Source organism: Balaenoptera acutorostrata, chromosome 6 (genome assembly GCF_949987535.1).
Source record: "Balaenoptera acutorostrata chromosome 6, mBalAcu1.1, whole genome shotgun sequence".
Lineage (NCBI taxonomy): Eukaryota > Metazoa > Chordata > Mammalia > Artiodactyla > Balaenopteridae > Balaenoptera > Balaenoptera acutorostrata.
In genome coordinates this window covers 36,052,165-36,340,522 of record NC_080069.1, presented here as the reverse complement: position 1 = coordinate 36,340,522, position 288,358 = coordinate 36,052,165, and the positions used below count along the sequence as shown (strand labels likewise).

The 288,358-nt window shown below is 38.4% G+C and overlaps 3 protein-coding genes across 13 annotated transcripts; 1 reads left to right on the top strand and 2 right to left on the bottom strand.

Annotated features, from left to right (window-relative positions):
- The first annotated feature begins 60,735 nt into the window (after positions 1-60,735).
- On the top strand, positions 60,736-96,338 carry HABP4 (hyaluronan binding protein 4). 2 transcript variants are annotated; one of them, XM_057549090.1, is made up of 8 exons: positions 60,736-61,193; positions 65,756-65,918; positions 70,786-70,947; positions 71,151-71,219; positions 74,894-74,977; positions 88,728-88,899; positions 91,981-92,166; positions 95,604-96,338. In XM_057549090.1, exons 1-8 carry the CDS (start codon positions 60,833-60,835, stop codon positions 95,634-95,636), a joined length of 1,230 nt encoding a protein of 409 aa, XP_057405073.1. In that variant the 5' UTR covers positions 60,736-60,832; the 3' UTR covers positions 95,637-96,338. The 2 variants fall into 2 exon arrangements, with proteins under 2 accessions (XP_057405073.1, XP_057405072.1); XM_057549089.1 differs by lacking the exon at positions 95,604-96,338 and adding an exon at positions 93,962-94,529.
- Positions 96,339-103,809: 7,471 nt separating this feature from the next.
- On the bottom strand, positions 103,810-205,522 carry CDC14B (cell division cycle 14B). 9 transcript variants are annotated; one of them, XM_057549044.1, is made up of 14 exons: positions 205,225-205,522; positions 161,164-161,254; positions 160,543-160,618; positions 158,095-158,187; positions 139,373-139,449; positions 133,626-133,692; positions 130,963-131,025; positions 128,789-128,876; positions 128,273-128,503; positions 124,937-125,075; positions 124,605-124,764; positions 123,795-123,892; positions 118,830-118,974; positions 103,810-107,481 (listed from the first exon to the last, which is right to left on the bottom strand). In XM_057549044.1, exons 1-13 carry the CDS (start codon positions 205,382-205,384, stop codon positions 118,860-118,862), a joined length of 1,458 nt encoding a protein of 485 aa, XP_057405027.1. In that variant the 5' UTR covers positions 205,385-205,522; the 3' UTR covers positions 103,810-107,481; positions 118,830-118,859. The 9 variants fall into 9 exon arrangements, with proteins under 9 accessions (XP_057405027.1, XP_057405025.1, XP_007177047.1 ...); XM_057549042.1 differs by lacking the exon at positions 118,830-118,974 and adding an exon at positions 112,405-112,521; XM_007176985.2 differs by lacking the exon at positions 205,225-205,522 and adding an exon at positions 162,607-162,695.
- A 26,304-nt stretch (positions 205,523-231,826) lies between these two features.
- On the bottom strand, positions 231,827-243,199 carry PRXL2C (peroxiredoxin like 2C). Of its 2 annotated transcripts, none has more exons than XM_057549125.1 (6): positions 242,874-243,199; positions 242,364-242,432; positions 241,413-241,466; positions 241,140-241,245; positions 236,710-236,841; positions 231,827-233,214 (listed from the first exon to the last, which is right to left on the bottom strand). In XM_057549125.1, exons 1-6 carry the CDS (start codon positions 243,087-243,089, stop codon positions 233,087-233,089), a joined length of 705 nt encoding a protein of 234 aa, XP_057405108.1. In that variant the 5' UTR covers positions 243,090-243,199; the 3' UTR covers positions 231,827-233,086. The 2 variants fall into 2 exon arrangements, with proteins under 2 accessions (XP_057405108.1, XP_057405109.1); XM_057549126.1 differs by having other exon boundaries at positions 236,710-236,751.
- Between the last annotated feature and the right edge of the window lie 45,159 nt (positions 243,200-288,358).

The following is a 288,358-nucleotide window of genomic DNA, read 5'->3' as shown; positions in this document are numbered from 1 at the left end:
AGTTATCATCAATTAATGTGATCAGAAGTAATGTGCTTCACTTTTAGGCCAAGGAGATTACAAAGCAGTTGACAGATCTCCTCCCTCACCTCCCCATCTCCCACTATGATGCTGAGGATACAGCAGATGAGAAGCCTAGGCCTCAGGAACCAACAACACCAGCATCACCTGGGAACTTGATAGAAATGCAAGTGATTGGACCCCATCCCCCCACCTTACCCCACCCCACCCCCAAACTACAGAATCAGAAATTGTGAAGATGAGACCCAGCAACCTATGGTTTAGCAAGCCCTCCAAGTGATTCTGATGACGCTCAGATATGAGGGCCATTGTCTTAACAGATAATGGAGCTCAGTCTCTAAGGGTCTGAGTCCTTCTCTCCCCAAGGAGGAAAACCATCCATAAATCAGGAATGCTTCTTTTGGACTTTACCTGAGTGAAAAATAAAGTTCTTTCATGTTTGAGCCATCAAACATTTGGGAATTTACCAGTTTCAACAGCTAAAGTCACTTTAATTCACCTGAAGTGTTTGGAAAGGGGCTGAGAACCAAAACCATACACCCCACTCACCCCGGACACTGAGAACTGAAACTACTTCACTCCCACTTACCTCATCCTCTACATTAACATCTACATCAACATGTTTTTATTCCTCTGTCTTCATTACTTTTCTGGGAGTTTCTTTCCCAGGCAAAGATTGAGAGTTCATCACAGGAATTTCCTAAAAGAAACCCTTCAAAGTAGGACATCCCCAGGCATTTTGTGCCCTAAGATTCTTTGAATCCCTAGCTCAAAACGCATTCCTTGTTGTTTCTACCAATCCTGAACAGTTTTATCTGATCTTTACCCAATTCTAATCAAATCCCTACACTGAAAACCTTTCTTAAGCCAAACTTCAAATTCTCAATAAGCTCTCTCCTGAGCTTCCCCCCTTTCAGAAACTGCCAAAACTCTGAGGAGGTGTGGTTCTTCCTTACCAATGTAAGCAATAAACTCAGCTCTGTCTTATCAGTAGATTGTGTTGGTGATAATTGTGAGACATCACTAGACAGGGCTGACAAAATACTACTATATCCTTGAGTTAGTAAATAGAGCAAGTAGAAATCACATAGATTTATAATAATTTATGTGCTTATAAATAGAAGAATGAAATCACGACATCCTATCCTCCCTGGACAGAGTGTGACCTTGGCCAAGAATTTAATATAAACTTATAAGTACAACCTTAGCGAGGTCTAATATAGCTAAGGGAGCAGCCTGTAAAAGGTACAGTTTTTACCTATTGGGCTAACAATAGGATTGCTTTGTTTTCCTAGAAGGCCTGAGAGGTCATAATGTGAAAGCGGAGATCAAAGAAGGAGCAATGAAGGGAAGAACCAATACGTCTCATAATGTCCAGTAAATAATGTACAGGACAGATTCCGTTTATCAAGAAGTGGCTTATAAATTATGAGTAAGCAGGAAAATATTTGTCTTTCTCCTCATGGGTTCATTGCACTACTTATGGGAATTAAAATTTGTCTTTGGGAGATGGCATGATGAACATGATTATGTATTGTGTGTTTTTTTCAGTAGTTAGCCTAGACAGTCCAGAGAATAAAAGATATGTTGAACTCCCACTGGAAAGAGATCAAGAGAACCAGATTTTAAGTTACCCACAGCTATTCTAAACTGCTTCTTGAAACGGAGCACCAAAGTCTGCCCTCAATTCCATTCCCAACTGTTCTGTGGGACTTGGAGAGTCACCACCAACTCTTCTTCTCCAGGCCCTCTTCCCTGGGGTGTTATTCTAATCTAGATTGAATAACTCATACTTAAAGCCTTCAGCTGCTAAAAAAAGAAACATGGATTCAGAATATGAGCAATTCTTATGTGTAGGGACTAGAGTTTCTTGAAAAGTAGCAGGGGAGTGGGACACCTGTATTACCAGGTTTAGAAGGAGGCACTTCCATAAGAAAAACATGGCCTTGATGACAGGGAAGCAAGAGATTAGGGTAGGAATGAGGAGTCCTTCTGGAGGCTTTAACTTCTTGAGTACTTTATACCTAGGACTTCAGGAAAGTGATATTCAGTGTATACTTTTGAGTTTTTCCTCTCCTGCACAGCAATTCCAAGCATTCTGAAAAGGCTGGTGCATCCTTAGAGGCACATGTTGTAGTCCAATGAACAATAAAGAACAAGGTAGAAAGGGAAATCTGGCTGGCCCCTCACTCAGTCTCCCTAGACTTGTGTAGAGAAGAACAGCATCCCATTCAAGAGTCTAGGAGTTCCAAATGGTGACTGGCAGGGCAAAAGACAGAGCTGATAGGGGCAGGGAGGGACAGCTAATGGGGGAAACTCAGAAGGACTTAAGATCCCCACCTAAAATTATATACTTGTATACTTTATTTGCATGTATAACTTTGATTGTTTAGTTGAAAAAACATGTTGGTGAACAAATTACATACTTTGTTTAAGATCAAATAAAAAGTTATTGTTTTTCAAACTTGAAAATTGGATGTTATTCACAGTTGAAGACATTGTGAGTGCTCCACAAAGACCATAAATATTTTGTTGTATAAAATAAAATTGCCCTTTTTACAAATCTATAGAGACAGGAAATAGATTAGTGGTTGCCTTGGGCTAGAGGTGGAAAAAGGATTGACTGCAGTTGGGCAGAGGACTCTTCTGGAGGTAGAAGAAAAGCTCAAATTTGGATTGTAGTGATGAATGTACAACTTTGTAAACTAATTAAACTGAATTGTGCACTTAACAGGAGAATTCTGTGGTATGTGAATTACATGTCAATAAAACTGTTTTTAAACAAAATCCCAAATTGCCCTTTTCAGTTAGAAGGAATATTTATTTAAAACCCTCATATCATCAACGAAACTCATATGAACATGCATCCTTAGACTGCCTAGCCTTCAACAAGATAAGAAATTAAGAAAATAATTAATTCCAGAGCATACCATTTGAAGTGACAAATTGATGACTTAACTGAAAATGTAATACACATCAACTTTTAAATAAATAAATAAAATTACACCCACTTTTGCAATTGGTTATGACATATCTACTAATACAGAAAATTATCCTCAACTGTATATGTATAATATGTTGTTAAACCTCCTCTAGAGTAACCTGTTATTATCATTATGATTTTTCTCATGCCTTGGAAAATGGCTAAAGCTGAAGATATCTCAAAATTTTTCAAAGCAAGTGATCTGAATAGGTTCTTGTTTATATTGCCTACCCCAGCTCCCCTGCTAAAGCTGACTGAACCATGAGCAGAATTTGGAATTGGGTCTGAGAGAGCCAGCCAGTCTGTGGGCAGCTAGACCGGCAGCAGGTATGTTGAGGAGCTGTGGGGCAGCAATCAGCCACATGAATGGAGAAGTGAAGAAAAATCTGAGATGAAATCTGACCCACAGAGCCCACAGAGGAGAGATGTAGAAAGGGTACAATGAACTTCCTGACCTCTCAATGACTCTTCAACTCCCAGAGGCACAGCTGCATTTCTGCCCAGGGTTTCCAGAAGACACCATGTTTTCTATTTTCTGTTACTTGCAACCAAAAAGCCTTAACTGAAACAGAAATGTAATAATATGCATAGGGATATAACTGGGAGGATAGTCACCAAAATGGCAACACTGGTTCTATCTGAGCAGTGAGATTGATGGTGATGTTTTCTTCTTGTGTTTGTATAAATTATCTATAGTTAAAAATTACTATTTTGTAATAAGATTACATTTTTATTGTAAAAAAAAAATACACATAACATAAATTTTGCTGTTTTAATCATTTGACGGTGAACAATTCAGGGGCATTTAGTAAATCTACAATATTGTACAGTCATCACCACTATCTAGTTCCAGGACATTTTCATCATTCCAAAAGGAAACCTTGTACTCATGAAGCAGTTATTCTCCATTCCCCTTTCTCTCCCTAGACCCTCAAAACCACTAATCTGCTTTCTCTCTATGGACTTGACCATTCTAAAAGGTTATATTTACTTTTCTAAGACTGACATGCCCAAAACAATAGCTGACCCCCTGAAGTCTTGTGGCTCCCTTGCTAACCTGCACCCAAAAGCCTCTGACATTCAAAAGAACCTCTTTGGAAATGTCTGATCTCTTATAACATTAAATTTATCTTAGGAATTAAATATCAAAATTCTCTGATTAGGGCTTCCCTGGTGGCGCAGTGGTTGAGAATCTGCCTGCTAATGCAGGGGACACGGGTTCGAGCCCTGGTCTGGGAAGATCCCACATGCCACGGAGCAGCTGGGCCCGTGAGCCACAATTGCTGAGCCTGCGCGTCTGGAGCCTGTGCCCCGCGACGGGAGGGGCCGCGATAGAGAAAGGCCCGCGCACCGCGATGAAGAGCGGTCCCCGCACCGCGATGAAGAGTGGCCCCCGCTTGCCGCAACTGGAGAAAGCCCTCGCACGAACCGAAGACCCAACACAGCCAAAAATAAATAAATAAATAAATAAATAAATAAATAAATAAATAAGAAAATCCTTTAAAAAAAAAAAATTCTCTGATTAGAAGGCATAAAGTGAATGAATGTTACAAATAAGTTAGTTTAACTACGGATATTTTCAAATTTGCACATGCCAAAGTAAGAAAATTATTTCCTAAAAAGAACATCCCTGACTCTTTTTGAATGATCTTTGTCTGTACGGCCAGTACTTGTGTGGCTTTCATGGAGTAGAAGCTTGATGTTTAATAGGACTTATGCTATTGTCTTTTTTCTGTATCTGGGATTTAAAACTATATGACAACACTATTACTTTTATTTAGTGGTTCTAAGAATTTTCTTCAGGTTTAGTAGATTGATTGAAAGGGACATATATGCAATATGTAAGCTTCGAGGGGAAAAAATAGAATTATTTCACAAAATTCACAATAATAAGAGGCAAAAGAGAAAACCATCTGCTTAAAGAAACCATTACAATAAAAATTAGGGCTTCCCTGGTGGCGCAGTGGTTGAGAATCTGCCTGCTAATGCAGGGGACGTGGGTTCGAGCCCTGGTCTGGGAGGATCCCACATGCCGCGGAGCAACTGGGCCCGTGAGCCACAACTGCTGAGCCTGCGCGTCTGGAGCCTGTGCCCCGCAATGGGAGGGGCCGCGATAGTGAGAGGCCCGCGCACCGCGATGAAGAGTGGTCCCTGCACCACGATGAAGAGTGGCCCCCACTTGCCGCAACTGGAGAAAGCCCTCGCACGAAACGAAGACCCAACACAGCTAAAAAAATAAAATAAATAAATAAATAAATAAATAATGTAGCTATTAAAAAAAAAAAATTAAACCAAAGAATACCATAAAGAAGCATGTCAATGATCAAGACATTAAAAGACACTAATTCTTCTACTTGGAAAGAGAATTTATAGATACCAATAGACACCACCACTAATTTAACTTTGAAATATGGTCTTCATGCTAGAAACTCTAAAAACTCTTATTAGCTATGTAAAGATGCAGTAGAAAATCACCGATTTTAAAAAAGAGTCAGTATGGGAATTTCCTGGCGGTCCAGTGGTTAGGACTCCATGCTTTCAACTGCTGAGGGCGCGGGTTCCATCCCTGGTCAGAAAACTAAGATCCCACAAGCTTAAGGTTGCAGCCAAAAAAAAAAAAAAAAAAGTCAGTAGCTATGCACTTCAATTTATAATGACAAATCCGAAAATGCTGATTTATTTAAAGCAATCCAGCCATACTCAAAAAACATTTAAAAATGGATCTAGTGTCTACCTCATGACTGTATGAGGAATAAATGAGATAAGGTGTGTGAAATTTGGTACTAAATGAATAGCTTTTAAAAATGAAATTAACCCTCTTTTCAACTCGCTTCCCTACAATCTACACAGCACTGAATATAGTACTCTTCAATGAACACATGCAAATTAATTATCTAAAGCATGTCAGAAAATTATGAAATAATATACAATGTGTCATATAAGTGAAATTCTTTATGATGTCAATACATTCTGCAATTAAGAATGATTCTGCTTGCAAACTATTATATATAGAATGGATAAATAACAAGGTCCTAATGTATAGCACAGAGGACTATATTCAGTATTTTGTGATAAACCATAATAGAAACAAATATTAAAAAGAATATATAAATATGTATGTATAACTGAATCACTTTGCTGTTCAGCAGAAATTAACACAATAGCCAAGATACACTTCAATTTAAAAAAAGGAATGATTCTCCTGTGTAAAAAAATTCTGATTGTCTTTCTAAAATGTATTTCCTTTCATTTGTTTTTTGTTGTTGTTTTTGTTTTGTTTTTTCTTGTTTTTTTAGTTTTTATTGTGGTAAAATATGCATAACATGAAATATACCATTTTAATCATTTTTAAGTGTATAGTTCAGGGGCATTAAGTATATTCACAATTTTGTGCAACCATCAACACTACTTGCATCATCCCAGACAGAAACTCTGAACTCCATTCCTCCCTCCCTCAGGCCCTGTTAACCCCTATTCTACTCCGTCTCTATGAGTTTGCCTATTCTAGGTACCTCATATAAGTGGAATCAACCTTTCATTTGCTTTTACCCTGAGAAAAGAAAAATAACCAACATCTTCACCGTTGACTCCTCTTTCCTCAAAACCCAATGGATTTACAAATCCTGCAGATCCTATCTCCAGCATGTCTTCTGAATTTATCCCCTCCTTTTCATCCCTGCTGCCATTTCCCTATTTGTTTCTCCTCACACCCTTATAAAACCCTCCTCCCCAGTCTCCCTCCCTCAAGTCTCTCTCTACTTCAGTGCTTTCTCACTTCCTGGAAGTGAGCTTCCAAGTTATCTTTTCTCACCCCAGCTGGGTATGAAGCTAAGATCTAAGGTTGTATATCTTTGTGTTCTCAGCATTTGGCATTGTGGCCAGCACATACAGTAGTCCCTGCTATTGAAACCATGCCCCATAGGGTTAACAGAAACTGGTGACTAACATAAATCCTTGAGCTTGTCTTACAGAACAGCAGATAAGGGAGCAGCTTGTTTTTTTAAAAAAAAAAACCTCCACTTGTAACCTGCCTTCACTGAGCAAGCTTGCCTTAATTATTATTATTTTTTTAATTGCATGCCCTCTAAGCTTCACACAGCCTAGGAATTGGAGTCAGCACTTGTCCAGTTCAAGCCAGCTAAGACTGGTTAGGACCACCGACCCTAAAACTGGGCCTGCACAGGTGTCCAATGAGTGACCTTTTAATGTCAGAGAAATTAAAAATAGATCTACCATATGATCCAGGGATTCCATCTCTATGTACATACACAAAAGAAATGAAAACAAGATTTTGATGAAATATATGCACTGTCATATTTATTACCACATTATTTACAATAACCAAGATATACAAACAACCCAAATGTCCATCCATAGATGAATAGATTAAAAGGATATGGTATATTTACACAATGGAATATTATTCAGCCATGAGAAAGGAGGATATCCATCTATTTGCAACAACATGGATGGACCTTGAGCACATTATGCTAAGTGAGATAAGTCAGATAGACAAGTACTGTATGATATCACTTACGTATGGAGTCTAAAATAATTAAACCTATAAAAAACAGAGAGTAAAGTGGTGGTTACCAAGGGATGTGAGGGGGGAATGATTAGAGTGATGATGTTTAAGAGTACAAATATGTAATGAACAGTAAATAATCCATAGATCTCTAATGCACAGTGTAATTAATATAGACAATAATATTGTACTATAATTATGTAATGTGATATATATCACTACGTTGACAATCATATTACAATACATACATGTATCAAAGAAACATGCTGTACACCTCAAACTTACACAATATTACAAGTTGAATTCATCCCATAAAAAGTCCAGTTTTCAATAAAAATTAAGAAACATGCAAAGAAACAAGAAAATATGGCCCATTAATAGGGGAAAAAATAGAAACTGTTCCTGAAGGTGCCCAGATATTGGACTTACTAGACAAAGATTTTAAATAATCTATTTATAATATGTTCAAAGAGCTAAGGATACCCTGTCTAAAGAACTAAAGGAAAGTATGAGAATGATGTCTCACCAAGTAGAGACAGAGGAATTATAAGAAGGAACCAAATAGAAATTCTGGAGCTGAAAAGTAAAATAACAAATTAAAAATCCACAAGAGTGGTTCAACACTAGATATGAGCTGGCAGAATAAAGAATCAGGGACTTGAAGATAGGTCAATTGAGATTATCCAGTCTAAGAAACAAAACGAAAATATTAAACAGAGCCCAAGACAACTATGGGACACCATCAATCATACCAATATATGCATGGTAGAGTACCAGAAAGAAATAAAGATAAAACTGGACAGAAAGAATATTTGAGGAAATAATGGCCAATTTACTAAAAAACATTAATCTACACATGCAGGAAACTCAATGAACTCCAGTTATTAATAGATCCCTTTCCAGACATCTCACAATTTCATTGTCAAAGGCCAAAGACAAAGAATCTTGACAGTATCAAGAGAGAAACAAATCATCATGTGCAAGAGATACTCAATAACATTAAAGACTGATTTCTCATTAGAAACCATGGAAATCAGAAGGCTGTGGGATGACATATTCAAAGTAGTGTGATAAAAAATTGTCAACAAAGCATTCTATGTCTGACATAATGATCTTTCAAAACCTAAGGAGAAATTAAGACATCCCCAAATAAACAAAAATTGAGAGAGCTCGTCACTAGCAGACCTACACTACAAGAATTACTCAAGAGAGTAGAATGTATTTTCTTGCAACTACTTTTTTCCTGCCTGACTTCAAAGTCAGCTTTACAAAGCAATAATTATAAATCTATGTTGATGGACACATAATATACAAAGATGTAATTTTTGACAACAATATACTAAAGGGGGAGGGACAGAGTTGTACAGGAGCATGTTTTTTCTATAGTTTTGAAATTAAGGAAGTATCAGTTAAAACTAGATTTTTCTAAATTAAGATGTTAATGCTAACCCCAGAGCAATCAATTAAAAAAACTCAAAATATATAGTAAAAGAAATGACAAGGGAATCGAGTTGATATACTAGAAACTATTTAACACAAAAAGCAGTAATTGAGGATTTGAGGAACAGAGAAGATATAAGACATATACAAAAAAATCAAAATGGCAGATGAAAATTGTACCTTATCAAATAATTACATTAAATCTAAATGAATTAATTTCTCCAATTAAAATGTAGAGATCTGCAGAATAAATTTTAAAATGCTATTCAACTATATGCTGTCTAAAATTGACTCCTTTTAGATTCCTCAACATAATACCATCAAGCTAAATGTAGCAACATATAAAAAGGATTATACACAAATATCAAGTGGAACTTAATCCAGGAATGCAAGGAAAGAAAAGAAAATCACATGATCAGATTTTTGATAGACACAGAAATGGCATTTGACAAAATCCAGCACACATTCATGGTAAAACAACAACAACAATCAAATAAACAAAAAAACCTTGACAAACTAGGAATGGAAGGGAACTTTCTCAACCTGATAAAGGTCATCTATGAAAAACCCACAGCTTACATCATACTTAATGATGAAATACTGAAAGCATTCCCCCTAAGTCCAGGAATAAGACATGAACATTCACTCTTCCCATTTCTATTAAACATTATACTAGAGGTTCTAGCCAGAGCAATTATACAAGAAAAAGAAGATTGGAAAGGAAGAAGTATAACTACCTCCATTTCAGATGACATAATCTTATATATAGAAAACCCTAAATAATCCTCACACAAAAAACACCAAAACTGTTAACATTAATTAAAAAGTTCAGCAGCGTTGCAGGATAAAAGTTAAATATGCAAAAATCAGTTGCTTTTCTATACTCTAGCAATGAACAAAGTATGAAATTGAGAAAATAATTCCATTTGCAATAGCATCAAGAGGATTAAAACAATTAAATTTAATCAAGGAAGTCCAAAACTCGTACATTGAAAACTATACAACTTTTTTGCAACAGCTTTATTGTTCACATACTATAAAATTCATCCATTTAAAATGTGCAATTCCATGATTTTTACTATAATTACAGAGTTATGTATTACCACAATCAATTTTAGAACATTTTAATAACCTCAAAAAATAAACACCATCCTCTTTACTTATCAACCCAATCCTCTATCCTATCTCCACTCCCCAATTCTAAGCAACCACTAATCTACTTACTGCTTCTATGGATTTACCTATATGAATATTTCATATAAGTGGAATCATATAATATGTGATTTTTTGTAACTGACTTCTTTCATTTAGTATAATCTTTCAAGGTTTATTCATGTACAGTCAGCCCTCTGTATACACAGGTTCCACATCTGCAGATTCAACCAACTGCAGATTGAAGTTTTTTTTTTTTTTTTAAGTTTATTTATTTATTTTTGGCTGCATTGGGTCCTTGTTGCTGTGCATGGGCTTTCTCCAGTTGTGGCGAGCAGGGGTTACTCTTTTTTTTTTAATTTTATTTATTTATTTACTTTTGGCTGTGTTGGGTCTTCGTTTCTGTGCGAGGGCTTTCTCTAGTTGCGGCGAGCAGGGGCCACTCTTCATCGCGGTGCGCGGGCCTCTCACTGTCGCGGCCTCTCTTGTTGCGGAGCACAAGCTCCAGACGCTCAGGCTCAGTAGTTGTGGCTCACGGGCCTAGTTGCTCCGTGGCATGTGGGATCTTCCCAGACCAGGGCTCGAACCCGTGTCCCCTGCATTGGCAGTCAGATTCTCAACCACTGCGCCACCAGGGAAGCCCTGAAGATCTTTTTTAAAAATTCTGTAAAGTTCCAAAAAGCAGAACTTGAATTTGCCACCCACCAGAAATATTTACATAGCATTTACATAGTACTAAGTATTATAAGTAATCTATAGATGATTTAAAGTGTACAGGAGGATGTGCACAGGTTATATGCAAATGTTTCTGTAAAGGACTTGAGCATTGTGGATTTTTTTATTCATAGGGTGGGTCCTGAAGCCAATATCCCTCAGATACCTAGGGATGACTGTATAGCATGTATCAGTACTTCATTCCTTTTTATGGATGACTAATAACCCATTTTATGTACATACCACATTTTGTTTATCCATCAGTTGACAGACATTTAGGTTGTTTCTACTTTTTGGCTACTATGAATAATGCCTCTATGAACATTCATGTGTAAGACTGTGTGGACATATGTATTTATTTCTCTTGGGTATATACCTAGGAGTTAAATTGCTGGGTCAAATGGTAATTTTATGTTTAAATTTTTGAGGAACTGATAGACTGTTTCCCAAAGGGGCTGCACCATTTTACATTCTCAACAGAAATGTATGAGGGTTCCAATTTCTCTACATCCTTGCTAACACTTGCTATTATCTACATTTTTTACTATAGTCATCCTAGTGGATGTGAAGTGATAGCTCATTGTTGCTATCAGGGATAGCTTCCAATTCCCTGTTGACTAACAATATTTAGTCTATCTTCCCATGCTATATCCCCTTTGGAGAAATGTCTATTCAGACACTTTAACATTTTAAAATAGTTACTTATCTTTTATTATTAGTTGTAAGAGTTCTTTGTATATTCCATATATATGTCCGTCAACAAATATATAATTTGCAAATATTTTCTCCCATGCTGTGGGTGTCTTTAACTTTTTTGATAGTGTCTATTGAAGAACAGAAGTTTTCAATTTTGAAGTCTAATTTATCTATTTATTTTTGTTGTTGCTTTTGGTGTTACATCTAAGAATCCATTGCCAAATTCAAAGTCATGAAGATTTACCTCTATGTTTTCCTTTCTAACTAGGGTAAAATGTACATAACATAAAATTTACCATATTAATCATTTTTAAGTGTACAGTTCAGTAGTATTAAGTACATTCACATTGTTGTACAACCAATCTGTAGAACTGTTTTCATCTTGCAAAACTGAAACCCTATACACATTAAACAACAACTCCTAATTCTCCCCTCTTCTCAGCCTCTGGCAACCACCATTCTACCAGCTGAGTCCATGAATTTGACTATTCTAGGTACTTCATTTAAGGGGAATTGTACAATATTTGCCTTTTTATGACTGGCTTATTTCACATAGCATACCCCCAAGGTTCACTCATGTTGTAGCATGTATTAGAATTTTCTAACTTTTTTTCTTTTTGGCCCTGCCGCGTGGCATGTGGGACCTTATTTCCCTGACCAAGGATCAAACCGGCGCCCCCTGCATTGGAAGCACGAAGTCCTAACCACTGGACTGCCAGGGAAGTCCCTAGAATTTCCTAACTTTTTAAGGATGAATATTCTATTGTATGCATAGAGATACATACATACGTATGTATTTATATCACATGTTTATTTATTTATCCACTAATGTACACTTAGGTTGCTTCCACATTTTGGCTATTGTGAACAGTGTTGCTATGAATGCAGATGTACAAATATCTCTTGAAGTTCTTGCTTTCAATTCTTTTGAGTATATACCCTGTAGTGGAATTGCTGGCTCATATAGTAATTCTTTTTTTTAATTTTTAAGAAATCTCCATGCTGTTTTCCATAGTGGCAGCATTATTTTACGTTCCAATCAATAGTGCCAAAGCGTTCCAATTTCTCCACATTCTCACCAATACACATGTTATTTCCTGTATGGCTATCCTAATGGGTGTGAGGTTGTATCTCATGGTGGTTTTAATTTGCATTTCCCTAATGGTTAGTTATGTTGGGTATCTTTCCATGTGTTTGTTGACCATTTGTATATCTTCCCTGGAGAAATGTCTAAGTCCTTTCCCCCTTTTTTAATGGGGTTGTTTGGGGTTTTGTTGTTGATGAGTAGTGAAGTTCTTCACATATTCTGAATATTAACCTCTTTCATATACATGATTTGCAAATATTCTCTCCCATTTCATAGGTTGTCTTTTCAATGTTGATTGTGTTCTTCAATGCACAGAAGTTTTAAATTTTGATGTAGTCCAGTTTATCTATTTTTATTTTTGTTGCCTGTGCTTTTGGTGTCATACCCAAGAAGTCATTGTGAAGCCCAATGTCATGAAATTTTTCCCCTAGGTTTCCTTCTAAGAGTTTTATAGTTTTAGCCCTAATGTTTAGGCCTTTGATCCATTTTTCATTAATTTTTGTTTATAATGTGAAGTAGGGGTCCAACTACATCTTTTACATGTGGATATCCAGTTGTTGTAGAACTGTTTGTTGAAAGACTCTTCTTTCCCCATCGAATGACTAGTCTTTGCACCCTTGTCAAAAACCATTTCTGTTCCCTTGATCTATACGTCCATCCTTATGCCAGTACCCCACAGTCTTTATTATTGTTGCTTTGTTGTAAGTTTTGAAATCAGTAAGTGTGAATTCTCTGACTTGTTCTTCTTTTTTAAGATTATTTTACTCTTCTTGTTCCCTTGAGTTTCCATATGAATTTTAGGATCAGCTTGTCAATTTCTACAAAGTAGCCAACTGGGATTTTGATAGGAATTGCATTGAACCTATAGATCAATTTGGGAAGTATTGCCATTTTTCACAATATTAAGTCTTCCTATCCATGGCCATAGGAATCTCTTTCTAATTATTTAGATTGTCTTTCATTTCTTTCAATAACTTTTTATAGCTTTCAGAGTATAAATTTTATACTTGTTTCCTTAAGTTTATTTCTGAATATTTTATTCTTTTTGGTGCTATTTTATTTTTTTATTTTTTTATTTTTAACATCTTTATTGGAGTATAATTGCTTTACAAAGGCGTGTTAGTTTCTGCTTTATAACAAAGTGAATCAGCTATATGTATACATATATCCCCATATCTCTTCCTTCTTGCGTCTCCCTCCCACCCTCCGTATTCCACCCCTCCAGGGGGCTGCAAAGCACCAAGCTGATCTCCCTGTGCTATGCGGCTGCTTCCCACTAGCTATCTATTTTACATTTGGTAATGTATATATGTCCATGCCACTCTCTCACTTCGTCCCAGCTTACCCTTCCTCCTCCCCGTGTCCTCAAGTCCATTCTCTACATCTGCATTTTTATTCCTGTCCTGCCCTTAGGTTCTTCAGAACCTTTTTTTTTTTTTTTAGATTCCATATATGCATGTTAGCACACAGTATTTGTTTTGCTCTTTCTGACTAACTTCACTCTGTATGACAGACTCGAGGTTCATCCACCTCATTACAAATAACTCAATTTCATTTCTTTTTATGGCTGAGTAATATTCCATTGTACATATGTGCCACCTCTTCTTTATCCATTCATCTGTCAATGGACACTTAGGATGCTTCCATGTCCTGGCTATTGTAAATAGAGCTGCAATGAATATTGTGGTACATGACTCTTTTTGAATTACGGTTTTCTCAGGGTACATTCCCAGTAGTGGGATGGCTGGGTCAAATGGTAGTTCTATTTTTAGTTTTTTAAGGAAACTCTATACTGTTCTCCCTAGTAGCAGTATCAATTTATATTCCCACCAACAGTGCAGGAGGGTTCCCTTTTCTCCACACCCTCTCCAGCATTTATTGTTTGTAGATTTTTTGATGATGGCCATTCTAACTGGTGTCAGGTGATACCTCATTGTAATTTTGATTTGCATTTCTCTAATGATTAGTGATGTTGAGCTTTCTTTCATGTGTTTGTTGGCAATCTGAATATCTTCTTTGGAGAAATGTCTATTTAGGTCTTCTGCCCATTTTTGGATTGGGTTGTTTGTTTATTTGATATTGAGCTGCATGAGTTACTTGTATATTTTGGAGATTAATCTTTTCTCTGTTGCTTCATTTGCAAATATTTTCTCCCATTCTGAGGGTTGTCTTTTCGTTCTGTTTTTGGTTTCCTTTGCTGTGCAAAAGCTTTGAAGTTTCATTAGGTCCCATTTGTTTATTTTTGTTTATATTTCCATTTCTCTAGGAGGTGGGTTAAAAAGGATCTTGCTGTAATTTATGTCATAGAGTGTTCTACCTATGTTTTCCCCTGAGAGCTTTATAGTGTGTGGTCTAACATTTTGGTCTTTAATCCATTATGAGTTTATTTATGTGTATGATGTTAGCAAGTGTCCTAATTTCATTCTTTTACATGTAGCTGTCGTCCAGTTTTCCCAGCACCACTTATTGAAGAGGCTGTCTTGATTCACTAGGTTTTAATTCCTCAGGAAACAGGTATTGCGCTGTCAGGATTGCTTTTTTGTTTTTGTTTTTTTGTTTTTTTTTTTTGTTTTTTTGTTTTTTAAACATCTTTATTGAAGTATAATTGCTTTACAATGGTGTGTTAGTTTCTGCTTTATAACAAAGTGAATCAGCTATACATATACATATGTTCCCATATCTCTTCAATCTTGCATCTCCCTCCCTCGCACCCTCCCCATCCCACCCCTCTAGGTGGTCACAAAGCACCGAGCTGATCTCCCTGTGCTATGCGGCTGCTTCCCACTAGCTATCTATTTTACATTTGGTAGTGTATATATGTCCATGACACTCTCTCACCCGGTCACATCTCACCCCTCCCCCTCCCCATATCTTCAAGTCCATTCTCTAGTAGGTCTGTGTCTTTATTCCCGTCTTGCCACTAGGTTCTTCATGACCTTTTTTTTTTCCCTTTAGATTCCATATATATGTGTTAGCATACTGTATTTGTTTTTCTCTTTCTGACTTACTTCACTCTGTATGACAGACTCTAACTCCATCCACCTCATTACAAATACTTCCATTTCATTTCTTTTTATGGCTGAGTAATATTCCATTGTATATATGTGCCACATCATCTTTATCCATTCATCCGATGATGGACACTTAGGTTGCTTCCATGTCCTGGCTATTGTAAATAGAGCTGCAATGAACATTTCGGTACATGAATCTTTTTGAACTATGGTTTTCTCAGGGTATATGCCCAGTAGTGGGATTGCTGGGTCATATGGTAGTTCTATTTGTAGTTTTTTAAGGAACCTCCATACTGTTCTCCATAGTGGCTGTATCAATTTACATTCCCACCAACAGTGCAAGAAAGTTCCCTTTCCTCCACACCCTCTCCAGCATTTATTGTTTCTAGATTTTATGATGATGGCCATTCTGACCGGTGTGAGATCATATCTCATTGTAGTTTTGATTTGCATTTCTCTAATGATTAATGATGTTGAGCATTCTTTCAGGTGTCTGTTGGCAATCTGTATATCTTCTCTGGAGAAACGTCTATTTAGGTCTTCTGCCCATTTTTGGATTGGGTTGTTTGTTTTTTTGTTATTGATCTGCATGAGCTGCTTGTAAATCTTGGAGATTAATCTTTTGTCATTTGCTTCATTTGCAAATATTTTCTCCCATTCTGAGGGTTTTCTTTTGGTCTTGTTTATGGTTTCCTTTGCTGTGCAAAAGCTTTTAAGTTTCATTAGGTCCCGTTTGTTTATTTGTGTTTTTCTTTCCATTTCTCTAGGAACTGGGTCAAAAAGAATCTTGCTTTGATTTATGTCATAGAGTGTTCTGCCTATGTTTTCCTCTAAGAGTTTGATAGTGTCTGGCCTTACACTTAGGTCTTTAATCCATTTTGAGTTTATTTTTGTGTATGGTGTCAGGGAGTGTTCTAATTTCATACTTTTACATGTACCTGCCCAATTTTCCCAGCACCACTTATTGAAGAGGCTGTCTTTTCTCCACTGTATATTCTTGCCTCCTTTATCAAAGATAAGGTGACCATATGTGCATGGGTTTATCTCTGGGCTTTCTATCCTGTTCCATTGATCTATATTTCTGTTTTTGTGCCAGTACCAAACTGTCTTGATTACTGTAGCTTTGTAATATAGTCTGAAGTCAGGGAGCCTGATTCCTCCAGCTCCATTTTTCATTCTCAAGATTGCTTTGGCTATTTGGGGTCTTTTGTGTTTCCATACAAATTGTGAAATTTTTTGTTCTAGTTCTGTGAAAAATGCCAGTGGTAGTTTGATAGGGATTGCATTGAATCTGTAGATTGCTTTGGGTAGTAGAGTCATTTTCACAATGTTGATTCTTCCAATCCAAGAACATGGTATATCTCTCCATCTATTTGTATCATCTTTAATTTCTTTCATCAGTGTCCTATAATTTTCTGCATACAGGTCTTTTGTCTCCTTAGGTAGGTTTATTCCTAGATATTCTTTTTGTTACAATGGTAAACGGGAGTGTTCTCTTAATTTCACTTTCAGATTTTTCATCATTAGTATATAGGAATGCAAGAGATTTCTGTGCATTAATTTTGTATCCTGCTACTTTACCAAATTCATTGATTAGCTCTAGCAGTTTTCTGGTAGCATCTTTAGGATTCTCTATGTATAGTATCATGTCATCTGCAAACAGTGACAGCTTTACTTCTTCTTTTCTGATTTGTATTCCTTTTATTTCTTTTTATTCTCTGATTGCTGTAGCTAACACTTCCAAAACTATGTTGAATAATAGTGGTGAGAGTGGGCAACCTTGTCTTGTTCCTGATCTTAGTGGAAATGGTTTCAGTTTTTCACCATTGAGGACAATGTTGGCTGTGGGTTTGCCATATATGGCCTTTATTATGTTGAGGAAAGTTCCCTCTATGCCTACTTTCTGCAGGGCTTTTATCATAAATGGGTGTTGAATTTTGTTGAAAGCTTTCTCTGCATCTATTGAGATGATCATATGGTTTTTCTCCTTCAATTTGTTAATATGGTGTATCACGTTGATTGATTTGCATATATTGAAGAATCCTTGCATTCCTGGGATAAACCCCACTTGATCATGGTGTATGATCCTTTTAATGTGCTGTTGGATTCTGTTTGCTAGTATTTTGTTGAGGATTTTTGCATCCATGTTCATCAGTGATATTGGCCTGTAGTTTTCTTTCTTTGTGACATCGTTGTCTGGTTTTGGTATCAGGGTGATGTTGGCCTCGTAGAATGAGTTGGGGAGTGTTCCTCCCTCTGCAATATTTTGGAAGAGTTTGAGAAGGATAGGTGTTAGCTCTTCTCTAAATCTTTGACAGAATTCGCCTGTGAAGCCATCTGGTCATGGGCTTTTGTTTGTTGTAGGATTTTTAATCACAGTTTCAATTTCAGTGCTTGTGATTGGTCTGTTCATATTTTCTATTTCTTCATGGTTCAGTCTCGACAGGTTGTGCATTTCTAAGAATCTGTCCATTTCTTCCAGGTTGTCCATTTTATTGGCATAGAGTTGCTTGTAGTAATCTCTCATGATCGTTTGTATTTCTGCAGTGTCAGTGGTTACTTCTCCTTTTTCATTTCTAATTCTATTGATTTGAGTCTTCTCCCTTTTTCTCTTGATGAGTCTGGCTAATGGTTTATCAATTTTGTTTGTCTTCTCAAAGAACCAGCTTTTAGTTCTGTTGCTATTGTTGCTATTTAGTTCCTTTGCTATTGTTTCCTTCATTTCTTTTTCATTTATTTCTGACCTGATCTTTATGATTCTTTCCTTCTGCTAGCTTTGGGGTTGTTTTGTTCTTCTTTCTCTAATTGCTTCAGGTGCAAGGTTAGGTTGTTTATTCGAGATGTTTCCTGTTTCTTGAGGTAGGCTTGTATTGCTATAAACTTCCCTCTTAGCACTGCTTTTGCTGCGTCCCATAGGCTTTGGGTCGTCGTGTCTCCATTGTCATTTGTTTCTAGGTATTTCTTGATTTCCCCTTTGATTTCTTCAGTGATCACTTCGTTATTAAGTAGTGTTTTGTGTAGCCTCCATGTGTTTGTATTCTTTACAGATCTTTTCCTGTAATTGATATCTAGCCTCATAGCGTTGTGGTCGGAAAAGATACTTGATACGATTTCAATTTTCTTAAACTTACCAAGGCTTGATTTGTGACACAAGATATGATCTATCCTGGAGAATGTTCCATGACCACTTGAGAAAAATGTGTATTCTGTTGTTTTTGGGCGGAATGTCCTATAATTATCAATTAAGTCCATCTTGTTTAATGTATCATTTAAAGCTTGTGTTTCCTTATTTATTTTCATTTTGGATGATCTGTCCATTGGTGAGAGTGGGGTGTTAAAGTCCCCTACTATGATTGTGTTGCTGTCGATTTCCCCTTTTATGGCTGTTAGTGTTTGCCTTATGTATTGAGGTGCTCCTATGTTGGGTGCATAAATATTTACAATTGTTATACCTTCCTCTTGGATCAATCCCTTGATCATTATATAGTGTCCTTCTTTGTCTCTTGTAGTAGTCTTTATTTTAAAGTCTATTTTGTGTGCTATCAGAATTGCTACTCCAGCTTTCTTTTGATTTCCATTTGCATGGAGTATCTTTTTCCATCCCCTCACTTTCAGTCTGTATGTGTCCCTAGGTCTGAAGTGGGTCTCTTGTCGACAGCGTATATATGGGTCTTGTTTTTGTATCCATTCAGCCAGCCTGTGTCTTTTGGTGGGAGCATTTAATCCATTTACATTTAAGGTAATTATCGATATGTATGTTCCTATTCCCATTTTCTTAAATGTTTTGGGTTTGTTATTGTAGGTGTTTTCCTCCTCTTGTGTTTCTTGCCTAGAGAAGTTCCTTTAGCATTTGTTGTAAAGCTGGTTTGGTGGTGCTGAACTCCCTCAGCTTTTGCTTGTCTGTAAAGGTTTTAATTTCTCCATCAAATCTGAATGAGATCCTTGCTGGGTAGATTAATCTTGGTTGTAGGTTTTTCTCCTTCATCACTTTAAGTATATCCTGCCACTCCCTTCTGGCTTGCAGAGTTTCTGCTGAAAGATCAGCTGTTAACCTTATGGGGATTCCCTTGTGTGTTATTTATTGTTTTTCCCTTGTAGCTTTTTTTTTTTAATTTTTTAAAAATTTATTTATTTATTTATTTGTTTATTTTTGGCTGTGTTCGGTCTTCGTTTCTGTGCGAGGTCTTTCTCTAGTTGCGGCAAGTGGGGGCCACTCTTCATCGCGGTGCGCGGGCCTCTCACTATCGCGGCCTCTCTTGTTGCGGAGCACAGGCTCCAGATGCGCAGGCTCAGCAACTGTGGCTCACGGGCCTAGTCACTCCACGGCATGTGGGATCTTCCCAGACCAGGGCTCGAACCTGTGTCCCCTGCATTGGCAGTCAGATTCTAAACCACTGCGCCACCAGGGAAGCCCTCCCTTGTTGCTTTTAATATGTTTTCTTTATGTTTAATTTTTGACAGTTTGAATAATATGTGTCTTAGCATGTTTCTCCTTGGATTTATCCTGTATGGGACTCTCTGTGCTTCCAGGACTTGATTAACTATTTCCTTTCCCATATTAGGGAAGTTTTCAACTATAATCTCTTCAAATATTTTCTCAGCCCTTTTCTTTTTCTCTTCTTCTTCTGGGACCCCTATAATTCGAATGTTGGTGCATTTAATGTTGTCCCAGAGGTCTCTTGAGACTGTCTTCAGTTCTTTTCATTCTTTTTTCTTTATCCTGCTCTGCAGTAGTTATTTCCACCATTTTATCTTCCTGGTCACTTATCCGTTCTTCTGCCTCAGTTATTCTGCTATTGATCCCTTCTAGAGTATTTTTAATTTCATTTATTGTGTTTTTCATCGTTGTTTGGTTCCTCTTTAGTTCTTCTATGTTCTTGTTAAATGTTTCTTGCATTTTGTCTATTCTATTTCCAAGATTTTGGATCATCTTTACTATCATTATTCTGAATTCTTTTTCAGGTAGACTACCTATTTCCTCTTCATTTGTTAGGTCTGGTGTGTTTTGACCCTGCTCCTTCATCTGCTGTGTGTTTTTCTGTCTTCTCATTTTGGTAACCTTACTGTGTTTGGGGTCTCCTTTTCACAGGCTGCAGGTTCGTAGTTCCCATTGTATTTGGTATCTCTCCCCAGTGGCTACGGTTGGTTCAGTGGTTGGTGTAGGCTTCCTGGTGGAGGGAACTAGTGCCTGTGTTCTGGTGGATGAGGCTGGATCTTGTCTTTCTGGTGGGCACGTCCACGTCTGGTGGTGTATTTTGGGGTGTCTGTGGCCTTATTATGAATTTAGGCAGCCTCTCTGCTAATGAATGGGGCTGTGTTCCTGTCTTGCTAGTTGTTTGGCATAGGGTGTCCAGCACTGTAGCTTGCTGGTCGTTGAGTGAAGCTGGGTCTTGATGTTGAGATGGAGATCTCTGAGAGATTTTCACCGTTTGGTATTACGTGGAGCTGGGAGGTCTCTTGTGGACCAGTGTCCTGAAGTTGGCTCTCCCACCTCAGAGGCACAGCCCTGATGCCTGGCTGGAGCACCAAGAGCCTTTCATCCACACGGCTCAGAGTAAAAGGGAGAAAAAATAGAAAGAAAGAAAGAAAGAAAGAGGATAAAATATAGTGAAGTAAAATAAAGCTATTATAAAGCAAAGCTATACAGACAAAATCTCAGCCAGAAGCATATACATATACACTCACAAAAAAGGAAAAGGGGAAAAATTAATATATCCTGCTCCCAAAGTCCACCTCCTGAATTTGGGATGATTCGTTGTCTATTCAGGTATTCAACAGATGCAGGCACATCAAGTTGTTTGTGGAGTTTTAATCTGCTGCTTCTGAGGCTGCTGGGAGAGATTTCCCTTTCTCTTCTTTGTTCACACAGCTCTCGGGGTTCAGCTTTGGATTTGGACCTGCCTCTGTGTGTAGGTCGCCTGAGGGCGTCTGTTCCCCGCCCAGACAGAACGGGGTTAAAGAGCAGCTGCTTCGGGGGCTCTGGCTCACTCAGGCTGGGGGGAGGGAGGGATATGGATGCAGGGCGTGCCTGCGGCGGCAGAGGCCGCCATGACGTTGCACCAGCCTGAGGCGCGCCGTGCGTTCTCCCGGGGAAGTTGTCCCTGGATCACCGGAGCCTGGCAGTGGCGGGCTGCACAGGCTCCGGGAAGGGGCGGTGTGGAGAGTGACCTGTGCTCGCACACAGGCTTTTTGGTGGCGGCAGCAGCAGCCTTAGCATCTCATGCCCGTCTCTGGGGTCCACGCTGATCGCCGCGGCTTGCGCCCATCTCTGGAGCTCGTTTAGGCGGCACTCTGAATCCCCTCTCCTTGCGCGCCGCAAAACAAAGAGTCAAGAAAAAGTCTCTTGCCTCTTCGGCAGCTGCAGGTTTTTTCCCAGACTCCCTCCCAGCCAGCTGTGGTGCGTTAACCCCTTCAGGCTGTGTTCACGCCACCAACCCCAGTCCTCTCCCTGTGATCCGGCCGAAGCCCAAGCCTCAGCTCCCAGCCCCTGCCCGCCCCGGCGGGTGAGCAGACAAGCCTCTCCAGCTGGTGAGTGCTACACTGCACCGATCCTCCGTGCGGGAATCTCTCCGATTTGCCCTCCGCACCCCTGTGGCTGCGCTCTCCTCCGTGGCTCCGAAGCTCCCCCCCTCTGCCACCCGCAGTCTCCACCCGCAAAGGGGCTTCCTAGTGCGTGGAAACCCTTCCTCGTTCACGGCTCCCTCCCACTGGTGCAGGTCCTGTCCCTATTCTTTTGTCTCTGTTATTTCTTTTTTCTTTTGCCCTACCCAAGTACGTGGGGAGTTTCTTGCCTTTTGGGAGGTCTGACGTTTTCTGCCAGCGTTCAGTGGGTATTCTGTAGGAGCAGTTCCACGTGTAGATGTATTTCTAATGTATCTGTGGGAAGGAAGGTGATCTCCGCGTCTTACTCTTCCGCCATCTTCTTCTCCTCCCTCCTGGTGCTATTTTAAATGGAATTGTTTTCTTAATTTCATTCTAGGATTATTCACTGCAAGTGTGTAGGAATAAAATTAATTTTGTATATTGCATCCTGCAATCTTGCTTTTATTTTTCTTGGGTGAATATCTAGGAGTGGAATGTCTAGACCATATGGTAGGTGTATATTTAAATTTTTTAAGAAACTGCCAGGTAGTTTTCCAATGTGGTTGTATAATTTTACATTCCCATAATCATTTATTAGAGTTCTAGTTTCTCCTCACTCTTGCCAACCTGCTATCATCAGTCCTTTTCTTTTTTGTTAGCCATTTTAGTGCATGTATAGTGGTATCTGACTGTGGTTTGAATTTGCATTTCCTTAATGACTCATGATGTTGAGCATCTTTTTATGTGCTTGTTTGCAGCCACAGATCTTCCTTGATGAAGAGTCTTCACACCTTTTGCCCTGTTTTTACTGTGATGTTTTTCTTATTTTTTAGTTTAAATTTTTTCTTTATATATACTGGGTACAAGTCCTTTATCCATTGCGTGATTTGTAAATATTTCTTCCCATCTCTTTTTTTTTTTATTGGAGTATAGTTGATTTACAATGTTGTGATAGTTTCAGGTGTGCAGCAAAGTAATTCAGTTATACATATACATATATCCATTCTTTTTCAGATTCTTTTCCCATATAGGTTATTACAGAGTATTGAGTAGAATTCTCTGTCCTATACAGTACGTCCTTATTAGTTATCTATTTTGTATACAGTAGTGTGTATATGTTAATCCCAACCTCCTAATTTACCCCTCCCCCCCAACCTTTCCCCTTTGGTAACCATAAGTTTGTTTTCGAAGTCTGTGAGTCTGTTTCTGTTATTGTAAATAAGTTCATTTGTATCATTTTTTAGATTCCACCTATAAGTGATATCATACGATATTGGTCTTTCTCTGGCTGACTTACTTCACTTAGTATGATAATCTCTAGGTCCATCCATGTTGCTGCAAATGGTATTATCCCATTCTTTTTTATGGCTGAGTAATATTCCATCATATATATGTACCACATCTTCTTTATCCATTCTTCCATCGATGGACATTTAGGTTGCTTCCATGTCTTGGCTATTATTGTAAATAGTGCTGCAATGAACATTGGGGTGCACTTATCTTTTCAAATTACTGCTTTCTCCAGATATATGCCCAGGAATGGGAGTGCTGGATCATATGGTAGCTCTATTTTTAGTTTTTTAAAGAACGTCTATACTGTTCTCCACAGTGGCTGTACCATTTACATTCCAACCAACATTGTAGGAGGGTTCCCTCTTCCCATCTCTTAACAGCATATTTTGAAAAAGTTCATAATTTTATGTCCAGCTTATCAATTTGTCATTTTATGAATTGTGCTTTTGGTGTTATAACCAAAACTTTTTTCCCTAACCCATGATCACAAAGATTTTCTTTGTTTATATCTAGAAATTTCATTGATATTCTCTATTGGCTTTCTAATATTTTAATTTCATGGATTTCTGCTTCAATCTTTATTATTTTCTTTCTTCTGCTTATGTTGGGTTGCATTTGCTTTTCTTGTTCTAGTTTCTTAAGGTGGAAGCTGTGGTCATGCAGGTTCAGTCTCCAAATTTAGAGTTGGAAAGCTTAGTTTTTGATACTTAACTAAGACCAATTCTACTACTAACAACACTATCTCTCTGTGTGTATACTAAGTAATTGCACCCCCTGCTCACATCCACTCTTTATGTTTTTCATAAAAGAAGAGGGAAGATTTCAGAGAGATAAAAGTAATAAATCTCTTTGCAAGTCTATTTAATAACATACAAGGTCTTATTATTTGAGAGGTTTTTTTTTTTGTTTATCATTCATCAGTTGTTGCACATTTGGGTTGTTCCTACTTTTTAGCTATTGTGAATAGTGCTATGATGAAGATTCATATACAAGCTTTTCTGTGAACATGTGTCTTCAGTTCTCTTGGGTATATGCCTCAGAGTGGAATTGCTGGGTCATATGGTAACTTTATGGCTAAATTTTTGAGGAACTGCCAAACTGTTTTCCACAGAGGCTACACCATTCTACATTTCCACAGTATGTGGAAATGTAGAATGGTGTAGTATGTGAGCATTCCAATTTTTTCATATCCTCACCAATACTTTTTTCTTTTTTTAATTATAGCCCTCCTAGTAGGTGTGATGTAGTATCTAGTGATTTTAATTTGCATTTCCTTGATGGCTAATGACATTGAGCATCTCTTCCTGTGCTCATCTTCTTGGTATGCTACATTTCTTAGTAATAGTAGCTCTTTTCCTCTCAATACATTAGGTAATAAATACCTAGTGCTGAAGTAACTTTTATACTGTGAATTAAACCCTGTATGATGTTTTTGCTGAGCTAGAAGTAAGAAAAGGCTGCATGATGAACACGTTTGTTGGCAGATAGAAACAAAGACCCATTGCAAAGAGAATAATTATTATATTGAAGTCCCTTGCAGCTTCCTCCAAATAAATCATGTATTAGTTCAGCAAGAGCCTGCTGTGGGTTATGGAGAAAACACAGATAGGTCAGATTTACAGGGCCAGCACTAGACAGACCTGGGTAGAACCGGTGGTGAGCCCTGCAGAATCAGCTCTGCTGAGAAGAGCTCAGTATGCTGCAGGAGTAAAAACAGAAAGTTGGGTGTCTTGAGCCCACAGCAGCTACCTTTGGGAGGGAAGCTAGCTAGAAAACCAGCTTATAATGTGTGTGTATTTGTGTATGTGTGTTGTCCATTCATTCATTTATTTGTTCATACCTGGGTATGAGCTCAGAAAACTTCTGTGTTTCTCCTTTCCTCCCACACTACTATTACACTCACATTTCTGACACCTGATGCGTGTGTGTATGTGGGGAGGGTGTTTCCTTCAGCAAGCCATTCTGCAACACCAGCTAGCTGTCCTACAGTTTAAGTCAATTTATCTCCAAGTAGTGTCAGATCCCACAAGACTGTCCCCCCTACCTCACTTCAGATGCCAATCCAAAGTCCAGGGTGCAACCTGTTCTTCTGACCAACTGGCTATAAATCAGACGTTCCCACATTCCCCCCCGACTTGGGTTCAGTTAATTAGCCAGAGCGGCTCACAGAACTCAGGAAAATAGTTCACTAACTGTTTACCAGTTTATTGTAAAAAGATATTATACAAGATACAGACGAACATCCAGATGAAGGGATATGTAGGGCAAGGTATGTGAAAAGGGGCACAGAGCTTCCATGCCCTCTCTGGGCCTGCCACTCTTCCAGTACTTCCACACGTACACAAGCCTGAAAAATTCCTGAACCCCGTATTATTGGAATTTTAATGGAAGCTTCATCATGCACGCATGATCAATTAGTAACTTCATTTCCAGGCCTCTGCACTCTTTGAAGAATGGGTGGTGGGGCTGAAAATTCCAAGCTTATAATCATAGCGTGGTCTTGCTGGTGACCAGTCCCCATCCAGGAGCCCACCAAAAGTCACTTCATTAGAACAAATGACACTGCTATTACCCAGGAAATTCCAAGGGATTTGAGAATGCTGTGTAGGTGCAGACAAATACTGTTTGATTCCATTTATGCAAGATCCGTAGAATAGTCAAATTCATAGAGTCAGAAAGTACATTGGTAGATGCCAGGGGCCAGAGGGTGTAGGTGTGGGGAGGGGGAATGGGGAGTTAGTGCTTATGGGGACAGGGTTTCAGTTTAGGAAGGTGAAAAATTAGAGAGATGGATGATGGTGAGAGTTGCACAACAATGTGAATGTACTTAGTGCCACTGAACTGTATAGTTAAATATGGTTAAAATAGTATGTTTTATATTATGTGACTTTTACCACAATAAAAAAAAACATTAAAAAAAAGAACCAGGGTCAAAGACCAAATATGAGAACAAATGGTTCTCCTAGCACTCCTATTTGCAAGGATTTTAGAGACCTTGTGTCAAGAACCAGGAACAGAGACTAATATACATATTTTTTTTAATTTCACAATACCTTGCCAAAAAGAATTATCTCAGGTGGCAGACAGAAATCGATAGGTAAGGAGTTAAACTTCCAAAATAAAATACCATCAACAAGGATTTGTAACAATTTTTAAAACTTCTGAATTCTTGGACTCAAGATTTATGATACTTTTCTATGTAAACTTTTCCTTTCTCTTCTTCACTAATTTTCTTCACCAGCAAGATGAAGTCAACCCAGGACTCCCTGTCCACCAACCCAGACCAGCTGGGTAACATCCTGACACACAGGCAAAGTCTGAGCCCCAAATACTCCTCATACTCATCCTGAATTCCCACTGCAATCTAGTTCAGGCATCCCTTTATCTTCAAACATCACCAGCTGGTCTACTGAGCTCGCCTACACCACCAAGCCTCTCCTTTCTGTGCCTTGTATTCTTTGTACATTTCTATTCCATTTTCTCTTGGACTTTGCATCTTGGTTCTTTCTGTGCTCATTTCCACTTCCCACTTCCCTCCATTCATTCACTTCTTCATTTCTGGTCTCACAACTCCCGTGAGACTTGATCTTCCAAAGTCATCAGTAATGTCCCAGTAGCAAAATCTAATGGCTTCTTTTAAATTCAGTTCCCATACCCATACTCAGACATAACCTTCGTTGTCAGTTAAGTAGTATCATTCTAGGCCTTTTTAAATGCACTTATAAACATGTACATATAAAGATGCATGGTACATTTTGTGGTTTTCTTAAAAACACAGAGATTAAACTGTTCCTTTTGCTCTGTGACTTGCATTTTCACTTCAAAAAATATGTCCTGGAGATCTTTCTATGTTGTACATTGATCTTTGCCTCAGCCTTCATATTTACTGCATAGTATTCTGTGGTATATAAAAGCATAGTTTATTTGACAATATTATTTCATATTATTCTTCTAACCTATGGACATTTCAATTGTTTAACTTTTTTCTAATATTTTAAACAATACTGCAATGAACATTTTTAGTTAGGTCGCCCTATGCGCATGTGCAAAAATGTTGCTGGGTTGAAAACTATAGAAAATTTTAACTGGTAAATGTAGGCAAATTGCTCTTCTGAAATGCTATGACAATTTACATTCCTACCAGTAGTATAAAAGAGTAACTCTTTTTTCACATTACCAGTAATAGTGAACATTATCTTTTTTTACTGTTGCTAAGCTGTTGGGCAAAAATCATTTGTTATACATTTATTTATTTATTTATTTATTTATTTTAATTTTTACTGGAGTAGAGTTGATTTACAATGTTGTGTTAGTTTCGGGTGTACAGTAAAGTGAATCAGTTATACATATACATATACCCACTCTTATTTAGATTCTTTTCCCATATAGGTCATTACAGAGTATTGGGTAGAGTTCCCTGTGCTATACAGTAGGTCCTTCATAGTTATCTATTTTATATATAATAGTGTGTATATGTCAATCCCAATCTCCCAGTTTATCCCTCCCCCCCCACCTTTCCCCTTTGGTAACCATAAGTTTGTTTTCTACATCTGTGACTCTATTTCTGTTTTGTGAATAAGTTCATTTGTTCCATTTTTTTAGATTCCACATGTGATATACGATACTTGTCTTTCTCTGTCTGACTTACTTCACTCAGTATGACAGTCTCTAGGTTCATCCATGTTGCTGTAAATAGCATTATTTCATTCTTTTTTATGGCTGAATAATATTCCGTCGTATACATGTACCACATCTTCTTTATCAACTCCTCTGTTGATAGACATTTAGGTCACTTCCGTATCGTGGCTATTGTAAATAGTGCTGCAATGAACATTGGGGTGCATGTATCTTTCCGAATTATGGTTTTCTCCAGATATATGCTCAGGAGTGGAATTGCTGGATCATACGGTCGTTCTATTTTTAGTTTTTTAAGGAACCTCCATACTGTTCTTCATAATGGTTGTACCAATTTACATTCCCACCAACAGTGTAAGAGAGTTCCCTTTTCTCCACACCCTCTCCAGCATTTGTTGTTTGTAAACTTTTTAATGATGGCCATTCTTACCAGTGTGAGGTGATATATCATTGTTGTTTTGATTTGCATTTCTCTAATAATTAGTGATGTTGAGCATCTTTTCATGTGCTTTTTGGTCATCTTTGGAGAAAGATATCTTCTTTGCAGAAATGTCTATTTAGATCTTCTGCCCATTTCTCGATTGGGTTGCTTGTTTTTTTGATATTGAGCTCCATGAGCTGTTTGTGTATTTTGGAGATTAATCCCTTGTTGGTCGCTTCATTTGAAAATACTTTATCTTATTCTGTGGGTTGCCTTTTCCTTTTGTTTATGATTTTCTTTGCTGTGCAAAACCTTTAAGTTTAATTAAGTACCATATGTTTATTTTTGTTTTCATTTTCATTACTCTAGGACGTGTATTAAAAAAGATATTGCTGAGATTTATGTCAGAGTGTATTCTAGCTATGTTTTCCTCTAGGAGTTTTGTAGTATCCGGCCTTACATTTAGGTCTTTAATCCATTTGAGTTTATTTTTGTGTATGGTGTTAGAGAATGTTCTACTTTCATTCTTTTACATGTGGCTGTACAGGTTTCCCAGCACCACTTATTGAAGAGACTGTCTTTTCTCCATTGTATATTCTTGCCTCCTTTGTCATAGAATAGTTGACCGTAGGCATGTGGGTTTATCTCTGGACTTTCTGTCCAGTTCCATTGATCTATATTAGTGTTTTTGTGCCAGTACCAAACTCTTTTGATTAAAAAAATCATTTGTTATTTAAATTTACATTTCCTTGATTATGCTGCATTTGAGCACCCATTCATATGTTTGCTATTTGATTTTTTTCTTCAGAAAATTTCCTGTTCATATCCTTGTTGTATTTTTCCAATAAGTTATCTTTTTCTCAATGATTTGTAAAAATATTTGTATACTCTACATATTTATCTGTTGTCAGTTACACATATTGTAAATGTTTTCTTTCAATCTGTTACTTTCTTTACCTTGTTTACATTAACTTTTGATATTTAGATGCTTTCAGTTTTTTTTAATTGAAGTGTAGTTGATTTACAATGTTATGTTAGTTTCAGATGTACAGAAAAGTGATTCAGTTATATCTATATAATATATATATATTATATATATAATATTTTCATATTCTTTTTTCATATTCTTTTTCACTACGGTTTATTACAGGATACTGACTATAGCTCCCTATGCTATAGAGTAGGGCCTTGTTGTTTATCTATTTTATATATAGTAGTTTGTATCTGCTAATCCTAAACTCCTAATTTATCACTCCCCCACACCCTTTCCCCTTTGGTAACCATAAGTTTGCTTTCTGTATCTGTGAGTCTGTTTCTGTTTCTTGATTAAGTTCATCTGTGTCATATTTTAGATTCCACGTATAAGTGATATCATACAGTATTTGTCTTTCTCTTTCTGACTTACTTCACTTAGTATGATAATCTATAGGTCCATCCATGTTGCTGCAAATGGCATTATTTCATTCTTTTTAATGGCTGAGTAATATTCCACTGTATATATGTACCACATCCTCTTTATCCATTCATCTGTTGATGGACATTTAGGTTGCTTCCGTGTCTCAGCTATTGTAAATAGTGCTGCAGTGAACATTGGAGGTGCATGTACCTTTTCGAATTATGGTTTTCTCCGGATATATGCTCAGGAGTGGAATCGTTGGATCATATGTTAGTTCTATTTTTAGTTTTTTTAAGGAACCTCCATACTGTTCTCCATAATGGTTGTACTAATTTACATTCCCACCAACAGTGTAAGAGGGTTACCTTTTCTCCACACCCTCTCCAGCATTTATTGTTCATAGACTTTTTAAAGATGGTCATTCTGACCAGTGTGAGGTGGTGCCTCACTGTAGTTTTGATTTTCATTTCTCTAATAATCAGTGATGTTGAGCATCTTTTCATATGCCTATTGGCCATATGTATGTCTTCTTTTAGAGAAATGTCTCTTTGGGTCTTCTGCCCATTTTTTTGATTGGGTTGTTTGTTTCTTTTGTTATTGAGTTCTATGAGCTGTTTGTATATTTGGGAAATTAAGCTCTTGTTTGTTGCATCCTTTGCAAATATTTTCTCCCAATCCATATGTTGTTTTTTCATTTTGCTTATGGTTTCCTTTGCTTGCAAAAGCTTGTAAGTTTGATTAGGCCCCATTTGTTTATTTTTGCTTTTATTTCTATTGTAAAAGCTATTGATTTTTGTATGTTAATGTTATATTCTGCTGCTTTACTGAATTCTTTTAATATTTAAATTAATTTTATCATTGATTTTTTGAGGGGGTTTTCAGGTATACTATCATATCATCTGCAAATATAGATGTTTTTACTTTTTCTTCACCCATTCTGATGCCTCTAATTGATTTCCCTTGTCTAATTGTATTGGCTAATATCTCTAGTACAATGTTGAATAGTAATGGATAATGCACATACTTGTTTCCAATCCTAGAAGAATTGCCTATAATGTTAGCCCATTAGCTTCTTTGAAGGTAATACTATGATCCTTTTTCTTAGATTTATTAATATTAGGTATGATACTAATTGATTTCTAAATATTTAACCAGATTTGCATTTCTGGAATATAACCCACTTGGTCATCGTGTATTATTTACTTAATGTGGTATTTACTTAACATTTTGTTTAGAATTTTGTATCAATATTCTTTTTAATTTATTTATTTATTTTTGTCTGTGTTGGGTCTTCGTTTCCATGCGAGGGCTTCCTCCAGTTGTGGCGAGTGGGGGCCACTCCTCATCGCGGTGCATGGGCCTCTCACCATCGCAGCCTCTCTTGTTGCAGAGCACAGGCTCCAGATGCGCAGGCTCAGCAGTTGTGGCTCACGGGCCCAGTTGCTCCGTGGCATGTGGGATCTTCCCAGACCAGGGCTCGAACCCATGTCCCCTGCATTGGCAGGCAGATTCTCAACCACTGTGCCACCAGGGAAGCCCTGTATCAATATTCTTGAATGATATTGGCCAATAGTTTTCTTTCTTTGTACCCTATTTAGTTCAGATATCAGTGTTATACTTTCCTCATAGAAAAAATATTTCTTTCCTTTTTAATGCTTTAGATAAATGGTTTGCTAGAATTCCCCTGAGAAATTATCCATGTCTTGTGCTTTTCCTTGAGATAGTTATTTAATAATTTTCTTTGTTTCTTCTATGGAAATTGGTCTCTTTAAGCTTTCTAACTCTAATGAGCTCAATTTTGCTAATCTGAATTTCCCTAGGAAATTATCAATTTGCTCTAGGTTTGCAAATGTATTTGCACAGAAGTTTGCAAAGAAGTCCCGTATGGTTTTTTTAAGATTTTTGCTTGGGACTTCCCTGGTGGTCCAGCAGTTAAGACTCCATGGTCCCCAATCTTGAGAAAGAAAAATGGAGCTGGAGGAATCAGGCTCCCTGACTTCAGACTATATTACAAAGCTACAGTAATCAAGACAGTACGGTACTGGAACAAAAACAGAAACATAGATCAATGGAACAGGATAGAAAGCTCAGAGATAAACCCATGCACATATGGCCACCTTATCTTTGATAAAGAAGGCAAGAATATACAGTGGAGAAAAGACAGCCTCTTCAATAAGTGGTGCTGGGAAAACTGGACAGCTACATGTAAAAGGATGAAATTAGAACACTCCCTAACACCATACACAAAAATAAACTCAGAATGGATAAAAGACCTAAATGTAAGGCCAGACACCATTAAATTCTTAGAGGAAAACATAGGCAGAACACTCTATGACATAAATCACAGCAAAATCCTTTCTGACCCACCTCCTAGAGAAATGGAAATAAAAACAAAAATAAACAAATGGGACCTAATGAAACTTAAAAGCTTTTGCACAGCAAAGGAAACCATAAACAAGAAGAAAGGACAACCCTCAGAATGGGAGAAAATATTTGCAAATGAAGCAACTGACAAAGGATTAATCTCCAAAACATACAAGCAACTCATGCAGCTCAATATCAAAAAAACAAACAACCCAATCCAAAAATGGGCAGAAGACCTAAATAGACATTTCTCCAAAGAAGATATACAGATTGCCAACAGACACATGAAAGAAGGCTCAACATCATTAATCATTAGAGAAATGCAAATCAAAACTACAATGAGATATCATCTCACACCAGTCAGAATGGCCATTATCAAAAAATCTACAAACAATAAATGCTGGAGAGGGTGTGGAGAAAAGGGAACCCTCTTGTACTGTTGGTGGGAATGTAAATTGATACAGCCACTGTGGAGAACAGTATGGAGGTTCCTTAAAAAACTACAAATAGAACTACCATACAACCCAGCAATCCCACTACTGGGCATATACCCTGAGAAAACCATAATTCAAAAAGGGTCATGTACCAAAATGTTCATTGCAGCTCTATTTACAATAGCCAGGACATGGAAGCAACCTAAGTGTCCATCAACAGATGAATGGATAAAGAAGATGTGGCTCATATATACAATGGAATATTACTCAGCCATAAAAAGGAACGAAACTGAGTTATTTGTAGTGAGGTGGATGGACCTAGAGACTGTCATACAGAGTGAAGTAAGTCAGAAAGAGAAAAACAAATACCGTATGCTAACACATATATGTGGAATCTAAAAAAAGAAAAAAAAGAAAAAAAAATGATCAGAAGAACCTAGGGGCAAGATGGGAATAAAGATGCAGACCTACTAGAGAATGGACTTGAGGACACGGGGAGGGGGAAGGGTAAGCTGGGACAAAGTGAGACAGTGGCATGGACATATATACACTACCAAATGTAAAATAGATAGCTAGTGGGAAGCAGCCACATAGCACAGGGAGATCAGCTCCGTGCTTTGTGGCCACCTAGAGGGGTGGGATAGGGAGGGTGCGAGGGAGCAAGATGCAAGAGGGAAGAGATATGGGGACATATGTATATGTATAACTGATTCAGTTTGTTATAAAGCAGAAACTAACACACCATTGTAAAGCAATTATACTCCAATAAAGATGTTAAAAAAAAAAAAAAAAGACTCCATGCTCCCAGTACAGGGGGCCCTGGTTCAATCTCTGGTCAGGGAACTAGATCCCACATGCTGCAACTAAAGATCCCATGTGCCACAACTAAGACTCAGCACAGCCAAATAAATAAATAAGTATTTTTAAAAAAGGTTTCTCTGGTTATTCTCCCTTGTTGATATTCAATTAAAGTATGTCTTAAGAGAAACCTAATATGATGTGTGAAGAAATGAAAGGAGACTTTCTTGGTTTTCTTGGTATGTTTTTATATTCCTTTTTTTTCAGTGGAAATATTCATGTATTCCTTATATAATTTTTTAAAAAGCAATATGGACAAAAGAATGAAGCCCCAAAAGGACATAGACACACATGCATGCATGCATGCATGCACACAGAGGGGTGATCTCTAACTGGTAAGTGTCTACTATGTGGAGTCTATGGCCCCATCATCCTCCTTGATACAAATTAACATGTCAAGATACAATCTGAGTCAGCCAATTCTTTTAAAAATTATATTCGTATCCAAGGCACATTTTGGAAATGATTGCATTATTAGTTAGTTTAGCACATCTTCAATGTGCCTACAGCCCCACATCCTCCAACTCAATGGAAAGCCTCTCTGTGAACTTAGATGCAGATATCTCCCATAATATAGGCAGAGTCTCCTGGTTATATCCAGTGCCAAAAGTTGATGACTGATTATTACTTTGACATCATGATAATACCTTACATTTTCATGATGCTTTTCTGGCATTCAAAGCACTTCTACATATTTTCTTATTTGACCCTCACAATACCTCTCTTAGGTAGACTTGGCAGGGTGTCTTCATTTTACAGTCAAAGAAAAAGTCCGAAAGAGATTAAGTGGCTTTGCTAAGGCCATCTGGCTGACAAGGGTCGGGGGTAGGACTGGCACCAAATTCACTCCTCTTCTCTTTATGCTGCAGTGCTCATCACAACCTGACTTCTCCTACGCTGTGTTTTAATGGTATGCCGCATCACAGTGCTTGCTAAATGATGTCAAAAACAGCAATGTTATATAGGCAAAAGAATTTAGCAATTGTGTTTTTAAATGCTCACTCAGCCTTAAGAGGGTAATTATATAATGACTTAGGAAACCCAACCATTTTAAAAGACTTTCTACAATGGCAGCAATAATCTTTGATGTTAAGCAAAGGAATCAAGTACACTGTATTGCTTAGCATTTCTATTTAGCTGAAAGTACGTTTTTAGACATTCCACCCCATTCATTCAACAAATATTTATTGAGTGCCAATTATGTGCCAATCCCAGTTGTCAGCAATGAGGATATGCAGTGGAGAAAACAAAGTCTGTTCTCAGAGCTCACACTCTAGTGGAGGGAGAAGGACAACAAGCAAATGAATGTACACTGTGGAAGATGCTGTGGAGGAATATACAGTGGGAAATGGAGCTTAAAATGGGTTGGTCAGGGAAAAGTGTCTCTGATAAGAAGATGTCTGAGCAGGGATGTAAAAGAATTTACGGACTGAGTCTTACTGGAGAAACAGCTCCAAACAGAAAGGCCCTAGAGCAGGAGAGGAACTTCTGTCATTCTTTTCTATTTCAATTTTTAATTGAAATATAGTTAATGTACAATATTTCATAAGTTACAGGTGTGCAACATAGTGATTCACTATTTTTAGAGGTTATATTCCATTTATAGTTGTTACAAAGTACTGGCTATATTCCTTGTGCTGTACAATACATCATTGTAGCTTATTTATTTTCTACATAATTGTATCTCTTAATCCCCTACCCATATCTTGCCCCTCCCTCCTTTTCTCTCCCCCACTGGTAACCACTAGTTTGTTCTCTATATCTGTGAGTCTATTTCTTTTTTGTTATATTCACTAATTTGTTTTATTTTTTAGATTCCATGTGTAAATGATACCATACAATATATGTATTTGTTCGTCTGACATTTCACTTAGCATGGACCCTCCAAGTCGATCCATGTTGTTGCAAATGGCAAAATTTTATCCCTTTTTATGACTGAGTAGTATTCCATTATGTATATGTATATACCACATCTTCTTTATCCATTCTTCTGTTGATGGATACAGGCTGCTTCTATGTCTTGTCAGTTATAAACAATGCTGCATGAACATTGGGATGTATGTATCTTTTTGAATTAGTGTTTTCTTTTTTTTCAGATATATATATATAGCCAGGAGTGGAATTTGCTGGATTATGTGGTACTTTTATTTTTAGGTTTTTGAGAAACTTCCATACTGTTTTCCATAGTGGTTACACTAGTTTACATTCCCACAAACAGTGTACAAGAGTTCCCTTTTCTCCACATCCTCACCAACATTTGTTGTGTTCTTTTTGATGATAGCCATTCTGACAGGTGAAAGGTTCTCTGTCATTCTTAAACATGTAGAAGAGAGAACTAATTCTCTCCTCCCTAAATGATCCATAGAGTGCCTTCAGAACTCAAATTTTCCCCCATGATTGGAGAATTAGTACGAACAGTGTCTTGTATTTAAAATAAAAAATTAATAAATAGTAAAACCTAAGCCTCTGTTGCCTAAACAATGTCAAATATTTTAAAAAAGAAAATACTGACCATTTTATTTATTCATCTATTTTTGTCTTCATGTGTTCACCACATAGACACTGTCTTTAGTCTTTGTTTCCTAAAAAATTGCATTTTTACCTAAAGAGCTTACCTAAGCTACACATCATGAGGCTCTGGAAAATTTTAGTTGACCTGGAAAAACAACCAGAAGAGGTGTCTTTTTATGTGGACGTTTGTTGTGCTGAACTGCCCTTTGTGTTACAAAAACCACAATTCTTGCTCAGGATGCTTATGTACCTTCCTCTTATATTTTTCTCTATGCTAGGGAAATAACTAGGATATTTGGTATCTTTGTGTTATTGAACTCACAGTCTAATGATCTCCAAGCTCAAAACTCAGTGACTTAAAACAACAACCATGTTATTATCTTATGATTCTGTGGGTTGACTGAACTCAATTGGGCAGTTCTGCTGGTCTTGTTTGATGTATTTCAGGCAGTTGCAGTCACATAGTAGGTGGTCATCTGGAAGCTTGCTGGTGATGCAGGAATGGCTGAGTTTTCCTCCTTCTCCACCTGGTCTTAGGGCTTCTCCTCTCCATGTGGCTTTTCCACATGGCTACTTGGGCTTCCTCACAGCATGGCAGCTAGATTCCAAGAAGGAGAGTTCCAAGAAGGAAATGGAAGCTGCCATTCTTCTTAATGGCTAGGCCCAGAATTGGCACAGCATTATTTCTACTTTATTCTGTTACCTAATAGTCACAGCCAGTCCAGATTCAATGAGGGAGGTGGCTGTGCAAGTGCGTGAATACTGGCAAGTGATGTTCATTGAGAGCCATCTTTGGAGACCAGTTATAACACCTTCTCATCCTGCATTATCATTCTGTGTGTTTACTTTTGTTAGATAACCAAATAGAAAGGCTATAAGACATGGCAGTACAAAGTGTTATACAATCACAGAAAAAGGAATGACCAACACTTTCTGGTAGGGAATAAACAACCTTGAAAGAAAGGAGACTTCAAAGCTAAATGTTGAATGATGAATGGTCCCCCTGTGCAGTTCAGGTAGGGCAGATTAGGCAGAGGAAATATCACGTGTGAGGTCACTGATGCATGAAGAAGCCAGAGATGTTTGGGGAACAAAATACGTTAAGGAGCATATGAGAAGGTACAGGAGGTGGCAGGAAAAAAATGGAAAGGAAAGCTGGGGTTTGATCAAGAAAGTATAGGTTCTACCTGCAAATGAGTTAGCCAAATTTTAAGGAGTTTAAGGGCATCTCCAGACTACCAAGTCTGCCCAACTCTGACAGCAACTGCAATGAGTTTGCCAGAGTGCAAAGTCAGAGGAAACAGTCCCCACAAGACTGCCTTCACTTCAGACACCAGCCACAAGTTTGGAGGTCTTCAGGGCCATCCTCATTTCAGACTAGACTACAAATTTGGGGGTTCTCACAACCACACTCAGGCTTGATAACTCACTAGAATGACTCACTGAGCTCAGGAAAATGCTTTATTTATTATTTATTTATTTATTATTAGAGTTTTATTATAGTGAAAGGATACAAATTAGAACCAGCCAAAGGAAGAGACTCGTAGAACAGAATCTGTGGAGAAGGGGGATCAAAACGTGAAGCTTCCATATCCTCAGGAACATGTTACCCTCCTGGCATCACCGTGGGCAATACACATGGAATACTGTCAACCCAGGAAGCTCACCTGAGCCTTGGTGTCCAGAGTTTTACTGGGGCTTGATCACATACTACTTGTGTGGCTGACCTGTTATCTCCAGCTCCTCTGGAGGTCAGAACTGATATGGCCTGTCCAAAGCACCTCACCATTTATCACATTATTAGATTGTCTGATGGGCAAAGCTCACAGGCAAACAAAGACACTTATCAGGCAGGACATTCCAGGGAGCACCTCCAAGCAAGTCAGAGGCCAGACCCCTCTTCAGGTAAAGTTAATTCCTCAGCACACACTACACTATCTGTATTTTGGAATACATGTTAGGAGTATAGGCTTCAGAGTTTGCCAAGGTTTGTCTGCCCCATGTGGTTGTCATTGTCGGGCACTATTTATAAATATATTGGTTCTCTTCTCTTTCTGGGCACAATGTGGGATTGTGCTTCCTTTGCCCCCTTTGAAGACAGGTATGGCCTTATGACTTGCCTTAGTTGAAGAAATGCAAGTGGAAGTGATGAGCAGGCAGAAGCTTTAGAAGTCAATGTGAGATTCATCACATACCCCTTCTCCCACCTCAGGAACTGTGGAAACACGTGTTGAGATGGAGGCTCCATCTGCCTGGGCCCCTAAGTACCTATGAAGAACAAGTGCTTTGCCCCCAAACCTTGTTGGACTTGAAGTGTGAGTGAGAAGTAAATCTTTGTTGTGTTGCACTGCTGAGATTTGGGGATTATTTGTCACCACAATACATCTTGCTCTATCCTGATATTATACCATGGGTGATCTTGGGCAATTTATTTAGCCTCTCTGTGCCCTAGTTTCTTTCTACAAATGAGGATAATAATACCTACCTCTTGGGGTTATGAAGAGAATAAGTGTGTTACACATTGTATTACTTTGCTAGAGCTGCCATAACAAAGTACCACAGTCTGAGTAAACTTACACAACACAAATTTCTTTTCTCATAGTTCTGGAGGCTGGAAGTCCAAGATCAAGGTGTGGACAGGATTAGTTCCTTCCAAAGCCTGTCTCCTTGGCTTGTGATGGCTGTCTGCTCCCTCTGTCTTCACAAGGTCTTCTCTCCATGCATGTTTATGCCCTAATCTCTTCTCCTTACAAGGACACCAGTCATATTGGATTAGGGCCAACCCTAATGACCTCATTTTAACTTAATTACCCCTTTAAAGAACCTATCTCCAAATACAGTAACATTCTGAGGTCTTAGGACTTCAAGAAATGAATTTGGGGGGAACACATTTCAGTCCATAATACAGATGGAAACATTTACAGTGGAACAGTACATAGCACATAGTTAATATTCAATAAACTTAACTATTATTGTTACTACTATCATTATCTTTTATATACACTGATAATAAAATATATTGAAGGCATAGTGTTACCTGAAGAAAGTTGTTAAATGATAAACAATATGTTATTATCCCTATTTATTTAATTAATTAATAAGTAAGCAAGCAAATAATATTGTGCACTTAGGGAAAACAATCTAAAAAAATACATCAATTTGAAAAGGGTAAATACTGTATGATTCCAACTGACATTCTGAAAAGAATACAGTAAAAAGATCAGTAGTTGCCATGGGTTAGGGGGGAAGGAGGGATGAATAGGTGGAGAACGGAGGATTTTTAGAGCAGTGAAACTATTCAGTATGATGATGTCATTATATATTTGTGTGAATACATAAAATTTACACCATCAAGAGTGACCCTAATGTAAACTATGGACTTTGGGTGATAATGATGTGTCAATGTAGGTTCACTGATTCATAGACTACATTTTGTGCACTGCATTTATAGTGTAACAAATAAAACACTCTAATGGGGGATCTTGACAGTAGTGGAGGTTGTGCTTGGTTGGGGGAGGGAGTGTATGGGAAATCTCTGTACCTTCTGCTCAATTTTGCTGTGAATCTAAAATTGCTATAAAAAATTGTCTACTGAGATGGCAGACAACAGAAGCAAGAAGAACTACAATCCTGCAGCCTGTGGAACAAACACCACATTCACAGAAAGAGAGACAAGATGAAAAGGCAAAGGGCTATGTACCAGATGAAGGAACAAGATAAAACCCCAGAAAAACAACTAAATGAAGTGGAGATAGGAAACCTTCCAGAAAAAGAATTCAGAATAATGATAGTGAAGATGATCCAGGACCTCGGCAAAAGAATGGAGGCAAAGATCGAGAAGATGCAAGAAATGTTTAACAAAGACCTAGAAGAATTAAAGAACAAACACCTAGAAGAATTAAAGAACAAACAGACAGAGATGAACAATACAATAACTGAAATGAAAACTACACTAGAAGGAATCAGAATAACTGAGGCAGAAGAACGGATAAGTGACCTGGAAGACAGAATGGTGGAATTCACTGCCACGGAACAGAATAAAGAAAAAAGAATGAAAAGAAATGAAGACAGCCTAAGAGACTTCTGGGACAACATTAAATGCAACAATATTTGCATTATAGGGGTCCCAGAAGGAGAAGAGAGAGAGAAAGGACCTGAGAAAATATTTGAAGAGATTATAGTCAAAAACTTCCCTAACATGGGAAAGGAAATAGCCACCCAAGTCCAGGAAGTGCAGAGAGTCCCAGGCAGGATAAACCCAAGGAGAAACATGCTAAGACACATAGTAATCAAATTGACAAAAATTAAAGACAAAGAAAAATTATTGAAAGCAGCACGGGAAAAACACCAAATAACATACAAGGGAGGGCTTCCCTGGTGACGCAGTGGTTGGGAATCTGCCTGCCAATGCAGGGGACACGGGTTCGAGTCCTGGTCTGGGAAGATCCCACATGCCGTGGAGCGACTAGGCCCGTGAGCCACAATTGCTGAGCCTGCGCGTCTGGAGCCTGCGCTCTGCAACAAGAGAGGCCGCGATAGTGAGAAGCCCGCGCACTGCGATGAAGAGTGGCCCCCGCCTGCCGCAACTAGAGAAAGCCCTCACAGAAACGAAGACCCAACACAGCCATAAATAAATAAATAAAATTAAAAAAAAAAAAAGCATACAAGGGAACTCCTGTAGGTTAACAGCTGATTTCTCAGCAGAAACTCTACAAGCCAGAAGGGAGTGGCAGGATATACTTAAAGTGATGAAAGGGAAGAACCTACAACCAAGATTACTTTACCCAGCAAGGATCTCATTCAGATTTGATGGAGAAATCAAAAGCTTTACAGACAAACCAGCTCTACAACAAATGCTAAAGGAACTTCTCTAAGTGGGAAACACAAGAGAAGAAAAGGACCTACAAAAACAAACCCAAAACAATTAAGAAAATGGTAACAGGAATATACATATCGATAGTTACCTTAAACGTGAATGGATTAAATGCTCCAACCAAAAGACACAGGCTTGCTGAATGGATGCAAAAACAAGACCCATATATATATGCTGTCTACAAGAGACCCACTTCAGACCTAGGGACACATACAGACTGAAAGTGAGGGGATGGAAAAAGATATTCCATGCAAATGGAAATCAAAAGAAAGCTGGAGTAGCAATACTCATATCAGATAAAATAGACTTTAAAATACAGAATGTTACAAGAGACAAGGAAGGACACTACATAATGATCAAGGGATCAATCCAAGAAGAAGATATAACAATTATAAATATATATGCACTCAACATAGGAGCACCTCAAAACATAAGGCAACTGCCAACAGCTCTAAAAGAGGAAATCGACAGTAACACAATAATAGTGGGGGACTTTAACACCTCACTTACACCAATGGACAGATCATCCAAAAAGAAAATTAATAAGGAAACACAAGCTTTAAATGACACAATAGACCAGATAGATTTAATTGATATTTATAGGACCTTCCATCCAAACAGAAGATTACACTTTCTTCTCAAGTACACACGGAACATTCCCCAGGATAAATCACATCTTGGGTCACAAATCAAGCCTCAGTAAATTTAAGAAAATTGAAATCATATCAAGCATCTCTTCTGACCACAACGCTATGAGGTTAGAAATCAATTACAGGGAAGAAAAAGGAAAAAACACAAATACATGGAGGTTAAACAATACATTACTAAATAACTAAGAGATCCCTGAAGAAATCAAAGAGGAAATCAAAAATTACCTAGAGGGGCTTCCCTGCTGGCACAGTGGTTAAGGATCCGCCTGCCAATGCAGGGAACACAGGTTCAAGCCCTGGTCTGGAAAGATCCCACATGCTGCAGAGCAACTAAGCCTGGGCGCCACAACTACTGAAGCCTGCGTACCGGGAGCCTGTGCTCCGCAACAAGAGAAGCCACAGCAATGAGAAGCCCGCACACCACAACAAAGAGTAGCCCCCACTCACTGCAACTAGAGAAAGCCTGCGTGAAGCAACAAAGATCCAACTCAGCCAAAAAAAAAAAAAATACCTAGAGAGAAATTACAATGAAAACACGGTGTTCCAAAACCTATGGGATGCAGCAAAAGCAGTTCTAAGAGGGAAGTTTATAGCAATACAAGCCTACCTCAAGAAACAAGAAAAATCTCAAATAAACAATCTAACCTTACACCTAAAGGAACTAGAGAAAGAAGAACATACAGAACCCAAAGGTAGTAGAAGGAAAGAAATCATAAAGATCAGAGCAGAAATAAATGTAATAGAAACAATAGCAAAGATCAATAAAACTAAAAGCTGGTTCTTTGAAAAGATAAACAAAATCGATAAACCATTAGCCAGACTCATCATGAAAAAGAGGGAGAGGACTCAAATCAATAAAATTAGAAATGAAAAAGGAGAAGTTACAATAGACACCACAGAAATGCAAAGCATCTTAAGAGACTACTACAAGCAACTCTATGCAAATAAAATGGACAACCTGGAAGAAATGGACAAATTCTTAAAAAGGTATAACCTTCCAAGACTGAACCAGGAAGAAATAGAAAATATGAACAGACCAATCACAAGTAATGAAATTGAAACTGTGATGAAAAATCTTCCAACAAACAAAAGTCCAGGACCAGATGGCTTCACAGGCAAATTCTATCAAACATTTAGAGAAGAGCTAACACCTATCCTTCTCAAACTCTTCCAAAATATATCAGAGGGAGGAACACTCCCAAACTCATTCTATGAGGCCACCATCACCCTGATACCAAAACCAGACAAAGATAGTACAAAAAAAGAAAATTACAGAGCAATATCACTGATGAACATAGATGCAAAAATCCTCAACAAAATACTAGCAAACAGAATCCAACAACACATTAAAAGGATCATACACCATGATCAAGTGGAATTTATCCCAGGGATGCAAGGATTCTTCAATATATGCAAATCAGTCAATGTGATTCACCATATTAACAAATTGAATAAAAACCATATGAAAAAAACTGTCTACTAAAATTTTTTAAAATACAAAAAAATGCTGAACTGTTAATAGTGATTTTTTCCACTCATTTTATTTCACTTGTTAAACCATTTTTTTGAGGTACGATTGACATAGAAAAAGTTGTACAGATTTAATATAAAAATGTGATGAGTTCAGAGAGAAGTATATACCCATGACTCCATCACCGCATCTATGCCATTAACATACCCATCACCTCCATAAGTTTCTTCTTGCACTCTTTATTTATTACCATTAAAAAAAATTATTTTTTTGGCTGTGCTGCATGGCACATGGGATCTCAGTTCCCCAGCCAGGCACTGAACCTGGGCCATGACAGTGAAACCCCGGAATCCTAACCATTAGGCCACCAGGGAACTCCCTTTTCATGTTTTTGTTTTTGTTTTTAAATTTTTTTCCAGTTTTATTGAGATATAATTGACATACAGCACTGTATAAGTTTAAGGTGTACAGCATAATAATTTGACTTACATACATCTATAATGAATTTTTCTGGAAAAGGGTGGGAGGTTGACGGACAAATTATGAGAATTTTTGTCACATATTTTGGTGATGTTTGAGTTTTATAAATTTTCTGTGTCCATAAATTTATAATCAGAAAAAAAGCATGTATGAAAAACAAAAATAAAGGATGGCCAAAACCTTTGGGATGAATAATCAAAGACAAAGGTGGCAGAATCCACACCCTGCACTTCTGTCTTATGGCAGGCCTGACATACAGCTGATGCTCATAAAAGCTGGTCAAATCTTCACTGCTTGTTAATAGTCTCAGGCAGCATAAAGTCTCTGGGAAATACTCTACAAGGGAAGGGCCCATCCTCTCAGAAAGAACCACTGCCCCTTTGCCAGTAACCCCTGGCTAGGACTGAGAACTCCAAAAGAGAGGACAGTGACTTTGAGAAGCAAAGACCTCTGTGGGTGTATGGAAAGGTGTTCAGATATCCACAGGAAGAGGCCCTGGAGGGGAGCCAGCCACCAGGGCCAGAACAGGCAGGGCAGGGACTTCTGTAAGGGTCTTGGGAAACCATGGGGTAGGGTGAGCCTTTTTGAGCCAATATAGAAGATAGCAAACCTACTGGGCTTTTTCCCTTTGGGGTAATTATATTTTTTCTGAAATATGAAAGCAGCTTGGACTTGGACTTGGGGGCTGGTTTCAAATTCCAGCTTTACGACTTGTTACCTCTGTGATGTCAGACAGACCTTTTAGTTTTTTCACTATAATTTCCTCATGGTTAAAGTAGTGATAATAACACCTATCTTTCAAGATCCTTCTAAGGATTCCCAGTCATAATATGATTGCTCAGCTGATTAATGGATTGAAGTATGTCTACAAGAAGTGAACACCAATAGGGTGAATTTGAGGGATTTCTAAGCAGGAACTGGGGGGTACAGGGGGTGGGGGAAATTAGGACAAGCCTTCCATGTAGTAGACTGGGTCCTAGAGGGCTTTTAGTTCTATTTATAAATATCTATAAATGTGGAGTCTAATACAACAAATTTAAAAATATTCCCAAGGAGAATAAGCTAATCTCCTAAGAGGGAAAAATGGACTCCTCAGGTGCCAAGTAAAGAAGGAGCTGAGGGCTTCCCTGGTGGTACAGTGGTTAAGAATCCGCCTGCCAAAGCAGGGGACACGGGTTCGAGCCCTGGTCCGGGAAGATCCTATGTGCCACGGAGCAACTAAGCCTGAGTGCCACAACTACTAAGCCTGCGCTCTAGAGCCCGGGAGCCACAACTATTGAGCCTGCATGCCACAACTGCTGAAGCACACACGCCTAGAGCTCCACAGCAAGAGAAGCCACTGCAATGAGAAGCCTGCTCACTGCAACAAAGAGTAACCCCACTCGCCTCAACTAAGAAAGCCCGCATGCAGCAATGAAGACCCAACACAGCCAAAAATAAATAAATACAATAAATTAATTAATAAACAAACAAACAAACAAAAAATCACTTCTTTAAAAAAAAATTAAAGAAAAAGAAGGAGCTGAAAGATCTCTGGTGGTCCTAGGGGTGGCAGGACAGAGGTCTGTTACGCTGGGAGAGGCCTGAATGACTCAGAGCTTGGGCTTGGATGACAATTTAGAGATGGGAGATGAGGCTTCAGTGTATGAAGACTTCTTAAATAGTTCTCTCTGGTAGCTATAGTGATTCTTAGAAAAGTAGCTGTGCCAACTCTAGAGGAAGCCCCTCATCACCTCTGAGTGATCCAGGCAGCAGCTGATTTCCACAGCATTTCCATAAGCCAACTGTAGCTTTGATTGACTAATCCAAGAATGGGATGTAAAGCTCATGTCCATCTCCTCAATTTAAAACTCTCTTCTAATAATTACTTGAGTGTGAGAATATGTGTATCTAGAGTCTTACATGCCAGCATTATTGAAAATGGTGAAGCATGGGAAACACCAAAATACCCATTAATAGAAAACTGGTTCAGTACACTGTAGTATGCTAGTTATTGATTTATTATCTCACATCTGCAAATTCATTCTTCATTGCCTGCTCCACAAAAATGGATCTAGGTCCTTTAAATCATTTTCCTTTGCCAGTGGAAGGTGTCAGACTCTGGTAGTAGCAGGTGCTGAAAGGACACTGGAAGAGAAAGAGCTTTTCTTTTCCTTGTTCTGGGGTACATTGTCACCAGGCTCCTACAGAGCATGCTTTTTTCTCCACTAGCTCCAAGTGTTTTTTTCTGTACTGTTTGCTGGGCTTCTGCTCTTTCCAGCTGTCAACATGGACAGTTAGCCAGGAGCCTCAGAATGCATGGGCCTGTGTCTCAGCCCAGGTGACTGCTCCTGGCACCCTCTTCTCTGCCTCCTGTGTGTACACACTAGAGTCCCATAAGACTAGCCATCTAATGGGCCAGTCAGCCAAATTTTGTTCCATGCAGTGTCCAGAGTCTCCTCAGCCCAAGCGATACACAGGAGTGTGCTAGGTTCCTACAGAGTGTGATTGCCCCAGCTTCTGGTTCCAGCAGTGTCAACAGTGGCACTTGACTCCCTTTATGCACCCCCCTCCCCCATCAGCCTTTAGTCACCTAGGCCCTGGGGTGCTGCTCCTGTTTTCCCAGTGATTGTGGACCATCTATGACCCAGAAAACTTCTCAACCATCCAATGGGCTATAACCAACACCTTCCTCAGTGATGTCTGAACCCCTTCCAACTTTGTCCTTCCTTGGATACCCTTCCTCAGTCCTAGGGTACCTTTTAGAATTCTTTTTCTATCCTTATAGTTACTCTCCTATCATAAGTTAATAATTCTTTGTGTTAAGCTTCCCTGTTTAAATTACTGCGTGTTTCTCTCTTTTGATTGGACCAAGATCACATACAGTGTAATATTTTGTGGCCATTAAAATGATGACATTGATGTATTTATTGACACAGAACTATGTCTATGACATTGTTGAGTGAAAAAAGCAGATATGTAAAATTATATGCATGTTTACATGCATGAAGAAGACTAGAAGTGTGCTTAGAAAATGTGGGCAGTGATAATTTGTGGGTGGTGGTATTTCAGATGAGTTTTACTTTCTTTGTGTTTTTCATAGTTTTAATTTCTTTCAGTGAGCATGTGTAATTTCACCCAAACAATAAAGTTTATTTCTCCCAACCCTCAGAAAACTCTGGTGATACATCCTAAATTTAAAAGATAAAGTCCAAACTCCTTACCACGGCACATAAAGTAATTCAAGGTATGGCCCCTTCTTGTTGGTATAGCCCCATATTTTACCGTTCTACACAGAAATTCTAGTTAATCCAAAGCTCCCAATTTTATACCTATGGGTCTTTGCACATGTAATTCTCCCTGGAATGGCTTAATCATTCATCAAAGCCCTCCTTTCTAGAGCCTTTCCCAACTCGTTCCCCTTAACCTTGTGTTAAGGCATTAAGTTCATCAAAGGACATGTAGCTAGAGGACTTTGCAGTGGAAGAGGTTGTCTGAGCCTCTGCTGGTGCAGGATCTCTGTCCTTCCTTGGTGGTCAGACTCTTTTTCATTGTGTGCCTAGGTCCCAGGCTGAGCACCTCAAACTCACCAGCTGCCAGATAAGACTAAACTAGTCAACAACAAATGATGACCAGGCTTCCATCAGGTGGTACTAAGAGATCCCATTGCTGGCTTTGTATTTTTACTTTAGCTTAGTGCTTCCCAAATTCTACTGTGCACAGACATTTCTTAGGGATATTGTAAAATGCAGATTCAGATTCAGTAGCTCTGTGGTGGGCCTGAGATTGTGCATTTCAAAAAAGCTCCTCGGTGATTTGCAGTTGCTGGCTCACAGATCATCCTTAGAGAGTTAGATGTGAGCTTATTTTTAATACATTTCTGAAACATAATCTAAGCAGAAGAGCAGCCCTATTTCAACATCTTAGTCAATTCAAACTTAGCATGAACACTATAGCTTTCATTCCACAAAATTATAATTTTAGTCAATTCAAACTTAGCATGAACACAATATAGCTTTCACTCCACAAAATTATATTTTTCATTCCACAAAATTATATTTTAAGTATACCATTTCCCCCACTAGTGTCTCAGTGAGCACTCCCTAACATAATTCTATTGGTGATATAATTACAGACCCTTAGGTCTCTTCTGAGAACTGTGCCTTATGTGCACAATGTCTGCCCCCCACCTTGCATAGCTCTTTAAGGAGAGAAGCCATGTCCTGCTCACACCAAAGCTGTTAGCTCAATACTTAGCAGGAAAGCATTATGGTTAGGAGTGTAGACTCAAGTTCATGATCCCAGCTCTACCACTTACTGAGGCACTCATCTCACGGCACTGTAACATGGGGACAGTAGAAGCATCTACATCTTCAGGTTGTTGTAAGGACTAAACAAACAGAAAATGCTTAGAATGATGGCTAGCACCTAGTAAGCCCTATATAAAATTCAGCTATGATTATTAGCAAATGTGTAGAATAATGAATCTTTCAGAAAAAAGAAACAGTATCACATCCATTTAATCATGTAAATATATTAATTAACTTACACACATTAATTCGTTTGTTGCATTTTTACTTTATTTGTAACACATGCAAAATTGTCAGGAGCACATACATACAAAGAAGAAACTCATTTATTCACACAACAAATATTTCCTGGATGAAAAGCACTTTTGCAGGCACTGAAGATGAAGCCAAAAAGAAGGGAAGGAGGGGACAGAAAAATGAATTAGATATGATTTCTGGTCTTCGGGAGGAGAAGTAAGGAGAAAGAATTATAATGCAGGGCCCAACAATCCAATAATACAAGAGGGGTGCCAATAACATGTTCATGCTAATCATCACCTGTAGGGAATTCTGTCTGTTACCTACCCGGCCATCCATTCCTATCTGCTGGTATTGGAAACCTTATTTTCCTTGGGGACTTACTTACTCCCTCCACTCAGCCCCGGTTGAGGGGGCTGACTCCAGCTTGACCTGGTGAACTAGGCCGGCTGATCAGAGAATCAAATGCCCTTCGCTATAGCAACTGGTTCAAAGGTGTACTCATGACCCAAGAAAGGCCAATGATTCAATTCTGGGACTCTATGCTAACGTTGCCAGAAAGGCCCTTTCTTTTCCTGCTGGGCTTACAACTATAAGGGTTTAAATATGGTACTACTGGGACCATCTACCAAGTGAAACTGATAAAAGGGAAGCCAATACAGAAGAACATATAGCAAAGAGATGGCAAGGGGCAGAGAGAGAGATGAGGTCCTGGTATGGTTTATCCCTGACCCAGCTATGCCTGATTCAATCATGGACTTTTTTCTTGAGCCAACAAATCCTTTGTTTTAATTATAGGTTTTCTGTTGCTCACAACTGGAACGATCCAGAATAAATGTAGAATTTAAAAGTTCTAAAATAAATTATTTTATTCAGGCTTGATTAAAGTTACAACCAAGGGTGTCTGGGCAAGATGGCGGAAGAGTAAGACGCGGAGATCACCTTCCTTCCCACAGATACATTAGAAATACGTCTACACGTGGAACTGCTCCTACAGAACACCCACTGAACGCTGGCAGAAGACGTCAGACCTCCCAAAAGACGCCCTCAGGCGACCTACACGCAGAGGCGGGTCCAAATCCAAAGCTGAACCCCGGGAGCTGTATCAACAAAGAAGAGAAAGGGAAATCTCTCCCAGCAGCCTCAGAAGCAGCGGATTAAAGCTCCACAAACAACTTGATGTGCCTGCATCTGTTATATACCTGAATAGACAACGAATCAGCCCAAATTCAGGAGGGGGACTCTGGGAGCAGGAGATATTAATTTTTCCCCTTTTCCTTTTTTTGTGAGTGTATATGTGTATGCTTCTGGGTGAGATTTTGTCTGTATAGCTTTGATTTCACCATTTGTCCTAGGGTTTGGTCTGTCCGTTTTGTTTTTGTTTTTTTTTACTTAAAATTTTTTTTTTCTTTTTCTTTTTCTTTTTAAATTTTTATTACACACACACACACTGTATTTTATTTTTACAAGAGATAAATAGACTGACACCAAGCATTGTACATGGATGACCACAACAAAAGCAACAATGATTGCAATTACCAAACATGAAACACACTCATACTATGTCATAATATTGACATTCAGTCCAGTAATCCTCCACTGTAACAGCTCCTTTACTTTGCAGTGAAAATTGATTTGTATGTTCTTTGCCTTTGAGTCCTTGTGGGATTTTTTCTTTTTTAATTCAGACAGAAAGTCACAAAAATTATACTCATCCTCATCAGTTCACTCAGTCCCATGTAATTAATTTTTTTTTATCTTGATCTTTTGTTAGCACTTTTATGAGTTCATCAGTTTTTCATTAGAGTTCTGAAAATGCTTATTCATTCAGTTCAGCAGTACAGTCAGTTATCAGAAACCTGTACTCGTCAGAGTCTTTTCCCTCAATTTCTTGAAGATGAAACCCTTTTATAGGAACATATTTGCAAAAGCATCAGAGTACACCCAGAACTGTCTGTAAATGACAAAAGACTTAAAAATGACCACAGTTAAAGATATGATGAAAGTTCATAATAATGCAGTTGACAAGAAAATTAGTTATTTCTGAGATATACATTTTAAAGTAATAACTAGGATTATGACTTATAACATTATACCAGAACATATAAGATTTTTAGAAATTTCATGTAATGTCTGAAACATTTATATTAACATATTTCCATACAAATAACCCAATGAAAGTTTAGTATTAGTTGTTTTGTTTGTTTGCTTTTTTTATACTGCATGTTCTTATTAGGCATCAATTTTATACACATCAGTGTATACATGTCAATCCCAATCGCCCAATTCAGCACACCACCATCCCCAGCTCACCGCAGTTTTCCCCCCTTGGTGTCCATATGTCCGTTCTCTACATCTGTGTCTCACCTTCTGCCCTGCAAACCGGTTCATCTGTAATAAGTGTTTTCTTAATAATTTTTTCCTTATTTTCTACTTTTAAAAATAAAAAAAATTTTTCCCCTTAATAAGTTTTTTTGGTATTTTTTATTTTAAACAATTAAAAAATTTTTTCTTAATAAATTTTTTCCTTCATAATTTTTTTATTTTTTATTTTAAAAAGTTAATAAATCTATTTTTAAAAATTAAAAAAACATTTCTTAATAAATTTATTCTTAATAATTTTTTTCTTATTTTTTATTATAATAGCTTTATTTTATTTTATTTTATTTTATCCTCTTTCTTTCTTTCTTTCTATTTTTTCTCCCTTTTATTCTGAGCCGTGTGGATGAAAGGCTCTTGGTGCTCCAGCCAGGCATCAGGGCTGTGCCTCTGAGGTGGGAGAGCCAACTTCAGGACACTGGTCCACAAGAGACTTCCCAGCTCCACATAATACCAAACAGCGAAAATCTCTCAGAGATCTCCATCTCAACATCAAGACCCAGCTTCACTCAACGACCAGCAAGCTACAGTGCTGGACACCCTATGCCAAACAACTAGCAAGACAGGAACACAGCCCCATCCATTAGCAGAGGCTGCCTAAAATCATAATAAGGCCACAGACACCCCAAAACACACCACCAGACGTGGACTTGCTCACCAGAAAGACAAGATTCAGCCTCATCCACCAGAAAACAGGCACTAGTCCCCTCCACCAGAAAGCCTACACAACCCACTGAACCAACCTTAGCCACTGGGGACAGACACCAAAAACAACGGGAAATATGAACATGCAGCCTGTGAAAAGGAGACCCCAAACACAGTAAGGTTACCAAAATGAGAAGACAGAAAAACACACAGCAGATGAAGGAGCAGGGTCAAAACACACCAGACCTAACAAACGAAGAGGAAATAGGCAGTCTACCTGAAAAAGAATTCAGAATAATGATACTAAAGATGATCCAAAATCTTGGAAACAGAATAGACAAAATGCAAGAAACATTTAACAAGACCAGACCTAACAAATGAAGAGGAAATAGGTAGTCTACCTGAAAAAGAATTCAGAATAATGATAGTAAAGATGATCCAAAATCTTGGAAATAGAATAGACAAAATGCAAGAAACATTTAACAAGGACGTAGAAGAACTAAAGAGGAACCAAGCAACGATGAAAAACACAATAAATGAAATGAAAAATACTCTAGAAGGGATCAATAGCAGAATAACTGAGGCAGAAGAACGGATAAGTGACCTGGAAGATAAAATAGTGGAAATAACTACTGCAGAGCAGAATAAAGAAAAAAGAATGAAAAGAACTGAGGACAGTCTCAGAGACCTCTGGGACAACATTAAACGCACCAACATTCGAATTATAGGGGTCCCAGAAGAAGAAGAGAAAAAGAAAGGGACTGAGAAAATATTTGAAGAGATTATAGTTGAAAACTTCCCTAATATGGGAAAGGAAATAGTTAATCAAGTCCTGGAAGCACAGAAAGTCCCATACAGGATAAATCCAAGGAGAAACACGAGAAGACACATATTAATCAAACTGTCAAAAATTAAACATAAAGAAAACATATTAAAAGCAGCAAGGGAAAAACAACAAATAACACACAAGGGAATCCCCATAAGGTTAACAGCTGATCTTTCAGCAGAAACTCTGCAAGCCAGAAGGGAGGGGCAGGACATACTTAAAGTGATGAAGGAGAAAAACCTACAACCAAGGTTACTCTACCCAGCAAGGATCTCATTCAGATTTGATGGAGAAATTAAAACCTTTACAGACAAGCAAAAGCTGAGAGAGTTCAGCACCACCAAACCAGCTTTACAACAAATGCTAAAGGAACTTCTCTAGGCAAGAAACACAAGAGAAGGAAAACACCTACAATAACAAACCCAAAACATTTAAGAAAATGGGAATAGGAACATACATATCGATAATTACCTTAAATATAAATGGATTAAATGCTCCCACCAAAAGACACAGGCTGGCTGAATGGATACAAAAACAAGACCCATATATATGCTGTCGACAAGAGACCCACTTCAGACCTAGGGACACATACAGACTGAAAGTAAGGGGATGGAAAAAGATACTCCATGCAAATGGAAATCAAAAGAAAGCTGGAGTAGCAATTCTCATATCAGACAAAATAGACTTTAAAATAAAGACTATTACAAGAGACAAAGAAGGACACTATATAATGATCAAGGGATCGATCCAAGAGGAAGGTATAACAATTGTAAATATTTATGCACCCAACATAGGAGCACCTCAATACATAAGGCAAATACTAACAGCCATTAAAAGGGATATCGACAGTAACACAATCATAGTAGGGGACTTTAACACCCCACTTTCACCAATGGACACATCATCCAAAATGAAAGTAAATAAGGAAACACAAGCTTTAAATGATACATTAAACAAGTTGGACTTAATTAATATTTATAGGACATTCCACCCAAAAACAACAGAATACACATTTTTCTCAAGTGGTCATGGAACATCCTCCAGGATAGATCATACCTTGGGTCACAAATCAAGCCTTGGTAAATTTAAGAAAATTGAAATCGTATCAAGTATCTTTTCCGACCACAACGCTATGAGACTAGATATCAATTACAGGAAAAGTTCTGTAAAAAATACAAACACATGGAGGCTACACAATACACTACTTAATAACGAAGTGATCACTGAAGAAATCAAAGGGGAAATCAAAAAATACCTAGAAACAAATGACAGTGGAGACACGACGACCCAAAACCTATGGGATGCAGCAAAAGCAGTTCTAAGAGGGAAGCTGATAGCAATACAAGCCTACCTCAAGAAACAGGAAACATCTCGAATAAACAACCTAACCTTGCACCTAAAGCAATTAGAGAAAGAAGAACAAAAAACCCCAAATTGAGCAGAAGGAAAGAAATCATAACGATCAGATCAGAAATAAATGAAAAAGAAATGAAGGAAACAATAGCAAAGATCAATGAAACTAAAAGCTGGTTCTTTGAGAAGATAAACAAAACTGATAAACCATTAGCCAGACTCATCAAGAGAAAAAGGGAGAAGATGCAAATCAATAGAATTAGAAATGAAAAAGGACAAGTAACAACTGACACTGCTGAAATACAAACGATCATGAGAGATTACTACAAGCAACTCTATGCCAATAAAATGGACAACCTGGAAGAAATGGACAGATTCCTAGAAATGCACAAACTGCCGAAACTGAACCAGGAAGAAATAGAAAATATGAACAGACCAATCACAAGCACTGAAATTGAAACTGTGATTAAAAATCTTCCAACAAACAAGAGCCCAGGACCAGATGGCTTCACAGGTGAATTCTATCAAACATTTAGAGAAGAGCTAACACCTATCCTTCTCAAACTCTTCCAAAATATTGCAGAGGGAGGAACACTCCCCAACTCATTCTACGAGGCCAACATCACCCTGACACCAAAACCAGACAAAGACGTCACAAAGAAAGAAAACTACAGGCCAATATCAATGATGAACATAGATGCAAAAATCCTCAACAAAATACTAGCAAACAGAATCCAACAGCACATTAAAAGGATCATACACCATGATCAAGTGGGGTTTATTCCAGGAATGCAAGGATTCTTCAATAAACGCAAATCAATCAACGTGATACATCATATTAACAAACTGAAGGAGAAAAACCATATGATCATCTCAATAGATGCAGAGAAAGCTTTCAACAAAATTCAACACCCATTTATGATAAAAGCCCTGCAGAAAGTAGGCATAGAGGGAACTTTCCTCAACATAATAAAGGCCATATATGACAAACCCACAGCCAACATTGTCCTCAATGGTGAAAAACTGAAACCATTTCCACTAAGATCAGGAACAAGACAAGGTTGCCCACTCTCACCACTGTTATTCAACATAGTTTTGGAAGTGTTAGCCACAGCAATCAGAGAAGAAAAAGAAATCAAAGGAATCCAAATCGGAAAAGAAGAAGTAAAGCTGTCACTGTTTGCAGATGACATGATACTATACATAGAGAATCCTAAAGATGCTACCAGAAAACTGCTAGAGCTAATCAATGAATTTGGTAAAGTAGCAGGATACAAAATTAATGCACAGAAATCTCTTGCATTCCTATATACTAATGATGAAAAATCTGAAAGTGAAATTAAGAGAACACTCCCGTTTACCATTGCAACAAAAAGAATATCTAGGAATAAACCTACCTAAGGAGACAAAAGACCTGTATGCAGAAAATTATAGGACACTGATGAAAGAAATTAAAGATGATACAAATAGATGGAGAGATATACCATGTTCTTGGATTGGAAGAATCAACATTGTGAAAATGACTCTACTACCCAAAGCAATCTACAGATTCAATGCAATCCCTATCAAACTACCACTGGCATTTTTCACAGAACTAGAACAAAAAATTTCACAATTTGTATGGAAACACAAAAGACCCCGAATAGCCAAAGCAATCTTGAGAACGAAAAATGGAGCTGGAGGAATCAGGCTCCCTGACTTCAGACTATATTACAAAGCTACAGTAATCAAGACAGTTTGGTACTGGCACAAAAACAGAAATATAGATCAATGGAACAGGATAGAAAGCCCAGAGATAAACCCATGCACATATGGTCACCTTATCTTTGATAAAGGAGGCAAGAATATACAGTGGAGAAAAGACAGCCTCTTCAATAAGTGGTGCTGGGAAAATTGGGCAGGTACATGTAAAAGTATGAAATTAGAACACTCCCTGACACCATACACAAAAATAAACTCAAAATGGATTAGAGACCTAAATGTAAGGCCAGACACTATCAAACTCTTAGAGGAAAACATAGGCAGAACACTCTATGACATAAATCACAGCAAGATCCTTTTTGACCCAACTCCTAGAGAAATGGAAATAAAAACACAAATAAACAAACGGGACCTAATGAAACTTAAAAGCTTTTGCACAGCAAAGGAAACCATAAACAAGACCAAAAGACAACCCTCAGAATGGGAGAAAATATTTGCAAATGAAGCAAATGACAAAGGATTAATCTCCAAGATTTACAAGCAGCTCATGTAGCTCAATAACAGAAAAACAAACAACCCAATCCAAAAATGGGCAGAAGACCTAAATACACATTTCTCCAAAGAAGATATACAGATTGCCAACAGACACATGAAAGAATGCTCAACATCCTTAATCATTAGAGAAATGCAAATCAAAACTACAATGAGATATCATCTCACATGGGTCAGAATGGCCATCATCAAAAAATCTAGAAACAATAAATGCTGGAGAGGGTGTGGAGGAGAGGGAACACTCTTGCACTGTTGGTGGGAATGTAAATTGATACAGCCACTATGGAGAACAGTATGGAGGTTCCTTAAAAAACTAAAAATAGAATTACCATACGACCCAGCAATCCCACTACTGGGCATATACCCTGAGAAAACCATAACTCAAAAAGAGTCATGTACCAAAATGTTCATTGCAGCTCTATTTACAATAGCCAGGACATGGAAGCAACCTAAGTGTCCATCATCGGATGAATGGATAAAGATGATGTGGCACATATATACAATGGAATATTACTCAGCCATAAAAAGAAATGAAATGGAGGTATTTGTAGTGAGGTGGATGGAGTTAGAGTCTGTCATACAGAGTGAAGTAAGTCAGAAAGAGAAAAACAAATACAGTAGGCTAACACATATATATGGAATCTAAGGGGGAAAAAAAGGTCATGAAGAACCTAGTGGCAAGACAGGAATAAAGACACAGACCTACTAGAGAATGTACTTGAGGATATGGGGAGGGGGAGGGGTGAGTTGTGACCGGGTGAGAGAGTGTCATGGACATATATACACTACCAAATGTAAAATAGATAGCTAGTGGGAAGCAGCCGCATAGCACAGGGAGATCAGCTCGGTGCTTTGTGACCACCTAGAGGGGTGGGAAAAGGAGGGTGGGAGGGAGGGAGATGCAAGAGGGAAGAGATATGGGAACATATTGTATATGTATAACTGATTCACTTTGTTATAAAGCAGAAGCTAACACACCATTGTAAGGCAATTATACTACAATAAAGATGTTTAAAAAAAAAAAACTCTTCTATTGGCATGAGTGCCTTGAGGATATAAAGCACTGTGGTAGCCAGTAACATCTTGACATAAGAAAGTTGGAAAGAGGACTTCCCTGGTGGCGCAGTGGATAAGAATCCTCCAGCCAATGCAGGGGACACAGGTTCGATCGCTGATCTGGGAAGATCCCACATGCCGCGAAGCAACTAAGCCTGTGCGCCACAACTGCTGAAGCCCGCATGCCCTAGAGCCCATGCTCTACAACAGGAGAAGCCACTGCAAGGAGAAGCCACCGCAAGGAGAAGCCCGTGCACCGCAACGAAGAGTAGTCCCCGCTGGCTACAACTAGAGAAAACCCGTGCGCAGAAACAAAGACCCCACACAGCCAAAAATAAATAAATAAAAATAAAATTAAAAAAAAAAATGCTGGAAAGAACCTCAGTGACAACAAGAATACAAATATTAGTAGGCTGGGTGCAGGTCCTTTCCTGGTTTAAATATTCTGTTTCTGGTCGTCATAAATGGAATTTGGCTTGCTGGAAGTTCTCCTGCAGCATCCTGATTGTTAATGATTTATGGTTCTATAACCCCTAATTTTGAGACTGTGTACTTGCTTTATTCATTTGCTGTGGGAAACTGAATTTAAATTCACTTCCACCTGTTAACAACTAAACCAGGACCTATAATTTCACTGATCTTATCACAATTGACTCAACTGGCACAAAAGACAGATGAGATCCTCTTTGAGTTAGGAAAAATATTTTTGTTCTTGCATATAATATTCAAGTAGAAACAACTGTAAAATAATGTTAAATTTTTTAACCTTTTAAAATTTACTTCTTTCGTTTTAACTTCCCATCAACCATATGCGGAACACAGGACCAATTTTAATCATCCTAGTTTTATAGAGGAGAAAGGTAAGCAAAGAGGGAGTAATAATCCAGTGGCAAAACAGAGTATATGGAATGATGATTCACAAAAACTCACACGCTTTATAGCCTGACTGGCCCCTCCGCCTTGGCCCTCACCTAGGTGTTGCTCTTTGCATGTAATCAAAGGTAATAAAGCTACATGCCTGTAAATTCTCTAACTTTCTGTGAATTTTAAGTCAATCTGGAAGATTTTAGTGTATTTTATTTTATTATTCCTAGTGGAATTTGCCTATTAATTAACTCAAGGCAATTTACATTTTGTATGTAGTTAAACTTCACTGCATTTCCACTGGTGCCAATAAGTAACTGCTATGGAAGGGCTGGTGGTATCGTTCAGCATCCACACTTCACTGCTTTTTTTGTATGCTTTATTTTCTGAGTTGTATGGTTGTGTGCATGTTTTGGTTTTTTCTCTTTGGTATCATAATTACTATCAAATAACGTTTATTGAGGATCTACTCTGGCCAGGTATGGTAATGAACACTTCATATGCATTATTGGACCCGGTTCTCACAATAACCCTCTGAAGTAGGTACCATTATTTTCTCTGTTTTACAGATGAGAAAACTGAGGCACAAGAATAAGGAATATGTCCAAGGTTACAAAGTCAGTTAGTGGCATAGCCAGGATTCAAATCATGGTCTAACTCCAAAATATAAGCTTTAAAAAAAAATGTGGCAAAATACACATAAAATTTACTATTTTAGCCATTTTACAATTCAGTGGTATTTAACCGTCACCACTATTTAGTTCCAGAAAAATTTCATCACTCTAAAAGGCAACCTCATGCCCTTTAAGCAGTCAATCCCCATTCTTTTTCCCCTGAGCCCCTGGCAACCACTAATCTGCTTTCTATCTCTATGGATTTGCCAATTCTGGACATTTCATATAAATGAAATCATACAATATGTGACCTTTTGTGTCTAGTTTATTCCACTTTGCATAATGTTTTCAAGGTTCATCCATGTTGTAGCAGGTATTAGTACTTCATTCCCTTTTCTGACCAAATATTAATCCATTGCACCACATTTTGTTTATCCATTCATCAGCTGATGTGCATTTGGTAGCTTCTACCTTTTGGCTATTGCGAGTAGTGCTGCTATGAACACTCAGGTACAAGTTTTTGTTTGAACACCTGCTCTCAATTCTTTTGGATAAAAAGTATAGGCTTTTGATCATAAGCCTCTGTTGACTCCAAGAAGGAGAAGACCAGATATCTTAAAATCTTCATTCAACAAATATTTACTGAGAACCTACGGTACAGCTACCTAGAATGCTAAGCACTGGGAATACGTTGCAATAATGAATAAGACAGACATCATCCCTGTTCTCTTCCTCGGGAATGACAGAAAGTTGAATAAGTGAGTAAAACACAGACCTGGCAGCAGTTAAGATGAAGGGTTCCTTTTCCATTTGCTATTAAAGGAAAGTAAAAGCTGGTACTGATGTGTCTGAGCAAGATGCTATAACAGAATGCTTTTGATGCAAGAAACAAGTACAACTAAGACTAGTTTAAACAATAATGGCATTTATTGTCTTACATAATAATAAGTCTGAGGCAGGAAGTTTCCCGATTATGGCAAGTCAGCAGCTCCACATCATCAAGGAACTAGGTTTTCTCCATTCTTCTTCTCTGCCATCCTCATAGTCACAATAAGGGCCAGCACTCTAGGCATCATGCCCTCCTCACATAACAAGGACCAAAGTACAGAAGTGGAAAGTTAGCAGATCCTGTCGCAATCCCTTTTTAGGTACAAGAAAAATGATCCCTCCAAGAAATCCTGCAGAATACTTTCCCTCAGGTCTGTTCTGCCAGATTTGCACCAGAAGCCTATTCCTACACCAATAATTGGTAGGGGAATGAAACTACAAGGGGTGATTTAAGATTAATCAAGTTTGAGGCTGGAAAAGGGCCCAGTTCCCCCCAGGGGCAAACAGCTCCTTGATGCCCTAACAAAACACAGGTTTTGGGAAAGTGTAAGAGGGAAAGGAAGGGCTGTAGTATAGGCAGCCAAGAGTGTCTCCACCAGTGCCTAGGCAAGAATTCCTGGAGAAAGTCCAATTCACAGTTCTTCTCTGAACTTCAAGCCCTCAGTTGAATAAAACAACCAACGAACCAACCAACCAAACAAACCCCTAAACTTCAACATGTCCAATACTGAACTTATGATTCTCATCAAAGTGGTCTATAAATGCTCTGTTTCTTTGTGAATAGCATCACCATTCCAGTTGCAAGAGCCAGAAAAATAGGAGTCATCATACTCTCCTCCTTTTTCCTCACCACCCATATCTGGTGCATCACTGAGTCCTGTTGATATAACCTCCAAAATAGCTCTTGGATCTACTACTCTCTTCACCTCCAAAGGTGATCATCACCTTTTCCCTGGAGCTCTGCAGCAATCTTCAGCTTGGTCTCCCTGCATCCATTTTGACCTCCCTCCAACCTAGTCCTTCACATTACAGCTACAGCGGCCTTTTCAAACACGTGCTCATGCTTAAAATTTGCTTGCCGCTGCTCCTAGAATAAAGACCAAAATAAGGCCTTCCCCCAACTCTTAGCAATCCATTTCCTTGAGCTTGAATGGGCTGTGCTCCACCCCAACTCAAGACTTGTGCACTTGCCGTTACTCATGGCCCTTGTCATCCTTCAGATCTCAGCTTAACCGTCATTCCCTGGGAAAGCCTCTCCAAACTTCCTAATTAGGTCAAGTCTCTCTGCTATAGGATCATAGAGAAGTCTGTGCCTTTTCTTCAGGGCACTTTTCTGCTTATAGGCTGTAAGATCTACGAAAACAGAGAGCTAGTATCTCCTACAACATAACGCCAGGCACATAGTAAGTGTACACTATACAGTTGTTGAATGGCTCAATCAATGTATAAACTTCAAAGAAGTGTGGCCGATGATGAATGTGGACCCAGTCCCAGAGAGAACATAAATTATGGCCGTGACCCACCTGCACGGTCCAGCAGCCTGGACCGCAAGGCTCGTTGCTCCTCCCAGTAGCTCCGCCCCTTGGGTCCTGCCCCTCCCTGCTGAATCGTGGGGAGGGGCATAGAGGTCGCATGACGTGACAGCAGCCGGCCGCTGATTGGGTTTCCAGGCGTGCTGGCTAGGAAAGGGGGCGTGTCCGCATGCGCTGATTGGCTGGCGGGAAGCTGCTGGGCGGGCGGCGGCGGCGGCGCGGGGGCGGGCACTGGTAGGGACGGGACTGGGCTGGGCGGGGAGGGATGTAGCTGCGGGTAGGATGGGTCATCGCTGCCGGCTTCGGTGAGACTCGCTCGCGTGGACCGCCCGCGGCGGGCCCGCAGTGGCCGCGGCGGCATGAAGGGCGCTCTGGGGAGTCCTGTGGCCGCGGCCGCCGCAGGCGCCGCGATGCAGGAGAGTTTCGGCTGCGTCGTGGCCAACCGCTTCCACCAGCTGCTAGACGACGAGTCGGACCCGTTCGACATCCTGCGCGAGGCCGAGCGCCGACGCCAGCAGCAGCTGCAGCGCAAGAGGCGCGACGAAGCGGCGGGGGCGGCGGCCGGGGCTGGCAACCGCGGCGGCAGGAGCCCGGCTGGGGCCTCGGGCCACAGACCCGGCGCGGGCGGCGGCCGGAGGGAGTCTCAGAAGGAGCGCAAGAGCCTCCCGGCCCCCGGCGCGCAGCAGCCAGACAGCCCAGGGGGCGGCCCTCAGCCGCCCGGTACGCGCGCTCCGCCCGGCACCTAGATGCCCCCGGGTGGGCGCGGTGGGCGGGAGGGGAAGGAGAATGGGGTCATGGAGGTCACCTCTCCTCAGCAGCCCCACGACCTCCTACTACGAGACTGGGATCACTGGAATCTGTTCCAGAAAGGGGGAGGGGGCTCCGGGAAGAGTTGGCTGGAGTTGAGGGTCCCTGTGGCCGAGGAGGGTGGGAAAAGAGGACGGGGTGGGGGGGGGGTGTCATGCCCCTTCTGGCCTTTCCCAGTCCCTTCTGGGGGCGAAGGAGAGTGCAGGCTTGGAGTAGGGGGTTTCAGAACGCTGAAACTGAGGCTTTACAAGTTGGGCAAAGTTGAGGGATATTTCTGGGTTGGTGTGTGGGGGCGAACACTGAGGTCGCTGCCCCGGGGCTCTCAGAGCTAGAACTAGCAGGGACATTCTCCATCCTGCAGCCCAACCTCTGCAAGATTCGCGTCGGGAGGCAAAAAGTAGTGTGGTGGGAAGGAGGGAGGGGAGCGCCTTTTAGGGAGAATGGAGGAGGGCGCACGCGGACCCTGGGGGTGGTGGCGAGAGCCCGGGGTGTGTGAAGGATCGCCGGGGTGAGGGGCTGGGGCCTCTGTGATAGAGGGAAGTCCTGGGTGACCTCGGGGGCGGGCTGTGACGTCAGGGCCGCGAGCAGAATGCGGCGGGGGTGGACGCGGGGTCCCCGGCGGCGCCTTCCAAGCTCTGTGCCTTCACCCATCCATCCCCCTTACGGAGCTTCCAGCAGTCATCCCGCACGAGTTTTCAATATAGCAGGCAGCATTGATGGGTTGTGTAACTTGTCATTAACTCAGGCTGCTTTAAGAAAAGCGTTTTTAATTAACCTTTTCAACAAGAATATTCAAAGCTCCCCACTCCCTGCTTAGCCAGAACGGCAAGTACAAAGCTTGGTGTACTACTCTCTGCATCTAGGGACGGAGGGTGCTTAAGAGTCTTCTCACCTGAACTGCATCAGTGGCAAAGCCTACAAGTTTCCACCTGTGTTTCCTCTGTTTTTCAAAAATAAGACAGTGGTCCTAAGGTTTCCGTAAAAAGAATGTTAAGATGTATAATTCGACCACTCCATCCAGTGTTTGGCAGTGTATTCAACTTGGCTTTACTGACTTGGTCCTTGCTTGATAAAAATTGTGCAGCCCAGCCCTGAGAGAATAACACCTGATTTGAGTGTTGGGGCTTTGACTCCTGCAACTAGGTAATGTTTACCTTTATCTGTGGAAAGTTCAATCCAGCATTATCTCTTGAAAATCAGAAAATTAAGTCACTATAATAAACATATTGAAAATTATTTAAAATGCTATTGGATATCCCAAGACTCCTTGGTAGGCCAGTACATTTATGAGCCTATTTAAACAGTGAGTGAGACTTGAGGTATTTTGTACATTTTGCATTATGTTCTATCTTTTCTTCTAAATCTATTTAGATAAATATCATAGTAATAAGAGAATTGGGAAAGGCTAAGCTTTATTTTTTAACAAGTGAAAATATGTATTTTAATGTGAAACTGAATTTAGTTTTCTATGTCCATGTATTGCTTTTTAACCTTTTTACTATTAAAAATGTCATGCATTTTTGTTATAAAAATTTTAAACAATTCAAAAGTGTATGAAGTAAAGTGAAAATCCTGTATTTTTCTTACTTTTAACACCTTGCATTTACATACATAATTGCACAGAGCTACTTTTTTTCTAAATTTACATGATATAAACTGGGTTGTAACCTGCATTTAGCGTTATGATCTAGTACAGTTCTAACTTGCTAAACTAATAAACTTAGCACTGTAATCTAGTACATTTATAACTTTTTTTCTGTCAATTGTTTATGATCCAAGTGATCTGGCTTTTGAGATCTATATTAAAGAATTTTAGTTAGTTTTGTAGTTAAAATGGAAATTTTGTAATTCTAGTTCTTTTTCAAGCATGTTATTTCAGGAGCAAACAGCTCATTAATTTCCGTTTATGTAGTTACTGTGCTAAATTTATCTGTAATGGGTGTTAGAGAGCTACTCTCTCAAGGTTTTGTAGCCCTAATTGATATGGACTGTACTTTTCTAACACTCAAAATTTTTAATTTAGTTAGAATATTATAAATGAATGCTTAGTGTAGACACGAATCAAAGTCAAAACAAGTTTGACATATAATGGAAACATTAATCTCAAAAGGATGTGGAAATCATAAGATTTTCCCATAGAAATAGGTTTTTAATGGCCTTCACTATTTAACAATATACAGAGACCCTTGGATGAGCCTTGCTCAAAAAAATTCGTTCTTGAAGTCTTCAGAGGCTGTTTCAGCTTTGCTTTTCCTGGCCTTTCAGAACTAATCTCTGAGTCAAAGCTCAAATTTATTTGGGGGAAATCTCACTGTAAATTTTATTGTATTCTAAATTTATTCACAATAAATTTTATTGTCCCTTCATGTGGGCTTGGGGTTACATCAGTGATCAGACTGCATATGCCAGCCTTTTATTGGAAAGGGCTAGTAAAATTCAGTGTTTGCATATCCACTTGGAGCCGCTGATCTAGCACAGAAAAACTAGGTTCAGTTGCATTCTTGAATCCCTTAGTAGTAAATTGTGGGAAAAACTGGACCCCTATTGTCTTTGTTTTTTGGATTTTGGTAGGAAAAGGAAATGTTTGCAGGGTATTGATAATTATTCTAATAAGTTGCCAGTTATATTTAATGGTTTTCAACTTATACACAGAAGCTTTGGAAGAAGCTTTAGTATAAAGTATGCAGCAAATGTCATTTTAAATTTTGAATGATGAATTCCAAATTTAATTGATAAAATTTTTAAAATAACCTTGAAAGCAGAAAGAAGGTGGGAATAAGCTCCTAAGTAATTCTGTAGTTGAGTGGAGATATTTTTTTTTAATTACACGTTATGAATAGGAAATTTGAAACTGTATTAAAATAACTTTTTACATTGAGGGAAAAGTATTGAAAAGTATTGTTACTGTTGATGTTCTTGCTGTTATGTCATGGTCTAATATAGTTTTCAACTTGTTAGGTAGTTAACTTTCACAATAACATTTTCTACCTTACATTTTAAATGCCTCTTCCAAATTGGATCTTTCTTAGTAACGTGTGTGCGCTCGGATCTGGCATTGCATACTCCTGGGCAGTTGGGCACCAGTGTCAGTCTCTGTTTCTGCAATAAAAGCATAATGCTCTGTTTATGATAACATCTTTCCTATATCCTAAACATGTCACAAGCTCAGATTGTGGCTTCAGGAAGCAAATCAGATTTAAGCATTTCCTAGGTTATGGGACATTAACTTACGATTGAACTTAGATCTGTTGTGCAATAGTTCACATTTCAAAAAAATACTTTGTTAGCTAACAAGTAATAAATTGCACAGTTTTGTGTTACTGGTGTCACGACATGATTTTTGCTTTAAAATGAGATTAGTAACGTATTGGAACTATGTTAATATTTACATGTGCCTAGTTTATAAAGATTAGATAGAAAATATTAAGTGGGATAATAGGAGAATACATGTAAACATATATTTCTTAAGAGTCACAAGTATCTGCCTAAGTAGAAGAGGAACCCAGTAGTTTAAAAAAATACTCATTAACTCAAGTACATTTAATATTTTTATAGCCATACAATAAATGTGAAGGGTGACATACCAAGAAAAATCTAAAATTTTCTACTAAAATGAAAATTGTACATAATGTTTGAGATGGAGACCTAGTAAATGTATCCAAAGAAAAGATGAACACACATTTTTGGAAGATGATTTAAGAAGTAACAAAGTTCTTCACAATATATTCACCAAATATTAGTTGCCTTAAGACATAGACCCTGCTGAAAAATTTTAAAGCGTCAAAACCGAGAGGAGTAAAAAGAGAACAGAGAAGGCTGAAGTGCCCCACCCCTACCTCCTCAGTGCTGGCCGCTCCATGGAGGGGAGATGCCCCTTCAAGTGCTGGCCAGCCCTTGCATGAGTTGGCAAATACCAGCTTGGCCTCATATCTGAGAAGTGTGATCATAAATGTGTAAATCCCATCAAAGAGCAGGAAAATCTGTTTTCAAATGAGAACGATATAATGGTACAAACTATTTAAAAATGAAAACTTTATTAGCCAATGAATGATAAACTATAGTTGGGATTCTCAAAATATGTTCTGGAATACAGGGTAGTTATCCTTTAATTTTCTGGAAGGAACTTAGCTACCATGTTTTGATAAAGCTGCTCTTGTGAAATGTAGTTGATAATATATCTCCGTAGCTATCACAGAGTCATTGTAAAATATCTGTAATTGTAAGTTAGTTGGTATAGTTTATCTTATCATACTTTCTAGGACATAGGGGGTTCAATGGTAATGTCAAAGTTTTATTAAAAGACGACTCTGGGCAGTAGTAGTATCAGCAACTTTTTTTCTTCTCTGAACTTTTCCAAACTTCCCAAATTTTCCTATGACACTGATTTCTAGAAAAGTAAAATTTAAAAGTACCTGTAATAATGTGCTGCTGCAGACCTTGTGTTCTAGCTCTCCCCTTTGATTTCTCCCTGTCAGGCCAGAAACGAACTTCCAGAAGAGGCGAGCAGCAAGGATGGAGTGAGAGCCGGGGGACAGAGGTGACGCTTGATAGAGCAGAGCGGAGATCCTACAGGGAATATCGACCCTATGAGACGGAGAGGCAGGCCGACTTTACACCTGAGAAGTTTACAGATGAAAAGTAAGTACTGCAGACCTCGGCCTGGAGGGTTGGGGGAACCAGAAGGATTTTCAGAGGACTACTAGCCTTTGCAACCTTTTTGTGGTGCCAGTCCTGGGAATATTTTGCCAATTTAAGTACCAAATCATACTACCTTAGGTAACACGTGAAGCACCTTCCATTTATCTCATAGATGACCTTAAGTCTTGGTTCAGGAAATCATTACACAATGAAAAATGGATTACTTATTGGTAACTATGAAAAGCATTCTTATAACAAACTATATAGGAGTATGCTAAACTGATTAAATTTTCTTTTGAAATTTAGGCCAGGGATATAATTATGTTCTTGATTTAGCAATACTAATTTGGGCTACTAATGAATTTAAACAAATTCCTAGCCCCATGTCAGGTCAATAGGTTATCGTGATGAAATTGGACAAAATAACTGATAAAATATGTGACACCAGTTTAAGGCTCCCATGCCGTCTCTAGAAAGTGCTCTGACCTGGAAGATGGTCTCAGGCTGGTGCAGCCTGACACCCTTCTGAGTAATGTGGCATGTGGGCTATCATGCCCACCTATACACAGAAAGCAGTTCTTAGTGTCTTACGCTTGGCACTAACAAGATGGATGCTTGCTGCCTCAAGTTTTTAATTATTAAACCTGCATAGCACTGGGTTTAGATTAAAACAAAACAACTTGTGAATCATGTTTAAAGGAAAAGAAAGTTAAAAAGGCTAAAAAAGACTAGAATAGTGTACAGTTTAATGTCAAGGGAGCCGTTATTCCCAAAGTCTTTCAACTTCTTGACTACCTATTCCACTACACATTCAAAACAGAGATGGTATATCTGCCACCATGTTAGAGGATGAGGGCTAGAGAAAGGCTTAATTCTGCTTTTTTGGGTGATTAGTTCAAATTTGCTATGTAACAGCCGCAGTCTGCTTGCTTACAGAAAGCCTTCTGGATCAGAGCTGCTTATTTTGGGAAGCATTTGTGTATTTTTTTCCTTCACTGCAGGGATTTATTCTGTGGAAATACAGAAATTATAACTCATGTTTCCAGCTTTTTTAGTAGCAAAATTATGAGTTTTTTTAAAAGGATAAGTCTTTATATGTTACCATGAAAAAAACTGCCTATTAAGGGATGCCTATTTTGGATACAGAAAGTTTTAAGAATTATGTAAGGAATTCCCATATACCCTCATCCAGATTCTCCAATAACATTTTACCACATTTGCTTTATCATAGCCCTCCCTCACTCTCTCCTTCTCTTTCTCCTCTCTCTCTTTCTCTCTGTCACACACACACACACACACACACACACACACACACACACATACACACACACACACACCCCTCTTTTTTCCTTGGCATTTGAGAGTAAGGTGCAGGAATGTCTCTTTATCCCTAAATACTTTAAATATATTTCCTAAAAACATGGTACAATTATCAAACTCATTAACATTGATACAATATTATTATCTAATTCTCTAAATTATGTAATCTACAGACTACTCAAATTGCACCAATTGTCCTAATAATATCCTTCTAGCAGAAGAAAAACAATTTTGGTTCAGGATCCAGTCCAGGAATGTGCATTGCATTTAGTCTTCTTTAATTTAAAATAGCTCTTTAGTCTTTCATTTATTTATGGATTTGACATTATTTAAGAGTATGGACCAGTTATTTTGTACAACAGCCCAGAATTTGAGTTTGCCTGCTCAAATTCTTAATGCTCACCAACCTATTAAAAAAGAGGATAAGCTACATGTAGAAGAATGAAATTAGAACACTACCTAACACCATCCACAAAAATAAACTCCAAATGGATTAAAGACCTAAATGTAAGACCAGACGCTATAAAACTCTTAGAGGAAAACAGAGGAAAAACACTCTTTGACATAAACCACAGCAAGATCTTTTCTGACCCACCTCCTAGAGTAATGGAAATAAAAACAAAAATAAACAAATGGGACTTAGTTAAACTTAAAAGCTTTTGCACAGCAAAGGAAACCATAAACAAGATGAAAAGACAACCCTTAGAATGGGAGAAAATATTTGCAAATGAAACAACAAAGGATTAATCTCCAAAATATACAAACAGCTTATGGAGCTCAATATCAAAAAAAACAAACAATCCAATTAAAAAATGGCCAGAAGACCTAAATAGACATTTCATCAAGGAAGACATAGAGATGGCCAAGAGGCACATGAAAAGATGCTCAACATCACTAATTACTAGAGAAATGCAGATCAGAACTACAATGAGGTATCACCTCATGTGGTCAGAATGGCTATTATCAAAAAATCTAGAAACAATAAATGCTGGAAAGGGTGTGGTGAAAAGGGAACCCTCCTGCACTGTTGGCGGGAATGTAAATTGATACCACCACTATGGAAAACAGTATGGAGGATCCTTAAAAAACTAAAAATAGAACTACCGTATGACCCAGCAATCCCACTACTGGGCATATACCCTGAGAAAACCATAATTCAAAAAGAGACATGTACCAAAATGTTCATTGCAGCACTATTTACAATAGCCAGGACATAGAGGCAACCTAAATGTCCATTGACAGATGAATGGATAAAGAAGATGTGGCACATATATACAATGCAATATTACTCAACCATAAAAAGAAACGAAATTGAGTTATTTGTAGTGAGGTGGATGGACCTAGAGTCTGTCATACAGAGTGAAGTAAGTCAGAAGAGAAAAATACCATATTCTAACGCATATATACGGAATCTAAAAAAAAAAAAAAAATGGTACTGACAAACCTAGTTGCAGGGCAGGAATAAAGATGTAGACATAGAGAACAGACTTGAGGACATGGGTTGGGAGGGGGAAGCTGGGGCGAAGTGAGGGTAGCATCGACATATATACACTACCGAGTGTGAAATAGTTAGCTAGTGGGAAGCAGCAGCATAGCACAGGGAGATCAGCTCGGTGCTTTGTGATGACCTAGAGGGGTGGGATAGGTAGGGTGGGAGGGAGGCCCAAGTGGGAGGGGATATGGGGCCATATGTGTACATATGGCTGATTCACTTTTGTGTACAACAGAAACTAACACAGTACTGTGAAGCAATTATACTCCAATAAAGATCTATTTAAAAACAAAGAGAATATATTTTATAAGAAGGGGATTATAAAGAAGCAATTGAGCATATATTTAATTGGGGGTGGGGTAAACCTGTGGGATAAAGAAAAATGATTTAAGGGATTAAAATAGACTAGAACACAGGGTTATTTTTAGGGTCAGCTTCAGTTACTATTATATTATTAATGAATTCGTTATTTTATCAGTATCTGATCTAGATTTCATGTAAATTTAGACCCGATTTTGACTATTGGCATTATTTTCCATATAGAGTTTTATGCTTCATTTCTTCACAGTTTTTAGGTAGACTTCTTTTCTTTTACGGCCCTGTCCAACTTCCTGGTTAAGAACTTACTGTTACTTTTCGTTTGTCATTGTTTTAGAGCTCTGCTTTAGATATTTACTGTAATGTGGAATCAGATTCTACAACAGTCTCTATTTAAAATTTTGGTTTTGGTCTGGGGAGGTGGGAGACAGAAAAGCCAGCTTGGAGAATTGATTTAAGATGATGTTTCTTGAAAGAGACTGGCATAAAGTTAATGATTGGCGCTTCTGTATTTCTTTATCTTTTTGAGTAAGGAGAATTGTGAGTTTTGTATCTTTTTATCGGTGATTGTATAGTAGCTTTTTAATGTAACATTTTCAGCCTGTTTCAGTAGACTGGAACACACCTCTAGTTCTGGTGTTTGAGCCACTAATGTCACTAGATTTCAATAAGCAATTTGTTGCTTTAAATGTTTTTAAAAGCCTTGACAAATTAAAAAACATAATTTATCTTATTAAACTAGGATTTAACAATGAAAAAGATGAGGCCCTTCCTGCAAAAGCTTTGAGTCTGGTGAAGGAGAGACAAGTCCTCATAAAAAGTGACAGTGACCAGATGGTAGCAGAGAATGGATGTGAGGAGAAGCAGGTGGTCAGGCCCTGGATCCAGTGGGTGTGGCAGGGAAAGAGTGAGAAAAGGCAGATTCTTGGCTTGGACACTTCCACGTTGTGAGTTAGGGACTGTAGTAGGAGCAAGGGGTCAGTGTTGGTCATGTATCTTCAGGGCCATGGGGTGACATAGGGGGATGTCCAGGAAGTAACTGGCTTTGTGGCCTGAAATCAGAGAGACCCCCAAATGAGAGACACAGGGTCACGTGAAGGGGCCATGTAGCATTAGCATAGGGACGAGGACGATGTGTACAGGAGGTGGGGAGTCAGGAATGCTGGTGCTCTTAAGGACAAATGGGTAGGTATCCAGAAGATGAGATATCCAAGACATGTTCCATGAAAAAGGCAAGGTGTAGAACCTTTCCCTATATGTGACTCTGCAGTGTCTGCCTCTGAGAAGTGGAATTGTGTGGCCAAGAAGCAAGAGGAGTACCTTGTGAATGTTTGGGTATTACCTATTTCAAAAATCATTTTATAAGGATGAGCAGGGAAAGAGAAGCCAGAAAGGGCAGAGGAAAATTAGTGGTTGGCAGTGTCAAATGATGCATAAGGGTCAGATGACCTAGAGACAAAAGTTGCTATTGGATTTAACAACAAAGACGTCATCTTCAGCTATCTTCCTCATCTGTGGGCACTAGTTGTAATTAAACGACTGTACGTGAAGGGCTCAGAACAGTGCTAGAGATAGTATGTGCTCAGTAAATTTAACTATTAATTTTTTTATTCAAGACACACGATTCTTTCCAATATACTGTAGCCATAATGTCCTTCTAGAATTTTTTTTTAATCAAAAAAAGCCTTAGCTCTTTAATGCAATTCACTGCTTTTTATTATACTCATCTCTTCCAAGACCAGTTGACAGGTTTGATCGAGACAGACCACTGAGAGGTCGTGGAGGCCCAAGAGGGGGCATGCGAAGCAGAGGCAGAGGTGGTCCTGGGAACAGAGCTTTTGACGGTTTTGACCAGAGAGGGAAACGAGAATTTGAGAGATACAGTGGGAATGATAAAATGTAAGTTTCTTTGTAAATGGCTATTTTCCCTTTAAGATCTTGGTGTGAATCTGTTGTGTGTTAATATTTAGTTGACTTTATACTAGTATGCAGTTATTCCTAAGGGGGCTGATCCTGGGACAGTTTTTATGATCAACTTTTCTGATTTGGAGATTGACTGGAGACCAGCTTCCAGTTTGAGGGAATATTCTTTCTTTTTCTAGAGCAATCAGAACTGAAGACAACACGGGTGGATATGGAGTTCGCACCTGGGGATCAGGTAAAGATACCAGGTATGGTGCAAATGTGTACCTTCTGTGAACCTACAATTAAGTGGAAATATCTGGATCTTTATTTACCTGTCTTGAAAATTATGTCCTCTGTGTTATGCTTGCCATTCTTTATACTTGTGTGCTTTACGTAGCGATTGAATTTAGGCTTTTGTTTCATGAGATAACTTTTTAAAACAGTTTTGCTATGTTGCGGTTAGATTTGAAACTGCTTTCAAAATTCTTTTATTTTATCTTATTTTAGCCAAGCAAATTGTATATTTGCTGATGCCCCAAGCACATGGCACTGTATATTTGCATATGCCTCAGAATGCTTTTTAAATTCCTGGATATTCTATACTTTATTTTTCTGTGACTTTCCAAAGTTTTTGTATACATTGCCTCTTTTTTTTTTTAATAAGTTTATTTATGTATTTATTTATTTTTGGCTGCGTTGGGTCTTCGTTGCTGCGTGCAGGCTTTCTCTAGTTGCGGCGAGCGGGGGCTACTCTTTGTTGCGGTGCGCGGGCTTTTCATTGTGGCTTCTCTTGTTGCAAAGCATGGGCTCTAGGCGCACGGGCTTCAGTAGTTGTGGCACACGGGCTCAGTAGTTATGGCTCGTGGGCTCTAGAGCGCAGGCTCAGTAGTTGTGGCACACGGGCTTAGTTGTTCCGCAGCATGTGGGATCTTCCCAGACCAGGGACTGAGCCCGTGTCCCCTGCATTGGCAGGTGGATTCTTAACCACTGCGCCACCAGGGAAGTCCCTGCATCTTGATTTTATAAAATCATTTGCAGATGAAAGCTCAATGACAAGTTTCACCTGAGGTTCAAATTTGACATTTCTCAGGCTTTATGATATCTCAGATCTGTGCCAGTTTTGCTACTTAGGGGAGGTACTTGGTTCTGCTATTTCTGTCATTTCAGGGCTGCAGGGAAGTACGAGGAATGGGTTGCTCCAGGATGTGTTGCAGGGAAGGCTTTACACAAGTTTGAAGGCTTGAGGGGATCCAGACTTCCACTTTTTTTCTTTTGAAGAATATAGGCTCTTTACATAAACTTATTTTTCTTAAATTTTTATCCTTAAAAACAAATGTACAAAATGAGATCAAATGTAAAATTAAATTTACTACCATTGCACATCTGTGTTGTCCTTGAAAAGAAACTTGTTGAATGTTTGTCAATCTAGGGTTCTATAGAATCTCAAATACAGACTTTTTCATTTTGTTTTATTTTACTGTAATAGTATATTTTTAAAAAGTAATATAGGCACTTTCTGCATCATCTGATTTACTAGCTTATTTAATACTACCACCCCATTTCAGTTTGCATTTGAGTTTAAAATCATTTTGGCTCCAAGTGATTACTTACTCTAAGAGGTAATTATTGACCTTGGAACATGAAGAAGTGACCACATGTGCTCCTGGCAGATGGTATGTCCCAATGTTAAAATGAAACGTGCCCCATGGCATTCATTTTGGATTGGTTTGTGAGTTATAAAGTCAAAGCTCTTAGGTGGTCATAATGTGTAATTGGAAGTTCTTTTGTAGAATAAGACTTTAATTTCTTATTTAATACATTGAGATTTTGATTTGCCACCATGGTATAGTGCAGCTGAGTTATGATTAATGAGAAAACAGCAGAGGTGAGCCTAACAATAAGTGATGTGTTCGTGGCTGACAAGGGCGAGTGCTGCACCACGCATTGGAGGTGTGAAGGTTTTGCTGTAGTTTAGTATTCCTGTTTGAAGACATTGGCAGTATAACCAGATCTAAGGACAAGATGCTTTCAAAATGGTGTGACTGAGCCATTTCCATTGTTATTGGTTTTCTTCAAGAGTTTGACTGTTAGTACCTGTGCTGAAAATAGAATTTTCTCCATTTGTGATAATTTTAAAAGTGTAATATCAGATATTATTTTCTTGTTACTAACTGGAATAGACACCCATAAATGCAGTTTTTAATAATACTGCCTTCCAACTTTTATTGTGAAGAGCCAATATGTAGTAATCAAGCAACACTGGATTAAATCTGTTCACTGTCATAGATTTGGTTAAGTATGAAGTCTGATTGAATTTGAACTAGTTAACAAAGCCTTGAGGTGTTTAAAATTGTTTTGTAACCATACTTGTGCAAACAGGCATTTTCTACATAAGTATAACTGAAGTCAAAATATAGGCATGGGCCCTGGAGCTTTATCTTTCTTCTAATAAATCCAACATTGGTGATTTACTTTCAACAAAATAATAAAATTTGTCAAAATAAATTGTTGCTAATCTTGAAACTTGTTCTGTAGTTTTGGTCATATGGTTCTATAAGCTATGGTTCTATTGAGCTATAAGCACAAAATTAGTTTTATGTTTATTCATAAAATAATTTAGGTCAATACAGGAGGGAGGTCTGTGATTTTTCTTCTAAATTGATTGACAGGTTTAAGAATTGCTGGTCTCTTTGTTTTGTATTTTGCTTCTTTTTTCTTCCCCTATATAGTTATAGCCCTTTTATGATTTTTAATTGTTGAAAGCTATGAACTGTCAGTGAATCCATGTTTTTTATCCCCTTGGTTTATGACATGGCCAAGGGAATAAAGAGAAAGTTGGAGTAATACAGCACTGCCACTGCTGCTAGACTCCTGGATGCTAAAAACTCCCATGACCCACGAGGGTCAGGCTGATGTGTAGAGGCTGCTTTTGTTAGAGGACTTCAGTCAGACAGAGCAGCAGGGATGTCCTTCCAAACAGGGAGAACATTTGATTTAGGACCTTTTTTAAAAGTAAAAATTATTTATTCAAATTTTGTGTTGGAAAACTGAGTTTTTTTTAAAGTTGATAACAATGGCTTTGAGTTGAGAATTAAAATATTTTTAATGTAAAAACTCTATTCTTTTATTATAGTTCAATTTATGTTTACTTAAAAAAAACCTGATTTTATGAAGATTTTTCCTGAACTGGGGATGAAAAAGTGCTGGGTTCTGAATGTAGAGTGTAAAATATTTCTATTATATTGACCAATTTTAGCATTTTCCTGAGAATGAAATTTCTTTTGCTGGTACTTTTTTAAAAGTAATGTTTGGATAGGATTAATGTCAACATAAAAAAATTAAGATTATGTATTTAAAATTCAAATTGTTTTTCACTGTGCTGTAATTTCTAATCTGCAGATTATGTATTTAGATGTGATGGTATGTAAATTGATGTTTCAAAGCCTTATTTTTCTGGTATGGTTATCACCAGCTTGTTTGTAATCCTACACATTCCTTTTTGTGGAATGTTTCCACTTTCTTGCCATTTTCTAAAGTTTGAAATGGCATATTCTTAACTATTTTAAGTCATTTAACACTAACAGGTTGAAAATTTTTATGGCCCCTGTTAATATTTGGAATTTCCTAGGATAATAAGAGTTTTGAATAATTGTTCTGGTCCTTTACAATCTGTTTTTAATTTTAGGCCATTCATGGAAACTTGTATTTCTCAAAGTACTTTTCACACTTTTGGAAATAATTTATATGGATTAGCAATTAAGAGCATTTTTCTTCCTCTTGTTTATTTTGATGTGGGTTACCTGTATGTACATCTTAATTCCTTGAGGGATGTTTACTTAAGAAAAAGGACATTGAAATGTGGTTTTTTTCTATCTTGAATATGTAAGGGCATTGATGTAAACAGATCTGTGTGACTAGAGTGGTTCTTGCTGCTTTGCAGTGACATGGACCCGACTGCCCCCATGGAAGAGACCACAGTGGTGGAGGAGTCCCTGGGCCCCCTGGAGGAGGAATCTCCAGCCAAGTGGGTATTTCATTCATTTTACCCATTGGGTTGTTGGTGGTTTTCTTAAAGATTTATAAGAGGTCTTCATAGAATAGGAAGCTCAGCCTTTCATCATATCACAGAGGGTTATCTTCTTAATGTGTTAATGAATAATCAAACTAATTAATAGTTCAAATCATCTAATGAATGATTATTAATGATAATTAATGGGTTGAATTCAAGTATTCTGTCCTGTGCCTACAACTTATTTTCCATCAGCAGCCTGTACTGTGACTAGTCTCTCTCTCATCAGGACCCCCATCTTTTGTCCCTTTATTCTCTCCCGGTCCCTCCTTCCTCTTTTCTTCATGGAGCTTAGTTCCCTGCTCCATCTGTAGCACCCTTGCCAAGGCTTTAAACTCCCTTGCCCCTTGGGTCTATGAGTACGTTGCTAGCAAATGCACCCACCTCCTGGACAACCGGTAGCCATCTGCCTTCTTTCTGCCTGCATCCACAGGCTGAGCACTGCAAGATACTCAGCAGGACTGATGGGAACCCCTGTAAATTCCCGATCACCACATTCTGAACTGAGCCCTCAACACCGCCCAGCAATACCCATTTCTTGGATTCGCTCTTTCCCCCACCCACTACAATGACTGGCTCAGTCCTTCCTGTCCCCTCAGAGCCCTGACATTGCCCCCCACTTTCCCCTTCTTCCATCCTTACGACACCCACACCTCCTCTTTCGTTTTCTGGGTACAACTTGGCCTCCTTTGTCACAGAGAAATTACACCACTCTCAGAGGTGCAAACCTGCCTGCACCTGCCTCCTGGGCTTCTTCCCTTGTGGTAAAATAGAGGCACCATCCCTCCACCAGCCGCTCCAGCGTTTGGATCTTATTTCCTACTGACTTCAGAGAAATCTCACTATCAGTTAGCTCCTTCGTTTTTAGGCATACTCACTTCCTTCTTCCCATCTCTGGTCTTCTTATCAACATTTTACCTGCGCTCAATCTCTCCTGTTTTAAGCCTCTTGTTGCCCCTACATTCACATTCAGCTGCCTTTTTCGGGGTTATGTGCATTCTTTCTTCATTTCCTCCCCTTCACTTCATCCTTGCTTCACTCCAGGTCTGGCTTTCTCCTCATTGCCCTTCTGAAACAATCACCACATGTCTCCAGACCTAACAGATGTTTCGGTCTGCATCTTTCTTGACCTCTCAGAACATGTGACTTTACAGGCATACCTCAGAGATATTGTGGGGTTTGATTCCAGACCACCTCAATAGAGCGAATATCACAATAAAATGAGTCACACGATTTTTTTGGTTTCCCAGTGCATATAAAAGTTATGTTTAGACTATACTGTAGTCTATTAAGTGTGCAATAGCATTATGTCTAAAAAAAAAGTATACATACCTTAATTTAAAAATACTTTATAGCTAAAAGATACTAACCTTTTTAACATTTATCATCTCAGCCTTCAATGAGTCATAATCTTTTTGCTGGTGGAGAGTCTTGCCTTGATGATGGCTGCTGACTGATGAGGGTGGTGGTTGCTAAAGGTTGGGGTGACTGTGCAGTTTCTTAAAATAAGACAGCAATGAAGTTTGCCATATTGACTGACTCTTCCTTTCATTTGAACACTTAGAGGCCATTATAGGGTTATTAACTGGCCTGATGTCAATACTGTTGTGTCTCAGGGAATAGGGAGGCCCCAGAAGAGGGAGAGAGATGGGAAGGCCAGTTAGTGGAGCAGTCAGAACACATACAACATTTATTGATTATGTTCACTGTCTTATGTGGGTGCAGTTTGTGGCACCCCAAAACAATTACAATAGTAACATCTTTGTATCATTGGTCACAGATCACCATGATAAATATAATAATAATGAAAATGTTTGAAATATTTCGGGAATTACCAAAATGTGACACAGAGACATCAAGTGAGCAAATGCTATTGGGAAAATGGTGCTGCTAGACTTGCCCAACGCAGGGCTGCCACAGATATTCAATATGTTAAAAAGGCAGAATCTGTGAAGTGCAATACAACAAGGTATGCCTGTGTTGATTTCCTCTTAACCACAACCTCCCATTGGTTTCTGCATTCTTCTGGCTTGCTTTCTGCTGCTCAGTTCCTCCTTTGCAGACTCATCCTTGTCTTTCCGCTCTTTTAAAATGTTGAGTTCTTCAGGGCTCTGCCTTAGGCCCTCTTCTCTGTGTCTAGTGTCTCCTTATAGGGTCTCATGCACTCCTGCAGCTTGAGTTGTCATTTATCCCCTGACTCCAGAATATATACCTCTGGCTCCAACCTTCAACATGGACTCCAGGCCCATGTGTCCATCTGCCTCCTAGACACCTCCCTGTGGGCATCCCAAATGCACCTCATGCTCAGTGTGGCCAGGACTGAGGTCCACAAGCCCCCACCCTCATTAGGTGTTTCTGTTTTGCGGAACGGCATTGCCATTCATCCAGTTGCACAAACCAGAAACCTAGGAGTCATTCTTGAGATTTCCTTCTTCTTGACCCACTGTCTCCCCAAAATCCAATCTGTCACCATGCCCTGAGGATTTGTACCCTTTTATATCTACCATCTCCACTCGCCATCATAGTCTCTGCTACTGCTATCTGCTCTCTCACCAGAGCTCCTAATAGGGCTCCTTGCATTCTCACATTCTACCAACCCACCCGTTTCACACCAAAGTGGCTTTCACACTGCCATTCTGATCACCATGCCCCTACCCCTCGAGTAAGACCCTCCCCCTGGTGGCTTCCTGTCCTTTTTCTGTCCCTTGCCCTGACCTGCACAGTCCTGCATGGTCTGGCCCATGAAGAGCCCTCAAGTTCAACCACTCCTGTGCCTTCTCCAGGTTCACCATGTGGCCCTTATTTCATGTTCCCAAGCACCTTTCTCCAGCTCCTATGCCACACCTGCCAAAGAGCTTTTGCAAGTGCTGTTTTCTTGTTTTTCTGTACCTCTCTTCCACACCCCCTTCACCCTTCACCTATTTATTTAACTCTTACTCATCCTTCAGCTGCGAAGAGGCAATGCTTAAGAGCAGAGACTCTGAGCCAGCGTTCTGGGTTCAAATCCCAGCTCTGCCATTTACTAGTTTGGCTAAGTTATTTAATCTTTCTGTGCCTCAGTTCTCTTCATCTGTAAAATGGGAATAATAATAACACCTACATCAGAAGGCTGTTATAAGGATTGGTTGGGTGTGCATGTGTTTCATGTAGAGTGGGGCCTGGCATGTAGTTAGTGCTGTATAAATACCTACTATTATTATTGTTACTTATTACAAGAGTAAAGTGCTACGATTGATGATTGTGAAAGCTGTTAAGTTACTATTCAAAACAACTAAGTAATGTATTTAATTAAAGAAATAGATTAATAGTTAATATGAATATTTAGACAGTAAGTTAACTAAGAAAATAGATCAACAGTGTATATGAATGTTAAGAAGTGAGTTAATTAGATACCTTCAGGAAAAATTGGATCCTTTTTGAGCCAGTAAACCATTTATACAAATTCAGATAATATAAAGCAGAATAATAGAGAGTAAATTATAGCATAATTGTAATCTTTAGAATTGATTGAGGTACTCTAGCATTCATAATATTAGACAAAATAATTATTGCAATTAATCAGTTATTCTGAAAGACAAAATAATACTTAATGATTTTGTTGGCAGTCTCATTGTCCGCGATATCCTAGTGGAGCTAGTCAGCAAATCTCTCTCCCTCTGCTGAACATGCTGGACAGTGAGCATCCAGTTAAAATTGCAGGAGCTGCACCACAGCTGCAGTCTAGTGGCCGACCACATGAGAAATTCTTGTTTCTGCACTGCCTTGTCAAATTTTAAAATTATTACTAACATTTGTAGTAATACAATTATAGTTTTTTATAATTTCAAAATTAGGCTTGTATATGCATTCTAGGATGGAGATGCTCCCTGAGCTTGGCTTTGTCGGGATATTGACCTAACAGCCAAGCTTTCAGCATTCAGCCAGAATGTATATTTAGTGCAATTCTTGGTTTAGAACTTCTTGGTAGGTGAATTTAATGTACCCTTGCTTATTTTCAAACCTACAACCCAAAGTACATACATTTTCCTCAAATTGGACACATTTTGTTGACAGTTATATGTGCTATGCCCTTCCTTCCTTCTTCATTTCATTACAGAAGTATTACATGTTTCTTGTCACGTGGTGTTCTAATGTCCAAGGATACCTGTGACAGTTTCCTGTTTTGCTTTAAGAGTAAGTCTAATATTTATTGAGCATTTCTTGTGTGCCAGGAACTGCTCTAAATGAGTCTATGGCTTAACTCATTTAACCCTTTGCTGCCTGTGAAGGAGAAGGTACTGTTCCTATTCTAATGCTGAGACATACAGGTTAAACAACTTGTAGTAAATGTCAGAGCCAGAATTTGAACCAGGTATTGTGGCATGAACATTCATGTTCTTAACGGTACTAAGTGGTAGGAATGGTTAAAAGTGCCATTTAGACTGACTTGCTATTAAGAACTGCAAATGGGAGAAGGTGGTTCTGTAAGCAGGGGAAGAGCTGCCAGGATCACTGAGGATTTCCCTATTAAGTAACATGGATCAACAACTCCCTTCCATCCTTAAAAATTTTTAACTCTATGAAAAGAGAATGGTGAGGAAGCATTATTACAAAATATCTGCAATTAATTATTTTGTACTTTGTTTCCAAGGGTATTTGCTTAGACAATGAAGATTGTTATGTACTGAGTCTTCTTAAAGCAGGACCACACCTCTTTAAAATTTTTATCGCAAATTTATGAGGAGCTCAAAGTTTATCATGAAATTCACTTCCCTTTCAGTACTTAATTTTTTTCTTTTATTACTTTTTTGGCTGCATAGGGTCTTCGTTGCAGCACGCGGGATCTTTCATTGCGGCACGTGGTCTCTTTGTTGCAGCGCTCGGGCTTCTCTCTAGTTGCGGTGCCTGGGTTTCTCTCAAGTTGAGGCACTCGGGTTTTCTCTCTAGTTGTGGCGCATGGGCTCCAGAGTGTGTGGGCTCTGTAGTTTGCGGCACGCGGGCTCTCTCCTTGAGGTGCACGAGCTTAGTAGTTGTGGTGCGTGGGCTTAGTTGCCCTGTGGCATGTGGGATCTTACTTGATCAAACCCACATCCCCTGCATTGGAAGGCGGATTCTTTACCACTGGACCACCAGGGAAGTAGCCCTTTCAGTACTTTGGAAGGACGTAGGAGGTATTATTTACATGTTAGGTTAGATCCACTTGCCGCAGTTAAGTATTCAGTGAGTAAAGTTTTATTTCTAGAACCCACTTTCCTTGATTCACTGCACATTTTCATTCAGGTGAAAAAATATTGCCTGAATGGAAGTTTGGACATTTGAATTGATGATTTGTATGCTTCCTCTGTCCATATCTTGACTATCTTCCATCTAAGCATTTTTTCTGCCATCTTATTCCTTAAATAGCACAGAGGTTAAATGCGGGCTTTGGAGATAGAATGAATGGATATGAAACTTGGCTCTTTCATTTATTTGTTAGCTGTATAACCTGTCTCCTTGATTTTCTTACCTGTAAAATGGAGCTGTTAATTTTAACTAACTTGTGGCATTAATTATCATGAGCAAATTAATGTAAAGCACTTTGAATAGCATCTGGCACCTAGTAAACATACAGTAAATATTAGCATTATTATCCCATTTATTTCTACATAAAGATAACTGTTGTTAAAACAGTTCTATTTCTTCTATAATTTTACCCATTTAGAAACAAAATGTATAATTATCAAATCTTCATACAGCATTGTTCACATTACAAGTCATAGATTTGATGACTTATATCTATAAGCAGTTTTGATGGAAAATTCTTTCCAAAAATTTTTTATCATATTGCGTGGGCCAAAAGTTTCATTCGGTTTCTTCTGTAAAATGGCTCTAGTAGCACTTAGTTGTCTTTAACTTCATTGGAAACAATTTTGTTACATTGTATTTGACAGCTGTCATATCAGCGTGCATTTAAAAAAGACATAAAAATTGGTGAATTTTTGTGTAGCCATTTTAACATTGAAGATGGAAGAAAAAAAGCAACATTTTCGGCATATTATGCTTTATTATTTCAAGAAAGGTAAAAACGCAACTGAAATGCACAAAAAGATTTGTGCAGTGTATGGAGAAGGTGCTGTGACTGACCAAATGTGTCAAAAGTGGTTTGCAAAGTTTCGTGCTGGAGATTTCTCACTGGACGATGCTCCACAGTTCAGTAGACTAGTTGAAGTTGATAGCGATCAAATCGAAACAATAATTGAGAGCAATCAGTGTTATGCCACGTGGGAGATAGCCGACATACTTAAAGTATCCAAATCAAACGTTGAAAATCACTTGCACCAGCTTGGTTATGTGAATCGCTTTGATGTTTGGATTCCACGTAAGCGAGAAAAACCTTCTTGACGCTATTTCTGCATGCGATTCTCTACTGAAATGTAATGAAAACATTCCGTTTTTAAAACAAATTGTTGGGGACTTCCCTGGTGGCACAGTGGTTAAGAACCCACCTGCCAATGTAGGGGACACGGGTTCGAGCCCTGGTCTGGGAAGATCCCACATGCCGCGGAGCAACTAAGCCAGTGCGCCACAACTACTGAGCCTGTGCTCTAGAGCCCGCGAGCCACAACTACTGCAGCCCGCGCGCCTAGAGCCTGTGCTCTGCAGCAGGAGAAGCCACCGCAATGAGAAGCCTGCGCACTGCAATGAAGAGTAGCCCCCACTCGCTGCAACTAGAGAAAGCCTGCACCCAGCAGCAACGAAGACCCAACGCAGCCAAAAATTAATTAATTAATTAAAAAAAAATTGTGACAGGCGATGAAAAGTGGATACTGTACAACAATGTGGAATGGAAGAGATCGTGGGGCACGCAAAATGAACCACCACCAACCACCAAAGGCCGGTCTTCATCCAAAGAAGGTGATGTTGTGTATATGGTGGGATCAGAAGGGAGTCCTCTATTATGAACTCCTAACAGAAAACCAAACGATTAATTCCAACAAGTACTGCTGCCAGTTAGACCAACTGAAAGCTGCACTCAGTGAAAAGCGTCCAGAATTAGTCAACAGGAAACACATAATCTTCCATCAGGATAACGCAAGACCACATGTTTCTTTGATGACCAGGCAAAAACTGTTACAGCTTGGCTGGGAAGTTCTGATTCATCTGCTGTATTCACCAGACATTGCACCTTCGCATTTCCATTTATTTTGGTCTTTACAAAATTCTCTTAATGGAAAAAAATTCAATTCCCTGGAAGACTATAAAAGGCACCTGGAACAGTTCTTTGCGCAAAAAGATAAAAAGTTTTGGGAAGATGGAATTATGAAGTTGCCTGGAAAATGGCAGAAAGTAGTGGAACAAAAGCGTGAATACATTGGTCAATAAAGTTCTTGGGGAAAATGAAAAATGTGTCTTTTATTTTTACTTAAAATACCGAAGGCACTCTTTGGCCCACCTGATAAACCAAGAACTGTAAAGGTCTTTGAATTACTCAAAAAGGAATTGTTAAATTTAGAGTGATAGCAGTTATGTTGCTTTTATAACTGTTAGAAATATACTTGCATTAGTCCTTCCTGGAACTGAGAATTAGTTATATCTCTTCCTGTTGAATATCCAGTCTTTGCTAAAACGGCATTAAAAACTACATTCAGAGCTGATTCAAATGGGAAATGGAATCTGCCTTACAGAACTGTCATAGAATGTGTTTTGTTTGTTTAGAGTGTGTTTTTTATAATTATTTTTGGTCAATAGGCAATGAAGTTAAGGAGCCTGTCCTTGGTGATTTTATACTGCTCCCAAAATGGCTTGTTGAAATAGCAGGTGATAAAGGAGAATGCATGGGGGCATCTGTAAGAACAGCTCTGAATGAGGCACATCTGAGTGAAGGGTGTCAGGCTGATCACTTTCATGGATGGAATCACTTGTGGCAGATGCTCTATTCTGAACTGCACTATTTGCTTTATTTTGAGTGTCTGTGTCGCTTCAGGGCTGCATTTCTTACATGCCTTCTACTTTTTCTAGTTGTTTATGTTTAGATATATTTTTTAAGACAAACAAGCAAACAAAAAGTACTTCTTTTGTGGTCTTAACACAAAATCTGTTCTTATTGAACGTTTTGGAATTTATTAACTTCTATTAGGTTATCTTAGTTATGAAAGAATCCTCAAATTCATAGCATCCGGTTCCACAGATTTCTTAATTCTATCACAAGTAGGCTACAGAAACCCTCATGATTCCTTAATATTTCTTTATTTTTAGCTCTTTTTGTTAAAAGTTATAGAAAAAATGTATATAAAATAAGAATAGTATATTGAAACTCCAAGTAAGTTATTCAGCTAAACTGTTAGCAAATCATGGTCATTCTTGTTTCATATATTTCTCTACCCACTTCTTCTACCTCCAGGATACATTATATATTATCCAAAAATGTTTCAGAATGTTATATCTAAAATACTTCCTTTAAAAAAACCATAACTGGAATATCATTATCCCATCTAAAACTTTTTAACAATTCCTTAACATTGTTAAATATCTAGGCAGTTTGTCAGTTTCCCTGATTATCTCAAAATCCTTTTTTAAAACAACTTATTTGTTTGAATTAATATTGAAATATACATTTTAATTTCTATGTTTCTTACATCTCTTTTAAAAACAGCTTTATTGAGATACAATCCAAATCCAATAAACAGCACATATTTAGAAGGTGCAGTTTTACAAGTTTGAAATCCATAAACAATCAAAATAATGAGCACATCTATCAACCCAAAAAGTTTCCTTGTGTCCCTTTGTAATCCCTCCATCCCACCCCTTTCCCCCAGGCAACCAGTGATCTACTTTTTGTCATTAAAGATTAGTTTGCAATTGCTATAATTTTATATAAATGGAAGCATACAGCATGTATTCTTTTTGTATTCTTTTTTTGTCTATATTCTTTCACTGAGCACGAATATTTTAAGATTCATCCAGGTTGTTGAATGTATCAGTAGTTCCTTCCTATTTATTGTTGAGCAATATTCCATTGTACAGATAGACCACTATTTGTTTATCCATCTGCCTGATGATCATCATTTGGGTTGTTTCCAGTTTTTGCTATTATAAAGCTACTATGAACATTTCTGTGTGTGCCTTTCTGTAGATATACATTTTCATTTCTCCTGAGTGAAATGGCAGGTATTTATGTAACTTTTTTAGAAACTGCCAAACTCATTTTCAAAGTGGTTGTTCCAGTTTTTATAATTTTTAGGCATTAGAATAGGTGTATATCTCATTGTGGTTTTAATTTGCATTTTCCTAATGACTAATGATGTTAAGCCTCTTTTCACGGGTTATTTGCCATCTGTATGTCTTCTTTAATAGTCTGTTGAAATCATTTGCTCATTTTATAATTGGTTTGTTTTCTTATTACTGAGTTCTGAGAGTTCTTCATATATTCTGGATTCAAGTCCTCTATCAGATACATGATTTGCGAATATTTTCTCCAGATCTGTGGCCTGATTTTTTATTCTCTTGACAGTGTCATTTTTTTTTTAAATGATGACCACCCATTTTCTTTTCTTTTTTTTTTTTTAATATTTATTTATTTATTTTGGCTGTGCCAGGTCTTAGTTGTGGCACATGGGATCTTCATTGCAGTATGTGGGATCTTTAGTTGCAGCCTGCGGGCTTCTTAGTTGCAGCTTGCATGCTGGATCTAGTTCCCCGACCAGGGGTCAAACCCATGCCCCCTCCATTGGGAGCGTGGAGTCTTACCCCCTGGACCACCCAGGAAGTCCCCTCTTGACAGTGTCTTTTGAAGAGCAGAAGTTTTTAATTTTGAAGAAGTTCAATTTATCAGTTCTTTCATTGATCATGATTTTGGTATGAAATCTTTTCCTAACCTAATACCACAAATGTTTTCTCCTATAAGTTTTATAATTTGGGGTTTTATATTTAGGTCTGTGATCCATTTTTAAAAATTAACATTTGGTCCATTTTGAGTTGACTTTTATATACAATGTGAGGTATGGATAGATGTTCCCTCCTTTTTTTTGCATATGCATATCTAGTTTTTCCAGCATACTGAAAAGCATTATTTGAAAATCAATCACCCATGTATGTGTGGGCCTATTTCTCTACAGTCTGTTCCATTGGTCTGCCAATATCAAACTATTTGGATTACCCTTAAGTCGCTTTTAATCTATGTGTCTTCTCTTTTTTTTTCCCTTGCAATTTATTTGTTGAAAAAGCTGGGTCATTTGTCCAAATAGTTTCTCAGAGTCAGAATTGTATTGATTGCATCCCTGTAAGCAGTGGTGTGCTGGTAAATATTTAACATCTGGTTCTCTGGGATGAAAAAGCCTGGATCTATTGCACTTGCTAGTTTCTGTGGTGTAAATATTGCTACCATGGCTGATTTAAAACTACCAAAGCAACATCATTGAACACAGAGTGGGGAAAAGATGTGCAGTAGTACATCGTTGCGTAGTATTTCCACTCTACACATAAAATAGAGATAAATAACTTCAAGTGCCTAGGAAAAGGCAAAATGTAGTGAAATAATTAGGGAACAATGAGTTGTGAGGATTTATTACCTTTGTTTTAACATTGTTAATTATGCGTTTCTATAATTTAATTTTTAACAACTGTATTTCACAGCCAACTCGGCAAAATTCCTGAAAATTTAACAATTGGCTGTTATGACTTGGTGCAAGCCAGTCCCAGCATGGCATTGTAGAGTAGTCCAACATGTTTCTCTGTTCTTCATATTTTTTTTAACATTTCCTGAATATTAATAATGAGAGGCAGAGGTTTGATTAAATTCAGGTTCAACTTTTTGGCAAGATTGTTTCGTAGGTTATGGAAGGCTGCTGATTGTCATTGCCTTTATCCATTAATTCATTACGGCTGCAAATTAGTGATAGTCTAATTCTATCATTCTTTCTTCAGTTAAGTAGCTGGGATGATCTGTAAAGAAAAGCTTACCTAGAACTAGCTGATTACACTGAGTGTAAGTTTGTTTAGGAAATGAAGGATGCATAAAAGGCATGTTTTACTTTTAATTTACTCATTTTCAGAATAATGAGCTGGTTCCGTCATATCCTTCAAAGGTGCCAGTGACTTTTTTTAAGTGTCATTGTGAACTTAGAGATTTAAACATATCTGATGTGTTTCAATCCACTGAGTTTTTATGCTTATTGGTGCTTAAACTGATCCATTTTTTGACTGAAGGGAGCCTCTTCAAGTTGATTCTTGATCCTTTTGACACACATTCAGTGGTCTTTGATAGCTTCCTTGCTTTCTGGTAAGACATGTTTCAGACTCATCATCTATACTTCACCCCTCATACTGAGTCATTTTTCCAGGGAGCCAGAGTCCTTTAATAGAATATGGTATTTAGAACCATATGATATCACTTATATGTGGAATCTAAAATATGACATAAATAAACTTATCTACGAAACAGAAACAGACTCACAGACATAGAGAACAGACTTGTGGTTGCCAAGGGGGAGTGGGTGTTGGGGAAGCATGGATTGGGAGTTTGGGATTAGCAGATACAAACTATTTTACATAGAACGGATAGACAACAAGGTCCTACTGTTGTATAGCCCAGGGAACTCTACTCAATATCCTGTAATAAACCATAATGGAAAAGAATATGAAAAAGAATGTATATCTATGTATAACTGAATCACTTTGCTGTATAGTATAAATCAACTGTACTTCAATAAAATAAATTTTAAAAATATATAATATGGTATTTAGAGACCATAGTCTAGGCACTAGGGTTACTTACTGCTACTAGGTTCTTAACTGTTTCTAGGACATTTAAGTGGACAGAGCTGAGGAATACACACACACACACACACACACACACACACACACACACATTTTTAAGCTAAAATATATTATGAGTTCATTCAATATTTCCATTTGAAATTTAGGAGTACAAAACTTTTAGCTAAACTTTCTTAAGTTTGTTTCTCTTTTTCTTCCATGCTGAAAATCCCAGTTGTCAATAACATCATACTATTACTCATTTGCCTCACACACGACAGTAACAAATAACATTACCAACACTACCTCCAATAATATGATTATTAAAAAGTTATATACAGAGAGATGAATAATTATAAATTTGGATTTAAAGGCACTTTAAATAGCTTTTTTCTGATGCTTTTATCACCAACTTGATAAACAATTAGGCTAATTTGATTAATTTTGCTTCCAAATTTAGAGATTGAATTTTAATTTAAATCTGTTTTATAAGTATGTAAAATATTTAAATGTTTCCAAAGTATAATCTGTTAAAACATGATATTTTCCAAATAGCTGCTATCCCTGTTCTTTCCCTGGTTTATATTATGATTTTTTTTTTAAAAACCTATATGTATATATATTTGTATGTCTCCTTATTTCTTAGGTGAATGGTAACATACATACCACCTTGCTTTTTCATCAGTATATCCAGGAGGTGCTCCATAGCAATTTATGTATTTCTCATTCCTTTTTAGCTGCTTAATATTCATGTTTGATATCCATAATTTTTCCACCAAATTCCTCTCCAGATGATTTTGGGTTGTTTCCAGTATTTGGCATTACAAAATTTACTGTCTTTTTATATTTTTGCCAATATATGTTTGGGATATGTTTTAATGTTAGTATTTTTCCAACATTTTATTATGAAAAATTTCAAACACAGCAAAGTTTAAAGAATTTTACAATGAACACCTATACCCACCACCTAAACTGATATAAAATTTATTTATTGTGAAATGTACAAAAATAAGTGTACATTCATTGTTTTGACAAATGCACATTTTTTAGTTGCATCATTTATTTTTTTGAGTTATGAGTCCTTTATGTATTCTACATCTAAGTCTCTTATTAGATATGTATATGATTTGCAAATATTTTCTCCCATTCTATGAGTTGTCTTTTCACTTTCTTGATGGTGTCCTTTTGCAGCACAAAAATTTTCAATTTTGGTGATGTCCAGTTTATTTACTTTTTCTTTTGTTGCTTGTGCTTTTGATGTCATATGTAAGAAACCATTGCTTAATCCAAGGTTTATGCCTCTGTTTTCTTCTAAGAGTTTTATACTTTTAGCTCTTACATTTATGGTGTGAGAAGTCCAACTTAATTCAAAGGAGAAAGAACAGTCTTTTCAACAAACGGGCCTGGGAAAACTAAATATCCAAGTGCAAAAGAATGGTCTTTGGCACACTGATCAAAAAAAATTAATTGCTCATAAATGTGAGGGCTTATTTCTGGACTCTGAATTCTATTCCATTGTTCTATATGTCTGTCTTCTGTTTTAAGAATTCATGAATTTAAGGAGGATATTTACAGAAGTATGTATTTGTGACCCATTGTTTATAACCTCTGTTCATTGTTTCCTTATATGTGTTTTGTCTCAGTTGCTTCTCCCATTTGTTTCTATAATTACCTATCTCATTTTGTGTGTAATATCATAGGGGAAGGGAGTGCCTGGTGGTGAAGTGTAATATTGTCATTGAGATGGTGATGCTCCCATTTTTCAAAGACTGCTTTGAACACAGACAGGAAGTACCTTCAGTTGGCAATGGTGGCATAAAATGATGAAAATAAAATAAGGAAGCTTATGGTTCAAAGATTTTCTTACCTTATTTAAATTTAAGATACAGAACCATGAAAGTACGTTAAACTAATGGTTATGACTTTCTCTTTGAGAAAGTAGACATTTCAGACCTATCAAGAAATTATTCTTTATGATTATACTTCTTTATAGAGTTCCTGAGTTGGAGGTAGAAGAAGAAACTCAAGTTCAAGAGATGACCCTAGATGAGTGGAAAAATCTTCAAGAACAGACCAGACCAAAGCCTGAATTTAACATCCGGAAACCTGAGTCCACTGTCCCTTCCAAAGCAGTGGTGATACACAAGTCTAAATATAGAGATGATGTAAGCATGACGTTTTGTATCTAGAGGTAATCTTCACTGTTACCTTATTGGAAACGAAATGGGCTTTTCCACTTCTATTTTAAAAATGGAACATTAGTAGTTGACATTCTAGTTTCAACTTAAGAGTAATCAGAGATTATGTGTGCCTAATTTTACTGTATTTTTATTGTTTATTAAGAAAAAAAATTGAAAAAGAATTGACCCATTAATACTTAATCCAAAGCAGTTATAGTGACAGTGTACTTTCTGCTCCCTCCAGAACTGTGCAAAGACTGCACATGCTGTATGTTTTAGTTGCATTTCAATTTTGTGTCAGAAGAGAGGTACAGAATGTTTCCTGAATCCATTTCAGAGGATAAATACTCTGCATTTTCGTGATTAGATTACCTTCAGTTCTAATTCTTTTTTTTTTAAGTTTAAGTATAGTTGATTTACAATATTTTGTTAGTTTCAGGTGTATAGCAAAGTGATTCAGTGTTTTTTTTTTTTCACAGTTCTAATTCTTAATAAGAGCATTTAGTTGGAACTAGTTGATCATTTTTAACTGGTCAGGGTTGGGTGAAGCCTTTTTTGTGTTATTGTAGCAGCTTTGCTCCCTCTGCAGAAACTCACCAGAGGAGCCCTGAAGCACCTGGCAGCACAGTCAGGCACTGCTGCTGTGGCCAGCTATCCTGCTGGAACTGCTTGTGCGTTCCTCTGTCTTTTGTGGTCCTGATTTTACAAGGTTTATGTTCAGCTCTTCATTGGCGGCTTCAGCTTTGAAAATATCTTCCAGCAGATATTGATAAGGCTGGTCAGAGAGTTATTTAATCACATTCTGTTTAAAGCTGCTGGACTTAAGGAAGGGTACACTGAAGCATTCTAATTTTAAAATTTAGAGTTTGTATCATTCAGTCACAGCTATTTATTTTGATACCAGTCTCTGTGTCGATGACGGTAGTGAGCACCCTTCCTGTCTGCTGGATATTCATTGATTTTCCATTTGAAACTCGGAGGTTTTGTACTATGTAGATTTGTCTGTGTTCCCATTTATACTTTGGTTAGTTATATTATTTGAATGAATAGTTTCCCTAGGGGGTCATTTATGATACAGGATCCCCTCCTAACTCCTGTTTCAGTCAGTCCAAGCTCTTGGAGTCTAATAAGTTTTTAGCTGTTCCACTAGAAATGGCTTTTTGTACACATACAAGTGAGGCCTTTTTACAAGTCCATCAGCTAGTTGGGTTGTGTTTTTTTTCCTATCCATTTTCTTCTTTTTTGTTCTGGGGCACTGTAAATAAAGCTTTGCCTAAAACAATTGTGCTGTCAGGATTTGAAATGTGCAGCTGACATGTTAGGTAAAAATAGAAGCTGCTCTTCCTTAATCCACACCAGATTCATCCTCCCTGGCTCCAGAGAGAGGTCTCCTGGAATCTTTGAAGCAACTGTGTTAGCTGCTGAGTCATCGAGCTTAGTCTCAGTAAAGCACACATCTTTGGTACTTATTAATCTTATGGCATTGACGATTTTAGCCAGGAATTTTTCTTAAAGCAACAGAAGCCAAATCACTAGTCCCGGAAGTGATTGGTGTCACTTAGTTTGTTCTGAGTACCCTAAGAGACAAAAGCACTAGAATAACACCTCTCGTTTGCATGGAGCGCTGTTCTTTGCAAAGTTCAGACCAAACAGTAGCCTATGAAGAGAGCTGGGACCTTAAAGCACCTTGGCCTGACTATTCGCTCACTCTGCTTCCATTGCAAGCTGTCCCTTCTTACTGGGAAGGCCGCCGTGTCTCTGCTGAGGCACACTGACAGCCAATTGTTTTCTAAACCAGACCGTAGTTATCATTTTGCCTCTTATATTTTTTGTGTTTATCTTGTTGCCAGAGTGCCATTGTTCCTGAATTGTTCTTTCCTTCATCTTTTTAGCTTTGAGAGCCCATCTATCTAAGGCCTTTGCTTTATTTTAATCTGAAACTTTGAAGGGGACACAAGTGTTAAACGTGAAACCTGAAATGAACATATGGCCAAAAGGGATTGATGTGCTCAGGGAAATTTGATTCCATTTGCTGGACAAGCTGTAGGGATGTTTAACCTTACAGCACTTCGGAGATTCTCATCTACTATCACTGGCATATTTTCTGTAGGTTTATATTTTACTTAAAAGTGAGAGTTGTTCTTTGTTTCATTCATTGTTAGGAATTGAAGCCAAATCAAATTTGAAGGAGATTTATTTAATACAGTGTTCTTTTAACAAGAGGTAGAACTTATTTGACCTCTTACAATAAAATGTACTTTCTCAAAGAAGTTGAACTAGAGCAGTTCTTCAAAAGCAGCTTGAGTTCTTTATGCAGCCTTGGTAGCAACCCTCAGATAAATCGTACTGTTGTTCTACCCTTTCCATATATTTTGAGTCAGAGTTGTTTATTGTATATCATCCAGTTTTTAACATATGGTATTTGTACAGCCAGCACCCATGTTGAAAGAAGTTTCTCCAACAAGCTCTATTCTAGGAAGGTGATTTTCCTTATTTATCGAAGTAGCATTTGTGAAGAAATAAAACAAAAGGCAGAAACTAAAAGTTTTCAATCTCAGCAAAATACACTTAGATATAAAACATTTAAATGATTACTGTTAGTCCTGTCAAATCTTACATCTTAACCTACTAAACTGATAGAAATTTGGTCTCACTTGAAGTAACGGTAAGGTCAAAAATGTTTGAATTAAGACTGTGAGACACTACTATATATAAAATGGACAACTAATAAGAACCCACCTTGTAGCACAGGGAACTCTGTTCGATACTCTGTGATGACCCATATGGGAACAGAGTCTAAAAAATAGTGGATATATGTATATGTATAGCTGACTGACTTTGCTGTTACAGCAGAAACTAACACAGCATTGTAAGTCAACTGTACTCCAGTTCAGAAGAAAGGACTGTGAGTATGAGAACGTGTGGCTGCAAAAATGTGCAGAACCCACCTGGCTGGAAGCGGAGCAGCAGCATCACCTTTCCCTGTCCAGAGAAGCCCGGCCCAGTGAGTGTCCATGGAGACGGCCGTGTGTATGTCCTGTGTTTGATGCTGTAACTGTGTTTCAGTTGGTAAAGGATGACTACGAGGATGATGCCCACGTTTTCCGGAAAGCGGCCAATGACATCACATCCCAGCTGGAGATTAATTTTGGTAACCTCCCTCGTCCCGGGCGTGGAGCCAGAGGTGGCACCCGGGGAGGCCGGGGAAGGATCAGAAGGGCAGAAAACTATGGACCCAGAGCAGAAGTGGTGGTAAGTGTTTATATTCTAAACCCTGGATGGTTTTCTGAAGAGAGAGGATGAAGATGCCCTGGGCCTACATAGTCTAATTTTGGAAGATCATCAGGTTCTGCCTCATCTAGATAGAGGAGGTTCTTCCCCCTCTGTCTAGTGTGGGTCTGATGTTGGAGTGTTTGGAGCGGTCATGTCAGCATGATGGACATCAGTTGGATACAGACCATTGTGTAGTCCTGGCCTCCAGGGTCTCCAGGGAAGTCCGATGTCTGCCATGAATGCACGTTCAGAGCTGGAGAAAAATTCACACGTCTGCATCAGATAAGATCCCCAGGCTTGGGATTGAATTAGATCAACTGATGGTGGCTTACCATGGTCTGATCATCTGCCCTGTGCCCTGATGCTTTCAGGGTAGACAAAATCCTTCCTACAGCTTCAAGGCCTCCTTTTCGCTTCAAACCATTCTTCCCCACTCTTCAGCCAACACTACTCTGCTTCTAGAACAGACAAGCATGTTCCTTACCCCACGGGGCCTTTGCACCTGCTGGCCCTTCTCCCACCCCTTTGCCTGTTTACCTAGAATAGATCCTCCAACCTCCCTTCCTCAGAGGAGTCTTCCAGACCAGGTCAGAGTCCTTATTTTCTTTGAAGCACCATCTGCATTTGTAATTGTATTCTCGCTGGTGCAGTTGTTGATCAGTGTCTGCTGTCTCCAGGGGACATGATGGTTTCAGTGCCTAGCACAATGTAAGCTGTAGTAGGTGCTTTGTAAATGTTTTTTGAACAAATACCTGTTTAGTGGGAGCTGGGCACAGGGCCCGGTGGCCAGCACAGGCCGCCGCGCAGTCCTTGTGACGATGGAGCAGGAGCAGCCCCTTCTCTGTGGCTGGTCTTGGAAATGTTCCTTTTGCTGCCTGATTCCCTTACTTCAGGGAGCAGCCCCTGGGAGGAGAAACTAGTTTGTTATACTTAAACAAGAGCAAAAATACAACAGTGTTTTTTTCTGGGTACATTTGAGGCCATGTTGGAAAAAGGAACTATTCTGGGAATAGAAAATATACATCCACTCCTTTCCAATAGCAGAGCTCTGCCACCGCGGCACTTCGTGTGCAGTGTGGTGATCTGGTGCCTCGAACCTGCTGCCCACCTGGGCTCTTCCAGCTCCTAACAGCCTTCACAGTCGCATTGTTTCGGGATCCTGTTCCTTTTGCTCATTCATTGAGGCTTATCTCTGGGAGAACCTTCCCTTCTAGAAAACATTACTTGACTGTGATGTGTACTTTGCCACCAAATTGCATTGGATTCCCTGACTGTGGGCCCCCATTCCCAGGCCATCTGTTACTGAAGTTACCAGTATGTTTCTCCCCCAACTTTGTGAGCTCCCCGAGGGCAGGACTGTCTTTAATCATCCTTATATCTCCATGTAGCAAACATTCCATCATATTTATTGGATGAAGGAAGCTCCAGATACAAAAAGGGTCACTCAGTAAGGATCTGTGGGAGGGAGGGCCGGGGGTGGCCAGCCATTCTGCAACAGGGATGGGAGCAGGTCAGAGGAGGGAGAGGCACCCTTCCATGTCCCCTCTTCGGGGTCTGTGCAGTACTTGGCTGCAGCTCAGAGTAGGGCCTCACTTAGGGTGACCCTGCCACTCTTCTCTTCCCACTGGGACCCTCTCTCCCTCAATGTTTGGGCCGCTACCCCTACCCCATTAGCTCCTCCCCTGAGGGAGAGTGGGCACCATGTTTCACATAGCTCTGCACCCAAGTGGGAATGGGTGAAGTGACAGTTGGTTTCAAAACTTTTCTTTTTCAGACACACGACGTTGCTCCAAACCCAGATGACCCTGAAGATTTTCCTGCTCTGGCTTGAGAGAGCCCTATTTCCCTGGCAACTTAAAACAGCACTGGCATACCTATAAAGAGACTTTTCTTGCTGTGGGGAAAAGAGTCAGACTCTAAGAACAATAGTTGTTGCTTTTTCCCATGTAGTTTGAATTCATTGCACTTTTTTGGCCTGGGGGTGGTGTGGGAATAGGGATTTCTCCAGATGCTAGAGAGCAGCAGTTCTGGTCAGGGGTTAGTCTGGCACTTTCCCAAGAAGGTGGAGAATGGTGATTATTTTTTTATTTAAGGAATTCCAAAGTAGTTCAGAAATAATGTTTAAAATATGTACATAGAGATTGTATTGAATCTTCCACAAAAGCATGGAGAGTAAAGCAAGTTGTAAAATAGAATCTATTGAGACTACTTAGTAAGTTGTATAGATACTGGAAGGCTACGTCCTTCGGTATTAAAGGAAATACATATAACTTGGACCATTAATTTAAAGCGGTCACAGCCTAGTTTTCCGAGACCAAGAAATTAAAATACAGTTGTATTTACTATTTACTTGTAAATGTTATATTCTCCTGGAATTTTTTGGTTTTCATTTAACCAATAATTTTAAGTAGCTATCGTGCAGTCACTGGTTACCACTCTGTGGCAGAGAATTAGGGAAAGTATTGATTTTTTCATGGTGATCTAAACTACCTCGTGGTTTCTGCGTGTATGTACACACACATACACACACATGCTTAGTATAAATGTGCATATTTAGTGTTTGGGTGGTTTTTAGGATGAGTATTAAGTAAATGATTTTTTAAATAATGTTATTTAACCCACCAATCAAATGAAAAGGGGTGCAGGCAAGAGTATTGCAACTTAACACCACATGCTTTTCTCCCTCAGAGCTAGTGTCAGAATTCAACACCTGTGACAAAGGCCTTCTGTCCCTGTCCTGGGCAAGATTTACAAATAACTAATATTTATTGAACACCTATGTTTAGTTTTTCTCACTTGGCCCTTGCACCAGTTCGAGTTCCTATTTCTTGCCTTTGGAGAATTTTGGGGTTAGGGGCTTCCTCAGAGGTTCAATAACTCCCTGAGTCCCACCCTAACCAGCAGGGCTGAGACCTGGAGGCCCATGTTCTCTCAGCCCAGCTGCCTGCAGGGTGGTGCCCAGGGTGGCAGCCGGGGCAGAGGCAGCTGTAACAGCCGCTGGAAGCTGGGGTGACACTCTTCCCACTTTACTGAAGAAACTGGGTAACATTTGCTGGTTGTCACACAGTTAATACGCTTATGTGGGAATCTGAACCTTGGTCTCAGGATCTGTGCTTTTTTTTGCCTTGCTATACTAAGATGGCAGTTCTGAACTTGAACCCAAGTGTAAATAAAGGTTGGTATTCCCTCCTTTGTGTATAGAGAGCTGAATCCTTTTGGTGACACCCAAGTCAAGAGAGAAGAATGTGGGAAAAGGCCACAGTGGAAAGAGTCATTTCATATTTTGTTGAATAATCAGCACTGAACCCTTGGCCACGTTAAGCCAGTTAAGGACCTTCCCTGTGGTTGACAGCCTACTTTTGGATTCTTGTTATTAATCTGAGTACTAAGGTAGTCATTTTATTCCCTCTCCCCAGAAAAGACACAGTGAACGTGAATACCTGACCTGAGAAGTCTTGTGAGAGTGAATGTCATGTTCAGCCATGATAACCCGCTGGTGCAGCGTGAAGATGTGTCACTACTCATCAGGCTTGAGCTGTCACATTAAGTCATTTTGCCTTGCCCTGGCTTTGAAGATTGGCAAAACAGAGATCCTTCTCAAGAAAATTCCCTTTAGTGTTGTGAATAACAATTGAAAAGCCCATTGTGCTGGATTTAACGTATTTGCAAACACTGCATCCTTCCCAAACACATTGAGGATTCCCGTATCACGGAGCAGTCTCGGGTCGTGTGGTCAGAAAAAGTTTGGGGGAATAGGGGACGGTTTCTGAGCCTGCTCGAGGTCTTCATTTGCTCACCAGGACTACCTCTTGCCAATTTGGTGGGGCAGATGAATGTCAGGCTTTTGTCATGTGGTTGTCCACAGTCCGGCCCCAGAGAAGACAGAGCAGAAGCAAAGGGCAGGGGAAATCCATGATGTGCTGTAGGGAAACTCAGGAGGCAGGACTGTGTATTCGGACCTATATACAAGGCAGAGCCTTCCACATGACAGTGCCTTGCGAGACTCCTTTGAGGTGCTTGGGTGTAGACGTGTTGTTGTGAGGCAGGACACATTTCTGGCCAGTAACCTTAATACTAAGCAAATTAACCCCATTAAAGAAAACTTGTGAGCCTAACAGACTCTCTTGGAAAGTGGGAGGTCAAGCATGTATTTTTTTTTTAATTAATTAATTTATTTATTTATGGCTGTGTTGGGTCTTCGTTTCTGTGCGAGGGCTTTCTCTATTTGTGGCAAGCGGGGGCCACTCTTCATCGCGGTGTGCGGACCTCCCACTATCGCGGCCTCTCCCGTTGCGGAGCACAGGCTCCAGACGCGCAGGCTCAGTAATTGTGGCTCACAGGCCCAGTTGCTCCGTGGCATGTGGGATCTCCCCAGACCAGGGCTCGAACCCGTGTCCCCTGCATTAGCAGGCAGATTCTCAACCACTGCGCCACCAGGGAAGCCCATCAAGCATGTTTGAATTCCAAGGGCAGGTGTGCCAGCCCCAAGCCTGACTTGGATCCCTTCTGATACGGGCGCTCACTGCCGGGGCTCCTGAAGCTGAGCTGGTCCCAGGACCTGCAGAGGGGGCAGCCTCATCAATAGGAGGAGGTGTGACCCCTGACAGGTTTTGGTACCCTGCTTCGACTGGATGAAAACCTAAGTCACACAGCTGACAGGGTCTGGGAAGAGGCGGACTCACTGCAGAAGCTGCTCCTGGCTGGGAACCTTGCAATGGATGGTTTGAACGTCTGGCCAGGCTACTTTGAAAAGTACATCCTTAGCCTAATGTTACTGATAAGCATTTGACATTTTCATCCCATGCAAGGCAGCCTCCTCAGAACCAGAGAAGCCGCAGCAAGCACCCCGTTTTCTAGTGCTGGTCTCTAGTTGAGGTCCTTTCCTTCTCTCTTCCCTCGCTCCTCCATGCCAGCCCAGGGCATAGGTGTTTCACAGGTGAAGGCATTGTTTCTCCTTTGGAACCACACCATGTGTGGTGTTGGCAAGGCCTATGGAGCAGCAGGACCCCGGGTCTCAGAAGCTGGGAAAGGGCAGCCCTCAAAGTAAAAACAACTGCCATCTTCTAAGCTATTCAGGAGACAGCTACGCTGCCCTCCCTCTCAGCAGAGCATGACCCAGCAGGACAAGCAGGGTTTCACTTTGAGAAAAAATCTGCCCACTTTCCTTTCATGGCTGCTGCTGCTGCCACCCTCAGCCTCCATGGGTATCACACTCTGTGAACACCTTCCAGGGTCCCGCCCTCCTCACCGCCACACGCTCCCGACATCGGCCTGAAGTCAGGTACTTGGGTTGCCGGCACCACTGCCGACAACGTGTCCCAAGTGTAAGGCTCTGCCTGGCTCTCTGTATTTATGTAGTAAGGAGAATGAGGAAGGAAAAAAGCAGAAAATAAAGAAACCTTTATTGTAAAATACAACACGGATAAAAGTGCAAAAACTTTTTTGTAAGCACCACCTAAGTCAAGGAGCCAACTCCCCCAGAAGCCTGTCCACGCGACCATGCCCATCACAGCCTGCCCTCCTCCTGAAAGGAGCCACTCTCCTGACTTAGAGGAAGCACTGCCCAAGGACGCACCCCTAACAATACGGTTCTGCCCTTTACCTGAATGTCCTTTAAGTCTGAAGGATCCCCCTCCACCCTTTTGGCAGAACCTGGGTAACTGGAGGAAACAAGCATTTCCTGAGTAACTGCTGTGTGCTGTCTTGTAATTGTCTCATCGCTTTTCAGTCAGGGAACAGGAAGGGACATCCGTCTTCCTTGCTCCCTAGCTAGTATTTGGGCAGGGATGGGGTGAGAAGATGAAGCAGAAAGAAGATTCGGTCCCCAAGCTGTGTTCTTTCTACACACTTCTGAAATTTCCAGTTAATTGATTAGTCCCTCTGGCAAAGCTGCTAAGAGAGAGACAGGGAAAGGCCAGAGGACACATGTACTTCTGTGGGGGCCCGAAGGACCACATGGGGCTGTGTGCTGCCGTGCTTAGCCACTCCCTGTGGTGAGGTGGTGCTCAGGGCAATGCCACACTGTGACACGTTCTCCTGAAAACATTTGAAGTGCTCTTAGAAAGCTTTATTAGGTCTCCTGCACAGGTGGAGATGCCAAGACTTGAGAGGCCACGAGACTAGGTTCAAGGCTGCCGGCAAGGCGCTGGTGGAGACAGGAGCAGAAGCTTGGCTCTCCCAGGGGCCTCATGGAGCCTGAGGTCCGAAGCACTCCAGGGGCCTCCGCTGGCCCAGGCGGCCTCTGCCCATCTCCTGCTGCTCTGGGAAAGCCTTTTCCTTGGCCATAGGTTTCCCATGACTCCAAGGCAATAGGACTTTCCCCAACCAAACCACAAAGGTTCTCTAACCCATCAGAGCTTTACCACGGGCAAAATTGGCCCCATAGTGTGGGGAGAGCACCAGCTGCCTTGTTTCTTTGCAAAATGTGGCCCCATTTCAGAAGACTGACTTGGGAGCACAGTCATTTATAAGTTGAGAAACGCCTGTCATGAGAATGGAGTGGCATCAACTTACACATAAGTAAGTCCCTCAGGGGGCTCTGAGAGTTCTCAAATGTTCTCAGAAAATAGGAAAACTATTTTCTTGAGAACAGCCACCCTGCCAGAGGCATCGAGGATACCTCCAGAGAGGTGTGCACTGCCCAGCCCCAGGGGACCTCACTCACCTTGATGAACCACCCGCATAACTGTGCTGGTGGCTCTGGTCTGCACTTCACCCACCCGCTCAGATAGGAGCAGCATTAGAGCAACAGGGAGGAAAACTTAAAGTACGTGAGGTGAGTCCTACATTCTTGGCAATGCAAAATGATCAGAACCTACATGTTCTGGTGGTGAGGGAAAGTGAGAGTGGAAGTGAGTGGGGACGCCAGAGAAGTGTTCAATAAGAGGGAAAGGACGGTGGGTAGAAAGGAAGCAGGAGAAAGGCAGAGCCCAGGTGGCCCAGCGAAGGAAGTGGCAACCCAGGGTCCTGTGACCAGGGTGGAAAGACATCCTTCAGGGGTTTTCACCGAGGATCTGAAGGCCCAGAAGGGTGCCTTGGGATGACTGGTGAATAGGCTCCTTCATGGCACACCTCTAGGGGGCACCCTTCACACTGCACCTGTGTGAACAGCACCTCTGGATGCTGTGATGCCATGGAGGGCCTGTCTATGAAGTCTTCAAAATTTTGCTTTTGCGGGGGCAAGAGGGACCAACTCCCATCAGATAGTCACAAGGACCTCTAATGTAAGAAAGGTCAAGGGGAATGCTGTCGACTTGGACTTGGGGTTGCACCACTACCACAGAGGGTGCCAGCCTGGTCATGTCCCCGACCCAGTCATCCCCCCCAGGTCACCTACAGGAAGTCCCAGCTCTGGCTTTGGGCTGAAATCTCCATACCCAGTGGAAGAACGAGGCAAAAACTCCTTTGCTGTGAAGCTGAGGCAGGGGCCTGAGGAAACAGGTTTAAGCAGTTTAAGCACCTTGAGAAAATCTCTGATGGTGAGCGCTGTGGTGTCCAGGAGAAACCTCTGGAGATCTAGTCCCCGCGGATCCCGAGCCAGATTAAAAGTCGGTCTAGAAAGGTTACAGCCCAGGACATCCAACCATCGCTGGAAAAGGTGGGAGACAGACGGAGTTGTACTTACAACACCAGAACCTGTCTTAGGGGGTTACTGGATATGGCAAGGACTAGTTTAATATGCTGGCTGGAGAAAAGACCCCAAGGTTCATCCTCTAAACTCCCTGGTTAACCGCAAGGCAAATCTGGGGCTGGCCAGAGAGAACGGCTCTGAACAGCAGGAGTGAGCTAGGGTGGCCACCAGCCATCATGCTCCCTGCCCTCACTCCTGTCCTGCCAATGTTGAGTGAACACTCAACTGCCACTTAAGGACATGCCAATCACTGGTCTGCCTATGGTACTCCGTGTGTTGTCCAGCTGTCACAACAGAACCCTCACAGGGATGGAGACAACAGGATGGGCAACCTCCTCATGGCTGCTACATTGATAAGCCAGGGCCAGGCAGGAAGGCCCCGCCTAAAATCTCAGGGTCCCCCAGTCTCATGAATACTCATGAGCCTTATACCCAGGATTAGCCTCTGCTGCCTCCTATATAAATGAAACCTTTTCTCCGACCCCTTCCTCTGCCAGCTGGGGCTTGGGCCAGAACAGAACAAGGAAGGAGAACAATATTCACCTCCCAAGAGCATCTGCTACTGTTTCTGTGACATCACAAGTAAAACTGTGAACCTAATCAGCAGTTCCCAGCTGGAGGCAGCACTGCCTCCCGAAGGTGGCTGAAACTATGGTGGTGGTGGTGGGTAGGGGAAGTTGGATTACTCAACAGCTGGGACATGACTGGCATTTAGTAGGTTGGTGGGGGGTAGGTTTGCAAGGAACGCCAGACTGGCTGCATTCTCTGTGGAGTCCTACACAAGGAAGAACTGTCTGCCTGAAAAATCATCTTGCTTTACATAGGGAAGCAAACCCACGATGAAGAGAAACCACTGTCTTTCTCCAAGTAAAACGACGCACAAACCTCACTACCTCCCCGACTCTTTCCATTCCCACCCAAAGCCTCTCCTCACTTAACCTATGATATTTGGCCATTGTAAGAATCAGAGGGGCCAAGGCCAGGCTCCCGACCCGCAGGAGGCCTCCTTACCTGGGCACCTCAGTGTGGATAGAGCACCCGTCATCCAGAAGCATGTCAAAGCCATGCAGACTTGCTAGCAAAGAAATGAGACACAGTTAGAGACAAGGCAAGGAGACCAGACATGCTTCAGGGGCAGCGCAGAAGGATCTCCATTCCACATGGACTGGGCCAGCTTCCCCACTGAGGGAGCTGGGGTTATCTGGAGAGGAACCTGAAAGGGTTTCCCAGAGTCCATGTGCTCCTCCAATAAGCTGAGAAAATGGTGAGACTATATATAACATAGGGGCATATTATGCCAACCACTTAGAAGACAAAATGCCCCAAATCTTAATAATGGGGCAGCTAAAAGATAGGACTATATATAGCAGTGAGTGATGGTGACCATGACCCATGGCACTAGGGCCAGTGTCCTCCCGTTAATTAACCAGCTCAGCAGTGTCACAACAGCTGCTGATGGGGGACGGAGGGTGTACAGAGAACTGTATGTATCACAGTCCTTTTGAAGAGCATTAAGGCAATATTTTAATTTTTAAATTAAACATAATATATATAGCTCTTAGTATGTACCAGGTGCTTGTTCTAAGTAATTAACAAATATCAAATCATTTAATACTCATACAACCATATTAGATATTGTCACTCTGGCCCAAATCACACAGCTAACAAGCAGCAGAGCAAAGGTTTACACCCAGTCTGGGTCCAGAATCCGTGTTCCAAACAATTATACCAAGCTCCTTTTTGATGCACTGTACATCGAAACCTTTAAAATTTTGCATATCCCTGACCTAGAAATGCCTTTTTAAAGAATTTATCCCAAGAAAATAAGCAGCACCACCCAGGAAGAACTTACATATGAGAATATTCAAGCAGTGGTATAAAGGTAAAAGGTTGGAAACTACCTACATGGGCAACAATGGGGAGAGAATGATTATTGAAGTCATGGCATATTGCAGAGAAGGTAAAAATCACATTTGTGGAGAATTCCTCCCACTACACGGCTTTCCAATGCACCCACAGCTGCACTTAAGACCCACGGGCAGAGGAAAAGCAAGCAGTGGTGGATGTTATGCTCCACGCTGGCACTGGGCCCCATACTATGCCACCATCGTGTACTTTGGTCTCTTTTAATCCAAACCCTACGCATTTACTAGTCCAATTTTACGGATGAACAAAGGGAGGGCCAAGAGGCAGATAAAGGATCCCCAAGGTCACAGAATAAGTGGCAGAGCTCATTTTAGAATGCACATTGCTGATTGCTCTTTCCATTATCAACTTGCTGTTTAAATAAACTCATGCGGCCTCATGAACGGGTCTTTTCTACTTAACTATGCCCCTGCTCTGCCTTGAACAAAGCACTCTCAAGAGACTCAGAAGTCAAAACAGTCTGACCTCTTTAAAAACTTACACCATTACATGGAATTATGCTACAGGTACCAAAAATAGTGGATACTGAGCGACCATAATCTGCTATCAAAAAATTGGTCTTTACCTAATTATCTAGAGAAAATTACCTTAAATGTATGAAAAAATTAATTTATTGAAAGCTGTGTGCCAAATGCTGTTTTAAGCACTTTCCAAATGCTGTATTATCTCATTTAATTCTCCTTGTAACTGTTAGGGTGGGAATTCTCTTTATTCCCGTTTTACTTGAGGAACAGAAGCAGAGGGATTTAGCAAATTGTCCACGTGGTAAATGAAAACTGGACAGTGGTCAACAACAGAGAAGGAGACCAAGAATCTACAGGGCCGGGGTCTCAGAGGCTGGTTGCCCACACTGCAGTCCTGGAAGCCACAGCTGCTCCCATGAGAAACAGACACGCCCTATGGTTTCATCCAGAGCCTTGCAAGCCTCAGAGCCTTGCTGCCAAGCCTGCCCCTTTCACAGCTCTCATGTACCTTGAGTTGCTTGGCCCATGCCAACTGAGCTCCAGTGGGTCAGCAGGAGGGCACACGATTCAGCACGGGTCTCAGGGTAAACCATAGAGGGGCAGGCAGACGCTGCAGAGCCTGGAAATCGCTCTTTGCGAGTAGTGGTGTGCGGGAGGAGTTTGGATAGGGGTGAGAAGACAGATCCCTTTGCTTTGTACTTTGAAAACTCATATCCTAGCACAAATCAAAGCTAAGTTCCTTGGGGGAACTGGACAGCACTCCTTAACAGGACAGACTCCTACAACCTAGACACAACCTCTGCATGATGGTGTAGGCAGTTAGGTCTTTTAGGATTCCGCCCTGCAAGAGACCAAGAGGGAAGGCAGGTAATTAACACTGCGGATGGCGTCCTGGGTTATACATTGGGATGTGAAGTGCTCTAGCACTGGTCCTGCCCTTTACTCAGCACTTTAATCCTGACCTTGGCAGGCAAAATGAAGGGGCTAAGGTGTACATAACCTACAAGACTCTAAGGGCCTGACTTACTTGTGTCTTATCCTTAACAGTTTCCAGAAAAGTCAAACCTTTGCATGCCTGAGCTGGCTAGTGGGTGTGTGTGAATGAGTTCTTAGCAGGAGGCCCCTCACTTGCTTACTGTCTTATCCTGGGGAAGATTTTATGGACTAAACTGTATACCCCCAAATTCTTAAGTTGGAGCCCTTCCACCACTACCTCAGAATGTAACTAACTGTATCTGGGGACACTGCCTTTAAAGAGGTAATTAAGTTAAAATGAGGCCATTAGGATAGATCCTAATCCAACCTGACTCGTATTATAAGAAACGGAGGACAGACAGAGGGACACCAGGGACTGCAGGGCACAGAGAAAAGGCCAAGGAGAGAGGCATCAGAAGAAACCAACCCTGCTGACACCCTGATCTTGGATTTCCAGCCTCCAGAACTGTGAGAAAATTAATTTCTGTTGTTGAAGCCTCCCAGATCACAGTATTTTGGTATATAGCAGTCCTAGCAAACTAATACTACAGAGGGTTACATCCACTTTATACTTTAACCACTGCCTACCATGATTCAGAATGGTAAGTGAATAAAAAACTCAAAAGGCTCTTTGGTTAATACTTTTAATTACATGATTATAATTATACAATTTCCACTATTCAACATTTCATATAAAACCAGTTACAATACACAAATGTGACAATATGTATCAAACTATATAGATATGCAAAGTTTACATGCCATTATGAAGCTTTATCTTAAAAATACCTTCAGGAAAATAGACATTCATTCAACCAGTTCTCTCAGCTTTACAAAATATGATTAGAAATATACATTTTAATTTAAAAAAATCAAGACAATGATTGATCCAATACTGATTAATCAGTTACATTTTAAAAGTTTTAATAATCTATACATGAGTGCAGGTTAGATAAAAGTCTGCAAATCATTAATATAAAACTGCAGTAATATAATCAGATGAATACATCTGCTGACAGTTAATTCTACTGGGCAATTAAGGAGGTAATTTCCTACACAGATTAGGTGAACTGTCCAGTCAATTAAACACATCTGTAGTATTTCCACTTAGTAACATGGAGAATACTCAGATTTAGGAGAAAAGGAAGAGCAGCAGCTAGCCTCACAAGGACAGTTTCGGTGGGAAAGAACTATGAAAGAATTAAAATATGTTTTTAAAGTTGTTTGTGATGAGCACTGCTTTCCAAAATGCAATAATCACTTTAAAAACTGTATGAAGAGAAGCAGCTCAGCCGCTTTCTGACAAACATCAAAGGAACGCAAGGCCCACTGGTCAAGCAAGGGAAGGGCTCCCGGAGCTCTTGGCATGACGCGGCCCAGAACACCCGATGGTCCAAACGGTTCACCCAAGGGGAGACACATCGCCTCATGAGAACACTTGGGGACTCCTTCAGTCTTGTCGGGGCCCAAGAGGTAGAAATCACCCCTGTGAGAGGCGGAGGAGGGCAGGGAAGGAAGTGGGTGGGGGACAGGCTAAGAGGATCGAGTTCACAACAGAAAAATTCTGGAGACTAGAAGAGCGGCGGGCAGCTTAGATGCAGCTACATCTTGACAAGTAAGGCTGCTTGTTTTAGTGAGGCACTGCTCAGGATCCATCCCTCTTCACTGACAGGTTAGAGGGATTTCTAGTTTTTCTGTAGCATTACATAATGGAAGTCTGTCTATATGTCTAGGTACCCAGTTTGGCAGACACCCTTCTTTTGGACTGTCCCTAACTCTTGATGGTTTGAGTCCCCAGAAAGCTTCAAGGGCACCTAAAAATATTCATTTCTAATTTTAATTCCAATGAAAACTGTCTTGGTGTACTTTCAAAGTTATTTAAGGCTCTGAAGTTAAAGAAATCTCTCCATCTGACATGCCCTGTTTCATATTCCATAGCAACAAGATCTTCTATAACAAATTAAAAATGAGAATCTGAGAAGATTCTTGGGTATGTTAAAGTTTCAGTTGGGGGCCGGGGGAAGAGTCTACTTTTATTCACAGCAGGAAGAACTTTCCATCAATCAGATCCAGAGACTTCCTAGATTCTAGATGTCCCCAGTACATTTAACACTGTGCTATACAATCCATCTGAAGCACTATCCCAAATTGTGTGTTCCAAGGAATGCTTCTTTAACAAATGACTAGTTTGCTATGACTAATTTCAGTGAGCCTGTCAAATACAAGGATTTTTAGAAAGAACCACAGTGACAGCAATTCTAGCTGGAAACTTGAGCAGCCACACAAAAAGGCAATTTGTAAAACAAAAAGTACATTGACGCCCAAGAGACACCAAATGGCTTATTCACTGTGAGGGTGACGGCACATTTACTTGTTCTGACCAGCAAGAACGGTTCAGATGGAAGTTTGATTTTCACAACTACCGGGATTATTTATGTAGAAGATGGCCTTTAAAAGTATAAAGGGAAGAAGAGTTGCCCTGAGAATTCAGTGTTTAATGCCTGGGCACAGCTTGAATATTCAGTATCATCTCCCAGACCAACACAGCAAACAGAAGGTTTCTCCTCCCACTCAAAGCTTAATGAAGAGCTGTCTTCCCTCAGGTAAGTAGGTCTTTGTATTTATGAACTTCCAGGGATAGAAAAGTACTGTTTTTCTGAGGTCTAGTCCTGATGTTTAAAAGCTGGCATGGCCCTCATGGTGCCCAATGAGGACGAGCTGCTTGTTTGGCCAAAACAATGGCATCTTCCATCTCCCCTCAAAACTAGGCAACCTTACAATTTACTCCAAGAGAGTAAATACCAAAATAGATCCACCGTCTTCTAATTACTTTCTGCATTAACAGACTTTAATCTGTTTATTCCAACCATTCCTTATTCTTCATATTTGTATTAAAAAGGCAGCTTTTTAAAAATGGAATTGCCTACTGACCTGATTCATTCATCTTATAACGTGAAGGCATTTCGCCTTTTAATATTGTATCATCTCCCCATTCTCCAAACTAGGACAGGCAAACACTGGTTAACAGTAACTAAACCATCCACTTCTTATGGAAGTAACCAAGATGATTACAAATATTTTTTTCTTTTGGGTCCCATTTTTTTTTTTTTTAGCAGCAAATAAATTCTATTTTGTGATTGTTTTACATTACAGACTCTGCTGTGTTTCTGTGGGGTTGAGGGGAGAAGGCACTCTGCAAAGAGTTATTAGTTGTATTCCCTAACCAAAGGCAACAGTGAGTTTCTTATTTACAAACAACTGAAATCCAGATATGAATAACTGTCACTGAAACCAAAGGGTGTGTGAATGGCCTTAGGTCATGCACGTAACAAAAAAAATCCACAATACTACAGAGAAAGACCCCAACAAAGTAACTTTTTTAAAAAGTCACCATTATTTGGGATCACTGTTTCCAGGGGAAACACCAACAGTGTGGGGTTTTTTCCTGCATGGAAGGAAATATGATTTTAATTTGTATGACTGGGCAACCAAATAGTGGGCAGCCTTGGTATTCTTCAGTCTCGAAATGACAAAGGAATGACTTACAACCATCTTCCAACTCTGAAGCCAGTTTCTCCTCCTGAGTCTTCTAAAGCTACTATTAACATTCTCTTGAAAGCTTTAGGTTACCAAAGTACCGCAACATGCAACAGTCTTTAAATGTGGTTTTCACAGATTCTTGTTAATAAAGCACTCTTTGGTGGAAGACAAGCAGCTTGGGTACTTAACAGAGTTAACATTACAACAGTATTACAAATACTAAAGTGAAGATGATTAAACCAAATAGTATCAAATTACAGAAAGTACCATTTCAGTAATGCTTGTTTTATCTTTATAAATTTTGACACAGGGTGAACAGCAAATAAATAAGTAAAAAACCTCCATCAGACCCTCAATTCTTCTGAAGGCCAGCAGCTAAAATGATTGCCATCACAGGGACACACGTGCACCACACAGACTAGTCAGCTCTCCTGATAACAGAGGGCTTTGATATTTACACCTGAGACTAATTTACAACAGCTTTTTTGTTAAAGACATTTCTATAGAAGGAGAGTTGGGCCCTCTTCAAGTCATTCACTTGTACCCAAACTCATGTAGTTATTTAAGTTCCAGTGGACATTTTCTTCATTGAATGAACTTCTTAGGTGGAAAGCAGCTAAGGCTTTTGCAATTCTGTTTTGTTTCCAAATAAATCGTGCTAAAGTCCTGTTGTAGTTTTCTGTTCCTAGAGTCTTCCTTCAGTTCTGGTCACAGGTTTTTACTTAACGCAAGACTGTTTTAGTCCTTGAAATGGAGGGACTACAGGGGAAAAAAGAAAGGATTTTACCATGAAGGCTTTTAAGTGTCCCATATGTAGTTATCAAAGACAAGGAAGGCAACATAATAAAAATATTGACATGCTGAAAAGTGTACACTTTGTATAATTCTTTAATGACAGATACTTTGGAAAAAAGACAGTACAATATCAACCGTAAAGTAAAGACAAACAGGAGAGAAGAGGCAGAGCAGAAAAAGGTTCAGTTCTGCAAAAAATTAAAAAACAATAAAAAAAACAATAAAAAAAGAAGGGAGGGCAAAAGCAGCCGAGCAATGAGAGTACCATAATGCCATTAAGGGCATTTGTTGCAAAGCATTCCTTTTCCTTCTTTCCCTCTGAGGAATCAGGCTGTGGGAAAAGTGGAAAGAACGAAAAGATAAAGAAGTGTTACTTGATTATTTCCAAAGCCAGAAGTCGGTCACAGAAAAAGCTGGGGCACAGCAAGCAGTTTCCAGTTTAGCAGAGCGCAGCAGGCACCCCGCATCTGCTCCCACCTTGCTCCGCACCGCTGCACAGCTGCAAGGGGACAGCCGCCGACCCTTTTCTGTTCGTGAATAATTGACCTACATTGATCTTCACCCTACCTCCTTTCTTTCCTTCCCCAACTGATCACTTTAACTTTCAACTAAATAGCAACTTTCAGAGAACAACTAAAGCAAAAGAAAAGAGAGAAACCAATTCCAATCTGGAGGTGAGCCTCACTTGGATGATGATAATGGTGCTCTATCAGAGCAGCTCAGCTGAATCAAACATTTAGTTTTCCGAGCCCCCAATAGAGTACTGAGTATAAAGGTCCAGGTTAGTTGGTGGAGCCAAGAGGGAAAATATCTGAAATTTCAAAGGGAGATTAATATTTTAAAAGAACAGAGGTAACCAGCATAAAAGAGTATTTAGGTACAACATTCTGGGGCTTCTACAGTGATATAGTTTTTAAACATAATGGCAATGACAAAGAATTAAAGCCCGGAGGTGATGGAACAGACACTGAGATCTGAGACTCTAAGGAACAAGAAGCAGTGACAGGTATGATGATGGCAAACGTCACAAATGAGAAGACTTAAAAAGCCAAAGTCCTAAATGTAGTTACGCCAACTGAAGGGCTTGTGAAGAGACTCATGGTTTCAGAGGCTGAAGAAAGAGCCTGAGCATTTATCTTCCTCCAAACTATGAATAATTAGGTACAAAATACCCCAAAGCAATGAACATTGGTTTGGTTTGGCAGGTGGAGCAGAAAGTGATGGTTCCCAATGATGCAACTTGGAATAAAAAAGGCACTTACACATGACAGTTTTCTTAGGAAACAAATGAAGTTATAATTTTTTAAAAAAAGAAACAAAAGACTGCCCCAAAGAAACAGCATAAGCTTACAGAAACATGCACTCAATGGGTGAGCAGTGTAAAGACATGAACCGAATTGAATGACATCAAATGAGGTGGCTACAGGTTCTCAATCGGAGGCTCGATGATGAAATGTTCGAGACTCATTCTCAGGGAGCTCTTCAGAGTTGATACAACAACACTGAAAAATGGGCCAATTCTATTTAGCTGGTTCTTCAGTGGATTAATGATTAAAACAGAAACATTAAAATGGGTTTCTAGCTCTAACAGGAAGTGGGAGGTGTAGAAGCCCATTAATTTACTTCTCTGCACTTAAGGAAGGGGATGAGGACGGTGCTACACAGACCCCTCTCAGCACCCCATCCGCCACCAGACACTCCAGTGTTTCCGTGCCTGAACTGCCACAGCTGCGCCAGAGCAGAGCTTGTCACCCACAATTTAAGCTTAGATGTGGCTAATGTTCAATGGATACATGGGAGAATAATCAATCACCTGCCATGAGAGAAACATGGTGGCAATTCTTCCCAACAACAAATACTTTATGCCAACACTCCTATTTTTTCAGTCTCCAAATAACTGCTCTTTTAACATGTTTGTGGAAAAGTTCTTCAAAGATGTAAAGCCTCTCAGTAAACTGTCAAAAATCAAAAGAGACAAATCAATGGAAAGTGAATTTTGGTGAGGTCTTCATCCTGGAAAGCCTCGAAGAGTAGAATAGAACATGGAAATGAAAGGTCAAGTTCTGTGGCATAATAGAGATGATGATGATGACGTGCAAACAACATCAACCTGCAAGAGAGAAGGCCTCACAAATGGGAATGACAGCAGACTGGCAACCCTGGCTCCTGGCAAGTGTTTATGAATGTACATGGAAATGGTGTAAAAATGGTGTACTATTTTGTGTGTGCGTGTGTGTGTGTGTATTGCTGTTCAAAGAAAAGATTTCTATTCAATACTTTAAAATTACTCAACAGTCTTAGTTCATATTGTTTTGTCCTGAATCAGATTATGTACAATTGTGTTAATTCTCTCACTACCCTCCAACCAAAAACGAATACTATCCCATAGGACAAAAACTTCAGGCTACACCTTGGGTGCTGAGTCCCATTATTTCCTAGAAGCAGGAAATGGGACCTGTGCATAACATATTTGCCTTTCTCTTGTGAGCTGTATGTGATCACAGTTAAGGTGATGTCAATACAGGCCAAAGCCCAGAAAGAGGTAAAGGAGACCCGGCATGGAGGGTGTGGTTAAAAGCACTGTGAAACCCAATTAACTCTCGTTGTTTTACTTCTTTGCCCCTCCAAATCTCTGAAAGTCCATTTCAGAATTTAGAAGAAGTCTTTTTAGTTTTCAGCACTATCCCGAATGCCTGAAAACTGCTTTCTTTGGGCCATTTCAATATTTGGTCAAGCTATTCAGTCTGAACTCTACTTTAGAGCCCTCAAAGCAACAAGTCCAGGGACCTCAGGCAGATGCTCACTGCAATCAGGAACCACCTCTGCTGAGAAGCACAAGCTTAGATCACTAGACAAGACCTAGATGGAAAAACTGCCATAGGGCCACACCCTAAGAGGAACGGGGTGTGACCGGGCAAGTGCAGTCCCGGCTCCAGGACTCTAGCCAACTCCTCTGAAACCTGCAGAGCGCCATCCAGAAAAGCAGAATTAAATGTGCAAAACACACTCGGATGTGATAGAAGTCTGAAAAGAATATGTCCATTCAAAACATGTCTAATTATCATCAACAGCAGGCCCTTTATTTGAATTTTTAATAATTTAATTTACATAAAAGTGTCAAAGTTAAAAAACCTCGCATTTCCCCTCATTTATTGTAGAAAAGTTAGAAAAAAAGAAAATGATAAAAAAAAGAAAAAAAATCCCCAAATGTCCTACCAACCAGAAGAACTGTTAGTGTTATGGCATATTTTTCCTTTATCTTACTTCTCTACATATATATTGGGTTGGCCAAAAAGTTCTTTTGGGTTTTTGGGTAAGATGTTACAGAAAAACCCGAACGAACTTTTTGGCCAACCCAATAGAAATGTCCTCATCTATAAATATTTAAGCTTATAAATATTTACACATCTATACTCTTTTACACATATATATATAAAGTATATTTTACATTTACAAAATTAGAGCAATACTTCATAATTTTTATGTGTAGCCCTTTTCACTTATTGCTCCATGAGCAATTAACCCAGGTCATTAACTTTCCTTTGAAAACGTGACTCTCGATTCATTTGGCAGAATTCATCAATCATTTCCTATTTCTTACTACTATAAATAACATTCTGATATTATGTTATAATGTATCTAAATCTGACTTTTTGTCAGTATTTCTCTAATATTCTTCTCAGTGAATTAGAGTAAAAAGAGTATGAATATTTGATACCTTTCTAATAAAAAGTTTTAAACCCTAAAATCATGAGTCAGTGCCCAATTCTCAAATACTTGTATTGAGGCACTATCATGTTCTCAGGCAAGTAAAAGATGATTGTAGTAAAACTGTACAAAAGAATCAGCAAAGAAGGAGAGTGGCAGAATGGAACAATTCCTTACAAAAGCAAAATACACAGAGCCCTCTAGATTGTCAGTGAGTCCCCCACGACACAGGCTGCCGTGGGACTGCACCGGAGACTACCTTAGCACTGAAGGTCAACGCAGGCCCAAAGCCTCAAAGATCTGAGGGCAGGGAAGTCAAAAAGAAGCAAGGAAAACTGTGAAGGACGTTTTAAAGTCTGGTTCAGATTACCTTCAGGTTGCTTGTGGTGTTTATAAGACAACACTGTGCCCTGAGCACGGTACTGTCATGCTCAGGACCACATGGGTTGCCAGCTCAAGGCAAAGATACACAAACACTAAAAAGGTGCCTGCCTGCCTATCCCTCCTGAGATGATGGGGAGTGGGCAATCTGCTCTCCCCTAAAAGGGGATCTGTTTTTGGAATATGTTAAAAATGAAATGTCTCAGTTCATGATAAACAACCAAAAACAATGGTGAGTAATGGATTTGGTCACAGAACATGTCCATTTTTTTGTGAAAGCCTCTATTAATGAAGGAAGTGAAAGATGCTGGGCCAGAAAGTGAAAAAGCTAGCGCCCTTGGGTATATATAGACTGTGGACAAGAGGATAGTCACTAGGTAAAGAAGGATCCCAAACTCAAGAGAGTTCTCATTTTTCCACCATCACACTTATTTGCAACTAATTCTCCAACAATTATGCTGGATCTGATACACAGACAGAAAGATTTCCTCCAAGTCCTGACAGAGAGCTTTGGAAGTTCTTAATTTAAGAACTTAGAAGTACAGCATTCTCAACTTTCCCATATTATGACCCAGAGACCACATTTCCAGTGTTGAGAATCACCTCTGTAAAAAAAACAAAACAAAACCCCAAATTAAAATGGTCCAGATTGTCTTAGATGATGAACAAGTCAAACATTTTTGATTAATTTCCTGCCACAGGGACTCTGCTTTCTCCTGTCTTCATTTCTACCTCCAGAAGATTAAACTGGAAAACCAATGCTTAGAACATTTCAGAAGAGTAGGATTCTTTTCTCACCTTTTAAAACTGCTTTTTCTTGAAGCAGATCTGGTGGTTCTTTTAGTAATGCCTGCACTGCCAGAAATGTTAGGTTCAGATGTTTTACAGCTCTGAACACTGGACTGAAGAATTACTCTGAAAACAGTTGAAAAAAGATAACATTATATTCACTGAAGCAATGTGCAAATACTTGACAGAGGAAGGCACTTTTGCACTTTAGTGCAAATTATTTTCTTGAGAATGGAAAGGATTTTCCATAAACACATTTGCCAAAAAAAAAATTTGAAACACACTTTTACATCAAGGTCTTTTGAAATAAAGCATCTCATTTCCCTATGAAGGTTTACACAAAGATAACCAAAGAACTTTGCTTTTGGAAAATGAAATGACCTGGCATGTCAAGCAATTCCCACACCAAAGAAATCAATCAGTAAGACAAATTTTTGTGCCCCAAAGTAAAAATAAATTCTCAGAATTCTAGTCATGAAAACAAGAAATCATTTAAAAGCCCCAAATTCTAAAGACTATGAATATAAATATATATACAGTATTCACTCTTCAGAGCTGGAAGTACAAGCAATAGACATCAAATCAACAGTAATTTTTTATAACATTTCAAATTTTATAAGTATGTTCAAACAGAATTTTTTGGGCTGGCTTACAACCACTTACAAAGTCACCCAGTGCCATTAAAGTGAAGCTGTTTAAATTTTGTGAAACTTGATTTAATTAAACTCTAGACATCTCAAGGAACTGAGACCTATGGGAGTAGACTGCCCAGGAGGCAAATTCATGAATCAGAAAGAACACCCTCAGATAAAGCCCACACAGAATACCTGTTCAAAAGTAGAGGGTGTTTTAAAATTCCTCACTGAATTGTCAGAGGGACAACAGCAGAAAACACCAAAAAATTTTACAAGCAATTCTTTTCTTCAAGAGATAATGACTAAAACACTGAACTGCATACATACACATTTACATATACTCAACTTTTATTTATCTTTGAGAGAAAATACTTTAAAAAGCTTTCTACTCTCATATCCAAACATAAAGGTGAGATAGCCTACAACAACTTATGAGAACCCAGCTCATGCGTAAAAAGAAACCATTACAACGAACTAGCAGTCAGTCCTACCTCCTATGCCTGTGTTAACACCACATTAGTTAATAACCAAAGCCAGGTCCTTAAAATGTAGTAAATTCTTATAATCTTAATATTACTCAAACCATAGGATATTCAACATTTAGTAAAATACTAACTTCTCATCACTAAAAAAACAATGGGTTGTACTGCACCAGAGCAGAAGTCTGGAGGTCAGTGGTTTTCGAGCCATTTGGGGGAGAGGAGTAGAAGGCTGAGGGAGGGGAACTCCTAGCCTAGCTGTTTCTCTTTATCCAAGAACCATTTCTGAAAGCCTTATGAATCAGGCCTTCAATCTCACTGAGGGAAACTGATCCTGGGTAAATGAGCCAATGCTTGATTCAGGATTTCTGATAAAGTTTTATCATCCTAAATGTTGACTGTTTTAACAAAACAGAAAATGTATATGCAGACATAATTATATTATCTAAGAGGGTACCAACTGCCCTGGCATATAAATTCTATCCTTGAAAACAAGGATTTATTTTTAAATTCTTTCTGATTTTATAAAGTGAAGAGGAAATATTTAGTTGTCTCTGTTAAGAATGTGAATCTAGAATTTTTCATTAAAAAAACAAACTGCAGTGCTTCCATTGCTATTTCTAAGGCCCAGGCCCAGGGCTTGATGCTGCCACTACTGTCCCAAGGCCTCTCACCCACTCAGTGAGGTTCATGAGTTTTATCTCCATTTTTTACAAATGGAGAAAATGAGACTCCTGTTGGCTTTTTTTTTGAAATACAACATCTACTTTTCAAATAATTTGAGGCCACTTACGGTCAAAAGTATCAACTATCACACTGTAAAATAATTAATATGAGGAAAAAAACAAGAGCCAATACATTGCCTGCTTAGGAAATTTACCTCCTGATTTCTTAAGTTAGCTATTATGTTTAAACACTATTCAAAACAAGAAATTACTGCTAAATCATATTTTAGGCTGATAGGAAACATCCTTTTAAAAGTACTTATTTCTCTATAAAATTAGTGTAAACAATTCATGTGAAGTAATATACTATTTTTTTTTAAACATCTTTATTGGAGTATAATTACTTTACAATGTTGTGTTAGTTTCTGCTTTATAACAAAGTGAATCAGTTATACATATACATATGTTCCCATATCTCTTCCCTCTTGCATCTCCCTCCCTCCCACCCTCCCTATCCCACCCCTCTAAGTGGTCACAAAGCACCGAGCTGATCTCCCTGTGCTATGCGGCTGCTTCCCACTAGCTATCTATTTTACGTTTGGTAGTGTATATATGTCCATGCCACTCTCTCACCCTGTCACATCTTACCCCTCCCCCTCCCCATAGCCTCAAGTCCATTCTCTAGTAGGTCTGTGTCTTTATTCCTGTCTTGCCACTAGGTTCTTCATGACCTTTGTTTTTTTTCCCTTAGATTCCATATATATGTGTTAGCATACTGTATTTGTTTTTCTCTTTCTGACTTACTTCACTCTGTATGACAGACTCTAACTCCATCCACCTCACTACAAATACCTCCATTTCATTTCTTTTTATGGCTGAGTAATATTCCATTGTATATATGTGCCACATATTCTTTATCCATTCATCCGATGATGGACACTTAGGTTGCTTCCATGTCCTGGCTATTGTAAATAGAGCTGCAATGAACATTTTGGTACATGACTCTTTTTGAATTATGGTTTTCTCAGGGTATATGCCCAGTAGTGGGATTGCTGGGTCGTATGGTAGTTCTATTTGTAGTTTTTTAAGGAACCTCCATACTGTTCTCCATAGTGGCTGTATCAATTTACATTCCCACCAACAGTGCAACAGGGTTCCCTTTTCTCCACACCCTCTCCAGCATTTATTGTTTCTAGATTTTTTGATGATGGCCATTCTGACCCATGTGAGATGATATCTCATTGTAGTTTTGATTTGCATTTCTCTAATGATTAATGATGTTGAGCATTCTTTCAGGTGTCTGTTGGCAATCTGTATATCTTCTTTGGAGAAACGTCTATTTAGGTCTTCTGCCCATTTTTGGATTGGGTTGTTTGTTTTTTTGTTATTGAGCTGCATGAGCTGCCTGTCAATCTTAGAGATTAATCCTTTGTTAGTTGCTTCATTTGCAAATATTTTCTCCCATTCTGAGAGTTGTCTTTTGGTCTTGTTTATGGTTTCCTTTGCTGTGCAAAAGCTTTTACGTTTCATTAGGTCCCATTTGTTTGTGTTTTTATTTCCATTTCTCTAGGAGGTGGGTCAAAAAGGATCTTGCTGTGATTTATGTCATAGAGTGTTCTGCCTATGTTTTCCTCTAAGAGTTTGATAGTGTCTGGCCTTACACTTAGGTCTTTAATCTATTTTGAGTTTATTTTTGTGTATGGTGTCAGGGAGTGTTCTAATTTCATACTTTTACATGTATCTGTACAGTTTTCCCAGCACCACTTATTGAAGAGGCTGTCTTTTCTCCACTGTATATGCTTGCCTCCTTTATCAAAGATAAGGTGACCATATGTGCGTGAGTTTATCTCTGGGCTTTCTATCCTGTTCCATTGATCTATGTTTCTGTTTTTGTGCCAGTACCAAACTGTCTTGATTACTGTAGCTTTGTAATATAGTCTGAAGTCAGGGAGCCTGATTCCTCCAGCTCCATTTTTCGTTCTCAAGATTGCTTTGGCTATTCGGGGTCTTTTGTGTTTCCATACAAATTGTGAAATTTTTTGTTCTAGTTCTGTGAAAAATGCCAGTGGTAGTTTGATAGGGATTGCATTGAATCTGTAGATTGCTTTGGGTAGTAATATACTATTAATAGCTAATAATTTATGTGCAGTTTTGAAAATGAGTGCATGACAGAAATTTGAAATGCATTAATCTCATCAGTAAAGATTCAGGTCACCAGTTATTTGCATTAAAAACAGAGCAGTTATTACATCTGTAGGTTATGCATCAATAAAGTGGGAAGGAAACACAGCAACTACACTTAGATATTACCTGAGATATCCTACAAGTTAACACCCTAAGGTGGGTTAAGCTAGCAAACGTGTGAAGTATTCACTCTGCCACAGGGATGTGGGAACTCACTACCCCCCACCTTGCACACTAGGCCAATCACATGGCTCTGCAGGACAACATTCAGCAAATGTCATTTCTCCTTTCCATCTTTTCCTGATAGAACTCTCAGTCCTACCTTCTATCTCTTGCCCATACTAGAGTACGTTTTCTTCTCTGCAGTATCTTTTGAGGCCCAATATTTTCCGATTTTGGATACAAAGATATCTGCAACTTGAGGCAAAGCAAAAAATTGAAAAGCCAGGTCTCTCACCTATCAAGTCACAAAGTACTTTGAAAATAAATGTTCATTCCAAGAAGAGAATCCATCAGCTCAACCATGCACTATTTACACTGGTTGTCCACCACTGATACAAAAAGAGCCTGCAAAATGATGGGCCTGAGGCCCTGCAACCTGCAGAGATGCCTTTCCCACTGTCTAAAAGGTCTGAAGGAGCATGTGAAGTGCTGTTATAAGGAAGCTCTCCCGGCATGCCAGGAAACAACCTATCAGGCGATGCTACATCATCAGCCAATAGAGGTGAATGTCAACAACAGTGCCCATGAGTAGTCACCTCAAAGGATAATTATAAGGATTATATCTGTTTACATTATTGTTATTGTTGAAAGCTTTTGTTTCTGTAAATTCCAAATTAATCAGGGTAGGCTAAAGTGAATACTCTGCTTTGGGCTAGAAATACAATGGCAAATGTCAGTAATAACAAAAAACATTATGTCTTACATAGAATATTAAAAAGAAAAGAGCCTGATAGAGACCATTTTTTAAACTTACCCTGCAAAAAATAATACAACCATGAAATGCCTAAACATTAGTAGCAATGACTCCACCTGCTTGAAATTGCCACTCGGAATAGTTTGAGAAGAATAAATCTATGCAGTGTGTGATGGCCCTGAGTCCAAATGTGTGAAATCTAGGCTCAATAAGAGAAGTAAAGGAACAAAACACCTGAAGGGATAATCCGTATCAGAAACATAGTATATGTGCCTATGTAATAAGCTTGTATTAATAAGATTTTTTTAAAATGTCATATATAGGTTCATGTTAAGCAGCTTTTCCTTAATTTTGAAAAGAATGGCATCTGCTAGTTTTTAAAATCTTTTCTAGCCATTTGAAAACATTCAACAAACCACAAAGTACTAGAGTTGGTTGCAATGGAATTTTACTTTGGAGGAGATCCTAGAAGGCACTTTTGTATTCCTTTATAACTCCCAAGTCCAAGTTGGAACAAGACAAGAAATTCTTAAAATTTGAGCTAAAGAAAAAGTTTCAGAGAAAAAAAGAATGCAGCCTAGACATAAGAGGGTAATGGTGAACCACAGTCTCACAGGATACACCCTCCTTTCTGTGCTCTTGGTCTTAACATGATGTTCCCGGAAAGCTTCTTGCCACATTCTTCTGCAGAAAAGGAGTCTCTTCACTGTGAAGGTATTCATTTAATGACGAAAGATATCAAGAGAATACAAATTCTGCCTCTATTAACCTAATAAAAGCATTCTAGTTACTTTTGGGAAAGGAGGAAAGTGGGAAGGAAAAAGGAGCACAGTGCCTGTCATGTGAAAACACAAACATAAACAAGGGACTCCAGTTTTCTCTGCTTTCCTACCTTCATTCAACACCAAGTGTTGAAAACTATACTTAACTGTATTCCCTAAAGGGGAGGAAGTGAAACGAGGTAGAGGAGAAAATTCTGCATACTCAAGACAGAAGATTTATTAGGGAAGCAGGTGCCTGCTGAGAGAGCACCGTGTACAATGGCAGAATCAGAGGTGAAAAAGGATGCAATGCTCACTAGACCTCATGGCTACAAAATAAAGTCTTTACTAACAGCAGAAAACCAGTGGGAAAATTCTTTTTGCTAGATTGGAAAGGATATATTAACGATATTTACTCTAGAAAACCAGAGGAAAGTTGTACAGACAACTGACTGAAAGAAAACCACCCCAATTACCCCAAACTAACTATACATTTTTGATAAGAAAAAGAAACTACGTCATTGTCATCATAAATTGCTATTTCAAAAAATCTGTTAAGAGTAAGCACATCTTAAACGAAGCGTGTTACTTTTAATATCCCTGGTATGAAAGTAACAGAGAAGACTTCCTTCCCTGCCACCAACCCATGAAGTGCAATGATTCAGAATAAGAACCTTTGAAAAAAGGCAAATCAACAAAGCTAGAAGAGCTGATAGTGAGAAAAACATGCATCATGAGAAACACACTGGACACCAGAGGTGAGCACTAGTAGAGAAGTGGAATGGGACACTTACACAGCAGCTATCTGTCAAGGGTCCTGATGGCTACTGTGTTCTTAAACCATCGAGACAGAATAGCAGGATGGGGAGAATGTAGTCACAAACAATCCACCAGATGACAACACTACACAGTGCAGAGGTCAGCACAGCTAGGGAACATCTGGAAAGGGGCGAAGGGGAAAGAACAGATGTTCAAATTGGGAAGCCAAAATAAATAAAATAATAAATAAATAAAGCCACGTGTGAATTTTAGATACCCTGCGATGCAAAGGAGCAGGAAACAGGGATCAAATTTTGCCATTTTATGTTGGAAAAAAATGCTGTCTTCAGTTTTAAACAGATTTGATATTTGGTAAAGAAAGATTAGACCCAATCTCTAGTTGGATAACTACCCCATGTTAATTTAATTGCATGATACTGAAATTAGAGTCGTAGCTATGCGATTGAAATTCTTCAAAAAGCACAATATGCACACACAAAACCAAATCACAGAGAAAAAGGAGGCAAAACCAACCAGACAAACAAACAAAAAAAGCCCTGAACTGACACAGGCTTGTGTCTGCTTTATAGATTTTCATTTGTTCCTCTAGTAAAGCTCATGGCATGAGAATTATTTTTCAATGATGAAACATACCCACTTACACTGTACTGTTTAGGTCGTTTTAAGGGATTTTCAAGGCTAACTATATCTGTATTTTTACCTGTTCCCATAGGATGCACTTCCACTCTTCATGCATCATTTCCTTCGCCCCTAACAAACCTAGCAGAAATCATCAGCACAATGCAGAAAGATAGGCAGCATGGATGAAGTTACAAAATCTACCCAATCTGTTTTAGCACAGACAATAATATACTTGCCATTATCCTGAAGATCACTTCAAGATCATGGTGCTACATAATTTCCTGTCTTCATGGTAGTCAGGATCAGACAAGCTCTCTGACAAAATTACCAATTTTACAATTTCTAACACTTAATTCTCCCCAAATATTGACTGTAAAACAGAAACCAATGACTGGATTACTTTATGTACTATAACTTTCTTTTAAGAATCACCAGTACTCATATATTTTTAATTAACTTTCCCTCTTACATTTTCATTTGGCTAAGTACCAACAGTGAAGCAAAATAACATGTCCACACTGACAGATGGGTCAAAATCAGGAGGCAGGAATTGAATTTAGATTTTTCAACCCAAGCTGCTGCTGCAAACTCTCTCTCTCAGGGGACTTTTAAATATTTCTAAAATAACAACAAACACTTGGGAAGGAAAGGAAATCTCCAGTTAACCTCCTCTTCTAGGGCCAAAAGAGCTACAAATAGAGCAAAAATGAGATGACTGTAACAGCAAAGAGGGTCTGAAAAAGCAGGAAGGGATAAGGAAGGAGAAGGAAGGAAAATCTGCTGTGACTAATCTTAAATCTCCCAGAGTGTTTACGCATAATTAAGAGCTTAGAATTTTAGCATTTTGCTTTTCCTTTAAAAGTGTGACCTAAAATCTTGTTAATTGTGTGTATGGGAAGAGGGTGGTTTGGGGACTATTCTATTTTTTGGGGGATTACAATTACAATTAAAGGGAATCCTGAGCTAGCCTTTTTTTTTAACTTTTACCAAGTAAAAGGTTGTTTTAGGGAATTTCCTGGCAGTCCCAGTGGTTAGGAATACACTTTCACTGCTGAGGACCCAGGTTCGACCCCTGATAGGGGAACTAAGATCTCACAAGTCGCAAGGCGTGGCCAAAAAAAAAAAGATTGTTTTAACACATGCCAAGAATGCCAAGAGTGCTTCAGAGCAAAGGGCCAGTGTTCTTTACTCCTTTTAGGGTAAGGTGGGGTGTAAACAGATAACTAAGCAAATGGATAGCACAGAGGCTGGTCTTTCCTCCACTGGTCTTTGCTAGTTACTATCATTCAGCCATCCATCAACTACCACCCCAGGGAACCTCACATACCAAGATAAATGTCATAGCATCTACTGTCATCTTTGGTTTCCAACAATATTTCTAATTTTAGTCTACATTTATTGTTTTCTTTTATGTTTCCACAAATCCATGAGCTATGGAAGAGACTTTTATAGTCTCATTTTTCTAGAAAGGAGCATCAAATGATTTGAACTCTTATAAAACATATTCACAAGATAGCAGACTCAGAGTAACTACAGAAAATTTCCTATAAGCCCTATCGAACTCAAGAACCTTTGACTAAGCAGAATTCCCATCCCTGACTCCCAACTTGACTTTTGAACAGAAGGCAACAAGCTATTGAGAAATAAACTGATGCTGCAGATTCTTAAAAACAGAACAAAAAACCTGGACATGACTAAAAGCAACCCCCCAAATCATCCGTTTTCTAGGGCTTGTGATTCCAAGTGTGGTCCCTGGACCAGCAGCATCTTTAACACCTGGAAGCTTGCCAGAAATGCAGAATCAGATGGCACCCCAGACCCACTGATCATTATCTGCATTTTAACAAGCTTCCCAGGAGACTCAAATGCACACTGAAGTTTGAGAAGCACTGCTCTAGGGCACTAGCTATTTCCTCCTGTCTAAAATTGGCTTCAGAATGATTATTTGGAGGGACTATACTATTTCTAAATAAAAAGAACCATTAAGGGCTTCCCTGACGGCGCAGTGGTTAAGAACCCACTTGCCAATGCAGGGGACACGGGTTTGAGCCCTGGTCCAGGAAGATCCCACATGCCGTGGAGCAACTATGCCCGCGTGCCACAACTACTGAGCCCGTGTGCCACAACTACTGAAGCCCGTGCACCGCAATGAAGAGTAGCCCCCGCTTGCCGCAACTAGAGAAAGCCCGCGTGCAGCAATGAAGACCTAACATGGCCAAAGATAAAATAAATTAAAAATAAACTAATTTAAAAAATAGTAACTAAAAAAAAAAAAGAACCATTAAGACCTTAAATGAAGACTTATAATGAAATTAAAAACAAAATGGCATTTGGAATTAAATAAATTATTTAAAGCATTCTAGTTGATTGAATGCACAACTAAACAGCAAAGAGAATGCTTAATTAATGCCTATAATCAATACTGATGCCTTTCATTCACATGGCACTTTATTTTGGAAAACTCGTTCCTTTTCTTTGGGTCTTTTAAGAATCTCCCAAGGCAGTGGCCCATGATGACACATCCCTTAAGTGTAATTCTACTTTGGATTTTAAGATTATGAGAAGATACCAGTGAAGAACTACTTTTAATTAAAAAGGCCTGTTCTGGGCTTCCCTGGTGGCGCAGTGGTTGAGAATCTGCCTGCTAATGCAGGGGACACGGGTTCGAGCCCTGGTCTGGGAAGATCCCGCATGCCGCGGAGCGGCTGGGCCCGTGAGCCACGGCTGCTGAGCCTGCGCGTCTGGAGCCTGTGCCCCGCGGCGGGAGGGGCCGCGATAGTGAAAGGCCCGCGCACCGCGATGAAGAGCGGTCCCCGCACCGCGGTGAGGAGTGGCCCCCACTTGCCGTAGCCGGAGAAGGCCCTCGCACGAACCGAAGACCCAACACAGCCAAATAAATAAATAAATAAATAAATAAATAAAGTAGCTATAAAATTTAAAAAAAAAAAAAAAAAAAAAAGGCCTGTTCTTCTCTGCCATAACCATTTACTATGTCATAGTTCCTTGCCATATTACAGGATGCTTACTGAATACTAAGATGACCTATCTCCATCACCAAAAAAGGGGGGTGGTGTGAAATTTGGCACCCACCCCACAATGAAAGGTACTAGAAGGAAGGAATCCATTGGTATAGGTGGGAGCATCTACTAGAGAATACCCTAGAAAAAAAAGTACAATGGTCAAGTTTTTGATTCTACATATCTTTCTAACAATCCTGGACGTTCCATGAGATTGAATCCCGACTAACACTTACAGAAGCAAGTATAAGTGGACACACACACAACCCAATAACTATAAAACTTCCTATCTCCATACTAAACCTTCTTCTGTAACTTGAAAAATTCCTCCAACAAAAAATTAATACAAAAATATAGTTTAATCAATTCACTGTTGACTTAAAATAATATAATGACATTAAGCCACCATGTCACTACTAATTAAAGTTTACCATATCAAAACAGATTATGTGTAATACGGTAGTAAATTTAAAGAAATTCACAATTTTAATAACTCTGGACAAATCCACAGTTATTCTACAGTTTATATCTGCTGTCGCTCTCTTGAGGATGTAACATGTTTATGAGAAATGGAATACTGTGTGTCATATCAGTAAACAAAGGATGTCACAGTCATCAGTGATTACAGCCACAAGCCAACAATGAGCTGGTGAGCCCTAAGGGAACTCAGGAAGGAAAGAATACCTGCCATCTAGCAGCCATCAGACTGCAGCCACTCCTACTCCCCATGGTGAGCCCTGAGGAAACTCAGCATAGATACTGGCCCCAGATAGCTGAGGAGCATATCAAAGGAATTATTTCAGTGAGCCCAGACTCTTGCATCTTCCCATACATAGAAAAGCGCTAAATTCCTTAACTTGAGATATCTATTTTCTCTTATTAACAGTAATCTTTTGACATTCAGACTACCTTTGCTGCAAAACTCCTATATATCCTGGCTCCCTCCTCACCTCCTTGGAGCAGTTCTCTCAGGGTTACTTGAGATGCTGCCTCCCGGGCTTCTTCAAGTCCTAAAAATTTCCGCCAAATGAAACATAACTCTCAACTTTTAGGCTGTGAATATTTTTTTAGTCGACAGTTATTATCCATGGAGAAAAATCACTCCGAATAGTGCTTTCCTGTCTATACGAGCTAGCGAGGTTGCAACAGAAGACAGAGATAAACAAAGGATAGCCAAGAGCTTCTTAGGCAACACCCTTAGATTTTAAATAAAGTAGATATTCATTTCAAAGTGGCATAATGGGCATGCAACCATGGAGAAAATGTACAGGAAAAAATGCTCATGAAGGACCTTATACACAAATTAAATAACTACAACCACACGAAGGAAATCAGACTCACGTGAGGGGAACAGCGTTTGTTTTTGATTGTCTTCTGCTTTTCAGGGCCCGAAGTCTATCACCTTGTGTCACTACATTGATTTCGTCGTCATCACTGTACTGTGTAAGTAGAAAAACACTGAGCTAATGATTTAAGCTGTACTTATTAATGCAGCGAAGCATAGCATCTACATTTACCCATATAGATCATACATAGACACATATAAATATACTTCAACATTCTGATGAACTCTAAAATATTTTGCTGCTTTCAAAATAAAGGTACCAGACACATTTCGAGACAACCAAAAGTTGACTTTCATAGACAAAGAACCCAATAGCACTCTTGTTATAAAACATTTTAACAGTGAAGAGGCATAATGGGTTTTCAGTATTGAAAACACTCTCTTTTAAATTTCACAATCTACTTACCACCACTTAATATAGTACTGCTACCCCCTAAACTCTTGGTTCTTTAAAGTTCCCCATCTGAGAACAATTGGTTCCCTAAATCAGCTACCATGAAATAGGAAAAAAATGGGGGAAAGGGGTGTCACGAGGTCCATCTAAAGAGTGTACTTCACATACCTCTTTTTATCACCAGTGCCTTGTGAGTAAACAAAAAATAAACTTTAGTTTTATGGACACATAACCTCATTTTAACTATTTTGACTAAAAAGTTCCTAGAGAGGGCTATAAGTATAAAAAATGTGTGATGATAATCCCTCAAAATGTGCTTTATTATTTTTATCTACAATTTTCTCCATGCCCTAAAAAGTTCTCAACAGCACTTAAAGCAATGACAACAGTGTGATGGGGGTGGTTCGATTACCAGTTCATGTTCTTGCTTGTCTTGATTCTCGACCCCATTGATTGAAATGTCATCAACAGCCAAGAGGAGTTTTGAGACAGCTGCTCTGTGTTTTCCATTCTCCTGACCCTTTAACTTTTGACGAAAATAGTCACCTTCCATCCAGAGGCTTGCCTGTTTCCTACAGTATTTAAGTAACAATATCAAAATACAGCCTTCCAGAAAGATACATACAAACAACTTTCTCCTACTAGACTATCTGCTGTTACTGGAGCCTAAGGAAAATTCTACTTCCCATCACTTTCCAGACCCATGCGTTCCTGAGGAATTACAAAAGCTCTCCATCCACTTACATCATCAAAAATTGTTGCTGAGGTCCAATCACTGAGCCAGGTCTGCAGATTCTGACCCAAGCAATGGCCTCGGTTGCTGTCATCCTGTAATGCTTCATGATGTAGCAGGCTATCAAAGTGCCTGTTCGTCCAAGGCCAGCTAGGAAAATAAACAAACCAATGAGACCTGGTGTCATGTGCTCCAGAATTTCGTTGGGCAGGTAGAATTTTTTAAAAAAGCTTCCCATGATTCTGCTCCCCTCAACAGTGGTTCACATGTTTTGATGCACAGTACAATCAACTGGAGAGTTTTTTTGTTTGTTTGTTTTTATTATTCTTTCTTTATTTTAGGCTACATTGGGTCTTTGTTGCTGTGTGCGGTCTTTCTCTAGTTGTGGTGAGCGGGGGCTACTCTTCGTTGCAGTGCACGGGCTTCTCACTGCAGGGGCTTCTCTTGTTGCAGAGCATGGGCTCTAGGCGCCAGGGCTTCAGGAGTTGTGGCTCGCAGGCTCTGGAGCGCAGGCTCAGTAATTGTGGCACACGGGCTTAGTTGCTCCACAGCATGTGGGGTCATCCCGGATGAGGGCTTGAACCCGTGTCCCCTGCATTGGCAGGCGGATTCTTAACCACTGTGCCACCAGGGAAGCCCAACCGGAGAGTTTTAATTGGTATGTGATGCAGCCTGGACACAGAGATTCCTAAAATCCCTCACTTGATTCTATGTTTAGCCAAGATTGAAAATCACTTTCTAAGCGATGATTCTCAGTAAGTGCAGAGTTTTATACTCTGGGTTTTCAGTTAATGGAACCACCATCTTTCCAAAAATACAGGCTTAAAATCTTGTACTTTCTCCCTCATCCAACTGTTTTTTCTACTCTACTTTTATACCTATTTGCACGTGGACTTTTTTTCCCACTCTATTCCTGTTGTCCTCCTTTACTCTCGTCTAGACTAGTATCATTACCTCCTGTGATGGTTAATTTTATGTGTCAACCTGGCAGGTGTATTTGGATGAAATTGGTAGACTTTGAGTAAGCCAACTGTCCTCCGTAATGTGTGTGGGCCTCATCCAATCAGCTGAAAGTCTGAACAGAACAAAAATACTTGCCTCCCAAAGTTAGAGGGAATTTTCTACCAGACAGCCTTTGGACTTGAACTGCACCATTGGCTCTCCTGGGTCTCCAGCCTGCCAGTTCACACTGCAGGTTTTATGCTCACCAGCCTATATAGTCACATAAGCCAATTCCTTATAATAAATCTCCTTCTCTCTATATATACATCCTACTAGTTCTGTTTCTCTGGAAAACTCCCACTAATACAGATTTTGTGAAGTGGCATGCTACTGAAACATTATGTAAAAATGTGGAAGTGACTTTGGCATTGGAATTCTAAAGGCTGGGAGAGTTTTAAGGCACATGTTAGAAAAAACCTAGATAAACACACCATTGTAAAGCAATTTTACTCCAATGAAGATGTTAAATTAAAAAAAAAAAAAAAAGAAAGAAAAAACCTAGATTGCCTTGAAGGGGCTGTTAGTAGCAGGAATACAGACATTAATGGTGATTCCAACGGACTCACATGGAAACTGGAAGAAAGGCAATCCTCGTTAAGAAGTGGCAAAAAAACCTGGCTGAATTATGTTCTAGTGCTTTGTGGAAGGTAAAACTTATGAGTGACAACCTTGGATAATTAGCAAAGGAGATTTAAATTCATAAGTGAAGTGTTAAAGGTGCAGCTTGGTTTCTCCTGACTGATGTGAGAGGAGAGAGAGGAATTGAAGAAGTAATTGTTAAGCAAAAAGGAACGAGAAACTAAACATTTAGAAAATTCTAGGCCTATTCATTTTGAAAAAAGTGAGAAAGTGTGTTCTGGATACCAAGGGTATGATTGAAAAATCAGTTCCATAAAGATATTACCCATGGATTTAATCAGCCATCTCATCAGAAGCTAAAAATACTGATGGGATTACACTGGAAGACTGCCAGTTTGGACTAAAGGGGACAGAAACAGGATGAAATAAAGGAAGGCTTTTACGTTTCAGGGATCCTATAGGACTGGACAACAGAGGTAACTGGTTGCAAACATGGCTTATCCTTCAAAAGAAGGTCAGTATGACCCTGAGGGTGATGCAGAGATAAGCTTCCACTGCAGGGGGCACAGGTTCAATCCCTGATCAGGGATCCTTGCATGCCATGTGGTGAACAACAACAACAAAAGACAGTTTTTTTTGTTTTTTTTTCCCCAAAGATAGTAGTCATCTTTTCTTTTTAAAATTTATTCATTTATTTATTTATTTTTGGCTGTGTTGGGTCTTCGTTTCTGTGCGAGGGCTTTCTCTAGTTGCGGCAAGCGGGGGCCACTCTTCATCGCGGTGCGCGGGCCTCTCACTGTCGCAGCCTCTCTTGTTGCGGAGCACAGGCTCCAGACGTGCAGGCTCAATAGTTGTGGCTCACGGGCCCAGTTGCTCCGCGGCATGTGGGATCTTCCCAGACCAGGGCTAGAACCCGTGTCCCCTGCATTGGCAGGCAGATTCTCAACCACTGTACCACCAGGGAAGCCCGACAGTTGTTTTAATGTCTTTGTCTAGTAAGTCCACCATCTGGTCTTTCTTTGGGACAGTTTCTGTTGATTCATTTTATTCCTTTGAATGAGCTATCCTTTCCTGTTTCTTTGTATATCTTGAGATTTTTTGGTGAAAACTGGACATTTGAATCTTATAATGTGTGAACTCTCGAGATTAGATTTCTGATATTCCCCAGGTTTGCTGTTTAGTTTTTCTTTTCCCCAGTGTTGGATTTTTCTTAACAAAAATGTATCCCTTGCCTTCTTAGTTAACTAACAAAAGGAGAAAAGTTAAATAAATCCTAGGATATTCATACAATGTGTTATTACACATTCATTCAATAAATATTTATTAAGTGCCAAGCACTGTTCTAGCTGCTGAAAGCCTAGCAACTTGTCAGAATATAAAGTCCAAAAGATAAGCTCTTGGAGTCTGCTCTGCTTACTGACATATGCCAGAACCTACCAAAGTAGGCACTGAATAGATATTTGATGAATAAATGAATGTGATAAGCCTTTGTAGTATTACCCATGAATACAACTTAATTTACTATACTTTCCATATGAAATTAGGGTTTTAAAAGCATTCTTTATATGTACAGCCTTTTTATGACAATCATACCTCAATAAAGTGGTTTTAAGAAAAAAAAGTAAATCACAAAAGGAAAAAAAAGCACTCTATAAAAAACAAAGGCATCTTCATGTGTCCTTGCATATAATCTAAACGAGTATGGTGTGTTTCTACACATATATACATTCATGTCCCCCATTTTTTAACCAACACTAGAAACATACCTTTACAGTGTACTGCAATGGCACCCTCTGCATTTTCACAAATATCCAGAAATTCTTTAACAATGGCATCAGTAGGGGTGCTGCCATCCGCAAAGAAAAGATCATAGTGATCGAAACCAGCGTTCGTAAAGCGTTTGGCATCATACATCCTTTTATTCAGACGAATAATGGTAGTAACGTTGTGATTCTTAAAATACGGAATATAAGCCTCAGGAGAATGCTGGTGGTAACCTACATAAAGAAATTCACCAGATGCTGTAAAATGCAGAAAGAAAACAATGGATAACAATTTCACTTGCAACTGGGTGGAAACGGTATCTGGACTGGGGATTGAATACCAGTTTGATTATAACTGTGAAAAAAATAAATTTAAAAAGTTAAAATTCAGGCAGAATGATGTGCTAAAATGTCCACGTATACTGAATTAAGACAGTCGAGCTTTGGCCTCTTTTAAAAGAAAATATTGGATAGATACTTTTAATAACAAAACTATACTGGTCCCATGTATTTGCATACCACTTTCAAGTCTGGTTCTTGAATGAGGTCCACAGAAGGCAAGAAATCGGTCTGGTATTATCCAATTTAAATCTCCATTTTCTGCTTTCTGCAAAGGGAAGACCAAAACAAGATCAATGTATGTGTATGTATACGTGTACCTAAGAACAGGTAAGAAATAAATCAAGAGTTGCCTTAAGATCTATAGGCCAGGCAAGTAACCCAAAACTGATTTATTTGACTTAATTATCAGCCAAGGGAATTGATGAGTTCATTCCAAGCTAAAAGATGTAAGCAGGAATGAGGACAAGCATTGCCACATGTTCTGATTTTGAAGTAAAACCAGAAGTCTGGAGTTTTTAATGAGAAATGTGTGGTAGATTTCATTGAATCACAGGCATCATAGATTGTAAGATATATCCTGAATTCAGAGAATTCCTATTCAAAACAGGATAAAATGGGCATCGTGGACTCAATGAAAAACACTAATCCAAAATTTCTAAATATACTTATAGAGACTAAACAAAGCTACCATGGTGGTCTGTAGCTACCCTGTGTCTCAATGCAGTTTCACTGAAAGTAAACGACATTTGTGGGTGACCCTGCTACTCTCCCGCAATGCTGCAATTTCTGCACTAGCGAGAGGGAAGCTAATTAGCACCTATATTACTCCTTAGTAAAAAACACATAAAGGCATCACTGTGCTACACTGAGGGAATACCAACTGGTGTTTTTATTAGTTTTGCTTATCTAAAAAGAGAAAGTATATTTTATTTTAAATGTTTAATTTTATAAGGAGAAGCACAAAAAATGGTGTTAATAATTCAATTATATTCAGTAGTTAAGATGGTAAATAAATATTGATGTATATTGTACTTTATAAATGTACTGCTCTTACACAGAAGTAAAGGCAGAGTTGGCCTAATGAATCACACAATATGCTTTTAAGTGTTTGGTACATCACAGTAGTGACTAGTAGTAACTATTAACCCAATTTATCAATAAAATAGTTCAGTTATACTTAGGAGTTTAAAATAATAGTTACTTTAGAAATTGATTGTGAAAGAACAGTTATCTGAGGATTCAAGATACTGCTGAATAAAGTACTGTCTATGGAATCACTCCATTATTAGTGAGACTGTCTGCTCAAGATAACTATAGCAGGATAAAACAAAAAAAACAAGATTCCACAAGTATTCTTGGCTGGAAAAGACCTTTAGCATAACATCTTACTCATTATCTACTTGGAAGGTAGAATGGTAGAATCAAACTAATTAAAAAAAAAATACACTACATTAAAAAACATAGAGGACATCTGTGGTTTTGCCTGCCTGGACTCTCTCCTCTCTGTGCCCCCCCCCCACCTTTCTTGGCCTGTATGATTTGATAGGGCTGACCCGATTCCACTCCTGTGATGGCCAAAGTATTCTATACCTACTCATCCCCCACCCTCACCAAAAACACAACCTAGGTCAGGGCTAGAGACATGATCTAAGCCAGGTCAATGAGAGGAATTCGAGAGTCTTCTGCTGGAGCTATGAATTTTCTTTTCCAATGAGTTGGGTAAATCAAACGGGTAAGTCAAAGCTGTTGGTAGCCATCTTTATTCCAACTGGGGAGAACTGACCTTGGAACAAAACTAGCTTCAGCCCAATTTCTGGTAAGTGCTTGAGTACCTGAATCTGGTCATGAGTGAAGTTACACTAGCTCCTGGACTTTTTATTTACGTAAGTCAATAAATTTTCCCCATTTTATTTAAGCCATTTGTGTTTACTTTTTGTAATTTGCATCCAAAAGTGTCTTGACTTCTCAGAAACAATAGGTTCTGACAAAAACAGATATTTTCCAGAGTTAATTAGATGTATAATGGCTATTCATTTCATCAGATCCTATGCTAAGGGTTTAACAAACATTATCTCATTTAATCACTGTATGAAAGTCATCAATAATAAAAAAATTTAAACTAAAAATTAAAGGAAAATGCCAGAGCACACTCATTCACTCTGGAAAGATGTATCAAATGCAAAAATCAATATGAACTAGGACTACAGAAATAGGAATAAGAGAAAAAAAGACTTGAGTTTTTTTTCACTCTACACACATCTAAATTGTTTGATTTTTCAAAAAATAAGAATATTACTTCTGGAAGTAAAACATGCATAAAAGAGTTAAAAACAATATCCTTGAAAACTTACTTCATAGTATTCATACTCATCAAGGTTAAATGAATTGAAATTAAGGAAGCCATACTGCATTGCCTAAAATACAAAGGAAAGCTTTTAATAACAAAGATGCAAATAAGGAAACAGTTTCCAATCCAATTTCTTAATAATAAGTATCAGGAGGCACCCCAGAAAAACATTATTATATTTAGATTATGTTCCATTGAGTAGTTTTCAAAGGAGGTGGGCTATGTCTTTTAAATGCTTCCATTATCAGGAAAATTAGTTATAACAATATTTATTTTTTTAACAATATTTATTTTAATGAAATTTTATTTTTTATTTTCCTTCATCAGTCATCCTATCCATGCAAGATCTAAATAATCAAGCCTTCAAAGTAATCCTACTAGTTTATTAGATCAACATCATTCAGGCTTCAAAGATAATGCATAACCCAACGGTTGCTAAATAAATAATATAAAGGAAAGAAACCATGGGTTAGTTTATATCAAACAAATCCCACACATTTCATAAACATCTTCACTTTCAAATTCTGAACAGTCTTGAATTAAAAGATGAATGTTCCCTATACTAAAGGCAGCCCAGAGATCAACATTAAAATGCAAAATTTTGAGGGAAAAAACCCTTCTTTCAATAAGGAAAAATATATGAATTTTCTCTTCTACTCTGTAGCCTCACTCTGAGTTGCAATGGGCAGAGCATGCTAAGCAAAATAAGCACAGTATCTATTTTCTGAGACAAGGACGAGCTGGCGGCCTCTGACAACCGTTCTCCCAGCTTACTGAGCCAGACAGTATGTAAGCAACAATTCTTGATCAAGAAGGTATTCTTGGTTCAGAAGGGGTGATTCTGCAAACCCAGTGTGCAAAATGTAAACTACTGGAATATGAATGAGAAATAAGAAGGCTATAATACCAAACAAAAAAACCTCATTTTATAAAATATAGTTGCTTAAGTCCTAATTCCAAGACCAAATCCACGATGAATTTTATTTCTTTGAATTCGGAGTACCCAATATATATCATATTTGGACTAGAATGATACAATAACATAATAATACAACAACAGAGTGATACAGTAAAATAACAGAATGATACCATAAAATGTATCAGTTTGCAGGGAATTTCTATTATTTGAATTTCATAAGGAGATCCTATTAGAAGTAGCACTTAAAAAAAAGCACTACTAAAATCAAGACATAATTATTGATACATTTATAAAAATTTCAAATACACAATAATATTCAAAATCAGTCACAAATAGAAAATGTTTAAATGGAAAATCAGAAGCTGTTGTCTCTTGAATAAAATTAAATGTAGCATGAAAAAAGCAATCTTTGATCTATAGTTACAGCTAATTAAACTTTGGATATAACATCTGATAAAAACAAAGCCAATGTTATAGTAGACCATCTCCAAGGCCCTCATAAGTGTTTCTTCTTCTTTTCTTTCTTTGTTTTAAAAGGTGCTGGGAGCAGAGAGAAGGGAGCCCTAGGATCAAGGACAAGTATGCCTGGCTACATCAGCAGTCCCCTGGGGTCCATCTGGCAAGGACTGCAACTGTAGCTAGAAGGGGTCATCTATACCTACTGTCCCTCCATCTCCTGATCACCTCCTCTGCCCATGACCTGCCTAAACTGCAGCCTCATGGAGCTGTCTCAGAGCCTGCGGCAACTACCTCCATTAGCTCCATACACCACAGAGTTGCTGGACTCAGCCCCAAAATTAAGGTCCATCCTCATTGCCTTATATAGGAAAAAAGATATAATAATTAATCTCTGAATTTGTATACTAATTAGGTCTCTCAGTTTAACCCATAAAATTTCTGTCAGAATTCTCAGAAAGCCACCATGTTTCATTATACAAGAAAGTAAACCTGGGTTCCTTTTGCCTCTGAAAATACAAGCCACACAAACTTGAGATGTTTTTGAAGGCTTATTTGATCCAAGGGCTACTGACTGACAATTCTAGTTTCTTGCACGGCCCTGATGTTCAAGAAATATACCTGAGGGAGTGAGTGTTATAACCAGGGTCTGCTGCGTCACATGACTCCAGGGGACCCTGTTTATTTAAAATGTGGTATGACGGTTGTCCCCTGGAGTCAAAGACAGCAAGTAGCCCTGGTTATAAAACACAGGAGTTATTTTTAAATAGCTTTGACAAAGCAGTAGTGACCTATACTTAGTATTATATAAAACCTAGTAACAAACTAATGGGCTTCTGTTGAACTAGAAATTGAATGCTTGAAGATACAAAAACAAAGTATTTGACAGTTACTGTGTTATAGAAATGTCTGTTGTAAACAGAATTGATGGGAATCAGACCCATAAAATACATAAATCAAAGAGAACTTAGAAACCAGTAACCTATTTACTTCTTGTTTTTCTTTGAAATCATAACACATTCAAAACCAGTTCTGAATTTAGAACTTAATTACAAAACTGTTTCTTATTGTTCCCTGTGTTCAAGTGGCTTTTCCCCCAACTCATGCACGGAAGCACTCAGATTCAGAATAATCTGTTTTCTAGTTTAGTGTCACTCTAATGTTGGCAGGGAAATGGGATACCTCTCACATCATATACATCTTGGAAGATCTTTGGGGAAGAAGGCCTGTCTTCCTTGCATTGTACTTAAGTTCTCCAGCACAACACTGGGTGTATCCTACGAGTCACTTACCTTCTTTACTGCATAAAAACAGTCAAGAAGTGTAATGTAGAAATTGCAACTCCCGTAAGCAGCATCTCTGAAATTCCAAAAGTATTGAAATACATAGCTCAGTTAATTTAATTTTCTGCTGTACACTTATCTCAAGACAAAGTTGATTAGAATTTAAGATCAAACACATACTCAGGATCAGTCTCAAAAAAAAAAAAAAGAATTCTTGCCTTTTGGTTTTTAAATAAAGGATAAGTCACTGTTATACAGTTCATTGTAATTTCTACCTATTCCAGTAGATACTGTTTTATAGATGTGGATCAATAATGACCACATCTTAAATTTCAAATGATCTCTGTAGACTGTTTTTGGCTTTAATAGTTGAGCTTCAAAAGTTCCTTCTTGAGTTCAACTTCTCAATAGTATGTACTCCTCCCCTCAAAAGGGAAAGGCATTTGAATTTTTTCTTCCAACTGGAGAATACTGTGTCAAACTGTTAGCAGGAAAGACTGCTTTTTGATTCTGTATATACATGTTGTGTGTGTGTGTTTATCTCCATCCACGTAGCAAAAAAATTTGGAAAGCAAGCTAATATTTGAAATAATAGGTGCAAGCTAAAAAGCATTTTGCTCCTCTCATTATGCTCTTATACTTTTTAACAATTTAACTGGATAACTTCTTTCTGGTTCTTAAAGGACAACAGTACCAATAAAACCACAGAAACTAAGGAGTCAACTACTGTTAGGAGAATCACTCTACATTGGAGAAGTGCTTAAATTAAGTTAGACAGCCCCACCCAACACTGCATCAACACCTGTTAGTAATCTTACTACAAATGTCTTATGTCGGTTAAGATTTTGTCCAGAAAAATAAGGTACTCCTCCATTCCCACCTGCTTCTCCTTTTCGGCTACCTTGAGTCATTTCATTACAAAGTGAAAATTTTAAGAATTAGGCAAGATAAAAATGAATTTAATTATGATCATTCTAGGCATGCCAAGCAACTGTGCCTATCAGAATGGTACTTATTTGGTCCCTATGTGGAACCAGGTTGCTACTGGGGCCATAATTAATTGCCTGCCGTGGTTGGGTTTTCACACTGTGATTCACTTACCTGAAAAATTAAACGGCACATTTAAAATGTTTAGTTCTTGTACAAACTTTAAGAATATAGACTACTATAGCAACATTAACATCAAAGAAAAGGGCATCCTTTTTAGCTAAGACAGTTTTAGACATTACTGTCTGAATTGGTTAGATTTACTTAAGTATATGTTAGGCTTCATGAGGATTGGACGCAAGGCCTTACAACGTGCCATTTTTGTTCTGTAAGCTTTTGAATTTAAATGCTGCTCTTCCAAAAGCTAGGAAAGGTCTCAATGCAACCGAGAAAATGATTTTTACCAATAGCTTACTGGCAATATTCAGGAAGGAGAAAAACAAAATGACCTGCAGCATTAGTTCTCAGAATATACTCCCTGGGCAAGGAGCACCAACATCCACCCCACTTGTTAGAAATGCTAATTCTCAAGCTCCACCCCAGACCAGTTCTAGGGGTGGGGCTGGGTCCTCCAGGTTATTGTGATATATGTTCAAGTTTAAGAACCACTGACTTACAGGATCAACACAAATAATGTTTTGTACAAGTAATTGTTTCATGGAATAAGGAATGTTTTGTACAAGTAATTGTTTCATGGAATAAGGAATGTTTTTAAGATAAAGAAGCTAAGGTAGGAAAATGAAGTAGTTTAGTCTAAATCAAAATCAAAATTATCAGTGGAAAGACGATGAACTCTCAAATTGCATCCCAATGTTTTTCACCATGTCTCCTCAGTTAGCTATGATTATTATCTTCTTAACCTATGATAATTCTTTTCCAATCAAGTTAAAGGCATGTTGATTCAGTTTTTGTGAGGATTTGATGCATTTATTCAATGCATAACTTTGAATAAACCTACTGTGGGCCAAGCCCTGCTCTAGTCAAGCTTTGATCTGAGCTTGGATAAAGTTCTGCCACATTATCTGAATAGACAAGAATCTTTCTTTATTCACTCATGTTTATTTCATTAACACCTCCAACTTTAAACACATCCACACCTCCTTCCTCCCACCCAAGCAATCAGACTTCTTCAAAATGGTAAAATAGCAGCTACGAATCTGGATACAAGCCTTTGTGAGGGGGAAAACCTTGTCACAGATCATTTAACAAACTTGGAAAAACAGATGAGAATCAATAAAGGAATACTGCTTAGAAACTGCAAAACGATGTCAAATACTAGTTTAAAAAAATAACAGTTTTCATAGTAGCTTGCATTCATAACAGCCTAAAACTACAAATAACCCAAGTATCCATCAAAAGGATAATGGACAAATAAATTGTGGTATATTCATAGAATGGAATGTTTCAAAAGCAATAAAAATAAGACAAACTATTGATACTAATACCTGCCACCACATGGATAAATCTCACAGACATTATATATTTAAAACACAAGATCCCAGCTCTCCAAAAATGTATACTGTATGATTCCATTTATATGACATTAAAAGATAAGAAAAACTTTTAGAAAGGGGGTAAAAGAGAATCTTCATGCGGGCTGACAATTTTCTGTATCTTGAACTGGATGGTAGTTACATGTAAATATGTAGGAGTTTACTGTGATGTACACATAGGGGTTAGAGTTTTTAATTGTGTCTAAGTTATACATGGTTTTTAAAAGGAAAAGAACATGAATGTTTAACAAATGTCATCTAAGGATCAGGCACCAAGTGTTTCACAAGCAGGATGTTACTTAATCCTCACACCTCATTAGGGTGATCCTACTATAGTTCCCACTTATAGACTAAGAGACCAAGGCTCACATTTGTAAAGAACCACGGAGATATTAGTGGCAGAACGGAGAGTCAAACTCCCATCTCTCTGATGTCAATAGCCAAGCTATTAGCAGCTCTGCAATACTACCTCTCAAGAAAATAAAGAACAGAGCACCCCCCCCAAAAAAACCAAAAAAACACACACAAAAAGAACAACTAAGAAGCAAGGAGTATTATAGGTAATACCAAAGAACAGAAGTATATGCTCTTCATATAACAATGATCCAAAAGTATTAAGAAAATGTTGAACTATATTTTATACTGTTTTTTCAGGTAGACAGGTAGAGAAATATCTAATACAATTCATTAAGAAATCATATATATATATATATATATTTTTTTTTTAAACTCAGTGGTTGAAGAATTATATGTAACTTAAATTACATCTAATTAAATACTGTTATGAGCCTAAAAGGAGTTATTAACTACAAATGAACACTATTCTTGCACAATCCCTTGTTAGCAGTTATATTTATTCTATGCTCTTGAATTGGCAAAGATAAAAGACTATAGTGTAATTTCTGTCAAAATATTATCAGGTTTTATTAATCCTGATTTGCCTACTTTCTTTTTTAAAAAAAAATATTTATTTATTTATTTGGCTGTGCCCGGTCTTAGTTGTAGCGCGTGGGATCCTTGTTGCGGCATGCAGGATCTTTAGTTGTGGCATACAGGATCTTTTAGTTGCGGCATGCAGGATCTAGTTCCCTGACCAGGGATTGAACCTGGGCCCCCTGCACTGGGAGTGTGGAGTCTTAACCACTGGACCACCCGCCTACTCTCAATTAGTAAGTTCTTCAGAACAGTAAAATGTGGTGAAGCACAGATTTTTAAATCTGTCAAAGGCTGATACTTCTGTAAAATACAATAATATTTGTACTATCACATACCCAAAATAATGCAATAATCTTATTTTATAAGTAAAAATGAATTACTAGAAAAATGGAAGGAAAAAACACATAAATACAAGCCTAAATTCTTCTATTATTTGATTCCACAGACATAAAAATACTCTATTATATTGCTAAAAAGTCTGTAAAATCTTACTCGCAATTCCTGTACTTATCACAAGCTGGTAACAAAAAGTTCACAGACTGGCACTAGTTCACAGGCCACACTTGGAGAATCATTAAATGTCTGGCATCTATGACTAAAGAGATTCAAATTTCACAAACCTGAACTGCTTCTAGCTAAGTCCTGTTTTTTAGAGAATTAATGATTTTTGTTCCTGGAACCAGAAGCAACTAACTACATTTTTCAGTCCCAAACTTTAAGAATTTAAACACGGGTATGGCAGTAAACAACATTTATTCTATTTTTGATCCCTGTATTTAAATTAACACAAAACTTCTCTTACATTAACAATGTTTCATGGATCCTTACTTAGATTATATGAAATCTGTAAGCTTATCCCTGTTTCAGGACCTTGCGTTATAAACTTTAAGAATGGCACTATTATAAAGGATTACTATTATAAAAGAAGAGTTCTGTAGAACAAAATTATCACTACAGCAACGTGCCTATGACTCAGGGACCACAAACACAATCACTTCTTCTGAAGGAAGTATACGGTTGCTGTTATAAGTTGAGAAGAAAAATGGAGCACTCTCCAGTTTAGAAAATAACCTTCATCCTTTCCTACCTACCACAAAGAATACTTAAGATATCTCTGAGCTAGGAAGAAAGGCAGAGCGATACTGGGTCCAAAGCAATTCTTCTAATTGGTTAAATCACTAATATACGTGCAGCCTTTAGTGCAATATATAACTGAACTCTGCAGACTATCCTAACAAAAATCTCTAATTCATGGAGTATATCCATGGACAGTCCTACAGAGTTATTTAAGAAGGAGACAGATTCTGTATAAGGTTAGGGACACTCATCCCAAAACTTGTCCACAATTAAGTCAGGTTCATAACCTTCCCTTTAAAGGCAAGCCCACGTCTTCAAAATCAGGCATTTGAGGTATATGCAACAATCCTAAAACTATTAACTAATTTGCAGGTGGAAGAATAATGCAATATTTGAAATTCTCAATACAGTATGCAATGAGTAAAATCATTTCACACACTTATTATACTTAAGCACCATACAAGTATTTAATTATACAGCTAAGTCAAGCATTTTGATAAACAGGAAGAGCAACTTTTAGAACTTCATTTGATTTTAAAAAAAGAAAAAAACCCACAAGTTTTTGGGTTTTTTTTTTCAAAATATCTTCCAACACAATCACCTGGTAACTTTGACATAAGGATGAGGATGTCATTAACTTATATAAAGACATTACTTATCTACCACCTCTATGACACAGCCGTTTTGGTTTTTCAAATAGCAACCTCACCCACTATTTCTGCTGGCTGTGTCCCTAGGAAAAGGGGGTTCGTTTCTGCCCCAGAAGTAACTCCTGATTATTGGGAAAAACTTATTTCTTCACTCCTCAGGACCAAAACACCGCAATACTGGAAAACGGTCGTTTTGCATACTGTAACTCCAGGATTCTCATCTGATTACAAAGCACAGTTTCCATCAGTGAGAGTGGTTCTGACTTCTCATGTCGGAGCGATTCACCACCACTACCACTAGCACCACCACAGACATCTGGCAATGTCTGGAGACATTTTTGGTTTTCACAATTAATTTTCTGGGGTGAAGGTGTTACTGACATCTAGTGGGCAGAGGCCAGTGATGCTGTTAAACATCCTGCAGTACACAGGACAACCACCCCCCAACAAAATGTCCACAGCATCACTGTTGAGTAACCTAGATCTATGGTGTTATTTGCACCCACCTCAAAATGACTAATTATGAGGTCTTCTTTTTTCAGAAACAACTACACCAAGATATTTCTGGCAAGGGCCTGATTAAATGAATCTACCATAACATTCTTATATTTACCTGAAAGGAATATAGGATGTATCTCCAAACATTAATATTCTATATGCTTCTTCTGGAGTTTTCCCCAAATATATAACCTACATTTGAAGAGAGAAGAAAAAGGCAATTTACTTCTAAATAAAGATATAGTACTGTCACTGAGAAGTAAGCTTTGTACAATCTTTAGCCAATCAACTGAGCCTGATTCTCTAGCCTTCCCAAGGATCCTGTGAGTCGCCCACTACCCAGTCAGTGAATTCCCCTTTTGTTTAAATCTGTTGTCACAGCTGGTTTCTGCTGCTTGCAGAGCCCTGACCAACAACTTTTTACAAAAGCCTTTTGTGGTAAGAAGTATAGCATTTCAAGAACAGATTTTCTAAATCAAGATGTTAGACTGAGCACATGCTTTTACCTCATGTCCTTTCTAAAAATACACCGAAATGATAGTAAAGAAGTGTGTGGGAGATGGGGATTGGGGATGGATTGGGACTGGGAGGAGGATGAGAGGAACATAAAAGCAGAACAAAGATTTTTATTAACTCCATCCATTTAGATTTAAGAGCTTACAATATTGTACGGGTTTCCTATAAAACTTCATTTGTTTACTATTGCCATTTGCTTCTTTTATCTTCAGAACTACGTTATGCTTCAATTTTTATCTGGTAGAATACTTCAAGTGGATTCTTCAGCATTTGAGGTCCACAGTTGGTGGACATTTTTGTATTTCCAAAGTATCTTGTTTTCTGCCCTGACATTGAACTATGTATATGATTTCAGGTCTGCAGTCCTTTTCTCTCAACAGTTCATAGATGTTGTTCCACTGTCTTCTCATTTCCAGTACTGCAGAAGTATTTTACTAGTCTCATTCTCTTCTCCCCCTCCTCCTCCTCAAAAGCAACCTGTTCTAGAAACTTGGAGTTTGAGAATGTCCACTGGCATCCCCCTAAATAAGTCATCCCCCAGCCCCAATTAAGTTTGCCTCGGACTTTCTGACCCTCACTCTAACCGAAGGCATATCTTTTTCCAACTCAGAATCTTCTGGCAGGACATTTTCCACCCATACATGGAGGCAAGGGGTGAGAGAGGCCACAAGCATTAGATTTGGCACACATATTATCACCCAAATTCAATTCAATTCTTAAGCTTACTTTGGGATAAAATACACTTTAAATTTTGACCAGTTAAAAATAAATAACTAAAAAATTTAATTACAAACTTTTTATCTCCATTACTTAAATTTGTATAAATGAGCTGTTTCTTCAACCAAATTGTGAACATTCTGAAGTAAGAACCCATGTCTTATGTTTCATTGTAACTCCAGATTCATATTGGGTTGGCCAAAAAGTTCATTCAGTTTTTCCATTCCATCTTACAGAAAAACCAAACGAACTTTTTGGCCAACTCAATACCTCTTATATGGACTCAGATTCCATCCTTAATTCATTGAACTTAAATCTACTTATAATAGTTAGGAAATTTTAAAATAATTGATAAAAAGTTAATATAAATATAAAAAATCATTGGATTAAGAAAAATTATAAAAATCAAAGATCCAGCAAGAATCTTTGAAACTTAGAGAAGGATATATCTTAAAACAAGTCAGCTTCCAGAGGGCATTTTATCAATTTTGTTTTAAGACTCATAAATGGAAATGTTTACCCTGTTTCTGAAAATGATTTTATCCCATTTACTCTAAAAATAATACAGAACTATAATTAACTATACAGAATCTTCTAACATTTATCTATAGCAGCATACAAACCCACAAAGAACAATCAATCCCAAGAACAAAGGAATGCCTTCTTACCTAGTATCAAACAAATTTTCAAGTACAATATTACTGACTCAGAGAAGGTTGTAATTTATCATGAATTAACTAATCAAAATCATCTATAATTGCACTCAACATTATATTTATCTATATATTACTTATTTAGATGTTTTAAGGATCAATCTGTCAATTGACTTTCTATTGTCTTACTATTTATTTGGAAATAGAGCATAACAGTTCCTTTAAGAAAAACTAAAAAGTCTTTTAAATCTAGTGCCCCCCCCTCTACATTTACTCATTCTCTTCTAGTCTCCAACCTGCTTCCTTTCTCTTCTAAGACTTAATGAATAACTTTAGGAAAGCCTTTTCATTTCTCCATTCTATTTTAGGACTTCCTAGCAGGACTCCTCCAAAAAATTTCCTCTAAAAAAACAATAACAAAAACAAAAAACAAAACAAAACAAAACCAAATAAAAAAATACCTTGAGGCCAATGAGGGTATGAATAGGATTTGATTCACTAATGTACGTATATACATACATAATTTAAATAAATTAATTAAATGAAATCCAGAAACCTCATTCAGATTTTCCCTAAATTTCTAATACGAACTTCTCTCAAATTATATAAACTTTTTCTTAAGCACCAGGTTAAAGATAATTCCTCCAACTCAAGACTGCAGTTCCTTGGTTTCTTTAATTGCTAAAATTGCAATGGTATTATTTCCTTCTAACTTTCAAAACAGAAATAGTCTGTAATACATTAAATAATTGTGGGTTAGCCTTGGAATACAAATTCAGTTCAAAGAACCCAACAACAATGTAACATTTTTTCCTATGGAGAAACAAAACCTATATTCCTAGTGATGAACTTTTTAAAAACATAATCTTTAAACCCAACTGGGGAATGCTTATACATAGAGAGTTTAGGTACAATGCAATAAGTTGAAGGAAATTTACAGATTCAGAATAAGTTTTTTACATAATACTATGGTCCAAATGTTTCTGTCCCATCCAAAATTCATATGATGAAATCTTAACCTCCCAAAAATGATGGTAGTAGGAGATGGGGCCTTTGGGAGACAGCCATTAGAGTGAAACCCTCGTGAATGGGATTAGTGTCTTATAAAAGGGACTCCAGAGAGATCTCTAGGCCCTTCACCATGTGACAGCCCTCACTGGAGCATGCTGTCACCCTGATCTTGGACTCCCAGGCTCCAGAACTGTGAGAAATAAACTTCTGTTGTTTATAAGTCTCTGGTATTTTGTTATAGCAGCCCAAAAGGACTAAGACATATAACAATCAAAGAAATGTTTGCTAACAATCTATAATTCTTAATTTTACACCCACTCATCTTCTCTAGTCAAAACCCCTTCTCCATTAAAATTATTATAAATTTGTTACTTGAGAAGAATCCTTAAAATGGCTCCTATATAAGTTCTCAAATTAGTAAACTCTAAATCAATGAGATTTTATGATGCATCAGTGTGATCCCAGCAATTTGGAAGCTATGTGCTTCTCAAATTCTTTTAGTGTATTTTCATGAAAAGCTATATATATAGAATGGCCACTCTAACTGCACATTGCTGTCCAAAAATAGAAAACAACAAGAGATGAACAAGAGAGATACTAAATAGCTGTGGTAGCCAGCTTCCAAGACAGCCCCAACAATGCTCATCTTCTGGTATTTCCACCCTCAGTGAATAGGTCACCACTGTGTAAACAATAGGATACTGCATTAATGGTAGAGTGTAACACCTGAGGCTAGATGACAAGGACGTTGTGGCTTTTGCCTTGCTTTCTTTAGGACTCCTCACTCCAAGTAAATCAGGTTCTTGTTTTGTGAGGGCAGCCCACGTGGCGAGGAACAGAGGCTCCTTGCCAACAACCAGTGCTAACTTGCTGGGCATGTGAATGGGCCATTTGAGCAGTGGACCCTCCAGCCCCAGTCAAGCCTTCAGATGACTACAGCCCAGCCAGATCCAGAAGCAGACCCACCCAAGTTAGCCAATCTCAAATACCTTCCCCACAGAAACTGTTTGAGAGAACATTAATTGTTGTTTTAAGTCACTAAGTGCTGGTGTAATCTGTAAGGCAGCAATAGATAATACAGCAAGTAACACAGTAAAGAGTGAGCAATTGATCATTTCAGTTTGTTGAAAGTAGATAAAGTTTTTAAAAATGTGACAAGTGCAGAGATGTAAAAGTAAGGAAGCCCTGTGGCTTAGGAAACATGAGTAAGGAGAACCTGCTGTCTCTCTCCAGGGTAAGGAATCTCTCTGAAGGAGCAAAAGGCAATCTCACAGGAAAAATAAAATACTGGGATAGAAAATACTTAGGAAGTTGGTAGTGCTTTTCAAAGTCATGACACAAACTTTCTTGGTTTTGTTTTTTGTGGGTTTTTTTGTTTGGTTTGTTTTTTTGCTGAACAATATTGTAGCCATTAGGATTCCACTGCCCCCATTTAAAACTACCATCTGCCTAACCCAGTCCCTGTGAAAACTTCTGATCTTGGATTGCTGATTGATGTTTCAAAACCTAGGAGAGGCTCAAGTAGCAATGGATAAATTAGTGGACTGAAACAAAAAGATCACAACTTGATCATGTATAGTTTTAATCCTGACAATTCAGGTCTCAAATAATAAAGCCCAGTTATTTAGACATGTGCTTCTCATTTCTATTCTTCTACAGAACATTTTGAAGTTTAATCTATGTACTTAGAGAAGCCTCTGGTAGAGTTTAAAAAACCAAAACATTGAGGGGGACCTTCAAGATGTTGGACGAGTAAGACATGGAGATCACCTTCCTCCCCACAAATACATCAAAAATACATCTACATATGAAACAACTCCTACAGAACACCTACTGAACGCTGGCAGAAGACCTCAGACTTCTCAAAAGGCAAGAAACTCCCCACATACCTGGGTAGGGCAAAAGAAAAAAGAAAAAACAGAGACAAAAGAATAGGGATGGGACCTGCACCTCTGGGAGGGAGCTGTGAAGGAGGAAAAGTTTCCACACACTAGGAAGCCGCTTCACTGGTGGAGACGGGGATGGGCTGGGGGGAAGCTTTGGAGCCAAGAAGGACAGCACAGCAACAGGGGTGCAGAGGGCAAAGTGGAGAGATTCTCACACAGAGGATGGGTGCCGACCAGCACTCACCAGCCTGAAGCTTGTCTGCTCACCCGCCAGGGCGGGTGGGGGCTGGGAGCTGAGGCTCGGGCTTCGGAGGTCAGACCCCAGGGAGAGGACTGGGCTTGGCTGCATGAACACAGCCTGAAGGGGCTAGTGCGCCACAGCTAGCCGGGAGGGAGTCCAGGAAAAAGTGTGGAACTGCCTAAGAGGCAAGAGACCATTGCTTCGGGGTGCGCAAGGAGAAGGGATTCCTTCCCTGTCTGCCCACAGTAGGCAGAGCACTGCCTAAACGAGCTGCAGAGATGGGCAGGAGCCGCAAATATCACCTCGGACCCCAGAGACGGGCATGAAATGCTAACGATGCTGCTGTAGCCACCAAGAATCCTGTGTGCAAGCACGGGTCACTGTCCACATGCCCCCCCATCCCAGAGCCTGTGCAGCCCGCCACTGCCAGGGTCCTGTGATCCAGGGACAACTTCCCCAGGAGAACACACGGCACGCCTCAGGCTGTTGCAACATCACGCTGGCCTCTGCCGCCACAGGCTCGCCCTGCATTCCAATTATAACTACCATATCCCTCCCTCCCCCGGCATGAGTGAGCCAGAGCTCCCTAATCAGCTGCTGCTTTAATCCCACCCTGTCTGGGCGGGAACAGAAGCCTTAGGGCAACCTACAAGCAGAGGTGGGGCCAAAACCAAAGCTGAACCCCAGGAGCTGTGCAAACAAAGAAGAGAAAGGGAAATTTCTCCATGCAGCCTCAGGAGCAGTGGATTAAATCCCCACAATCAACTTGAGGTACCCTGCATCTGTGGAATACCTGAACAGACAACGAATCATCCCAAAATTGAGGCAGTGGACTTTGGGTGCAACTGTAGACTTGGGGTTTGCTGTCTGCGACTGACTTGTTTCTAATTTTTATGTATATCTTAGTACAGATTTTAGCACTTGTTATCATTGGTGGATTGCTTATTGGTGTGGATGCTCTCTTTTTTTTTAAATTACTTTTTTATTTTTAATTTAAAATTTTTTTTTATTTTCATAACTTTATTTCTTTATTTTTCAATTATTTTTTTCTTTCTTTTTTTCTCCCTTTTCTTCTGAGATGTATGGCTAACAGGGTCTTGGTGCTCTGGCCTATGTGTCAGGCCTGAGCCTCTGAGGTGGGAGAGCCAAATTCAGGACACTGGACCACCAAGAGACTTCCCAGCCCCAAATAGTATCAATCAGCAAGAGCTCTCCCAGAGAACTCCATCTCAACGCTAAGACCCAGCTCCACCCAATGGCCAGCAAGCTCCAGTGCTGGAAGCCCCATGCCAAATAACTAGCAAAACAGGAACACAACCCCATCCATTAGCAGAGAGGCTGCCTAAAATCATACTAAGTTCACAGATACCCCAAAACACACCACTGGACACAGCCCTGACCACCAGAAAGACAAGATCCAGCCCCACCCACCAAAACACAGACACCACTCCCCTCCACCAGGAAGTCTACAAAACCCATTGGACCAACCTCACCCACTGGGGGCAGACACCAAAAACAACAGGAACTACTAACCTGCAGCCTGCAAAAAGGAGACCCCAAACACAGTAAGTTAAGCAAAATGAGAACACACAGAAATATGCAGCAGATGAAGGAGCAAGGTAAAAACCCACCAGACCAAACAAATGAAGAGGAAATAGGCAGTCTACCTGAAGAAGAATTCAGAGTAATAATAGTAAAGATGATCCAAAATCTTGGAAATAGAATGGGGAAAATACAAGAAACGTTTAACAAGGACATAGAAGAACTAAAGAGCAAACAAACAATGATGAACAACACAGTAAATGACATTAAAAATTCTCTAGAAGGAATCAATAGCAGAATAACTGAGGCAAAAGAATGGATAAGTGACCTGGAAGATAAAATAGTGGAAATAACTACCGCAGAGCAGAAAAAATAAAAAAGAATGAAAAGAATTGAGGACAGTCTCAGAGACCTGTGGGACAACATTAAATGCACCAACATTCGAATTACAGGGGTCCCAGAAGAAGAAAAGAAAAAGAAAGGGTCTGAGAAAATATTTGAAGAGATAATAGTTGAAAACGTCCATAACATGGCAAACGAAATAGTCAATCAATTCCAGGAGGCGCAGAGAGTCCCGTACAGGATAAATCCAAGGAGAAACACGCCAAGACACATATTAAACAAACTATCAAAAATTAAATACAAAGAAAAAATATTAAAAGCAGCAAGGGAAAAGCAACAAATAACATATAAGGGAATCCCCATAAGGTTAACAGCTGATCTTTCAGCAGAAACTCTGCAAACCAGAAGGGAGTGGCATGATATACTTAAAGTGATGAAAGGGAAGAACCTACAACCAAGATTACTCTACCCAGCAAGGATCTCATTTAGATTTGACGGAGAAATCAAAAGCTTTACAGACAAGCAAAAGCTAAGAGAATTCAGCACCACCAAACCAGCTTTACAAAAATGCTAAAGGAACTTCTCTAGGCAGGAAACACAAGACAAGGGAAAGACCTACAATAACAAAGCCAAAACAATTAAGAAAATGGGAATAGGAACATACATATCGATAATTACCTTAAATGTAAATGGATTAAATGCTCCAACCAAAAGACATAGACTGGCTGAATGGATACAAAAACAAGACCCATATATAGGCTGTCTACAAGAGATGTACTTCAGACCTAGGGATGCATACAGACTGAAAGTGAGGGGATGGAAAAAGATACTCCATGCAAATGGAAATCAAAAGAAAGCTGGAGTAGCAATTCTCATAGCACACAAAGTAGACTTTAAAATAAAGGCTATTACAAGAGACAAAGAAGGACACTATATGATGATCAAGGGATCAATCCAAGAAAAAGATATAACAATTGTAAATATTTATGCACCCAACATAGGAGCACCTCAATACATAAGGCAAAGGCTAACAGCCATAAAAGGGGAAATCGACAGTAACACAATCATAGTAGGGGACTTTAACACCCCACTTTCACCAATGGACAGATCATCCAAAATGAAAGTAAATAAGGAAACACAAGCTTTAAATGACACATTAGACAAGATGGACTTAATTGATATTTATAGGACATTCCATCCAAAAACAACAGAATACACTTTCTTCTCAAGTGCTCATGGAACATTCTCCAGGATAGATCATATCTTGGGTCACAAATCAAGCCTTGGTAAATTTAAGAAAATTGAAATCGTATCAAGTATCTTTTCCGACCACAACACTATGAGACTAGATATCAAGTACAGGAGAAAAACTGTAAAAAATACAAACATATGGAGGCTAGACAATACGCTACTAAATAACCAAGAGATCACTGAAGAAATCAAAGAGGAAATCAAAAAATACCTAGAAACAAAAGACAATGAAAACATGACAACCCAAAACCTATGGGATGCAGCAAAAGCAGTTCTAAGAGGGAAGTTTATAGCGATACAATCCTACCTCAAAAGACAAGAAACATCTCAAATAAACAACCTAATCTTACACGTAAAGCAACTAGAGAAAGAAGAACAAAAAAACCCCCCAAACTTAGCAGAAGGAAAGAAATCATAAAAATCAGATCAGAAATAAATTGGAAAAAAAATGAAGGAAACAACAGCAAAGATCAATAAAACTAAAAGCTGGTTCTTTGAGAAGGTAAACAAAATTGATAAACCAGTAGCCAGACTCATTAAGAAAAAAGGGAGAAGACTCAAATCAACAGAATTGGAAGTGAAAAGGGAGAAGTAACAACTGACACTGCAGAAATACAAAGGATCATGAGAGACTCCTACAAGCAACCATATGCCAATAAAATGGACAAATTCTTGGAAAAGCACAACCTTTAGAAAAGCACAACCTTATGAGACTGAATCAGGAAGAAATAGAAAATATGAACAGACCAATCACAAGCACTGAAATTGAAACTGTGATTAAAAATCTTCCAACAAACAAAGCCCAGGACCAGATGGCTTCACAGGTGAATCCTATCAAACATTTAGAGAAGAGCTAACACCTATCCTTCTCAAATGCTTCCAAAATATTGCAGAGGGAGGATACTCCCAAACTCATTCTACAAGGCCACCATCACCCTGATACCAAAACCAGACAAAGATGTCACAAAAAAAGAAAACTACAGGCCAATATCACTGATGAACACAGATACAAAAATCCTCAACAAAATACTAGCAAACAGAATCCAACAGCACATTAGAAGGATCATACACAACGATCAATTTGGGTTTATCCCAGGAATGCAAGGATTCTTCAATATATGCAAATCAATCAATGTGACACACCATATTAACATACTGAAGGATAAAAACCATACGATAATCTCAGTAGATGCAGAAAAGGCTTTCGACAAAATTCAACACCCATTTATGATAAAAACCCACCAGAAAGTAGACATAGAGGGAACGTACCTCAACATAATAAAGGCCATATATGACAAACCCACTGCCAACATTGTTCTCAATGGTGAAAAACTGAAACCATTACCCCTAATATCAGGAACAAGACACAGATGCCCACTCTCACCACTATAATTCAACATAGTTTTGGAAGTTTTAGCCACACCAATCAGAGAAGAAAAAGAAATCAAAGGAATCCAAATCGGAAAAGAAGTAAAACTGTCACTGTTTGCAGATGACATGATACTATACATAGAGAATCCAAAAGATGCTACCAGAAAACTACTAGAGCTATTCAATGAATTTGGTAAAGTAGCAGGATACAAAATTAATGCACAGAAATCTCTTGCATTCCTATACATTAAGGATGCAAAATCTGAAAGAGAAATTAAGGAAACACTCCCATTTACCACTGCAACAAAAAGAATAAAATATCTAGGAATAAACCTACCTAAGGAGACAAAAGACCTGTATGCAGAAAATTATAAGACACTGATGAAAGAAATTTAATATGATTGAAACAGATGGAGAGATATACCATGTTCTTGGATTGGAAGAATCAATATTGTGAAAATGACTGTACTACCCAAAGCAATCTACAGATTCAGTGCAATCCCTGTCAAACTACCAATGGCATTTTTCACAGAACTAGAACAAAAAATTTCACAATTTGCATGGAAACACAAAAGACCCCGAATAGCCAAAGCAATCTTGAGAAAGAAAAACGGAGCTGGAGGAATCAGGCTCCCTGACTTCAGACTATACTACAAAGCTACAGTAATCAAGACAGTATGGTACTGATACAAAAACAGAAATATAGATTAATGGAACAGGACAGAAAGCCCAGAGATAAACCCACGCACATATGGTCATCTTATCTTTGATAAAGGAGGCAAGACTATACAATGGAGAAAAGAGAGCCTCTCCAATAAGTGGTGCTGGGAAAACTGGACAGCTACATGTAAGAGACTGAAATTAGAACACTTCCTAACACGATACACAAAAATAAACTCAAAATGGATTAAAGACCTAAATGTAATAAGGCCAAAACTATAAAATTCTTAGAGGAAAACATAGGCAGAACACTCTATGACATAAATCACAGCAAGATACTTTTTGATGCACCTCCTAGAGAAATGGAAATAAAAACAAAAATAAACAAATGGGACCTAATGAAACTTAAAACCTTTGCATAGCTAAGGAAACCATAAACAAGACAAAAAGATGGCCCTCAGAATGGGAGAAAATATTTGCAAACAAAGCAACTGACAAAGGATTAATCTCCAAAGTATATAAACAGCTCACGAAGCTCAATATCAAAAAAACGAACAACCCAATTAAAAAGTGGCCGGAAGACCTAAATAGACATTTCTCCAAAGAAGACGTATGGATGGCCAAGAGACACATCTATTAAGATGTTCAACATCACTAATCATTAGAGAAGTGCCAATTAAAACTACAATGCGGTATCACCTCACACGGGTCAGAATGGCCATCATCAAAAAATCTACAAACAATAAATGCTGGAGAGGGTGTGGAGAAAAGGGAACCCTCTTGCACTGTTGGTGGAAATATAAATTGATACTGCTACTATGGAGAACAGTATAGAGTTTCCTTAAAAAACTAAAAATAGAACTACATACGACCCAGCCATCCCACTACTGGCCATATACCCTGAGAAAACCGTAATTCAAAAAGAGTCATGTACCACAATATTCATTGCAGCTCTATTTACAATAGCCAGGACATGGAAGCATCCTAAGTGTCCATTGACAGATGAATGGATAAAGAAGAGGTGGCACATATGTACAATGGAATATTACTCAGCCATAAAAAGAAATGAAATTGAGTTATTTATAATGAAGTGGATGGACCTAGAGTCTGTCATACAGAGTGAAGTCAGAAAGAGAAAAATAAATACCGTATGCTAACACATATATATGGAATCCTAAAAAAAAAAAAGTTCTGATCAACCTAGGGGCAGGAAAGGAATAAAGACGCAGATGTAGAGAATGGACTTGAGGACATGGGGAGGGGTAAGGGTAAGCTGGGACAAAGTGAGAGAGTGGCATTGACATACATACACTACCAAATGTAAAATAGATAGCTAGTGGGAAGCAGCTGCATGGCACAGGAAGATTAATTCAGTGCTTTGTTACCACCTAGAGGGGTGGGATGGGGGGGGTGGGAGGGAGGAGATATGGGGATATATGTATACATATAGCTGATTCACTTTGTTATACAGCAGAAAGTAACACAACATTGTAAAGCAATTATACTCCAATAAAGATGTTAAAAAAAATTACACAAGTCATCATATCTCAGAGTTAAGTATAACAAAGGATATTTAAATTCCAACCCAATAAACCAGTAAACTATTTTCAATTATTCTTCATGAAGAAGTGTCGCAACGTTTCCCATATTTAATTATTTTCACATCAGCCAGATGACATAGTCATTCCAATGCCAAGAACTTGATTGATCTTTTTTTAAAAAAATCACTCAATCCAGATTAACATAGAATTTTCATGAATCAATGCAAGTTGGAAACAGGCTTAAAGATTCAACTGCTGAATAAAAAAGGTGAACAGGGAAAAGATTATATATAATAAGCAATTTTATGTGATAAAGTAAGTAAATAAGATAAAATCACTCTCACAGCTCCTGCACAAATACCAGTAAGAAAAAAAAAACATAAATCTCTCTAAAAAATTCAGATGGCCTTATATTTCAATAGTTTTAACTTCTCAAATTACTTTTATTTGTATGTATAGTATGCTGGTATAATGATGCTCAATTTAGATAAAAGGAAACTGGAACTCTAGAGTAGCAAACACATCTTTACCAAGGCCAGACTAATAAATGTGAGGGAATTGGCCTTGGGTATAAGCACACATGGATATAGTCTATGTGAGTGGCAGGGACTTTTTTAAGACAAAGCAAAAATCTTGAATTTTTAAAATAAAGGCACCTAATTTGTAAACATTGGCAAAAACAAACTACTAATTATAAATACTCTGAGTTATATAAAGCTGGCATGCTACTACTTTCTAACCTCTGGTGTTAACTGCTCACCCAAGATCACACTGCTTGTTATTGATGGAAGAGGGCCTACTGCTCAAGCCTTATTTACAGATAAGAAACAATACTATGTAAAAGAAGTACTAAAACAAGAATGGGATCCAAAATTACACAGAACTTAACAGATCTGCAATCAAAGATCATAAATGGTCAGAGGGGCCATTTCTCTTTACTCTTTCCCAAGACTTGCTAGCCCCTAGCAAGTCTCACAGGCAGCTGAAATAGCAGATAGGCTCAGTAAGGTGAAAAGGGAAGTAAAGTTCTGATGAATGATGGTGACAACAGCCAGCTGCCTCCACCACAGGGCTTTGTCCTATGGCAGGGGCCCATGCTGGCCCCTTTCTGTAGCTCTGGTGCACCTCACACTGCCTGGTGTCTGATTGCTGTTTGCCCTGCCTTTCACAGATACCCAGGAGGGTGTTTGCCCAGGGGTGGGTGTTTACAAAGACCTTGGCCATCCCACCGGGTTCTGTCTTCCCGTCTCTGTTGCCCTGTCTAGACTGCTATTTGCTGAACTGGATTCCCACCCACTGCTTCCAGATCCTTTCCCCTCAGCATTCCTTGTCTTAAGTTCTTGTCTAATGCCTTCACCCTGCAGCTACCTTAACCCAGCATTGAGTACTCTGAGTCCAAAATAATTAAATCATTAAGAAAAATGGACAACAGGTTCAAAAGATCAGCATTAAGTAACAAATTAAGCCCCTGAGCTCTTATTACAACTGTTGAAGCAATCTCAAATTCAATGCAATTTAGGATTCTACTCAGATTGCTGAATTAATATATTCCTAGAATTTAATTAGTATCACAGTTTTTAGTATAAGTGTTTACAAGGTAAACCATTCTGAAGGCTATAAAAATTGCTTAAAATAAAAATATAATACAGTGATACATTTTGAACAGGGAATCTATATGTTACCACAATTAGCTCTACCAAAGTAATCTATTGAACATTATAGGAGGGAAAATTTGCAAATTATGTACCAACAGTTTGCTTGTGTCATTTATTTTACACTCAGGATGCTTTAACCACAGAAAAATGTTAGAAACAATGGTTAATTCCCCAGGTAAGCCCTCAAAAGTACATTTAACCTATAGAAGAGCTAAGTACTATGTATCTATAGGAAAATATAAATGCTGGGGCAGTAAGATGTAACCAAAGTTGATAATCAGTAAGATACAATGGTAACTTTCTTGTTTTTTAATATAAAAAGCAGATTTAAGGTGTAATAATGGTAGACAGAACCAAAAAAAGAGAAAGAGAATGACGTTTAGTAAATGCTTAATTTGTGCCAGATAGTCTACCAAACAAATTAAAAGCTAGCTCAATCTGAACCTAAATCCCTAAACTTCATCCCCTATACAATGGCCTCTTCCAAATAACTGTTCGCAACTAGATATTAATGTTTGCACCTACTAGTGTAATAACACAAGACCATTATTATAAAGTATACACATAAAAAATTAAAAAGTGACATTTCTAAAATGAATTATTATATACTGTAATTGTGTTTTAAAAATTCTGTTCACTAAAACATTAATAAATTTAACAGTTAATGTGATCGATGCGCTTCAATTTTCTTAAATCTTGATTTAAAAGTCTAGTTGTGGGCTTCCCTGGTGGCGCAGTGGTTAAGAATCCACCTGCCAATGCAGGGGACACGGGTTCAATCTCTGGTCCAGGAAGATGCCACATGCTGCGGAGCAACTAAGCCTGTGCACCACAACTACTGAGCCTGTGCTCTGGAGCCTGTGAGCCACAACTACTGAAGCCTGCGTGCCTAGAGCCCGTGCTCTGCAAGAGAAGCCACCGCAATGAGAAGCCCACGCACAGCAACGAAGAGTAGCCCCCACTCGCTGCAACTAGAGAAAGCCCATGCACAGCAACGAAGACCCAAAGCAGCCAAAAATAAAATAAATAAATTTATAAAAATAAATAAAAGTCTAGTTGTAAGTCCAGCTATTTCAATTCTTGATTTTAATGGCTGCTGTAACTAAAAAAGATACATTACCATGATATGTAAATGCAAATGCAGGAATGATTACACTTACTTTTTTAATCCCATTCAGCAATGATGTGCATTTGGTTAGTAAATTTCCAACTTCCCAAATGCTAATCAGGTGTTGGGAAAGTGTTGCACATTTTTTAAATGTTTAGCAAATGAGTTCAAAACCCAATGAAACATTATTTAAATGACTTTAAATAAGGTTTTAAAATTTTGTTTTGTGGCTATTCATGTAATACCTCAAAAACTGGTGATTAAAGGGAAACGGCCACTCTTTCTGCCTTCTCGGTAGGAAAATTGGTTTCAGGGTAACCAAAGAGCCCCAACTGAATGAGGGAAAGCTCAATTTCCATAAAAGTAAGCCAGCTAATAAGTGAAGGAGGAATGAAATAATTAGAAAAATGTTAAACTGAAACCCTAATAAAATTATTGATTCAGGCAAGTATGATCAATTGTTTAAAACACCAACATGCATGGTTGATGGGGAACTGAATATACAAACAGTTCCAAAATAACACCACACAGAATACTTAAATCATAAGGAGAAAACAATATATTGAAGGGATTTGATGGCTGGCACCTAATCCAGTGGTGCCATTTTTAGCACCACTAATGGCAATTTAGGTATTACATGTCTTCTTATGGGATACAACATATACTACTAATGCACAAGCCTATAGGTAAAACTTCCAGTTCACAAGAAATACAAAGAATGGAGAAACAAGTTAAAAAATACCACAAAGAAGAAACCAGAGAAATTCAAAAGGTGGAACTTTCTACAAGAAAATAGGTCTGGCCTCTTTATAAAAATCAGTGTTAGCAAAAAAGGACCATGTGTGAGAGAGATTAAGGACACAACCACCACATGCAATGTGTGGTCCTGGATTAGATACTGGTTTGGACACTTTGGATCAATTGAGAAAAACAAATATAATCTGGGTATAAAGATGATAAAACATGTACTAAAATGAAAGAACAGATCACTAACTAAAAAAATCAGGTGATAAAACTATACTGGTGAACACATCCTGCTTCTATAAATAAATATAAAAGTATTTTTTAAAGGAAGTTTTTCTAAATTTCTCAAGGGTCCAAATATGGGTTTTGCACATGACATTTTTTTATAACAAAATGACAAAGTTTCAAACTTTTACTTTAGAAATACACTCTCAATCGCGAATTTGTTTTGAAAAGCACTTACTTTGCCACTTAGAATTTCACCTTTACTTGAAATGACAGGTTAAGTACCACCACCCCAAAATCTGGCTAGGAAACAGCCACTGACTTATCACAACAGGGTAGCAAACTTATTATTTTGTAAAATGATACGGTTCACTTACCTTTTTGTTAAAAAAACCCCAAAGAATCCAGTTATCTTTTATGTTCCTCAACTCTTTTATGGTGAGTGGTACAAAAAGATTTTTAGTTGCACCCTAATTTGTTACCCAAGAATCTACCATTTCAGATAGTTAGCAAATCCATTTGCCAGGCCACATAAACTGTAATATTTAGAAATACAATGTATTTGAAAAGTATGGGCATGTCAATCCTATTTTAAGTATTTGAGTATTTTAAGTATTTATAAAGCCTAACCTCTTCTGTTTTTAAGGTAAAAAAATAAATAGAATTACTAACACTTTATTCTCTCACTCTCTCCACATCCCCTATTAGGTCCTTTTGAGTACACAAGAATGAAGGGAGAATGATTCCTTTCAGAGGCCCAGAGTTTAAAAGGACAGAGTCAGTCCTTTTAAATACAATCAGTCCATTTGGAATACTTCCTTCCTGTCTGTCCTTCCTCCAGATTTTTTGTTTTTGTTTTAATATTACTACACCATCCTCTAAGTCAGTCATTAAAAAGACTTATTATCTCCAAAATTCCTCAAACAACTCCAGAAAACGTCATCAGGTCTGAAGATCAATTTTTAGGGAATTCTCACTCATCTCTACAAATCTTTAATCAGAGGATCCAATAGACTTCAACCAGATTAAACCTACACTACTTACTTACTTTGATGTTTAATCTTTTGGGGTATCCATATCAAGTCTTGACACTCCTTTCCTACTATTAATAAATCTCTTCTTAGAAGTTTTTCTTCTGTTTCCCCCCTAGCATCATTACAGCTCCAAGCTCCTACTTTAGCCAGCCAGTCATGGTGCAAAGACATTTACTACAGCCAAGAGCTGTAAACCTCCTGCCAAGCTGGCTTCTAACTGAACAGAGGAATGAACTCAAGTTCATTCCTTGAGTCCAAATTGCTTACCTGGCACTTTCCTAACCAATCAAATCAGTGCTAACCTGGGAGTATAAAATCCTGGAAGGATTTCTAAATCTAAAACATATTAACTGTAGAAAAATAAACTTCTGCATGCCAAAATACAACCATAAACAAAGTCAAAACAAAGTCAAACACCAAACTAGGAACAAGCACGCTAACACATTTTCAATCAGTATGCCAAGGGGTTACTGCTTTTTCACTAGCTATGAAAAAAACAACAGCAACAAGATCTAAAAAGAGAGATTTCTTATCTATAAAATTATCAAGTGTTTTGTTTCTAAGACAATGCTTGGTTTGCATGATGCCCACAGCTACCCTCTAAGGGCTTCTTTCACACTGAACTTACCATATCTGGCTACTCAAGACCCCACCGTTTTAGGGACATCTCATCTAACAAAGAAAGACAAATGACTGACTCCAATGCAGCCCAGGCAAGCTCTGTGTGCTCTGCTCAGGAGAACGTTCTCTTAGGTGGAACTGCTTCAGCCATCCAGATTTTCTCCTGGGCAGTGTAATGACTTTTACTGTTACACCAAGGCCTTTTCTCCATGGTTCCCTTTAATACTTTATGAACACCAAGAATTCTGGCTGTGTCCCTTTTCCTGTAAAGCTGTCACAATTTACTCTAATCCATGGCATTCCTCTCCCCAGTGACTGGCCAAGTAATGGGATCAATTACCCCAGTTAAAACAGCTACCTTCCCCATTCTTTTTCTTGGGATCCTGCAGAGGCTCTTTCCACCCATCCTCCCCCTCAGGATTTTTGCTGTTAAGTACAGTAAACATCAGGAGAGATGACAAAAGCCAAAAAACAAACAAAAGTCCTTATCTGGGTAAGCTTAAGAAAAATCAATTTTTAAGAGACATAATCTACAACCTGTGTTTCATACAGAGATGATAATAAAACTTAGTTATCTCAGAAACATTTCTCTGTTACTTTTGTGAGCACAAGTATAAAAACAAAACCCAAAAAGGCCTTAGTCATTGTTTTTGATATACCTTAAACGTAGAAAAGGAAACTACCCAATTTTGAGGTACAATTTCAACTAGTACCACAAAATTTTGGTCTAATCATTGTAAATTCCAGACGTTCAAACTACATGTCAGAAAATTTTAAAAGAAAGCATGACAGAACCAAGTAGCAACCTGGGAGAAGAAAGAACTTACCTCAAGAACTCCAACACCAATCCTTTTTTATCTGGAATAACTACTCGATATTCTTCTCCACTGAGTAGAACAGCTAGCTTCCACACCACCAAAAACATGAGGAACACCACTCTGGAGGACCTCTTAGCTTATTCAGGAAAACCTGTTACTTAGGTACTCCTGAAGATGAATGCAGGCACTAGATAAAATCTGCCTCTAAATAACCACTTTCCATGATATTTACAAATAAATGAAATTCATAACTCATGAAATACTGGCTATTCCAAAGCATACTTCCAATGACCCAAAAAGACCAACCACTCAATGTTGTATGTAATCTACACAGTATGTTACCCATTTTCCTACAGTACCGACATGCCATGTCCTTATGGCATGTTTTGATGTGTTTAGAATCACACCTTATTTAGGAAAACATTGCCTGTATTCAAATTATACAGCACTCTTACCTCATGTGATACACTTTTGATGTTTTTTGTTTTTGTTTTTTTTTTTAATCAATTATTAGTCCTGATTCCACCTTTACAACTTTACTAAATGGATCATGAGTTAATAAAAACACAGATTTGGGGCATTATTTTCTAACCTTAAGTGCTGTAACACATAAAAAGGTTTTCACACTAGTTGGTCAATTTTTTAAAACATAGACTTTTTTGGAGAAGTTTTAGGTTCAGAACAGCAAAACCGAGTATAAGGTACAGAGATCTCCCATATACCCCTTGCCCGCTCCATAGCCTTTCCCAGTTGGTCAATTTTTATAAAGCAAAACATGTTCTTTCTGGAAAGAAATCAAGATGTCTGAGAAAAAGTAATTTCAAAATTTCAACCACAAATTTAAAGTACCACTGTTGTACGTATTTTCACTAATACATTAGAAAAGTAGTTAAATACTCACCATATAACATCCAACAAGGAAAGCAGCATTTGCCTGTTTTCTCTGATCAGGGCCAGTAAAATGAATAATTTTCTTCCTCATCATTGTAATGGACTGCATAAAGATAAACAGCTGTTAGTATTTCCTTTCTAATTTCAAGTTTTCTAAAACTTTATTTTGTGATTAAAATAAATTCCAAACCTCACAATGTTGAAGCATTCATATTAGCAAGACTTTTAAAAAGATAAACTTTGATACTCAAAAATACCATGTACCTTCCCATAAAAGACATATCCTTGGAGTAGAACAAATGTACAATTAAAGGGTGGGAGAGGAGAAACCTGAAACTAGTATGATATCATAAATCAACTACACTTCAATTTTTTAAAAAGGTAGGAGAGGAGCTACGAACAGATACACTTTAAGTATAGACTACCTCTGAAAGAATACATAAAAAGCTGGAAAAGGTAGTAGGAGAGACCTTTTCTTTCCTTTTCCTACTGTCTGACTCTTTTTGTTAATCTCTTCCCAAAACCTTTAAATTAAAATGAAAGGGTATAAAAACGGGCAAAAATAATTCATTCTGTTAGAAATCAGGATAGTGAATGGGGTAGGGAGGGGTGGAGTGAGGAGGGTGGTACAGAGATAACCAAGAGAGCCGAAGTGGGCTCTTCTGGGGTGTTGCTAATGTTCTGTTCTTGATCTGATGATCCAAATGATTATCCATGTATATTCAGTTTGTAAAATTCATTGAGCTGTATATTCATGATCTGTACATATTTCTGTACATACATTGTGCTTCAATAAAAAGTTAAAAATAAAAAGGATATGGAATTTAAAAACCAAAGGAACACATAATTTATTAGCTCTTCCTCACCTGTACTTCACTAAGGTGAGTAGACATGTTTCAAGTAAGGGTAAGAAACAGGATATATTCAGTTGAATAAGCACAGTATTCTTTTGCTTCTGTGAGCCAATGTTTGGGTATTTCAATGATGAATGTTACATATTTTCTTTTAGTTGTTTTACATAGAGTAAGAAATCCAAGTTGATTTAAAGAAAAAAAAAAACAACCCAACCAGCCCTCAAGCAGCATACACACAAGACACTCTTAATACAAATTCTCAACACACTTTTACTACTATTAATTGAATAGGAATTAAGTTTCAGTCAGGTGGGATGGTCAACACTGCAAGCTGTTCTGGTAAATAATTTTTTTTTAAAGTTTGAAAAAAGAACAAATATATTCTTGGTTGACCCAAAGGATAAAAGGATGGCCAAGTATGTTTAAAACAAACAAAGAAACAAACAAAAAACTTTCAAAATTAAAGCAAAGGAACACAAGCAGGGGAAAAGGAAATTATTTTTAGCTTCTCAGCCCTGTATGAAACAAAAAACCTGCCACTGGCAACTGGAAAAACGGAATGGGGGGAACTTAAATACCCAAGGCCACAAATGCTTATATTCCTGTTCCGGGGAGGAATAAAGTCCAGAAAGAAGAGTCTCCATCTCTGTATACATCTCTAGTGAATACAAATTTAATAAAAAAAAGAAAAAGCAATGCTGCAACTTCCTTTATACATATTAGTAACTTCTGACAGATGCTTCTAACATTTATGGTGTGGAATTTTAAGTTTGATGTTCAAGGGGAAACATCTGCCTTACCCATAAATTTTTAGTATAATTTAATTTTTAATTGAAAATGAATTTTATTTCTGTGTAGTAGTCTAATAAGTAATCAGCTGAATAAACTTGTTCTTAAAAAGCACCTGCCCCCAAATCCAGTATTTCTACTTGAGAATATACAGCGACTCTTAGAATTGCTAGCAGTATATGAACACCTTTTATTGTACATGACCAACAATTCAAGGTTTTTTTAAATAAATGAATAAGGTCTAAGTTCAAACTAATAGTAATACATTCTTAGAATTCAGTGATACAGTCTTAAAGACTGTATGCTGTCTGCCCTTGCTTCTCTGCTCCTTAATCATGTGTAAAGGGTCATGGTGAAGAGTCACAAGTAGTACAATATCATGGGAGATTTAAGGCATAATGAAATAAAGTAAGATGAATCCAATTTCTCTTAGTTTCCTAACACTCCCTATCAAAGTGAAGGCAGAAAGAACAATGACCAAAGGAAGAAAAGCTCCTCTTGTTAGGTGACAGTTCCACTGGCTCAGACAATAAGAGGTTCACTTTACTGACCATCTGCACTTTGGCTTTTCAAGTATATGAGCATCACCAATCCAAACCAGAACCAAATGACCCAAACTTAAGCCATTCATCAAAACTCTGGAGAACAAATAGATATACTATGACTTTATAAAACAATAAACCACATGTATGTCTCAAACACCACTGCAGTGAAAAACATGACATTTCCTTTTTAAAAACAGACTTCCCTTCCTCCCCGCAAGATCAGGCTAATAATGATTACTTAAGTGAAATCTTCAGTAAGGAATACTTTACCTTTAATTTCTTATTAATCTTGCAGCAATATCTGTAAACCATTGCTAGATTGAGTGGTCCAAAATCTGCATAGAAGCTGCAAAAATGAAAAACAAAAATGTGTATGTATATTCCAGATGCTCTGAATATAAATGCCTTTTTGTAGCTGCAAGATCAAAATAAAGCAAGAAAGCACACACCAAATTATTATAGGTCACACAACTTAAAGGTACTGCCTTACTAATGGAAGAAATACTCTGGTAAAAGATGACTATTAAAATACATAAGTGTTACAATGCCTAAATCTAACCTCAAATAACAAATGAAAATACTTTCTGAATAAAAAAGCTGTTTTTCCACACATATTTTTCCACTGGCAAAAACACAACATCTTAGTACACTAGTTTATATCTCATTATACTGTAAACTATTAGAATTTCAAATGTAAATTGTTAAATTTAGGAAGGTTCTTTCATTCTGATTTGTTTCCCTAAGGATCTATTTTATTACTAAGGGTTAAAGAAAAGAGTATCCTGCAACTAACAGTCAACAGATTTGTAATGTTCCAATTTTATAAACATACCTTTAGATTCTTCAAAATAAAAAAAAGTTACTAACAATCTTTTAAAAAGCAATACTTACTTTTCATATTCAAGTTCATTATCTATGCTGAAATAATGTACATTTGATGAACTCTTTGGTCTGCTGTAGAGAATGGCAAAACAAAGGCGATCTGAAATGGAAAAATTGTAATGTTCCTTCCTTCACATTATTAAAAAACGTTTCATATATCATGTTGCAACTCTTTTCAGATGAAGTCAAATTTTTATTTTTTTCCCATGCATGTTTCAGACGGTAAGGTTGTCAGTGAGTAACTTCAAAATGTTCTGGCTATTTTGGTGGGTAATAATAAGTAAGGAATTTTTAAAAAGGAGAAATTGCCTTTAATATAAGTTTCAATAGCGGTAAATGACTTTTCATACAGCCATACGGCTTGATTTCTGGAAAACTTTAGTTACCCTGGACTAAGAAATTTCGGTAAACGGCAGCATGCATTTGATAGCTAGACCACCAGCCTGGATGACTTTCCCTATGTTTCGCTATGTTTTCAAGACATCCTGAAAAGTCATTTCAATAAGAAACTATGTTTTAAGTAGAGAGAAAACGCTTTCAAAATTGCTTCAAAATTAATGTTTACGGCTATAACACACAAAACAAACCATATGTTTATCCAATGTTCTTAGGGGTCACTACTTTTTTTTTTTGATTCGGAATCACTACTTTTGTAATGATTATTACAATCAGACCCTTATAGCAGAGGCAAATGAGAGTATTCTGCACGATGAGTATGAGATGAACCTGCGTTGCATAAAAGCAGTTAGGCTGCTGTGAGGTTTAGCAAGAATGGTAACAGGGTAAGGTTCAGAGGCGCCACCCTTCCTCTCCTGCCCCACCCCAAAAAGAGTTGCCTAAAAATCCTGGGTGAAGCAAAGTCATCCGCAATACCTAGCAGTAGTAATACTAGTAATAGTGCTAGTAGAATACTTAGATTCAAATTGTGGCAAAATTAAGTACAGCCCTTAAAATAGTAAGGAACAAAGGACGCCAGCTGGCATCCTTTCCCCAAATAGTAATTTAAACAATTTTTTGTAATAGTAATTTAAACAATTCAGTACACACAATTGCTGTATTTATTTCCCTATAAACGCCTCAACTGAAACGTCCTGCAACCACAGACACCCAAACGGATGACGGGGCTGACTCCTTTTCAGCCACAAATGACCCTTGATCCCCATGCAGTGACCACGGATTTTGCTCCCTGAGGTGGAGAGCCTACCACCCACGGTGTAAGGACACAAGGGTCCGAACTGCACACATCCGTGCGGATTCGCCCCAAAGCAGGACCACGCCTGGGGACTAGGAGTCCCAGGAAGCCACCCACGCCCAAGAGACAGCATCGGCGCTGGCCCCGAAGTTTAAAGGCACATCTTGGCCAGCAATGGGGGCCTCCTCGACCCCCGTGCACTGCACTGCCTGATGCCCTCTAAATAGGGGGTGTCCCGAGGGCGCGCCCTCCACACTAACCTTTGATCACCTCGGCCACCAGAGGGGTCCCTGCGCCCTCCAGGCTCATGACTCCACAGCATCTGGAAGGCGGGGCGGAGGGAAGGACCGGGTGGCCAGGGAGCAACCCGCAGAGAGAGGAGGGCCGTGACCACACCCCCGAAGTTTAAACAACAAAAAAGTTTAAAGGGACACGCCCAAACACTGGGCACAGCGACGCCCTTCGGCTGGCCACCACACCGCAAGCCCGGGAGAGCCAACCCGGAAGTTCAAAACTTCTCAAACTCCCCAGACGGGGTAGCGAGGGAGCGGGGCGCGGAAACCAGCCCCAGGCGCCGGGGCTGAGCTTCGCCCCGCCTCGGGGAAACCTGGCAGTCGTCTGCAGCGCCAGGGCGCTCTAGCGCCGCAATTCTGCGCTCAAAGTCGGCACATGCGGCAAGGGGTCAGACAGGCAAATGCGGCAAGGGGTCAGACAGGCAAATGCGGGCCTTGTGAAAGAAAGCGGCTCCCAAAGCGATTAAAAGGATTTCTCGGAAGCGAAGGGTTCAGCGGTGGATCTGACCCTCAGCCTCGTGCTTGGCCGCCCTTGCCTCCGCCACCAGGGGGCACTGCAGCCAGGCTCGAGGACCCCAGCCGGCCTGGAGCTCCGTCCGCTCTCGAGTCGAAACCCGCTGAATGTCGGGCTCGCCTGAGTGCTGGTGTCTCATTTAAAATGGAGCACTTTAAAACTTCAAAATTTAAAGGTATGCCTAAAGCCGAGGTCATTCACTCCTTTCAAGGCCTCAGATTTCGCCTCAGAAAAATATTAGGATGGTTGAAAAAAATTCTGACACCATGCTAAACGACAATTTATTTTCTAAACCTAAGTTCCTATGTTAGTCTCAAGTGAGAAAAAAATAAGTTGCAGTATGAGTACGGTCCCAATTTTGTTATATATAATATGGTAGTGGGATTATGGTTGATTTTTATTCCCTCCTGTATTATTCTAAATTTCCTACAGAAAAGTGTTACTTTAATAATCTGTGAAAAAATTTTCAATGACTCTCCCTTAAAACGAACAAGCAATACAGTAACAACTCTTTCCCAAGAATTACACTTTATTTATCATCTCAATACAATATACACATTATATATCACAATATATACATTTTTGCCTCAAAAGTAAAGCTGCATACCTACTACCCTTATTTAAACTTCCAGACAGATCAAAGACTTTAAATGTAAAAAAACTAAACCATGAATTATTTTTTAATAAAGAATGCCTTTCTAAATGAAACAAAATCTAAAAGCCATGAGAATCTGTTAAACTAATAAACATTTTTTAAATGGTCTTCATGGCAATAAACACAAATTCAAGGGATAAACTAGAAAAATATTTTAAGTACATCTCAAAAAGATGCCCAACTTCAATTTTATGTTACTGCGAAATAACAAAAATGCAAATTTAAACTACAAGGTACTACTTTTCCTTCAGACTGGCAAAAATGAAAGGAGTTTGATAAGGCACTGTGTTGGTGAGATGGGGAAACAGGTACTCTCACTGCCTGTGGGTTAGAACATAAACTGGGACAACCTCCATGAAGGGCAACAAAGGGCAATTTGGCAGAAATTTCCAAGACTGAAAATTGAACACGGGCAAGATTGCCAAGATGGACAGCTTTATAGGTGTTTACAGGCTGGATGATTTATAGGTGTGTATTTAAAACACAAATGTATATGATTGTATATGAAATCTTGCATATCTCTGGAAGGAAGCACAAGAAACTGGTGTTTGCCTTTATAAGGGGAAACTGAGTATCTGTATATAGGGAAGGGTAAGAAAGATTTATTCGTTTTTGTAACTTTTGAATTTTGTAATATATATTACCTATTCAAAATTATGAAGCTTTTGAAAAGTGAACCTGTGGGCTAAAAGTGTTTTTCCAAGTCTGACTCTTCATCAAGATATGGAAGCATTCAGTAAACATAGTATAAGACAATATGGAAAATGTCCTTTACACACATTTAAATAACAGAACTACTTAGTAACCTCTTGCTTGCTACCATCTCTTGAAATCCAGTTTCTTTTAACAAACCCAAATAAAACTGGAAGGAAATGGGGAGAGGTTTTCCCTCCAAGTCCAAACCTGAAATTCAGTTCCCTAGGAAATATTTTATATATTACATGTCGGGGAGGAATCACTGATTTTTTATGTCCAATTATCTCTGCACAATATATTCTCAAAATTCTATTGTTAGAGTCATATATATTGTGATAAACTACAATAGAGGCTAGAGTGCTGGGATGAGAGCTATTTATTAGACACCTGGAGCTAGAAAACAGGTCTCTTTACGTTTTGCTTAAAAGTTCATGATTAAACTTATAATCCTATTGTAAACCCACGTATCCTCCCTTTAATGTGTTTGTTGTCCTCCCTTTAATGTGTTTGTTGTCCAAAACTGAAGTGGTAAACTTTCTTCCCTCTATACCCCATCACATAATGTCACCATTCCTGCTTCTTTGACTGATATAATACAGTAGAAAGAAATGAAATCTCATGGTTTTAAAATACTGACAAAAACATTCAAAATCCATCCTTGTGCCAAATTTGTCTACAGTTCTGATTTGGCTTTTGGGCCTACAGTTTACTACTTCTTCCTTTAATAAATATTTGTTAAATAAATGAATAACATTTTCCTGCATAACAACTAGCTATCTGGGGGACAGTTAATCATAAAACAGAGAGAGGTATGTTCTAAACCAGGGGTCCCCAACCCCCAGGCCATGGACCAGTACTGGTCCGTGGCCTGTTAGGAACCGTGCCACACAGCAGGAGGTGAACAGTAGGCAAGAAAGCGAAGCTTCATCTGTATTTACAGCTGCTCCCCATTGCTGGCATTACCGCCTGAGCTCTACCTCCTGTCAGATCAGCGGTGGCATTAGATTCTCATAGGAGCGTGAACCCTACTGTGAACTGCGTGTGGGAGGGATCTAGGTTGCACGCTCCTTATGAGAATCTAATGCCTGATCATCTGAGGTGGAGCTGATGCAGTGATGCTAGCGCTGGGGAGCGGCTGCAAATACAGATTATCATTAGCAGAGAGGTTTGACTGCACAGAGACCATAATAAATCAGTGTGCTTGAATCATCCTGAAACCATTCCCCCCCTCCCCCACCCCGTCCTTGGAAAAACTGTCTTCCACGAAACTGGTGCCTGGTGCCAAAAAGGTTGGGGACTGCTGTTCTAAACCAACTGAGAAATATATGTAGCAGTCAGGTGGCAATGATAATACAGTATCTACACTTTAGTAGAAATGATTAAAATAACTCTACTATGGACACAATGAACTTCTCACTATTTCTGTTCCCCCCTGGAACTAGACTGACTTCACAAGTCCTGGCAGAGGAAATGGAGAAGTGCAAGGCTTCTCTATTGGACAGGGAAGTCTGCCCTTGGTGAGCTAACTGTAAGACAAGCAGAAGGGAGAATTCACACCCCTTGGGAACAAGAGAGAACAGGCCAAAGAACAGGCTCCACCTGAACAGTGACTGTCCCTCAGAGAGGGTCAATAGCCATCGCTCTCATCTATTATTAGTCCCTCATTCTTTGAGATAAGTAGTGACCAAGGGGAGCAGAAGAAGAAATGTTCATAAAACTACTGATTAATAAAAAGAAGCAGTACCCCCTAAAACAATGACAGCTAACAATTATTGAGAGTATAGTGCCAGGTATTATATTAATAAGCTCATTACAACCTACAAAGCAAATACTACTACAACTATCAATATTTTCCCAGAAAGGAAACCTAACCTTAAAGAGGCAAAATGACTAACCTGAGCGGAGTCACAAAACTTGTACAGTAGCAGAATTAGGATCTGAACACAGGCTATTTGGGTAAAGACTGAGATTTTTAAATTCCTGCCTCAGAGACTTGCCTTAATATAAAGCAAGAGTAATTAAAACAATACGATTTTAGCACAGCAACATAGAAATATGAACCCAGGCATATATGAAAACCTAGTATATGAGAAAACTGGTTTTTCAAATTAGTCACAAAGAAAGCCATATTCAATAAGGGTCAAATGTCTGTAAGTATGAAAAGAAAATGAGGTTCCAATCTCACATACTATATAAAACAAATACCAGATGAAATAAGTTTTTAAAAGCTGTCAGATAACTATAAAATTATAGCAAATAATTTTACAATTTAAATGGGGTTTTTAAGCATGACACAAAACTCAAAAGTTATAAAAGAAAAAAAGCAACAGAAACTTACAGAAAATATATAATAAAGGGCTAATCATCACAACTGATAAAAAGTATCTGTAAAGCAATATAACAACCCAACAGAAAATAAAAATCTATAAAGGCTACGAACACTCAATTCAGAAAAGAAATACAAATAGTCAATAGCATATTAAAAGAAAATTAATCTTACCAGTGGCTCAACGTTAAACAGTCCAACATCATGAATATATTACAGAAGAAAGCCACATAATTATGTCATTAACTACAGAAGTCATTAAAATCAACTCATTCCCAATTAAGCCTTTACACAATGGGACTAAAAGAGGACTTCCTTAAACTGACAGATTATCTTCCAAATACCTCTAGCAAAATATAATACTTCATGCTTTAACTTTGTATCTCCCTGAAATGAAAAACAAGAAAAAAATTCCTACTACCATTACTCCTATTTAATAATGTAATAACTGGAAATACTCACTGATACCAAGATAAGAAAAAGAAATGAGAGAAGACTTAGAAAGGAAGAAACAAAATTGTCCTTATTTACAGACGATTGTCTGCCTAGAAATTACAAAAGAATCTGTAGATAAACTATTAGAATAAATAAATAAATGTTTGTAAACTTTCTGGATATAGATGATTAACACAAAAACCAGGAGTTTTTCTATATACTACTTGTAATAACTAATTTATGAAATATAAGTGCTTAATTATTTATGGACATATGGAAAGATAAAGCAGGGTTTTTTTAAATTTTTATTTTATTTATTTTTTTATACAGCAGGTTCTTATTAGTTATCCCTTTTATACATATTAGTGTATATATGTCAATCCCAATCTCCCAATTCATCACACCACCCCCCCCCATAAAGCAGGTTTTTAATGGGAAGATTCAATGTCACAAAGATGGTAATTTCCCTCAAACTAAATGCAACTCTTATCAAAATCTCAACAGAGCTTTCCACAGAACCTAACAAGCTGATCCCAAAATTAATCTAGAAGACCACAGGGCCAAGAAGAACCAAGACCATTTTGAAAACGAACAAGAAGGGAGCTCTTGCCCTACCAAATATTAAAACTTACAATAATTTAGGCTTGTAGAATTGGAACAGATATACTAGATCTTTATCTATTACATACAACAGCCCAGTAAGAGACTACATATACACAGAAACTTCCCTTATGACATGCATTACACATCAATGGGAAAAGTAAGAATGCTCAACACACATAGTGAGGTGACAATTGGTTGTCCATATTGTCTGGGGTGGAAGGAGGGGAGAAATTCACGATCCTCATCTCATACCACAGGCCACCACCCCCCAAAGAAGAAAAAAATCTCAGGTGGATTAAAAGCCTAGCTATGAGAAGAAAAGCTTCGCCAAGTCTTAGAAGAAAATATAGAAAAATAACTCATAACGGTGGAGTACGGATGGATTTTTTTTTAATTTATTTATTTATTTATTTATTTATTTATGGCTGTGTTGGGTCTTCGTTTCTGTGCGAGGCCTTTCTCCAGTTGCGGCGAGCGGGGGCCACTCTTCATCGCGGTGCACGGGCCTCTCACTGTCGCAGCCTCTCCCGTTGCAGAGCACAGGCTCCAGACGCGCAGGCTCAGTAGTTGTGGCTCACGGGCTTAGTTGCTCCGCGGCATGTGGGATCCCCCCAGACCAGGGCTCGAACCCGTGTCCCCTGCATTGGCAGGCAGATTCTTAACAACTGCGCCACCAGGGAAGCCCGGGATGGATATTTTTTAAAACAAGACTTAAAAAGCCCAAACTATAAAGCAAAAGATTGAGAAATTTGTTTATATGAATATTTAATGTTTCTGCTCAACATAAGACTCCCAAAACAAAATTTAAAAAGGTAACTCACAGACTAGGAAGATAGGTACAATGCATAAAAGCAATAAGGATTAGTATTCAGAATTTACAAAGAACTATAAATCAAAGAGAAAAAAGCTAACACCCCAACAAATAAATGGGCAGAGGATGGGAGTAAGAAATTCACAAAAGAAGAAACCTAATTGTCCTACCTTACTCCTCTTTTTCCAATCTACCTACAGTGAGTATGGTTTTGGTCTAACTCTATGTCCTGTGATGAATTGAGTTTATTAGTCAGAGTAAGGTATGGCAAAAATAACCCTGAAATCTTAGTGATTTAATTTACAACAGAGGCTATTTCTTGCTGGGGGGCTATGTTCAGCCCAAGGATCCAAGATGATGGAGGCTCCAACAGTTTGCAGATGCACCATCTGGAATTTATCCCTGGGGTTGCCAGTGACTGCTTGTGTAAGTAATTCCACTTGCCTACAGATCTAAATGTACACAGGTATAAACCAAGCCCCATAATGTTATCAGTAATAAAGTTTACATTTTAATCTTTATCTGTTTAACTCTTATGTTCCTCAAACAGTTAGTACAGAATTAAGGTGGGGAAAAGAGTAATCTTGTCTAAAGATGTTCCAGACATCCTCCCCCAAAATTATGTTAGTCTCCATATTCACCTATATTTCTAAAATATTTTATAAATGAATTTTTTAAAAGGGAGCCACTAGAAGAATTTTAATAGTTTTCATACCTTTCAAATCACTGGAACCGGTGAAAAAATAAAACTAAGAAAACGTGATCAAGGCACCAAACAGCAAGAAGAAGCATGGCAAACAGAAAACAAAATAAGTCCAAACATATCAGTAAAAATAAAACATGCAAAATATTTAAATTCACCTGTTAAAATTTTTTCAAATTGAGTTTAAAAAAATTCAACCTATATATTGTTTAATAGAGATAATTAAAACAAAACCATATAGAAAATATTTAAATGAAAGGATAGAAAACAGTATGCTATACAGTTACTAGGAAAAAGAGCAGGTATATTAATATCAACAGCAGATGAAATAGAATTCACAGCAAAAAGCAATAAAGACAAAGATGTTTCACGATTATGTAATCTAACGAGAGATTACAACAATCACACACCTTATGACAAAAGATTTTAAATCTATAACACAAAACCTAGTGAAAATAGGAAAAATTAGTAAACCCATAATAATAGAAGGTTAACACACCTCCAAAAAATAAAATAAGTAATTAGAAGCTTGATCTAGTAAATACAGAGAACCATTTTCAACAGAGAGCACAAACTTTTCAAAAAATAGGATATTCACTGAAGTCATCACGTATTACGTCACAAGGAAATCACAACAAATTCAGGAAAGCAAAGATCATACATACATATCATACAGTTAACACAATACAAAACTTGAAATTCATTGATGCAAATATAACAAGCAAAAATCTATCAACCTGCAAATGTTTAAAACCCATTTCTAAATAACTTGCAACAAAGGGAAATTAAAAGAGAATTCAACAGGGCTTCCCTGGTAGTGCAGTGGTTAAGAATCCGCCTGCCAGGTTTCCCTGGTGGCTCAGTGGTTAAGAATCTGCCTGCCAATGCAGGGGACACGGGTTTGAGCCCTGGTTCAGGAAGATCCCACATGCTGCGGAGCAACTAAGCCTATGCGCCACAACTACTGAGCCTGTGCTCTAGAGCCCACAAGCCACAACTACTGAGCCCACGTGCCTAGAGCCCATGCTCTGCAACAAGAGAAGCCACCACAATGAGAAGCCCGTGCACCACAACGAAGAGTAGCCCCTGCTCGCCTCAACTAGAGAAAGCCCACACAGCAACAAAGACCCAACACAGCCCCCCCCCAAAAATTAATAAAATGACAATTCATCACAAATTACTTTAAAATTAATCTCAATAAGAATTCATGTTAAAATCTGTGGAATATGCTTAAACAAAAATCTGAAGAAAATCATCTGCCTAAAAAAAAGGCTCCCTCTGTCACACCATTCACAAACAAAAATAAATTCTACCTGCATTAAAAAGCTGAACATAATAGTTCTGGTTCCCTACATTCCAGGCCATGGTAGGATTGTCCTGACTCTTCTGAGATTAAATGAGCAGAGGTGAAATATACGACTTCCAGGCCAGCCCATTTAATTGATGGTACAAAACCCTATAGAACTCTCTTTCCCTCTGACCAGCAGCAATCGAGATAATAGCTGAAATACAGCCATTTTAGAAAACTGGCCATATTTATAAAAAATGAACATCACACATCTTTTGACTTAGTAATTCCACTTCTAGGCATATATACAACAGAAATGCATACACATGTTCATCAAGAAAGGTACAAACAGTGGTTCATAGAATCATTATTTGTAATAGCCAAAAATTGAAAACAAACCAAATGTCTAGAAATGGTGGACTGAAACACTGTGGTACTTTCTCACAGTTGAATATTATATACCAGCAAGAATGAATGAATGAACTTTGACCATGCCCAACATCATGGATGACTCTCACTAACATACTGTAGTGAAAGAAGCCAAACAAGAGTATGGCTTCATCACACAGTATGATTCCATTCAAATAGATTTCAAAGCCAGACAAATCTATGGCAATTAAAAATTATGATAGTGTTTATTCTTGGAAGGGGAGTGTCTGGGAAAGAGCACGAAGGAGTAGTTTCTGGGGTATAGTGATATTCTCTTTCTCAATCTACCTGCTAGTTACTTACCCATGATGTACAAAGCTGTCTATCAAGTTGTTCACTTTGTGCACATTTCTGTGTATGTATGAATCATTACGACATATTATAGAGATATGTGTATATTATAAAATAAATTAGACTTCAGTTATGTTATACTGAATTAAAAGTTATATGTGTAGTAGTTATGCTCCACTAGCTGGGTCACAAAAGTAAGAAGATTTATAACAGTTCTTACTAACCAGTGATAGACATGTGTCATGAATAAAAAATAAACCTTTACTTGTTACATGCCACTAAGATGTTGGGGTTGTCATCACAGCATAACCTAGCCTATCCTGAATGATACATATCTTTAGATATTTAAGTCTTAAACTAAGACACAAAATGCAAAAGCTATAAAAAGAAAGGATTTGATAAATTTACAAAAGACACCATTAAAATATTTTTAGAAAGGGGGTGGGAAGAAAGTGGAATACAGGATCCAACCTGAAAAAACTCCCAACAGCCAAAGCTGGAACAATTTGAGCAATGAAGTAAGTACATAATATTGGATTATAACTGAAAGTATAAAATAAATATGGGGACTTCCCTGGTGGTCCAGTGGCTAAGACTTTGCCTTCCAATGCAGGGGGTGCGGGTTTGATCCCTGGTCAGAGAGCTAAGATCCCACATGCCTTGTGGCCAAAAAGACCAAAACATAAAACAGAAGCAATATTTTAACAAGTTCAGTGAAGACTTTAAAAATGGTCCACATCAAAAAAAAAAAAATCTTTAAAAAAACTTTTTTTAAATAAATAAATATGCATGAATACATGCTGATATAAAAAAGTGATTGATTAAATAAATGAAGAGACAAATCTTCCTTATACAAGAATTCCAAGTAATATATATAGATACATCCCTCTAAGAGGTAGAGCTTAACTCCCCTCAACTTTGAGTATGGGTTGGACTTAGTGACTTGCTTCCAAAGAATATATTGAGTTGGCCAAAAAGTTCATTCGTTTCCCCCATAACATGAAAAACCCGAATGAACTTTTTGGCCAGCCCAACAGTATGGAAAGGGAAAGATAGTAACTTTACAGAGGAGAAACCTGGCCAACACTACTTTAATCAAGTGTTCATAATTCATCACTGATGTTATGCGGATGTCATGTACCCCCTGATGTGATGCAACAAGAAGGGCGCTTCTCCTCTGTGGTATTTTATTCCAAAAATCCAGTCTAGTCATTAGAAATTATCAAACAAGATATGAGGGACATTCTACAAAATACCTGACCAATACTCATCACAACTGATGAAACACATGAAAAACACAACTGAGAAATTGTCATGAACCTTAGAGGTGGCTAAGGAGATGACAACTAAATGCAAGGTGGTATCCTAGATTGAATGCTGGAATAGAAAAAGGACATTAATGGGAAAACTGGGGAAACATGAATAAAGTCTGGAGTATATGTAACAGTAACATACCAACCAGTGTTGGTTTCTTAATGCCACATGGTAATGCAGAATGATGTTATGGACCAAATTGTGCCCCCCCTCCCCACAAATTCATATGTTGAAGCCCTAGCCCTCAGTGTGCCTGTATTTAGAGATAGGGCCTTTAAAGAGGTAATTAAGGTTAAATGAGATCATAAGGGTGGGGCCCTAAACCAATAGGACTGGTGTCCTTATAAGAAGAGGAAAAGATGCCAGGAATGCATAGCACAGAGTAAAGGCCACATGAGGTCACAGCAAGAAGGCAGCTGTCTCACCAGAAACCAATCCTGCTGGCACCTTGATCTTGGAATTCCAACCTCAAGAATTGTGAGAAAATAAATTTCTGTTGTTTAAGCCAATAAGCGTGTATATCTTATTATGGCAACCTGAGCAAACTAATACAAATGATAACATTCAAGGAAACTAAAACTGGGTGAAGAATATACAGAAACTCTCTGTAGTATCTTTGTAATGTTTCTGCAAATCTAAGTTATTTAACCTAGAAGGAAATGGACAAATTCTTAGAAAGGTACAATCTTCCAAGACTGAACCAGGAAGAAATAGAAAATACGAAGAGACCAATCACAAGTACTGAAATTGAAACTGTGATTAAGAAACTTCCAACAAACAAAACTCCAGGACCAGATGGCTTCACAAGTGACTTCTATCAAACATTTAGGGAAGAGTTAACACCTATCCTTCTGAAACTGTTCCAAAAAATTGCAGAGGAAGGAAAACTCCCAAGCTCATTCTATGAGGCCACCATCACCCTGATACCAAAACCAGACAAAGATATAAAAAAAAAAAAAAAAAAATTACAGGCCAATATCACTGATGAACATAGATGCAAAAATCCTTAACAAAATACTAGCAAACCAAATCCAACAATACATTAAAGGGATCATATACCATCATCAAGTGGGATTTATCCCCAAAATGTAAGAATTTTCAGGGACTTCCCTGGTGGCGCAGTGGTTAAGAATCCGCCTGCCAATTCAGGGGACACAGGTTCGAGCCCTGGTCCGGAGAGCTCCCACATGCTGCAGAGCAACTAGGCCTGTGCCCCACAACTACTGAGCCTGCGCTCTAGAGCCCACAAGCCACAACTACTGAGCCCACGTGCCACAGCTACTGAAGCCCGTGCGCCTAGAGCCTGTGCTCCGCAATAAAAGAAGCCACCACAATGAGAAGCCTATGCACTGCAACGAAGAGTAGCCCCACTCGCTGCAACTAGAGAAAGCCCACGCACAGCAATGAAGACCCAATGCAGCCAAAAATAAATAAATAATATTTTTTTTTAAAAAGAATTTTTCAATATCTGCAAATCAATCAGTGAGATATACCACATTAACAAACTGAAGAATAAAAACTATATGATCATCTCAAGAGATGCAGAAAAAGCTTCTGATAAAATTCAACACCCATTTATGATAAAAACTCTCCAGAAAGTAGGCATAAAGGAACCTACCTCAACATAATAAAGGTCATATATGACAAACCCTCAGCTAACATCATACTCAACGGTGAATAGCTGAAAGCATTTCCTCTAAGATCAGGAACAAGACAAGGATGCCCACTCTTGACACTTTTATTCAACACAGTTCTGGAAGTCCCAGCCATGGCAATCAGAGAAAAAAAAGAAATAAAAGGAATCAAAACTGGAAAAGAAAAAGTCAAACTGTCTCTATTTGCAGATAATATGATACTATACATAGAAAATCCTGAAGATGGTAACAGAAAACTGCTAGAAATCATCAATGAATTTGGTAAAGTTGCAGAATACAAAATTAATACACAGATATCACTCACATTTCTATACACTAACAACGAAAGCTCAGAAGGAGATATTAGGGAAACAATCCCATTTACTATCGCGTCAAAAAGACTAAAATATTTAGGAATAAACCTACCTAAGGAGGCAAAACACCTGTACTCTGAAAACTATAAGATGCCAATGAAAGAAATCGAAGATGACACAGATGGAAAGATATACCATTTTCTTGGATTGGAAGTATCAATATTGTCAAAATGACTATACTACGCAAGGCAGTCTACAGATTCAATGCAATCCCTATCAAATTACCAATGGCATTTTTCACAGAACTAGAACAAAAACTTTTTATATTTGTATGGAAATACAGAAGACCCCTGAATAGCCAAAGTAATCTTGAGAAAGAAAAACGGAGCTGGAGGAATCAGGTTCCCTGACTTCAGACTATACTACAAAGCTACAGTCATCAAAACAGTATGGTACTGGCACAAAAACAGAAAAGTAGATCAATGGAACAGGATAGAAAGCCCAGAAATAAACCCACGCACCTATGGTCAATCAATCTACAACAAAGGAGCAAAGAATATACAATGGAGAAAAGACAGTCTCTTCAATAAGTGGTGCTGGGAAAATGGGACAGCTACATGTAAAAGAATGAAATTAGAACATTTTCTAACACCATATTCAAAAATAAACTAAAAATGGATTAAAAACCTAAATGTAAGACTGAAAACTCTAAGAGGAAAACATAGGCAGAACACTCTCTAACATAAATCACAGAAATATCTTTTTGGATCCACCTCCTACAGTAATGAAAATGAAAACAAAAATAAACAAATGGGACCTAGTTAAACTTAAAAGCATTTGCACAGCAAAGGAAACCATAAACAAGACGAAAAGACAACCCTCAGAATGGGAGAAAATATTTGCAAATGAAGGAACTGGCATGGGATTAATCTCCAAAATATACAAACAGCTCATGCAGCTCAATATCCAAAACAAACAAACAACACAATCAAAAAATGGGCAGAAGACCTAAACAGAAATTTCTCCAAAGAAGACATACAGATGGCCAAGAGGCACATGAAAAGGTGCTCAACATTGCTAACTATTAGAGAAATGCAAATCAAAACTACAATGAGGTGTCACCTCACACGGGTCAGAATGGCCATCATCAAAAAATCTACAAACAATAAATGCTGGAGAGGGTGTGGAGAAAAGGGAGCCCTCATGCATTCTTGGTGGGAATGTAAATTGATAGAGCCACTCTGGAGAACAGTATGGAGATTCCTTAAAAAATTAAATATAGAACTGCCATATGATCCAGCAATTCCACTCCTGGGCATATACCTGGAGAAAACCGTAATTCAAAAAGATACATGCACACCAATGTTCACTGCAGCACTATTTACAATAGCCAAGACATGGGAGCAACCTAAATGTGCATCAACAGAGGAGTTGATAAAGAAGATATGGCACATATATACAATGGATTACTCAGCCATAAAAAGAATGAAATAATGTCATTTGCAGCAACATGGATGGACCTAGAGATTATCATACAAAGTGGAGTAAGTCAAAGAAAGACAAATATCATATGATATCACTTTTAGGTGGAATCTAAAATATGATACAAATGAACTTATTTACAAAACAGAAACAGACCCACAGACTTGAAAAACAAACTTATGGTTACCAAAGGGGAAAGGTGGGGGGGAGGGATAAATTAGGCATTTGGGATTAACATACATACACTACTATATATAAAATAGATAATCAACAAAGACCTACTGTATAGCACAGGGAATTCTGCAATATTCTGTAATAACCTATATGGGAAAAGAATCTGAAAAAGAATGGATATATGTACATGTATAATGGAATCACTTTGCTGTACACCTGAAACACAACATTGTAAATCAACTATACTCCAGTACAAAAATAAAATTAAATTTAAAATAAATAAATAAAAGTTATTTTAAAAAAGCACTGACTGGGAGAAAATATTTGTAACTTATATAACAAAAAATATATGTATTATACAAATATTTTTTAATTCCTATGAAATATCTTAAAATTGCAAACAGTCCCATAGAATATTGAGTCAGGTATAGAAAAGGTAAGTCAGACAAATAGAAATGACAAAAAAAGGTGAGATGCTTAAACTAACTAGTAAACAGAAAAATAAAAAGTATAAAACAATGACATTGTATTTCACACCATCAAATTGGAAAAAAATTTAACAGTGCTATCAGTTAGGGAAAGGTTGTGCGGAAGTTGTTACCTTTATACAAGGAAGATGGGACTGAAAATTGGTAGAGGTATTCTGGAGAGCAAGCTGGCAGAATCTGTTATGCATGTATCCCTTGACCCAGCCAGTCCCCCTTCTTCACATATACCTCAGAGAAAAAGTAGCATATGACAAGTAAGAAGCTGTAAGGATGTTTACTGTAGCACTGTCTGCAGTAAAAGTAAATCGAACTAACTGTTAGCAATAGAGGAATAATTACATAAAACTGTGGCAGTCATACCATGAGTTAAAATTAATGAGGTAGATCAATATGAAATATTTCCACAGTAATACAAAGACAAATTATTTTTTTAAAAAACTAGTTGTTCAACAGATACATGTAAAAATGATAAAACAAATCTAAGCCATAGGCAAATTTATTTGTATGAAAATAAACAGAAAAGCAACTGAAAGAATACCCCTACCAAACTGCTTACGGAGATGGCACTGGGATTGGGGGATGGTGAAGGAAATTTTTACTTGCGGTATCTACTTGGGTTTTTAGAACATCTTGGTGTTCGTTTATAATTGAAAATATACTCTTCTGGAGAGTAAGGGAGGGATGGGGAATGAAGTCTTTCAAGACTGTCTTCCCCTCAACCTGGGTACCCTACTTCCCTGATAATACGTGTGGTAAAACAACAGCTATTTCCAACCAGGACAAGATCTACCACCCCAGTGCAGACAGTTTAAATAAAGCATTAGCAGCTAGTATTCTTAAATAGAAAGATGAGTTAATAATCCCAGCCAGTTACCTTTCACGATCCTTCCTTATCTTGGTCTATCCTTCATCCCTGGACAGGAGATTCAAAGTTGTTTGACTCTCAGTACACTTTAAGGGGACTAACTGAGGAGTGGCAACAGTAAGAGAGCTGTATCAGCTGTTTGGCCCTTCTCTTTTAAAACAAGAGTGAAATCTTCCTGTTGAAAAAAATCATAAAGTACTGGGACTTCCTTGGCGGCGCAGTGGATAAGACTCCATGCTCCCAAATCAGGGGGCCTGGGTTTGATCCCTGGTCAGGTAACTAGATACCACATGCCACGACTAAGAGCCTGCAGGTCACAACTAAAAGATCCCACATGCCGCAGCTAAGACCTGGCGCAGCCAAATAAATTAATTAATTAATTAACATTTTTTAAAAATCACAAAGTACTAAATATTCTGATAAAATTTACAACTGGTAAGTATATTTTATCGTTTTTGTTTAAATCGAATGGATATGTGCAAGCATTCTCCTTATACTTAAGCACACATCCTAAATTTTCCTAAACAATTCTAATTTCAAATATTCTGCTCCATTCCTAAGAGTAACCCTTATAATTGTCAGATGCATTTATTTGCTTAAAATACAGGTAAAACATTCTCTGAAATCTGGATTCTTGATCTCCAAGAGCTTAATAAATTCCAGGAAGAAATACCTACACAAATAACAATACTAAGATTAGTATGAAATAGAAGTAGATGTGAAACTGAGTTTTTTACAACCATAAATTCCTTTTGTGATCTTTGATCACAGCATAAAACAGCATAAAATTTATCATCTTAACCATTTTTGAGTGTACAGTAGTGTTAACTATATATATATATATATGTATATGTGTATATATATATATATATATATATATATATATATATATACACCTTGTTGTGTAACAGATCTCTAGAATTTTTCATCTTGAAAAACTGAAACTCCCCCCAATCAAGATAGATATTTTTATTACCACCACCATTTATTTTCTGTTTCCAGGCAATTGGCTACTTTAGATATGTTATAATTGGAATTATACATTATTTTTTTGTGACTGGCTTATTTCACTTAGCATAATGTCCTCAAGGTTCATCCACATTGTAGCATAGGACAGGGTTGCTCTTTCTTTCTTTAAGACTGAATAATATTCTACTCTACATATATACCACATTTTCTTTATCCATTCATCTGTCAATAGACATTCCACCTCTTGGCTATTGTGAAAAATGCTGCAATGAACATGAGTGTGCAACTATCTCTTCAAGAGCCTGTTTTCACTTCTTTTGGATAAATACCCAGAAGTGGGACTGCTGAATCATATGGAAGTTCTATTTTTAATTTTTTAAGAAACCTCTATACCCTTTTCCATAGCAGCTGCACCATTTTCCATTTCCCTCAACAGTACAGAAGGGTTCCAATTTTTCCACATCCTTGCCAACACTTGTTACTCTGTGCATGTGTTGGAGGTTTTTTTGGTTTTGATAGTGGCCATCCCAACAGGTATGAGATACCTTATGGTGGTTTTGATTTGCATTTCCCTAGTAATAGTGATGTTGAGCATTTTTTTCATATGCTTGTGTGAGATCTTAAAAAAATTTTATCAATATATGTGTGTGTATATTTAGATATACACAGAAATATATATTATATATATCTGCCGCCAGTTTTTGGCACAGAGTTCCTAAAACCCTTGCGATTTCCTAAGTGATAAGAACACTAGGAGCGTCTTTGATTCTAATATTTGGTCTCTGACCCTGGTTCCTGACACCAGGATACCAAATCCCTTAGAGTTTCCTGGGTAGCAGGAGAGTCCCTTGTTCTAATGAGGTGACTCTGGTGGGCTCCACGATGTGTATGGTCCCCAGAAAGACCAAGCCATATTAGAAGCCTGAAGTTTCAGCCCTGCCCCAAATTCTCTAGAAGAGAGAAGGGCTGGAAATGAAATTGATAATTGATCATGCCTAAGTCAGGAAGCCTACATAAAAATCCTAATAGTATGGGGTTCAGGGAGCTTCCAGATTGGTGAACACAGAGGTGCTGGGAGAGTGGTGGGCCCAGAGAGGGTGAAAAAGCTCTGTACTCCTTCCCACATACCTACCTTCTGCATCTCTTCCATGTGGATATTTGTCTATATCCTATGTTACATCCTTTTATAATTAACTGGCAAAGAGTAAGTAAACTATTTCCTAAGTTCTGCGAGTCACTCTAGCAAATTAATCAAACATGAGGCAGGATCATGGGAACCTCTGATTTATAGCTGATCGGTCAAAGCACAGGTAACAACATGGATTTTCGACTGGCATCTGAAGGTGGGGTGGGTAGTCTTGTGGGACTGAGCACTAACCTGTGAGATCTGACACTATCTCCAGATAGATAACGTCAGAATTAAATTGTAGAACACCCAGCTGGTGCCACAGAAGTGCTTGGTGTGGGGAAAACCAGAAAGGTCAGAAGTGAAGTGTTCTGTGTGAGAGTAAAGGAGACAACACAGGAGGGAACACTGGGAAATATCTTCCCAATACAATCTGTTGGCCATTTGTATATCTTCTTTGGAGACATGTCTATTCAAGTTTTGCCCACTCTTTTTTTTTAACATCTTTATTGGAGTATAATTGCTTTACAATGGTGTGTTAGTTTCTGCTGTATAACAAAGTGAATCAGCTATACATATCCATATATCCCCATATCCCCTCCCTTTTGTGTCTCCCTCCCATTGGACTGTTTATTTTTCTGTTGTTGACTTGTAGGAGTTATTTATATATTCTGGATATTTAACCCCTTATATTAACTCATTTATCGAATACATGGTTTGCAAATATTTTTCCGATTCCACAGGTTGCCTTTCACTCTATTGATTCTGTCCTTTGATGAGCAGAAGTTTTTAAGTTTGATATAGTCTCATTTGTCTATTTTTGCTTTTGTTGCCTGTGCTTTGGTACCATACCCAAGAAATCACTGCCAAGTCCAATGTCATGAAGCTTTTCCCCTATGTTTTCTTTTAGGAGTTTTATAGTTTTTGGTCTTAACTATAGGTCTTTAATTAATTCTGAGTTAATTTTTGTATATGATGTAAGGTAAGAGTCCAACTTCATTCTTCTGTTCCCCCCCGAGCCAAGCCCTTTTCCGGCTTTTTTTTCTTTTTCCTCTTTTTTGCTATTGTGGTTCTGTTTTACTTTCTGGTTGTTGTTTCATCTATATATTTATTTTTTTCTAACATATCTGTTAGTTTTCTAATCTTATTTTATTTTTTACTCTCTTGTTATTATTCTGCTCCATTTTTTCTTTTTTCTTCTTTTCTTTTTGCAGCCCTGCACAGCTTGCAGCATCTTGGTTTATGAGCTGGGGGTCAGGCCTGAGCTCCTGCGGTGGGACTTCCGAGTCCAAACCACTGGAAAAACAGAGAACCTCAGACCCCAGGGAATATTCATCAGAGTAAGGTCTCCCAAAGGTCCTCATCTCAGCACCAAGACCCACCTCTACCCAACAGTCTACAAACTCCAGTGCTGGAAGCCTCAGGCCAAACTGTTCCTGTCCAGTAAGACAGGAAAACAATCCCAACCATTAAAAAAAAAAAAAAAAAAAAGACGACAAAAAAAATATGTCACAGATAAAGGAGCAAGGTAAAAACCTACATAACCAAATAAATGAAGAGGAAGTAGGCAACCTACCTGAAAAAGAATTCAGAGTAAGGATACTAAAGATGAGCCAGAATCTCAGCAATAGAATGCAGGCACATATCAAGAAAATACAAGAAATGTTTAACAAAGATCTAGAAAACAAAAGAACAAACAAACAGAGATGAACAACACAATAACTGAAATGAAAAATACACAAAAAGGAATCAATAACAGAATAATTAAGGCAGAAGAACGAATAAGTGGGCTGGAAGACAGAATGGTGGAAATAACTGCCGAAGAGCAGAATAAAAGAAAAAGAATGAAAAGAAATGAAGACAATCTCAGAGACCTCTGGGAAAACACTAAATGTACCAACATTCAAATTATAGGGGTCCCAGAAGAAGGAGAGAAAAAGAAAGGGTCTGAGAAAATACTTGAAGAGATTATGGTGGAAAACTTCCCTAACATGGGAAAGGAAATAGCCACCCAAGTCCAGGAAGCATAAAGCGTCCCATACAGGATAAACCCTAGGAGAAACACACCAAGACACATATTAATCAAACTAACAAAAATTAAATTCAAAGAAAAAACATTAAAAGCAGCAAGGGAAAAGCAACAAATATCATACAAAGGAATCCCCATAAAGTTATCAGCTGATTTTTCAGCAGAAACTCTGCAAGCCAGAAGGGAGTGGCAGGATATACTTAAAGTGATGAAAGAGAAAAACCTACAACCAAGGTTACTCTACCTAGCAAGGATCTCGTTCAGATTCGACAGAGAAATCAAAAGTTTTACAGACAAGCAAAAGCTAAGAGAATTCAGCACCACCAAACCAGCTTTACAACAAATGCTAAAGGAACTTCTCTAGGCAGGAAACACAAATGAAGAAAAAGACCTACAAAAACAAACTCCAAACAATTAAGAAAATGGTAATAGCAACATACATATCAATAATAACCTTGAATGTAAATGGAATAATGCTCCAACCAAAGGACACAGACTGGCTGAATGGATACAAAAACAAGACCCATGTATATACTGTCTACAAGAGACCCACTTCAGACCTAGGGACACAAACAGACTGAAAGTGAAAGGATGGAAAAAGATATTCCATGCAAATGGAAATCGAAAGCTAGAGTAGCAATACCCGTATCAGACAAAATAGACTTTAAAATAAAGACTGTCACAAGAGATAAGGAAGGACACTACATAATGATCAAGGGATCAATCCAAGAACAAGATATAACAATTATAAATATTTATGCATCCAACATAGAAGCACCTCAATACATAAGGCAAATGCTAACAGCCATAAAAGGGGAAATCGACAGTAACACAGTAATAGTAGGGGCCTTTAACATCCCACTTTCACCAATGGACAGATCATCCAAAATGAAAATAAATAAGGAAATACAAGCTTCAAATGACACATTAGACCAGATGGACTTAATTGATATTGATAGGACATTCCACTCGAAAGTGGCAGAATACACTTTCTTCTCAAGTGCACACAGAACATTCTCCAGGAGAGATCACATCTTGGGTCACAAATCAAGCCTCGGAAAATTTAAGAAAATTGAAATCGTATCAAGTATCTTTTCTGACCACAACGCTGTGAGATTAGATTAGACTTTTTCAATTGCGGGGAAAAAAACCTGTAAAAAGCACAAATACAAAAACACTGCACTACTAAATAACCAAGAGATCACTGAAGAAATCAAAGAGGGAAAAGAAAATACATAGAAACAAATGACAATAAAAACACGATGACCCAAAACCTACGGGAAGCAGCAAAAGCAGTTCTAAGAGGGAAGTTTATAGCAATTCAATCTCACCTCAAGAAACAAGAAAAATCTCAAATAAACAATCTAACCTTATGCCTAAAGCAACTAGAGAAAGAAGAACAAAGAAAACCCAAAGTCAGTAGAAGGAAAGAAATCATAAGATCAGAGAAGAAATAAATGAAACAGAAACAAAGAAAACAGTAAAAAGATGAATAAAACTAAAAGTTGGTTCTTGAGAATATAAACAAAATTGACAAACCTTTAGCCAGACTAATCAAGAAAAAAAGGGAGGATGCAAATCAATAAAATTAGAAATGAAAAAGGAGAAATCACAACTGACACTGCAGAAATACGAAGCATCATAAGAGACTACTACAAACAACTCTATGCCAATAAAATGGACAACCTCAAAGAAATGGACAAGTTCTTGGAAAGGTACGATTTTCCAAGACTGAACCAGGAAGAATTAGAAAATATAAACAGACCTATGACAAGTAATGAAATTGAAACTGTAATTAAAAATCTTCCAGCAAACAAAAGTCCAGGACCAGATGGCTTCACAGGAGAATTCTATCAAACATTTAGAGAAGAGCTAACACCCATCCTTCTCAAAATCTTCCCAAAAATTGCAGAGGGAAGAACACTCCCAAATTCGTTCTATGAGGCCACCATCACCCTGATACCAAAACCAGACAAAGGTGTCACAAAAAAAGAAAATTGCAGACCAATATCACTGATGAACATAGATGCAAAAATCCTCAACAAAATATTAGCAAACAGAATCCAATGATACATTAAAAGGATCATACACCATGATCAAGTGGGATTTATCCCAGGAATACAAGGATTCTTCAACATACACAATCAATGTGAAAGACCGTATTAACAAATTAAGGAATAAAAACCATATGATCATCTCAAGAGATGCAGAAAAAAATCTGACAAAATTCAACACCCATTTACGAAAAAAAAAAAAAAAACTCGCCAGAAAGTAAGCATAGAGGGAACCTACCTCAACATAATAAAGGCCATATATGACAAACCCACAGTAAATATCATTCTCAATGGTGAAAAACTGAAAGCATTTCTACTAAGATCAGGAACAAGACAAGGTTGCCCACTCTCACCACTATTATTCAACATAGTTTTGGAAGTTTTAGCCACAGCAATCAGAGAAGAAAAAGAAATCAAAGGAATACAAACTGGAAAAGAAGAAGTAGAACTGTCACTGTTTGCAGATGACATGATACTATACATAGAGAATCCTAAAGATGCCACCAGAAAACTACTAGAGCTAATCAATGAATGTGGTAAAGTTGCAGGTTACAAAATTAATGCACAGAAATCTCTTGCATTCCTATTCACTAACAACAAAAGATCAGAAAGATAAATTAGGGAAACAATCCCATTCACCATTGCAGCAAAAAGAATAAAATACCTAGGAATAAACCTGCCTAAGGAGGTAAAAGACCTGTACTTAGAAAACTACAAGACAGTGATAAAAGAACTCAAAGATGACACAGATGGAGAGATATACCATGTTCTTGGATTGGAAGAATCAATATTGTGAAAACGACTATACTACCCAAAGCAATCTACAGATTCAATGCAATCCCTATCAAATTACCAATGGCATTCTTCACAGAATTAGAACAGAAAATTTCACAATTTGTATGGAAACACAAAAGACTCAGAAAACCAAAGCAATTTTGAGAAATAAAAACGGAGCTGGAGGAATCAGGGTCCCCCACGTTAAACTATACGACAAAGCTACAGTAATCAACACAGTATGGTACTGGCACAAAAACAGAAATAAAGCTCAATAGTACAGGATAGAAACCCAGAGATAAACCCACGCTCATATGGTCACCTAAGTTATGACAAAGGAAGCAAGAACATACACTGGAGAAAAGGCAGTCTCTTCAATAAGTGGTGCTGGGAAAACTGGACAGCTACATATAAAAGGACGAAATTAGAACACTATCTAACACCATACACAATAATAAACTCAAAATGGATTAAAGACCTAAATGTAAGACCAGACACTATAAAACTCTTAGAGGAAAACATAGGAAAAACACTCTTGACATAAACCACAGCAAGATCTTTTTAGACCCACCTCCTAGAGTATTGAAAATAAATACAAAAATAAACAAATAGGACCTAATTAAACTTAAACGCTTTTGCACAACAAAGGAAACCATAAATAAGACAAAAAGACAACTCTCGGAATGGGAGAAAATATTTGCAAACGAAGCAATGGACAACGGATTAATCTCCAAAATATGCAAACAGCTCATGTAACTCAATAGCAAAAAAACAAACAACCCAATTAAAATATGGCTGGAAGACCTGAATAGACATTTTTCCAAAGAAGACGTACGGATGGCCAAGAGGCACATGAAAAGATGCTCAACATCACTAAATTATTAGAGAAATGCAAATCAAAACTACAATGAGGTGTCACCTCACACCAGTCAGAATGGCCACCATCAAAAAGTCTACAAACAGGGCTTCCCTGGTGGCGCAGTGGTTAAGAATCTGCCTGCCAATGCAGGGGAAACGGGTTCGAGCCCTGGTCTGGGAAGATCCCACATGCCCCGGAGCAACTGGGCCCGTGAGCCACAACTACTGAGCCTGCGCGTCTGGAGCCTATGCTCCGCAACAAGAGAGGCCGCGATAGTGAGAGGCCCGTGCATCGCGATGAAGAATGGCCTCCACTCGCCGCAACTAGAGAAAGCCCTCGCACAGAAACGAAGACCCAACACAGCCAAAAATAAATAAATAAAAAATTAAAAAAAAAAAAGTCTACAAACAATAAATGCTGGAGAATGCTTTTGTACTGGGAACACTTCTGTACTGTTGGTGGGAACATAAATTGATACAGCCACTCTGGAGAACAGTATGGAGGTTCCTTAAAAAATGACAAATAGAACTACCATATGACCCAGCAATCTCACTACTGGGCATATACCCTGAGAAAACCATAATTCAAAAAGAGTCATATACCACAATATTCATTGCAGCACTATTTACAATAACCAGGACATGGAAGCAACCTAAGTTTCCATCGACAGATGAATGGATAAAGAAGATATGGTACATATATACAATGGAATATTACTCAACCATAAAAAGGAATGAAACTGGGTCATCTGTAGAGATGTGGATGGACCTAGAGTCTGTCATACAGAGAAAAGTAAGCCAGAAAGAGAAAAACAAATATTGTATATTAATGCATACATGTGGAATCTTGAAAAATGGTACAGATGAACCTCTTTGCAGGACAGGAATAGAGACATAGACATAGAGAAAGGATATGTGGACAAAGTGGTGGAAGGGGAGGGTGGGACGAATTGGGAGATCCAGATTGATATATATACACTACCATGCATAAAATAGATAGCTAGCAGGAACATGCTATAAAGCACAGGAATCTCAGCTTGGTGCTCTGTGACGACCTACATGGTTTGGATGGAGGTGGGTGGGAGGGAGATCCAAGAGGGAAGGGATATAGTACACATATAGCTGATCCACTTCATTGTACAGCAGAAACTAACACAACATTATAAAGCAAGTATACTCCAATTAAAAAAAAAAAAAGAAGAGTATGTTTGTCTTTTTACCAGTGTTCTTTCACTCCACCTAATGATTTCAAGGTCAATATGGTTTGTTGCATTTATCAATAGTTCTTTCCTTTATATTGCTGAATAGTATTATTCCATTTTATGGATATATGAAAATTTGATAATCCATTCACCTGGTCATGGACATTTATGTGGTTTCCAACTTTTGCCTATTACAAAGAAAGCTGCTTTGAACATTCATGTATAAGTCTGTGTGAGTATGTGTTATCTTTTCCCTTTGGTAAATACATTAGAGTGGGATCACTGGGACATGTATGTTTAGCTTTCTAAGCAACTGACAAACTGGTTTCCATGGTGGTTGTATCATTTCACACTCCTTATGGCAGGATATGAGAGTTCTAAGTGCTCCACATCCTCCCCAACAATTGGTATGGGGAGTTTTTAAAATTTTTGCCTTTTTTATTGGTGAGTACCACACTGTTTTGATTACTGTAGCTTTGTAATATGTTTTGAAATCAGAAGTGTGAGGGCTTAGCTTTGTCTTCCTATATGAATTTTAGGATGTGTTTTCAATTTCTACAAATATGCCGTTGGGACTTTGATAGGGATTGGTTGAATCTGCAGATCGCTTTGGGCACTATGGACATTTTAACAATATTAAGTTTTCCAATCCACAAACATGGAATGTCTTTCCATTTATTTGTGTCTTTGCTTTAATTTCTTACAGCAGCGTAAAACCCTAAGTTTTTTTTTTTTTATGTTTTAGCTCCACAGAGTTTGTTTGTTTTTATTAATTTATTTATTCATTTATTTTTGGCTGCGTTGGGTTTTCGTTACTGCACGTCAGCTTTCTCTAGTTGCAGCGAGCGGAGGCTACTCTTTGTTGCGGTGTGCGGGCTTCTCATGCAGTGGCTTCTCTTGTTGCGGAGCACAGGCTCTAGGCACGCGGGCTTCAGTAGTTGTGGTGCGTGGGCTCAGTAGCGCCGTGGCATGTGGGATCTTCCCAGACCAGGGCTTGAACCCGTGTCCCCTGCACTGGCAGGCAGATTCTTAACCACTGCGCCACCAGGGAAGTCCAACCCGAAGTTTTTAAAAGACCATTTTGCTTCTCAAGCAAATTCCTACTCACTTATCAAATAAAAAAATCTATTCACTGAATACAATCACTATTAGCCATACTAACTTACTCTACATAGTTCAAAAACAGGTAGCTAAACAAGGATATTAATAGAGTCTTATTTACAAGGGGTAAATAAGAAAATAGCAACAAGATCAAAATGATCAATCCCTAAACTTTAATAATTAAAAACAAAGCCATGAGGTAATCATCTACATGTAAATGTAGTATTAATATAGTTACAGTAACTCCTCAGTCTTTATTCTAACATCTAAACATTGAACTGCCACTTCTACTTTCCAAACCCTTTGGTAGGTACTGTGGAGTCAAAGTTAAATAAAATTAAAATATTTTCCATAAAGAGTTCAGCTAATTGTTCAGAGAATTGTTAATATGTGAAATAAACAGAAGAGAAAAAATATCACATTCATAATAGTAACAACAAAGATTAAAGTACCTATGAAAAAGCTTAACAAGTAAAGTGTAAGACACTGTATGGTATGAAATCTTAACACATTAATGAGCTACCGAAAAGAAGACTTGAGCAAACAAAAAGATATACCATGTTTGTGGACAGAAGAGCCATCATCCTAAAGATTATTTTTCTCCAGGTTAATTCATGTAAGTAACTAGCAGGATTTTTTGTTTGTTTATGGAATAGACAAGTTGATCCTAAAATTCATATGGAAAAATATGCAAGAATAAACAAACAGGAATAGCTGGAGGAAAAAAAATTTTTTAATGAGTTCTAAGAAGGAGCTAGCACTACCAGATTATTACTCCATTACTAATACAGAGTGTTCCTAGTGTCTGATAGACATATATACAACAGAAGTTCTGAAACAGACCCAGCCATATACAGAAACTTAACACTTGATAAAGATGATAAATCAAACCAGATGTCCAGTAAATAAATGGTATTAGGTAGCAATCTGAAAAAGTAAATAAAAGTGGTCCTATGACCTCACAGCAGAATAAATTTCAAGTGGAGAAAATATTTAAATGTAAGAAAATGAACCATAAAATATATAACACATGATTTCTACTGCTAGCCAAGATAGAATAACAGGGACCAGATTTACCATTCCTTCTAAAAAAAATTTTTTTTAAACAGACAAAATACATTAAATAATGGTTTTCAGGACTCTGGATATCAGAGTATGGAGGAAAGTGATCCCCAAGGCACAGTAAACAAAGAAAGGTGAGTCCTGCAATTACCCCAGCTTACAGCCACTGTACAGAGAGGGTAAACCAAGGCAGAACCCAGCAGACTCCATGTTGAGATGAAGCTGAATCCAGGGAAACCAAGCAGCAAAAGTTCATAGTACAGAGTACCAAAGAGAAGGAAGCTGCACAGAGAGGGAACCCTGGAGATTTGTAAAAACTCTCAAGTATTTGAGCATACAGAACACGCACGTTAGGAAACCACTGGAGCCCATCTGAAAGGATTACAGCAAACAGTATCTGGCATTCACACAGGCTGGGAGAGCACTTGTTTTCCAGGCCATTTTGTGAAAACTCCTAAGTTACAGGGCATTGGATAAGACTCGGGAAGGTCTTGCCTCAATAATGAATAATTAGTCCTCAGCTGAATACTGATCCAGGCCCACCTAATAAACCATAAAAGCAAGAACTGAAAGTATGAAACTAGTAACTTAACTGCATCCCTGAACAAAACTCAAGAAGATTTATAAAAATACAAAAATATCCAGCATCCACTAAGGTAAAATTTAGCATTCAAAGATTGCCAGGCATGCAAGGAAGCAGAAAAGCATGACCCATTATGAAGAGACTACTCAGTGAATCAAAATAGACTCAGAACTGATGCACAAGTTAGAATTAGCAGAGAAAAACATTAAAAGTTATCATAACTGCATTCATATGTTCAGTTAGTAGATGAAAATATATGTCCACATAAAATATATGTCCACATAAAGTTATATATATACACATATAAGTTTAATGTGATCTAGTCATACAATGGAATATTATTCAGCCATAAAAAGGAATGTAGTATGATACATGTTACAACATGGATGAACCTCAAACATTATGCTAAGTGAAAGAAACTACTCACAAAATATCAATAATAGTATAATCCCATTTATATGAAATGTCCAAAATAGGAAATCTATAGTGACAGAAAGTAGATTAGTGGTTGCCCAGGGCTGGGATGGAAAAGAAGGTGAAGGGAATGGGGAGTAACTGCTATTAGGTACAAGGTTTCTTTCCTGGATAATGAAAACGTTCCAAAATTAGATTATGAGGATAGTTGCACAACTCTGTAAATATACTATTTATCCCCTGAAATACTATTTTTTAAATATTTAGTATTTCAATATTACATAAAATGTACTATTACAAAAATATAAGCCACTGAAATGTACACTTTAAATGCGTGGATTATATGGTATGTGAATTACATCTCAAAGGTCTATTATTTTTTAAATAGAGTAAAAAAATGTAGACATGGAAGATATAAAAAACACCCAAATCAAGCTTTTCTAAAAATGAAAACTACAATCTGAGATGAAAAATACATTGGATTTGATTAATGGCCGATAAGAAAATAGAAGAAAATATTAGTGAATTTGAAGGCATAGCAGTAAACCTATCCAAATGAAAGTGAGTGAGAGAAAAAAAAAATCCAAAAAAACTGAAAAGACCATCTGTGAGCTCTTGGACAGCTTAAAATGGCCTAATATACAGGTAATTGTATATTAAGGAGGGGAAGTGGGCAGAAAAAAAAATTAAAGAAATAATGGTTGAAAATTTCCTGAATTGATAAACTCTTTAAACCCACAGCTCCAAGAAATTCAAGTCCTGAGCACAATGTGAAGAAAAATATGCTATAATCAAATTCTCAAAACCAGTGAGAAAGAGAAAATCTTAAAAGCAGCCAGAGGAAAAAGTACATATTACATACAGAGAAACAAAGATAAGGACATCAGATTTCTTGTAGGAACCAATGTAAGTGATAAGACAATAGAACAATGTCTTTACAAGTACAGAAAGAAAAAAGAAAAATGCCAAACTTGAATTCCATAATAAGCAAGAACGTTTCAAAAATGAAGGCATCTTTAAACATTCAAAAAAAGGTAAAAGAGACCTGACTATAAGAAATGTTAAAAAACGAAAACAAAACAAAAAAAAACACCATCCTTCAGGCAGAAGGAAAATGATACCTTTTGGAACTCTGGATCTACACAAAGGAATGAAGGGCACTAGCAATGGTAACTATATGGGTAAATATATACGATTTTTCTCAATTATATCTCTTTAAAAGATGATTGTTTTAACAAAAGTAATAACAATATATTGGGCTGGCCAAAAAGTTCATTTGGGTTTTTGGTAGCGTGTTATGGAAAAACCCAAACGAACTTTTTGGCCAACCCAATATTGTGGGGTTTATAATATATGATATGTGTGAGTAAAATGCTTAAGAACAACAGCATACAGGCCAGGGCAGGAGAAATTAAACACATGAGAATTCCTTAATAGCTTTGTTGAGTTCAACTATGACTTAAAATCCAGAAGCCATAAGAGGAATGATTAGCAGGTTCACCTACAAACTTTGCATGGCAAACACACATCACAACCACAACTATAAGATAATCAAAAGGCAAATGACAAATAGAAAACCCATTTGTAAATCATCACGGATAATAATTTCCCTAATAATATACACAGGGCTCCTGGAACCAATCCCCCACGGACACTGAGGGACAACTGTATTTACCTATCCAAAATATCAAGTTTATGGGAATTCCCTGGTGGTCCAGTGGTTAGGACTCCACGCTTTCACTGCCAAGGGTCCGGGTTCAATATCTGGTCAGGGAACTAAGATCCCACAAGCCTCGCGGCGTGGCCAAAACCAAAAAAACAATACAAAACAAAAAAACAAAATATCAAGTTTAAAAAATTATAAGATGGTACTTTATGAGGGGACAAAGGGGATGAAGAGAGGTTATTCTAAATAGCACTTATATTTACAACCTAGAGACCATGATAGGAATCCAATGCTTGGCTGGGGAGGGTCTACAACCTCTAAATATTTCTACCAATTTTATGGAAATTAATGTACATTTTCCTCAGGAGAGGAGCCACAAGGAAATACATTATTATATAGGCATAAAATAGAATAATATGCATCCAAAAGAGATACATATTTAGACACAAACTTAGGACAATGAAAGATTCTGCTATAACATATGAAGTGGAAAAAAGTAATGATAAAATTACTTAGTGTTTATCTTATTGATATAAAAATATATCTCTCTATAGATATATCTATGTATACAAATATACACTGAACAATCTAAAAGGCTAACTGTGGTACTCATTAATGCTGTTCACCTAACAGGCACATTCTTGCTCCTCTGTGGTTGGGTGGGACCACATGGTTAATTCTGGCCAATGAACTATGACGAAAATGAGCATTTAATTGTTGATCAAGACCCTCCACAGCATTCTTTTCCCCTCTGGCACAGGGACCAGCAATATTAGAGCCCACTGTTACTTATAAGCCTAGGTTCCCAAACAATTACAGGAAGCAGAAACCCCTGCCAACCCACAGTGGCTGTGAAACAGAAACAAGAATTAAATCTTTATTTTAAACTGCTGGGATTGGGAGGGGGCTTGCTATTACAGTATAACCAAGCCTAAACTAACTGGTAGAGAAAACACCCTTGCTAGTAGCATCACTGATCTTTTTCTTTATGTGTTGCCTTTTTAAAAAATAATGAGCACCTATATCTTAGAAACTTTATTTGGAGGTGGAGGACAGACATAGGTTTTAGCATGGGCCTTAGCATGGAGCATACACTGACTAACCCAGAGGCTATTATCATCACATCTTAATCTAGAGCATCTTGAAAGCATGGCCCACTAGGATCCTCCAGCTCGCTTTATTCCAATTCTGGGCTCAGTGAGCAACCTAAGAGCAGTGAAAAAAAGCAAGGTAGAGATCAGTGGGAATAATGGACCATAATTTGCATGAGAGGATACAAACATACAGACATCTGTATACACATATATACATATATTTGTAAATACATAGGAAACCTCTGGTAAGACATAAGAGGTCAGCTTTGTCAACTGATTCTGAAGAGGGGAAATAGGCAGCTAGGTGACAGGTGAAAGTGTACTCTGTGTTGTTTACTCTTTTGTATCTTTTAAATTGTGAACCATGTGCATGTATTATCTATTCAAAAAATAAAGAAAAGAAAAAACATAAAAGAAAAACAAGCAACTCTAGTTGAAGAGTATACTGAGTGTTCTTTAGTGGGCCATATTTCAAAAACAGAAAGCCTAATAAAGGGGCTTGCATGGACCAATGATAAATGTGTCAGGAACCCAGGATCAGGAATGCACCTCAAGAATATGGAACAGGATTATAGGGCAGGAAACATCACCAGCACTAGTTTTTCTAATAAGTTCTAAAAGCTGCCCACTCATATTTAGGAAAATGATGAAAAACTATTTCTAATATCTCCAAAGTCAAGGCATTTATTACTGAATCTTGATCCCCTGTGAAAGCTTCAGCATTGTTAAAGTCTACCTCTCACAAGATTAGCAGTATGACTATTTTCCCCCTCTGTTAAATAGACTGAATTATTTTTTCCAAAGAAAAATGAAAAGGAACTGTGCAAAGCTTTAATAATATGGGAAAAGCATCCAAAAGGCAGGAAAATAACTCTTACTTACACAAGGTAAACTGTGATTTCCCTACTTTGTACACGCATATGATACATTGATTATAAACTCTTGAGCAATTAAATCAGTAGATTTATTTATCTTGAACCACTCATAAGAGTACCTAATGCTTGTTATCTGGCCTTATTGGAAATAAATGACATAAGGTGGCTGACTTCACATGTATGCATAAACTCCATTTAGCTGGGGGTGAGGAGTTCTTGGAAATGGTACTTGCACGGAATCCATAGTGTCCAAGGAGATCAGTCCTGGCGTTCTACACTGGCAATGGCTCAGCTCCTTCCAGTCACTTCACATTCACTGAAGTCAGGAATGTCTCTGGCCATAATTCTTCTAGATGCTAATCACAACTGTTAGTTAAATCTCCAAGCTACAGTGATCTTTATAAAGCCTTTCATAAAAATCCAAGAACTTCCAACTATCCTTAACTGCACACAGATCTTTACCTAGTTTCCTTAAACAATTCCTTGCAAAGGCTTCATTAAGCTCGCATCATAAACATCCAGCTTAATACTCTCCCATTGGTTCTTTCTAACAAACCCGCCCTGTCACGTGTGTGCCTCTTCCCAATATTTGCTATCAAAATTGCCTCACCAGGACACAGCACAGTGACAATAACACACTCAACTTGGGATAATGGTTGAGGGCTAAATAGCTAAAAAAAAACACTAATAGCACTAAGAGCACACAGAAAAAATTTAACCATACTATGACCGACTGCAGGAGTCACCGCTCCCTACCCTCCCCTTCTCAGCACACATTCCAATTATACCAACATTTCTTTCAGGACTTTCTCCCACCTGCAGAGCCCATTTGGGCTGCCCTCACAGCACTTCAAAATTATCACTCACCCTCTGAGCTACTAGTTTACAAATATCCCAGCCCCCTTCCATCCTCACGTATTCTACACTGGCTCCCAGATTTCCCCTGTGGGATCAAACTACAGCTACCACAGTAAGTAACTTGCTTGCTAATGAGCTGTCTATGGCCTGCACCTCCTGATCCTCTCACTTACCTACTTCACTTTGAGAGTTGCCTGGGACCATCTCCTAAAGAAAGTACTTGCCTTGGAATCCTTGACTCAGTCTGTTCTGGGGGAATCCGAAACAAGACATTGACTGCAGTTTTATATATGCCTATTTATTCTTAGTAAAATGTTTTGAAGACAATATAATTACAACAAAGCAGCACTGCATATGGTTATGTTAAATGGGGTGTGTAAAAGGCACACAAAAGAAATTGGCATTATTTAAAAATTGCTTTTGTGGCATAAAACAAAATTTATTAATCCTTTTCATAAATCTCTATATTAGAATAATACTCATTTTCTGAAATCATTTTAAAATACAGTCCTTAATCCAAAGCATGGATTTTTTTAAAAATCCAAGTTTATTGCTTAGCCTTTGGAATAACCAACATTTTTATTTTGGAAATTCGCAAAAGTGTTCCACAAGAAAAAAAAAAATTCCTTTAGCACTGTGCCTGGAAATGATTGTGTTCTGAATCCACAAATTTAGCCTCTAAAAATGTATTTGTTCAAAATAATCTGAATAGGTCCTATTAAATAAATAACGTTTTAAGGTTTATCTTCCTTTTCCTGCCCTCTTGAGTAAGAGAGATTTCACTAAATAAAGTATTTTTCCATTTTGGAGCAAAGTTATTATTTAATTCAGGTTAACTGCTGAATACAAGAGCAGGACAGGTCGGGGAGGGGGGTATCCCATGCTGGGATAAAGTCTATCCCCAATCCCAGCAATCACCCTACACACATACAAATGCCACCACAGTAGTAGCAATGGTACTGTCAGGAGGAAGGAGAAAGCAGAGACTACTGTGTATTACTGTCAAGAACAGTTCCTGCTACTTCTGCAGGAGAAAATAAGAGAATCATTTAAAACACAGCTCAAGCCTCCTTTCCAAGGATCACATTCATTCAGACGCATCTATCTTTGAGTGTCCATGACATTCACAGATAAGTTCCTCTATGTGATACAGAAGATATATAGATATCACCCAGTTCCGTGTACTAGTGTCACTTCCCAGAGATCCGGGGTCAACTATGAAATCTCTATCGCAGCTCTTGCAGCACCCATTGCAAGGATGAGACTATAATACACACTCAAACATATCCTGAGTGGATTTTTACTTCAAGCCCTTTTAGTCACAATAGTTTAAAATTAGAATATAATAGTGGAGTTAAAATCCCAACCTCAGTTGTGTTTGCTAGCTAAATTCTAAGCTTTTTTGACAGTACACTGTCAAAAAGGAAATAAATGAATGTTAAGATGCTTGTTTCATGTATTAGGCGCTTCCGAAAAGCTACCTAATGACAGCAGTACAATAAAAAAATTCTAAGAGCAGATTGAGAACAGCTCCCAAAAATGTAAAACCATAATGTTAATTCTGCTACACATTCGTGTCAAAGCAATTCTTCCTCAGCACCTATAAAAGAATGTGAAAATCAGAATGCTTTTCAGTTTAAAAGTCACACATGCCAAATATAGTTCTTAAAATATTTAGCCATCTTTAGTGTCTCTAATTTAAGAAGCAATACTCAACATAAAAGGTGCTCTATAATTACTTCTTACCATATTACTTCTTACCAATAAATAAGGTATTCTTAAAAATAAAATGAAGTATCTCATTTTAAGTTATGTCCTGTGGGATACTTTGACATTGAAATTAGTAATACAGAATTAATTGGAATTCAGACCTTTCACTTTGGCTCTGTGTTAGTAGAGATATAGTTTTCAGGATATTATTAACTATATGCATATATTCATATCATACATATATATGATTAGTTATATACCAAAATGAAGCTTTTTCTCATTTCTTTTAAAGGTTAAAACATACACACACACAAACACACACACACACAAACACACACACACGAGAAAGACACCATAGGACAGATCATTTTGACCACATATTGAAAAAAATAATTCACTTTGTGTAGGAATTATCAAGTAACATTTCCATCACAAATTTCTCTCAAACTGACACTGTTTAAATTAAGAGAGCAAAATTACATAATGACTGATTCCTTCACTGCCCGTCTTCATTGAGATGATGACTTAAGAGTGTATGCCTTCTCAATCTTTCAGTAATAATGAGCATGTTGTTATTAAATCTTCATATCCCCTCCTCCCTTCCTCAGTAATACTTGGCCCACTGCCTTGTTCAAAGTAGTTGCTCAATAAATATTTGTTGAATAAATTCCATAGCACAATCCATACGAATACAAATGAGGATAAATGAGCAAAATGCAGAGAATGATTCAGGTGAGATGGTCCTAAAATAGAGGACTTTGCAGAATTCATAATCTGTAATGATATTATAACATTATAGATTGGGTATAAAAAGATCAATGTCATAAATTGCATAGCAGTGCCAAGAAAGTAATTTTACTGTCAAATTAGAACTTGAAGGAACAACAAATATCACTGGCATCAGGAACAAGATGTTTTTTGCCTTTGTGAAAAGTACACTTTCGACCAAATTTTAATGGTATAAAAGTAAACTACCTGAGAAATGAAATCAATATGCGATATTATGCAATTAGAATGAATTTACCCTGCCTAGCTTCCTCAGCTTTTCAGACTCAAAGACAATGGGACCAAATCTTTGAAATGACTGGTGAATAAAGGACTCTTAAGAGAATTGCTCCTCTAGAATATAAATTATACTAAGAATTAAAAACTGAATAAAAGATGAAGAGGATAAAGTCAGAAAATTTTCAATTGAAAATAATTAAGTATATGGGGCCATTCAGATTTGTTCTTTTGGTAAATGGCCTTGGTTGAGGAACCTGAAAATCAAAGGGAATCAGAATATTTAAAAAAAAAATTTTTTTTAAATAGGATACAAAAGAACTCTCCTGTTCCCAAAGTTCAGGTTGGCATTTCATGAGATTTCCCTCTTACCAAAAACAGTAAGTGAGATATATACCTGTCCACTAAGCAAAGAAATGCCTAGAAATAACTAAAGTAACCTGGGGGGAAAAAAATCAAGAACAGATGTCATAACAACTCATTCTAAGTATCCTTTCGGCAAGCACCTACAAAAGTGAGATTTAATTAAAATAAAAATTTAGTATTACCAAAAATATCCACCATCCAAAACATAGCATTCATAATTAACCCCATAAAATATCACAGAAACTACTTCCAGCATCACCTGTACACAGAAACCAACAGAACTTTTCTTTCATGTAAAGACAGATTTCAACTTAAGTCGTAAACATATGAAAGATACTCTACAGTTATAGAAAACGAAAACTGCTACCTAAGACTAAAATTAAGACAAGCAAACAGGAAGAGACGGAACCAAGAATCACAACTAACAGATTAAATCCACAGTTTTAAAATCATCAAAGAACTGCAAAGTAGAGTCAATGATCTGAATACCTTTGTTGGAGCAGTATCCATGAAAAGCTATAGAAAAAAGAGAGAGAGAGAAGGGCGTAAAACTTTCAAATAAACTAGAGAATTCAGATGAGATGTACAAATTCCAGTTAAATAACCTTGTGTTTCAGAAGTTAAAATCAATTTTATTTTGGAAATTGTTTTCTAAGGTAATCCCTGGCTAATATGGTAGTCAGTACTTCTACAAATTAAGTGACTAACCAACCTTGGAAGCTAAAAATCAAAAACTGTAAAGACACAGTATTTGAAAATTGGTTAGCTCCTGCTGCACCACTTTCTTTGTCTCCATACAATCTCTCCACTTTTGGCCCAGAGTAACCCCTGGACCTACTTACCTCACTCATAATGGTACCTGACCTAAGGGAGGATTGGCTTTTAAATACTCAGATAAACCAATCTACCCATGTTTTCATTTCTTTTTAAAGACAATTATAAAAGTAATTTTAATGTGAAGGACCTTAAAGGACTTACTAAGATTAAAATAAAAATATTCTGTAGCTAGGATGGGAAGAAAAACAAAATACTGGCTACTAAAATTATTTTTTCCCAGTGTAATAAAAAAAATATATTTAAAGATATCATTTCTTATTTATCTTATTTTCTAACTCCCACCCCTTCCAAATAAATTGGGTCTCTGTGCCACACATTAAACATTAGAAAGGTCTTTTGAAAGGTAACTTGTTTTACCCAAAACAAACAAACACCCTGTCTGCCAATAATATGCACCATCAGTATCAAAGCTTTTGGATCTGTGAAATACTCTTTTAAAACCGATGTACTAGGGCACAGTCATGCTTTAAGTTAGTCACTCGGAAAAATTTGTATTTTATCAGTAAATAACTTAACACACTTTTAAAAAATAACCTTCTACCTGAGGCTCTCCCATGAGGACTTTGCATTTTTATGAAGAACCACCCCCCATAAACTTAGCTGCAATTTAATAGTAGGCAACATACAAACTCTTCAGTATAATAAAAGCATGTAACAATAGCCTCTGAAGAGTTTTGGTTTATTCTTCCTTTTACAAGAAATCTTTAAAGTGAAACTGTAACGTTTTTCCCAAGGCAGAAAAGATTATCAACACGGCGCCAAACCTCCTCAGTCTCCGACAAATACTGAGCCAGCCTCATCTGCAGCGTTTCTGCTCTGAAGATTACATTCAGAAGCAGGGAGAGGAACACACTGCATTTTCACTGTTTTGATTCACCGAACCTTTTGTGCAAGTACACGTATGGGGGAAATGTTTGCTTCTGAGCCTGAAACCCTCTCAACCATGATGACTGTCTCAGTGTGTCCTCTGTACCCGCCGGCCTTGCCCACTGCTGGCACACTTGTAATACCAGAAACCATTTGTGGAGCCCCGGTTGTCAGCGAGGCACCAAGCCAGGCACTTAACATGCATCCCCTTCATTTCATCCTCCCAACAACCCTGCAGACTTTTTATTTTTTAACAGATGAGAATCCAGGCTCCAAAAGGTTATTAAATCTGGCTGCGTTCAGCCCCTGTGTGGGGAGACACCAGCTTTCCCTGGTGTCCTCGAGCCTAACTACCAGAATTAGCTCTTCAAAAACTCTACCATCAAAGTTTTTCTTCCCCAAAGATGTCAGCCAAGATATGGTTCCTCTTCAGGAACCCTCCAAGTTTTATTTTCTCAAATAAAGAAAAGAACATAACCTCCATGAGAGCAGGGACTCTCTCCAGCAGTGACCTATTTTATGCACTTGAAGGGGGAAAAAAAGGCTGGCAGAATAGATAGTCATTACATGTTTGCTGAAGGAATGAAATATCTGGAAGATCAGGGGTGTAAATGATGGCCAACTTGGAAAACAGCATGAGCTCTGAAAGACCTGAATTGTGTACTTAGTTTGCTCATTTTTCCAAATTCACTAGATAATTATTCATCTCTCTAAATTCAACTTCATAGATAACTACTTCTGGAGCATCTACTATGACATCATCTACTAGCCAAAGTAGCAAAGGACTAACTAGTAGATGTTCAGGAAATCATTTATGTATAACTGTGAAGCAGCTTTATATGTCAGAAAGAATAAAAGGCAGGTAATCATGACCTTCCCAAAAAGAAACTGCATTAATTTGCAGTTTGCAAATTTGCAAACTTATTTTACAAATTTGCAAAATTACTTATCTCTGGTCTTGGTTTCTTCACAGGGAAAAATGGACAACTGTGAAATTCCTAGGTGATTTCTTAAAATTCTTTCAAAAAATACCAGTTCTATCAATTCAGAGTTCCCCAGAGACTATCTCAGAAATTTCCAAGAAATGTCATTGGTATGTGCCAGTGCCTTCCTTCCATCCTAAAAATCCACAAAGTGGTTTCATTCCAGCTCTCCCCAACCCCAACAAAATTTGGAGAAATTCATTCCCATTCTAAGGCACAGCGCAGTTAATTTGTGCTGTCAACTCCTGGCATTAATACCATCTCTGTGGGACTTCCCCAGTGCTCCAGTGGTTAAGACTCCGCACTCCCAGTGCAGGGGGCCCAGGTTCAATCCCTGGTCAGGGAACTAGATCCCGCATGCCTCAATGAGGATCCCACATGCCGCAACTAAGCCCAGTGCAGCCAAATAAATAAAGAAATATTTAAAAAAACACAACTATCTCTGTAACCCAGTTATTCCACCTCCCCTTTATCTTTATGCCCAAACACTCTTTATGTGGCAGCAACACTGAAACTGTGTTGTTTTTGCCTTTTTATTGGTGCCTTAAGGAATGAGACTCAAAGCAGATGACTAACATGATACCATCAGAAGTAAAGATGTTGAAGAATTAAGCAAGCACATAAATCAAGAAAATAAATTCACATTACACAGAGAGTAAGTATAGACATAAGTCATAAGAAGAAAAATGAACACTATAGACTTTGATGAGTTTCAGTTACTGAAACTCAATAATCTACTACATGAAACTGTTGAAGAAAAATTAATTTATTTCCTCCTGAATCAGTGCCCCAGGTTAACAGCATTCCTTTTCTATCAAGAAAAATATATTTCTATCACTGCAAACAATGAATACGCATGACTATTTTACATAGTAAGCATTCAAAAAATACTTCAATTAATGAATAAATTTTCTGTCTAATGATGTCTAGTGTGATTTTTAAAATCCTAAAAAGAAGGGGAGAGGAGTAGTGGTGTATCTGTTTAATTTTATTTGATGAGTATCCAATACACCATTAATCAATGCTTTTAAGTAACAATCCTGACCTCAATTAGAGCTTCTCCAATAAAATTATTTACTGTTATAATATAGACACTCTTTAAAAGGTAGAATATAATGGCAGACACTAAAAAAAGTATTTTTCAATTTAAGACAAACCACCAAGAATATTTTTTAAGCCAGCAGTTATTGACAATTTTTGTTACTAGTCAGAAATTTAAAAAACAAAAAAAAAGTAAAATAAATTGAACTTCTGTACCAACTATTAAATCCTATAAATTATCAAACACAGATTATACAGTAATGTTATAGCCTTTAATTTTTTTTCTATATTAATAAAGAGGAAAGGAAAATGTGCAATGTCATTTACGGAGGGCCCTATTTAAGGGACAGGAATGTATAGAGATCAAAAAGATTCAGACATCTGGCCACAAGGAGGTTCATAGGAAAATCAAAAACCTGACTGTGGGGAATTTCCTGGTGGTCCAGTGGTTAGGACTCTGCTCTTTCATTGCCAAGGGCCCAGGTTGGGGAACTAAGATCCCACAAGCCGCATGGCCAAAAAAAAAACAAAACCAAACAAACAACAACAAAACCTGACTGTGTCCAACATTTTTTCCCTTGGTATTTCTCTCATCTAGATACCTAGTTCCAAATCCAACTGAAAGCCCTCCTCACTTCCCTTCTTCTCCCTGCTTCCTGACTGATAACTCGTTAGGATCTTATCTTTACTCAGTTATCTCTCAGTTAGCATTAACATATACAGTTTATACTGTATTTATAACCTTTCTTTCACATGGTGCACTGGTACTGCACCAGGAATACAGGTAAAATTCCATGTCATTGCATATGGCAAGAACTGAATGAATGGTCAATGAGAGGTTGATGGGGTCTGCTTAGGAATAAAACCTGGGTCAGTCTGCTCCTAGTAAGAGTAGTGTCCAGTGTATCGGGGTGGCAGGATAGACAATAAATAGTGACCACATAAAAGAGAGAGGAACAAAAATAGGAATTAAGCCTCCTATGTTAAATGTACACACATGAAATACCCTGGGATCTATGGGAATTCAACCTATAGATAAAATAGACTGTAATAAAAATGTGAAGGGACCAAAGTTTAAAAAAAAAAAAAAAAGTAATGTATTTAAAGGCAGAGTGGGCAGAAGTAATAATGTTTACAAACCAACCCCACTGGGAAATAATCTTCACAATCCTATAACAAGTGTTGGTGAGGATGTGGAATAATCCATACATTGCTAGTGAGAATGCTGGTGGTATAGCTGCTTTGGAAAAAAGCCTGGCAGTTACCATGTGATCCAGCAGTTCTACTCCTAGGTATATACCCAAAGGAATTCTACTCCTTGGTATATACCCAAAGGTATATACCCAAAAACTTGTACGTGAAAACTTGTTCATAGCAGCATTATTCATAATTGCCCCAAAAGTCCACTCACAAATGGATAAACCTATATATACTTTGGCCTGGCCTCTTCACTTCAAGTTTACACAGTCACACATGTAGGTAGACATGTACACTGATGCTACTGCAGCCATTTGCAGTAGGGACTGGAAAACTCCCAAATAACCATTTATTTATTAGCGTTATATAAATCACAATTCAGCCATACAATGCAACAACATGCAGCCATTAAAAAGAGGACCACTCTTACTGGTATGGCACAATCTGTAGAAACTTGAATATGAGTAGAAAACTGAAGGGAAAGAAAATATTACCAGGCGAGGGGGACTAACTATATTTATATATCTCCTTTAGTAATGTTTGATATTAAAAATGTGCATGCAATGCTTTTAGAAAACAATAACTGAGGGAAAAACAAGTTGGGAAGGATGGTACCAGGTTGCCATTTGCTGAGGATGAGGCATCAAGCGTTTCCTACAAGCCCAGTAAAAAGAAATCCCCACCTTGCATCCAAAGTTACTTTGTCTTGTATATCACACCCAATCAAACTGATCAAGTGTCATTATTCCCAGAAATACAAGACTGTCACTAAGGGACATCTGGAGAAATCGTAGGGGAAGTTGATTTCCTTAACTCCCCTGGAGTGATCTTACACTGAGATTGGACCCTTCCATTATCTGGGCTTGTCACCTAAATAAGAGTATTATGATTTTATATAGTGCACCAACTATTTCCTTAATATTCTGTTTGGTGATGTTTTCTGAAATTAATTCATTGATCACTACCTCAGGAAAGCCAGCCACATTGCATCTTTTTCTCCATAAAGAAGGAAGATTTACCCCAATGACTTTGCTGTCAGACACTTCCTTTTTGATTGGAGACAAGTGTCTCCAATAGGGAACTGTCTAAACAAGTCATAAAACATACACATATATATAAACAAGTCATAAAACATATACATTTAAATCCACATACACCATTTTATGGTTTTATACTTTAAAACCATATCTATTTTGGCAGAAGCAGTAATTAAAACCAAATGAGGTAATACTTTACCTATTACCATGTACTAATACAGAACAATCTTTCTGCTAAGAAAAACTGTGAAAACAATGTGCAAAACAACGTATTGTATGCTGCCGTGCTTGCGTACGGTAGAGAATGTATACGTGTAACCACGCAGTCTATTTCTGTAAGGATTCACAAGAAACTAGGAACATAAGTTGCCTCTGGGGAAAAACACCCGGTGGCTGAGACCAGCTTTTCACTATATATAATACTCCTCTTTACCTTTGTAATTAAGAATTCTGTACCAAGTAAGTGTGTTACTTGCCCCCAAATTAAATGCTATTCAACAAGGTCCTTCGAAAAGGTATACATAACAAGGCATAAGGCCTGTGTGGGTCCTGCACCCGTGGCCCTTCTCTGCGGGGCCATCTCCCCGGGAGCGCACAACGTGGTGGGACCTAGTCTCAGCCTCAGCAAGTGGGCTTCACCTCCTAAAGCGCCAGGCGCTACGGTGGACCTGGGCAGGTGCCAGCCGGAGACAGGTACTTACGGGAAACCCTTCCTGCCTACCTCCTCCGTCGCCAAGGTCCATCCACTCAACGCCGAGATACCTTCCGCTCTACTCTCAACTTTCTGTGAAATGGACCTTAGTTTCAAAACAACTGTCCATCGACCTAGAAAATAATTTCTACTAAATTTCTGTGTTTGAGCATTTTCTTAATTAATGTTCTGACCACTCCAGCTTACCTGGTTTATCAATGGGCGGGAAACAGTTTATAAAAATCCAACACACCGAGGTTTACACACTCTGCGCCACAGAAAACAGACTGAAAAATCCCTCAAAATTGTAGACAAAGCGTTTCCACAAACATCATCTCATTTAATGCCCTCACACGCTTCAGTGTCAATCCTGGCAAACCCAACGGCTCCCAAATTGGATTTATAAAGTCTTCAAGAATTGTAGAATAGGCACTAATAATAAAGCAGTTATCAAACGGCTGCTTTTCTACCTGTGATTTCTCAAAAGTGACAACTCTGGGCATTGATCAAGCTGACCGGTTCAAATGTCATCAAAGTGACATTCCAGAAGCAAGGCAGGGGAATTATCCCTAGGAGGTCTGGGGCGTGCTCGTACGCGCGCTGGGGAGGGGGTGAGTGCAATGAGGACCAGGGGCTTCCGCGCCGGACCGGGGAACGCCGCCCCAGGCGGGAGGGACTCCATTTCCCACAGAGCAGCGGAGGCTTGGCAAACGCCAAATAAATACTGCAGCTCCCGCGCCGGCGTGTTCAGCGCGCTCGGGGAATCCTTTGGAGTGATTCGGAGGTTCACACTCCTTAAGGGCCAACCGAGCTTGCAACCCGGGAGGCGGTATCAACTCGAATTTAGGAAAATCCCGAGGCGCCGAGCAGACGCCCGCAATTTAGAAAGGTGACCCCTGGGGCCATCTTGCTGGGGTAGGAGGGTGCAAAACGGATAAAGTTACAGCTTGCAACAATCGCAGAAGAAAACTCGGGGTAGGGGGGAGCTCCCAGGGCCTGGATCCTGAAGGGGGTGTGGCCGGCTCGGGCTTTTATGGGGGTGGGGGTGGAGGCGTGTCAGTCTGGCCCCGGGAGGCGCCTCTACTGCCCCGGGTGGGTGGGCTAGGACCCCCGCGCCGGGTGCCGCGTGTCCGGGGTGCCCCGCCATGCGCTCGCTCGCCGGCTCACCGGTGATGTCCAGGTACAGGTCGTCCTGCCGGTCCAGGTGGTGCAGTTCCTGCGACGTGGAGCTGCGGCTCTTCTTCCCTCCCGGCGAGGACGACGAGCACCGCCGCGAGCAGGGGGGCGCGGCGGCCCAGCTCGGCCGCCGCTCGCTCTTCCGCTTCATGGAGGCGGCCGCGGCCCGTCAGGGGACCACGACCATGGCCTCACGCGCCCGCTAGCCCGCCGAAGCCCCCGCTGGCCCCGCGCGCGGGCGCTCAAGGCTGCGGGCGCGGAGCGGCGCTGCGGCGACTGCAGGCGCCGGCGGAGCCCGGCGGGAGGTGGCCGCGCAGGAGCCGGAGGAGGGGCCTGGCCCACCGCGGCTGTCCCGCTCCCTCCTGCGGCCGCCGCGGGACCCGCGCCGCAGCCCTCGCTACAGCGCCTCCTGCCGCTGCCGGCGACCCCCAGCCCGCCCCCAGGTGCCTGCAGCCCGCTGGCGCGGCAGAGGCGACGGTGTTGCCGCCGGCGGTTGGGGCTGCCCGGAGTAACCGTGCGCGCCCACCGCATACGCGGACGCTGCCGCCGAGGCGCCCGAGCACAGCGGGCCGCGGCTCCCGGGGACTCCAGGAGGGCTGGTCCGTGAAGCTTCATTCACAAAAAAGGGCCCACAACCCTCCTCGGGGCCCGCAGACTGAGGCCTTTCATTGGTCGGTGAGGCGTGACGTCACGGAGACGGAGCTTTTCTACAGGCAGGTAGCCGGTGACGCCATAAAGAAAAGTCTGAGTGATTCCGCCAAAGATAAGAGTGTACTCGCCACCCTACGCAAGCCCCCCAACTTTTCTGTTCCTTCTGTGTTCCCCGAGTGCCAAGACCCCAGTTCACAACTTCATTTAGTGACTCACCAAAGCTTTACACAGCCCCACCCTAGTAACTTAACTCCAGTTCTTTGGCCTGTATATTTTTTTAAGTATTTCTTGGTTTTCCCTGTAATAGCGCCAAGTGAAAGGGACTCTTGCCATGGCTGCTGGCTTGGAAGAATATGGACTTCTTAAATTGTCTGCTGTTATATAGATTTAAGGTAGAGTTGATGTCAGAACTTAGGAACTATCTAAATCAGCTACGCTCTTTTTACTGACCTATGCCCAGGATTCAAATAGACCAAGCAAGGGCTTCTTAAGGAGTCAATAAAACTACCATGGAAACACGATATACTATAAAGGTTTGCACCTCGAAGTTCTTCATCTCGGAATCCTGTGCCCGAATTGACTCAGTAGTTTTATACACCAGTTGCTATGTTTTTCTTACCTAAGGTATCGACAGGTCCAATTATTGAAATATTGAAGCAAGTGGCGAATTTAATTCTTTAACTTTTATCTTGCAAACTGTATAATCATATTTCTTTTTTTTTTTTTTTTTTCTACTGAGTTAAAATAATGCCTGATCTTTCTAGAACTTAACCAAAACTGTCATTTTGGAAGGCTTTTAAATGAATTTCCATGGTGGCATAGAAAATGGTGTTAAGACTGGAGGGCAGTATTTAGATTTCATACCCCAAAATCCTACATCTTGCAAGCTCTTCCTAATTTTTCACCAGTATTTGAACGTTTTGCCCTGCAGTTCCGCAGTTACTGCCAGCCTCTAGAAGAAAAAGATGAATTTGAGTCAGTCCTCCAGGAAGCCTCTTAGAAATGCACATTTCGATGGAGTACCTCGGGGGAGGGGGGGGAGGCTGTTTGACTTATATTGTTGAAGGCCTTTACCTTAAGCACTACTAATTAAGGAGGAATGGGGGCTGGGGGAAAGAGAGCTCTGCATGACAGTGGCATTTGAACAGTCTGGAACTAGAGATCTGACACTTGGACCAGAAATTTAGTAATCATGTTAATTCTTCCTGTTTCGCATAAGGAAATCAGTCAGTGAAGGCCTTAAATTAAAAATGACCTACGTGTTGTCTGTAAGGGCAGCAAAGAAGCAAGAGACTTGGGAGGCTGTGAAGTGCTGTGCAAATGAGTCTAGGTAAGCAGAAACCTACCCATCCCAGGTCCTATGTTCTGACCGAGAAGAGGAGGCCTTTCACACTGGCCTAGAGGCTCAGCGGTAGAAAGGCTGCCATTTCCCGGACTATCTGGCGTTTTACAAGAGTAGGTCTTGGTTTTTGTTTTGTTGTGTTGAGGTATAATTGATATATAACATTATATTAGTTTCAGTTGTACAACATAGTGATTTGATATCTGTATATACTGCAAAATGATCAAAATAAATCTAGTTAACACTGAGTAGGTCTTGTTTTGAATAGATAATACTTGAGAGTTGTCCACTTGGCTCCTTAAAGAAATTTAAGTACACTTTGACATTGTATTTGTTTGAAAGTGACTTATCTAAATGTCAGACTAAGACTAAAGTGCCAAGAAGTTCACCTATATCAGTTTGTTTTCTCTCACCTTCAAATACAATGTTTGGGCTAGAAATTCTAATGAAATGTATATGATTTAAATAAAAGAAAAGGTGTTATAAATACAGATAACTATACTGTTAAGTATTTTCACATTTTAAAAACATTAAAATTTTATGGTTTTGTTAGTATAACATCATTAGGAGAGAAGTTATATGATTACACTTTGAAATTATGCAGAAATATCTTCCATTTTGGAGAATAGGTAGTCCCTATGCTAAGTATACATATTGAAGTTTAAAACCTTATTTATATTTTGTTTTTAGGTCGTGTTTAGATAGTGGCAGAAAAGTGCTATTTCTTACTGATACTTGTTTTGTGTGTAGCACGTCTTTTGAACAAATTGACTCTTCCCACTGTTCAATAAGCTGACCTCTGGGCTCCTGGGCTCTGAGAATTTGGCCACAGGAAATGTAGTTTAGTTTGCTTGGTTGGTTGGCTAGTTTGTTGTTCAGATTGACCATTGATCATAGAATTTTAGAGCTTGAAAGCACCTTAGACAATATTTGGCGCAAGGCTGTTCTTTTACAGTCAGGACATGGGGACCCACCTAAGTGGCATTGGCAGCCCTAGGGCCAGAATCCAGACACTTTACAGGATTCTGATTGTCTTTCTGGTTGTTTCCTCAACATCATGGGCAGCACAGTGAAAAGCTAAAAAGGGAAGGCAGGGGTTCTCTAAAATAGTCCTTTCTACTAGGTAAATTGACCCTGAAAGGAAAACAATTATGGAACATTTTCTTATACATTTTAGATAACTCATATTCTGAAGAATTTAAATCTTGCCCTAAAATTAGTAAAAACTGGTGGATATATATATGATGCTAAAGTTTCAAATGATAATATAAATATCAGAATCAGTGAATTACAGCTTTAATTATGTGAAGATAATTTGTTTAAGGTCAAATTTCCATAAAAACTAGAGGGTTTAGGTAGCAGGCATATGGGAAAACACACTAAAATCTTCACTAGCATATTTAAGAAGAGTTGGTTTTATTTCATTGGCTATTCTGGTAATCTCAGTGTTAATCTGAAATCCCCTATGTTTCTGACCCTGAGACTGAAAATCTCTTAGAACTGCAAAAAAGGAAGAAAATGAATATATATATATATATATAGCTACCGCCACATGCTGGCCACAGTGCTAAGGGCTTCACACAAATGCCCTGTTTGATGGTATTGTTCTTACTTTATTGGTGAGAAATCCCTCATTTGACAGGTCAAGGCAGTCATCCCACCCACCTCTTGCTGTGAGTTTGGTTTGAAAACCCATGGCTCTTTCTTGGGGCCAGCATCATTCATCACAGGTTGAGAACAGAGTTTGAAGGGATCTTTCCTTGTAGGTAGGTTTCTGAAATTGAATAACCTCTATAGTTGTGTAAATATTGTAAATTTTGATTAATTTTTTGGACCTCAGATCAGACCCTAACATTGTGGATTTTTAAAACAGTATTCCTGATGGTAATTTGGATTTTTTGGTCATGTATCCTTCTTCCCACCAAATAATAATAATAGTAATAATAATGGAATAATGGAATGCTGGGGTGGAGGTGGGGTAGAGAATGAGGAGAATTCTGGTTATTTTGAGTCTTGTGATCAAGTATGACTGAGGATGCTTTCACCGCAAAGCCAAAGAGCCCTGTGCCTAGGAGGCTGAGTGAGCAGTACCAAACTCTTTCTCTCACATTACCTTTCAAAACATGCTGACATGCTTTTGACATACTGTCAGATATTCAGTATGTCAGTAGAGTAGAATTTAGTAATTTGGAAAAAATGGAAAATGATACATGAAGATCAGCACATCATGCGCTCCTTGGCTAAACACTTCTACCAAGACTGAATGAACATACATGCTCATTATTCGCTTCTTAAATCTAGGTCTTATTTTGTGATAGTGGCTTGGCTTTTTACCTCAACGATTTTTTAGTAAGGACTTTTTCTTTCTCTGATTTTATTGCATATGACCAAATAATGCATGAACATGTGGTTGTATTTTTTTTTAATTTAAATGAAAAGCAGAAATATATATATGTATGTATATATATATACATATATATATGAAAGTTCTCCTTCACACCTCAATCCTACCTTCATAGATAACCACCTTTAACAGTCTATATTTAGATTTAAAAGATTTGTAAAAATAAATTGGTTTATACTGTGCATATTGTTCTGTGAACTTATTTTTTTCACTTAATACTGCGTCTTGAAAATTATGTCAGTCCTTATGGCCAGTTTCATCCACTCTGATGGCTGCATAGGCTTCCCTGTGTGTTTTCCATATTTATATTCCTATAGATAGACACTTAGGTTGTGTTGCGGGGGGGGGGGGGGGTGCTATTCATCGCAGGTACAAACAGTGCTGCAATGAATATCCTAACATATGTATATCCACAGGAGATGGAATTGCTGAATCAAAAGGTATTCACTTTTAGAATTTAATAGATACCAACAATATTTTGGGTGTTTCCCCACACCCGCACCCTGAATCACTGGATATAATTAATATTTTTAAGTTTGAGAATAAAAATGATATCGGTTATTTTCATTGCATTTCCCTGATCGCTAGTGAAGCTAAGCATATTATAAAGTGCTTATTAGATGTTTACAGTATGTTTTCTAAGAATTTCTTATTTATGTCCTTTGCTTGTTTCTCTATTTGTTTTCACTTTCTTTTAGATTGGTGGGAATATTTATATATTATGGATATCATCCCTTCAATCTTAGTTGATATTACCTGTCTATTCTTTGTCATATTACTCTCTTCATGTTGCTACAAAAGTTTTGTGTTTTAATGTCAAATCAATTTTACCAATCTTTTTAAGGCTTCTAGATGTTGTATCTTGTTTGTCCCATCCCAATATTTTAAAAGTATTCTTTATTTTCTTCTATTTTTTTAGAGATGTTATTATATTTAGGTCTTTAATCCACCTGGATTTTATTTGGAGGATGTAGGATAAAAGTAGGCATCTATTTTTTTCCCTAACATTTTTTATGATACAGTCCATCTTTTCTCCAGTGATTTGAAATGCTACCCTTTTGTATGTATAGTTTTCATATATACTGTGGCCTGATTCTAATCTCTGTTATTTTTTATTGATCTTTTTTGTCTATTTCTGTGTCTATGCACACTATTTAGATTACTGTAGCTTTAGAGTATGGTTTGGTATCCAATGGGATTAGTTCCTCCTTACAGTTTTTCTTTTCCAAAAATATTTTTATAATACTATCACCACTTTAAACCAAATGTTAAATGTTGCCTCTCTAAGACTGAGCCAAAAAGAGATGATGTGCCTCTTGATGAACACAGCATCACCAATAAAGTATTAGAGCCAAAAATGTTTACCCTGAATCTAATCAAGTTTTGAGATCTAATTTCAGTTTACAGGAAATATAGAGGGTAGAGGAACAAGTTAAATGACTTATAAGGAAACAACCTAACAAATCCTGAATGTGGGACTTTCTACAAACTGTTTCTTCAACAAGCAAATGTTGGGGGAAAAAAACTGGAGTCTATAGAGTGACGGGATCTGTGGTAAATGAAAAGAGCCTTAAGAAGCATAACAACCAAATGCAATGCCTATACTCTCCAGCTGTAAATGACATGTTTAGGACAACTGGAGACATCTGTATATGGATTGGGCACTAGATGATATTAGGAAAATATTGTTTTATGTTTGGGGTATGATAATAATATGGTTATGTAGGAGAATGGTCTTATTCTGGCGGTATGGACTGAATTGTGTCTCCTCAAAATTCATCTTTTGAAATCCTAACCCCCAGTGTGATGGTGTTAGGAGATGGGGCCTTTGGGAGGTAATTACGTTTAGATGAGGTCAAGAGGGTGTGGCCCTCATGTTGTGATTAGCACCCTTATAAGAAGAGGAGGAAAGTGAGGACACATCTAGAAGGTGGCTGTCTGCAAACCAGGAAGAGAGTCATTACCAGCAATCGAATCCACCAGCACCTTTGATCTTGAGGAGATAGCAGTGAGCAGTGGCTTGAAGCGAGATCTTAGTTCCCTGCCCAGGAATTGAACCTGGGTAGCCTGGGTGAAAACCAGGAATCCTAGCCACCAGCCCACCAGGGGCTAGAGGCTAGAAACAAAGTTGCCCTGGCTCTTGCCCCTGTTGAAAAATGAATTTCTCAAGGAGGCAAAAACTGTAAAAACAGGTACAAAGTTTATTATTAGCGACACAGCACAACAAGTGGGAGAGCACACAGAGAAACAGTTTGTTTTAGACAGAAGCAAGGCAGATATAGACACCCTGAGAGAAGGGGTGTGGGAGTCCTCCCTAATGAGGAGGAGTGCACCAGAGAGGTGATTCACATCACTTATATAGGGCAGTTCTTCCAGGTCTTTGTTTACCTTTGGCAAACTATCTCATTTCTTTTCCACAGGGACCTGTCCTAGACCCCTGCCTGACATGCATGCGTATCTTTTTGCCATGGATTCCAGTACAGAAGCCTATGGGGAGGTTGACACCACCTATTATGTGGTGGCGCCCCCCCCCACCCCTTGACCCCCAGGAGCCTTTCTGCGCATGTTTAGTCAAGGAGGTCTCCTTGACCTCAAGAATGAGAAATATGTGGTTTCTTTATCTTTTATCCAAGCGGGGCTCAGCTCCTCCTTGCTCCTGCCATTATCTTTTTCTTGAGTATCTGTCCACAGGGGACAGATGCCAGCTTCTCAGCCTGAAGCCCATCTATCTCCTGCCTCACCTTGATCTTAGACTTCCCAGCTTCTGGAAATATGAGAAATAAATGTCTATTGTTTAAACCACCCAGTCTGTGATATCTGTTATAGCACCCAAACCATCTAATACATCCAGTTAGATGCATACTGAAGAATTTATGGATAAAGTGTTAAGAGTGTAACCCTTTTAAATGGTTCAGTAAATGTGTACCCTATATCACCTTCTGTCTGCCTGTCCATTTATCTATGCAGCAACTATGGCAAAGCAATAAGAATTGTGGAGTCCAGGTAATGGTTACTTGTTTTTTCATTGTCTTTCTACTTTTTTCTGTGTTTGGAATTTTCATAATCAAAGTCAATTTTTCTCTATAGTCTTAGATATTTTTAAATTGTTACTTTGATTTTTCCTGGGGTAGCATTCAATTGCTAGACTAATTTGAGGAAAATTGATATATTTAAAATACTGAATTTCTTTAATAGAAATTTCATAAAATATCAAATTTGTTTAATTAATGGAAAAGGTATAGATTTCAATTTATTTAAGTCCTCTTATGCCCTTCAGTAAGTAAATCATCATTGGTTTATTATGAGGCATTGCATGATTTTGCTGCAATTGTGAAAGGGCCTCTTTTTTTCTCTTATACAGTTTCTACTTGGTCATTGCTGGTGGACAGGGAAGCTTATTGATTTTACGTATTGTTCTTGTATCCTACGATTGTTACTACAAGGTACAGCCTATATCCATACTAAGAAATGCAAAGATTTTTTTCATTAAACATATATTTCTCAGCTTCTTTTGTTCACCAGAGAGACAGTATTTTCAATTATTGTCCAGACTAATTTCAGTTCCTTCTCCTGGCTTCTCACAAGGCCCAGAGGTCTACTGGAGCAAAAGAAATTACACCTATTACAGTCTGACCAAAAAAGAGAATCTACTACATCTGGGACACTTTTATTTACACCAAAGCCGAACACAACTTCGAAATTAAACTCTTCTTTATTTTAGCCCGATTTCTGGGCAGTGCAGTCTCTCATCATCTCATTTTTGTAAGCGTAAAGGAGGCCTTGTGAGGATTTATTAACCTATGTTCAGAGTAAACTCTGGGGGTACAGTCAGTAAAACTGTGATTTCAGCTACAGAAGTTTCCTGCTGTATTTACTTCCAACAGGCTTTTTAAAAATCAAGGTATAGTGCTTCCCTGGTGGCGCAGCGGTTGGGAATCCGCCTGCCAATGCAGGGGACACGGGTTCGTGCCCCGGTCCGGGAGGATCCCACATGCCGCGGAACGGCTAGGCCCGTGAGCCACAACTACTGAGCCTGCGCGTCTGGAGCCTGTGCTCCGCAACGAGAGAGGCCGCGATAATGAGAGGCCCGCGCACCGCGATGAAGAGTGGCCCCCACTTGCCGCAATTAGAGAAAGCCCTCGCGCAGAAACGAAGACCCAACACAGACATAAATAAATAAAATTAAATTAAATTAAAAAAAAAAATCAAGGTATAATTAACATACAATAAAAGCAAAGATTTTAGGTATTAGTTCAATGAGTTTTAAAATTATATACACCTGTGTAACCACCACCCAAAACAAGATACAGAATCACGGACCTTTTAAAAATACCATCCATGCAAAGGTGAGCATGGTTGCCTGTGTCAGGCCTTTATCCTGACAATCCCCCTTACCATTCCAATCCATCCCCCACTCTTCCATTGCCCCTGCTTACTGCTCTCCATTGTCTCTGACACCCCTTAGTGCCATACCTCAGCTTCTGAAACTTTCCTCCTGCTCTCTCACCCTGACTGAATTGGATGGTCTCTGCTGGCTGGAGTCTCAGTCTTTTTCTTCATACAGGACTTGACTGTTCTCTCTTGGACTCTGCAAAATTTGCTGCAGACCCAAGTTGTCCCTGCCTTTGGCCCCAGCTGCTGGGCCAAGCCCACCAGGTCTCCTCCCACTGGGGCTTGGTGGTCGTAGTATAGAGCTTGCGAGGTTAGTAATCAGGAGAGACAACCAGGTAATCTGAAGTAGCTAATAGCCTCCTTCACTTTACTACACACATTTTTCTTTCCAATTGTTGCAGGACAAGAAAGACATCCTTGTCTGACTCTGCCCCATCCACACAGAAGTAGATTAAAGGCATCAATTTCAAGTCACTTCTCTAGTTGTAGAAGTGTAAGAGCAATTTATTCTTTATCTAGTGTTGTGGCTAGGAAGGAAATTCCTTGCAAAGGTTTTCAGAGAAAACTAGCTACCAATTCCAATACACTGGGTGATTTTTCTGTCTTTTTGTTATAAATTTTCCCATCTATGAGGAAATCCTAGCCCAGTCGTGGTTCTCCACTTGCACCCACTATTTCCTATAGGAGTAGGGAAGGCAGGAAAGAGTAAAATGCACAGATCTATACTCCCACCAAATTCTTACATGGTGGGAGGTTTTCACTATTCATGATTTTTTTTCTTCTTCAATGATACAAGAGCACAAATGGGCAGATTAAGTTGGATTCTCCATTAATTTCCTCTTTTCATTTTTAAATACAGATTCATGTGAGCAGTGAATGATTTTATCCAAAGGTAGGGACTATGCAAAAGAAAAAAAACAGAAGCCTGAAACGATCCATAATATAGGCAATCAGTTTCTAGAAATTGTATGTAAAAGTGGATTTTCATTTAACAATATTTATTGAAAGAAAAGCAATTATGTTTTCACATTTAATGTATTAATTCTTTTAGTTTGTGCACTACTAAAAATTATATTTAAAACTTATGCTTCTGACTTAAATCTAGCTGCCAAAATAACACTAAAATGTATTTAGAGAATCCAAGTGATGAGTTTGGGGATCAGACGTGTCTTGGACTATGTTCCACCCTGCTCCCCTAGTAAAATTTCAAAACGGCAAATCTAATAGTATCATATTATCAATTAAAATGTTCTAATAGCTCCCTGCCCCATGTAGGGAAAGTCTTCTTGAGTTTATTTTCTGGACCATCCTATACATTTCTATGAGAGTGATCTTTATTTTCTGTCTTTTTTTTGTTCAAGTTTTATTAAGATATAGTCGACATACATCACTGTATAAGTTTAAGGTGTACAGCATAAGGATTTGGGACTTTTTATTATTTTTTTTTTAGTTTTAAATGTTTCAAACCTATGGAAAATTTAATTTAGGGGAAAAACTTTAGTATCTGAACCATCCAAGAATAAGTTACAGACATCATGACTGTATTTCCTAAGAACAGGGACATTTTCTTACATAACCATAATGTCATTGTCAAATTCAGAAAACTTAACATCATTACAATGTTATCGAATATTTAGTCCATCTTCAAAATTCACCAGTTGTCCTAATACTGTCCTTTATAGCACTTTTTCCCCTGACCCAGGAAGAAATGCTTTTCCTAAAGATTAGCCTCAGGATGTACATTTTTGCAGGAGTTCTCTGCTGTGATGGTGTATCCTTGATGTATCAGATTAGGACTCCAGGATGTCAATTTCCCCCAGTCTGGGTAATTCACGAACTTTGATTCATTAAGGTGTTGTCTGCCTGATTTCCCACTGTAAAGGTGTAATTTTTCCCTTTGTATCTAATAAACAATTCGTGGGGAGATACTTTAAGACCACAAACTTTCACCCAATGATTCAGTACACATTGATGATTCCAAATGAGTTGTTACTATTCTGTATTATACTATACAATGCAGACTGGTGATTTTCTAATTGTCTTCTACATTCATTAGTTGGCATCCGAGACCTAAATAGATGTTTCTCCAAAGAAGACATACAGATGGCCCATAGGCACATGAAAAGATGCTCATTTTCGCTAATTATTAGAGAAATGTAAATCAAAGCTACAATGAGGTACCACCTCACACCAGTCAGAATGGCCATCGTTAAAAAGTCTACAAATAATATGGGATTTCCCTGGTGGGCCAGTGGTTAAGAGTCTGTGCTCCCACTGTAGAGGGCATGGGTTCGATCCCTGGTCGGGAACTAAGATCCCACATGCTGTGGGGTGCAGCCAAAATAACTTTTTTTAAAAAGTCTACAAATAATAAATGTTGGAGAAGGTGTGGAGAAAAGGGATCCCTCCTACACTTTTGGTGGGAATGTAAATTGGTACAGTCATTATGGAAAGCAGTATGGAGGTTCCTCAAAAAACTAAAAATTGAGTTGCCATATGATTCAGCAATCCTACTCCTGGGCATATACCCAGACAAAACTATAATTCGAAAAGATACATGCACCCCAATGTTTTTTTGTTTGTTTTTTGGCCACACTGTGAGGCATGTGGGATCCTATTTCCCTGACCAGAGATCAAACCCATGCTCCCCGCAGTTGGAACGCAGAGTCTTAACCACTGGACTGCCAGGGAAGTCCCACACCCCAACGTTTATTGCAGCATTATTTACAATAATCAAGACATGGAAACAGCCTAAATGTCCATCAACAGATGAATGGATAAGGAAGATGCATTATACATATACAATGGAATAACACTCAGCCACAAAAAAGAATGAAATAATGCCATTTGCAGCAACATGGATGGACTTAGAGATTATCATACTAAGTGAAGTAAATCAGAAAGAGAAAGACAAATACTGTATGATATCACTTATATGTGGAATCTAAAATACGACACAAATGAACATATCTATGAAACAGAAAGACAGAAATAGAGGACAGACTTGTGGTTGCCAAGGAAGAGGTGGGGGAGGGAAGGCTTTGGAGCTGGGATTAGTAGATGCATAGTATATATAGGATGGATAAACAACAAATACAACACAGGAAACTATATTCAATATCCTGTGATAAACCAGAATGGAAAAGAATATGAAAAAGAAAAAGTTATATGTATATAACTGAGGCACTTTGCTGTACAGCAAAAATTAACACATTGTAAATCAACTATATTTCAATAAATTTTTTTTAAATTGGTATTCTATAGAAAAAAAGAGCTTTCTTTTCTCTCCCTTTTATGTATGTATGAACGTATGTATGTATACATGTAAGTGGTTGGATGGATGGATTATGGATTATCACTTGTTTTCTACAATGGGTTATAATCCCTTACGTTGTATATTTTGATGCTCAAATTGTATCAGATTTGACTAGTGGGTGGCACTTCATACTAGCTTCCGTGTCTTTTTGACATGTCCTCATCAATTTTTTAGTGCTTTCTTATGTTCTGCCACAAGAACATGTGTAAGTTGTCCTTTCTGTTCCTAGAATCATCCATTCTTTCAGGAAGGCCCAGTTCCCTTCTTTGGGTAATGATATTTAGAAAGTATATGAGGCCTCTGTGATCTAGCTTTGGTCTCATCTGAAAATCCCCCTGTGACTCTGTCACTGCCTCCTGTGCTCAGCCACATAGAGTCCCCAAAGTGCCGTGCTCTTCCATATACTCGCTCTTCCTGGATGCCCTTGCCACTACTTTTCTGTATGGCCAATTCTTACTCCTTTTCACAACTATTCAAGTATTAACTGATGTGTGGTCTTCTCTGACCACCACAGAATCCTACCCTGAGCTACACTCCTTGCAGCACTTCCTCCAGAACTCCTCTCACATGGTAAAAAAATGGCATCTCATTGTTTTAATTTACATTTGCCTGATTACCAGTGTAACTGAGAATATTTGCTTTTTTTTTTTTTTTCTTTTTTTTTTAAAGCACTTTTATTTATTTATTTATTTATTTTTGGCTGTGTTGGGTCTTCGTTTCTGTGCGAGGGCTCTCTCTAGTTGTGGCAAGTGGGGGCCACTCTTCATCACGGTGCGCGGGCCTCTCACTATCGCGGCCTCTCTTGTTGTGGAGCACAGGCTCCAGACACGCAGGCTCAGTAGTTGTGGCTCACGGGCCTAGTTGCTCCGCGGCATGTGGGATCTTCCCAGACCAGGGCTCGAACCCGTGTCCCCTGCATTGGCAGGCAGATTCTCAACCACTGCACCACCAGGGAAGCCCAGAATATTTGCTTTGTGTGTGGGAAATAGAAAATAATATGGTTCAAGATAACAGGAGAACTGGGATTATAAAGCAATGAGGTTGCTATTCTTTGTGGTACTGCAGTTGAATCTTCTATAACCAGTTAGTATCAAATAATGTAGAGAATGTTATAGTGCAATGACAATTTGGATTATTGTTATTTATAAAAATAATTATTTACTTATTAAATAGATAATACATCCACATGGCTCAAAATTCAGAAAATGCAAAGCAATAGGCAGTAAAGAGTCTCCATCCCTCTGGTGTCTGCAAATCACCTGGCTGCCTTCCTATAGGTAAACAATGTTTTCAATTTTTTTATGTATCCAGATATAGTCTATGTAAATGCAAGCATATATTGGTTATTATATACCCTGTATGTGGTTTACTTTTATATCTTAAAACAAAATGACCTAAAAAAACTTACAAGCAGAAAGACGTTTATAATTTTTAACAAAGATATGTAAGATTACACTGCAGTCCATAGATTCTAAGTCAATATTAGAATAATATCTCAACATTAAGAATTAGCTACATTTTTCCCTAAAAAAGTGGCAAAAAGATGCTTAAAATGTTTGTGGTCACAGGTCTCTCTACCAGAATGTCTCTGGTACTATATTTTATTTTCTTCATTACAAAACATACCTGGATCATTGTTTCCAATACATTTTTGAGATATAATGGACATAACATTATATTAATTTCAAGTGTACAACATAATGATTTGATATCTGTATATATTTTTAAATGATCACAATAAGTCCAGTTAATGTTCGTTACGGTACATAGTTACAATTTTTTTTTCTTGTGATGAGAACTTTCAAGATCCATATTTGAAAAACCCTATTCAGATATGCAATACAGTTATTATTAACTATAATCACCATACTGCACATTACATCCCCACAGGACCATGACTTATTTATTTATAAATGGGAATTTGTACCATTTGAATTCCTTCATTCATTTTGCCCATCCCCTTAGCCCCGTCTCAGGCAACCAACAATCTGTGCTCTTTATCCGTGAGTTTATTTTTTTGTTTGTTTGTTTATTTTGATTTGTTTTGTTTTTAGATTCCACATATTAGTGAGATCATATGGTATTTATCTTTTCTGTCTGACATTTCACTTAGCATAATGTCTTCAAGTTCCATCCATATTGTCGCAAGTGTCAAGAGTTCATTCTCTTTAATGGCTAAGTAATATTCCATTGTATATATATATACCACATCTTCATTATCCATTCATCCATTGACAGTTTAGGTTGTTTCCATGTCTTGGCTACTGTAAATAATGCTGCAATGAATATGGGGGTGCAGATATCTTTTCAAGTTAATGTTTCTATTTCCTTCAGATAAATATCCAGAAGTTGAATTGCTGGATCTTATGGTAATTCTATTTTTAATTTTTTGAGGAACCTCCATAGTGTTTTCCATAGCAGCTGCACCAATGTATCATCCCTCCACCAGTGCACAAGGGTTCTCTTTTCTCCACATCCTCACCAACATTTATTATTTCTTGTCTTTTTGCTCCTAGCCATTCTAACAGGTGTGAGGTGATATTTCATTGTAGTTTTGATTTGCATTTCCCTGATGATTAGTGATGTTGACCATCTTTTCATGTACCTGTCTGTATGTCTTCCTGGAAAAATGTCTCCAGTACAGTTTTGTTTTGTTTTTTGTTTGTTTTGGGTTTTTGTTTGTTTGTTTTGGGGTTTTTTTGGGTTTTTTGGCCACTGCACACGGCTTATGGGATCTTAGTTCCCCGAACAGGGATTGAACCTGCACCCTCAGCAGTGAAAGCATGGAGTCTTAACCACAGGACCACCAAGGAAGTCTATCCAATACTTTTTTTTTTTTTGGCTGCGTTGGGTCTTTGTTGCTGTGTGCGGGCTTTCTCTAGTTGCGGTGAGCGGGGGCTGCTCTTCGTTGTGGCGTGAAGGCTTCTCATTGTAGCGGCTTCTCTTGTTGCAGAGCACAGGCTCTAGGCATGTGGACATCAGTAGTTGCAGTGTGAGGGCTTCAGTAGTTGTGGCATGCGGGCTCAGTAGTTGTGGCGCACGGACTTAGTTGCTCCTCAGTATGTGGGATCTTCCCGGACCAGGGATTGAACCTGTGTTCCCTGCATTGGCAGGCAGATTCTTAACCACTACACCACCAGGGAAGACCCTCCAATACATTTTTTTAAAGCATTTTCTTTTGCTCCATTTTCCTCTTGTGTGGCAAACAGAATTAATTGACAGGAGGCCCTCATACTTGCCAATATAGACACAGCAACAAAACATCAAAAGCTGAGCTTTCAGTTTTAAAAAATGGAGAGGAAAGTGCGCTGGTTTAGGCAGAAAGAAAGATGAATGTTGTATTTATAAGAGATGTAGGCATGTTGCTTGGAAATATGAAGCTATTTTTTATTTACATCAAATCAGTAAATACATTCACATATGGCATTTTAAGTCCTTAGGAGTCAACGTCTGGAAATGTCAGTGATTACAGGCTGCTCTCAGAGTAAAGTTAACAGAGCTGGAATTATTTCTAAAGAAACCTTTAAAATATTCTGAGTGCTACCTATTTTTAAAAATAGCATTGTAAGAAGATTGGCAAAATATTTAAAATAATTTTCTAGAAACAAGCTTTACTTCCAAAAGAGCTTTGATCAAATACTTCATCATGATGAATAAAGCCAATTACACTTGTGGTCCTTGTGAGCTGCTTTTAGAAATACATCTGCAAACCTTCTTCGAGCACTTCAGTCTCCTGCATTTCCCTGCAGGACCTTCTTCAAATCACTGTGAGGTTTACTGCCCCTCCAGTGGGCTATTTATTTTACTACTCTATTTTGTTGGTTACCTTGATATTCTTCCTGCCCTCCCCAAATATATTCTGAATGATTAAAGGCAGAAATTCTGCTTTATGTATCCCTTAAGTCTCCCACAGTACCTAACACATAATAGGAACTCCAAAACATCTTTTCCTTAATTATCAGTCTACATCACCTGTAAGGTGGAACCGCAGCACAGATCCCAAGCAAGAAATACACCTCTGTGTTATCATTTTAGGTGGGAACTGAAAGGAGAGCTACATGTTCTAAAGGTGTACAAATTATTTTTTCACTTCCCATGTATAAATATAAAATTGATGACTGCCCTCTCTTTCAATACATAAGCTGTAAAGGCAACTATTGGATAATAACGTAAGGCACAAAGCAGTTAATACATCTACATAACAGGCTATGGTATATATATATTTTTTGAATATATTATATATATTTATGTGTGTATGTATATATACACCTATACATTTAATTTTCAAAAATACTATACACCATTTAAGAATACAAAAGGTATAAAGAATGACATTACAGATACCCATGTACCCACTATGCCACTTAAGAATGAAATGTTGCCAACTCAGCCATAGCCCACCATAACCACTCTGATTATCTCCACTTTCATCCCCTAAAGTATTTTCATTATCCTTAATTTGCTATTTATCATTCCCTTGCATTTCTTTAAAACTGTAATACATATGTAGGTATCCTTAAGCAATATATACTATTTGAAACCTAATACCACAATTAATTCATCCATTTTCCTGGTGATGAACATTAGGATGTCTCCAGTTTATAGCTATGAACAATGTTGCTGTAGATATTCTTGTGTATTTTTCTGATTTATATAAGACTGACTCTAGAGCTGTACATGTTTTTTATTTTACTAGGTATTGCCAAATTTTTCTGTAAATTGTTTCTCCAATTTATGCTCTCACTGTCAGTGTATGAAAGTACCCATGACTCTGTATTCCCAACACCTGTATTGTCATACTTTTTATTTTTTACCAAATTCCTGAGTATAAAATAGTATCTCATTGTAGTTTTAATTTGCAAGTTCTTAATTACTAGTGAGGTTCGACATACTTTCATTTGTTTATTAGCCTTTTACAAGGTTTTTTCCCCTATAAATTTGTGGTTGTATAGTAAAGAACATGGTCGTTCCCCAAAAGAGGTCTAGCCTTTGGTCTCAGCTTCTTAGAGATAATCTCTAAGCCCTTAGAATGCCTGATAGGAGTGTTTTTGTTTGCCTGAGGACCTTGGGTCATACCAGATAGACTAATGATAGGATTGACAATATACTGGGTTGGCCAGAAAGTTAGTTCAGGTTTTTCCATATGGAAAAACCCGAACACCAATAATTTATGGCCCAACCACTACGGAAAACAAAAAATTAAAAATAGATCTACCATGCAATCCAGCAATTCCACTTCTGGGTATATAACCAAAGGAAATGAAAGTAGGATTTTGAAGAGATATATGCAGCATTATTCACAATAACCAAGATAGGAAAACAACCTTAAGTGCCCAACAACAGATGAATGGATAAAAAAGATGTGAGATACACACACACATACACACACACACACACACACAATGGAATATTATTCAGCTGTGAGAAAGAAGGTTATCCTGCCATCTGTGACAACATTAATGGACCTCGAGTCCATTAATGGACTTAGTACAATTGTACTAAGTCAGACAGAGAAAGACAAGTACTGTATGATGTCACTTATATGTGGAATCTAAAATAGTCAAGCCCATTAAGAAACAAACAGAGTAAAATGGTGGTTACCAGGGCATGAGAGGTGAGGGGATAAGATTGATGTTGTTTAGGGTGCGAACTTGCCACAAGTAGTAAATAAACCATAGTGATCTAATACACAGTATAAGATGTGTTTATCTTATACTGTGTGTTGTTTATAAGATATATAAACAACAGTATTGTACTATAAAAATATAACATGATAAATTTTGTTACAACTGCAATCATATTATAATATATATCAAAGTAACACACTGTACACCTTAAATTTACACAATGTTAAATGTCAAATTTGTTCAATTAAAAAAATGCAATTGGGACTTCCCTGGTGGCGCAGTGGTTAAGAATCTGCCTGCCAATGCAGGGGGCACGGGTTCGAGCCCTGGTCCGAGAAGATCCCACATGCCGTGGAGCAACTAAGCCCATGTGCCACAACTACTGAGCCTGCGCTCTAGAGCCTGTGAGCCATAACTACTGAGCCCGTGTGCCACAACTACTGAAGCCTGCGTGCCTAGACCCCGTGCTCCACAACAAAGAGAAGCCACTGCAATGAGGAGCCCACGCACCGCAACGAAGAGTAACCCCCACTCGCCAGCAAAGAAGAAAGCCCGCACGCAGCAAAGAAGATCCAATGTAGCCAAAAGAATAAAAATAAAATTAAAAAAACAAAAACAAACAAAAAAATTAAGCTATTAAAAAAATGCAATTTATGGTAGAAGTTTTGAGTCATGTGATATCAGCTTAACCTCTGGAGGGGCTGGAGACTGAGGTCAGCCACTTGGGGAGTTAACCATGGAGCCCCAGTAAAGACTCTGGATACCGGCTTGGATGAGCTTCCCTGGTTGGCAGTACTCCATGCCTATGGTCACTCATCAGTGCCAGGAAAGAAACACTGTCCAGAGTCCAAGGGGAGAGGGCAACTGGAAGCTCTGCATGTAGTACTTTCCTGGACTTGGCCCTATGTGCTTTTTCCCTTGGCTAATTTTAATCTTTTAAAGATTTTTAAGACCTATTGATTTTAATCCTTTCCCTGTGATAAATTGTAATTGTGAGTATAACAGCTTTCAGTGAATTCTGAGTCCTTTTAACAAATTATCCAACCTGAGTATGGTTTTGGGACCCCCTTGAAATGGCAGTTGGTGTCAGAAGGGAGGGTGATCTTGTGTACTGTACCCTCTAATTTTGTAGTGGTTGATCTCTTTTGCCTATTTATCCTATTATGTTGTTTAACTTGTTTAAAAATCGATTTGTAGAAGTTCTGATATATTCTTGATATTAATCATTTTTTTGTTGTTATAGGCATTGCGTATATCTTTTCCCAATTTATTTTCTCCTCTTTTGCTACCCATTGAACAGAAGATTTTGATCTGATGGAGTGTCTCAGTCTTTCCTTTATGATTTTTGCTTTCTTTAAAATCTTATTTAAGGATTTCTTTCCTACCCTAATTTCAAAAAGACATTCTCCTACAGGAAATAAAAGTAGAAACGTTTCGGTTTTCACATTTAGGTCTTTAATTCTTGTGGAGTTTGTGTGTTTGGTGTGAGTTAGGAATCTATTAAAGAGGATTAGATTTAGCTGAAAATAATAGTGATTTGAAAAACAGTGGCTTACAAATATTGCACTAGTGTATTTATCTTATCCTATGGTAATCAAATATCCCAGCACTGTTTATTTATTAATTCTCTATCCTTTATGAAACATAGACGTGGTAATATATCGTGTCTATGTACGTGTATGGACTCTCTATTCTATTCCATATGTGCATATATATTTTGCCAATTCCACACCATCTTAATTGTTATGGCTGTATTCTGCATTTTGATATCTTATAGAACAAGACACTTCTTGCTTGTTGTTCTTCAGGAATATCTTAGCTTTTCTTAACTTTTTGCTCTTCTACATAAATTTTGGAACCAGCATTTCAAGTTCCATGAAAAAATCTGTGAGGATTCTGTTAGGCATCTGTAGATCAATTTGGGAATAACTAACATTTTTAGGATAATGAGAATTCTTCTTTATGAATATGTTATACCTCTACATTTATCAGCTCCTTTAAATATTTCTTTAATAAAGTTATATAATTTTCTCAGGTTTAACACATTAGATTTATTCCTGGGTCCCTTATAAGTTTTATTGCTCTTATAAATTATTTTATTTTTGGCTGCACTGCACGGCTTGTGGGATCTTACTTCCCTGACCTGGCATTCAACCCAGGCCATCGTCAGTGAAACCACAGAGTCCTAACCACTGGACCATCAGGGAATTCCCATAAATGATTTAAAATTAGGTTTTCTATTTATTAAGGGTATGTAGAAATGCAGCTGAATTTTGAATATGGATGTCATATTCAGCAACGTACCTTACTAATTCTAAGTATTTGTCTTCTTTTTGTTTTTTTATGTTGACAATTATGGCATATGTGATAAATGAGAGTTTTAGTTCTTTTCTAATTCTTATACTTTTTTATGAGTTTTGTTGTGGTTTTGAACTGGCTAGAAATTTGGTATAATGTCAAATGTTAGCAGTAAAAATGAGCGTCTCATCACAGTCCTTTGTTTAAAAGGAATAGTGGGACTTCCCTGGTGGCGCACTGGTTAGACTCTGCACTCCCAATGCAGGGGGCCTGGGGTTCGATCCCTGGTCAGGGGACTAGATCGCACATGTATGCTGCAACAAAGAGTTTGCATGCCACAACTAAGAGTTTGCATTCCACAACTAAGGAGCCCACCTGCTGCAACTAAGACCTGGTGCAACCAAATAAATAAATATTAAAAATAGAATAGTTATGGCATTTTCTCATTAAATATGATATCTGTTGTAGGTTTTTGGGAGATAGATTTTATCAAATTGAGGAAATTCCCTTTTATTCCTAGATTTCTTAAGGTTTACTTTTCTAATGTGAACAGATGCTAAATTTTATCATGTGCTTTTTCTGCTTCTTTGAAATCACTATATACATTGTTTCTTCTTTAAATGTGATAATGTGGTGAATTGTATTAATTTTTATCTGTAAAACCAAATTTGCATACCTGGAATAAACTCTATTGTGGTAAATTAAATGTTTTATATATTGTTTGATTCTGCTTGCCAATATTCATTTTAGGAATTTTGCATTTGTTCATGGGAGAGTCCAAATTATGATTTTCCTTTCTTTTATTGTCCTAGTCCAATTGAAGTAGCAAGGTAAAATTAGTCTCATTTTTCTATTCTCAGAAAGTTTGTATAAGATTGGAAATACCTATAACTGAGTCTCTTTGTTGTACAGAAGTAATTAATACAACATCAAAACACTGTAATTCAACTATACTTCAATAAAAAAAAAACATTGGAAATTACTTTTCCTTGAAAATTTGGTAGAATTCACTTGTAAAAATTTGGTAGAATTTACCTCTTGATCTGGTGTTTTCTTTGTAAGAAGAAACTGCTGGTTCAATTTTTAAATGGCTATAAGGCTATATTAGTATTCTATTATAGTTCTTTTAAGACTTTTGAAAAGTTACTATTTTTTTAGATAAAATATATTCATTTTCTCTAAATTTTCGAATTTATTGGCATAAAGTTATTCAGTTTTTTTATATTTTAATCTCTACTATGCATGTAATTATGTCCCTTTTTTACTACTAATATTTGTACTTACTCTCTTTTTTTCCTTCATCAGTTTTGCCACAGATTTGTCTACTTAATACCAGATTTTGGCCTGTTGTGTCTCCCTATTATTTCTTTATTTAAAAAATTAATTAATTTATTAATTAATTTGTCTGCGTCAGGTCTTAGTTGCAGCACGCAGCATCTTTCATTGTGGTGCGTGGGCTTCTCTAGTTGTGGCACACGGGCTCTAGAGCTCTCGGGCTCAGTAGTTGTGGCACGCAGGCTTAGTTGCCCCACGGCATGTGGGATCTTAGTTCCCCGACGAGGGATCAAACCCGTGTCCCCTGCATTGGAAGGCTGATTCTTAACCACTGGATGACCAGGGAAGTCCCTCCCTGTTATTTTTTTGTCTCTTTAATCAATGACCAATCTAATTTTTCTTACCTCCTTTCTTTTTTTTTATACAGGTTTAATTTGCTTCTTTTTTTTTGTTTGTGTTGTTTTGTTTTGTTTTTGGCCTCGCCGTGTGGCTTGTGGGGTCTTAGTTCCCCAACCAGGGATGGAACCCACGCTCTTAGCAGTGAAAGCCGGAGTCCTAACCACTGGACCCCCAGGGAATTCCCTAGTTTGCTGCTTTTTTAACTTCTTAAAGTTGAACACTTAGTCCATTAATTTTCAGCCCTTTTTTCTTTCCTAATATGAGTGTTTAAGGGTATATAAATTTACATTAAAATACTATTTCTGAAGAATTCCATGAGTATTGTCATTATTCAGGTCTAATTCTTAACATCCATCACAATTTCTGTTTTGTCCCATGACCTTCAGTGTTTTTTAAATTTAAAAATGTCTATAGAGGTTTTTTGTTGTTATTGATTTCTAATTTCATTGCAGTGTGATAACAGAACATGGTCTGTACGAAATTGAGTCTTTGAAATTTATCGAGATTTACTTTAAGGGATAATATATGGTTAATATTTTATGTTCTTGAGAATGATAGGTGCTTTTAATTATTGTTTTGATTTGTTAATTATATCAAGCTTATTATTTCTATTGTTCAACTGTTCTTTATCCTTAATTATTGTTTTATTTATTTAATTTGCTTCATCCATCAATGAAGATGATCAATAAGGTGGCCATATAACCTATAGTCCAAACCAGAACATCTGAGAGTGAAAAAAGCCACAAAAATAAAGATTATATAATTTCTTGAAATATTAATTGACAATTGTTTCAGTGTGAAGGGACGTATAATAATCTACTCAAAAACTATTAAATTTTTTTCTATACATTTTAAAACTTTTTATATTGATTATCTGAACTTTAAAAAGGGAATTCCCTGGTAATCCAGTGGTTAGGACTCTGTGCTTTTGCTGCCGATGGCCCGGGTTCAATCCCTGGTTGGGGAACTAAGATCCCGCAAGCCATGTGGCAAATAATAATAATAATAATAAAAATAACAATAATGCAAGCAGAATAATTATGCTTAGCCCATGTTTATATACTTCAGTCCATTTGTAAGCTGAATCTGTCTCTAATACTACGTCATTGGTATATTTCTGAAAACTGTATTTTTCAATATGGTTTTATTATTTTTAATTTTTATATAAAATTCCTTGCAACCTTCTCTAATGTTGCATTTTAGTGTTAAATGACTTAGAATTGTAGACCTCTTCATCTGATTTGTCTCTGTAGTCCACATTTCAAGTTGAGAATATTCAGTCTCTACAGATACTGAGGTACCTGGTAAGCTCAGGACAAATTTTGCTAAATGAAGGATATTTTCAGGTCAATATTTTCATATTAAAAACAAATACTTGTGGGGGAGGGATAAATTGGGAGACTGAGATTGACATATACACACTACTGTATGTAAAATAGATAACTAATAAGGACCTACTGTATAGCACAAGGAACTCTACTCAGTACTCTGTAATGACTTATATGGGAAAAGAATCTAAAATTGAGTGGATATATGTATATGTATAACTGATTCACTTTACTGTACATCTGAAACTAACACAATGTTGTAAATCAACTGTACTCCAATAAAAAATTTAAAAAATTAATTCAGCCCTAACATTTTCAGATACTGTTTTTTGGCTTCCACTCAGAGTGCCTTTCTTTAACACATAATTTTTACAAGATGAAACTCATAAAATAAATTCTCCACTTAAAATTCTTTTGAATGTTTCACCATATTTTGATGCTATAAAATCATAGGCCATTTTTTCCTTTTTAAAAAATATTTCATGCCTTTCTGATGCAGAATTCACTTTTACTCAATTAAAAATAGGAGCTCTATCATAAGTTCAGAAACTATAAAACAAAGTTATAGAATTTAACAATTATATCTTTTATCCTATTTGAGCTTTCAATATTTATTTTGTTTAGTTTTCTTCTTAAGGACCAACTTCAATGTCTTCTTATTTGTAAGGTTAGTTTTCAATCACAGTTTTGCTAAAAGTTTCAAAAGTGATAGTTTTTTGGCACACCATTCATTGAGTAAATTCATTAAATATTTCCAACTTACTAAACAGAAGAAATCAAAACATACAGGATCCATTAAAAAAACAAGTTCACTATCAGTGAGGACAGCACAGGTTGACTTACCAGAGCAGTTCTTCAACACTTCAAACATTTCTAATGTCTGGACAACAACAATAAAGTGCCCACTGTCATGCTTGCTTTTTAAAAAATTGCTATTCAACATCAGCTTCTCTCAAACATTGTGTTGCCTTATCACTCTGTATATACATTTTTAAAAACTGGCACATTTTGTCAAAACTACAGTGAGATATCACTTCATACCCATTAGAATGGCTATTTTTTTTTAAGCAAAACAGAAAAATGTATGTAGAGTAATTGGGATTCTTGTGCATTGCTGGTGGGAATGTAAAATGATACAGCTGATATGGAAAACAGTGCAGCAGTTCTTCAAAACAAACAGAATGCCCACTGTGGGTATTCCGCTTGTGGGAATGTACACAAAAGAATTGAAAGCAGGGACTCAGACAGGTATTTTTACACCAATGTTGATAGCAACATTATTCACAGTAGCCAAAAGGTAGAAATAACCCAACTATCCAGATGAATGGATAAGCAAAATGTAATACACACACACACACACACACACACACACACCCAAGAACATCCAGCCTTAAAAAGTAATAAAATTCTGATACATTCTATAACATGGATGAATCTTGAGGATATTATGCTTAGTGAAATAAGCCGGACATAAAAGGGTATATATTGTATGATCCACTTACATGAGGTACCTAGAATAGTGAAATTTATAGAGACAGAAATTAGAACAGTGGTTACCAGGGGCTGGGGGATGGGCAAATGGGGAGTTATTGTTTAATGGGTACAGAGTTTCAGTATTAGATAACAAAATTCTAGAGATGGATAGGAATGACGCTTGCATAACAACATGAATATGCCTAATGCCACTGAACTGTATACTTAAAAATGTTAAAATGGTAAACTTTATATTATGTATATTTTACAATAAATAATGCTTATAATGGTAAATTTAATGTCATATATATTTTACCACAATAAAAAATTTTTAATTGGTAAATTTTAACAACTATAATCTCTGTTTTGATTGACAGCTTGTTTGGACCTAATTATGAATTATGCGTGCACCACAACACATTCCAAAACACATCTGCCCCATAGGTTTCTTAATATAGTATGAACATTACTTTTATCAAAATATATATTCATCCAAATCTATGCTCATATTGTCACCACAAAAACAAATCATTTTTTCTTCAGCGTTGAATTTTTAAACTGAATTTAGAGTAGCACACACCATACTGTCAGATATTTCATCTTCCGAAAGTTTTGCCTTGATTTTGTAAACTGGATTTAAAAAAAAAAAATCTTTTTTTAAGCTCCTTTGTAAGGAATGAGTTTATCTGGTTTTCTATTTGAAGCATCTGATAATACTGATTTAAAACTGGCGTCCTGAAACTGTTTTCAGAGTTTTCCGCTAACAGAGCCAGTACATGAAGAACTACCACTTCACTTTTTAAATGTGCACAAGAAAACTTGGAATTGAACATAAGTGAAATTAATTTAAAAGAACTCTGATCTAAATGAAAAATCGTTCTTCACAGAATGATGTGTAAGTGTACCTTCTGCAACTGCATGTCTTAAATCATCTTCTGGAACACTCTTAAAATAACTCTTAAACCTTGAAGTAGATGTTGCTTCTTTAGAAAGTTTGTCTTCCAGTTTTCATGTGGTCAGTGTTATCACTTTGCCCCCCCATGGTAGATGGCAACATGAACAAACATTTTATGCAGGCTATTAGTTATCAATATCCTTGAGAAACAAAAATACTTGAATTTTTAAATTAAACATGAACTTTCATTTTATTGAAATTCTTTTTGCCACAAAGGTTCATTGCAGAAGCTTTACAACATATTTCCTCACAGGGCTCCTTGGTCTATAGATGGATTTGACTGCAGCCCATTCTTACACTGTCGTAGCCCTCAGAAGTCCCAGGTCTCAGGTAGTGCTTTAAGCAGTGGTCTTACTTTTAACTCTACAGTGTAAGGCCTTTGAGTTGGCCAAGAAACAGCCTTCTCTAACTCCTGGGAGGGGGACAGCCCTCAGGGCAGCCCATGGCTTCAACGCACGGTCAACAGCCTGGTTTCTGCTTCTGTTTGGCCCTTGTGGAGTTTCCTCACTTTCTTGTAAGTTCAACTTAAAAAAAGATGTTGTTTCTGTTCTGTAGAATGGAGTTGACAATGATAATGATGATAGTAATATCAATTCCACAGAGCTAATGTATGTAAAGAACTTGGAATAGTACCTGGCAAATAATTAGCACCACAAAACTGTTAGATGTTATTATTTTTTTATCCAGCACTTCTACATATTTATCACCAAAAGGTTTTTCAAAATTTTGTGTCCAGTACATTATTGGATATGGAGTATGTTTATATATTTCACAGCACCTATTATAAGTAATTTTTATATTAAATGTTTGTTCGGGTAGGCAATTTACTACTGCACTGTATTTATGTAACTGTTCCTCCATGAAACCACATAGAGAACATTTATGTATCTTAAAAAATGTGGTGTACATTTTCATAATGTATATATATAATGTACATTATAAATGTAAATATATAAATTTTGTGTAAGCTATGATTCAGCAGTTTTAAGTCTAAAATCAGTAGAAGGATCTGGGCCACCAGTCTCCTTACTATAAAAAATAGCACAAAATACCTTAATTTTAACTTTTATAAGATAACTCATTTTTTTTGATTAAAAATATGATTTTCCATTTATATACACATGAAAATAGATTCAAATTTTTGGACACTTTAAATTTATATTTTGTGTATGACTCCATATACTTGATATAAAAGTTTAAGTTCAGAGCAGTATTATACTTGCTAATAATTACAAATACTTTAATTTTGCTGTACTTTTCAACAGAATTCCTGGGACACTTTCAACAAAACATATTATGATTCCAGAAAAATAAAAGATCACAATAGTCTGCTAAATAAAAGAAACTTGGAGGTGAGAAATAGAAACTGTCCAGGAATATACAACCTAACCAGTGTACATTTAAATTACAAAGTTTCTTTTTTTTTTAGTTTAAACAATTCTTAAAATTTCCTTTCAGAAAGCATACTGATTATATTTTAAATACGTATCTTAAATATCTAAAACATATTTCTCTCCTTTTACCAGCAACCCCGCCCCCGTTTCCCCAAACAAAATCCTAGTGAAATGGACGGTGGGTGTGTGGTCAAGATGCTGTGAGCACAGGCTCTGTGAAGGTTCGATCTGTTGTATTTCCTCTGAGTAAAGCAATCAGGATAGAAACTTGTGGACTGCAGCCTATATAATTGTACCTTTGTGGAGCTTGCTATGTAGGGATATATTCTTCATATAATTTTAAAGACCTTTTCCTTGCCAAAAAAATGAATCATGTTCATTATAGAATAGTTGGGAAATATAAATAAAAAAGTATGGAAAAGAAAATTAAAACACTTGTAATCTTACCACCTAGAGATACTTAACTGGTGATACTCTGGTGTGTTTACTTCCTGTCTTTCTTTCTAAGCATACAAAAATATAAACATATACATACAAAAATGTGATTATACTGTTTACAGAATTTGAGATCCTGCTTTTCTCAATGGATAAAATGGTCTTGGGTTGCTTCCCTTTCTCCTTATATGTTCTTCATGAGAATTTATGATTTTAATGGCCAAAAAAACCTTCATTGAATGGATATATCATAATGTAAAATAAAGAATGGTATTTATAATTTTATAGCTTTTAAAGTTCTATTTTGCAAAAATAAAATTTAACTTTTTTTACAAAAATTTTTATAGAAAATAAAACTTTAAAAGCTATAAAATTATAAATATATGTCACATTTTTGACAACTGATGCCTCTCAGCATGCTATTCAACTGGTGGTCTCTTTATGGTTTCATAACTCCTCAAAGGCTGGGAAGAGCCAACAAGTTAGGCACTGCACAAGTATACTGCATTCCCACAATTCAGGTCATATCCCAAGGTCCATTAGAAAGCGACAGAGTCTGTAATGTCACACATGGATAACTGAAGGTCTGCTTGTAAAGTCCACGTGCTGAACTCCTACAAGCTGTAAAACAGAGTTGATGGGTTTGTGATCCAACCTATTCCTATCACGGTGTATAAAATGGATGTTGTTACCTAGAAGAGAATAAGAATAAAAGGTAAAGGTTGACATACAGTGTTATTCATTAGATTTATTGCTTACTAGAATCAAGGAAGCATTTTAACTTTAAATTAGTAAAAAAGAAAAAATTATTTACCTGGAGTACATAATATTCTCTATATAATGACATAATAATTTTTAATTAAGGTAATAAAGCATGACAAAAATTATCGTTAAATAAGGCTAATACTTAATGTTTTATGAGATCCAAGGGGAAAGATTCTTAAATTATAACCATCTGTTAGGTTTTATTAAATGTAATTAAATAAAATATCCTGTCAAACAGACAGGCAGAATATGGAACTAGCATAAATATCAAGCTGGAAAATCATCTGTTTCTTAAATGTAATAATAGAATAAAGCACTTCCTTAAAAAATTCACTCCCAAATACTGATTTAATAGGCTATCTACATTATAACCATAGACCAAAAGAGGCTGAAAAAAATAAGGGCATTAAGACAATCAGTTACAATACACTTAGATGTTCACAATTCTTTTATCTGCTCAAATAAAATAGTCGTAATTTATAGTCTGTGCTCTGTTTACTTTGATTCTTGGACTCAAGACCAGAATTTTAACTTAAAACATTAGATTAGTAAATATTATGAGGCATGTTTTCTGCATTGTATTTATCTGCTGTCTACAGTAATCACTGTAGATTTAATATCATAAACTGGCTTATTATCAAATAAGGCAAAATGAAATACTTGGTTAACCGTGTAAGAGATTTGTATAAATAAGTAGGTAAACCCAGCTCTTTCCTTAAAGGAGCTACAATTTTTCCAGTGGGTAGTACCAAAATTTTATTAAGTCTGCTCCCAACTTGGCACACAAATGATGCTTTCTGTGTGCTCTTCATTCTTACACAACAGAACGTGTGCTCAAATGATGCTGAAACCTGGAGATGAGGGACTCAAAAAATAATGCCTTACAAGTCTGAGGATGGAAATAATTCATTCAGAAATATGGCTCAGTGTCATTCTGGGCTAATTTACAGGATATATTCTCATAAAACAAAGCTTTTTTTTTTTTTTGGCTAGTCTAACTAGTGTAAATTCACGAGAGAGAGGGAAAGGGAGATTAAATAAAATGAAAGATTTTAGCTAGCTATAGTGTTCCAGCTGCAAAAAAACCAAAAAAGTTATGATATTTGGTCAAAATCCTCCTTCTAAAGACTTCCTTATAGACATCTGGAATTTATTAAAGTAAATGTTAATTTTATAACTTGTAGAAGCTATGCTCACTAATATGAACAGTTTTAAACATGAAGAAGAACCAAGAAAAATCAGTTTACAACATCCAATGCCCAACCATTTAGTAGAGGGAAGCCAAAGGAATTTCAGGTGGTACAAATTGATCAGTAAAACTATTTATAGATCAATGGAACAGGGTAGACAGCCCAGAACTAAACCCATGCACCTATGGTCAATTAATCTACCACAAAGGAGGCAAGAATATACAATGGAGAAAAAGCAGTTTCTTCAATAAGGGGTGCTGGGAAAAATGGACAGCCACATATAAAAGAATGAAATTAGAACATTTTCTAACAACATATACAAAAGTAAACTCAAAATGGATTAAAGACCTAAATGTAAGACTGGATACTATAAAACTCCTAGAGGAAAACACAGGCAGAACATTCTTTGACATAAATCACAGCAATATCTTTTGGATCCACCTCCTAGAGTAATGAAAATAAAAACAAAAATAAACAAATGGGACCTAATTAAACTTAAAAGCTTTTGCACAGCAAAGGAAACCATAAACAAAATGAAAAGACAACCCACAGAATGGGAGAAAATATGTCCAAACAAAGCAACCCACAAGGGATTAATCTCCAAAATATACAAACAGCTCATGCAGCTCGATATCAAAAAAACAACCCAATAAAAAAATGGGCAGAAGATCTAAATAGACATTCCTCCAAAGAAGACATACAGATGGCCAAAAAGCACACGAAAAGATGCTCAGCATCGCTAATTATTAAAGAAATGCAAATCAAAACTACTGATACAATGAGGTATCACCTCACATCAGTCAGAATGGCCATCATCAAAAAGTCTACAAACAATAAATGCTGGAGAGGGTGTGGAGAAAAGGGAACCCTTCTACACTGTTGGTGGGAATGTAAATTGGTACAACCACTATGGAGAACAGTATGGAGGTTCCTTAAAAAACTAAATACAGAACCACCTTATGATCCAGCAATCCCACTCCTGTTCATATATCCAGAGAAATCCATAATTCAAAAAGATACACGCACCCCAATGTTCATTACAGCACTATTTACAATAGCCAGGACATGGAAGCAACCTAAATGTCCATGGACAGATGAATGGATAAAGAAGATGTGGTACATTTATACAATGGGATATTACTCAGCCACAAAAAAGAATGAAATAATGCCATTTGCAGCTACATGGATGGACCTAGGAATTATCATACTAAATGAAGTAAGTCAGACAAAGAAAGACAAATATCATATGACATTACTTATATGTGGAATCTAAAAAAAATACAAATGAACTTATTTACAAAACAGAAACAGACTCACAGACTTCAAAAACAAACTTATGGTTACCAAAGGGGAAAGGTGGGGGGAGGGATAAATTAGGAGTTTGGGATTAACATATATACACTACTATATATAAAATAGATAATCAACAAGGACCTACTGTATAGCACAGGGAACTCTACTCAATATTCTGTAATAACCTATATGGGAAAAGAATTTGAAAAAGAATGGATATATCTATAAGTATAATTGAATCACTTTGCTGTACACCTGAAACTAACACAACATTGTAAATCAACTATACTCCAATATAAAATAAAAATTAAATTAAATAAAAAAAGAAAGCTATTTAAAGGATGCAGCTTAGAGTAACTGTTACTGAATAAGCTGCCCCTAGGGTTGACTTGCTTCCCTTTTTTTGGCCACGCTGCTCAGCATGCAGGATCTTAGTTCCCTGACCATGATCGAACCCATGCCCCCTGCAGTGGAAGCACTGAGTCTGACTGCCAGGGAATTCCCCTTGACTTGCTTTCTGACATAGGGCAAGTCTGCTAGTTTTGTTAGAAATAAATAACTAGATTTGATTCTTCTATTGACAAAAAAAAGTTCTTGATGGTTTTCTCCCATTTGAAAATGTTCGCCTCCACTGAAATTTTTAAAGAGTGTTATAGCCACATACAAGTCACCAAACCAATGCTGATTTCTTCTATCCCAAATACCTGGAATCACTCAGGTATGGAATCATGGCCACATTACATCCAGTAAACAAACATCAAAAATACACAGGAGCATTTGAAAACAAACGATGACCCCTATGAAAGCACAGCATCCTGACTGTTACCATGTCCAGTTGCCCATTTTTACATGGTGGCTATTTTATAAAGAAAGTGGATGGCCTCTGGACTTCTAAAAAGCACGAGAAGTGTACTGCTGAAGTTGGGCTTTGATGCTTACCTGGACCTAAAATGAGTGTTCCACCTTGCTGAGCTGGATCTCCTTGAAAATCAAAAAGAGGGCCAGTCACTGCCCGCCACAGGCTCCGAATGCTTCCTGAGAGTATATTTGATTTTATATGGGGGCTCTGTCCTGAAATATTAGGAATTGTCTTTAGATGTTGTCATTTTATAGTTGATTAGATATTAAGATAACAGTATTTCTAGAAAACAGTCTCTTTCTTATGTGTCATCTTACTTTTGACTTGTCTTTTTTTCTTCCTTCAAAGAACAGTTCTCAGCCTTTCATTACTGATGTTTTAGACCAGATAATTCTTTGTCCTGTGCAATGTGGGGTGATTATCATCATCCTTGCTCTCTGTACCTACTAGATGCCATAGCAACCACCATTCACCAAGCTGTGACAACTGAAAATGTCTCCAGACAATGCCAAATGTCCCCTGGGGGCAGGGGTCAAAATTGTTCCTGGTTGAGAACTACTGCTTTAAAGGAAGAAGTGATGACACACCCAGATCATTTTCTGCCACAGAAAAATGTCAGCTACAGACTTACCAAACTGGTAGTGCTTTCCTTTTTAATCCCCCATTTATGTTTTGTTTAGTCTCTTACCAACTAATAGATAACTACATTCCTCTTCAGGAGACATTGTGGCACAGACTGTTATACGCTGGTCAAAACCCGTTTCCTCTTTCTGGGACCACAGCTAAACACTTCCTGGAGTTTGGTACGGCTATGTGACTACACTCTAACCAATGAGTAAAATGATGTGTGCCACTTCCAGGGCACCTCCTAAAAACCTCTCAGGAGTGATTCTCCATGTTCCTTCTTCATCCTTTGAAGTTTGGATTGACAATGGCAGAGCCACAAGATGGAAAGGGCCTGAGTCTTTCCTACTGTGTCCCCGAATTGCTGCTTGGAGAAGCACGCAATAGATATACCCTTCTTGAAATGTGAAAGAAAAAGAACCTTCTCCCACGTTATGCGACTGAGACTTTGCGGTTTAGCTGTAACAATAGCAACTATAGCTACCACTCCATCTTTGCTTGGCTGTCAGTTTTTCTATTTCCTTTCTCACAGTAACTGATACTTCACTTCCACTCCCCCCTCTTTTTTTTAAAGTAATTTAATATTTTATTTATTTATTTACTTTTGGCTGGGTTGGGTCTTTGTTGCTGCGCACAGGCTTTCTCTAGTTGGCTGCTAGTGGGGGCTACTCTTCGTTGCGGTGTGTGGGCTTCTCATTGCGGTGGCTTCTCTTGTTGCTTCAGTAGTTGCAGCACGTGGTCTCAGCAGTTGTGGCTCATGGGCTCTAGAGCGCAGGCTCAGTAGTTGTGGCGCATGGGCTTAGTTGCTCCGCGGCATGTGGGATCTTCCCGGACAAGGGCTCGAACCCGGGTCCCCTGCATTGGCAGGCGGATTCTTAACCACTGCGCGACCGGGGAAGTCCTCCACTCCCTTTGAGTAAAGAAACTCAGTCTCTACCTTTCTTGTAACTTATCTTTTTCCTATCCCTGCCTTTTACATCTTTTTAGTTTTTTTAAATTTTGGACTCCACCAGTTCTGAGGCCAGAGAATGACTGGTTGAGCAGCAAGACACCATGGCCCAGGTCCTCTTGCTCACCGTCTGCCCCTCCGGGTGCACGTCCACCAGTGTACAGCAGTTACCAGTCCCGTTCATCTTCTCCTGCCGGGTCGCAGCACAGAGCCCAACCCTCAGCCCTGCGGTCGGCTCCTACTAGTGCTTTTTGCTTTTTATTTTGATGATTATGCTGCCTTTGACCTGCCTGATTCCTTAATATATCCTGATACCTATTATTTCCTTCATCTCTCCAACTTTTCTATTTCTTTCATGTTTATATTGGGATGGACATTCATCTCACCAAGAAACAAATACAGGCTCATTAGCTTAGAGACATGGGTAAAGGACTAAAGTTTACTGTTTTTAGGATTTTACACTTAAAATAGATGTTCATAAATCCAAACTATCTCCTCATATCTGAAGAAGGGTCATTTAACATTTCTGAAATTTTAGAAATTCAATTGAAGAAGATTCACAACCTAGAATTTCACAATCTTTGCTGTAAAGCACAATCTAATTTTGCTAGTAAGAATTTAGTTATGTGTAAAACTCTTGTTTTTCATTTTTTCCTCTTAGTTTGATTCTTGGACTCAAGACCAGAATTTTAACTTGAAACATTAGATTAAGTAAGTATTATAAGAGGCATGTTTTCTGCATTGTGCTTATCTGCTGTCTACAGTAATCATTATAGATTTAACACCATAAATTGGCTTATTATCAAGTAAGGGAAAACGAAATACTGGGTAAACCCATTACTCCCTTGAATTTAGTGGCTTTATTTTCTTACTCTTTGTCTTTATAAACTGTCCCATTAATTTTAAATTATTATATTTTATTTTCAGTGTCATAATTTTCAAGTAGGATTATTCTGAAACTGATTCTGAGATTTGTGCTTTTTCAGGTAGGAACTTTAAAAAATTATTTTGTGAGAACCTAATGTTTTCTGTTTGGAAATACAGTACTTTAACACAGATCAAAGGAGTTTAAATGATTTGAATATACTCTCTCTTATAATCACAAGCATGTATTTTGCTTTAAATTCATGTTTTCTTTGCAATTCCACATCTTTATTGAGGCAATGAATGGTGAGGTGTTACTAAAGTGAAACTCACAGTTTATATCTAAAGTGGCTAAATGACAAACAGACCTTACACATGCTGAGACTCTCCTATAGCACAGGAAAACAGTCTACCAAAGATGAAGGTTCACAATCTGTACTGTTGCAATTTCCTATACTAAAAAGAGAGGGGCAAAAAAGAGCAAATTCTGTATTTATGCTACCTCATCATTGGTTTTAATAAAGTTTAGGTTGCTTTCTTTAAAAACTTCAGTAAAGGGATCCTGTCAACTCTACCTCATAAGTAGCTCTGTGATCTGTCCCTCTGCACCTCTACTTCAGGCCGTGTCATTTCTTTCTAGCCTATTACTACAAACCTGTCAAGAATATCAATGACTCCCATTTGGCACATTCCAATTGCTCCTCCACCTGGCAACAAGACTGTATCACTTCTCCACTCAAATATAATACTTTTATGACTCCCCCACTGCCTCCAGAACAAATCCAAACTCCTTGGCATGTTCCCAGACTCAGTCCCCTGGCTCACACAATCCCCCAGCTGGCTCCTAGACTCTGGCCAGACACAGGGAACTGCACTTCTCCAACAGTCACATTTTTTCATACCTGTGTGCTTTTGCGCGTGCTACTTTCCGTCAGCTGCACCATTCCCAGCCTCACTTCACCCAGCTAACTCCTTAAAGAATGAGCTTAGACAACACCGCCTCTGAGAAGCCTTCCCAGATTCTTCTCTCCCTGTGCATTTCTGGTGTTATAGGCATTTCTGCATTATAGGTATTGCCAGTACATGCTCTCCTCTTTTATGAGCCCTAAACTGTAATGTAGTTGACTGTTTGCTTCTGTCTCCCGGAGTAGATTATGAGCATTGGGTTGGCAGGGGCTGTGTCTTTTATCACAGTCCTCCCGGGAACATCCAACACAGTGGGTGCCATGGGTGTCATTCTCAGCATTTGTTGAGAGTAAGTGATTTGAGTTCAAGTTGAGTTCTCTTATTTGGTATTTCAGAAGCCAAGTTCTTTCTACCTAAAATACATATAAATAGTTCACCTAAAGCTTATTATACTCTTAATTGTAAAGAACTGTGTAAGGGCAGGGAATATGGACCATATAAAGATGAATAAAACATCAAACTTTTCAACTAATTATACTACCCACCACCTTAAGTGCAATTATGGAGTATATAATAGAGTACAAGGTGCTATTAAAATACAATGAAGGAAGCAATTGCTTCTGCTTGAAGAGCTATTAAGAGCCCCTTTGAGTTGGGCTTTAAATGAAAACTAAAATTTCATCTATTAAAGAATATAGAGCGTTCAAAGCCATGGTGTTGAGGTATGAAAACATATTAAGCAATATTATTTTTCTTGTAATTACAAAAGTAAAATGTACTTATTGTAAAAAATTCAAAAGCCACTTTTCTCATTCCCATGCCTTGGGGTAATCATTGCAATATCTTTTAAAACATTTTTCATTTCACACATATATAGTATAGATCTTTATGAAAATGGTTTTTATTTTTACAAAAATGGAATCATACTAAAAACACTGCTCTGCAACTTGCATTTTTCATTCATTTAGTACTTCGCCAACAGCCTTCCATGTCATTACATCCAGGAAATGAATCTTTTAGAGTCTCATGAATCTGGATCACTTATTAGAATCACAAAAAGCAGGCTGATTTATGAATTTATCATTTGTTCCCCTATGCATATATATGCATATGTGAAATGTGAAATACACCATTAGTGTTTTCTACTTGAGACATATCATGTCTTACCTGAGGAGGCAATTTCTTCACCTCTTTTCATTCCCAATCTTTTATAAATTTCTCTCTCAGGATCAACATAGATTTCATGAGAATACCCAGTCAGTTTACAGAAAGGCTGAAAAAAGAGTAGAGTTGGAATTTTTGTCAAAAGAAATGGGAGAAAAATAGTGATAATCTGACTGAATTTTAGCAAATTTAGCCTACATTTAGTGATTCAAATAATACAATTTTTATGTCTGAAAGAGATCTAACCTGTAGAGTCCCAATTTGCTATATATTTACCTCAATATGATGGTAGGATGACTGTCCAATCACTATAAGAGTGACATTTGCTTCCTTTAGGAGAGAAAAAAGACATGTACATATTATTGGAAATCACATGTTTCATACAACTTCCCCTAATCCAACTCTTTTGTTCCACTCTAATGCCACCTATAGGCTTCTAGAAGAATGGTATAAAGAGCAAAATTGTGTGAGTCAAAGCAAAGAGATGTATGCTAAAATGTTCAATTAATTCAGATGATTCTTTTGCTAAGTAAGAATTTCAAAATAATATAGTCAGTAGTTCTCTACACTTCCCCCAAAGGCATACATTAAACAAGAATAAAAACTATTAAAGTAGGGTTATTTAATCAGACAATTTTATTCTTTCACATCTCAATTGATAAGGTCTGCTGAAAATAGACCTTAGTTTTACAAAATCTACCCAATGCGTTCACTCAAAAGCTCAGCTGAGGACAAACCTCTATATGCCTGAAGAAACACACCTGTATGTGGTTGTCAGACCAATGTGGAACATACATTCCATTAACAATACAAATTTTCACCTTTAAGATATATTAGTATTTTCCTATAACGAACAACTATTTGGAGTGTCTTTATTACAAAAATAAAGGGAAGGAAATATTTTTAGCATGTCTGTTTTTGGTCATTATCAATCAACATTTGAGAACTGGCAGGTTATTAGGTAACAATAAAATTATTATTATGGTTAGTATGTTTATAACCAGGAAATAATGAACAGGCCAGAAATAGACTTCTAACGCGTGCCTCCCCTTTTTGGAGGTGTTGGAGAGATGTGTGGGATGGTGAGAATCTGGGTTTGTGAGTGTCTGCGCTGGAGAGGTGGTGCACTCCGCACCTCATGCCATTGCACTCCTTATAAATGGCAGGTGATTTTCACAAGGCCGCCCTGAAGCGGGGCTCGCTGCTGCTCACTCTCAGGAAACTTACTTGTAAGAAACTCTTGGGGATTTTGGCCAGATCTTCTACATATTCCTTGCAGATGTAACACAGGAAATGCTGAAATCCCAATACGGGCAAAAAGGACAAGTTAGCAACTAACACCCCCGGGGTCAGAAAGGACCAAGTACTTCATTATGCGTGATGCTAATTAACACAACACCCAAGACGGGTAGAAAGAGGTGTCGGGGCGCCCAAATATGCATTGAAATTAGGCCGCACCCTGTCTGTGCTAGGCCTCTTCGCTCGCTGAGAAAATGGCCTTGGCTTGGCGGGCTGCTTTTCCATTCCCGTTCAAGGAAGCGAGAGGAGCAGTTCGCATTCCGGAAGCTTCTAGTGGATGACCACGGGAAGGGCCAGGCCCAGCGGGCTCCGCTCTCGGGCCCTGGACCCGTCCAGGGGCCCGATGTAACCACCCCCCAGCGGAGGCCGTGGAAGCAACCTCCGTCTCAGCCTGCGGGTGAGGTCCCTGCTCCGGATCGTCCCGCAGCCCGCGCTCACCCGCACGAAGACCACTACAGCCCGGCGCTCCCGGAACAGCGCGCCGAACAGCACCCGCCTCCCGGAGACGTCCAGCACCGGCAGGTCGGCCACGGCGGCGGCCAGGGGCTGCCCGCTCTCGGGGCCGCTTGGGACTGGGACTGGGGCTGGGGCGGCGCGGCCGCTGATCTGCCGCGTGACCGGGTCCACGGATGGGGCGGCCATCGCGCCCTGCATCCGCGGGCCCTTGGTTCGCGAGGGTGGGGGTCAGAATCTTTGGTGGGCCGGATCGCTACCCAAGCTGGGCGTAAAGAGCGGACCGTACTGGCGTGCCTTGGCGGGGCGCACGGCGGGGCGGGGCGCACGGCGGGGCGGGGCGCACGGCGGGGCGGGGCGCACGGCGCGGAGTTGCGCCGTCCAGACCCGCTGTGGCGCCCGGGGAGAGTGAGGGGCGCGGTGGCAAGCTGCGGCGTACATGTCGTCTTCCAGGTTAGGCCCCGCCAAGTCTCTGTACGCAGCTCCGGTGGTTCCGAAGCTCCGGAAAGGTACGGAACCGTTGTCGCGTTTTCTGACTCAGCCACTCATGGTAGGGAGAGACAGAGAGAGAGACAGAGAGATCCAAGCCGAGAAAGGAGTTAATTAGGAAGAAAGCAACCCCTGCTCTCCGTAGCCGCCTGGGTCGAAGTTAGTTCTTATCTGTTCAAGAGAACCAGTTACCAAGCACATCCATATTTATGATCCGATAGATTTGTTTTTCCTTCTAGTCTGTTTTTAACCCACTCCCGCCTCAGTTCTCTTGCTTCTTTTTGTTTTTTTGTTTTTTGCAGGTATCATTAACATACAGTGTAATGTACAAATCTTAAGTGGAGTTAAATTTTATTTTTTAATTAAATTTTTAAATTTAAAAATTTGCTAAAATTTTATCATGGAAATTTTAAAACATGCCCAAAAAGTTGAAAGAATTTTACAGGGAACACTCCTATATCCACCACCTAGATTCTATTTTACTCCATCAGAATCTGTGCATCTGTCCACAGTTAGGTGAGTTTTGCCTGATTATCCACCCGTTATCCACAATCCTATAAAAATATGGACCATTGCTATCACTTGAGAAAATTCCCTCAGTTATATTTTTTAAGAGCAGGTATAATAAATCTATTTATAAATGTGCTAGGGTGTTTCAGGAGTCCATGTCCTTTCTTCAGACTTTTTTTGCTAAAGCTATTTACCAGGCCCCTCAAGTGATATAACTGTGTGTGTGTGTGTGTGTGTAAATGATGGATTGAGAGGGATGAGGAAGATGGAGCCAAATGGCTCTGTTCTACCTTAATTTCTCTTGGGGCAGGCTGCAGGCAAGCAGGCATAGAGGAATTTAGGAATTTCTGCAGACTCTGTGAGAGTCAGCTGTTCCTGGACTTGGAGGTTGGTTTTGCACTGGGGTTTCTCATAGATGGTGACCATGTGTCCAAGTCTTCCAGGGCAGAACCAGACAACATTCAGGTTCTTTGTCTTTATAAGTTCACCCACCCTTGTTTCTGGATTTGTGGTTCAGAAAATACAATCCTCTATTTATGGTATTTGTCTAGTGGAACCCCTTCAGGATCACACTTATCAAGGGCAGAGTGCTGGTGAGGTAAAAGTGACCAATTTCACTCTGCCACAAAGTGCAGGAGAGACTGATCCTGAATCCTCTGGCTTTCAGTTGTGTGAAGACATACATTATTGAACACACATTTAAGTGCTCCCAGTTTGAGAAACTCTGCTGTGGGTTTGGACATTTCTAATCATAGACCTGTTTCTAAGTCATGTTCCACCAGTGCTGGGGTGCCACAGATGCACTCTCAGGGGCACAGCAGGATATTTTAAATACTTGAGGGAAGCAGGGGTTATCCTCCTGACATCCTGCTTGTGAGTGGAGATAGTTCATGATTTCACATTAGACTACATTTCTTTTCCACTATATTTCTTTGAATAATGTCATATCTTTGCCAAGCTGGGTTTCTAACAGTTGTGATAAAAAGCTGGAACTGCACAGGCTTCCCTGGTGGTACAGTGGATAAGAATCTGCCTGCCGGGGCTTCCCTGGTGGCGCAGTGGTTGAGAGTCTGCCTGCTAATGCAGAGGACACGGGTTCGAGCCCATGTGGGGTCTGGGAGGATCCCACATGCCGCGGAGCAACTGGGCCCGTGAGCCACAACTACTGAGCCTGCACGTCTGGAGCCTGTGCTCTGCAACAAGAGAGGCCGCAATAGTAAGAGGCCCGCGCACCGCAATGAAGAGTGGCCCCCACTTGCCGCAACTAGAGAAAGCCCTCGCACAGAACAAGACCCAACACAGCCAAAAATAAATTAAAAAAAAAAAAAAAAGAATCTAGGCAATAAAATAAAGTCTAACCTTTAAAAAAAAAAAAAAAAAAAGAATCTGCCTGCCAATGCAGGGGACACAGGTTCGATCCCTGCTCCAGGAAGATCCCACATGCCGCGGAGCAACTAAGCCCGTGTGCCACAACTACTGAGCCTGCACTCCACAGCCCGTGAGCCACAATTCCTGAAGCCCACGTGCCACAACTACTGAAGCCCGCGTGCCTAGAGCCCGTGCTCTACAAGGGAAACCACCGCAATGAGAAGCCCAAGCACCACAATGAAGAGTAGCCCCCGCTCGCCACAACTAGAGAAAGCCCGCACAGCAACGAAGACCCAATGCAGCCAAAACTAAATAAATAAAAATTTTTTAAAATTAAAAGAAATAAACTAGAACCGCACAAAAATCACTGTGTTTAGGGAATGAGGTTGGGGATGTCCAGTCTGATTCCAAGATTGGAGAAGTTGTGCAGTGTCCAACAGGCAGGCACACTCTGGGATGAAATAAAAATATTACTTTTTCTTTTAATTTATAGTTGTATCTTCAAATAGCTACTAAGTTGTTCAGACATAAATACCTACTAAGTTGTTTGGATCTAACTTCCAAATAAAAGAAACTGATAGGAATTTCTTTTGGCCTAAGGGTGCTGTGAATAAACTACTGACACCAAGAAATAAACTACTGTGAACCAAGAAAGTTTGGAAAGCTTTGAATCAGACAGTAAGCTCCTTGCCTCCTGCAGCACTGCAATATCTTCACAGACTGGCACAAGGCCTGGCACATTGTAGGCCTCCATGAATATTGTCTGATTGGTGAATGCATGGAATGTGCAAGATAGGGTGGTGCTAAGAGAGCTTTCACCATCCGGCGTGGATCGAGTATGAATGGGAGCAAGGTAGTCATAGTGCCTTACAGAAATGGTGTTTCCCACTGTCTGAAACAAGCAGGGCAGAGCTCAGAGGACATATGCAACTGCAGGCTTGCCAGTCCACAGAAACCCATCAACCTAACACCCAGCCAGCTCTATTTCATTCAGATTATTCCAGTGGTGAGCCTCACCTGACAGTAGATGCCCAGGTTTCCTTGGTTTAGATGCTAACCACTGACTCTAACCACACTGTCTTCACACTGTGACCAATAGCTGGTCAAAGCTCCCCAAAACTTCCTGGTTGAACCTGGGAATATGTTACTTGGTACATCATATATTCTAGACCATCAAATATTCCAACTTCTAAAATTTTCCTGACCTCCTAACTTCTGGTTATTTGGTACACTGCACACTTTTTTTAAAAAAGCATTTGTTACATTTATGATTAAATAATTATTTGTTTTTTGTCCATTTCTTTTTTTATTGAAGTATAGTTGATTTACAATGTTGTGTTAGTTTCTGGTATACAGCAAAGTGTTTCAGTTATACAGTTATACATGTATATATATATACATATATATGTATATATATTTTTTCATATTCTTTTCCATTATGGTTTATTACAGGATATTGAATATAGTTTCCTGTGCTATACAGTAGGACCTTGTTGTTTATTTATTTTATATGTAGTAGTTTGTATCTGCTAATCCCAAACTCCTAATTTATCCCTCCCTTACCCTTCTCGTCCATTTCTTGAGTATAAACTCCCCGAAAACAAGTCCATGTCCATTTTGTTCTGCATATCTCCAGAATCTATCACAGAGCTTGGAACATAGAGAGTACCCAATAAATACTCATAAATGGATGAACTTCTTTTTGCTTGTCCTTATCCTCTTGTACTTCTCCCTCTACCTTCCTCCCCACTCCCTAGCCTTTCATTTTTCATTTTGTTCTCCTCTACTGTGTTTCTGGTATGCCATTATCACCCACACACCTGGCTGAGTTCTGCAGCTGTACTTCAGTCTGAAAATAGTACATTCCTGGTGAATTCATGTCTGCTGCTGTCACTAATGAACCTTGGTTTTTCTGAAACAAGGAATGTGTCCCCCAAGAGGTTAATTCATTGAGAAGTAACTTAGGCTGAAGGGATAAGTTGTTGCCAATATACCCTATCAGCCTTTTGAAGAGAGCCTTGCCCAGAGAGCAAGGTTTCACTTTGCTCCCTTTGTCTAACTATTTGCTCATGAGAAAGAAGAAAGTACAGTAGAATGCTATCTCTGAAAGGCAACTTTTGGGTTTTATTATTAGCTGTTAATGATTAGTGTCAGTAGAGTGCAATATTAGCAGGAGAAATGAAATACACAGATAATAGAGGATTTTAGGACTGGAAGAGATTTTATAAACCACTTATGCCCATGGAGGTAAGGAATCTGACCCTCAGGGTAACTCACAAGTTCAAGCCCAGCTCCCTTCAGGCCTGGTCCAGTTCACTGACCTCATGTCCAGGTGTTACCAACCTGGGTTCTTGGACTCTTCAAGCAATAGAAATTGATAAGAGGCCAGACAAGAAATTCAGACAAGGCTTTATTGGGACTGGTGCTGCAGCACGAGGGAATGAAAACAAGTAATAGGTTCCCTTGCTTGCTCCCTGAGCTGGGGCAAGCTGATCCCTTAAATGGGGTGCGGGTAGGGGCGGACCCGTGTGTTGGGCAGAAGGAGTGGCGTGGGTGATCTGCCCACCCCCTTGGTCGTGCTGTGTGCAGGGATCATGCACAGTACCCTGCTTTTGCTCCTGACACCTCAGAAGTGGCAGCTGGGTTTTTGGATTTTTTGCATCTTGTTCATACTTTGCCCCAACTGGGCATGCACACAGTTATTTTTAGTCCCTTATAGTTTCTTTGTATTCTGTTGCTCGGACTAGACTAGATGTTTGTCCAGGTGTAAGTGAGGCAGGAGATAGATGGGCCCCAGGCTGAGGAGCCAGAGTTTGTCCTCTGTGGACAGATACTCCAAGTTGAGGAGCTAGAGGAGAGCTGAGCCCTGCCCAGATAAGAGATGAAAGACCACATATTCCTCATTCTCGAAGTCAAGGAGACCTCCCTGACTACACATGCATAGAGAGGCTCCTCGGAGGTCAAAAGGGAGGGGGTACCACCCCACAGTAAGTGATACCAACCTACCCATAGGCCTCTTCACTAGAATCCATCTTGGCTATGAGATGTGCGCATGGGAGGACCCTGAGATATACCATATACGGACTCAGAACCAGGCAAAGCAAGATGATTGGCCAAAGGAAACCCGGAAGAAATGCCCCATAAAAGTGATTCAAACTACTGTGAGGGCGTGACTCTCTCTCTGAGCCCGCCCGTGTGTCTATCCACACATATGTACTCTTTTTCTTCCTAATAACACTTGTTTCACTACTTTCCGACTCTATGTGGAAATTCATTTCTACACAGCTGACAGGCCAGGGCCTTGTCACTGGCCCCTCTTCCCTGGTGGTCTGTCTAGTGGCTAGGATTCAGTGCTCTCACTGCTGCAGCCTGACTTCAATCTGTGGCTGGGAACTGAAATCCTGCTTCAAGCCGCTGCAGGCTGAGGCCACCCGAGATCATAAGCACTGCAGCAAAGGGTCCCAGGTCCCAAGTCCCAGCCTGTCTCACAGGCTTCATTCCTGCAGGTGCTTTGGTGCTTTCAGCTTCCTCCTTACAGCATCTTTCCATGAGTGCTTTCCCATATATGGGGAGAAATGTTCTTTCTGAGTCACTTCTCCAGGTGGAGATGAGAATCACCAAAGGAATGTAGTGACGTTGGTCTGTAAAGCATAAAATATCCTAAAATAAGGCATTATTATTACTACAAAAGAATTTCTAGAAAGCTTCAGACATCAGAAAAGAAGAAAGAAAAAAATGGAAAAAGCTCTAGATAAACAAAATTTGAGGGACATTTTACAAAATACCTGACCAATACTCTTCAAAAGTGTTAAATGTCATAAAAGACCAAGAAACCATCACAGATGGGAGATAAGGAGTCATGATAACTAAATGCAGTGTGGTATCCTGAATTGGATCCTGAAACAGAAAGAGGACATTAGTGGAAAAACTGGGGAACTCTGGATAAAGTCTGAACTTTAGTGAGTTGTGTTGTACCAGTGTTAATTTTTTGGTTTTAACAAATGTATTATAGCTATATAAGATGTTAATATTAGAGGAAAGTGAGTAAAGGGTAAATAGGAGCTCTGTACTATTTTGCGATTCATCTGTATATCTAAAATTAGTTCCAAAAGTAAAGTTTAAAAAGATGTTCTAGAGTCCAAGTGACAGGAAGAAAGCATGAGTAAAGCCACAAATGATCACCACAGAATTTGGCTTATTCTGGTATGGATGTTTCATTTGGTTACTCTCAAATGTGTTTGTTTTTTGGAGTATTAATTGCAATGTATTGTAGTTTCCTTTACACTTTAAGCTTACGAATACAAACTATGTTTCATATAAACACCCCAAATCCTTGAAATCAGGATGCAACAGGCAGAACCAGTCACGGAGTCAACAAATATTTACTTAGTAACTTCCCTGTGTCAGGCATTGTTAGAAACTAGAAAGATTAAGATAATTAAGACAAGCTCAAGGGAAGGAGACAGGAGTCTAGTTGGGAAGATAAACTCAGAATAAATAGTTGTGATGAAGGGCAATAAATAATATAGCAGAAGTATGAATAAAGTATAATGAGAACTTGTATCAGTTACGATATTTTTCTTTTCAAGTGACAGGAAACCTTGGCTCAAACAGTTTTGCGTCATAAGGATATTTATTATCTACCATAACAGGAAATTCAGGGACAAGTCAGTTTCTAGGTGTGGTAAAATCAGGGCTTCCTTCCTCAGCTGTTCTCTTGGTTCTATCCTCCTTTGTATTGGCATTGCCCTTAGGCTGGTCACAAGATGGATCCCAGTTGCAACAGAGCTGCATTTTCTAGTTCAGGTGCGATGAAGAGACATAGAACATGTTCATCCCCAGAAGCCCTAGCAACCTTCTCCTTTTGGTTTAGCTTACCTAAATTTGCTATAAAAAATGATTAAACAGCAACCTGAGTTAAATAGAGTTGGGAAACCAAGAGGGGGCGCTCTCATGCTCTGCAGCGATAGCCAAGCCCAACATTTGTAAGAAAGACTCCTTTCCTGGCAAGGACTCAGCCAACGAAAAGCCATGGACTCTTTGCTTCTTATAGCCCTCCCAACTTCCTTTTCCCTCTATAAAAGTGTTCGTCATCCCTTGCGATGGGTGAACTTGCATGTAGCTCACCATGGTTGCAGACCCAGAATTGCAATTCCCTGCTGATTCGGAATAAACCCATCTTTTCTGGAGAAAAATCTGGAAGTCTATTTGTTTCAGGTCAACATAGCTTAGACCTGCCCTTCCCTGGACCAGTCTCTGGCAAAAGACTTAAATATCCATGATTAGTTTAAATTGATTATTTGAATAAAAGAGACACTGGGGAAAAAGCCAAAATGACCATTACAGGGTACAAAACAAGGAGAGATCCATTTTCCAAAGATGATATTATCACTGACAAAATTAAATGAAATAAAAAATAAATAATCAGAGCTGAACTCAACTGGTTGAAAATCTTCAAACAGGATGATCAATCTCTATATAGTTGTGCTGGTTAGTAATGAACGCATCTCAGCTGCAAATCCACCCTTCATTACTTACTTTATGGTAATGAAGAATTTCTCCTTTGCAGTAAACACATTTTGTCAGTAGGGGGCTGTATTAACCATGTATTTCTGATGGTTTGACATTTGGGGGCCTTGCTGACCCTGGAGGGACTGCCTAGAAGCCAGTTCCTAGAGACAGCAAAGGCCTGCCTGCAAGCACAGCTTTCAGATGCACACTGAACAATCCAGAGCCCATACCCCTCCACCACTCTTTTATTGGGCTCTCACACTATGGGCCACTGTTCCCTTGCACTAATTATAACGGGGCCAGTTATCAGACAACTAGGAGCAGGCCCTACACCCTGGAGCTCACTAAAATTACTCAATCCTAAGCCTGTTTACCCTACCTCTCCCATTCCTTCTCCTGAAAACCACAGTAAAGGCTGTTGCCCATGTTTTCCCCTCACTCCCTCTGCCTCCTGACTGACTCTGATGCTTCCCTGTGTGGCCCTACATGGCATGGCCTGCTCTGTCCTCTTGGGAACTGTGAGTAACAAACTATCTTTTCAATGGCAATTGTCTCCTGACTTGGCCTTACCGTACCTGAATAATAATAAGACCTAACGTTTTAAAACAGGGGTGCTGGAGGGACATTGCAGGAGAAAGGGCTTCTCTTCTTGTTTTGATGTGCTTCGGTTTGCCTCACCTTGCTCCAAATTCACAATTACCGGGGGTGCACGTGTGGGGACTTCAGTGATGCTCTGTCTCACTGGGCATCCAGGAGCGGGTAATCCCTTGGTGAGCTTGCAGTCCCGGCCCAGGCCCAGTGACCACCTTGTTGCAGCCCACACAGTGTGAACATTGTGCACCCCAGGCCTCACACTGCACTGCTCATAGATGGGCTCCTGATGCCCTGACTGCCTCTGCTCACCCAACTGCCAGCCTCAGTCCACTTGCACCCTGGAGGGTTGTTTCCTATTGTTCTCCCAATGTGGACACCACACATGCCAGGCTTAATACCACTCAGTGGGCTCCTGATGCCCAGCTCCCTTTGCATGCCTATCTGGTAGTCTCTGCCCACCTGCAGCCTGAAGGAGTATTTCCTGCTTGCCTGGACTATGGACCAGCTTTGGCTTAGGAAACCCAGCAAATTTCTCCATCATCCAATGGGCTAAATCCACATCTCAGAAGAAACTGAATTCTAGCCATGCGGAGGGAGCCCCCGACAAGTTTGTTCCTTCCTTGAGCACTCTTCCTCAGCCCTACGATATTCTTTAGAGTTATCTTTTCACCCTTAGTTACTGCCTATATATAGTTACTAGTTTGTTATATTATTTTTTTCCATTTAAGTAATTAGTTTGTTATCGCTCTTCATTGGGCTCTTCATTCAGTAGGTTTGTATTTAAGATGAAAGATCTCAAGATGTGTAACTTATCTTAATGATTAATATCTTTGCTGAATTGTAGCAAAAGGCTTTGCAAACAGAATGCCTCTTTTTGAGTTTTTAGTAAATAAGAGCAAGCATCCCTTGATGAATGGAACAAGTTTGCTCTACTTGCAAAGTGGTTTCATAAAATACATTTGTGGTATCTACTGTTGTTTAATAACATGCAGATAAAATTCTTGTTGATTTGCAATGGGTAGATTTTAAATGTTCTATAGCCACACAAGAACACCAATCAGAGAGAATATTTTCCCTCTTTCTTTAAAATTTGCCAGTCCAGGAGTCTTTCTTTATGAATTTAGTAAACAGATGATGAAACAATGTTTTATCAGTTGTGTGAGAACCAATTTGAAATTCAGGGACTCTTGGATTTAGGAAACATATTCTAATTTCAGATTGAATTATAATCTACTTGTTTAGATTGTTGAGAAAATAATCACTGAAAAAAAATAATGAAGCATCTATTGTTTACTCATTCATCTGTTCAAACAGCTCTCATTTATTGAGCACCTACTGTGTCCCAGGTGCAGTGAACTCTTCTGTTTGAAAAACTAGTTGAACTGAGAGAAAACAATAGAGTTAAGAATCAAAGTAGGTTCTGACTCTAGTATGAGCTTTTTTGTTGGCTAATTCTATTTTTCATGTAATGCCTTAATTCACTGCCTAATTTCCTTTTTATTTTTTAGAATAAAAGAGAAATTTATTGTTGCATGTAACAAAATAAGAAAGGCATAGATATGGCTTGTCTTAGAAGATAACACCACCAGGAACTTCTTCCTTCTTCTCTAGTTTTGCATCTCTTTATGGGTGGGTTTCCTTTTCTCAACTTGTCCTCTTATACAATGCCTGAGAACATGGCTACTCCCAGAATCATGTCTCACACACTCCACTGGGGATGAATTGAGCTTCCCCCTTGTGAGGTAATGGGAAATATATATTGGTTCTGCCCCCAGTTCCTGGCACAGAGCTCCTGAAACTCTTGTAATTTCCTAAGTGATAATAGCTCTTGAGGCATTTTTGTTCTAATATTTGGTCTTTGACCCTGGTTCCTGACAGTGCTCCTAAAACCTTTGTAATTTCCTGGGTGATAGGAGCATCTTTTATTCTAATGAGGCAGCTCTGGATAGCTCCTGGTTAGGGGCTGGTCACAGGAAAGACCAAGCCATGATTAGAAGCTTGGAATTTTCAGCCCCACTTCCCATGCTCTTAAGGAGGGAGAAGGCCTAAAAATAGAGTTAATGATTGATTATGCCTTCATGATGAAGCCTCCATAAAAATCCCAATAATAAGAGGTTCCGAGAGCTTCCAGGCTTGTGAACATGCAGAGGTTTGGGGCGGGTGCTATGCTCAGAGAGAGAGCATAGTAGGTCCATGTCCTTTCCCCACATGTTGCCCTGTCATCCATCTGGCTGTTCCTAAGTTATATTCTTTTTATGATAAAACTGTGATCTAGTAAGTAAAATGTTTCTCTGAGTTCTGTGAGCTGCTCTAGCAAGTTAATAAAACCTGAGGGCCCTCATGGGAACCTTTGACTTTTAGCTAAACTGGACAGAAGTTGTGGGTAACTTGGGGACCTACTACTTGTGATTGACATCTGAAGTAAGAGGTGCCATTCTTGTGGAACTGAACCCATGACCTGTGGAATCTGATAGTATCTCCCAGTAGATAATGTCAAAATGGAGTTTAATTGTTAGGATACCCAGCTAATGTCTGGAGCATTGTTTGGAGGAGTGGAGAGAAACCCTCACCCCGCTCCACCGCAGCACACACACTGGAATTGGTGATCAGAATAAAACACCCTTCCTAGGTCTCACGTTTAGAAGCCAGAGAAGAGCCCTGAATGGCACAGTTTGAGTCAGATTACTAAACCCAGACCATTCAATCGAGGTTCTTTGATGGACCCAATTTGGATTAAGTACCTAAGCATAGACTTATCATTGTGGCAAGGAATGTGGAGTTTATAAGAGGACTGCAACTCCATAGTAAACACTTGAGTAGACAGTGTGTATCTGAGTGATGGTGGGAGGTTCACATCTGGGCAAATAAAACAATATTCAATAAGAAGCCAATGTGGAGGTAGGTTATTACTAATTACTATCAATGAATGATTACCACAGTGCTGGAACACTCCTATAAGCTTATTATTGCATTTAATACAACTAACTTTGATTTTTTAAAATTGGCACACATTTCAAAGTTATTCATTGCAGCACTGTTTTTTTTTAAAAAAATTAATTAATTATTTATTTATTTAGGCTGCGCTGGGTCTTAGTTGCAACATGCAAACTCTTAGTTGTGGCATGCATGTGGGAATTGAACCTGGGCCCCCTGCATTGGGAGCATGTTGTCTTACTCACTGGACCACCAGGGTAGTCCCTGCAGCACTGTCTTTGATAACAAAAAGATTATGACAACCCAAAACTCTATCATAGGAAACAAACAAAAAAAACCTGTTGCATTCATTCAGTAGAGTACTATGCAGCTGTAAAAATGAGCAGGAAGATCTCTATATACCAATATGGAATGATCTCCAAGATATATTATTGAGCAAAAAAAAAGAGCAAGATGCAAAATACTTTTATACTTTGCAAATTTTGTGTAAGAAAGGGAAGGGAGTGTGACTATATTTAAATTCATTTGCTTGTATTTTCAAAAAGAAAAAATGAAAGGATAAACCAAAACTAAGAAAACTAATGGTCTAAAGAGGGAGGAAAAGAATTGCAGGGATGAGGATGGAAGCAAAATTTCCATGAATGTTCTTTTTTTTAAAAATAATTTTGACTTGTAACCATGCAAATATTTACATAATTAAAAAAGCAAAATTTAAAAAAGGAAAAAATTTCTAAAAATTGAAAAAAATAAACTTTTTTTAAATAGTGAACATAGCTGTATGTCAAGCTGATGGCATAACCACATACTGAAGAACTTCTTCAAATGACTCTAAAACAGAGCATTTTTGACTGTACATCCCTAGGAGGATATATTCCAAGATTAAAAAAAGAACACTAAGAAATTTTAAATTCTATTCAGTAGCCAATATTAGCATTTTTTAAAATTAATTTTTATTGGAGTATGGTTGCTTTACATTGTTGTGTTAGCCTCCCCTGCACAACAAAAGGAATCAGCCATACACATACAGATATCCCCTCCCTTTTGGACTTCCCTTCCATTTAGATTACCATAGTGAATTAGGTAAAGTTCCCTGTGCTATACAGTATGTTCCTATCAGCTGCCTATTTCATACATAGTATCAATACAGTATTGGCATTGTTATTTCAAGACTTTTATATGTATTCTGCAGGATAAAGCAAAGAAGTAATCAACAACAAGGTCCTACTGTATAGCACAGGGAACTATAGTCAATATCCTGTGATAAACCATAATGGAAAAGAATATGAAAAAGAATACATATAAACATATATATATATATATACAGCAGAAATTAACACAACATTGTAAATCAACTATACTTCAATTTAAAAATTTTTCAGCATACATGAAAGGGATATAATTATACAGTCAAATAAGTTCAACAAAAACCCTATTATCTTTTCTGTGAATGGGAAATAAATATCAACTATTTAAAAAAAATTGGCTTTTTTGAAGAGTAGTTTTAGGTTCACAGCAAAATTGAGCAGAAGTTATGACGAGTTCCCATATACCCCCTGCCCACACATACACAGCCTTCCCCACTATCGACATCCTGCACCAGAGTGTATATTTGTTAAAATGATGAACTTACATGAACGCATCACTATCACCCAAAGTCCATAATTTACATTACCATTCACTCTTGGCGTTGTACATTCTATGGGTTTTGACAAATGTATAATGACATGTATCTTCTATTATAGTATCATACAGAATGACTTCACTGCCCTAAAATTCTGTGTGCTCCCCCTATTTATCCCTCCCTCCTGCCTCTCTAACCTTTGGCAATCACTGACATTTTTACTGATCTCATTAGGTTAATGAGTGCTCTAATGAAAACTTCATTTTTTTCATCTTCCCCATTTCCTTCCATCTTCAAAGATACAAGGGTGGGAGCTTACCACCAGGTATGCACTGCTCAGCTCACCCTCTTCAGGAGAACTGTCCAAATTGCTTGAGGAAGAAGTTTTGTTGACTTGTTTCTTCATAGGTCTTGTCTTCTTTCTGGCTTTTCCATTCTTCTTTTTAAAGCTCTTAAACGTCCACTATAAGAGGAAAACTTAGGCAAAAATAGGGACTTCACTGGATAAAGGTAGCAAGTGGAGTATCAGATGACCATCACAATAGCTATAAGAGCTACTACTGCTTTGAACCAAACACAAAGAAACTTATAGGTTAAATGATAGGGATTTTTCAGTCTGTGATTGAAAAGCTACAGCTTCTGATTTCTTATCCTGGAATTGCTCAGAGATGGTAGATAAGTTTCTTAATTTATATGACATTAACACAGTTATTGCAAAATCAAATCAACTGAGTTAAGTTAATTAAGACTTTAAAGAAAACTTTTTCAAATTTTCTCTATGGCAAGGAGAGATCAATTTGGATTGCAATACAACAGAAGACAGTTTGTTTCTTGTGTAAGCAGGTCTTGAGAGGATAAAAATGCAGAAAACAAAAAGAGAATATTATGAGAGTCACTCTTTGGCATAGGTGATGACATTGCTATCAATTCCCAAGTAGTTAGAAAATAAAGTTAAATAGGTCATTAAAATATTTTTAAAAATATGCATATATTATAATCTGTTTAAATCCATATCAGAAACAGTGACTCCCATTTGTTTAAACATTGGAACCTGGTATTTATATTTTCAAAGTAATGGAGGAATCGGGAAAAATACAGTTACCTTCCTTAAGGCCTAAAATTCATCTTTGTGAAGCATCATAATTTATACAGCTGAAAGATCATAAAATTCCTTTTAAAATTTCAAAAATAAATGTGGTTATGTTAAACCATAGCTTCTTTGATATTTTATTAACTTACTGATTTGGGAGAATAATTTAGGAGAAAAATTTGTTTCTTTGGAACATTTTTTTGATGAATTTTTCAGAACGATCTTCATTGTGCCAGTATTACAGAATGAATTATAAATCAGGGATTTTCTATAAAGTTTCTAAATCTAGTATTTAATGGAAAATCTTTGCTGTTTCTGTAGTGGTAAGATAAATTAAACCTCTACCTCATAATTGATAAGCTCACAATTAAAGTTATTTTGGTGGAGCCTGAGGAGAATGTCTGTGTTTGTGTTTTGGGGGGTTGAGGAGGGTGGTGGAGGGTGTAGTTATGAGGAGGAAGTTCCCATCTGAGCTATTCTTAAAGAACCGCAGTCTACAACTTTGTCTAGATAGAATATTGTGAAAGGGCATGATTTTATTCTGATTTTACATTTCAATGTTGTTACTTTAACTGTCACTTTTATTTTTGTCCTCAAGGGATAAGGTACAAATGTAAATTAAAACAGTCACATGTTCTGGAAATATTAACAACGAACAGTGGTTTCTCTTTGTAAGTGAATTTAACTATACAAATGGCAATATTTCAACTTGATCGTGCTCTAGATAGAAATCATTTAACACTTCTTTTCTAAAACCACCTGATACTTTAATAAATAAAGATTCTTTCAGGCCAATTTAACAGGAATCCAGCAAAATTACACAGAGCATTCAATTACTTAATTAGAATATATTCCATACTAATAGTGTAGTTATAGTAGGTGTCAGTCATGTATAAAAATATTTGTTAGCTCTACCTTTAAGAAATAGCACAAGAACACAAATCATGATAGATACTTTATATTAATTAATCAATCATGAGTGTGGGCATGACTCAGTTTCTTGGCCCTTCTCACTTATACTTGATGGGGATGTGAAGACGTTGAGAGCATAAACAACTCCCCATTTCTCCTCCCCCACCTCTGGCAACCACCATTCTACTTTTTTGTTTCTATGAATTTGACTACTTTACATATCTCATACCCAGTGTCCAGCAGAGTACCATGCACTGGTTACCAACACCAGGGGAAGGACTCTAAACACTTCTGCACATTGCATCTTGGTATTGGAGTTGCCAAGGAAAACACAACACAGTTAATTAGGCACTGGATGGAACAACGCTTTACTTACATAGAGAAGAGACAGAACAAGATCAGCCTCAGTAGTATGTGTCAGTCCTCCATGGCCAGGGAGTCTCTCCTGGTGGCTGACTCAGGCCAATTTGCCTATGTGCATCCCTCTAATGTTGCAGTGGAAGGAACCCTGTCCCCTCCCTGTGAGGAGGGATATGACGGTGGGGTTGGCCAGGTGCCATGTGATGCACACATTTAAAGCAGAGATGAGAGTACTAGCTGTGGCTGTAACAAGGAGAGATATTCCCATGGCATGATAAGCTCACACAGGCTATGTGGGCTCTTTATCTCTTGGTATGGAAGTGTTCCAGACCCAAGGCCCATTCTTATGTGACCAAGTGGGAGTCAAAAGGCTGCGTACATGAGACTGCCTTTACCAACATACAGTATTTCTCCTTTTGTGACTGGCTTATTTGCCTTAGCATAATGTCCTCAAGTTTCACACATGTAGCATGTGATAGACTTCCTTCCTTCTTTTTAAAGCTGGATAATATTCTACTGTGTGTATATGCTATCTTTTGTTTATCTACTCATCCATCAATGGACATTTGGCTTGCTTTCCACCTCCTGACTACTGTGAATAGTGCTGTTATCAACATGGGTATGCAAATATCTCTTCAAAACCCTGCTTTAAATGCTCTTGGATATATACCCAGAAGTGGCATTGCTGGATCATGTGGTAGTTCTATTTTTAATTTTTTGAAGAATCTGTATACTGTTTTCTACAGTGGTTAGACCAGCTTACAATCCCATAAACAGTGCACAAGGGTTCCAATTCCTCCACATCTCTGCCAACACTTGTTCTATGAACTGAATTTTGTTCCCTCCCAAATTACTACGTTGTAGCCCTAACCCCCAATATGATAGTATTTGGGAAATGTGACCTCTGAAGATAATCAGGTTTATATGAGGTCATAAATGTGGGGACTTCATGATGGGTTTAGTGCCCTTTTAAGAGATGCCAGAGAGCTTGCTCTTTCCCTTACCCTATATGCACATGCATCAAGGAAAGTCCATGTGAGCACAGGGAGATGCAGCTGCCTACAAGCCAAGAGGAGAAGTCTCAGAATGAAACCTGCTTTGTGGGGACCTTGATCTTAGACTTTCTAGCCTTTAGACCATGAGACTGGCTGACACAAGCCACCCAGTCTATGGTATATTGTTATGAGGGCCCAAGCTAAGACTCATGTTATTTTCAGTTTTATTGATACTGATATCCTAATGGGTGTAAGGTGATATCTCACTGTGATTTGGATTTTCAGTTTCATGACTAGTGATGTTGAGCCTTTTCTCATATGCTTGTTGGTCATTTGTACATCATTTCACCTGTTGACTGTGTCCTTTGATGCACAAAAGCTTTTAAACTTGATGTAGTCCCATTTGTTTAGTTTTTTGCTTTTGTTGCCCTGCTTTTGGTGTCATATCTAAGAAATCATTGCCAAGTACACTGTCATGAAACATTTACCTTCTGTCCACAAATATTGGTGCTCTTGGTTCTCAGGCCTTCAGACTCAGAATGGGACTTAGACCATGGTTCTCAAGCCTCCGGACTAGGGCTGGGACTTAACACCATCAGCTCAACTGGTTTTCAGGCCTTTGAATTTAGACTGAATTACACCACTGGCTTTACTGGTTCTCCAGCTTATAGATGATGGATTGTGGGACTTCTTGAACTCCGTAATCATGTGAACTATTCCTATAGTACACTATTTACATATAACTATATATATTCTGTTTTTCTGGAGAACCCTGACTAGTAAAGATTTTGGTATGGGGAGCAGTACTAGAAGAACAAAATGTTAAGGATGAGTTTTCTGAATTGGTTCTGGGGTTTCTGGAATTGGCTCTCTAGTCTGATTAGATTTAGAGATGCTAATGACTCCATTTCGAGTAGTAGAGAGCCCTGATAGTCCATGGTGTGAAAAGTATATAGAGATATGCAAAACATCTGCATTGAATATCCTCATCAACCACTTAAAAGAAGAAAGGAACTAAGTGACTCTGTGTTTGGCATTTTTGAACATTTTTGGAAAACCAAGGAATATAATGTGTTGGTTGCTTCTAATGTTGTTGGACAAAGTGGTGAAAGAAAAGGATGAGCTCTGGGATTCAAATTCCCAGCTCAGGTGCAGCATAAAGTGACCTAAGAGCTTCTACGAATGCCCTGAGGGATAGCCATATTTCCTGTAGCCACAAGGCTGATATTGCTGAGAATCAAAAATTGATTCCTTGTCTAGCAATTGGCTGAATTATAATGCAAGTTGAGCTCCCAGCCTCACAGCATGTCTTCTGTTAAAGTGAATGCACTGCTTGGGAAAGAATGGGATTCTGTACTTTGGGGTGGGGCCATGTGGAAGACCCTGATGAAACTGGGAACACAGAGCCCCTAAATTCTGATGAGTCTTCTTTTCCTGTGGGATTGGCCCCGCTGGCTCCATCTCCAGCAAAAGTGGCCTCCTCAATCCCTATCAGAAGAGGTATCTCCACCCCTAGTGATAGGCGGCCTCTCCGCCAACAGTGGTGGCCAAGAGTGGCTTTCCACCTCTGTCTGAGGGGATTGACACTGCATTTGCCTGAGAAAATAGTCATGGCCTCCTCTGATGCAGTTGCCATGTAAGACAATGCTGATTCTCCATAGGACCCACCCCCACCAGCACTCTTTGCTTCTAGATCTATAACTAGACTCAAGTGCTTCTAATGGTGAGGTACAAACTATGACCCATTAGAAAATGTGCTATATTCCAAAAGAACTACTTGAGCTTTCTAATAGATACACACAGAAATCTGGGGAATGTGTGTGGAAATAGATACTAATAGTAGGGGATAATGGTGGAAGGAACACACAGCTGGATCAAGATGAATGTACTGATATGGGCTCACTAAGCATTCAGTCTTGCTGCCCAGGGAGTCAGAAAGGACTCTAACTGGTTGGTTGGTTGGCTGAAACATGGACCAAAAGATGACCTACGGTGATCAAGGTGGAAATGCCTGACTTCCTGGGTTTAATGTAGAGGAAGGGATTCAGAGGTTTAGGGATATTGGAGTGGATTTGTCATTTAAGATCGACTTACCCACACAGGGAGGGTACAGAAAATATATCGTTCATCAACACTTTGAGAAATAAATTTGTGAGGGGAGCCCCAGCATCCTTGAAGAACTCCGTGATTGCTCTTCTCTGAAGGCCAGACCTTACAGTGGCAAGAGCAACCACTCAATTGGAAAGCCTAAATGCAGTGGAAGTAATTAGATCACAGAGTAGCAGGGGTCAAGTGGTGGCACAACTGCCAAAGGCAAAGTCACAATTAGTCACAGTGGGTCCTTGATCACATTCTGTGGTTATTTCCCTAGTTCCAGAATGCATAATTTTATTAGACATATTTTTTAAAATTAATTTATTAATTTATTTATTTTTGGCTGTCTTGGGTCTTTGTTGCTGCGTGCGGGCTTTCTCTAGTTGCGGAGAGCGGAGGTTACTCTTTGCTGCAGTGCGCGGGCTTCTCATTGTGGTGGCTTCTCTTGCTGCAGAGCATGGGCTCTAGGCCTTCAGTAGTTGTGATATGCAGGCTTCAGTAGTTGTGGCATGCAGGCTTCAGTAGTTGTGGCTCACGGGCTGTAGAGCGCAGGCTCAGTAGTTGTGGTGCATGGGCTTAGTTGCTCCGCAGCATGTGGGATCTTCCTGGACCAAGGCTCAAACCTGTGTCCCCTGCATTGGCAGGTGGATTCTTAACCACTGCGCCACCAGGGAAGTCTTGTATTAGACATATTAGCAGCTGGCAGAATCCTCACATTAGTTCCCTGACTTGTGGAGTAAAGGCTATGATGGTGGGAAAGGCCAATGGAAGCCATTAGAACTGCCTCTACCTAGCAAAATAGTAAATCAAAAGCAGTACTGCGTCCGGGGAGGAATTACATAGATTAGCACCACCATTAAGAACTTCAAGGATGCAAGGGTGAAAACTCCCACCACATCCCCATCTAATTCTCCTGCCTGGCCTGTGCAGAAAACAGTGATCTTGGAGAATGAAAGTGGATTACCAAGTGGTGACTCCAATTGCAGCTGCTGTACCAGGTGTGTTTTTATTACTCAAATTAACATATCATCTGTTACCTGCAGCTATTGGTGTGGCAAAGGCCTTTTTCTCCATATCTGTCCATAATACCCACGAGAAGCAGTTTGCTTTCAGCTGGCAAGGCCGGCAATATACCTTAACTGTCCTAGTTCAGGGATATGTCAACTCTCCAGTCTATGTCATAAATTAGTTTACAGGGATCTAGGTTGCCTTTCTCTTCTACAAAACATCACAGAGATCTAGTACATTGATGACAGTTATGTTGCTTGGACCCAGTAAGCAAGAAACAGCAACTACCCTAGACTTATTGGTAAGACATTTGCATGTCAGAAGATGAGAAATAAATCTGACTAAAATTCAGGGGACTTCTACCTCAGCGAAATTTCTAGGGGTCCAATGGTGTGGGACATGTTTATATACCCTTTCTAAGGTGAAAAATAAATTGTTGGATCTGGCCCCTCCTACAACCAAGAGACAGAGGTAAATGGACTTCTTTGGATGTTGGAGGCAACATATTTCCTCATTTGGGTTTGTTACTCCAGCCCATTTACCAAGTACCCCTAAAGCTGCTAGTTTTGAGTAGGGCCCAGAACAAGAGAAGGCTCTGCAATAGGTCCAGGCTGCTGTGCAAACTGCTTTGCTGCTTTGGCCATATGCTCCAGGAGATCCAGTGGTTCTTGTAGTGTCAGTGAGAAATACGAATGTTGTTTGGCACCTTTGGCAGGCCCTTACAGGTGAATCATTGTGCAGGCCTTTAGGATTTTGGAGCAAAACTCTGCCATCATCTGTAGGTGACCACTCTCCTTTTGAGAAACAGCTCTTGGCCTGCTACTGGGCCTTATTTTGTAGTAGAGATTGACCATGTGTAACCCTGTTACCATGGGACCTGAGCTGTCCATCATGAACTGGGTATCATCTGACCCACTAAGCCATAAAGTTGGGTGTGCACAACAACACTCCACTGTCAGATGGAAGTGGTACATGCATGATTAGATGCTGAAGACACAAGCAGACACTGAAGGCATAAGAAGTTACATGAAGAGGTGGTCCAAATACCCATGGTTGGACTTCCCTGGTGGTGCAGTGGTTAAGAATCCACCTGCCATCACAGGGGATGTGGGTTCGATCCCTAGTCCAGGAAGCTCCCACGTGCTGTGGAGCAACTAAGCCCGTGTGCCACAACTACTGAAGCCTGCATGCTCTAGGGCCCACGTACCACAACTACTGAGCCCACATGCCTAGAGCCCATGCTCTGCAACAAGAGAAGCCACTGCAATGAGAAGCCCGCACACTGCAACAAAGAGTAGCCCCTACTCGCCTTAACTAGAAAAAGCCCACGCACAGCAACAAAGACCCAACGCAGCCAAAACAAAACAAAACAAGCAAACAAAAAAACCCCCCAAACCCCCCCCCCCAAATACCCATGGTTACTACTCTTGATACGCTGCCTTTTCTCTCCCATCTTGCACCTATGGCTTCACGGGAAATTTCCTATAATCCGTTATAGAGAAAAAAAAACCTTGAGACTGGTTTACAGGTGGTCCTTTGTATAATAATATGCAGGCACCACCCAAAAGTGGACAGCTGCAGAACTACAGCCTTTCTGGGATATCCCTGAAGGATGGTGGTGAAGAGAAAGCCTCCAAGTAGGAAAAACTTTGGCTCCTGTACCTGGTTGTGCACTTGGCTTAGAAAGAGAAATGGCCAGACATATGATTATATATAGCTGTATAGACTGTCACCAGTGGTTTGGCTGGATGGTCAGGGACTTGGAAGGAACATGATTGGAAAATTGTTGACAAAGAAATTTGGGGAAGAGTTATGTGGGTAGACCTCTCTGAATGGGAAAAAAATGAAGTTATATGTGTCTCATGTGAATGCTCACCAAAGGGTGACCTCAGCAGAGGGTTTATTAATCAAGTGGATAGGATAACCCATTCTGTGGATATCAGCCTCTTTCCCTAGCTGCCTCTGTCATTATCCAATGGGCTAATGAACAAAGTGGCCATGGTGGTAAGGGTGGAAGTTATGCATGGGCTCAGCAAAATGGACTTCCACTTACCAAAGCCGACCAGGCTATGGCCACTGCCGAGTGCCCAATCTTCCAGGAGCAGAGACAAACCCTGAGTCCAAATATGGCACCATTCCCCAGGTGATCAGCCAGCTACATAGTGGCTGGCTGATTACAACGGCCCACTTCCATCATGAAAGTAGTAGCATTTTTTCCTCTCTGGAATACTTTGGTTTGCCTTCCCTGCACACAGTGCTTCTGCCAAAAGTACCATTCATAGATTTATCATGTGTGTCATGACATTCCACACAGCATTGCTTCTGATCAAGAAAATAATGCAAATTAAGTGTAGAAATGGGCCCATGCTCATGGAATTCAATAGTCTTACCATCTTGGAGCAGCTGGCTTGACAGAAAGGTGGACTGACTTTTTGAAGACTCAGTTATAGTACCAGCTAGGTAGCAATACCTTTCAGGGTTGGGATAAGGTTCTCCAGGAGACTGTTTGTGCTGTTTCTCCAGTGGCCAGGAATCACAGGTATAAGAATCAAGGGGTGGAAATGGGAGCAGAACCACCCACTATTATCCTTAGTGACTGACTAGCAAAATTTTTTTTTGCTTCCTGTTCCTGTGACTTTATGCTCTGCTGGCCTAGAAGTCTTATTTCCAGAAAGAGAAATAGTTCTACTAGGAGACACAACAATGATTCCACTGGACTGGAAGTTAATACTGTCACCAGGTCACCTCAGTGGCAACAGAGGCAACAAAGGGAGTTATGGTGTTGGCTGGGATGATTGATCCTACCAACTGGACTACTTACTCCACGACAGAGGTAAGGAAGAGTATGGAATACAGGAGACCTTAGGACATCATTTAGTATTACCATGCCCTGTGACTAAGGTCAATGGAAAACTAAAACAACCCAATCCAGGCAGAACTACTAATAGCCCAGACCCCTCAGGAATAAAGGTTTGGGTCACCCCACCAGGTAAAGAACCATGACTAGTGGAGGTGCTGAGGTGCTTACTGAAGGCACAGGGCATTCAGAGTGGATGGTGGAAGGCGACAGTTACAAATACCACCTACTACCACTTGACCAATTACAGAAAGAAGGACTGTAAATTTCATGAATAGTTCCTCCTTATTTTTTAATGAATATGTTTTTCATACTTTAAGCTAGTAAATTTGTTTTCTTTCCTCTCCTATTCCCTTATCATGTAACCAAAGATGTATTGACTTTATATTAGTACTTAAGTATTTTAAATTTTACATCATAGCATTTAAGTTACAAGATATTAGGTGAAGAGTAAACATCACTCAGAGAATTTACCTCCTTTTTTGGGGGAGAGATTAGTGTGTTTTCAGTTGTATACAGGACAATTGTGTCTTGTTACATGGAATTATGACCTTGTTTTTGTCTTTATTTGGGGACTAAGTATGATTTATGGAGCTATGTATGGGTGCTAAGTTGCCAAGGGCTAATTTTATATGTCAACTTGACTGGGATAAGGTATGCTCAGAGAGCTAGTAAAACATCATTTCTGGAAGTGTCTGTGAAGGTTTCTGGAAGAGATTAGCATTTGGATCAGGGCATTGAGTAAACAAGATCACCTTCAGCAATGCAGCTGGGCATAATGTGATCCGCTGAGGATCTGAGTAGAACAAAAAGGCAGAGGAGGAGCAATAATGCTCTCTGTTTGAGCTGGGACATCCTTCTTCTCCCATCCTTGGACATCAGCACTCTGGGTTCTTGGGCTTTCATACTCAGACTAGGACTTACACCATAGGCCCCTGGGTTCTTAGGCCTTTGGACTTCGACTGAATTATACCCCTGGCTTTCCAACTTGAATACTGCAGATCACGGGACTTTCTGGCCTCCAAAATCACGTGAACCAATTGCTATAACAAATCTCCCCATATATATATTCTAATGGTATGTTTTCTCTGGAGAACCCTAACTAGTACAATTTTCTCTAGGAGTTTTATAGTTTTGGGTCTTAAGTCTTTAATTCATTTTGAGTTAATGTTTGAATATGTTGGATGATGTGTTCACCTTCATTTTTTGCATGAGGATATTCAATTTTCCCAACACAATGTGTTGAAGGGAAAGTTCTTTCCCCACTGAGTGGTCTTGTCACACCTGCAAAATATCATTTGACCATATACGTGAGAATTTATTTCTGGCCTTTCCATTCTATTCAATTAGTTAATTTTTGTGTCTTTATGGCAGTATCACACTGTTTTGATCACTGTAGCTTTGTAATATGTTTTGAAACCAGGGAGTGTGAATCACCAGACTTAGTTCCTTTTCAAAATTGTTTTGGCTAATTGGGGTCCCTTGAGATTTCATTTGAATTTTAGGATAAAATTTCTTATTTCTGCAAAAAATGCTATTGGGGTTTTGATAGGAATTGTGTTGAATTGCTAGATTGCTTTAGGTGGTATAGACATCTTAATAATATTAAATCTTCAAATCTGTGAACATGGGATTCTTTCCATTTATTTGTGTCTTCTTTAATTTATTTCAGCAATGTTTTGTAGTTTTCAGTGTACAAGTCTTTTACCTCCTTTGCTAGATTTATTCCTAAGAATTTTATTCATTTTGATGCTATTGTAAATGGAATTGTTTTCTTAATTTTCTTTACAGATTGTTCAATGTTAGTGTATAGAAATGCAACAGATTTTTGAGATCCTGCAACTTTCCTAAATCTGTTTATTAGTTCTAAAAAATTTTGGGATTCTTTTAAACAATTAAAAAATTCTTTAAAAAAATTTTATTGAAACATAGTTGATTTACAATATTGTGTTAATTTCTGCTGTACAGCAAAGTGACTCAGTTATGCATATATATATATTCTTTTTTCATATTCTTTTCCATTATGGTTTGTCACAGCATATTGAATATAGTTCCCTGTACTATACAGTAGGACCTTGTTGTTTATCCATATAATAGTTTGCATCTACTAATCCCAAACTCCCAATTATTCCCTCCCCTACCCCTCACCCACTTGGCAACCATGGGATTTTTTTGTGTGTGTAATCTTTAGGATTTTCTACTATATTAGATATTGTCATGTTTGAACAGAGAGAATTTTACATCTTCCTTTCCAATTTGGATACATTTAATTTCTTTTTCTTGTTTAAATGATTTGGCTAGGACTTCCAATACTGTGTTGAATATAAGTGGCAAGAGCAGGCAACCTTTGTTCCTGATCTTAGAGGAAGAGTTTTCAGTCTTTCACTATTTTGTATGATGTTAATTGTGGACTTCTCATAAATGGTCTTTATTATCTTAAGATGGAGTACTTCTATTTCTAGCTTGTTGAGCTTTTTATTTTTTTCCAGTAATGAATCTTATCAAAATTTTTTTGTTGTTTGTTTTTTGTTTTTTTGGATTTTTTTTTTTGCATCAATTGAGATGATCATGCAGCTTTTGTCCTTCATTTGGTTAATGTGGTATATTACATTGATTAATTTCCTTTGTGATGTTGAATTCAGTTTGCTAGTACTTTGTGGAGGATTTTTGCATCAGTATCATCAGGGATATTGGTTTGAAGTTGTCTTTCCTTGTAGTATTTGTCTAGCTTTGGTATCGGAATGATGCAGGCCACCTAAGAAGAGTTTAGAAGTGTTCCTTCTTCTTATATTTTTTCTACTTATTGTTCATAATGATGCCTTCTTATTTCTGTGTCATCAGTTGTAATGTCTCCTCTTTCATTTTTGATTTTAGTATTTGAGTCTTCTCTTTTTCTTAATTTAGCTAAGAATTTGTCAATTTTGTTGCTCTTTTCAAAAACCCAACTGATAGTTTTGTTGAATTTTTCTGTTTTTTTTTTATTTTCCATTTTGTTTATCTTTGCTTTAATCTTTATTATTTCCTTCTTTCTGCTAGTTTTGAGTTTAGTTTGTTCTTCTTTTTCTAGTTTCTTTGGGTGGAAAGTTAGGTTTTGATTTGAGATCTATCTTTGTAAATGTATGCACTTACAGCTATTAACTTCCCTCTTAGTACTATTTTTGCTACTTTCCATTAGTTTTGGCATGTTGTATTTTTTATTTCATTCTTATCAAGATATTTTCTCATTGCTGTGACTTCTTCTTTTACCCACTGGTTGTTTAAGAGTGTGTTGTTTAATTTCCATGTGATCATAAAATGTATTTTGACTTTAATTTTCTTGAATCTGTTAAGACTTTTTTCATGGCCTACCATGTGTTCAAGAATGTTCAATGTATACTTGAGAAGAATGCATATTTTACTGTTGTTTGGTGACATTTCCTTTATATATCTATCAGTTCCAACTGGTCTATGGTGTTTTTCAAACCCTGAATTTCCTTCTTGATCTTCTCTGTGGTTGTGCTATCCATTAATAAAAATGTGGTACTGAAGTCTCCTGCTATTACTGTGTTGCTGTCTATTTCTCCTTTCACCTTTGTCAAAGGTTGCTTCATATATTTAGATATTTTGAGGCTTTGTACATAAATATTTATAATTGTTATATCTTCTTGGTGACTTGATCCTTTTATCAGTATATAATATCCTTCTTTGTCTCTTTTAACTGTTTTTGATTTAAAGTCTATTTGCCTGATACTAGTGCAGCCACTCCAGCTCTCTTTTGGTTACTATTTACATTGAATATCTTTTTCCATTCTTTCACTTTCAGCTTATGTATGTCTCTTGTAAGAGAGCTCATAGTTGGATTCTGTTTTATTAATCAATTCAGTCAATCTATGTCTTTTGCTTGAGAGGTTTAATTCATTTACATTTAAAGTAATTAGTAACAGGGAGAGCTTATTATTACCATTTTGTTAATTGTTTTCTGTATGTCTTATAGCTTTTTTGTCCCACCTTTCAGTCTTCCTTGTGTTTTGTTGATTTTTTTTGTAGTGGTATGCTTTGATTTCCTTCTTACATCCTATTATGTATATTTCATAGCTATTTTCTTTGTGGTTACCATTGCAATTACATAAAACATCTTAAAGTTGTAACATTCTATTTTAAACTGATAACAACTTAACTTCCATAGCCTATAAAAACATTATTTATAAACTTACAGCTTAATCATCCCCCATTTTATGTTACTGATGTCACAAATTACATCTTTATATATTATATCCCCACTAAAATAGATTTATAATTTTTTGCTTGTTTATGTCATTTAAATTCTATGCACCAAAATTACGATAGTAGAGGTTACTATATTTATCCATGTATTTACCAGAGATCCTTATATTTTCATACAGCTTTGTGTTGCTGTCTACTGTCCTTTTACTTCAACTCTAGGGACTTCCTTTAGCACTTCTTATAGAGCAGGATTGTTTGTAATGAATTGCTTCACCTTTTGTTTACCTGTGTAAGTCTTCATTTCTCCTTCATTTTTTAAAAGAGAGTTTTCTGTATATAGTATGGTTGGCTAAGTTTTTTTCTTTCAACACTTTAAATATATCACCCTCCTCTGGCCTGAAAACTCTGCTGACAATCTTATGAAAGCTCCCTTGTGTGTGACAAATCACTTTTCTGTTGCTGTATACATGCATTCTAGAAATCTCACGTGGAGAAGAAATAGCAGAGAGATTATTTGAAGAAACAATGGCCAAAAACATCCCAGATCTAAAGGAAAAAATGGACATACAAATTCAGAAAGCTCAAAGAACTCTAACTAGGATACATACAAACAACAGCACACTGAAACATGTTATAATCAAACTGTCTAAAGTCAAAGATAAAGAGAGAATCCCAAATACAGCAAGAGAAAAGTGAAGAAGACATTTACCAAGCACTCAGAGGGAGGTTCAGTGACCTCAATCTCTTCCTCTTCCTGGTGTCTGTCTGTGGAACTGCAGCTTTAATATGCTGCCTGTTTCTGTTTTCAGCAGCTTCTAAATGCTGGTGCTGGTACTATCAGCACTCTGCATCAGGAGAGATAGAAACCAGTACCTTGAGCAGCCCCAGAAAAACCAGAATGTTGGATACACAGTCTACTTTTTTGTTTCCATCCTGAGGGAGGATCTCTGTATGGGGAGTTTTCCTCCAATGGCTCTGCACTATGCCACATAGCGGGAGGAGCATGAATGGGTGCACTAAAACTCTATGAATTTTCCTACTTCTTTTACTGGAATTCTGTCCTGGTTTCACAGTCCCCAAAATGCTGTAGCTTCTCAACTGGTACCTAGAGTTCTTGCACAGGTATTCTGGTCCATATATTGTTGTTAACTCGGTGTCTTTTTTGAGGGGGGAGGGCTTATAGTTTCCTAGTCTGCCACTTTACTGATGTCATTCAATCAGGAAATCCAAAGTTTTATTCTCTCCCAATAACTTCCAGAAGAAGTGAGATAACAAATCACTCCTCACTTCTATGTGCCAAATCAATATGGCCTGACATGTCAAAGGTGGAAAACTAATAGCTTGCAATATGTAAGTGAATTTTCAGGGAGTTATAATTAAAAGTTTTACTTTTAAAGATAAAATGTTCTATGAATGTACCTCTCAGCACGAAGCTGAATTAAAGCTACTGTAGTAATTATATTTTAGTTTTAACAAGTTATTTCTTTTAATTATAGGACTGACACGTGCTCAGTATATGAAACTTTGAAAATAAAGAAAAGTATTTTTTTAAAAACCATCTGTATTCCACCTCTCAGAGATAACCACTGTTAAAATGTAGGGTCAATTTCATTATTATTTCCACTGAATACTAAGAAACTTAAATTTGTCCTAGTAATTTCCATTAACCAAAGAACTTGTTTTATAAACCAGTGGTTCCTGGATTTTCTTTTTGGTCTGAACACAAATTTATAACGTTTGTCTAGTACCTTTCCGCCAAGCAAAACAGACTTTAATAAATTTATAAAGGAGGTGAAGCCAAGGCATATAACAGGAAGAATCAATAGCAGAATTATTATAATCTGACTATTAGTCCAGAGATTATGCCTCTATCCCTGAAAAAACTTTCTTCTGTTGACTTGGAGACAGAAGGAATGACTTGGAGACAGAAGACACTATGGCACTTACTGCCATAGCATGGTAGTCAGTGAACATTACAGAATTTAAGGATAGGATAAAAGGTTATCAAGAGTCATGAAGAACCTAGTGGCAAGATGGGAATAAAGACACAGACCTACTAGAGAATGGACTTTAGGATATGGGGAGGGGGAGGGGTAAGATGTGACAGGGTGAGAGAGTGGCATGGACATATATACACTACCAAATGTAAAATAGATAGCTAGTGGGAAGCAGCCGCATAGCACAGGGAGATCAGCTCGGTGCTTTGTGACCACCTAGAGGGGTGGGATAGGGAGGGTGGGAGGGAGGGAGGGATACTCAAGAGGGAAGAGATACGGGAACATATGTATATGTATAACTGATTCACTTTGTTATAAAGCAGAAACTAACACACCATTGTAAAGCAATTATACTCCAATAAAGATGTTAAAAAAAAAGTTATCAAGAACATATTGTAGAACCAGGAACTATGTAAAAATAAGGCCTGTGAATAATAAAAACAGCTGTTTCCATGTTTCAAGTGTTGAAAACAGAATTTTCCAACTTAACTCTACTGACTTCCCAGAGGATCTAGGAGATCAGAGGCAATAAGCTGAAAGTCACCATTACCAAAAAAAAGACATATTGCTCACATTTCACCTGTAGCAATGGGAGTAAGAGAAAAACTAAAAAAAAAAAAAAAGCAGCTAAATACTTCTAAAGACAATTTTGTTACAGTACAACATTTATAATCATGAACTTGTCAGCAGGAAAATTTATATTGAATAATGTGTTTGTATCTATCAAAATAATTTATAAGTAGATGGTTTGGCTTTTGAGAGTTTAGTTTCAATATTTAAATCTCTGGTACATCCTAGATGGTTTCACTGGAAAATCTAACCCCCAATTTTTTTTTTTTAGATTTTGGCCGCACTGGGTCTTTGTTGTGATGAGCGGGCTTCTCTCTAGTTGCGGCACGTGGCCTCGGTAGTGGCAGCACACAGACTCTCTAGTTGTGGTGTGCGGGCTCTAGAGCATGCAGGCTCAGTAGTTGGGGCACACAGGCTTCTCTCTAGTAGTGGTGCGTGGGCTTAGTTGCCCCGCAGCATGTGGGATCTTAGTTCCCTGACCAGGGATACCGTGCACTGGAAGGTGGATTCTTAACCACTGGACCACCAGGGAAGTCCCCAACCAAATTTTTAAAGAATTAAGACTAATCCTACATAATCTATTCCAGAGAAAGCTAGTATTAACCAAAACCAGACAAAGGCAGTATAAGAAATGAAAACTACAGACCAATGTCCTGTATGAATATAGAAAATAATCCACAACAAAATATTAACAAATAGAATTTACCTATATAAAGAATTATATACAATGGCCAAGTGGGCTTTATTCCAGGAATGCAAGGCTAGTTCAATATTTGAACTCATCAACCAATGTTATCCATCATATTTAACAGGCTAAAGAGAAAAATATCATATGACTATATCAACTGATACAGAACACATATTTGACAAAATTCAACACCCATTCATGATAAAAACTATTCTTAGAAAACTAAGAATTGAGGGGAAATTCCCCCAAATTGATAAAGATCATCTTCAAAAAAATCTATAGGTAACATTTTACTTAATGGTGAAAGACAATGCTTTCCCTCTAATATTGGACAAGGCAAGAATGTCTTTTCTCACCACTCTTATTCAACATAATACTGCAAGTTCTAGCCATTAAAATAAAGCAAGAAAAGGAAGTAACAGGCATATTGATCAAAGAGGAAGAAAGAAAACTGTTTCTATTTATAGATGATATATGACTATGTACAAAATCCAAGGAACCTACAAAAAACCAAACCACACCAGGCTAAAAATCACCTCATACGATACAAGGTAAACATATGAAAATTAATTGTATTTCTATATACTAGCAATGAACATGTGGATACTGAAATAAAAAATACAATACCATTTACAATTGCTTAAAAAAAGAGCTGAAACACTTCCATGTAATTCTAACAAAATGCATAGGACTTGTATGCTGAAAACTATGCAAAGTGGATGAAAGAAATCAAAGAAGACCTATGTAATGGAACAATATATCATGTTCATTGATTAGAAGAATCAACATAGTAAAGATGGCAATTCTCTCCAAATTGTCATATAGGTTTAACCCAATTCCCATCAAAATCCCAGCAAGAGTTTTTGTACATTTAAGATTATTCCAAAATTTATATGGAAAGGCAAAGGAATTAAATAGCTAAAACAACTTTAAACAAGAGGAATAATGTGGGAAAAACCATCTACCCAGTTTCAAGGCTTACTACATAGCTTCATAAATCATGACTGTGTAGTAGTGGAGGAGGGACAGATAGAAACATCAATGGAACAGAATAGAGAACTTAGAAAAAAACATGCCCAAATGATTTTTGACAAATACACAAAAGCAATTCAATTGATTAAAGATGGCCTTTTCAACAAATGGTACTGGAGCAAATGGCTATCCACAGGCAAAAATATGAGCCCCAATCTATTATATCTTATAGAAAAGTTAACTTGAAATAGATCATGAACTTAAATGTAAAATATAAAAGTATAAAACTTTTGGATAACATAAGAGAAAATTTTCAGGATCTAGGGCTGGGCAAAGAGTCTAAGAACTTGACACTAAAAGCAAGATCAAAAAAGGAGAAAATTAATAAATTGGACTTCACCAAAATTAAAAACCTTTGCTCTACAAAAGAATATGCTAAGAGGATGAAAGGACAAGCTACAGAGAAAATATGTGCAAACCACATAATCAACAAAAAAACTAGTATCTAGAATACATAAAGAACTTTCAAAACCGAAGAGAAAAAAACCAATCAATCCTTTTAGAACATGAGCAAAAGGCATAAAGAGATATTCCACTGAAGAAGAGAGACAGATGGCAAACAAGCACATAAAAGATATCCAATATTATTAGCCATTAGGGAAATACATATATATCACTTATTATGGGTCCAGTACAAATAATCACATATGAACTCATTTAATCTTCACAACAACCTTAAAAGAAGGTACCATTATTATCCCCATTTTGGAGGTAAGAAAATTAAGGCACAAAGAGGTTATGGTTAACTAGTAGTTAGCTAGTAAAAGATGATTCCTAGCTCCTGATGGATTTTAGGCCTTAATTTTCCTTTCTGTAAAAAAGGGAATATACAATTAATAGATTATTAAACACATTTTATTTAAGGTCCTTATGAAGCTGTACTCATTACAAGTGCCAAGGCTGAATTTAAAATAACAGACTTCATTAGAAGAGATGAAAGAGGTACTCTTTCACAACTTTGTTACTGTACAAAAATCTACTAGTGGAATTCTCTGTAGTGCTGCTCATAATGAATAAGTCAATATATTCTATTGAAGGCTTAAAACTATAATATACACCTGAATAGACCAATATACAACCAAAAGTCTTTCCATCAGTGCAGACATGAAAAGCCTATCAAACTTGATACTTTTGTAGTTCATGTATCCAACTCCTGTTGCCAATGAAGCCACTGATGTGTGCCTTCCATCTTTCTTGCCTGTCCCCTGCCTTACTGTTCTTGCTGGTTGAAGCAACAGGTTGGTGTTTAGTGGTTCTCCCTCACTTCATCTCAGCTAGTGAAAACCTTCCCTAGACATCCTGACATTCCTGGGAGACTGGGGGCGGGGGTTGGAGATGAACACCATAGTGTTATCAAGTTTAAGCTGAACTACATATCTGCTGAAAACAATGCTAACTGCCCAATCTTCTCTAGGTTTGGCTGGGTACAGATATCACATCTGTCTAACTCTCTTCTTGAGCAGTTTCATTAACACTGCTTAAGAGCCACATTTAATATTAAGATTACCAATCCTGAAATGCTAATATGAAGCAAATCTAACTGCATCAAACTTATCTTTACAAAAAGAAGTCAGTGCTGATTAGGACTAGAATTCTAATCTAGAAATATGCGAAGACTTACAGATCTTAAAGATTGAATTTCCCCCCATCATTCACAAATACTATTCTTTTTATTGGTAAGAAGTTTATTTCAGCAATTCAAAATAATATTAACAGGAAAACTTGGAAATGTGATTTCTTAAAAGTTGTATATGCCATTTTTGAGATGTGATCTGCATACATGTAATCATATTTCCTACTAGAAAGTTCTTATTAGATATATGATAAATGGAAATGAAATGTCTTTATTTCATTGAGCTTTGAGCATTGATGATACCATAGCTTACAGGTGTGAATGAATAAATGAATGAGGTTTAATAAATAAATGAGGTCCAATTACTGCTGCTAAACTGATAACACAGTTCATGGTGCTCCACTACTGAAACAGGTTTAAAAACTACTACTCACAAGGACAGCTACAATGTCCTTGTACATAACTGACTGCTCAACAGTATACTTGGAAAACTAGGGATATTCAAATACTTATAAGTTTGGTGAGTAGCCAAGATCAACTGTGAAACAGGTAATCACACTCTGGTGTTAAAGTAGGATTCAAACTATTAGTGCCCAAGAGCAAAGTTATCATTGAGGACTGAAGTGGGTGGGAAAGCTTCAGAAGGCACAAACTGAACTTGCAGCAAAAGGATGTGGAAAGTATGGATAAGCGCAGGGTTCAGGAAGGCATTCTGGGCATCAGAATCATTAAGTTATTTGGCATGAGACTCTAGTAAGAAAACTGCCTGACTGGACAGGATTCAAGTTGGAGAAGGTGAGGTTGGATGGCTAAATGGGAGGCAAATCACAGGGAATCTCAGAGGTCTTTTAAGCATGTCAGGTGCTCATTCATTTTTTCATTCAACATACATAACTAATATATTATTACATCATTACAATGTGACAAGTGCTGGATACACAACAGTGAACAGAATACACATCACCCTTGCCCTCATGGAATTAAGTGAGGCAGAAAGACAATACACAAATAAACAAACATCTACGTAATTACAAATAGTGATAAGTGCCAAGAAGAAAATTAATGGAGTACAGAGGGAAGCCTGCTTGAGATTGGGTGATTAGGGAAGGCTTTCTTTTTTTTTTTTTTTCAAAGACTTTTTTTGATGTGGACCATTTTTAAAGCCTTTATTGAATTTCTGTTTTATGTTTTGGCTTTTTGACTGCGAGGCATGTGGGATCTTAACTCCTCAAACAGGGATCGAACCCACACCCCCTGCATTGGAAGGTGAAGTCTTAACCACCAGACCACCAGGGAAGTCCCATAGGGAAGGCTTTCTAATGTGATGGCATTTGAGACTAGAGTCTTTTTTTTTTTTTTAAGCAGGGGGAGTTTTCTTAGAGAGGGGCTTCCAGATAGAAGAGCCAGGGCCTTGCAGCTGGAAACAGCTTGATTAATTCAAAGAATTGAAAGGGACCAGTGTGGCTGCAGCTTAGCAGATGTGGAGAAGAGTGGAATAAGGTGATGTTAGCGAGGAAAGAACAAACTAGAGGCTAATAGGGCAGGAGACAGAGTATGGATGTTTTCGGCAACGGAGTGGATGCTTGGTAAACATGCAAGCACCAACTTGCATTTAACAGAGTTCTGGGCTCTATATGATCAAAGGGTCTGATTTAGTAGGTTTGGGGTGGGGGCACCCAGATTCTGCATTTTTAACAAGGATGGTAATGATACAATGGCTTAGATTCTTATCTAGAGGAGTTAGGAAGAAGGGACTCCTTAGTTAGGAACAATACCTACTTTGATCCATGCTACACTCACACACACTAAACACAGTGATTTGTTATACCTACTCTTTTTCACAAGGATTAACACAAGGCAACCATCAGCTAATGATTACCCAGAACTAGATGGAGCCTCCCAAACTGCCACTGTCAGGAGAGAGGCCTGGAATGCATTAATTTTGTTTTATTGATTCCTAAATACTCCAAAATACAGAAGGCTGTGCAGACTTCCACAGGGCGAGGTTCACTGTCTTTGATTCCTCAATGACATAATGCTGAACAGACAGCTGGATAGAAGGCACTGGTAACTGGTACCCACTTCTGATAACAAGATTATCAGTGAGTGACTGAAAAAGAGGAAGTTAAAATTACTGCTAAAATGTATTAGGTATACCCACGAATTTCATGTTAGTTTCTTTCTACAAACAGATCTTTTCTAATTGGATTTAAAGTTGCAGTTCCCACCAGTCCTCATTTAGAGGAAGCTCTCTGTGGCTCAGGTAAAATACTCTCTACCACAGGTCTTTAGAATTCTGTCGAAAATCACTAAGGAATGGAATAATTCCTAACCTAGTTCACTGATAAGAGCAAATGTTCAGTAAATACTAAGGAGGACGCCACCCCAAATAATATTAAATGATGTACCAATTTCTTCTAAACTTTGCAGTGTATTTTTACAAATACCAATTTAACAGCCTGGAAGGTGTCCATCTCCTGGGAAAAGCAGAGCTGTAGAGGGCTCGAAGCCACGACTAGGGGTATTTGGATGATCTGGATGCTCTGAGGGGCCCTTCCCGCCCCCGTGCCTCCCTGTCACCTGCGCTAGCTTCTGGTCGCTGCCGAGGACTTTCAGCCTCTTTGCCATAGCCCACAAGACTCAAGAAGTGACCACTCACAGGCGCCCTCCTCCCTGCCCCCAGTGCAGCGTGAGAGGCTGGGTTGCTTGCCAGACTGAGTTTCTGGTATCCTGGATGCAGACTCCAGGTATAATCCTGTGACCCATTCAGGTGGATGGTGGATCTGCAGGACCCAAATCCTCTTGTAGTGACGAGTGAGAGGGCCAGGATTTCTAGCCTTTTAACCCGTGCGAAGTAGGAGTCTCTTGGGCCTCCTCCAGGATGCCCACTCAGAAGACACAAGTCTCCAGAACCACAGATGTTTGGGTGTTTTGAAGTCGGCCCACCTGTGATGAAAGAAATTAAAGATGATACCAACAGATGGAGAGATATACCATGTTCTTGGATTGGAAGAATCAACATTGTGAAAATGAGTATACTACCCAAAGCAATCTACAGATTCAATGCAATCCCTATCAAACTACCAATGGCATTTTTTACGGAGCTAGAACAAATCATCTTAAAATTTGTATGGAGACACAAAAGACCCCGAATAGCCAAAGCAGTCTTGAGGCAAAAAAATGGAGCTGGAGGAATCAGACTCCCTGACTTCAGACTATACTACAAAGCTACAGTAATCAAGACAATATGGTACTGGCACAAAAACAGAAACATAGATCAATGGAACAAGATAGAAAGCCCAGAGATTAACCCACACACCTATGGTCAACTAATCTATGACAAAGGAGGCAAAGATATATAATGGAGAAAAGACAGTCTCTTCAGTAAGTGGTACTGGGAAAACTGGACAGCTACATGTAAAAGAATGAAATTAGAATACTCCCTAACACCATACACAAAAATAAACTCAAAATGGATTAGAGACCTAAATATAAGACTGGACACTATAAAACTCTTAGAGGAAAACATAGGAAGAACACTCTTTGACATAAATCACAGCAAGATCTTTTTTGATCCACCTCCTAGAGTAATGGAAGTAAAAACAAAAATAAACAAATGGGACCTAATGAAACTTCAAAGTTTTTGCACAGCAAAGGAAACCATAAACAAGATGAAAAGACAACCCTCAGAATGGGAGAAAATATTTGCAAACGAACCTACGGACAAAGGATTAATCTCCAAAATATATAAACAGCTCATTCAGCTCAATATTAAAGAAACAAACAACCCAATTCAAAAATGGGCAGAAGACCTTAATAGACATTTCTCCAAAGAAGACATACAGATGGCCACGAAGCACATGAAAAGATGCTCAACATCACTAATTATTAGAGAAATGCAAATCAAAACTACAATGAGGTATCACCTCACACCAGTTAGAATGGGCATCATCAGAAAATCTACAAACAACAAATGCTGGAGAGGGTGTGGAGAAAAGGGAACCCTCTTGCACTTTTGGTGGGAATGTAAATTGATACAGCCACTATGGAGAACACTATGGAGGTTCCTTAAAAAACTAAAAATAGAATTACCATATGATCCAGCAATCTCACTACTGGGCATATACCCAGAGAAAACTGTAATTCAAAAAGACACATGCACCCCAATGTTCATTGCAGCACTATTTGCAATAGCCAGGTCATGGAAGCAACCTAAATGCCCATCAACAGACGAATGGATAAAGAAGTTGTGGTACATATATACAATGGAATATTACTCAGCCATAAAAAGGAACGAAATTGAGTCATTTGTTGAGACGTGGATGGATCTAGAGACTGTCATACAGAGTGAAGTAAGTCAGAAAGAGAAAAACAAATATCGTATATTAACGCAAGTATGTGGAACCTAGAAAAATGGTACAGATGAGCCAGTTTGCAGGGCAGAAGTTGAGACACAGATGTAGAGAACAAACGTATGGACACCAAGGGGGGAAAACCGCAGTGGGGTGGGGATGGTGGTGTGCTGAATTGGGCGATTGGGATTGACATGTATACACTGATGTGTATAAAATTGATGACTGATTAAAAAAAAAAATCTTCCAACAAACAAAAGCCCAGGACCAGATGGCTTCACAGGCAAATTCTATCAAACATTTAGAGAAGAGATAACACCTATCCTTCTCAAACTCTTCCAAAATATAGCAGAGGGAGGAATACTCTCAAACTCATTCTACAAGGCCACCATCACCCTGATAGCAAAACCAGACAAAGATGTCACAAAGAAAGAAGACTACAGGCCAATATCACTGATGAACATAGGTGCAAAAATCCTCAACAAAGTACTAGCAAACAGAATCCAACAGCACATTAAAAGGATGATCAAGTGTGGTTTATCCCAGGAATGCAAGGATTCTTCAATACACGCAAGTCAATCAAAGTGATAAACCATATTAACAAACTGAAGGATAAAACCATATGATAATCTGAAGAGATGCAGAAACAACTTTTGACAAAATTCAGCACCCATTTATGATAAAAACTCTGCAGAAAGTAGGCATAGAGGGAACTTACCTCAACATAATAAAGGCCATATATGACAAACCCACAGCCAACATCATTCTCAATGGTGAGAAACCGAAACCATTTCCACTAAAAACAGGAACAAGAGAAGTTTGCCCACTCTTACCACTATTATTCAACATAGTTTTGGAAGTTTTAGCCACAGTAATCAGAGAATAAAAAGAAATAAATGGAATCCAAATCAGAAAAGAAGAAGTAAAACTGTAACTCTTTGCAGATGACATGGTACTATACATAAGAATCCTAAAGATGCTACCAGAAAACTAGTAGAGCTATTCAATGCATTTGGTAAAGTAGCAGGACACAAAATCAATGCACAGAAATCTCTTGCATTCCTATACACTAATGATGAAAAATCTGAAAGAGAAATTAAGGAAACACTCCAATTTACCAACAAAAATTTTGCAACAAAAAAGAATAAAATAACTAGGAATAAACCTACATAAGGAGACCAAAGACCTGTATGCAGAAAACTGTAAGACACTGCTGAAAGAAATTAAAGAGGTAGAAACAGATGGAGAGATATACCATGTTCTTGGATTGGAAGAATCAACATTGTGAAAATGACTATACTACCCAAAGCAATCTACACATTCAATGCAATCCCTATCAAATTACCAATGGCATTTTTCACAGAACTAGAACCAAAAATTTCATGATTTGTATGGAAACACAAAAGACCCCGAATAGCCAAAGCAATCTTGAGAAAGAAAAATGGAGCTGGAGGAATCAGGCTCCCTGACTTCAGACTCTACTACAAAGCTACAGTAATCAAGACAGTATGGTACTGGCACAAAAGCAGAAATATAGATCAATGGTACAGCATAGAAAGCCCAGATATAAACCCATGTACATATGGTCACCTTATCTTTCATAAAGGAGTCAAGAATATACAGTGGAGAAAAGGCTGTCTCTTCAATAAGTGATGCTGGGAAAACTGGACAGTTATGTGTAAAGGAATGAAATTAGAACACTACCTAACACCATACACAAAAATAAACTCAAAATGGCTTAAAGACCTAAATGTAAGACCATATACTATAAAACTCTTAGAGGAAAACATAGGCAGAACACTGTATGACATAAATCACAGCAAGATCCTTTTTGACCTGCCTCTTAGAGAAAGGGAAATAAAAATAAAACTAAAAAAATGGGACCTAATTAAACTTAAAAGCTTTTGCACAGCAAATAAACAAGACAAAAAGACAACCCCCAGATCGGGGGAAAATATTTGCAAACGAAGCAAGTGACAAAGGATTAATCTCCAAAATATACAAGCAGCTCATGCAGCTCAATATCAAAAAAACAAACAATCCAATCCAAAAATGGGCAGAAGACCTAAATAGACACTTCTCCAAAGAAGATATACAGGGCTTCCCTGGTGGCGCAGTGGTTGAGAATCTGCCTGCTAATGCAGGGGACACGGGTTCGAGCCCTGGTCTGGGAAGATCCCACATGCCACGGAGCAGCTGGGCCCGTGAGCCACAATTGCTGAGCCTGCGCGTCTGGAGCCTGTGCCCCGCGACGGGAGGGGCCGCGATAGAGAAAGGCCCGCGCACCGCGATGAAGGGCGGTCCCCGCACCGCGATGAAGAGTGGCCCCCGCTTGCCGCAACTGGAGAAAGCCCTCGCACGAACCGAAGACCCAACACAGCCAAAAATAAATAAAATAAATAAATAAATAAATAAGAAAATCCTTTTAAAAAAAAAAAAAAAGAAGATATACAGGTTGCCAACAAACACATGAAAAGATGCTCAACATCACTAATCATTGGAGAAATGTAAATCAAAACTACAAAACTACACCTCACACCAGTCAGTATGGCCATCATCAAAAAGTCTACAAACAATAAATGCAGGAGAGGGTATGGAGAAAAGGGAACCCTCTTGCATTGTTGGTAGGAATGTAAATTGATACAGCCACTATGGAAAACAGTATGGAGGTTCTTTAAAAAACTGAAAAATAGAAGTACTATATGACCCCACAATCCTACTACTGGGCATGTACCCAGAGAATACCATAATTCAAAAAGAGTGATATACCACAGTGTTCTTGCAGCACTATTTACAATAGCCATGACATGGAAGCAACCTAAGTGTCCATCGATAGATGAAGATGTGGCACATATATACAATGGCATATCACTCAGCCACAAAAAGAAAAGAAATTGAGTTATTTGTAGTGAGGTGGATGGTCCTAGATACTGTCATACAGAGTGAAGTAAGTCAGAAAAATAAAAACAAATACCGTATGCTAACACATATATATGGAATCTAAAAAAAAAAGTTTCCAAAGAACCTAGGGGCAGGACAGGAATAAAGAAGCAGATGTAGAGAATGGACTTGAGGACACAGAGAGTGGGAAGGGTAAGCTGGGACGAAGTGAGAGAGTAACATTGACATATATACACTACCAAATGTAAAATAGATAGCTAGTGGGAAGCAGCCACATAGCACAGGGAGATCAGCTTAGTGCTCTGTGTTCACCTAGAGGCGTGGGATAGGGATGGTGGGAGAGAGACGCAAGAGGGAGGGGATATGGGGATATATGTATACGTATAGCTTAATCACTTTGTTATACAGCAGAAACTAACACAACATTGTAAAGCAATTATACTCCAATAAAGATGTTAAAAAATATATCAATTGGCTGTGCTTGTGTTGGTGAGATTTTTGGTTGTCTTTTCTGTTTCATTTATCTATGTTTCTACTTCTTTGTCAGTATTTTCTTTGTCCACTCTCTTGAGTACTATAGCTACTTAATTAGGCTTAACATAGATAGACTTTATTTTTCTTTAACAAAATTGTTTTAGCTATTGTTGGCTTCTTCACCTTTCATATAAAGTTGAGAACAAGCTTTTCTATATGTATGGACAGCCTTGCCAGGATTTTGGTAGGAGTTGATTAAATCTTACAACAATTTGGGGAAAATTGACAGCTTTACTTGATTGAGTCTTCCTATCCATGACACATCACCTTTTTACATTTATTTAGGTCTTTGATTTCTTTTATTAGTGTTTTGTGATTTTTACTATATAGATCCTGTATGTGGTTTTTAGGTTATGTCTAGGTAATTTTAAAACTTGAGTGTGTAAATAATTTTTCCCTGAATGATATCTAGATTATGAGTAGGGCAAACATTGAAATACCTTGGTAAATCAGGAAAAAATGTGAGTACAAGATTGTTTTTTGAAATGAACCACCTAAGGGGGAAAATAGCTTGACTAGACTATTGCAGAAAATACCACGGACTTGTAGAATTGTGGGGTGTTAGTTGAACACCTAAAGTATATACAGATAGTATAAAACTTTGTTTTCTAGAAAGGTATCTCTTAACTCTTTCATCTTCTTTTCCTGGGACAGTGAGCTCCAGCCCATTTTAGGCTTTTAGCAAAGTCCTGACATCATTGCATGGAGTATGGGTAGAACCATGGTAGGAAATATAAAGGATATTTGCAGAATTTATGAGAGCAGTTTGAAACAGGTGATTCTTAAGGTTCTCACAGTCAGTAGAAACCAGATATGTTGAAAATGCATAAAAGGTAGAGTTAAATATTGGTCAGTGTTAAAACTTATTTCAAGAACATGAGTGAGCATATTAAAAAGGTGATACTTAGAATTTGATGGTCAAAACTTGTTTGCTTTTGAAAACCACTAACATAAACTAAAGTACCAGAGTCAGGAGAGAGCCTTGAATCCAATCTAGGTAGAAAGATGGCTTTTCCTCCAGTCATTTTTTACACTTCCTTTTGGGCTTTTCTGTTCCTAAGAATGACAACCAGGAGAATTAGAGCTTGGGCTTTAGGACTACTTCTTTAAACATGAAGAAATTTGTGCCAATATAAATTTATTTTTGTGTTGATGTGTAGAATGAAAAAGGGGAACCTCCAGATGGAAGCAGGTAGACTGATAAGTATTCTACCATTTTAATCTATGTTTGATAGTTTAAGAACCTAGATTCTGATTATCTCCTTAATCCAAACCCTTTTTCTGCTAGAATTCCTAAAAACCCTTGTTCAAAATTTTTTTGTTTTTGTTTTTGGTGTTGAATTCATACCATTCTCTGATTTTCTTAATATGAGGACCCAACTCTTCTAAAACACTTACAGTCCCAGTTCACCATTCCTTTCCTTTATACCCACTTCTCTTCCCAAGTTTGGAAATTATATTTTAAGATACTAAATATATATGACATTAATTTTTTGGTTCCTTTCCCTTTTTTTTCACTACAGGAAGTCCTCCCCACCAAGGAAAGCGAATGTAATGAATATATACTTGGAACTACCATATTGTTGGGAGATTTAGCAAGATAAAAGTCAACTATATAGTAGGGCATATGTATATAAGCCTTTGAGCATTAAAAAAAGTTGTTTCATATGGAATTTTAAACTTTCTTCTTTTTAGAAGACTGCCAACTTGATCTTTTAGAGAAGAGCCTAGAAACCTAAGACAAGTATTTCTGTCATCATTTATTCACCAACAGCAAAACATTGACTACAGGTCAAGAGAAAGTTTCAGGAAAATCATTTAATCTAGGCACAGAAAATTTTCCTTCAAGAAAAATAACCTCTAAATGTGATACTGTGGGGCATACATACATGGATCTCTATCCATTGGTCCCACATCGTTACCCAAAAAAGAAGACTGATGAGTTTAATGCAGCTCATTTCAGTACTAGAAATGAGAGAACCAGTACTGGAAAGAAATCTTTTGATTTCAATCAAAATTTACAACGTTTTAATTATGCAGAGGAACTAATCCAACATCAGATTGTTCAGATTTTGGAGCAGTCTTTTGAATATAGTGTATAGTAATCATGGTAATATGTTCCATGATAAGGTTGCTTTCATTACATGTAAGATTGTCCACACAAAAGAGGGATCTTGTTATAAACTTGGAAAAAACCCTATGTGATAAATCAACCCTTAAGTCTCTCCAGGTATGCACAAAGAGAGGAGTCACTCTGAGTTTAATGAAGATCAGTATAATGAAATTGAGAACAACAGGGTTACTGAACTTCAGAGAACTGATATAAGAAAGAAAACTATTGGTCAAAAAGCACATTTTAGAGAATATCTGAGAACTCACACAGGAGTGAAACCTCTTGAATGTGGAAAAAACTTCAGCTACAATTCAGCCATTACACTACAACAGAGAACTCACAAAATAGAGGTGTCTTATGATAGTAACACATGGAAGGAAACTTTCAGTTCTCCATCAGCCTTCAGTATACATCAGAGAACTCATGGAAGGAAAAAACACTATGAGTTTAATGAATATCAAAAGTCCTTCTCTAGGAGGTTTTCCCCCACTGTACATCAAAGAACTCACAAAGGTGAGAAACATTTTGAATGTACTGAATGTGGGAGAGCTTTTTCCTAGAAATCACCCCTAGCTGTACATCAGAGAATTCACACAGATAAGAGACCCTATGAATGTAATGAATGTGGTAAAACTTTCAGCTAGAAGACAAACCTTGAAATACATTGGAAAACTCACAAAGGGGAGAAACCCTATCAATGTAATGAGTCCGGGAGAGCTTTCACCTACAGGTCACAACTCAGAGCACATCAGGGAATTCACACAGGGGAGAATCCCTATGAATGTATTGAATGTGGGAAAACTTTCCTCTGTAAGTCAACCCTGAAAATACATTGGAGAAGACATACAAGGGAGAAGCCCTATGAATGTGATGAGTGAGGGAGAGCTTTCACCTACAAATCACACCTTAGAGTACTTTAGAGAAGTCACACAGGTGAGAAAACCTATGAATGTAATGAATGTGGGAAAACTTTCACTCAGAAGTCAAGCCTTGGAATACATCAGAGAACTCACACAGGGGAGAAACCCCATGAGTGTAATGGATGTGGGAAAGTTTCACCTACAAATCACACCTTAGACTACATCAGAGAAGTCATACAGGGGAGAAACCCTATCAATGTAATGAGTGTGGGAGAGGTTTCACCTATGTGTCATGCCTCAGAAGACATCAGAGAATTCACATAGGTGAGAAACCCTATGAATGTAATGAATGTGGGAAAACTTTCAGCCAGAAGACAAACCTTGGAATACGTCAGAGAAGTCACACAGGGGAGAAACCCTATCAATGTAATGAGTGTGGGAGAGATTTCACCTATGTGTCACACCTCAGAATACATCAGAGAATTCACAAGGGAGAAAACCCTATGAATGTACTGAATGTGGGAAAACTTTCTTTTGGAAATCAGGCCTCATAGTACATCAGAGAATGCATGCAGGGAAGAAACACTATGAATGTAACTAATGTGAAAAAGCAATTTAACTTTCTAAACTTATGAGACAATTCACACAGGGGATTGTATGTAATGAATTACACTTTCTGCAATGAGTATCACCTACAAAAACATCAGAAAATTCACAAAGATAAGAAATTCTATAAATTTGCTAATGTGGAAAAATTATCAGAGTGTTGTCAGATATAAAAAGCCAAGGGGGGAAAAATAACTTTTTCTGTACTCTCTTAGGTTCAGTGGTTGAAGCCCTGCAAATTGCAAGTCATTAACAGGGGAAAAATTTATTTTTTATGCATATGGAGGAGCTGCACAGAAATGAAATGAAAACCTTAAAGAGGTGGTCAGTCCTGGAGGCTTATATAACATTTTAACAAAGGACAATAAATTTGTGGAGAAGTGACCAGAAAAAGTAAAAGGGTTTTGTGGGTTGTGTTTTTTGTTTTTGTTTCTAAAGGTGGAAAATTGTGGCAAGATAAATATATGGGGAAACCAATGGAAGATAAGGGCAGATAAGCGTTATTTCAGTAAGATTTGTTTATACAGCTATTAGTTGGTGTCATCTCCAGTGATAGGAGTTGTCTTCTCTCTCCTCACATGGGAGTGGGGATGGGGAACACCTTCACAAAGTGAGATTTATGTTCTACCTTTAGGCAGATACAGAGAGAGTGGAGAAATTTTTCTGTCTACTGTTTTTCAATGCTTTTAGCTCAAACAAATTCTTATGCCAAATGATATATTTGGGGGGTGGCATATTCTGATCCCTTTTATCACACAAGAGAGAAACTTTATAAATGTGATAAATGGAGGGAAGATTTTCAGCAGAAGTTGAACCTCAGCATCACAGGGAATAAAACATAAGAACATAATGAATATGGAAAAACTTACATCCAGACATCATATCTTGCATTACATCAGATAATTTACATGAACAGCTCTGCAAATGTCATGGACCTTGGAATGCTTTGAGCCAGAAATCACATCTTTGAGAATATTGGAGAGCTCACAGGGGAGAAAATATGAAGATGAAGAATGTAGGGAAACTTCCAGCCACAAGTCAAGGCTAAGAAAAGATCGTAGAACTTAGAGAAGGGACTAAAGCCTATTAAGCTAATGAGCATGGAAGTTCCTCACTAAACATATGAGAACTGCCATAGTCTGTTCAGGCTGCTCTAACAAAGATACCATAGAGTCGGTGGCTTAAATAACCAACATTTATTTTTCACAGTTGTGGAAAATAGGAAGTCCAAGATCAAGGCACTGGCAGATTCAGTGTCTGGTGAGGATCCACCTGTTGGTTTATAGATGGCTGTCTTCTTGCCTTGTCCTCACATGGAGGAAGGGTCAAGGGAGCTCTTTGGGGCCTTTTAAAATATAAGGGCACTGATTCCATTTATGAGTCTCTGCCCTCATGACCTAATCACCTCCCAAAGTCCTCCACCTCCAAATAATAGCACACTGGGGATTCAACATATGAATATTGGGAGGACACAAACATTCAGTCTATAGCAAGAATTTAAACTGGAATGAAAACCTTTAAAATATGTATAGACAGTCTTTCAGCCATGAAGGATAAGTTTAGTCCTTATTGGACATTAGAGAATTCTCTGGGTAAAGAAATGCTGTGAAGGTAATGAATATAGGAAATAATCTTTATGAACTCAACCCTCAGTACACTTCCACTGTGGAAAAACACTGAGAAAGAAAGGTGAAAATG

Coding starts and splice junctions, on each gene's coding strand:
- PRXL2C (XM_057549125.1), bottom strand. CDS start 243,089: ATGCAGGGCGCGATGGCCGCCCCATCCGTGGACCCGGTCACGCGGCAG. Junction 241,467..242,363: donor TCCCCAAGAGTTTCTTACAA/GTAAGTTTCCTG, acceptor TCTCTCCTAAAG/GAAGCAAATGTCACTCTTAT. Junction 241,246..241,412: donor CATCCTACCATCATATTGAG/GTAAATATATAG, acceptor CTCTTTTTTCAG/CCTTTCTGTAAACTGACTGG.
- CDC14B (XM_057549041.1), bottom strand. CDS start 205,384: ATGAAGCGGAAGAGCGAGCGGCGGCCGAGCTGGGCCGCCGCGCCCCCC. Junction 158,188..160,542: donor AGATTAATAAGAAATTAAAG/GTAAAGTATTCC, acceptor ATCTTTATGCAG/TCCATTACAATGATGAGGAA. Junction 128,877..130,962: donor ATGAGTATGAATACTATGAA/GTAAGTTTTCAA, acceptor TTCCCTTTGCAG/AAAGCAGAAAATGGAGATTT.
- HABP4 (XM_057549089.1), top strand. CDS start 60,833: ATGAAGGGCGCTCTGGGGAGTCCTGTGGCCGCGGCCGCCGCAGGCGCC. Junction 70,948..71,150: donor TACAGTGGGAATGATAAAAT/GTAAGTTTCTTT, acceptor TTCTTTTTCTAG/AGCAATCAGAACTGAAGACA. Junction 88,900..91,980: donor AGTCTAAATATAGAGATGAT/GTAAGCATGACG, acceptor ACTGTGTTTCAG/TTGGTAAAGGATGACTACGA.